The following is a 279,628-nucleotide window of genomic DNA, read 5'->3' on the forward strand; positions in this document are numbered from 1 at the left end:
GTGCCTGCCATGCTTCCTGTACTACTGTTAAATACACCGGGCAGGCCTTTGGAGGATCCCAATGTTTTAAAAGGGCAATATGAATATGATTCTAATACATAAAAAGTATGAGGGCAGCAAGAATTTAGTTACAAAACTCAAAAATCCTCAAAGAGAAGCCACATAGCACTGTGCGGTGTTACTACTGCCTCGAGTCTGGACAGGGCACAGGTGACCAAGAGACAAGTCTTATTTAACTGATTTCACAAGAAGGGTCCGAGAGTTTTATTAGACAACCCACGTCAAGGTACAAAATGATTAATGACAATATCAGCCATATTCTATTAGCCAAGTGCCACTTGTCACTATGAAACTATCCTGTAGGACATCCCTGGGCTCTCAGTTGCTAATGGGCTGCTGAAGAAATGAATGCCCTCAAATCGAGACCCTAACACAAAGAGACTCCAGAAAGTGGCTTAGAAAACCCAGCTACTCTTACCAACGTGGGGAAAGGGTCAGGGGAATGAACCTCTACAGGACAATTTGAATTCCCAAACTGAGTAAGAGTGAAACAAATATGCAGGCAGGGCAAGGCCTCAGGGGGGCTCCTGGGTCTGGGGCAGGGGGTGGGAGACAGGAGAGGCAAAATGGCAGGGACTTGACAGCAGGTTTCTCTTGTCTACTTCTTCCTCCCGCCTCTCTCTTTGAGGGCCAGGTGGATGACTGCACCATTGGCCATGTTGTAGTAAGCCAGTGAGTTGGAATCTTTGATGAAGATACCCTGGAAAACAGAGAGCGTGCCTTAGCGTGGGGCAACCCAGCCTTGGGCATACCGCTGCAACCTTACAACTGTGCACTTGGTCTGTTTGCACTCTAGACTTAGCAAATACAGGAGCTTGTGAGAAGGTAGAGTGTTGGGGACTGGAGACCTCTCATTCCTCCCACTGTTTCCTTTCTTCCCACCAATTATGCTCCTCCCCTTTGTCAACATTTGACTCAAAAGCTCAACTCCCCAAAAAGTTGGCCTCTCACCAACTCCATGGAGCTCTGACTCTGAAATCACAAGACCTTTAGGGATCACTTAGCCCAACAGCCTCAATGTATAGAGATAACTGAGGCCCAGAGCGGAGATTTGTTCAAGTTCAGAGAAGAAGAACATTAACACCTCCATGTGACCTGGCATCAGGTGGGGCTAGACTATCACCTCCAAGTCAGACTGCCTGAGGTCATACTGGCAGGGATGGCCCAATCACTGGATCAGGAACCCACCAGAGCATGCCTAAGTCTTGTCCCTAAATCTCTATGCCCAGTCATTGAGGCAAAGAATCTTACAGATCCCACACAAGACTCTACTGTGACCCCACCAGAGCCTTGCATTGTTGGGCACACCTGCCCCAACACTCCCAGCCAGCATCATGACTTCTAGGATGGATTCAGATGGCCACACCCAGATATCACTCCACTCCCCTTTTAGCTTCCATGAGAGATTTAGCTTCTGTGAAAGCAGAGGTGTCAGGACCCAAGGGGCAGGTCTGTGGACAAACTGACTCACCTCATACTGTAGCTTCTGTTTCCCTGCAGGCATGCCTGTGGCTTCATGAATCTTCACCTTAATGACAGAGACCTATGGGATCAAGCAGCGGTCATTCAACTCCTTGGTAAGGCCAGATAGAGGAAGCTTTCCCCTGAACGCTTGGTTCCCATGCACCTGATGCCAGTTTGTGGCAGCACCCATACCTGGTCCGTGAGTGGGAGGGTGAAGACCAGCACCTGCCCATTCAGTTTCCATTCCGTCTTATCCTGCATGTTTGGCACCTGGACTTTGATGGACACTGGACCCTACAAAACAGGAGGTGGTCATTATGCCTAGGGAGCTCTGAGCCAATCAAGAACTATGCTCTGCTATCCCTAGGCCTGTCCAGACAATGTCACCTGTGCATCTGGGCTCCTGGATTCTGGCCTGATTCACCACTGATACCACTTGTGAGGTTGTACAAGTCACCCCTCTTTGCAAGATTAGGTTTCTTTTCTTTAAAACAATCTCTATCTTGTCTCTTGTTGAGTCTGGAGCTAAAGTGAAGAACTTTAGTGAAAATACTCTGCACACCCCAAGGGAAAAGAATATGACCTGCAGGGTCAAAAGACCTGGATTCCCAACTCAGCTTCCCAGCTAACAAGGTTTGTCTGAGCCTCAATGTCATTATCCACCAGACAGGGTTCATGACTGTTTTGAGTATTGAGAGGAAGTGTCTGTAAAGTGCTTAGCTCTATCCTGGTACTTGAGTTAAGCGTTTAAGAAATGGGAACTATTATTAAAAAACAAACAAACAGGGTGGGTGCGGTGGCTCACGCCTGTAATCCCAGCACTTTGGGAGGCCAACGTGGTGGATCACTTACGGCCAGGAGTTCAAGACAAGCCTGGCCAACGTGGCGAAACACCATCTCTACTAAAATACTAAAAATGCAAAAATTAGCTGGGTGTGTGGTGCACACCTGTAATCCCAGCTACTCGGAAGGCTGAGGCATAACAATCCCCTGAATCCGGGAGGTAGAGGTTGCAAAAACAAAACGAAACAAACAATTTGGTCAAATACATTGGGAGAGCAGAGGCCGGGGCTGTTTCTTTCTCTTTACTGCAGCCTGACAGCTTCCCTAGGAACTGGCAGTGACAAGGTCCCCACCTCCCCTTATTCCAGGACCCCAACAGGATCCCACCCAACAGGCAGACCTCCTAAGGGCTAGAGCCAGGGAGGAAGACCACAGTAAATTTTAAACCACCACACACAATTTCCTCTAGGGTCCCTCTCACACGTGAGTTGTGCTGCCCGTGCAACTGGGTCTCCCTGTTGGCCTCTGTAAGTCTACACCGGAGGGACCACCACAGTCACCACCTCTGCCACCACTACCATCACCATCACCACCAATGCTCTCTGCTCCTCCAATTGTTGGCCCCACATTCACTGTGTGCTCAGAAGCCCTTAGATGTCTCCAACAGCTGACCTAGGCCCCGGAAGCCAAGACTGGGAGTGAAATAGGGTCAGTTTTGGAAGTGTACGACAGGGGCGGGACTAAACCCTCCAGCTAGAAACTTCAGCAGCATTCTGAGATTACATACCTTGTTTCTGCGCAGGAACTCCTCCTCTGGCATGAGGCTGTCCTCTGTCTTCAGTTTTTTGGAGGTGGGCTCATCTTCCATGGGAGGTGGGGGATGAACAGGGGGCATTGGGGCTGGAGCTGGGACAGGTGCCACAGGTGGAGCAGGCACAAAGGCTGCAAAGACAAGAATAAGCAGCCCCATGAGATGGCAGAAGGGGCCCAGGACTCAGGGCTGCTAAGAAGTTGAGAGGGAAGGTTGCAAAGGTTTCCTCTAGTCAGAGGTGTCAAGTGCTATTTCCTGCTGAGTCTGGCAGCCAGCAGGTTCCCTGGCAGGGGGACCTGGGAGGCTGCCCAGGTTGGACAGCAGAGGACTGCAGGAGGGGCAGGACTGATGGATGGAGCTAGTGCCAAGCAACAAGCATCTCTCAGGCCTCTGAGCCTGTCAGGGACCTGATCCCTGAATGCACAGACACTGGCTACACCATTTCAGCCTCTCATTTCTATCAGGAACGGTGGCTCCCAGCTCTAGGGTTGCGGATCTTTCAATGGGAAGCCAGGGCTCTCCTCTGGGCTGGATACCCTGCTGGAACAGCTGGCACTAGCATCAGCCACTGCTCTGTTGACAGTACTTGGCCCGTGGTCCCTGAACTAATGGCCTGGAAAATGATGCAAGGGATACTGACCTGTTGGCACAATCATGGGGGGTGGGCGGGGGGCCATGATAGGAGGGGCCGAGGGAGGCATGGGCACCACGTTGATTCTGGGCGCGTGGATGATGGGCGGCATAGGGGCGATCACTGAGCCTGGGGGCAGCCGGACCACAGATGCCATTGGGGGCCGGGGCATGACGGGTACTGCGGAGACAACTGTAGTACGAACTGGAGGTGGCATCTGTGCAGGAAAGAGACCCACAGGTTACAGGAAGCCAAAGTTGGACTCCAAGGGCACACACAGTTGGCAACTGGCCACCTGCAGCTCTGAGGATGGAGGTTAGACAACTCCGTCCTGGCCCCCTGGGACTGAGAAACTGTGGCCTCACACTGGGCGTCCAATAGGAACTGAGCTGCTGAGAGCCCGAGGATGACACTCTCTCTACTTGGGACTTGGCGGGTCAAACTCGACCAGCTACTTTGGCAAACACTGAGAGAGTCACTAAAGAGGCTGAGACCTTGGCTGGGCACAGTGGCTCATGCCTATAATCTCAGCACTTTGGGAGGCTGAGGCGGGCAGATCACCAGAGGTCGGGAGTTCGAGACCAGCCTGACCAACACGGAGAAACCTCATCTCTACTAAAAATACAAAATTAGCTGGGCATGGTGAAACATCCCTGTAATCCCAGCTACTTGGGAGGCTGAGGCAGGAGAATCACTTGAACTCGGGAGGCGGAGGTTGCGGTGAGCCAAGATCATGCCATTGCACTCCAGCCTGGGCGACAAGAGCAAAACTTCATCTCAAAAAAAAAAAAAAAAAAGAGGCCAAGACCTCGACTAAGTCTCCTGGAGACAAGCCAGCAGTCCTCAAAGACCTAATAAGCCCTGCAGCCCTTCTCTGACGCTAACTGTTTCTCATATTTGTCACTCACCTCCCTCCCTGTTCCAACCCCCCTCCACAAACAGATCAAGATAGAGGTTCCCATTTGCATTTAAAGGGCCCTTTCTCTTTCAAACTGACCCACCCAACACACTCAGGCCCCACTATAAGGCAGCTGCCCTTCTCAGCCAACAGTGTCCGACCTCAAGAATGAAGCTCTAAAAAGTCAGTTCCAGGGTAGATGCTGGCTTACTGTGGGTGGTCGGGGCACTGAAGTGATGGGTGGGGCCGAGCTGGGGATGTTGGTGGCTGAAGATGGTGGTGGTGGCTGTTGAGGGATTTCATTGGGCTTGCTGGGGCCAATCTTCTCTTTAGTGTCATCCTCTGGCACCAGGCCTTTGGCCTTGTGAATGGCCTCAATCTGCTCCTGGAGGGTGATGTTGGCCTGGGCAGCCTGCTGGGTCCGGGCCATGCTGCCTGAGTGGCCATCCCAGGTCACCTGCAAGTGAAAGCAAAGCCACAATCCTCCTGGAACTAAGCCCAAGTGTGGAAGACGGGAGGCAGACAAGGCACTAGGTTCCACTTTAGCCGTACCTTTTCCTCTGGCTTCTGGATCTCCTCCTCACCGATCTTCTTACCAATGGCTGTTTCCTCTACACCGAAGATGTCAGTACGCCGCTCAGCCAACTGCTTCAAGCTGCTCTCAATATCCAGACCTGTACAGTCACAAAACAGAGGCAGAGGATAGAAAGAGAAAATAAATCAGGTGTCCTGACAAGAGAGCAGCTTTTCTGGTGTGCAGGGAGGAGGCTGGTCCCATGGGATGAGGGTGACTCAGGGCCCCAACTCTTGCCCTCTGGGCTCAGGGAAAGCTGCCCAATCTAAGCCTATAAACCCAGTGCTTGTGCAACCCCTCTGACTTATAAAAGAACGGTAGGCCAGGCACAGTGGCTCATTCTTGTAATCCCAGCACTTTGGGGGGCCAGGGCAGGAGGATCACACCTGAGGTCAAGAGTTCGAGACCAGCATGGCCAACATGGCGAAACCCCGTCCCTACTGAAAATACAAAAATTAGCTGGGTGTGGTGGTGCGTGCCTGTAATCCCAGCTACTTGGGAGGCTGAGGCAGGAGAACTGCTTGAACGTGAGAGGCAGAAGTTGCAGTAGCCAACATGGAGCCACTGCACTCCAGCCTGGGAGACAGAGTGAAACTCCGTCATTCATAAATAAAATAAATAAATAAATAAGATGGTCAGAGAGGGCAACTGTGTGGAAAGGGCCACATGGTGTAAGTGGCAGTCAAAACTAGAAGCCCAGTCTCCCACCTGTGGCACAGTTCCTGCCCCATTCCAAACAGCTCAGGGTACTCCAGCCATCAGTGCTCTCCTTCTAAACAGCCACAGGAAGCCCTCCCAGCTAAAGCCAGAGCTTGCTCTGGGATGTCAACAGGCACATGGCATCTCCTTCAGGTCTGCCTTTGGGGAATTTCTATGGGGAGTCCTTCTGGAAAGTGGGGAGTTCTCTTGCAATATCATAGAGTGCAAATCTCCTCAAAAGCTTTTGTTGACCTCAATTGTTGCTTTCTATGTTTGCTTAGAAGAAGTTAACTGTAATACGGAGACCACCATGGGCTCTCCTGGAACCCCCACCTCACCTGGTGCATACACCTCATCATCACTCTGCTTCTCACGGATGGAGCGATCCCGCTGCTCCAGCCAGCGAGGGTCAAGAAGTCCAATGCGCATGTGTTCCTGCATTTTGCTGGCGGGGATCTTCTCCCCAGTAATGGGGGACACAAGATACTCATCTGGAGCAGGGGCTGGAGGCAAGGGCTTGGAGGCTAAAAGGAAACAGATGTTTCAGTAAGAACACTGGTGGTCAGCCACCTGAGTTAAGAGGGTGGTATTTCATGCATGCATCATTCATCAAGGCATCTATTCAGTGCCACTCTTGTACCTGGCACTGTGAAAGGCACTAGGGCACCAGAGATGACTGGGCCCTGTTCCCAACATGAAACCTGTAACAGACGGGTTTGCAATGCTTTCACAATAAGCTGCACCTCAAGCCCTCCTAGAAAGACGGGTGTGAGGAACACATGAGGGCACACAGGACCTTCCTGGGCAGCCCGAGGGTTGGGAAGCAGGCCCTACCTTTGGGATCATAATCCTTGCGGACAATGACTTGGTCTGGAGTTGGGGGCAGAGGTGGAGGCATGGGCGTTTCTGGGGGTGGGGGCACTTTCTGCCCTTCTTCTTCATCATCTGAACCCTGAAAAGCAAAGCAATGGCAGGACTCAGAGAGGGGCTGAGGCCACCTCCCTGTAGCTGAGCCTGGCAGCTCTCTGGGTGGCAAGGAGCCTTGGCCTCTGCCAGCCAGCATCCATGTGCTAAGCCTCCCAGGGCAGCTGAGGCCAGCCGGCAGCAGGCCAAGCTGCTTCCTCACAGCATGAATGGGAGTGCTGGGGCCATGGTCCTAGCACTCCTCCCAGGCATTTCCAGCAGCTGGCACCAGGCAGTCCCAAGAGGCCAAGGGCACTTAACATGCTGGGGGGGGCAGTGCCCGGGGGGTGGGGGCGGCGAGTCGGCAATCAATGGTAGCCGCTCACACAGCAATGCTGGGAGGGACAGAAAAAGTTATTTCCCACCGACAGGGGCCCTTTCTTCTCAGGCCGTGCACAAATTATTTCCGAGTGGGGGAGAACAGTCTGGTTCTGGAGACTCCATGCCTGCTTGGAGGGCCTGGCTTGAAGGGGGTAGGGATGCCTGAAAGGAAGCGTGGGCTACATTTAGAAAAGCTCTGGGAGCTTGGAGCCCAGCTGACAGCTCAAAACAGAACAGGGTAATGCAGTGAGTTCCCTGAGGGCTGGCACGAGGCAGTGAGAGCAGGCTGTCCGGGCCAGGGAGAAGGCCACAGAACAGGTCAGCACAGCTTTTAGATCCTTGCCTATGAATGAATCTTTGTTGCCGGAGCTGGAAAGAGGCTCTGTGCTGCCTGGGCTTGGGCAGCTATATGGCCTTGTTCAGGACCCACGCCTCCTTTCAAGGCTCACAAGGGAGCTGGATCTGACTGGTGGAGAGCACTTTGATCTCCTGGGGCTTCAGAGGAAAAGGTCATCCCGCAGGTCTGCCCAGCAGCTTACCTCATCCATGTCTTGTACTTGGGTGTCCTGGTCCAGCTGGGAAGGAGGCTCCTCCGCCTTCTCCTGTTTGTCATCCTCCTCATCAGACTCGACCTCCATCTCAACTTCCTCACTCTCCCCAAACTTCTCATAGCGCTCCTGAATGAGGATTCGGGCCCCCAGCTCCTCTGGCGTGGTGGGGGGAGGGAAGTTCCCTAGAGGGTGAGCCAGAAGCAAAGGTATACATTATCAAAGGGTCCTTATCAAAGACCCATCTATTTGCCCTGTCTGAGCTCCCCAAGGGCTGGGGCTATGTCTGTTTTCTCTCCAGCTATCTCCAGAGGCCCATCTAGGGTCTGGCAAGTACGTATTGAATCTAAGCTGGGCAAAGTGGTAGAACTGAAGTCTTTTGGGAGCAGGGAGGAAACAGCACTGATAAAGCCCTCTGAGAGATTCTGCTGCTCTCTGGGAACACCTGCACAAGGTCTCCCGGGAAGTCTCAGAGTTCCTGGCTCCTCATCTGGAGTCACTCCTCACAGACCTACCTTGCTCATTGGGTTGGAAGTCCACTGTTTCCACCACCACAAAATCATGCCAGTCGATCTGAGCATAGGCCACCCGCTCCTTCTCCTTCTCCTCTTCTTCCTTCTTCCTCTCACGTTCCTGGAATTTGGCCCATTCCACTCGGTAACACACCTGCAGAGATGGGAAACAGCTCGGTGCTAAGCTGAAGCAGGGTCTGCTCCTGATGAGGCTACCACCTCCAGGGCTTTCATCAAAGTCAGTGCCTCCTTCGGAACAGAATGGCAGTATGGTTCCAAACTATGGCATTTGCACCTGGTTCTACCCAGATGCAGAGTTTGGACAGAATGAAAATTCCACCCTCTGATCTGCTTGGGAGCTGGCCTTCTGCCTTCTAGCTAGAGTGGAAAAGAGGGAGATATATTGAGGCTGAGAGCAAAGCAGAAAGTTGTGGTATGTTGGGAAGCATCCGGACTCCAGGTTTCTTTGGCCTTTGTAGCCAACAAAGCCTTTTCTCCCACCATTCCCATGACTGGAACATAACAAGGTCCTGCCTCAGAGACTGTTTTCAAATATAAAACAGAACCCACCACCAGTAACTGGTTGCAAGAAATGCTATTCAGTTTACCTGATCCAAAACTTCTCGGGGGTTTTCAGCCTCTTTCTTGAGCTTTGAAAATAAACCTTTGGGTGGAATCAAGATCTGAAATACAGAAGAGTTAAAGCAATTGTCAGTGCTTTACAACGCAGTACAAAGAGGCAGCCTTCCTGGGCCTGTGATAAAGCACAGGAGATGAGGAAGCATGGGATTCTGTGTCCCAATCCCAGCTCCACTTGGCTGTGGGACTTTGGGCAAGTTACTTAACCTCAGTAACTTGATTTCCTTCTCCAAAATAATGGCACCACCACTCAAAGTTGGCACCATGAACTTAAAAAGGTGGCTTCGAGGATTAGCAGGAAACCATGCAAAGCACTAGCAGATTACCCAGAACACGGTCAGTACGAGATGGCTGCCTTCATGACATTGACTTGCTCTTATCCTTTCAAAAACACTATGCAGATCTCCCCTGACTATCCTATTTAGAACCGTAGCCTACCTGCCCCACCTCCCTCTATTTCTGCTCCCTGCTTTCTCTCTATAGTATTTAGCACCATGTAACAGACACTAACAATGCACTTGACTCCTCCTCACTAGACTAGAAACTCCACGAAGACAGGGATTTCTCTTTTGTTCACGATTACATCTCCAGCCCCCTGAATAATGTCTGACAATGTATATTTACTGAGAGAACAAATGCTGCCTTTGTTCTAAACAGCCCCAACAGCTTCTACTGCCACTGGCAAAGTGGCTCAGCCCTATCCCAATCCTCCTTCTACCTCTACCCCAAGAATCTATCTGCTCAGTCTTCCATGGCTAGAAACAGACAGCAGGAACCTCAAGTCACAGTGGTAAATGCCAATACCCAAGTTCTGAAGAAGAAAAAACAGGAAAGTAACAGAACAAAAAGTGATCTGGGACCTTTAACCCTGGAAGCAGTCCATTGGGAGAAATTAACCCAGGGCTCACTTAAAATTGATATTGCATATTTATAGTAACCCTTGGGCCTTGGGCCTTGAATGACTGTTATTTTAGCTACCATACTAGCTTCTGGATTTGGTCATTTTCTAAACACACGCATTTTTACAATTCTAATTATGTACTTAAAAGTGAGTAGAGTTAGGAAATTCTCAAGTCCTTTCAAGTCAGATCTTTGAGGTGTTGTTTCTGGATATGAAGAAGAGATGTACAGACCATCCCACTGAAAAGGGAAGGAAAACAACCTCCATGATATGTGTAGCAAGAAAAATGTGCCACAGGCAAAGCTATACCAATGCACTTTGCAATAAGTTAATAATCTGATTATTTTAAATGCCCAAACTGACTTCTCCTGATTCTTGACTGCAGCTCTGTCAAATGAATTGAGTTTTTAGGGTCTGGAGTAAAAATGCCAGAGCTCAAGCCCCAGCCCTGCCACCTCCTAGCTATGTGACCCTGGCCATGCTAACTTCACTGCACCTCAACTTTTCTCTTCTGTAAAGTGAACATAGCAATAGTGGCTACCTTATAGGCTACTGGAGATTAAATGAGAAGATGCTGCATACATAATTTCTTAGTGATGTTAGTTATACTGACTTATATGACATCAAAGTGTCTCTCAACGCCTATTTAAACGCTATTTCCAATTTAAGGCACTTTATAAGCTGAAGAACCAAAGTTTTAGAGTCAAATATGGTTTAAATCTCAGCATAGCTACTTACTAGCTGACAGACCTTGAGTACATGACTTCACCTTTCTGAGCCCGTTTCTGCTTCTAAAAGATGTGGGGAAAACACCTCATGGCTTCTTGTGAGGACTAAGTTAGGTAAAAGGAGGCAACTGTTAAAGGTTGGCTTCTTCTCAGGGCCTTACTAGGCAACTGAAAATGGAAATGTACTTAAAAGCAGCAAGCACCACATGTCCTTGTCACATAGCAGGCAATCGCCTAATGGTAGTTAGCAAGCATGTGTTTCCCTTCTCTTTAGAAACCAGCAGTCTGTGTTGCACTTAAAGAAATAACTGAATAGAAATCAAGGTTTTACATTAAACTGGGATTCAAAACATTTGCTCAGAGGCCCCATGGAGAAGCGATGTGCTTGTAGACAGTGAGTGGACACAGTGCTTCCAAGGGTAAGATGTTTTCCTTCCCTGGGCCCAGGACCCCAGCCCCATCCTGTCCAGGCACCTTGGTGTACTGTTCCACTAGCTTTGTGAAGTAGTTGAAGAGGCTGTGCTGTGGGCGGAGAAAGTCAAACTGGTAGTTGCGCTGCTCCTTCTGCATCAGCTGGGTCAGAAACTGGCGCCCATTCCTGGCCACAAACTGAGCCGTCAGCTTCACCACATCCAGGTCGAAGGCTGAGATGGAGGGAGGATCAGCAATGAACTCAAACTCAGGAGGAGGCTCTTTGGGCACGATGGTCTCTTGGATTACTTGGGCTTGGACCTAAGATGCAAAGGGAGTATGAGGCGAGAGGCGCAGGGGTGAACAGGCTCCAGGGGAGGGGAGGGGACATGGGCATGCACCCCTCAGCAGGATGCTGTGAACCTCTAGACTTCTGTTAATTATGCACATAACACTAGCACTTGGTGTGAGAGAATTCTAAATCACAAGAGCATTGATTTCCCAGTCAACTATGGCCTCAACTTCCTGAATGGCTGAGTGAGAACCATTCCCCTCTGTATCTCTGCTCCTGCCTTGAAATTGAGGGCCAAAACTGGGTGACAGAAGATCCAACAGGAATATGACTTATTAAATCCCATCCAAGAGGGATGGATGTGCAGAAGGCCTACATGTATGCAGAAAACCCCACTGTACAAAGTGTTTCCATGACCTCCGCGTGAACCATGAGGCAGCACAGGTACTGTGAATCCTCTTTATAGATGAAGAAACTGAGGTAGCCTGAGGCCCTAGGCCTCACTGCAACGCAAGGTCTTAGAACCTGACTTCAACCTTTATATCCCATTGCAAAAGGAGGGGCTGCCTTTTCCACCATGGTTCAGGAGTGCAGAAGGCAGGTCTGGACAGGAGGAAAAACATGTCAGCCTCTCTCTTCATTCACAACCCTAATAGCCCCTAGTGCTGGGCCTCAGCACAGGGAAGGTGGTATTAGGGGAGGCCAGATGGAGGGGTCCTGGGAAGAAGAGACAGAGGGAAGGGATGGCACAAGGAGGAGCCCACAGGCCACACTGCATCCTTCAGCACAGCCAAGTAGGAAGTGCTGCCCTCACACCCTGAGCAAGGCCTTGAATAAATTACACTTCCCCCAACTCTCAGATTCCTCATACAGCCTCTGTGAGGAGTCAATGAGACAAGACTCCTTAAGTACCAAGCACAGAGCTTCACAAGCGGTGCTTGGGAAATGCCAACTAACATTAGTACTTTGCTGTCTGGGCCTCAGTCTGCCTCTGAGAGATGGGGATAACGACCTCACTTCTCTCCCTGGGTGGTTGTGAGGTTTGGAGTTAATTGTGTACCCCCTCCTTATCCCTGCTTCCCTCTCAAGCCCTGCGTAAGTGAAGGGGGCACTGGGCTCCAAACCTTCTGGGGCAGCTGCTGCTGGGTGGCCTGCTGCTGCTGCTGCATAACCTTGGGGATGGCAGCGGACGGCTCCTGAGCCTTCCCCTCCTTGAACTCGCTGACCTTGTGGCGGTAGTAGGCATGGTAAGGGTCATTGGGGTTCAGAAAGTTGAACTTGGGGTTGTTGATCTCATTCTGTCGGATCCTAGCTTCAAATTCAGGCCCGTTTCTGGAGGGAGAAAAAACAGCAAGAATAAACACCACTCCCTCGTGCCTGCTGAGATCTAGAACACCGCCCATTGGAACGTCCTTCTTACCACCCACTGCTCAAACCAGCCCAGCCCTCAGCAGACATCCTCCTCTAGCCTCCTGGCATCGACGATCAGTGCCGTCTGCCTCATTCAGCTTGAACCAGGCCGCCTCTACCACAGGGTCTCCCTGAACCCAGTCATTCCTTAGCTCCTTTTCCAGTTCTGCCATTTCCAAAACCATCTAGGCTATCGCTCATTTCTTTTAATAAAATTTACTTTAAAAAAATCTATTTAAAATGGAGAATACATATTACTACTTCAAATAAAAAAAATCAGTATGCCTTTATCAACAAAAGGTAGTCAAAAGTGAACATAATGCAAACAAAGTAATACCGTCAAAGTTTAGTTGGAAGTTTGCTGAGACTAATTCTCTTAGTTCAAAGGGGTAGCAAGTGCTGGAGAGGTGAAAAAGGTACATGAGCACCAAACCTAGACTTTGTCCTCTGAGTAACGAGAAAGACTGAAAGACATGAAAATTTAGTTGATTTGAGCCTGGGCAACAAGAAAAGACCCTAACTCTACAAAAAAATATAAAAATAAATTAGCTGGGCATGGTGCTGTGTGCCTCTAGTCCCAGCTACTCAGGAGGCTGAGGTGGGAGGATCACTTGTACCCAGCAGTCTGAGGCTGCAGTGAGCTAGAATCGTGTCACTGTATTCCAGCCTGGAAAACAGAGTGAGACCCTGTCTTTAAGAAACAAAAACAAAAACAAAACCAAATAGTTGGTTTAATGCCTTGCCCAAGTACTCCCTAAAACCACCCCAATTATACTGGTGAGGCCCACACAGGAAACATGCTCAGCAAGGACCCAGACTCGTACAGCTGTATAAGGCACCTTCAGATGACAGGGGTGTGGTAAGATCAGCAGGGAGGTCTCCAACCACTGTCTGTACCTGGGATGGTTCCCCAGATATGCCCCATGTCCCCAGCAAGCCTTCAAAACCTCAGGATAATGAAAAAACGTCCCTGTAATGATGTTTAGGGAACCCTCATTTTAAAAATGTCCCAACAGTAATATTCAAAGTGCCACACTTATATACAACACCTGTGTCAGTCAGAAAGTGCACGGACCTTAAAGACACAAGATATGAACACATTCAAGTCTCAGGTTCACTACTGACTCACTCTGACCCAGAGCAAGTTACCAAACTACTCTTTGCTTCCATTTTCCCATGTGTAAAATGCAGCTAACACCAGTTTCCCTTTCTACCTTGAAACATTATTGAGGAGATGCCAAAGTCTTTTTGTTTTAGAGACAGGGTCTCACTCTGTCATCCAGGCTGAAGTGCAGTGGTACAATCTCAGCTCACTGCAACCTCCACCTCCTGGGCTCAAGGGATCCTCCCACCTCAGCCTCCTGAGTAGCTGGGACTACAGGCATACGCCACCATGCCCGGCTAATTTTTTTCTTACATTTTGTAGAGATGGGGTTTCACCATGTTGCTCAGGCTGGTCTCAAACTCCTGCGCTCAAGCGCCTTGGCCTCCCAAAGTGATAGGATTACAGGCATGAGCCACTGAACCCAGCCCTCAAAGTCTTTTCAAATCGTACAGTGGCCTGCAAATGCAAGGGGCTAGGAGGGGTTGTTCCATAAACATTGTCTGTGGGGTCTTCCATTGCTCCTCTGGCGAGAACCTTGTACTTAGAACTGCCCCAAACACACCAAGGCATGGCCCCGGCATCTGGTGCCAGCCAGCTGGCTCCACTCTCTTCAGACTTTCATATCCCTGGCCTGTGAGTTTAAGAGGGGGTGGGAGCCCGGCACAGTGGCGCACACTTGTAGTCCCAGCTATACTCAGGAGGCTGAGGCGAGAGGATCACTTGAGCCCAGAAGATCATACCCAAGCCTGGGCAACAAAATAAAATTTCATCTCTAAAAAAAAAAAAATTTTTTTTTTTTTTAAATTTTTTTTAAGAGAGACAGCAGGAGACAGGGTGCAGGCAGTGCTGTGCCCCAGATCAACCACCACAGCAATATGTGCCACACTAGTGATCGACACCCAGGCTGGCTCCTCAGCAAGTCATGGTCATATCCTGCCGTGTAACTAACACCATGAGGTCTCAATTTGACAGTATATTAGTCTAACCGGAACCTTATGCTTTGGAAAAAAAATTCTCCCTACTCCTTAAATAATGTAAACCACACATAAGAATGAAGGTGAATGCACACTTAAATCCTGCTAAACTAGGCCACTATACCCAGCAAATGCCTCGGGCAGACAAAGGGCTCCTGGAAAAAGGGGCCCTGGTTGTCTCCTGTACCATTGCCTAAGCCATAACTTTACCCCATCTGGGAACAATCTGAAAAATAAAACAATGAGAAGGCTTGGCATGTTCATTCCAAGCTATTCTGTTGCTTTAAATTAGCTTAATGTTAATTTTAGAATCATACTCTCCACCAGAAGGAATAGATTTCAACAGAAAAAGACATGATTCTGACTCAACCCAGCTGGTGGGACTTTTTAAGGGTAATTTCCACTTCAGTTTCTTGACAGGAACATGCAGGAAATGAAAAGGCCTAACCTAGTGAAAAAACTTTTGGAAAACCGCTCAGTTGTGCATTTCTACTGCATGCTCCATAAATACACGTGAACCCAGGAGAAGTGAAGCACAGAGTTCTGCATGCCTGCTTTAACTCGGATATTGGTCTCTTTGTTGCAATGTAAACGATAAGTTCGCAGATTTTATTTATTTATTTATTTACTTTTGAGGCAGAGTCTCGCTCCGTCACCCAGATGGGAGTGCAGTGGCACAATCTTGGCTCACTGCAACCTCTGCCTCCTGGGTTCAAGCGATTCTCCTGCCTCAGCCTCCCAAGTAGCTGGGACTACAGGTGCCCGCCACCACACCTGGCTAATTTTTTGTACTTTTAGTAGAGACAAGGTTTCACTATGTTGGCCAGGCTGGTCTCGAACTCCTGACCTCAGGTGATCTGCCCACCTCAGTTTCCCAAAGTGCTGGGATTACAGGTGTAAGCCACCACACTGGCTCACAGATTTTAGAAATACCTACAAAAGCAATCACCGTAGCTAAAAATCAATCTAGGGATGTGCATGGTTTTGGATTTTTCTTTCCTTTTTTTTGAGATAGGGTCTTGCTCTATCGCCCCAGGCTGGAGTACGCTGGCATGATCATACCCTTGACCTCTCAGGCTCAAGTGATCCTCCCAAGTGGCTAGAACTGCAGATATGCGCCACCATGCCCAGCCAATTTTTTTATTTTTTGTAGAGACAGGGGTTTCACTATATTGCCTAGGCTGGTCTCCAAGTCCTGGGTTCAAGTGATCCTCCCACCCTGGCCTCCCAAAGTGCTGGGATTACAGGCGTGAGCCACCTAACCTGGTCATACATATTTAAAGGGACCTTGGACGTACTCTTATTTCTTTAGCAGCAAAGGATGGCACAAAATTATTGGAAAGCTACTTGGCAAAATGTTTAAGAAATCTTTTAAGGATGCTCTTTTAGCCAATAATGAGCCACACAGAATTTTCTTTTAAGGAAACAATCTAAAAGGGAAAGAAAATGCTCAGAGATATCCCCACAGCTTAATTTGCCAAAATGAAATGTTGGGAACAGGCCAGGTGCGGTGGTCACTGCCTGTAATCCCAGCACTTTGGGTAGCTGAGACATGAGGATCACTTGAGGCCAGGAGTTCAAGACCAACCTGAGCAACACAGAAAGACTCCATCTTTACAAAAAAACTAAAAAAAAAATAAAATAAAAAAAATTAGCTGGGTGTGGTGGCAGGCACCTGTAGTCCTAGCTATTCAGGAAGCTGAGGTGGGAGGATAACTTGAGCCCAGGAGTTCGAGGCTGCAGTGAGCTGTTATCATGCCACTGCACTCCTGCCTGGGTGTCAGAACAAGACTCTGTCTCTAAAAAAGAACGTTGGAAACCTCCTCCTCTAAGGAAAATACAGAAATGGTGGCCAAGCCAAGGAAAGCCTTTCACCTCTACATGGTGCATCCCCTTAATAAAGGACCCCAGGGCATTATGAAGACCATGGAGCAAAATGGAAAAATGCTTACAACACAGAGTGGAATATCTTTACTAGTATTACAAGGATCTAAAAAAGGATGGAAGGAAACAGAAAAATGTGAAAACAGCTGGTAGACACTACTCTGGTAATGAGAATATGGTGATTCTTCACCCAACTCCCCTTTTCTGTATATTCTGTTTTTAAAATATCAGGGGAAAAGGGGAGGCATGAATCTGCTAAGAGCCATTAAACATTTATCTTAAACACAACAGTGTCTAAATCTGACATGACCCAATCATCATCATCACAATGTTCAATCAAGCACAGAGCAGCTTTCAACCCAATACTCAAGGTAATCAAAGCCCTTGAAATATAATGAGATGAATCTGCAGAGCTGACACAGTGAAAGTCTAACCAAAGTAGGCTGGTGCCGTGGCTCACGCCTGTAATCCCAGCACTTTGGGAGGCCCAGGTCAGGGAATCATTAAGTCAAGAGATTGAGACCAGCCTGGCCAACATGGTGAAACCATGTCTCTACTAAAAATACAAAAATTACCTGGGCGTGGTGGCACACACAACGAGTAGTTGTCCCAGCTACTCGGGAGGCTGAGGCAGGAGAATCACTTGAATCCAAGAGGCAGAGGTTGCAGTGAGTTGAGACTGCACCACTGCACTCCAGCCTGGCAACAGAGTGAGACTCCATGTCATTTAAGAAAAAAAAAAAAAAGAAAGTCTAACCAAAGTAATCTTTATGTTTAATTTTATTAGGTTGGGAAAGGAAGGAACACCCGTTAAATGATGCATACTGACTGAGACACTGCCTCAGGGGAGTGACGTGGTCCCTGGAGAACACATGCTGATTGAGCCTGCTTCCACACATGAAGGAACTGTCCAGAAATCCAGACTGATTGTGAAATCTCATTTTTACTTGTTTTTTTTTGAGACAGGGTCTCAGTGTCACCCAGGCTGGAGTGCATGGCTCACTATAGCTTCAACCTTCTGGGCCCAACTGATCCTCTTGCCTCAGCCTCCTGAGTAGCTGGGATCACAGGCCCATGCCACCACAGCCAGATAACTTTTTATTTTTTGTAGACGGGGTCTCGCTATGTTGCCCAGGCTGGTCTCAAACTCCTGAGCTCAAGTGATCTTCCCACCTTGGGCTCCCAAAGTGCTAGGATTACAAGCAAGAGCCACAGCACCTGACCTCCTCATTTTTAAATAGTAGCAACAAATCTGAGTTTCGAAAAAATTACTGTGAGGACAAACAAAACATCTGTAGGCTGGACATGGACTGAGGGCTGCCAAAGGAATACCTTAAATACCCTAGAGGATGTACTGACCTTTGGAGTCAAGGGGCCAGTAAAAAAATTCCATCTAAGGATGTGAGGGTAAGTACAGTGGGGAGAGACAGGGGGAACTCGGAGCAATGCCCATTCCATCTGAGGCAGCGGCTAGCACCTGTGTGATCTGTGGGGAGAGACAGGGGGAACTCGAAGCAATTCCCATTCCATCTGAGGCGGCGGCTAGCACCTGCATGGAACTGTGGGGAGGGAGAGGAGGAACCCGGAGCAATGCTCATTCCATCTGAGGCGGCGGCTAGCACCTGCATGGAACTGTAGGGAGAGAGAGGATCTCTGACCAATGCCCATTCCATCTGAGAAGCCAGCTAGCACCTGCACAGAACTGTGGGGACAGACAGGAGGAACCTGGAGCAATGCCCATTCTATCTGAGGCAGCGGCTAGCACCTGAATGGAACTGTGAGGACAGAGAGGAGGAACTCGGAGCAATGCCCATGCCATCTGAGGCGGCGGCTAGCACCTGCGTGGAACTGAACTGCATGCAGCCCCGTGACCTCGCTCCTGCCTCACAACAACTCTGAGATGGCATTTTGTTCCGTTTTGCAGATGGGTCATTTGAGGCTCTTGGAATGTGGTCTTTGTACAATGAGAATAATAAACTCCCCTTTTTATCTTCCTCAGGCCAGCAGCTCAGGCACAGACACACACCATCTGTGACGAAGCAGCTTTCCAGGCATTTCCTCAGGCCAGTTTTGGAAGCAGAGGCTCCTGGTGACTGTGGGGCTAAGTGTGATTCTCACTTTGGCCACTGCTATGCTGTGTCAGGGACACCAGTCCTACCTATTGCCTACCCCAGTCCTACCTATTGCCTACCCCAGTGCCATACTGTGGTTTTATGAACTAAAAGGCCCAAGCCAACAATGTCTCTTTAAAAACCCTTGTGCTGATTCAGTGCTGAAATCTCTTCATGCTGAAACCCACCTCTGACCCACCCAAGTAGCTCTGTTACCTGGCCACAAAGCTGGCAGTCTTGTCAACAATATTTCTGACCTCTGGAGGAGGGTAAATAATCCCCACAACTGGCTTAGAAGGTGCAGAATCCTCCTTTGAAGATGCTTCTTCTTCTGTGGGCTGTGAAAACAGGAAAAGAAATAAGGTTTTAAAAGTCCTTGGTTCGGAGCAGGTTCTCCACTGTTAAACTCCTCTAGGATATCACTCAGAGCAGACTTTCATTCACAGACTTCCCTCAGGTTAGAACCCTCTGCTTCAGAAAAGCAGTTCTCTTAAGTTCACTGCACCTGCAGGGGCTGCTCCTGGGGACCCAGGGAGAAGAGCAGCTTCCCTGGCTCCTCTCTAGCTGGACTATCTCAGTGAGACCAGGAATCTGCATTTTTACTATGGTATGAGACCACCACTTCTCCTGTTGTCCTTCCCAGTTTCTCCCCAAACTCCCCTTTTCCCTAGTTTATAAGACAGGAGAAAAGGGAGAAAGCAAAAAGTTGGAAACAAACAGAAGTAAGATAAATAGCTAGACGACCCTGGTGCCACCACCTGGCCCTGGTGGTTAAAATAATAATAATATTAACCCCTGACCAAAACTACTGGTGTTATCTGTAAATTCCAGACATTGTATGAGAAAGCACTGTAAAACTTTTTGTTCTGTTAGCTGATGTATGTAGCCCCCAGTCACATTCCTCACACTTACTTGATCTATTATGACTCTTTCAAGTAGACCCCTTAGAGTTGTAAGCCCTTAAAAGGGCTAGGAATTTCTTTTTCGGGGAGCTCGGCTCTTAAAACACGAGTCTGCCGATGCTCCCAGCCGAATAAAAAACCTCTTCCTTCTTTAATCCGGTGTCTGAGGAGTTTTGTCTGCGACTTGTCCCGCTACATTACCAAATGCCCAGTTGATTCAGATGCAGGGACTCCGACTACATTCTGAGAAACCATGTTCCAGAATCCAGGCCATGTCTGTAACCCTGCACCCAGCGATGGGCTTGGCATGGAATTTTTAATGACTGTTTGCTGAATAAAGAAATGGGAAACTATCTGCTGACAAATTATGCCCTGAATGCCCTCTCTGCCTCTACTCCACTGTCTTAACCAACACTCAATGCTCAAGTGTTTTGTGAAATTCCACTGGAAGGCTCAGCATTAACTATCCCGTAAGTACCAATATTTTTTCACCAGCAGCTTCTTCCCCTTAGTAAACAAAGGTTCAAGTCTCTTATCTTAGAAAAATGAAGTTTCTCCTCCGCCTTCATGTTCCTTTCTGCCGCTGCCTTCTCCCACCCCTTCCTCTGGCAGCTAAGCATCCTGAGTTCTCTTCAGTCTTGCTGGTCCCACTTCCCTGCCTCCCATCTGGTCCCTATTCATTTTAAGTGCTCTTGACAAAGTCAGAAACAACTGCCCACGGCCATTATCTGGGTGTGAATGGTAACCACTCCTTCACAAAACTCTCAACTCCTAGGCCCCATTCTTGCCTGTCTTCCCATCTTGCTCACCATTCCATTCAAGTTTCCTTCCTGACCCGTTTCACCTCCTGCACTGTGAAGCTGGAGATCCCCGCTCCCGCCGCCCAATTCTGTTCTTGGTTCTCTTCTCAGTTTTTGGTGTCCTCCACTTCCCCTCCCGCCTCTAGACTAAACAATCTGGCCCAAACTGATGTCCCAGAACACTCTTTTGTACTGAAAAGCTTCAGGTCCAGCTAACTACTGGGCACTTTCATCTGTAACCTCTTTCCTCAGGAATAGCTACCCAGTCATCCACGCCAGAAAGTTGGGGGCTCCTCTCTCTTCCTTAGCTTCCACACTTGATGATAATAACGTTTATCAAGTTGGGCACAATGGCTTGCACCTATAATCCCAGTGACTCAGGAGGCTGAGGTAGGAGGATTGCTTGAGCCCAAGAATTCAAGGCTGCAGTAAGCTATGACTGCACCACTGCATTCCAGCCTGGGTGACAGAACGACACCCGGTCTCTTAAAAAAACTTTTATCAAGCAATGAGTAGATCCCAGGTATTTTTCCCGAGCACTTTAAATATATTAACTCTTATAACCTTTATAAGAAGCCTATAAGATTAAGTACTCTTTTTTTTTTTTTTTTTTTTGAGACAGTCTCTTGCTGTTGCCCAGGCTGAAGTGCAGTGGCATGATCTTGACTCACCACAACCTCTGCTTCGTAGGTTCAAGCAATTCTCTCCCAAATAGTGGGGATTACAAACATGCACCACCACACCTGGCTAGTTTTTTATTTTTAATAGAGACAGTTTTGCTATGTTGGCCAGGCTGGTCTCAAACTCCTGACCTCAAGTGATCTGTCTGCCTCGGCCTCCCAAAGTGCTGGAATTACAGGCGTGAGCCACTGGACCCGGCCAAGAACTCTTAATATCTCCACATTACAGATGACAAAACTGAGAGATGGAGAGCTTAACGTCCAACTGGCAGAACCAGGATTCTAACACACCACTCTGGCTGGAGAGCCCGCCTACCCGCTCTGCCCTAATCTAGGCCAGGCCTTCAGCCTCTTTGGAATAGCGTGACTGGCCTCCCCTCCTCGTAGTGATTCTCCACGTCTGCCTACCTGAATTTCTGAAACACAAATGTCACTATTTGGCTTAAAACCCTCCCTTTTCTTCCCATTGTCTACAAGGAAAAGTTCAAATCCTAAGTAAGAATCGCATCTCCTGCCACCACGCTCTTAAGTCTATGCTTCAACATTGTTCATTTACTGTTGATCAGAGACACCGTTTGATTCTTACCTCGGTGTCTTTGCGCATATTATCTGGCCATTACCTTATTTTCCCCCAATGCCTGGGAAAATGCCAGGGACACAGGGGCACTTAAATATTTGTGGAAAAGGCACGGCTTCTTCAGTCATGTCCCCCCCCATCCCTTATTCTGAACCCAAAGCAATGATCAGCGTATGTGCTCAATAAGTATTTGCTGGATGAATAAAGGATGCTATTTCCCTTCCCTAGTCACCTACCTGGCAAACTCCTATTCCTTCTTCTAAAAGAAATTTACCTCTCACTCCTGTGGACTTCCCTACCTTAATATCCCTTAATACCCCAGCAAGCAATGTTCATTAGATTTGTACCTGAAACTTCTATCACAAGGCATATCACACCACACTACAATGGTTTGTGCACATTAGAAATTGGAGAGCTTTATTAAGGGCGGGCTGGCACTGTATCATCGATGGCCATTGGCACAATAAACATTTGGTGAGCATTCTCGTATGTCTGTCTTCTCGTTAGCCTGTGAGCTCCCTAGGCAGGGACTATGCCCCATTCATTCCGGTAATGTGGGAGCCTGGCACGGTGTCTGGCTTGGGGCAGACACCGAAATAGATGCTGACAATTAACATCCAAAGATGTACTGTGCAGGCTGGGAAATTAGGCATTACTGGGGAAAGGCTGTGGCCGGCGGCCCCAACTGCCACATAAGATCAGAGGATGGGCTGGATCAGCGCCTCTCACACTTATAAATCAATCACCTTAGGATTTTGTTCAAATGTAGATTCCTATTTAAAAGATCTAGGGCGGAGACTCCACATTTCTAAGAAGCTCCCGGCTCGTGCCGACTGGGCTGCTCCGCGGACCACTTTGAGAACCCCGTTCAGGGTGGCTCACTTCGCTACCAGAACACCACCATAGCGCGGGAAGCGCGCAGCCTCTTGGGACTTGCAGTCCCTCCAAGCCCTTCATAGCGGCCGCTTATTCCTGTGCGAGTAAGGAGCGCCCAGCCCAATGCTCCGGCTGCAGGCTGAGGCGCGGGGGGAGATGTACCTGTTTGGGCTCGGTGGCCACGGGCGGCGGCGGGGGCACCGCCTGCACGGGTCCGGCCGGCATGACTGCGACGCTCAGGGCTGCCAGTCCGCCTCGGTGTCGGCGAGCGGTGCCGCCTCAAGACAGCCTCCCCGCTCGGACAGTACGACCAGCTCGCAAGATGGCGGCGGCCGAGAGAGTTGTGGCCGCGAAGGTAAGACTGACGCACTTCCGGGACCGCCCCCTCGCCGTGACGCGCTTCCCGCCCCTCGCCGCGGGCACCGCTGCGTCCGACGCCGTTGCCAAGGCAGCGGTCTAAGCGCCCGACTAGGGCTTTCCGGGGATCCCGGTAGCCGCAGGCTCGCCGGGGGCAGTTCCGGGAGCCGACCAGACACGGAGGCTGAAACCGCGACGCCGAAGACAGGTGAGATGTTGTACGTCACCCGCCGGACCCCCGCCGCACTCACCTCGCGGCTCCTTTACTCCAGAGGCCGGTACTTCGCTCCCTTCGACCCCGCCTTCCAAGAGCCAAGCTCCCTCCCATTGGTCTCTCATTTAGGAGAGCCCCTGTCCCCTCAGCCTCGCCGCCTCAGAGCCCCACTTCCCTACTCCCTTAGTCCCCCCTTTCAGTTCAGACCCACATCCTCCAAGCCCCTCTTCCAAATCCTACGCCCTTAATTCCCTTTTCCCATGGACCTGCCTTTTCTTGCTTCCACCCCCTGCCTTCCGTAGTCCCGCCCTCAAGCCCCACTGGGGCCTCCCTCTCAAATCAAGGCTGCTGCTTTCTTTTTCTTTCTTTTTTCTTTTTTTCTGAGACAAGGTCTTGCTCTGTCACCCAGGCTGGAGTGCAGTGGCGCGATTTTGGCTCTCTGCAACCTCCGCCTCCCGAGTTCAAGCGATTCTCCTGCCTCAGCCTCCCGAGTGGCTGGGACTACAGGCGCCCACCACACCCGGCTAATTTTTTTTTTGCATTTTTAGTAGAGACGGGGTTTCACCATGTTGGCCAGGCCGGTCTGGAACTCCTGACCTCAAATGATCCGCCCGCCTCGGCTTCCTAAAGTGTCAGGGTTACAGGCGTGAGCCACCGCGCCCAGCCAGTTTTTAAATTTTTTTTTTGTAGAGACATGGGAGGACGTCTCCCTATGTTGCCCAGGCTGGTCTCAAACTCCTGGGGTCAAGCGATCCTCCTGCCTTGGCCTCCCAAAGTGCTGGGATTACACGCATGAGCCATCACGCAGGGCTGCTGCCTTAGGCTTCACCCCTCACTCTCACAGGTGCGGCCCTGCAGGCTATGCGGCTCGCTCCCCAGAGGCCTACCTCGGAATCCTGCCGGCTTCTCTCCCTCTCCTGCGATTCTCCCCTCTTTCCTTCCTCCCCTCCTCAACTCCGGAAAGCGGGGAGCTGGCTCCGAACCTGTTCCCGGACTTCAGTTTCCTCACCTGTGAAATGAGGGAGTGATAGGAAAGGTTGCTCTCTCAAGTCTTCCCACTCCCCCACACACATCGTAGCTGTGTGTCATGGTTGTTATTAATGTAGAATAATGATAGCTGGGATGTATTGGTCATTTACTATGAGCTGGATACTGTGCCCAACACTTCATGCGTTACATCATTTATTCCTTATAGCAACCTATTTACAAATGAGGACAGTGAAGTTTGGAGTTGGTAGAGTGGGAATGCAAGCTCAAGCCAGTCTTATTCCTCTACTAGTGCAGTTAGTTATTTTGTCCTCCGTCCCTTCAGTGTCCCCAGGGATCTAGGCAATTAACAATCTCATGTTTGAGACTGACATCTGCCACATAGCTGGTTTTAGAGTTTCCCGTGTTTTCCTGGTGGTGACTTTGAATCTCAGCAGGCACCCTGGCTGGGAAGTAGGCATCATCTTTACCGAGTAGGATTAGGGTACTAGTTCTCAGAGAGAGAAGGCGCCTGAATGTTGAACAGAAGTGTAGGAAAGGCTCCTGCTCTTCTCTGGGAGTCAGAAGTCCACCTTGAGCCCCAGGAAATTGAGGAGAGGCAGAGATAGCTGCTGCTCCTCCCTAAGGGCTCAGTTAGTGCTGTCACCTCTGTGGTCATGGGTACACTGCAGGGCTGGCAGCTTCAAACTGAGGGTCCCATTCAAGACCCAGGAATTACAGAAAGAGCTCACGTCAAGTGCTTCTTCGCTTGACACGCACGTAAAGTACTTCTTAAACCATGCTTGTATCTGCATGACCTCAGTTTTCAGAACAAACAACATAAGGTCATCTTGGATTTTCCTAACACTTGGGCATTTGCTGCTGCTTATCTGAACCAGGATCTAGTGGGAGTTGATATCCAAGATGGCCCTATACGGCAGCTGTAGTTATTTGAAGGTGAACAGATCAGTGTTTCCTGGTGCCTTCACAAGCAAGCTTATGAATTCCAGATGCTTTGCCACGTGAATACACTTCCTCCCGGGTTGGGGCTTCTTGATTTATTTCTTTCGTGCCCATTCCAGGAAGGAAACCCAGAATACTTCCGTGTGTTATTTTGCCTTTGTTTCTGCCTCCCTCCTTGGAGACATAAAATCTCTTGGGCAGCAATAGTTCATGAGAGGCAGTTGCCAAGACAACAGGAGTACAGGATGTGGGCATGTGTGTTGTGAGTGTCATGGGGCAGACACGTATCCCTTGGGTGATATCCCATGGGTGAAACTGGCACACACAAGCTTACCCCTTGCAGAGACCCTCAGATATCGTTGGTAGTTCCTGGAGGACAGGGCTCCTTGTGCCCTGCTGTGTTCCTGGTCTTGACGTAGTACCTGGTATGGAACAGATACTCAGTCCTCATTTGCTGAATGCACACACAGCATCTGATCTTGTGCACCATCCAATACAGTAGCTACCAGCCAACACAGATTTTGAACATTCGAAATGGTTTCTGGTCCAAATGGCCATGTGTTGTCAAACACGCATTAGATTTTGAGACTTAATACCATAAAAATGTTAAAAATCTCCTTAATAATTTTATATTGATATGTTGAAATGATAATGTTTTAGGTATATTGGGTTAAATAAAATATGCTGTTAAAATTAATTGACCTTTTTTTTTTTTACTCTTTTTAATGTGTAGGGGAGAAAAAGTAATATATTTTCCTCACTCATTGCAAGTTTAATAAAATATTAAGGTGTCTCATGCCTATAATCCCAGCACTTTCAGAGGCCAAGACCAAAAGATTGCTTGAGGCCAAGAGGCCAGGACCAGCCTGGGCAACATAGCAAGTCTCTGTCTTTACAAAAAACAAAAAATTAGCCAGGTGTGGTGGCACCCACCTGTAGTCCTACCTACTCAGGAGGCTGAGGGGGAGGATCACTTGAGCCCAGGAGTTCAAGGTTACAGTGAGCTATGATAGCACCACTGCACTCCAGCCTGAGCAACAGAGTGAGACCCTGTCTCTAAAAAATAAACAAATGAAATAAAATTTTAAAAACAGATTAACAAGAGAAAAGCATACAAATTTAATAAAAGTTTTCCAGCCGGGCGCGGTGGCTTACGCCTGTAATCCCAGCACGTTGGGAGGCCGAGGCGGGCAGATCACGAGGTCAGGAGATCGAGACCATCCTGGCTAACGTGGTGAAACCCCATCTCTACTAAAAAATACAAAAAAATTAGCTGGGTGTTGTGGCGGGCGCCTGTAGTCCCAGCTACTCTGGAGGCTGAGGCAGGAGAATGGCGTGAACCCAGGAGGCAGAGCTTGCAGTGAGCCAAGATCACGCCACTGCACTCCAGCCTGGGCGACAGAGGAGACTCCATCTCAAAGAAAAAAAAAGTTTTCCCTGACACGGAAACCTTCAGAAATGAAAACCCAAAGAAACAAGGAAATCTGTGTTTTTATGGTCAGTATGCAGAATTATGATTGGTAGACCCAAAGGTATGATCTGGCGGGGCACGGTAGTTCACGCCTGTAATCCCAGCACTTTGGAAGACCAAGGTGGGTGGATCACCTGAGGTCAGGAGTTGGAGACCAGCCTGACCAATATGGTGAAACCCTGCCTCTACTACTAAATACAAAAATTGGCCGGGCACGGTGGCTCACACCTATAATCCCAGCACTTTGGGAGGCCAAGGTGGGCGGATCATGAGGTCAGGAGTTTGAGACTAGCCTGACCAACACAGTGAAACCCCATCTCTAATAAAAAATACAAAAATTCGCCGGGCATGGTGGCACGTGCCTGTAGTCCCACCTACTCAGGAGGCTGAGGCAGGAGAATCACTTGAACCCGGGAGGTGGAGGTTGTAGTGAGCCAAGATTGCACCACTGCACTCCAGGCTGCGCAACAGAGTGAGACTCTGTTTCAAAAAAATAATAAATACAATTAAAAATTTTAAAAATAATAAAAATACAAAAATTAGCCGGGCGTGGTGGCGTGCACCTGTAGTCCCAGCTACTCAGGAGGCTGAGACAGGAGAATTGCTTGAACCCAGGAGGCGGAGGTTGTGGTGAGCTGAGATTGTGCCACTGTACTCCAGCCTGGGTGACAGAGCAAGACTCCGTCTTTAAAAAAAAAAAAAAAAAAAAGGTATGATCTAATAGTAATACATGAGGGAGGGCCTGGATTTAGCAAGGCCTGTTTGTTCAGATTCTTCTTGGTGTCCCTGTGTGACATTGCTTCCCATCTGGGTATGGGGCAGGACACCTGTCACATGAGGGTCTTCAGGGGAGAAGGAGGGGAGAGGTCACAGACTGACCTTCCTGGCGGCCTGCTTCAGAGAAGAAGGATGAGGGGAAGATGAGAGTGGCTTTCCTGCTTCTGCAGTTTTTTGCATTTCTAAGGTGCCATATTTTGGGGTAGCGTTTCCTGTACCCCATCTGTGGCTAGTAGAAAAACCTAAAATCCCATGTGTGGCTTGTAGTATATTTCTTTTGGACACTGCTGCTCTAGAAGTAGCATGGCCTGAGGACAGAGCAGAGATGGTGGACTCAGAATCTCAGCTTCCTGAGTGACCTTGGGCAAGCTCCCTAACTTTTCAGAGCCTCAGTTTCCTCCTCTGTAGAAATGAGGCAGATTCAGGGAAGTGGCACACAGTAGGTTCTTCAGTCAAAGCCAGCACTATTGAAGAGTGCCTTCTGCTCAGGCTGGAGGCAGGCAGCCCACCTGCCCCTTCTCTCCCCTCCTTCCTCTAGCCTGGAACCCCTTCTCCTTCCTGGACAGCCTTCCACCCTGCTCCCAGGAAGCCGTGCCTGACTGTGCTTTCACTCACTGTCACTGTCATCCCTTCCCAGGGTCTGAAGAGCTACTCAGGGCCAACCCTGCACTGGAGACAGGAAGCTGGGCACCTGGATGAGCCTCTGACCCAGAGCCCTGGAGCCCACAGGCTCATCTGAGAACCAGACACACTTAGTCACTCCAGCTCCACGGGCAGGCACCTGCACAGAGGTAAGGGGAAAGCCCTGTCTTCTGGGAGGGTGAAGAGTCCACCCCTCCCCTGGGTGCCTCTGAGCTTCCCAGCACCTGTGGGCACAGGCTGGCCCTTAGTCCTCTCAGCCCAGGTGACCAGGTCATACCACACGCTCACAGGGAGACAGGCTGCCAACCACAAATAACTTCTCAAATAATGATTCGATTCTGGCGGTGGTGTGTGCTGGGAAGAAAAAGAACAGGATGCTCTGAGAATGTGTGACAGGGAACCTCGCCTGGCCTGGGGCCCTGGAGAGCTTTCCTAAAGAGGGGATGTTTGGCGGGGGGCCTGAGGGAGGTGTCTTATCTAGAAGAAGTGTGGGGAGGGGCGCATTCTGGGTGGGGAGACACTGAAGCTGGGGCAGGCCACACAGGGCAGGAGCCCCAGGAAGCGGTCCAGTCTTGGTGCTGTAGAAAGAGAGGAAAAGGCTCCAAGCAGGGGTGGGTTGCCTTATTAAACAATCGCTCTGGTTGCCATGTACAACCAGGATGGACCAGGTGGTACAGGGCAGAAGGGAAGTGGCTCACCCCTCAGGGAGGCTCTGGCAGTGTCTGGGGAGATGATGGGGTAGGAGCAGTGTTGATGGAGAGAAATGCTGGGTTCCCAGTGTGGTCTGGATGTAGGATCGGCAGCACTGGGTCCTGGGACATGGGGGTAGAGGGAAGAGGGAACTCAGGAAATGCCTAGGCAAGGGCCAAGCCAGGTACACTCAGTGGGGTGCTGTTTTCTGAGATGAGGGAGGATAGGTTTGGGAGAACAATTTTTCAGCCAGCCCTGGACTTGCTGGAGGCAGAAGGGGCCATGGCCTAAATGCTGCCCAAGCAGCCCCTGCTTCAGGGAGGGGCTGGTGCAAGGAGGTACTTCCTGCTACTGAGAAATCCACCAAGGACAAGGGGCCCCTGCTGGCAGGTGGGGAGGAGCTGGAGCTCAGCATCCGCATAGCTGCCTGACTCCCAGCAGAATGCTGGCTCTGAAACCAGCTGCCGACTCACACCCCAGCCCTGCTGGAGGGTGATAAGTCACAGGAGGGACCAGGGCAGTGTCTCGCTTCTCCACCTTCTGAGTCAAGGATCATAGACTGTTCATCCAGATCACCGCCTTCAGATGTCCACAGGCGGCAGAAGATGGACCCGAAGCATTCTGTGTGGGCGGCAGGGGAACTGGGGAAGAACGGGAGCCAGGCCCCAGCACAAGACAAGGATGGGCTTCGCTGTGGTTACTGCTAATAATATTATTCATAATAATAATAGTTAATATTGCTTAAGAACTTCTACTGGTGCCTTGTATTGGACCAAGCACCTTCCTCATGACTCCTTTAATGCCTTCACATCAACCTGGCCTGCTTGGAGACAATGTCCCCATCTTACAGCTAGGCCTCAGTGACTTGCCTGAGGCCAGGAAGGGGCAGGGCTGTGATTCTCTGTATAAAAACGTAATGGCAGTCCTAGTGTTCAATAGGTCAGTAGGGTGACTAGTTTATAGTGATCTATTGTACATTTCAAAATAGCTAGAAGAAAATAAATGGAATGTTTCTCTCTTTTTTTTTTTTTGAGACAGAGTCTTGCTCTGTCACCCAGGCTGGAGTGCAATGGTGCGATCTCGGCTCACTGCAACCTCCACCTCCGGGATCAAGCAGTTCTCCTGTCTCAGCCTCCCAAGTATCTGGGATTACAGGCACCCGCCATCATGCCCGGCTAATTTTTGTATTTTTGTAGAGATGGGGTTTCACCATGTTGGCCAGGCTTGAACTCCTGACCTCAGGTGATCCGCCCGCCTTGGCCTCCCAAAGTGTTGGGATTACAGGCGTGAGCCATTGCGCCTGGCCTCAAAAGTTTCTTAGCATAAAAAAAAGGCCAGGTGTGGTGGTTCTCACCTGTAATCCCAGCACTTTGAGAGGCCAAGCCTTTCAGAGAGGACGGCTTGAACCCAGGAGTTTGAGACCAGCCTGGGCAACACAGTGAGATCCCGTCTTTACAAAAAATTTTTTTAAATTGCCAGCTCAAGATGTTACCCCCCCAAAATAATAAATAATTAGCTAGGTGTAGTGGCACATGCCTGTAGTCCTAGCTACTTGGGAGGCTGAGGCAGGAGGATCACTTTAAGTCCAGGAGGTTGAAGCTACAGTGAGCTGTGAGGGTGCCACTGCACTCCAGCCTGGGTGACGGAGACCATGTCTCAAAAAACAAAACAAGGCCGGGCACTGTGGCTCACGCCTGTAATCTCAGCACTTTGGGAGGCCGAGGCGGGTGGATCACGAGGTCAGGAGATCGAGACCATCCTGGCCAACACAGTGAAACCCCGTCTCTACTAAAAATACAAAAAATTAGCTGGGCACGGTGGCGGGTGCCTACAGTCCCAGCTACTCGGGAGGCTGAGGCAGGAGAACGGCATGAACCCGGGAGGCGGAGCTTGCAGTGAGCCAAGATCGCCCCATTGCCCTCCAGCCTGGGCGACAGAGCGAGACTCCATCTCAAAAAAAAAAGACGAAAGGAAAAAAGAAAAGACAAATTTAAGGTGATGGATATTCTAAGTACACTTATTTGATCTTTACAAATTATATGAATGCATTAAATAATCCTGAAACTATGTACCCTGAAACTATGGACATCTATTATGCATCAGTGAAAACAAAAATTGTTTTAAAAATATATATAATGGGGCTGGGTGCGGTGGCTCACACCTGTAATCCCAGCACTTTTGGAGGCCAAGGCGGATGGATCACTTAAGGTCAGAAGACTATCCTGGCCAGCATGGAGAAACTCTATCTCTACTAAAACTACAAAAATTAGCCAGGCCTGGTGGCGGGCACCTGTAATCCCAGCTACTCAGGAGGCTGAGGCAGGAGAATCGCTTGAACCCAGGAGGCGGAGGCTGAGGTGGAGGCTGCAGTGAGCTGAGATCACGCCACTGTACTCCAGCCTGAGCAACAGAGCTAGACACCATCTCAAAAAAAAACACCAAAAAACCTATATATATAATGGCTTCTCTGTCACCAGCATGGTGACAATAGGTCTCAATGCAAGTTTTCATGTTTTCCTCTCTTACACTTTAGAAGTCAAGTGCATTTTAAATTTTCTTTGCGATTCTTTTTCTTTTCTCCATTCAATCACTCAGTCATTATTTGCCAGTGAGCATCTACAATGGGCCAGGTCCCTGGCTGGCCACACTGGGGATACCACAGGGACTAAGGTGGCTCAGAGAGAAGGCCGTTCCAGCAGAGAACAATCACAGCTGAAATGGGGGAAGCCCAGAGGGATTATCTAAGCCAGCATGTTGGGTGCTCAGGGAAGCCTTTTTGGAGGAGGTAATATCCAGGAACCCTGAAGGATGAGAGGAGTTAGCCAGGTGATGGGAATCGGACAGGGGAGCATGATTCAGGCAGAGGGGACAGATGGGCAAGGATTTAGAAACAAGTGCCTGGTGTGCATGAGCTGCAACTCGTAGCTGATGGTGGTAGGAGGGGAGACTGTCAGGTAGAGGGGAGGGGACTGGAGAGAGGTGGGGTGAGGGATATGTCTGGAGGTGGCTTTTCTTCCACAGGCCACAGGGAGTACCCAGGCATTGTGGCCAGCATGACATGGTCCAACAGAGTTTCATCCAAATCTCTGGAGCCCAAGTTGTTCAGATTGGAGAGGGCAGGTCTGTGACCCAGCTAGAACCTGCTGCAGTGGTCTAGGCAGGATATGACAGTAGCCTGGTGTGGCCCAACACTCCCCATCACGCTGTAGCTATAACTCTCAGTTGTGTGTGCCCTGTTCAAGGGTTCACTTTGGGAGGAAAGGATGGTAGGCATGTTCTTGCCCATAGCTGTATCCACCCAGCCTTGAGCAGGGGACCCGACATACACAAGCCCTCAGGAAGGACTTGTGGAGTGATGGACTCTGCAGTATGTGCAGTATGTGCTTGGGGTAGGGGAACTGAGAGGCTGGTGAGGCCACCCAGAACCGGGTCCGAAAGGCCTTGTCACCTGGGGCTGGGAAACAGACTTCTCCCCAGGGTCTGGGGTGAACTTCCGGCCTAGCAGCTCCTGGGCAGATGAGGGTTTCAGGGAGTTTCTTCCTGCAGCAGCCACATGGCTCTGGCTGGCAGGGCTCTTCTCTGCTCACCCCAGGAGCTGTGAGGATGGCGCACCTGCTGGGCAGCCAGGCCTGCATGGACAGCCTGCGCACAGACCTCACCGACCTGCAGGGTGCCATCGTAGACGTCTTCTCCCGCGCCGGGCCTGTGCGCTTCCCCTCCTGGAAGTTCCCTGACCGCATGGCCTGTGACCTCGACATGGTGGCCCTGCTGGAGCACTATGACCATGTTCCGGGTGACCCCGAGTTCACGCAGCTGTCCCATGCTGTGCTGCTGGAGCTGGTTATCGACAGGTGAGGGCCTTGACCAAGCCTGGTCATCTCAGGATGCCAGCACCTGCCCCTGAAACCAGTGGCAGCTACGGAAGCCCCTCCAGAGGCAGGGGTGATGTTGGAACAACAGTCACCATTGAGTACCTGTCGGGGCCACATCAGCTGAGGACTTTCAAAGTGGTCTTACCTTTTATCATGTGTCTTGTGTTGTGTGCTGTGCTATCCTGTGTTAGGCTCTCCTAGCCTGTCCACCTCAGGCAGTTGATTTCCATTCCATTGGTCTCTGTGGCGCCACAGCTGTGGCCACGGTCTCTCAGCCGCTCCCAGCTGCCTCCTCAGGGTTTCTGTGTCGGGGACCCCATAGTTGCTTCTCAGAGTTTCCATTCCGGGCTCTCTTTCCTGTTGTCCTGTGGGTTGTGCTGTTCCCTCTGCATATCACAAGGCCAGACACGGGATGTGTTTTTCCAAATCCTGACCCGCTGGGAAGAGCCTCGCGGATTCTCCTGCAGCCCCATCACTTCTAAGCTATCATTAAAATTAACATGGTTGGCCAGGCATGGTGGCTCACGCCTATAATCTCAGCACTTTGGGAGGCCAAGGCGGGTGTATCACTTAAGGTCAGGAGTTCAAGACCAGCCTGGCCAACATAGTGAAACCCTGTCTCTACTAAAAATACAAAAATTAGCTGGGCATGGTGGTGCGTGCCTGTAATTCCAGCTACTCAGGAGGCTGAGGCAGGAGAATCACTTGAATCTGGGAGGCAGAGGTTGCAGTGAACCAAGATCATGCCAATGCACTCCAGCCTCAGTAATGGAGTAAGACTTTCTCAAAAAAAAAAAAAAAGTGAAAATAAAAATAAAGTTAACATGGTGTGCTTGGCACAGTGGCTGACACTTGTAATCCAAGCATTTTGGGAGGTTAATGGGAGGATCATTTGAGACCAGCCTGGGCAACATAAGGAGACCCCATCTATACAAAAATATTTTAAAAATTAGCTGGGTGTGTTGGTGCATGCCCTTTTTTTTTTTTCTTTTTCTTCAGAGTTTTGCTCTTCTTGGAGTGCAGTGGTGTGATTTCGGCTCACTGCAACCTCCACCTCCTGGATTCAAGAGATTCTCCTGCTTCAGCCTCCCAAGTAGCTGGGATTACAGGTGCCTGCTGTCACACCTGGCTAATTTTTTGTATTTTTGGTAGAGACGGGGTTTCATCATGTTGATCAGGCTGGTCTCAAACTCCTGACCTCAGGTGATCCATCTGCGTCAGCCTCCCAAAGTGCTGGGATTACAGGCGTGAGCCACTGCACCTGGCTGGTGTGTGCCTATTGTCCCAGCTATTTGGGAGGCTGAGGTGGGAGGATTGTTTGAGCCCTGGAGATCGAGGCTGCAGTGAGCCATGATCATGCCACTGCACTCCAGCCTGGGCAACAGAGCAAGCCCCTGTCTCAAAGAAAGAAAAAGCAAAGCTAACATGGTCACCAGCCCTTCACATCCTGGAGACTGTATCCCAGGGTCCTAGCATTCAAATACCTTAAAAATGGTCAGGTGCGTTGGCTCCCATCTGTAATCCCAGCACTTTGGGAGGCCGAGGTGGGTGGATCACCTGAGGTCAGTAGTTCGAGACTAGCCTGGCCAACGAACATGGTGAAACCCCGTCTCTACTAAAAATACAAAAATTAGCCGGGCGTGGTGGTGCCTGTCTGTAGTCCCAGCTACTCTGGAGGCTGAGGCAGGAGAATTGCTTGAACCTAAGAAGTGGAGGTTGCAATGAGCTGAGATCGTGCCATTGCACTCCAGCCTGGTGACAGAGTGAGACTCCGTCTCAAAACAAACAAACAAACAAACAAAAAACAACCTTAAAGCCATGAGGGCCAAACAGGTGGCAAAGAATGTGAGAGAGACTCCAGTGGTTTCAGGATGACCTGCCTAGGGACGGAGAAGCCAGGGTTACCACTCTGAGGGCTGGAGGAGCCCTTGGTACAAAAGCAACATCTGTAACCTCTGAGCAGCTGAACGTGTATGAGCACAGAACACACCTTCCTTTCTCCGTGACTTTATGCATTACACTGTCCCTCTGCTAGGAGTGTCCTGCCCATCCATCATGGCCTGGTTTACCCAGCCGCTTCTCTGTGAAGCTGTCTCTGACATGCCGTCTGCCCTACCTGACCCCTCTGCCTGCCTCTGGCTGAGTTAGAGTGGTGTAGCATTGAGCTGCTCAGTTCGTGGCAGGGGTGGGATCACGGCTAAGGCTGCAGACAGCACCACAGTCTCCCGCTGCGAGGGTCAGTTGGTCTGAGCAGACGGATTGCTCTGCCAAGGCCATGCTCTGTCCTCTTTTCAGATGCTTTCCCATTCCCCGGTGTTGCTTGGCACCATGGCAAGTGCTGTTGTCCCTGTTTGCAGAAGAGGACACCTTGGCCAGAGAGGGGCAGGGCCTGGAGACAGTTGGCACCTCCTCCCCCAGGCCCTCTCTGCCCAAGGCCCTACAGGTTTTGGGATGACCCTCCTGCATCTGCAACAAGCTAAGTTCACTCATCTTCCTGGTGTGTGTTGTAAACACAATACTTCTTTAAAACAGCTTGGTTCCCATGCAAATGCAAACTTAGCTTTTTATTATAATACTCCTTTTTCTTACAATTCATGCCTGACTGTAGTTTTAAACTTGGAGGTTAGGACAGAGACCCAGCTGTCTTGACACAGGTCTCCACTGTCACAGAAGCAGCTCACCCTGCAGAAGCCCCTGACTAGCCTCAGGAGACTGTACACACTCCCTGCTCTGCCCTATCAAGGTGTGGCTGTGGGCAAGCTCTTCCCCTCTCTGGGTCTCAGCTCTGTCATCTATCAGGTGGAGGCTCTGGGCCACTGGATATAAGGCAGCCGTTCACCCAGAACTTTTCAAGGACTCAGGATACAACTGAGGCAAGGCCAGGCCTGGCTTCACAGAGCTCCCTGGTCCAGTGGAGAAGAGCCAGGCAGAAATGTCACCCAGGAGACACAGAAGAGGCTCCCAAGCTGAGGTTGTGGCCAGGGAGGGCTTCCCAGAGGAAGTAGCCCCTGGGTTAGGTTTGAAGCTGGCCCAGCAGAGCATATTCTGAGACTCTCCAAGCTCTTGATGCCTGGGCCAGTTCCCCAGAGCCAGAGCTGCGGTCGTATGGTCTGAGGGTATGTTAGCACCAGCCTGGGCCCCAGCAACCTAGCATCTCTGCCTGCAGGCTCCTGCTGCTGCTTCAAAGCTGCATGAGCTACTTGGAGAACCTTGGCTCAGAGCAGATGATGCCCCCTGCACAGGCTGTGGGGCCCTGCATGTCCGTGGGGCTCACGGTGCGGCGCTTCTGGGACAGCCTGCTGAGGCTGGGCACATTCCACCAGCAGCCACTCCCACAGGTGGGTCCCAGCCTCTGTCTCAGGTGGGTCAGCCTCAGCCTCTGTCTCCCCACTGTAGTGGCCTTCACACCTCGCCCCAGCTCTGGCTTCCTAGCCTACCACTATGTGTACCACAGCCTTCACTGGCTCCCACCGCCCTCCCAATCAAGCCCCACGCAGTGTGGCGGTTAAGAATGCAGGCCTTGGGGGTCATGCCTTGCTCCTGGCTCTGACATCCTTGTGGGACTTTGGAAAAATCTTGCCTACTTTGAACCTCAGTTTCTTCATCTGTACAACAGAGGTCATGTGATCCCTGTTTGTTATGGGCTATCCCATAATCCACACAACCACGCACTGGGGAAGGACCACTGTCCCCATGATGGGAAGGAAACTAAAACTGAGAGTGGTTATGGTGACACAAGAGCAGGCAGGTTCAGTAAGCAAGAGCCCAGTAACCAGCAGCTGTGACCGTCACCATCACCCTCCCAACACCATGCATACAATCAGATCAAGCCTGGAGCTTGGGGTGCGGGCCGCAGAGAGGAGACCTGGGTGTGGGGGTGCGGGCCGCAGAGAGGAGACCTGGGTGTGGTAAGCTGAGTCAGAGTAAAAGAGGGAGAAAGTTCTCTCTTATTCATGTCGGTGTCAGAGAACATCTGAGGGTCTGAGTGTCAGGCAAGGCTGTCACACTGTCCACAGAACATCCCCCAGGGAACCAGTCACCTCCCTCTCTACTCTCTCCCTCACCTGCTTTCCCTCGTCTTTTTCTGAATACAGAAAGGGGCAAACCAAAGGGAGACTCCCACCTCCAAGCCCACCACCAAGGGCGAGCCAGCCAGGAGCCCTGAATGTCTGACTGCCAAGTTCATCAAGCCCTCCTCCCCAGTGCTAGGCTTGCCCCAGACCTGCCAAGAGCCAGAGAGCATCCCTGTCAGAGCCTCCCTGCACTTCCCAGCCACGACCTCCAAGAACACCAGGAGTGTCCACTCCCAGACCATTGAGACAGCCCTGGTGCCCTGTGACGCATGCGCCAGCGTCCAGGGAAGCCTGCAGAAGGTGGGCAAGGCGGTCATCAGCCTGTGTCAGCGCCAGAACCTGCCCTCGTCCTTAGGCCAGTTCCAGCAACTGGTGCAGGACAGCATGGGGCTTAGGCCACTGCCGGCTGCCACTGTGGGCCGCTGGGCAGCAGAGCAGAGGAAAGACCTGACACGCCTCAGTAAGCATGTGGAGGCCCTCAGGGCCCAGCTGGAGGAGGCCGAAGGGCAGAAGGATGGCCTGAGGAAGCAGGCGGGCAAGCTGGAGCAGGCGCTGAAACAGGAGCAGGGGGCACGGCGGCGACAGGCGGAGGAGGATAAGCAGTGCCTGTCTGAGTGGGAGCACGACAAACAGCAGCTGCTAACAGGTCTGTGCCCCAGAAGCCAGACGCCTGGTGCCCAGGGCCTCTGCCACAGCCTTTGCATGGATGTTTGTGAGACAGGGCTTCCAGGGCAAGTGGTTTGTGTGGAAGAACCCAGGCTGGGACACAGGCAAGAGGCAGGGAAGGGAGGGCAGCAAGGAAGGCTGTGTTCATCCAGTGATGACACTGTGATCTCAGTCCCGCTGGGGCCACCAGGAGCTGGGCTAGGACACTTGCCCAGACTCGTCCCTCGGTCAGGGAGGGAACCGAGGTATGTATCCACTTGCACTGTCAGTCACTGAGGGCTACTTCCAGAGAGTTATTCCCCTGGCACTGCCAAGCAGAGCAGCCTCTCTGGTTTTGGCAAAAGCCATTAGAGACAAAGTTCCTGGCACCAGAAGTTGGCCAGTGCCCACTGATGGGAGGCCTGAGGGATTTGCCCTTTCTGAGCCTCACAGTTGCCTCCATGGATGACACCAAGGCCCAGAAAGGTGTAGACACATCACAGCCAGCCCATGAGAAGCAGGGTGGATAAGGGCCCAGCCGCTTCCACCAGCCTCCCTAGAGCTCCTCCCATGGCCGCAGGCGGCCCCTCTGCAGGCGATGGGCTGCCTTCACTCCACGGGGCACACTGGGCATGAAGGCCACCGGCCAGGTCCATGGGACCCTCTGAAGGGCCTCTCTCTTGGCTGCCATAGAAACAAGTGACCTAAAGACAAAGATGGCCACCCTGGAGAGGGAACTGAAACAGCAGCGGGAGTCCACGCAGGCTGTGGGTAAGGAACCCCGGCATAGGCCCCCATGCCACATCTCAAGCCAGGGGTGTGGCTGGATGAGCATCGTCCATCTCTGTCCCCTGAGCATCCAGGGCAAAGATGAAGGGAACCAGCCACAGGAGGGTGGGCCTGACCAACCATACTATTGGTGATGACCAAACTGGGGTGCCGCCTCCTACCAAGAAAGCACCTTCTATTTTCCAAACCCACCTCAGGTGGGGTCTAGAGCCCCATTTTGTGGCTGAGGACTCTGAGGCCCAGAGATGGGATGTGAGCTCCCATCCTAGATCTGAGGTAGTACAGTGCTCCCCTGCCCTACCTCATCCCATGTCCACTCGATGCTGCAGAGGCAAAGGCCCAGCAGCTGCAGGAGGAAGGCGAGCGCAGGGCGGCAGCGGAGAGGCAGGTGCAGCAGCTGGAGGAGCAGGTGCAGCAGTTGGAGGCTCAGGTGCAGCTGTTGGTGGGTCGGCTGGAGGGCGCTGGCCAGCAGATCTGCTGGGCCAGCACGGAGCTGGATAAGGAGAAGGCCCGTGTCGACAGCATGGTCCGCCACCAGGAGGTGAGGCCAGGGCCCTCGCCAGCCTGGGCACCTGCAATGTAGGCTGCAGGGAAAGAGGGCTCCACTGTCAGGGAATGGAGGATCATCTGTATTGGGCATCTGCTCCCTGAGATACCTCCAGGTGTGGGGGTTGACTCGCCTTTACAGAGAGTCTACCCTGAACCAGGCACTGGGGGAACAGTGACCCAGGGACTGATACTGCCCAGTGAGGCCTCACTCTGGAAGAGCGCCCCACAGGCAAAGAAGAGCAGGTGTGCCACACTCTCCTGCCAGATGGCTAAGGGGTGCAGGGAGGGATGGCCACATCTGCCATGGGAATCCAGAATGGCTTCTAGGAGGAGGTGGCCTTTGAGCTGGACGCCCATGACAGGCAATTAGTCCATCAGCCAGAGGAAGGATAGGGCGGGCAGAGGGTGAGCCAGGGCCCAGGGCATAGCTGTGCTCTGGGCAATGGGGCCTCACAGGAGTCCTCAGAAGTGTGGTTGAGGGAGTAGGTGACCTTTGCCCAGTGAAAGGGGCAGGTCTGGGGGCTGTTCTGGCTGGGTCTACCCTCAAAAGCTCAGCAAGGAGCCAGGAGTTCAGTTGAAAGTCCCCAGGGTCAGACATGGGCCCAGGGTAGGGGAAGCCTTTCTACCCCAAGTGGGTGCTGTTCTCTGTGCCTTGCAAACTGTCACAGCCGCCATGTATCAGGTGTCTGCTGTGACCAAGGCTTCAGGCGCCACAGCCTCTGATGCTTATTCCTCGCTACAACAACAGGAGGTAGATACTCTTGTCACCCCCATTTTACGAATGAGGAAACAGCCTTATTGAGTGAGGTTAAGGAAGTTGCTCAAGGCCACACAGCTAGTGAGAGGTGGAGCCAGGACTCCGAGCAGTCCAGCATTAGTTCTTCCTGCTTTCCATTCAGTGGGTGTTAGGAAATGTGGGCTTCAGCGACATGGGATGATGTGACACTGGAGACCTGAGGAGAAGAAAAACTTAGTTCCCAGAATTCCTCTCCAAGTGGGGTCTATGTGTGACTGGAAGGAAGTGGGGGTGAGACTCCCAGAGCCAGCCAACTGCGTTCCAAGGGCCGGGGTCTTCAAGCTGGGGTCCTGGCCTTGACCAGGTCTGGTGTGCATCTGCCTGCTGCCAGCTTCCCCCAACCCCTACCCTTCCACGCGTGTGACCAGCGTTCCCTAGACACAGACACACACCCCAGGGGGGTAGCAGCGGGGGGTAGTAGATACTGCAGCCTCCTTAGTTCCACATGGCTGGGCCTAGCCCTGTGGGTCTCACAGCCTCCCCGCTTGTCCGTTCCTGCTTAGTCTCTGCAGGCCAAGCAGCGAGCCCTGCTAAAGCAGCTGGACAGCCTGGACCAGGAACGTGAGGAGCTGCGGGGCAGCCTGGACGAGGCTGAGGCCCAGCGGGCCTGCGTGGAGGAGCAGCTGCAGAGCGAGCGGGAGCAGGGGCAATGCCAGCTCAGGGCCCAGCAGGTGAGGGTGGGGGTCTTCCTTTTTGCCAGAGAAGTCTCCGGCCAACTGAGTGCCTGCAGGCCTGTCCCGTGTCTTGTCTCAGGGGTAGGGACGGTGCCCCGGGGCGCTGAGTGCCATGTGGCTCACTCAGGAGCCAGGCCTGAGCCTCCCCCTGCCCCAGGAGCTGCTGCAGAGCCTGCAGAGGGAGAAGCAAGGCCTGGAGCAGGCGACTACGGACCTGCGGCTAACCATCCTGGAGCTAGAACGGGAGCTGGTGGAGCTGAAGGAGCGGGAGCGGCTGCTGGTGGCCTTCCCAGACCTGCACAGGCCCACCGAGACCCAGATCCATGGTAGGGGACTGGGGATGGTGCCAAGGGCACGCTGGGGCTCAGGGCCAGCAGCTGAGGGCTCGTGTGGGCAGGACACTGGGGACTGCAGCTCCCTAGCCTGCAGCAAGGGTGTTAAAGCCAGGCGGCCAGCAGTGCAGCCCCTGTGGACCCACCACAGCACGCAAGTGCTTCATGCGTCATCCACTCTGCATAGATAGGGACGTGAAAGCCCAACAGTGATGTGACTGCCTCTAGTCACAACAGCCAAACCCAGACACAGGTCTGGTTGTCCCCACAGCCTATGCTCTTCACTACATCACATGCTAATTCTTGCTCGACTTCTCTGTGTCTCCCTTCTTGGTTCTTGGAATGGGTCCCCAAACCACACCATGGGACTAGTCCCAAGGACACAGCCTCCAGCTGCCCACTGTCCTGGACCCCATGGCATAGGAGTGCTAGGTACCCATCTTGGCAAAGGATTGGATATCAGGTGACCTGGGTTCTCCCAGCCCCTCCAGACCCCTAAAGCGCTGGGGCAAATCCATTTGCAGAGCTGGCAGGAAGATCTGCAGTTAGCTGCTCGTGAGACATCATCCAGGCCCTTCTGTCCCCTTCTCAACCACCTTGTGAGGCAGGTCATAGCCCCATAGCTATTTCCCATAGCAGGAAACTGAACCAGAAGGGGCAGCAATTCCCCCCGGGCTCATAGAGCCAGGAGGAAGCATCCATCACAAAAGCAGGGGAAGAGTAGCCTCGCGGAATTCCTGCCGTTCCCGCGCTTGAGCTGGCCGTGTGACCTTGGACAGCTCACTTTGGCTGTAGCCTGTCCAAAACAGGGGGCCTTGTCAGAGATTCACTCTCCTCTCATGCTTATTTGCTAAGTCTTTTTTTTTTTTTTTTTTTTTTTTTTTGAGACAGAGCCTTACTCTGTTGCCAGGCTGGAGTGCAGTGGCACAATCTCGGCTCACTGCAACCTCCACCTCCCAGGTTCAAGTGATTCTCCTGCCTCAGCCTCCCGGGTAGCTGAGACTACAGGGGCCTGCCACCACACCTAGCTCATTTTTCTATTTTTAGTAGAGACGGGGTTTCACCATGTTGGCCAGGATGGTCTCGATCTCTTGACTTAATGATCCCCTGACCTGGGCCTCCCAAAGTGCTGGGATTACAGGCGTGAGCCACCGCGCCCGGCCTTGCTAAGTCTTTTGAGAGCTCTAGGTCCCACCCAGCTCTCAGATTTTATAATACTATGGTCATCTTCCCCACAGGTGGGGGGACAGGGAAGGGGGAATAAGGCCTCGGGAGAAGGAAGATGAGCTGGGAGGCCTGGTGCACTACACAGCTCCCTTGTGCCTGCCAGGCCACCTGCCCAAGCTGGTGTGCCTCCCTTCTAAGGTTCTGTCCCATTGGGCACAGGAGGCAGATCCAGCAGCGTGGAATCCCAGATAACATGTCCCACAGACTCTGGCAACGTCACAGATCACATGGAGAGGCAAGTGCAGGCCAACGACATCCGCATCCGGGTCCTACAGGAGGAGAACGGGCGGCTCCAATCAATGCTGTCCAAAATCCGGGAAGTGGCCCAGCAGGGTGGCCTCAAGGTGGGCCTGAGAGGGCGGGCCCTTGGGGACCAGGAAGAAGCCCCTACACAGCAGAGGTCTTCAGACTCTGCCCCGGGAACTTGTGGAGAGCCCACCTCATCACATGAGGCCTTAGGCTGTGCTTTTGTGAAACATTTTTCACATTTCCAGAAGGCATGAGGATGTTACGGATCCAGTACCTTCCAGTCCCATATCCCCTCTATAGCCATCATTCCTTTAAGTGCAACAAGAAGCCTCGTTGGGCCGGGTGCGGCGGCTCATGCCTGTAATCCCAACAATTTGAGAGGCTGAGGTGGGCAGATCACTCGAGCCCAGGAGTTTGAGACCAGCCTGGACAATATAATGAGACCCCGTTTCTACAAAAAAAAAAAAAAAAAAAGCCATGTCAGAAAGAAACCTCCCCACACTTGCTGCCTACCCGAGGCTCTGCAGCTGAGAATAGGCCCTGGAAGGCTTCCTAGGCCCTGCCCCTAGGTGGAAGGGCCCATGGGTATGCGCCCGGCCCTTCCCTCCCCATCCCTGGCTACGACACCCTCTCTGTACAGTGGGGAGGGGACTCCTGGGCCCTTATAAGACTGGCTTTTTTTTTTTTGTAGCTGATCCCGCAGGACCGGCTCTGGTCCCCTTCCAGCAAGGGAACCCAGGGAGCAACACCGCCAGTCCAGGCCCAGAGCACATCCCCAGTCCAGGCCCAGAGCACGTCCCCAGGGTGAGTGAGGCTTTACTGGAGGTGGGGCAGGCAAGTGCAGTGTACCCCGCACTCACAGGGGATCTTGGATCTGGTTTTCCTTCAGGCCTCTGGGCAGACAGCACCTTCCTAGCAGCAGGACGGGCAGGACCCTGCTGGGCCAGCCCTGCACATCCCCACCTCGGCAGCCCTGCGCATCCGCATCTCAGCAGCCCTGTGCATCCCCACCTCGGCAGCCCTGCGCATCCCCACCTCGGCAGCCCTGCACATTCCCACCTCGGCAGCCCTGCACATTCCCACCTCGGCAGCCCTGCAGCCAGCCCAGCAAGTCCTTGCTGGAGGGTGTGACCCACGTGGACACCTGCACCCAGAACCCCATCAAGGCCTTGGTCAGACTGAGGAAGAGACTGTCACCTGGCCGGGGACAGGCCAGCTCTGCACACCAGCCCCAGGAGCGGCCCATGTAGCCTGTGGCCCAGGGCTGAGGCTGGATGGGAGGTGGCTGGCAGCCCACCCACTATAATAAAGCCCCAGCCATTGGCCCACAGCAATCTTTGCCTCACAGTATGACTAAGCCAAGGAAAGACCCTTCCTTCCCTGTCCTGGGCAGGGGCCACTGAGTCCCCAGCCATGTAGTTCAGTCAGTCAGCAGAGTCCTGGCACTATGGGCCCTCAGTAAAAGGGGCCTTCCTGCTTCCCTCCCGGCAGAGGCTGTGGGATAGGAGAGTACACCCAGGGCAGAGGAAGCTCCTAGGACCCGGGCCAGGTGAAGGGCCATTTTTCTATCCCCAGAGCAAGGGTCGAGGGGTGAACCTGGCCTCAGTGGCCCACATCAACTCAGAAAGGGCTCTGGTGGGAGGGGACAGAGGAAGGGCCGGTGAGGAGGTCTGAAGCAGGCAGAGGGCAGCAACGCCTTCAGCCTCCCACTCGGGCTCTGGACCTGCGCTGGGCACATTAAGGACCCAAGAGGTCAGGCCTCCTTTCACTGAGGAACTCCTTGCCTTTAGGAAATGGTGACCGTCATGAAGGTTTCTCTAAATCCTGGAGGTCATAGCCCCAGGAGGCCACTGAAGGCGGGGCAAGGCCTCCACCAAACAGAGGACACCGTGCCAGCCCTGGCTTTCCCATCCCTGTCCCTTGGGGGTCTCTTCAGCCCAGGGTGCCATGCGGCCAAGCATCTGGGGCTCTGGTTTTCCTCATGAAGCCACCAGCCTACCCTGAGCCACCTCACCTGTGAAGGACAGTTTCCAAAACCTTGCTGAGGCCTTCTCAGGGTGCACGCTCCCAGATGCCTGAAGCATTTTCCCTTGGTGAAGAGGCTGTCAGGTAGGGCACCTCAGTTCACAGAGAAGGGTCAAGAGGGGCCATGTATATAGCTGAGCTACCACAGCCTTGGTCGGCCCAACTTCCTGCTTCTGAGGGGCCTGGGAGTTCCTGAGGGAGGCTGGGGTGCCCTGGGCACCCCCCTCACAGGGGAGCACCATCCCTCAGCACCCTGAGCCAGAAGGCCTGTGCTCAAGTCCAGGGGAAGGACCTCACAGCTGAGCAGCTCTCTCAGGCGCCCATCAACTCCGTGGCCATGTATTCATTAGCTCCCAGTTCTGGCGGCAGAAGTCCGGGTTCTGTGTGGCTGGGTTTTTTCGCTCCCGGGTCCCAGAGGGCTAAAATTGAGGCATCTACCAGGTTGCGTTCCTTTCTGCCAGTTCTGGGGAAGAATTGGCTTCCAAGCTCCACTTGTTGGCAGAATTCCGATCCTTGCGGCCGTGGGACTGAGGTCCCCGTGTCCTCACTGGCTGGCTGTAAGCCAGGTCCTCTCTCGGCTCCTAGAGGCCGTCCACCTTCCTTGCCATGGGGCTCCCTCCATCTTCAAGTCAACAACAGAGGATTTCTCATGTGCTGAATCCCCCACATGCTTCAATTCCCTGACTTCCTCCTCTTCTACTAGCAGAAAACTACTTTGAATAGGCTCATGTGGTTAGGGCAAGGCTCACTCAAATACTTTCCCTATCTTCAGGTCAGCTTGCCATAAGACAGGACCCAACCATGGGCGTAAAATCCCTTTGAGAAGCCAGGCGCGGTGGCTCACGTCTGTAATCCCAGTACTTTGGGAGGCTCAGGCAGGCGGATCACCTGAGATCGGGAGTTCGAGACCAGCCTGACCAACATGGAGAAACCCTGTCTCTACTAAAAATACAAAATTAGCCGGGCGTGATGGCGCATGTCTGTAATCCCAGCTACTTGGGAGGCTGAGGCAGGAGAATTACTTGAACCCGGGAGGCAGAGGTTGCAGTGAGGTGAGATCACGCCATTGCACTCCAGCCTGGGCAACAAGAGTGAAACTCCATCTCAAGAAATAAAAATAAAATAAATAAATAAAATCCCTTCAAGTCCCAGTTCCAGAGATTATATTAATGCAAGGCATGTTCACGGCGGGTGGTAGTGGGAGACCTTGGGGGCCATCTTAGAATTCCATCTACCACAGGCAGTAGAACCTAAGGTAACTTTTTAAAATCTTAAAGCACCCATACACATTTTACATCTTATGTTAAAATATAGCCACGTTTATTTTACTATTAAACCTTCCCTACTCCAACTCTTTAAAAAAAAAAAAAAAAAAAATGGATGCCCCTGGATGAGGCACCACATTGATCCTGCGGCTTCGAGTATCCCAGTCGGCAACACAAAGCCGCAGCCAAGGAGTCCAGAACAGGATGGTTTCTAAGGCCTCTGGTCCTAGCCAGGCCCAGGAAGGGAGCCAGGCTGGACAGGCAGTGGGACCCATGACTCCCAGTGCTTGAGGACCAAAGGCAACAGGCAGACAGCCTTGACAAGAAGTATCCTGAAAGATGATCAGGCCAGGGTACCCCAAGGCCAGATAGCTCTTCCCTCAACCCACCCCCCAATAAATAAGCACAAAACCTGGCCACTGTAGTCTCAGCCCCCAGGGATTCCCAGACAGGCCACAGGGAGCTCCCAGAACCCTGGCGACAGCTACACTGGCCTCATATTCTCTTTCCTTATTGACCTGGGAGCTGCCTGTGAGGAGGGCGGACTCACGTCACAGGATTGCAGAGAAGGTCCCAAAGTGACCTCTCTTCCTTGACTGACTGGTCCCAGCCATAGATCCTCAGTCTGAAGCTGTGGGGCCCTCCTTCCCAGTGTGGACATGGTGGGGCCCTCATCCTTCCACCCACCCACTGGGCTTGCTGTCCTGTCTGTCCTGCTGTCCCATCCTGTCCTGTCCTGGGAGCCCAGGCTGAGGACCGGGGTGCAGGCAGGAAGGGTCCATCCCCATGTGCAGAGTCCAGCTGGGCAGCTAATCATCGGGGTAGCGGTTCCCTGCAGGGGAAGGGAAGAAGAACAGGGAGAGAGGCATCAGGTGAGGAGCAGGCGGAGTAGGCCGAGGGCCCCCGCCCCTGGTGCTCACCCAGGACGTTGAATTTGCACAGCGGGCAGGTCTGCTGGAGCATCAGCCAGGGGTCCACACAGTCTCGGTGAAACTCGTGCTTACAGGGCAGCACCCGGAGCCACTACAGGGGTGGGGGAAGAAGGGCTCAGGCCACCGAAGCAGGACTCCACGTGGGGGTGCCTGGTCCCATGCCCCTCGCCTCAGCTGGGGAACTGAAACCTCACGGCTTCCCCCAGCCCCCTGAAATTCTGCTCTGTAGCCCTGGGGGCTGAAGGAGAAGGGCCTGGTGGGGCTGGTTCCGAGGTCCCAGGAGTAAAGGTGGGAGGCATCACAGGTGAGCTGATGGCTGGTCTCTACCCCGGGCACTAGCCTGCTTGTTGCAGAAGTAGTCCAGGCACACGGCACAGGTCTCAGCACCCGGATCCGGGAGGCCCGGCGCTGCCCTGCTCAGCCGGCAGCGCCGTGTCTTGAGGGATGCCAGTCTCCGCACCACGCGGCGCTTAAACAGGTCCACCTGTGGGGAGAGGACGGGCACAGTCTTGCAGGCCCAAGGGCTGAGGGCACTGGGGCTCCCTGGGGCTGGCTCCCACCTGGCCTCCGAGCTCCCGCTGGCTCTGCCGCGACGCCTGCCGCTGGGCCTGGACCACGAGGCCTGTGCACAGGAGCATGGCCACCAGCAGGATGGCGTTCCACAGCTGCTGCAGGGGCTTCTGGAGAGGGAAGCAGTCATCAGGGACACGGGGCCACCCCCACACGCCTCCCTTAGGAACATCTACCCCCAGGAACGCCAGGGAGCAGGCAGGTGAGGCGTGCTGACGGCCTCTGTGTCCCTGCAGTCCCCAGCTTCCTCTTCCGAAGGCTCCGTCCCTTCCATTGTGTGCTTCTCAGGATCACTCACTTTGCCCTACAAGTCTTCCCATCCAGCTCCAAGGAGAGCCACATCCATTCCCAGCCCAGGGCTCTCTGGGCAACAAACCTGATGTTTTGCACACACAGAAGCTTCTATCTGGTAGCCTCAGAGACTCCCCAACCTAGCACCCAGCAAACCAGCACCCAGCCTGGGACCCGCTCACTCTCCCACCCCCATCCTCTACTTCCTCCTGGTTGGCTTTCTCAGGCCCTGCCATCACCCACTCACCCATCCAGCCTGAACGTTCACACCCCCCAGTACGGGAGGGAGCCAGCCCCCAAGGCCTGTTGCTGCATTCTCCTGGGTGGGGGTGGGTCTCATGCCCTCCTTGCCACCCATTTCCCACCCACGGCCAGAGGGTTCTCCCCTGCACACCAGGCCCTGCAGCTCCCCTGCCTGAGCTCCTTCCCTGTAGTGCCACTTGCCTCCTCTCAGTGTCTGTGCCTTTCCACACTGTTCCCTGTCTTGGGAACCCTCTTCCACCTTATCCCTTTCCTCGGCTACTGCCTCCACATCTTGCTCTAGAAGTTCCCTGACCTCTTATGGCTGGGTGAATGTGCCCCCCTAACCTGCCACTGCACCAGCCTCCTCACACCCGCTCTACCCAGCGTTCCCTTGCAGCTGCCCTTGGGGGTCTGTGCACTCCCATCGGTGGGAGGCAACCATGGCTGATGTGGTCACCACTCTAACCCAGTACCTCCCACCATCTTTGTGGAATGACTGAATTTGGAAAGGAAACATGACTAAGAGAACACTTTAAAGCCTGGGGGCCCTGGGCCCCTGGGCAGCCTCATAGTGACTGAGGGAACCACAATGATCTTGACTCAACTCGCCCCAGATGCGGTGTGGCTGCTGCACTCTGACTACTCAACAGCTGGCTCAGGAGATGGCGCTGCGGAGTAAGCAAAACACAGCACGCTCCCTCCAGGTGCGCCTCTGCACAGGGTCTGTGGATGTGTTAGGACTAACACATGCATTCACTTCAAAGCTCTCTGCAGCTGAGTGCTGCTCTGCCATCGTGTTCTTCCCCGACCGATGCTGAAGCTCATCTACTATCATGTGGGGAAGAGGGGCTGAGAAATGATCTGATGTGAAGAGGCCACCGCTCTAGACAAGCCTGGGTGCTGCTAGTGCCACAAGCCATCGCTCTGCTCACAGTGGAGGTGCTCTGGGGGCCCTCACTGGGAAGTGTCTGTGAGCCCCAGCTCCCCTCTCCGTCCTGCCCTCTTCTCTCCTCCAGCTGCAGCTGGGCAGTGCCACCTGTTCTAGGAAGCTGTCCCCAAGCCCCAGGCTGAGTGCCTTTATCATGCCCTAGAGGGTCCCGGGGCCACCACCAGCTCTGTGCCCACCCCAGCAGAGTGACAGCGTGTCTCTGGCCTATCTGCTCTCCAGACTGGACCCCCATGAGCCCAGGGCTGGGGCAGCCCACGTTGGCCAACACCTGCTGGGGGCTGCACACCAGAAGACCGGGGCATCACTGCCTGGCAGAGAAGTAACTCAAGAAATGCTTGTGGGCCGGCTGCAGTGCCTCATGCCTGTAATCCCAGCACTTTGGGAGGCCGAGGTGGGCGGATCACCTGAGGTTGGGAGTTTGAGACCAGCCTGACCAACATGGAGAAACCCTGTCTCTACTAAAAATACAAAAAATTAGCCTGTGTGTGGTGGTGCATGCCTGTAGTCCCGGTTACTAGGGAGGCTGAGGTAGGAGAATCGCTTGAACCCGGGAGGCGGAGGCTGTGGTGAGCCGAGATTGCGCCACTGCACTCCAGCCTGGGCAACAAGAGCGAAACTCTGTCTCAAAAAAAAAAAAAAAAAAGCTTGTGGACAGAATACCCTTGAATGTCCTTGATGCCAAGTGTTGGAAATCCAGAGATGATAAAACACAGCCCTGGCTGTCAGGAGACAAAGTGACACTCCCCTGAGCCCCATGCCAGGACTAAGTGGCCATTATGGCATAAGCTCTCCAGGGCAGAGCCTGCTGTAGAGCTCCATGCCTCAGAGCAGCCAGCTGGGTGGGGTGAAAGTGTGGCTGGCCTGAAGCTCCGCTGCAGGCCAAAGACTCAGCCTCCCCAGGCTCATTGCATCCTGGGGAGCCCTATGTGCCCCAGGTTCAGTGCATCTTGGGGAACACACCTTGTAGAGCCCCAGGTGGGGATGGAGGGCAGGATGGGAGCTTGCCATCAGAGCAGTAAGGACCGTTCATTAGCTGGGCATGCATGGTGGTTCACACCTGTAATCCCAGCACTTTGGGAGGCCGAGGTGGGCCGAATGCCTAAGCTCAGGAGCTCGAGACCAGCCTGGGCAACACAGTGAAACCCCATCTCTACAAAAAATACAAAAATTAGCTAGACATGGTGGCATGTGCCTGTAGTCCCAGCTACTTGGGGGGCTGAGGTGGGAAGGTCACTTGAGCCCAGGAGGTCGAGGCTGCAGTGAGCCAAGATCGTGCCACTGCTGTTCATCAGACCTTCCTGATACATGGGTGTTGCTGCTCTGGACTCCCAGAGGCTGGAGGCACAGTGACTGGGCCCTGGGGTCAGGACTGAGAGCCAGATGCCCATCAGGCCAGCCACTGAGATGCTTACTCCAGCCACCCTTCAGACACTTTAGCGGCCATGGCCATCCAATACTTGGGCTGGGACCACCTTGACCTCGGCCTGCAGCCTGGCCAAGGCTGCTCAGGTCTGCCCTCTGGAGCAGCCAGACCGACCTGCAGACTGCGCACAGCCCCACCCCGGGCCTCTCACCAATGCCTGACCTGTCCAGAGGCCTGTGTGGGCCACCCGTGACAGGTATACACAGAGTACCGTCCCTGTTCGCAAATGAGAAACATGAGGCCAGAGAGGTGAAACTCCCAGCCTGAGATCAGTCAGCTAAGGTTTCCAAGCCAGGATTTGATCCCAAGATTGCCCCACTTGAAGCTGCCCTGCACAGCCCACAGTGGCCAACACCTGCTGGAGGCTGTACACCAGGAGACCAGGACGTGACTGCCTGGCAGAGTAGGGACCCAAGAAATGCTTGTGAACAGAATACCCTTGAATGCCCTGATGCCAAGCGCTGGAAATCCAGAGACGATAAAACACAGTCCTGGCTGTCAGGAGACAAAGTGACGCGCCTCATCACATGCAGGATGGGCTGTCCCAAGAAGCTCAGGGACGGCCTGACCATGCCTTGTTGTGATACAAAAGAGGGAGAGAGGGGACTTCAAGCTGGGGTGTGAGGGAGGCTTTCCAAAGAAACGTGGCAGGATGAGTTGTGAAGGTTCTAGCTAGACTAGGACGTGTGGACACAGAGAGAAAAGGTGTCCACGTCTACAGCCAGGTGTAGACAAGGCCCAGTGGCAGAAGGCCAGAGCATGTGTAGTCATTGGTACAGGGTGGCCAGAGCATAGGAAAAAGGACTAGAAAAATACAGTGAGTGAGTGATGCAGAGAGGTGGGAAAGCCACGCAGAGGGGTCTGAACTTTACAGGCAGTGGAATAAGGCTTCCCAATGCCTGCAGAACGTGAGGAGGGCAGCTAACACTGACTGCATGTGACCTGGCCCAGGCGCCCCACTGAGCGCCCACCTACACCATGTCTCTGAACACTCACAGCACTCCTGTGGGGTGGGAGAGGCCGTCCCTGTCACTAAGGTGGGGAGAAGCGACAGGATTTGCAATACAAGGCCATGTATATGACCCCACGAGCCTCCTTTCCCTAGGCCCCGTGTAATCTGCTAGCACCCACCTGCTCCTGGGCACGACTGCCTCCCAGGCAGACCAAGTCCTGCCATCCTCCATAGCCATCCTTGGAGAGGCCACAGGTGGTCCACAAGGTCAGTTTCCACTCGATATTGGCAGACAGGGACTCTCCGCTGGTGATCTCAGCTGTGACCTGGGTCCTCCTGGGAGAGAAAGTCACCAGGACCAGATGGAAGGACTCTTGGGAAGGGAGGCCCAGACCCACCCACCCCAGCTCTGCAGGAAAAGGATACCTACGACTGTCGCCCCTGTTGGCCTTCCACTTTGCCCCAGGCCTTTTCCCTCTATTGGTTTTTCCAGTTTTCACACCAGCCAGGCCAGGGAAGCCTGCAAGTCCATCTTCCTCCTTGCTGGGGCCAGTCCTCTCTGCCCACAGAGCCACCTCCTTGCTCCAAGCTCCAGGCTCTGGCACCTCCTTCCCATCCCCTCACCCATTTTTCAGCCTGGGACACGACAGTCTTTTTTTTTTTTTTGAGACAGGGTCTCCCTTTGTCACCCAGACTGGAGTGCAGTGGCACAGTCACAGCTCACTGCAGCCTCTACCCCCGGGGCTCAAGTGATCTTCCCACTTCAGCCTCCTGATTAGCTGAGACTACAGGCATGTGCCACCATGCCCAGCTAATTTTTGTATTTTTTGTAGAGACTGAGTCTTGCCATGTTGCCCTGGCTGGTCTCAAACTCCTGGACTCAAGTGATACTCTTTCCTCGGCTTACCAAAGTGCTGGGATCACAGGCATGAGCCACCATTCCCAGCCGAGAGGGCAGTCTTAAAGCTAACAGTTGGCCGGGCGCAGTGGCTCACGCCTGTAATCCTAGCACTTTGGGAGGCCGAGACAGGTGGATCACAAGGTCAGCAGATCAAGACCATCCTGGCTAACACAGTGAAACCCCGTCTCTACTAAAAATTCAAAAAAATTAGCCAGGCGTGGTGGTGGGCGACTGTACTCCCAGCTACTTGGGAGGCTGAGGCAGGAGAATGGCGTGAACCTGGGAGGCAGAGCTCGCAGTGAGCCGAGATCGCACCACTGCACTCCAGCCTGGGTGACAGAGCAAAACTCTGTCTCAAAAAAAAAAAAAAAAGTTAACAGTTAGGCCGGGCCCTGCCAGGCCCAGCCACAGTGGCAGCAGGGGCAGTAGCAGGAGCAGTGGCAACAGGGGCTTATGCCTTTAATCCCAGCACTTTGGGAGGCCAAGGCAGGTGGACCTAAGGTCAGGTGTTCAAGACCAGCCTGGCCAACATGGTGAAACCCTAAAAATACAAAAAATTAGCTGGGTGTGGTGGCACATGACTGTGATCCTAGCTACTTGGGAGGCTGAGGCAGGAGAATCACTTGAACCTGGAAGGCAGAGGTTCCAGTGAGCCGAGACTGAACCATTGCATTCCAGCCTGGGCAACAAGAGTGATACTCCATCTCAAAAACAAACAAACAAACAAAAAAACGCTAACAGGTAAGGCCCTGGTCCCAAGCCCCCTCAGTCCATGGGAGAACCAGGGGCTGTCTGTACCCAGGGTCAGTCCTTTGAAGTCTAAATGCCAACTCACTGCAGCAGTGCATCCAACAGCTTGGTGACGTTGGAGGAATAATGGAGGACGATCACTGGCCTGAGCAGAAGCTGGGATACGTCCAGCTGCAGGGAGACAAGGAGGTCAGCAGGCCTGGGTCCCCCTTTCCCCAGCTTGCTTACCCTCATGGGCTGGTCCGATTTACCTCTCGGATCACGTTGTGGTTCAGGATGAGGAGAAGCAGGGCAGAGGCTCCCAGGAAGAGGGCCCGCCGCATCTGCGGAGGGATAGAAGGCGAGAGGCTAGCATATACCCTGCCTGCACACCTGCCTCACCACCTGCAGCCCTAGCTGCTCTTAGCTCCTGGCCCTGCACTGAGCAAAACTCTGGACAAACTAGCCATAAGCTCCTTGAGGTCAAAGGTGGAAACTGCTTCCTTCCTCCTGCCTCTCTTCCAGATGCGCTGTGCCTTCGCCGGTCCTATCAGGGCAGTCCCCGCAGTGGTCGCCAGCAGCAGCTCCCCCATCCCATACTCTCAGAGCCTGGTCAAGCTTCCCAACCTCTCTCTGGCCTCCTCTCACCTCCCTGCTTCGAAGCCATACTGACTCCATTCTTCAAACTGGGGTGCCCTGACCCACCAGGCCTAGGGCTTCTCTGCAAACTCTTAAGGGCCCATCTAAGGAGGGCCTGGCTCTAGCAGATGCCTTGGAATCCTTTCCTCCAGCTGTCTCCCCCACAGACATCCCCTGCACCTGCTGGACCAGGGCCTTGGGATAGGCCTGCGGGCCACTGCCCTTATTCTCCTGGTGGAACTGGGCCGCCTGCTCCTTGCCCACGTATGCCACTGCAATCCAGCCTTCCACCGGTGCCTCCTGCTCGGCATCCACGATGTCCATCTGTGTGGCAAGGGGCCATGAGCAGAGGGAGGCAGGGTGTGGGGGAGAAGGGAGCCGGGGTCATCACAGTGGATGCAAGGCCAGAGTTAGGAGATCATCTGGCTCCCAGGTTTGGGAAGCCTGAATGCTGGGGGCCTGGGGAGCCTGGGGAGGGGCGCTGGACTGTCAGGGCTTGGTGGAGGTTGAACGTCGGTTCAGGGTGCGGGGTCTCTAGGGAGGGTTGGGAGAGGGGTTTAGTGATGCGGCCAGATGGCTCAGCAGCGCTCACCAGCAGCAGACGACCGCCCAGCAGGGGCGCCGGGTCGGCTTCGGAGCCGATCCTGACGCCCTCCAGGACCAGAGCGTCCTGGCGCGGCAGTCTCACGTCCACCCGCACGGCGCGGGCTCCGCCCCGCCCCGCCCCGGCCGCTGGCTCGCTGCCGTCCGCCGCGGCCCCGGGCCCCGCCAGGCCCAGCCACAGCGGCAGCAGGGGCAGCAGCAGCAGCAGCGGCGACGGGGGCGGCGGCGGAGGCGGCGGCGGCGATCTCAGCGCGGGGCGAGCGGCAGGGCCCATGGCCGGACCCGGCGAGCTGGCGCAACAGTAGGGCCAGGGGTCCCGGGCGCTGGGGGGATCGGAGGGAGCGAGGCCGCTGCCGGACGGGCGGGGCGCCGGGAGGGGCGGGGCCGCGGCCGGACGGGGCGGGGCACCGGGAGGAATGGAGTGGGCGCTCGGAGGCTCCCGCGCCCAGACTGGGCCGCGGGCGCCCCCTGGTGGCCGAGGAGAGCTCAGGCGCCGGCGGCCGAGGGAGCTGAAGAGGGGCGAAACCGGGGTCGCAGCGGGAAGGCGGGAAGTCAGAGAGAGGAGGTGCTCCGGGAGCGGACGAATCAGTGGGGCAGACAGGAAAATAGTTGGAAAGGGCGCCCTGGGGGAGCAGAGACACGATCAGAGCCCGGGAAGAGCAGGAGCAAGGGATGTCTAAGGGGCCTGGTGGCAGGCCCTTGTTCTGTGGCAGCCCCGTGGACCCACGGGGTGGCCAGGGCCAAGTCACGTCCCTCTCTTCCCCGGTCCTCCCTGTCTCGACCCCACTAAACAGCAGGAGGCAGAGAACCAGAGACTGGCGTGGGAAGCCGACGGGGGAGATGGAGGGGCAGGGGAAAGGGGCTGGGGGGCAAGGCAAGACGAAGCAGGCAGGGACTCAGTTCCTCAGTGGGACTGAGAGGCTGGGTCACTTCCCTCATCTGTGAAATGGGCACCATACGCCGGGCGCGGTGGCGCACGCCTGTAATCCCACCACTTTGGGAGGCCGAGGGGGGCGGATCACCTGAGGTCAGGAGTTCGAGACCCGCCTGACCAACATGGAGAAACCCCGTCTCTACTGAAAATACAAAATTAGCCGGGCGTGGTGGCGCATGCCTCTAATTCCAGCTATTCGGAAGGCTGAAGCAGGAGAATCGCTTGAACCCAGGAGGCGGAGGTTGCAGCGAGCCAAGATCGCACCATTGGAATCCAGCCTGGGCCACAAGAGTGAAACTCCGTCTCTAAATAAATAAATAAATAAATAAATAATAAATAAATAAGCACCATGTAAAATCAACACTGCCTCACTCCCAGCAAATAACTCAAATGTCTACTGGAATGCGGAAGTACCACTACTGTTCCAAAACCTGTCCGTTTCTCCAAGGGTTGGGGCTGCTGGGAGCTGGCTCAGTCTGAAACCTGAGCCTTTAAAAATTGTATGGTGGGCCGGGCGCGGTGGGTCACGCCTGTAATCCCAGCACTTCGGGAGGCTGAGGCGGGCGGATCACGAGGTCAGGAGATCGAGACCATCGTGGCTAACAAGGTGAAACCCCGTCTCTACTAAAAATGCAAAAAAACAGCCGGGCATGTTGGGAGGCGCCTGTAGTCCCAGCTACTAGGGAGGCTGAGGCAGGAGAACGGCGTGAACCCGGGAGGCGGAGCTTGCAGTGAGCTGAGATGGGGCCACTGCACTCCAGCCTGGGCCAGATGAGCCGCAACACTCTTTTTTCTCCAGAAAAATTGAAAGAATTTTACAGTGAACACCTGTATGAACACTGATATGGGATGACCAAGTTGCTCCTGAAGAAGTGTGAGATGGGAATATAAGACAGCCCCCGATACTAGCCTAAATGGAACATGAAATAGGCCAGAAACTGACCCACACATCTAAAGATGGTGTACGTCAGAGGAAACATTGTGTTTGTGGAGATAGAAGGAGGCAGTATCATGGACTGTTTGGTAAATTGTGCTAAGAAATTGAATTAACCATTAGGAAAAGAAATTAGACCCTATTACATATACATCATATACAAAATATGAATTCCACATAGACTAAAGACCTAAATAAGAAAAGTAAAACTTTAAGCATTAAAAAATTATTTATACATTTGTTTATTTTTGAGACAGGGTCTCTCTCTGTTGCCCAGGCTGGAGTGCAATGGTGACTTCTCAGCTCATTGCAACCTCCACCTCCCAGGGTCAACTGATTCTCCCACCTCAGCCTCCAAAGTAGCTGAGACCACAGGGGTGTGCCACTATGCCCAGCTAATTTTTTTTTTTTTTTTTTGTAGAGACAGGGTTTCACCGTGTTGCCCACACTGGTCTTGAACTCCTGGGCTCAAGGGAACTGCCTACCTCAGCCTCCCAAAGTGCTGGGCTTACAGGCATTAGCCACTGCACATAGCTAGATTCTCTATTCTGTTCCATTGGTCTATAGTAGTCTCCCCTTACCTGAGGTTTTAGTTACCTTCAGCCAACCGAGGTCCAAAAAAATATTAAATGGAAAATTCCAGAAATAAACAATTCATAAGTTTTAAATTGCATGCTGTTCTGAGTAGCGTGATGAAATCTCTTGCCCTTCCTCTCCATCCCACCCTGGATGTGAATCTTCCCCACGCTGTAAATGTTATCACGTGTTAGTCACTTAGTAGGCCTCAGAGTTATCAGATTGAAGAAATACAGTATGTGTTCAGCACTACCTGAGGTTTCCGGCATCCACTGAGGATCTTGGAATGTATCGCCCAAGGATAAGGGATCACTACTTGGATATGTTACTAATGTTTTCTCATATGTATGAAATCACTCTTCATAAGCTACAAAATGCACTGTGGAAGCCCCGTGGTGCCTGTGGAGAGGCTTGCTTCTCCAATTCTGTGATTATCCCAGCCCACCTGTCAGCCCCAACAACAGGGTTGCAAGGACGCACCCTGTAATCAGCCAGGTCTTTGGCTCCATGTTCTGCCTGCCCTGTCCCCACTTTCTCCCTACCCCTCACCCCACCGACCTAGTCACCCCTCAACATACACACTACAACCAGATGCAGGTCCTTGTTCATGCTTGTCCCCCACCTAGAACACAGTTCTGCTTCCCCACAAATATCCACATCCTAGCCTTCCATCAGTGGGAGTCGGAGCCCCCTTGCAAACTTGGTGGGTAACCAGTTCCCTGTGGTGTGTTCTTCCATGGAGTAACCCCTGGTTATTGCAGAAGGAACAAGAGCTGGAGGATGTTACCTCAATGTGGGTGGGTGTAGCTCAGCCCAGCCAGGGGCCTTCTGCTGCTTTGGGGTGAGGAGGGTTAGGGGGTGGGTAAAGAAACAGTAAAGATTGGAGCCAATGCTGGCAGGGGGCAGAGTGCAGTGTAAGCCCAGGAAGTGAGGCAGCCAAGGATGGGAGATTGACGGCAAGGAGATGAGTAACCTTGAGGCCCTGCCTAGGAGTGGAGTATCTGAGGAGGAGGGGACTGGAGGACCCCAGAAGCGGGGGAAGGGATGCCAGCTAAGAGACATGCAGGCACCCTGCTCCCAGGGATGGACAACAGGACCCTCAGCCCTGTGGGCTCTCTCTGGAGTAGCCCAACCTGCAGATCCAAACTCCCAAGAGAGGGTGAGGAGCTAGAGGGGACAGGGCTGTCACTCTCTCACCATGGGCCTCTGGGCAAGCCACTTCTGTTTTCTTGGCCTGCGTCCTCAGTTGTAAAATGGGAGCTTGGACTAAAGGACTTGGGAGGGCCTTTCATCAGACATGCTGTGATTCCAAGTAGCTTGTTTCTTGGGATACAAGGTTTCCTGGCCCTGGGCTGGGCAGAGACCTGCATGGAGAAGGCCCCAATTCCTCTGTCTCTCCTTATTCTGTAAAGTTGCAGGGGGACCTAGGAAGAAACAAAGCTATTAATGAAAGTGTGAGGCATGGAATATGTTACCTCAGTGGTGGAAGGGGGTGGTGATGAGGATGAAATATTTTAGAATTGGTACCAGGAATGGGGTATACGATAAGGCCCTTGAATTCCGTGAACCTGAGCCCTCTGCTTCTCTTCGTTTGCTGTGAAATGAGTTATTTGGTCACACACCAGGCTGTGAAAATGCCATAAAAATGGATGAGGCATTCCGTGAGTACGCAGATGGTGCTGCTGGCAGAAGGATGAAGGGCAGGGAAGGCAAATCCACATCTAGAATATGTGTCTATTCCAGTGAGCATGAACCTGGGCCCCACCGATGAGGAAGAGGCCAATGTAATCAAGCTGCCACCAGGTGGCAGGCTGGTCCCCGGGGAATGTGGCCACATGGGGACCAGTGACTTTGTTTTGTACAAAAAGGGCCTTGAAGAAGACAATGCCTAACTCACGGAAATGTGTCACCATCAGTGGGGGCTTCAGGCCCAGTGGCAACAGGGACGGCTAGGCCTGAGGTGGTGGTATTTTTAGAACGTGGAGGTCCCTAAGATCCCTTTACCTTATGGACATGAGCCCCAGCACATAAAACAAGTTGTGTTGGAAGATCTTAAAGTGTCCCTTGATTGCCTAGTTCCATCTGCCACCTCCCTCCACTCACCCAGATGCTCAGAGGGTCGATGACTCACTCAAGATCACACAGGGCAGATGCAAAGTAGCCGCAGCATAATTGTGGCATGGGCTGTAAAGTGGAGGGGGTCCTGCTCCTTCCTTGGGCCCAGCTCTCAGGGACGGGGTGAGTGTCATGCCCACAAGTGAATATCAAAGGCCTTCTCGGTGCTAGGTACTGGGCATGGAGCAGTGACCGTGACCAGCAATGGCTTCTGCCCTTGGGAACAGATAGAAAAGCATAACCACATACACAAGCAAGATCATTTCAGGCCACGGTAGGTGCCACAGGAACGAGATAAAATAGCATCAGAGAGGGGCTGGGGGCCAGAGGCCACTTCAGCCTCATCACCAGGGAAGGGAGACCTCTCTAAGAGGTGGTGTGTGGGCTGGCACCTGAATGGCAAGAATATTCAAGAGAAGAAACAGAGTGCAAGTGAAAACAGCTGATACCAGCTGGGTACAGTGGCTCACACCTGTAATCCCAGCACTTTGGGAGGCCAAGGTGGGAGGATCACTTGAGGCCAAGAGCTCAAGACCAGCCTGGGCAACATAGTGAGACCCCCATCTCTACAAAAAAAAAAAAACCCACAAAAAATAAAAAAAAAAAAACCAGCCAATAGCTTTACAGTGTTCCAAGTACTCTTCAACATTTTTTTGATGAATTAGCTCATTTAATCTCATTCCAATCATATGAGGTAGTAAGATTATCACTGCCATTTTACAGATGGGAAATTGAAGCAGAGGTCAAGTAACTTTGCTAGGTTATAGAACCGGGACCCAAACCCAGGTAGTCTGGTTCCAGAGTTGGTGGGCCCACTCCTATGCTGTTCTGCTTTGACAGGTCACTGGCGTGGGAACAAGCTTGCCTACAGAATCTGGACTCTATTTTAGCTCTATTTGGGGTGGAAATGGCAACCCATCCTTCCCAAGGGAAGTCCCCAGGCTCCTGCCAGCTAATGCCAGAGCCATAGCAGGGGCCCCAGCACCCCTCCGGCCCTCCCCTCCCCTCTGGGGGACTCCTGAGGTCCCAGCTCCCTGCCCCCAGCCTCTGTGCTCACAGCTATCTGGGCCACCTCATTCTAAAGGGATTTGGCTCTTGGAGACAACTGGAGACTGGTGAGAAAGGGCTTAGGGATTAGACAGTGATATCCAGGAAGGTAAGGGACTTAATCAGGGGTTCGAGTGTGGGAAGTGGGGTGGGGAGAGGATTTTGTTTCTTTGCAAAGCCAGGCTGGACTGCAGAAGTGAGGAGGAAGTGGGGCTCGGGGGAGGAGCCAGACAGGCTTAGTTTCTCACTCTCTGTTGTGCCTTCAGAAGCAACACGATAGTAATAATAATCCCTCACCTGTGTGCGCCCACCACTTTCCCAGCCATTATTTCACTTGGAATTCTCACAGTGGCGGGATTAGTTCTCTCCCCAGATCACAGACACCCAGAGGAGGCAGGTGACTTGAGGCGGCCGCAAGCCCCACAGGGCTGGGCTGGGAGGAGGGGAGGAGGCTGGGGCCAGGGCTTTTCTGCATGGCTGCCCACAGGCACAAGGGCTTTCCAGAGAGTTCGTGCTGCCCTGGCCCCATGGAAGTAGAGTGTTCCACAAATATTTGTTGAAGAGTTTAAAAGACTGTTCTTTCCAACTCTCAAATCACAGTGCCAATCTCTGTGCCACCCCCTTCCCCCTGGCACCACAGATTCTGAGGCCAGGGCACGCAGGAGGCCTCTGATCTCAAGGCCAGTGCCCTCATTTTAGTGAGGAAACAACCAAGGTCTAGAGGGCACAGGCCAGCAGCCCTGAGGAGACCCCCAAATGTGTGCCTTGCGGAATAGTCACGGCAACACATTAAGCAAGAACGTGGTCTCCAGCCCACACACCGGACTCCCAGTCCAGTGCTCCTTCCTGTGCCCAGAGCTGCCCCCCAGAAGAATCTGAAGCACAGGGCTCTGTCAACACTAGGACTGCCACCCCAACGCTTCTCCTAGATCTCTGCATGCCACCAGCCTTCTTTAAGTTGTTCACACTCTGTGTTCCCCTAACCAAAGTCCCCAGCAAGATATACCCGGAGCAACACACCCATCACAGAAGGCTCTCCCCTCCAGCCTGCCTGACCCGGGAGGCCTGGTTCTTCCTGTTGGGCCACACTGTTCCCTGATAGTTGCCACTACCACGCAAAATAGTCCATATCAAGGCCAGGAAAGGGGACTTCTGGTTGGCAGAGGTCGTGTTGCATTGGGTAGCTCAGGGAGAAGCTCCTGGAAACAGTATTTGATGAGAGTCTTGAGGGCTGGGGAAGACCTGGCAGGAGGATACAGGACACAGCAGCAGCTCTCACAGAGGCAGGAGGGCAGAGGTGTGTCTAAGGGACAGTGGGAAGCTTTTCAGATTGAAATGAAGTGTGTGGAGAGGGCAAGTGGCCATTGGTGCCACAGGGAATGCTGGGATGGGGTGAGGGTAGGCCTCAGATGCAGATCGGTGGGATTGAGTCGACTCAGGAAGGAACCAGGGAGCCGTTGAAGATTCTTGAGCAGGTGTGCAACATACCTAGCAGGGAGGAAGAACTGTAGGGCAGGGATTAGGGGATGGAGAAAAAGTGGGGATGGGAAGGAGGGACTTTCTCTCGGTAGCCAGCTCCAGGACTTCACCAGATTATTTATTTAGGTGTTTTTTTGTTTTGTTTTGTTTTGTTTTGTTTTTTAGATCGAGTTTCTCTCCTGTTGCCCAGGCTGGACTGCAGTGGCGTGATCTCGGCTCACTGCAACCTCTGCCTCCTGGGTTCAAGCAATTCTCCTGCCTCACCCTCCCAAGTAGCTGGGATTACAGGTGTCCGCCACCATGCCCGGCTACTTTTTGTATTTTTAGTTTCACCATGTTGGCCAGGCTGGTCTCAAACTCCTGAACTCAGGTAATCTACCCGCCTCAGCTTCCCAAAGTGCTGGGATTACAGGCGTGAGCCACTGTGCCTGGCTAGGTTTTTTTCTCTTTTCTTTTTTTTTTTTTTTTTTTTTTGAGACAGAGTCTTGCATTGTCGCCCAGGCTGGAATGCAATGGTGCCATCTTGGGTCACTGCAGCCTCCACCTCCTGGGTTCAAGCAATTCTCCTGCCTCAGGCTCCCAAGTAGCTGGGACTACAGGTGTGCACCACCATGCCTGGCTAATTTTTTTTTTTTTTTTTTGTATGTTTAGTAGATATGGGGTTCACCATGTTGGCCAGGCTGGTCTTGAACTCCTGACCTGAGGTGATCTGCCCACTTCGGCCTCCCTAAGTGTTGGGATTACGGGTGTGAGCAACCAAGCCCAGGCCTATTTAGGATTTATATGATCAAATTAACTAGCTGATTTATGGTGGGCCAGAGGTAGGTTAAGTCTCAGTGGAGGAAGAAGAAAGAGGCAGCTGTTGAACCTGGGAGGGGCAGGCCTGGGGAAGGGTACTTTACCGAGGCTTTTATTTGGGTAACTTCAGATGCGGGAAGGGCTGTATCCTGCTGGGTGAAGGTGACCTTGTACTTTCCTGGGTAACTTTCTCAGGCAGTTCCCAGGCCCAACCACACCTTGGCCTGGGAGCATACGGCCTAGAAACCACAAACTTGGGTTTAACTCCCAACTCTGCACATGCCCACCTATGACCACCTCTCCCTCAGGCTCCTCAATAAGTCACCTGACCTGCCCACCTTAGAGGATTGTCCCACGCTTAAGTGAGAAGCTAGATCTGAAGGTAACTTGTGAACTCTAAGTTGCTGAACCAATATAAGAGGCTGTGCTTCTTGTTTTTACTTTTTGTTTGTTTGTTTGTTTTTTAGAGGGAGTCTTGCTCTGTCGCCCCAGACTGGAGTGCAATGGCGTGATCTCAGCTCGCTGCATCCTCTGCCTCCCGGGTTCAAGCAATTCTCCCGCCTCAGCCTCCTGAGTAGCTGGGACTACAGATGCACACCACCATGCCTGGCTAATTTTTGTATTTTTAGTAGAGACGGGGTTTCACCATGTTGGCCAGGCTAGTCTCAAACTCCTGACCTCAGGTGATCTGCCGGCCTTGGCCTCCCAAAGTGCTGGGATTATAGGTGTGAGCCACCGTGCCCAGCCAAGATGCTGTTCTTCTATAATAGTTTCCTTTGAGTAGGCTCTACCCTGGAAAGAATATCCTGGCCCTGGAAGGGTCTTATATAAAGATCTTAGCCATGTATCCAGTAAGGAAGGCAGCGCTGTCCTGCCCCAGGCCAGAAGCCAGCGAGCCTAACTAGGGCAGAACTGCCTGAAAACTCTCTGTAGAGGTGGGCGTTGGGGGCCTCAACCCTCACTCTGCACCCTGCAGCAGGCCTCTATGGAGGGGGCCACACCAAGGGCAGAGCAAAGTCCTTAAATGTCTTTAACAGGCCTGGTGCCTTTGCCTCCGGGTAAGGAGAGAGACTAGGGACACTCTGCTTTGTCTCTCCCAGAGACTTGAGTGTTGAGGAGGCCGAGGCATGGCTCTGGGAGACGAGATGCCCACAGACTCCTGGGCCTAGTTCTGCATTAATTCCAGGCCATAAGCGGAGGGCACAGCTGAGCACTTTCCATGTGCCAGGCAGTGGGCACTCCACATTTGTCATGCCACTAACAACTTTGGGCAAGCCATGCCTTATCTGGGCCTCAGTTTCCCTAGCTGTTAAATGAAGTAAGTTGCATGATCCCTGAATGATCTATGTTTCTCTCTCCCTCTCAGGGTTCTGCCAGCCCCGGGATCTGTGTCTGTATTGGAGCATTTCTTACATTCATTCATTCATTCAGGATACATTTATTAATAATCCCTGTAGGCCAGGTGCCGTGGCTCACACTTGTAATCCCAGCACTTTGAGAGGCCGAGGCAGGAGGATCACTTGAGGTCAGGAGTTCGAGACCCGCCTGGCCAACATGGTGAAACCCCCATCTCTACTAAAAATAGAAAAATTAGCTTGGCATGGTGGCGTGCACCTGTAATCCCAGCTACTTGGGAGGCCGAGGCAGGAGAATAGCTTGAACCCCGGAGGCGGAGGTTGCAGTGAGCCGAGGTCGTGCCACTGCACTCCAGCCTGGGTGACAGGGTGACAGAGCGAGTCTCCGTTTCAAAAAAAAAATTTTAAAAAATGCAAAAACAATCCCTGTGTGCAGGATGCTGTGCTGTCCTGCACTATGGGAGCCTGGTTAGAAGAGCTCATTAGATAGCACCTTTCAATCCTCCTTGTTCAGAGGCCCAGAGAGCTCAGGTGTCTCGCCCAAGGTCACACTATGAGCTAAGGGTAAATTTGGAACTAAAACTGAGACTCCCTGCCCTTCTGATGCCCACTGGCCTCAATCCTAGTGGGCACACTTGCTTGCCTCCTGCCTGGGTCTCTGACTTCAGGAGGGCGGAGGGGGCCCGTGTCAGAGCCTCCCGCGCCCCAGCGCATCGCTCCCTACTCCGCCTCTCGGGATCCTTTAAGAGGCGGGGCTTGGCTGCCAGCTCCGCGGCCCGGGCAAAAGGCTGGGACTTTACTCCGGGTGGCGGCGAGGACGAGTCTGTGCTCCATCAGCTGCCGCACCCGCCGCCTCCCGCCCCCAAACCCCATCCCCGCGGTTGAGCCACGATGAGCGGCAGAGTCGGCGATCTGAGCCCCAAGCAGAAGGAGGCGTTGGCCAAGGTGAGCCCTAGCCCTGGCCCGGGCTCTCGCCCCGGGCTGTGGTCCTCGCCCTCCTGCGGCAGCGAGAAGGGACGGGGCTGGGTGGGGGCCGAGGGTCCGTGGCGGGCGGCGGAGGGAGCAGAGGCGGCTGCCCCAGCCTGGCCCGCGCCCGCAGATGGCTCCTTCCTTCCTCTGCCACCCTCAAGGTCCCAGGAAGTTTGGCCACCCCCCGCCCAAGCTCCGAGCAGCCGTGGCGGTGCCACCTGGGGAGAAGTGGTTGCTTGTGAGTCCCCGGAGGCCGCTGAGGGCACAAAAGCAACATTCATCCTCGGGACTGGCAGCCGGGCCCTGGGGCAGGGGCAGGGGCAGGGGCCCAAGTTTCCTCCCATTTGCGGGAGGCTTTCTTCTTGCAGGGGCAGTGGCACGATGGAAAGGGCTCTGGATAGCTCCTTGGGAGACTTGGATAGCTCCTGCCCCGGCACCAAGCCGCTGTGCGACCTTGGGCAAAACCCTGCCCTTCTCTTTGCTCCCTGATGCCATGGAATGAGGAGGTTGGACCAGATGATGTTGAAGGGAACACCTCCATGTGTGAATTCCAGGCTCCCCCCATGACGCACTGGGTTGGTGTCAGTTTGAGCTGAGACCAACCGTCCCTTATCTTGCATCCCAGACAACTGCCTGGCTCAGGACTTGAGGTTTATGCTCCTCAGAAGGCAAGAAGGTGAGCCTGGCTTTGCCTTGGCACCTGTGACAAGGAGGGGCAACAGTTTGAGGGCTGGACCTTCCTCTTCACCAACTAAATCTCTTGTCTGTCACCCCTGGGGAGTGAGGAGGTCGGCTCTTCTCTGGGCAAGAGCCGATTGGGTCTGGCCCCAAGATTTGGAGGCTCCACAGCTGGGGAGTTTTCCATGGCTGGGAAAGGTGGGGTGGGGGGCAGATGTATCCTGCCACTGGCAGAAGTAGGGAGGCACCAGCTCCATAAAGGCTTTGTCCCAGGCTGGGCCTCCCCCATCCCAGGAAGGCTGGACAGGGAGGCTTCAGATTTTACTGCTGACTCGCAGGAGAGGTCAGGCAGAGAAGGGATTAGGTGGTGATTAAACTGGAGACCAGGGGCTGGTTAGGGTCCTTAGAGAGGGGTAGCTTCATGCCTGCAGTTTGGAGGAGCAGTTTCCCTGGTGCACTGGGAGCTGCTTTGCGGGGTGGGATGGTCTGAGTCCCTGGCTGACCTAGGCAAGGGGCAGAGGTGGCCAGTCCTCATTAGTCTCCTCTGGGACTGCCCTCTAGGTCAGTGGCCAGGGAAAGGTGGATGGCTGGGAGCAGGAGGCTCAGGGAGGGCATATGGGGGCCTCTTCACCTACCAGGGAGTGAGAGGTTGGAGGTAGGTGTGGCTGTCCGTTGAGGTCACTGTCCATCTCCTTTGTTTGGCACTACCTGCACTTTCCCGCTTCCTGGCTTCCCCTACTGGAACTGTTCCCTCCACCTGAGTTGCCCGCCTCCCTCCCCCTGCTGCCTTTGAAGTCCTTCAAGCCCAGCACAAATGCCATGTTTTATAGGAAGCCGTGTGAGACCACCTCTTTCTTCCCTTTGCTCCCCAGCAAACTCCTCACCCTTCCATGGGGCAGAAGACCATGGTGGAAAGAGTGTGTGCTCTGGACTCAGACAGACCCGGGTTTGCATCCCAGCTCTGCTAATGACTAGCTGTTTGACCTTGGGCATGTTACTTAGCCTCTCTGAGCTTTAATTCCTTCATCTGTAGAATGGGGACAATACTTCTACAGGTTGTGAGTGAGGAGTAAATAAGCTACAGTGCCAAGATCAGCGCTGAGCGACAGGGAATGCTTGGTAAACTGACAGCTTTTACTGTAGTCTGTACCAGAGTGCCTACTATCACGATTAGCTGGGAACACATCTGCCTGCCCGCAGATCGGTGTGTGGGAGCCCTTGTTTTGGGGCAGGGGCAGTGTCTCGCTCCCTTCCCACTTCCTGCCCTGCTACCTGGCACCCCCTGACAAGACAATGCTCCAGGCAGCATGAGTGCCTAGGTAGTGTCTGCAGAGTTGAACTATGTTAAAGAGAGGTCCAGTTGGCCGGGCGTGGGGGCTCACGCCTGTAATCCCAGCACTTTGGGAGGCCAAGATGGGTGGATCAGGACGAGGTCAGGAGATCAAGACCACCCTGGCTAACACGGTGAAACCCTGTCTCTACTAAAAATACAAAAAATTAGCCAGGCGTGTTGGCAGGACCCTGTAGTCCCAGCTACTCGGGAGGCTGAGTCAGGAGAATGGTGTGAACCCGGGAAGCGGAGCTTACAGTGAGTGGAGATCGCCCACTGCACTCCAGCCTGGGCGACAGTGCGAGACTATCTCAAAAAAAAAAAAAAAAAGAAAAGAAAAAGAAAAAAAGAAAGAGGCATCCAGCAAAAATCTCAGTGGAGAGTCCTAGGCAGAGGGCAGCAGTCAGGGCAGGCCCTACCACTCACCCCGATGCCTCTCCCTACAGTTTCGGGAGAATGTCCAGGATGTGCTGCCGGCCCTGCCGAATCCAGATGACTATTTTCTCCTGCGTTGGCTCCGAGGTGAGGGAAGAGGGGCTGCGGGAGGCTGGGGCAGGGGCTTGTTCTGGGCAACAGAATGGCACCATCTGAAAACCCTGCCCTTGGCAATTGGGGCATCTAGAGTGTCCAACCTTTAGCGCCAAATGGCCCTTGGCAATGACATAAGCTCAACCCTCCTAGTGGATAAAGACACTGAGGCTCAGAGAGGTGAAGTGACTTGTTCCAAGCCACACAGTGAGCGAACTGCAGGCAGAGAAAAGGGGAGAGTCCAGGTCAGCTGACCCTTGGCCCACAGCCTTTTCCATCTACTGGAGAAATCTGCTCTGCTGATGGAGTTGGGGAAATTGGCTGAAGAAAAAGTGAGAAAGGCCCCAGCCATGTAGGTGGTCAGAGGCAGAGCCAAGTGTAGAACCAGAGTCCTGGCCCCTGCTATGCCCTAGTGTGCTGGCAGGTCCCTGCAGACCACAGTTTAGGCAACTTGAGGGAGGGACAGAGTGCATGGGGAACCTGAGGGGCACAGCCTGATCTAAGGTGACAAGAGTCTCCTCAAAGCAACACCAGGCTCTAGAGCCCAGGTCCTGGTTCCAGCTCTTCCCCAGCCTGGCTGTGGTGCCTTGTTCAGGGTAAATACTTCCCTAGGATCCTCCTCTGGAAGAGCAGGACAAGACCCGCCTGCTGCAAGACGTGACATGACAGAACTCTGCATGTGGTGTTGAAATGCACACATTTCTACTGGCATGAGGGTCAAATTCAGCCCGGTGCCCCAATCCCTGAGATGTTTCCATTCTTTCCCCTCCTCTCCTTTCCGGTGATTCAGGTCATGTGCCATCCTCCCTGATTCTTCTGACACTTTTTATTCCCCCTCTATATAGAAATTTTATTAACAGACATAAATAATAAAGAAAATTCCATTATGGCCAGGTGCAGTGGCTCATGCCTGTAATCCCAGCAGTTTGGGAGGCTAGGTGGGCAGATCACTTGAGGCCAGGACTTCGAGACCAGCCTGGCTGACATGGTAAAACTCCACCTCTACTAAAAAATACAAAAATTAGCCAGGCGTGGTGGCGGGCACCTGTAATCCCAGCTACTCAAGAGGCTGAGGTGGGAGGGTCGCTTGAACCTGGGAGGTGGAGGTTGCAGTAAGCTGAGATTTCGCCACTGCACTCCAGCCTGGGTGACAGATGGAGACTCCGTCTCAAAAAAAAAAAAAAAGGTTACTTTTTTTTTTTTTTTTTTTTTTTTTTTTAAGTAGAGACCTAGGTTTCACATTGGCCAGGCTGGTCTCGAACTCCCGGCCTCAAGTGATCCGCCTGCCTTGGCCTCCCAAAATGTGGTGTAGAATCATATCCTAAAATATTAAAGTACAAATTATGCCCTATTATTTTAATTTTAATTATTTTTTTTTTGAGACAGGGTCTCACTCTGCTGCCCAGGCAATGGGCATGATCATAGGTCACTGCTACCTTGAACTCCTGGTCTCAAGTGATTTATTCATTTATTTACTTAGAGATGGAGTCTTGCTCTGTTGCCCAGGCTGGAGTGCAATGGTGCAATCTCGGCTCACTGCAACCTCCACATCCCAGTTTCGAGCGATTCTCCTACCTCAGCCTCCCAAGTAGCTGGGATTACAGGCATGCACCACCACGCCCGGCTAATTTTTTTTTTTTTTTTTTTTTTGTATCTTTATTAGAGACGGGGTTTCACTATGTTGGCCAGCCTGGTCTCGAATTCCTGACCTCATGATCCATCCGCCTTGGCCTATTTTTATTTTTGAAACAGGGTCTCGCTGGCCTCAAACTCCTGGGCTCAAGTGATCCTCCCACCTCAGCCTCCCAAGTAGCTTGGACTACAGGTACACACCATTGTGACTGGCCCTATTATTTCTTTATGGACACATAAAGACATGCACATGCACACCCTAGGAGTCTTGGGGCAGGTGAAGAGATGTATTTTCCTTTTCTTTCCAGAAATTTCATAGAGCTGGCACGCTCCTGAGAGGCTGCTTGTAAACATCTGAGGGCAGATGCATCCAGGAGCCTCTGGAAGTGTCAGTTTTGCCCCTTTCCCCAAAAAAGCTTCCATCCCATCTCCCCCTACCCCAGTCCACCGCCCAGAGAGGGTGGAGGGGCAGCGTGGGGGCGGCAGTGGAATTAGTTCAGGCTGGAGGAAATTTTGGCCCAGCATTTGCTGAAGGGCTGCAGCTAGAAGCAGGTGGGTGGAGAGAGTGGGAAGATAGTAGCCTTCTTAAAGGGCCAGTTGCAAAACGATCCAGCAGACTAGGGAGCTGCTGTTCGGGGGAGAAGCATGGTTTCTGAGCATGGTTCTGAACAGTAACACAGCTCTCTTACTAAGGCAGGGGCCAGCCAGGGCTCCTGGCAGCTAGTCTCCCGATTCCTGGGGAGCCTCATACTTCAGGCACACCCTACCCCCTCACAGTGGCGGTCATTCAAAGAGTGTGGTCATTCTCATTTGCCAGATGAGAAAACAGGCTCAGAGAGGGGAGGGGACTTACCTGAAGTTACACAGTTAATGCGAAGCAGAATCAGGGCAGAAACCTAGGACTCCAGACTCCAGGCCAGTATCCTTTCCAGGAAGCCACCCCTGCTCCTTAAAGCCAAGCTCAGCCTCTTACAACAGAGGAAGTGTCTCCTCTGCATTTCATTTGTGCCTCACATTTCCTGGGCAGGAGCTCAGGCCTGGTCAGAACCTAATACGAATCTCAATTGGGTTTTTTTTTTTTTGTCCTTAAAAAAACCAAAACCCAAAAAACAACAAAAAACCAAGGCCTGGCATGGTGGCTCATGCCTGTAATCCCAGCACTTTGGGAGGCCAAGGTGGGAGGATCACCTAAGCTCAGGAATTCAAGACCAGCCTGGGCAATATAGCAAGACCCTGCCTCTATTTAAAAAAAAAAACGTAGCCGGATGTGGTGGCGTGCACCTGTAGTCCCAGCTACTCGGTAGGCCCAGGTGGGAAGTCACTTAATCCAGTAGTTTGAGACCATAGTGAGCTATAATCGCACCACTGCATTCCAACCGGGGTGACAGAGCAAGATTCTGTCTCAAAGAAAATAAAACAAAACAAAAAAACAGCCTTTTCTCTTTCTCTCCTTCAATCTGATAAAGACCTTTCATAAAAGCCACACACCGGCAGAATGTCTGTCCCTAACCTAGGTGTGTGCTTGGGGCTCCTCTCCCTCCCTTTCTCCACTGAGGGCTTTAGTTTTCTGCTGGCTTCCAGGAATGGAGAGCAGGTCCGCAAGTCTCCTCTGCTTCCCCGACTGAGGCTGAGTTCTGGGCACCCCAGCAAAAAGGATCAGACAGCAGGATAAAACAAGGAAGTGGTGGAGTCCCTGGGAGGGAGGCAGAGTGGGTCTGAGTCTCTGCATTTTACAGGTCTAGGGAATGAATGAACCATCACCACCCAGACAGCTGCTCCTGAGCTGGGTTCTTGCAGTGCCCCAAGCCATGCTTTGAGTTGCCCCTGACCAGGGCAGCAGGAGCCTGGAGAGGCCTCAAGCAGGCATGGGGAGGCCTCAGGTGTGGTACTGCCGGGAGCAGGTGGCAACTCTGGGACAGAGCCCTCACAGAAGATGCTGGATGTTGGGCCTTGGCAGATAAGGGTTAACTGGAGAGCATCCCCAAGATAAGGGGCTCACAGTTCGCCACCACTCCTGTTCCCAAAGAAGATAAGGGTTCTTCTCACAATAGTGGTGTCCTTCCTATGGAAGATTCTCATTTTCCTGGCCCAACTCCCCCATCATGAGAGGACAGTGCCTTGCATCTTCCAAGTGTTTCTAGCTTATCAGATGATTTGGTCAGAGATGTACAGTATCTTGTCCAAGGTCAAGCAGAGAAATGAAGAGCTGGGATGCAAACCCAGAAGATATTCCTCTAAAAGCTGTCCCATGCTGCCACGGCAGCACACAAAAAATGGTGGGATTCAGTTCTGCCAGGACGTGTCCAGCACCTGTGATGGGTGTGGCATTGGTCAAATCTCTTGAGGGAGCCTATCAGCCTGGGAGAAGGGACTGATTTTCGAAACAACAGTCAGGGAATGTGCTCGGCACTTCCAGAGAGCGATGGTTAAGGGACCGGTGACAGTCCAGAGGGCAGCCTGTCTGGCCCAGTTTCCATGGCTGTCAGCAGATCTAGATGCCAAATCCACAGAGGACATACAACTGGGAGGGACAGTTCATAGGTCAGATGGCAAAATTGATCAGAATCTGGATCTCAAAACTCTTTGAAGGATAGACTGAAGTTGACTGTAACAAGAGGAAATTTGATAGGGAAGGATCTAAGGTCTCTCCTCTCCACGTATGCAATGGAGGCTTAGCAGTGGCACAGGTGGAAAGGATTTGGGGGGTTTCAGTGCCTATAAGCTCCACCTGAGTTAAGGGTGTTGACTGTTGCCAAGAAAGTTCTTAGGCTGGGCGCAATGACTCATGCCTGTAATCCCAGCACTTTGGGAGGCCCAGGTGGGTGGGTGGATCACCTGAGGTCAGGAGTTTGAGACCAGCCTGGGCAACGTGGTGAAACCCCGTCTCTACTAAAAATACAAAAATTAGCCGGGTGTGGTGGCATGTGCCTGTAATCCCAGCTAATCAGGAGGCTGAGGCAGGAGAATCGCTTGAACCCGGGAGGCAGAGGTTGCAGTGAGCCAAGATCGTGCCATTGCACTCCAGCCTGAGTGACAAGAGCGAAACTGTCCACTCCCCTCTCCCCCCAAAAAAAAGAAAAGAAAAGAAAAAGAAAGTTCTTAGACAACACTTGGGGCTCTGCGTGGCTCTTAGAGCACACTCTGAGGGGGCCCTGGAAAATTGGAAAACACTCAAAGGGAAGTTATTTGCATGGACTTCAGACCAAGCTGTGGGGCTTCATAAAGGCTCTACAGATGGGCAGCATGATGGTAGGGAGATGCAGGGTGACAGCACAGAATCTTCCAGTCTGGGAATTGTTGTCATGAGGCTAAGGAGGCAATCCTACTCTCTGAGTGTCTCTGAAATGAATCTCAACTCAGTATCAATCAGCTGAGTGCAAATTGCAGCTATGATTACCTGGGAGCAAGTGGCCTTGGGGGTCAGTGAGGTCTTTGTGTTCAAGCTTGAGCAGGACAACTTTTGGGGCATCATGCATAAAGAGGTGACCCAGGTGAAACTGAATTCTGAAACTTGTCAGGAGCCCTGGGAGGCAGGCCCTTTGTGTGGCTTTAGGGAATGTGTGGGCCCTTTGAGGACATGACAAGGTTGGGTGGAGGCTCATCAACCCCTCTATCCCACTGGGATGTTCTGCCAGCTCTGCCACAGATTACAGGGGCAGCTATATTCACCTTTGTTTTCTGTTTTTCTTGGGACGGGATCTCGCTGTTTCACCCAGGCTGGAGTATAGTAGCAAGATCTCAGATCACTGCAACCTCCACCTCCCAGGCTCCAGCAATCCTCCCACCTCAGCCTCCCAAGTAGCTGGGACTAGAGGTGCATGCCACCACCTGTAGCTAATTAGTTTTTTTTTTTTTTTTTTTTGGAGAGACAAGGTCTCACTGTATTGCCCAGGCTGGCATGTTCATCTTTGAACTGTGGTGTCAAGGTCTCAGGATTGGATGTGAGACTGTGGAGGAGATAAACTTTGTGCAAGGGGGAAGGCCAAATGATAAGAGGATCCAGGGTTCATTTTCACTGAGAGGAGGGAAGACCTTTAACTTGATTATAACCACTGGAGTAAAGCTCTTTTGACCCTGAAGTTACAATGGCTGCCCCCAGCTGCCCTGAACTTTGACCTGCTCTCCTCGCAAACCTGGGGCCTGTGGTGCCCCAGAAGTTCTCACTAAAGGCTCTCATGTTAGCTTCTGCTTGTGGGATGGTCTGAGGGTTAGCTGGAGAGATGACTGAGAGGAACTGGCCGTATCATGGGAATACGGGAATCTCCCCATCCTTGGACACCCAGTCCTGCTAACCTAACCCTGACCAGAACTGTTTCCCTGTTACAGCGAGAAGCTTCGACCTGCAGAAGTCGGAGGCCATGCTCCGGAAGGTGAGACACATTTGGCTGTTGCCTCAGTTCCTCCCCATCAGAATCACTCCTTGCGTGGACTTCTTTTGCTGCACCTCCCATCCCAATCACAGCTTTTGGCTTTGAGTATTAGCCGACCACTGTTGCCTTATCCCTCTGGGACAAACTGCATTCCCTTCCCTGGCAACACAGGCTTTCATAGCTCTGGGCCAGCCAAGAATGATAATCTGTTCTGCTAAGACCTCTGAAACAGGCAGGGCCTTCTTTTCCATTCCTGCCTAATGCCTTCTGGTGACCAGTTATGATCTGGTGGTCCATTCACGCTGTCGCTTATTGCTACATGTCTATTAAACCTCCCCCACCATCCCTGCTTTTTGTTTTCTTTTTTTTTTTTTTTCTCTTTTTGGAGACAGAGTCTCACTCTGTCACCCAGGCTGGAGTACAGCAGTGGTGCGATCTCAGCTCACTGCAACCTCCGCCTCCCAGGTGCAAGTGATTTCATGCCTCAGCCACCTGAGTAGCTGGGATTACAGGCATGCACCACCACAGCTGGCTAATTTTTCTATTTTTAGTAGGGACGGGTTTTGCCATGTTGGCCAGGCTGGTCTTGAACTCCTGGCCTCAAGTGATCCACCCGCCTTGGCCTCCCAAAGTGCTGGGATTACAGGTGTGAACCACCATGCCCGGCTGTCCATCCCTCCTTTTAAAAATTTCCCCATTGTATCTTTGCAGCATGTGGAGTTCCGAAAGCAAAAGGACATTGACAACATCATTAGCTGGCAGCCTCCAGAGGTGAGCACAAATTATCTCACCTCATCCCTGTGCTAGGCCTTTCAGACCCACAACCTGGGTCCTGGATCCACTGGATTTGGATCCTTAGAGGAAAGGTCTGACAATGCGCACTGAGCCCTGATGGTCTCCAGAATGGGCATCTGTTGGTACCCAGGGGAGGGATGTAGAGAAAGATACTGATGAACCTGGAGTAAGGCCCTGTGGTCCAGGCAAGGTATGGATGCCTGCTGACCAGGTGGCTCCTCTGTGTCTTTGCCCAGGTGATCCAACAGTATCTGTCAGGGGGTATGTGTGGCTATGACCTGGATGGCTGCCCAGTCTGGTACGACATAATTGGACCTCTGGATGCCAAGGGTCTGCTGTTCTCAGCCTCCAAACAGGACCTGCTCAGGACCAAGATGCGGGAGTGTGAGCTGCTTCTGCAGGAGTGTGCCCGCCAGACCACAAAGGTGAGTGGACCACCATGGCTAGAAACGAGTAGACCACAGCAGACGCATTCCAGCAGAAGGAGGGATGTCACACAGGAATATAAGCACAGCTTCAGGGCCAAGGCCCAGACTTTTTTTTTTTTTTTTTAATTTTTAAAACTTTTTTAGTAGAGATGGGGTTTCATCATGTTGGCCAGGCTGGTCTTGAACTCCTGACCTCAAGTGATCCACCCCCCTCGGACTCCCAAAGTGCTGGGATTACAGGTGTGAGCCACTGGACCTGGCCGAGGCCCAGGCTTTGGGATTTCCTAGACCAGTGACATTTCCAAGTTTTAGAATATTCCCAAATGTCTATTTTGCCATGTAAGGACTTTAAAACAATGACCATCTATTGTTGCCATCATTAACACCCAAAACTATAAGAATGGCAATAATCTCAGATTAAAAAGCAGTCCTTTAGGAAGCTGCAGTGAGCCAAGATCGTGCCACTGCACTCCAGCCTGGGCGACAGAGACTCCATCTCAAAAAAAAAAAAAAAAAAAAAGGAGTCCTTTAAATTGAATAAATTTAGCTTCATAAAAAACTCACTACATTATTGTTATTTTTCTGATTTATCTGGGGACCCAGTGAAATCTTACTGTGGATCAACCCATCCTTGAGCAAGTATTTGGGTACCACTGGTGCAGATGATTTCATATTCTTGCTTCTCTAATTCTGTATTTAAAAAAGATAAGGATGGCTGGGTGTGGTGGCTCATGCCTGTAATCCCAGCACTTTGGGAGGCTGAGGTGGGCAGATTGAGCCCAGGAGTTCAAGACCAGCCTGGGCAACATGGCAAGAGCCTGTCTCTACAAAAAAAAGTAAAAAATTAGCTGTGCATAGTGGCACATACCAGCTACTAGGGAGGCTGAGGTGGGAGGATCACTTGAACTTGGGAAGTCGAGGCTGCAGTGAGCTGTGATCACACCACTGCACTCCAGCCTGGGCAACAGGGCTAGACCCTGCGTCAAAAAAGATAAGGACAGCTGATTCCCTTACTGAGAAAAAGACTGAAGAACAAGCAGGAGCTGCCACTTCCCACCTGCCCTCCTCTCAGCAGTTGTAAAGATCCAGTGAAATGATGTCATAAAGTCTAGGAACATTCCCACACTCATCTGCAAATGTTCACAGAGAGCCTACTGTGCGCAGAGACCCTGCGGAGCTGGGGATGCAGGAAGCATTAGACGTGGATGCACCCGAGGGTTCAGGGTGCACAGAACATCTGTCCTCAGGCGTAAGTGGCTCTACGGGTACCGTGCACAGAGCACACAGTGACTCAGGAAGGGGGAGGCCATCAGGCCAAACTGCAGAACCAAAACCATCTCACATGTCATCTAGATCCACCCAGTCATGTACTGGATAAGAACACGGAGACCTAGGCAGGAAGAGTGACTTGCCTAGACCACAATTCTGGCCTGGGGTGATTATCTCAATTTGGAAAACTCTAGGTCCGGCCCTAACTAGCTATGGTTGCTCTATGGGTGCACAGTGCAATCATTTGGCCTGGACTGGAGTGGGCTTCTGAAGTAGGACAGCCTGACATGACTTCCTGCTCTCTGTTCCCTGCAGTTGGGGAAGAAGGTGGAGACCGTCACCATAATTTATGACTGTGAGGGGCTTGGCCTCAAGCATCTCTGGAAGCCTGCTGTGGAGGCCTATGGAGAGGTGAGGGGCAGGGGTGGGGAGGAAGGGGACAGAGGGAAGGGGAGGAGGAGTGGGCCCCTCTCCTAGGCTGTCCTGTGGGATAGGTGAGGCGATGGGGGCAGATTCTGAGCCTGCTGGAATCAAGAGTGATTTTGTTTCCACAGTTTCTCTGCATGTTTGAGGAAAATTATCCCGAAACACTGAAGCGTCTTTTTGTTGTTAAAGGTAAGTTGGGAATTTCTTGTGATAAAGCCAGATGGAAAAGAGGGGTCAAAAACATGACTAGGGCAGATGGAGGGTCAAACAGTGAGCCAAAAGAGGGGGTCTGAGGACATGTTCAGAAGACTGCTGCCCCTGCTAGTGTGCTGGCTCACGCCTGTAACCCCAGCATTTTGGGAGGCTGAGGCGGGAGGCTCTCTTGAGCCCAGGAGTTTGAGACCAGCCTGGGTAACACAGCAAGACCTCATCTCTATAAAAAAGCTAAGGAAATGAGCTGGGTATGGTGGTGCATGCCTGTAGTTCCAGTTTCTCAAAAGGCTGAGGCAAGAGCATTGCTTGAGTCCAGGAGTTTAAGGCTACAGTGAGCTATGATTGTACCACTGCACTCCAGCCTGGGCGACAGAGCAAGTCTCCAACTCAAAAAAATAAAAATAGGGCTGGGTGCAGTGGCTCACTCCTGTAATCCCAGCACTTTGGGAGGCTGAGGTGGGCAGATCACTTGAGGCCAGGAGTTCAAGACCAGCCTGGCCAATATAGCAAAACCCCATCTCTACTAAAAATATGGAAATTAGCTGGGCGTGGTGGCCCACACCTGTAGTCCCAGCTACTCAGGTGGCTGAAGCACAAAAATCACTTGAACCTGGGAGGTGGAGGATGCAGTGAGCCGAGAGCTCACTGAGGCTGAGGCAAGAGCATTGCTTGAGCCCAGGAGTTAAAGGCTGCAGTGAGCTATGATTGTGCCACTGCACTCCAGCCTGGTTGACAGAGCAAGACTCTGTCTCAACAAAATAAAATAAAAAGAAGACTGCCTTTCACATACACAGACTACTTTACAACTCACAGAGCTTTCATTATTTATGACCTCCTTTGAGCCACCCAGCCTGATGAGATAGGAAGAGACCATTTGATTATATCCACTGTAAAGATGAGAAGGCTGGACCTCAAAGATGCCCATGCTGAGCTGCACACCCTGGGCTGCCTATGTGGGCTCCACAGGCCTAGGGAACATGTGGCCCAGCATGGGCGGGCGGGAGGGTAGGAGGTGCTGCAGAAGACGCTGTTAGGGACAGACTGGGCACTGCTCCCAGCCTCACATTATCTGGTCTCTGTTCCAGCACCCAAACTGTTTCCTGTGGCTTATAACCTCATCAAACCCTTCCTGAGTGAGGACACTCGTAAGAAGATCATGGTCCTGGGAGGTAAGTGGTCCAGACTGTTTCAAAGGATGGTCTGTAGCCTAAATCGGGTCCAGCTTTAGGGGTGTGGCTGTAGCCACCAGGGTGAAAGCTCTCTCTGCTAGTTTGGGAGCAGTGGGACCCAGGAGCAAGCTGGGGCGGAGCTAGTGCCTTCATCTGTTTTCCTAAGAACTCTTTCTCTCAGACACTCTAGAAGCAAGCACTGGGTCCATTATTGTAGATTCAAAGATGAATGAAACTCCAGTCCTTGCCCTCAAGGAACTTACAGTATAACAGGAGACAGAAGACCTAGAAAGAGAGGCTGGGTGCAGTGGCTCATGCCTGTAATCCCAACACTGGGAGGCTCAGGTGAAAGGATCACTTGAGGCCAGGAGCTCAAGACCAGCCTGGGCAACAAAGTGAGACCCTGTCTTTACTAAAAAATAAAAAATAGCTGGGCATAGTGGTGTGCACTTGTAGTCTTAGCTATTTGGAGGCTTAGGCAGGAAGATCTCTTGAGCCCAGGAGTTCAAGGCTGCAGTTAGCTATGATCGTGCCACTGCACTCCAGCCTGGGCAACAGAGCAAGACCTTGTTTTTTAAAAAAAGACCTAGAGAGAGAAAGCTATGATATAAACTAGAAAAGACAGTAGACTAGTCACAGAGAGGGTGCCACAGAAGTTGCAAGAGCAAGGTTACTTTCAGTTGGGGAAAACTAGGAGCAGCTTCATTTGACAAGCACATAGTATGTGCCAGGCCCGAGCTAGTGCCAAGACTACAAAGATGAATAAGACAGAGTCCTGGCTGGGCGCAGTGGCTCATGCCTGTAATCCCAGCACTTTGGGAGGCCGAGGCCGGTGGATCGCTTGAGCTCAGGAGTTCGAGACCAGCCTGGCCAACATGGTGAAACCCCATCTCTGCTAAAAATAGAAAAATTAGCCAGGCATCGTGGTGTGCACCTGTAATCCCAGCTACTTGGGAGGCTGAGGCAGGAGAATCGCTTGAACCCAGGAGGTGGAGGATTGCAGTGAGCCGAGACTGCACCACTGCACTCCAGCCTAGGCAACAGAGACTCTGTCTCAAAAAAAAAGGGGGGTCCCTTGAAGGTCTTTTGGCCTTTCTGGGAAAGCAGACACAAACAAATCTATCAGTATGCTGCGGTAAATGTACGGAAGGGGAAACCACAAAGTGCATGGGAGCACTCAGCAGGAGCACTCACTCCACCTGAGCTAGGAAGAGGGTGATGCCTACCTAAGCTGCGTGCTATGGAATGAGTAAGAGTCTGCCAGATGGAGCAAGGCAGGAAGCTGCTTGGCAGAAAGAAGAGCATTGAACAAAGACCTTACATAGCATGGCAGAGGCAGCTGTTATAGAATGTGAGGCAGGGTGTGGCAAGGTATGAGGCTGGAGAGGGAACCAGGAGTCAGGCCCCAGAGAATCCAGGGCACTAGATTGAGAAGCTGGGATATGACTCTACAGGCCACTGGGAATCAGAGGAGTTTTCAGCAGGGGAGTACCACAGATTTTAAACCGAGACACAGTACTAGCAAGATTGCGAAGGCTACCAGTTTTCACGAGCCTGTCTCTACAAAAAAAAGTAAAAAATTAGCTGTGCATAGTGGCACATACCAGCTACTAGGGAGGCTATAGATTTGTTTGTGTCTGCCTTCCCAGAGAGGCCAAAAGACCTTCAAGGGACCCCCCTTTTTTTTTGAGACAGAGTCTCTGTTGCCTAGGCTGGAGTGCAGTGGTGCAATCTTGGCACACTGTTGTCACAGTCCATGCAAGAAGTGTTGCAAGCCTGAATCGGGGAAGTGGCAATAGGCATAGAGAGGAGAGGATGGATTTAAGTATTATTTAGGGCCAGGTGCAGTGGCTCTGGCCCACAATCCCAAACACTTCGTGAGTGTTTGGGAGGACCAGGTGGGTGGATCGCTTGAGCCCAGGAATTCCAGATCAGGCTGGGCAACATAGTGAAACTCCATCTCTACAAAAAATACAAAAATCAGCCAGGTGTGGTGGCGTGTGCCTGTAGTCCCAGCTACTTGGGAGGGTGAGGTGGGAGGATCGCTTAGCCCAGGAGTTTGAGGCTGCGGTGAGTCGTGATTGGTGCCACTGCACTCCAGCCTGGGCAACAGAGCGAAACCCTGCCTCAAAAAAAAACAAACAAACAAAAAAAAAAACAAAAAAAAAACGTTATATAGGAAGTAAAACAGCAGAACTCAATTGACTAGATGTAGGAAGTAAGCGAGAAAGAAATCTAGAATGAGCTCCTGGTGTCTGGCAGAGGTGACTGAGAGATGGTGATGCATTAGTTCAACTGGGGAAAACAAAAAAGCTTGAAGTTGAGCTTGAGGAGTCTGTGAGATATAAAAATGTTGGGAATACCTAAGTTTGAAGGTTAGGAGAAAACTCTGGTCTGGAGATGTGGGAGTTATCAAATAACAGCAGCAGCTAAAACCTTGTCAGTACGTAAGACTGCCTACGGAGGAACAGAGGCGGAACCCTGGGGAACATCTGAGCTCAAGAGCAGGCAGAGAAAGAGGAACCCAGCAGGGAGACTGAGAAGAAGTGGTTAATGAGGTTGGCAGAGAAGCAAATCAACAGGGAATGAATATGCAGGGAAGTAGGGGCAACACCAGGGCACAAGGGAAAGTGTGACCCAAAACCCAGCAAAGAGGACACACAGGCATCAGCCAGGGACAGGCAAGAGTTCAGTTTTGCTGAAGTGGAGTGGAGGGAGAAGAGGCTAGAAAGGTAGATTGGGCATCCAGGTGTGGTGGCTCACACCTGTAATCCCAGCTACTCGGGAGGCTGAGGCAGGAGGACCACTTGAGCACAAGAGTTTGAGACCAGCCTGGGAAACATAGTGAGACTCCATTTCAAAAACAAAACAAAAAGGTATATTGGGACAGGCTCATGAAAGGGTGAATGCCACCTATAGCACTGAACTTGGGGGGTAGGTAAGAGGGATTCTGAAGGCTTCACAATGTTCATCTTTTGGTGACACATCAGAAGTGGAGATTTTCCAAATGTATGCTAGTGAGACCTGGGGAGTGACGTGAACTCGTCAGGGAAGTGTAGGACTTCTGGGTTCCAGACTTAGCTCTGGCAGCAACAAGCTCAAGCTCTTTTTTTTGTTTTTGTCTTTTTCTTTTTTAAATTTAGGTCCCCACAAAAGCATTCTTTTTCCTTTTTTGAGGGAGTCTTGCTGTTGCTCAGGCTGGAGTACAGTGGCGTGATCACGGCTTACTGCAGCCTCAACCTCCTGGGCTCAAATGATCATCCCACCTCAGTCTCCTGAGCAGCTGGGACTACAGCCAGCATACCCACCTAAATTTTTATTTTTGGTAGAGACGGGAACTCACTATGTTGCCCAGGTTGATCTTGAACTCCTGGGATCAAGCAATCTTCCTGCCTCAGCCTCCCAAATCACTGGGAATACAGGCATGAACCACTGCACCCAGCCAGCTCTCTGCTTTTTGTTACCTCAGTTATTCTCTCTGTAAGATGGGAAGAATCCTCCTGGCCTTATCCCAACTCTCCAGCTGGACTGGGGGAAGAACTATAAAAGCTGAGCAAGAGGTTTTTATGATTTTTGTTTTTTCTGCTGCTACCACCCACCATGGGCATGAGACGGTTTGGTTTCCTGGCAGCAGAGCTGTGTAGGAGGTTCAGTCTGTTCCCCTACCCACACCTAAACTCTTTCAACCAAACCTGCCTCAGGCTGGGAAGATACAGAATCTTCAACAGAGGGGGGAAATTCACTCGGGCTGGTCACTGGAGCTTAGCAGTGCAGATTAAATCACCCCAAGACCACAGACACTGTGTTCCCAGGAGTTGCATGGTCTTTGGTCCCTAAAAATCTGAGGGCTGGCAGACTCTGGACAGTTTCTGCGGGTCTCCAGCCAGCATGACATTGGCTTGTACCCCAGGGCCTGGAGCTGCTGCCTATATATGCTCTATATAGTAGGCATAGGCAGGTTTTAGTATCAAAATATTGTACCTGGCTGATATTTATGAATTTGGATTGGTGGAGAAGTGGTTCTTAGCATTGGCTGTGCTAGAGTCAAACTCTCCTAGACAGGAAGGAGCTTGGGTATAAAAAAAAAAAAAGAGCCAAATTACTGGTGGCTCAACAGCTGAAAACAATGGGAGCAGAAGTGAAATGGTGGCTGGGGTAAAGCCAAGAATCCATTTAAGGGGTGACTCTACAGAGATGCATTTACTTATTAAGTCACGACTTAGCTGTAGGGGAAGGTGGGGGAAAGACACATAGTTCTGCCCTCACAGTGTTCAGCCTAATCAGGACAGGGTATGTGCATTCAGGCCTTCCTGCCCGCCACACGTGCTGTTTCCTCTGCATGGAATGTCCTTCTCCCCTTTCTTCGTCCCGCCTCCTGCTGTACTTCAATGTATCACCTCCCTGGGGTAATAACATACTCTTACGTGTATAAGGCACTTTATGGTTTAAAAAGCCCTCTCGGCCGGGCGCAGTGGCTCATGCCTGTAATCCCAGCACTTTGGGAGGCAGAGGTGGGTGGATCATCTGAGGTCAGGAGTTCGAGACCAGCCTGGCCAACATGGTGAAACCCTGTCTCTACTAAAAATACAAAAAATTAGCCGGGTGTGGTGGCGGGCGCCTGTAGTCCCAGCTACTCAGGAGGCTGACGCGGAAGAATCACTTGAACCCAGGAGGCGGAGGTTGCAGAGGTTGCAGTGATCCAAGATTGCACCACTGTACTCCAGCCTAGGCAACAGGGTGAGACTCTGTCTCAAACAAAAAAAGCCTTCTCAAGTACTTAGTTCATTTCACCCCCACCATAACCAGGCAGGGCAAGAATAAGGTCACTTAGCTGTTCAGACACAACGAGGACAGGAACCAGGGTCTCGATTTCTGGCCTGGGGCAGAGCCATCCTCTGGCTCCTACTGAACCCCTTGCAGTACTATGCATGCACTGTGTGCTCCTAATGCAGGAATTTGAGGCGGGGTGTTGTGGGGTGTAATGGATGAGTTTTTTCTGCCTCTTTAGTGTAGACCACTAGGGTTATGGCGAAATCTTACCTAGCGTTGAGATACATCTTTATCCTTCCTTCCCTCTCCTGCCAGCAAATTGGAAGGAGGTTTTACTGAAACATATCAGCCCTGACCAGGTGCCTGTGGAGTATGGGGGCACTATGACTGACCCTGATGGAAACCCCAAGTGCAAATCCAAGGTATGAGCCGCCAGAGGCTGGAGGTGAACAGGGATGCCTGGCTCAAATGCACATTCCAGTTCACTCCATGCCATGCTTCTAGATCAACTATGGGGGTGACATCCCCAAGAAGTATTATGTGCGAGACCAGGTGAAACAGCAGTATGAACACAGCGTGCAGATTTCCCGTGGCTCCTCCCACCAAGTGGAGTATGAGATCCTCTTCCCTGGCTGTGTTCTCAGGTAGGGGCCTGGGCCCTTCCAGGAGACCCGAGCTTTCATCTATAGGTCCTGATAGGTGGGCTGGGATAGGAGAAGCCCTGGTGCCAGGACCCCAGAGAGGGCACACACAGACAGAATTATGTCTAAACTGGTGATGTCCCCTGCAGGTGGCAGTTTATGTCAGATGGAGCGGATGTTGGTTTTGGGATTTTCCTGAAGACCAAGATGGGGGAGAGGCAGCGGGCAGGGGAGATGACAGAGGTGCTGCCCAACCAGAGGTACAACTCCCACCTGGTCCCTGAAGATGGGACCCTCACCTGCAGTGATCCTGGCATCTGTAAGTATCTCTGCCTTGGCAATGCCTTGAAGCCCCATGTCCGGCTTTCTGCCTGTGAGGTTCCTCTTCCTCCATGGATTTTTGGCTCTGAGTGTTAGAACTAGAAGTGGAATGCCATTGGTTCAATCCTCTCCTTGTACAGATGAAGAAATCTAGGCTTGGAGACTTGTTTATGGTGACCTAGCTGGTTAACAGCAGGGTGGGACTTTGATCTCATACTTCTAGGTATGGGTGAGTCACGGTCCTAGGCGATCACAGGGGTTCAACACGTCCGCTTTCTGGTCCAGGTCTAAGTGGGTCTGTGACTGGACAGATATTTCTTGGGGATGCTCCTTCCCAGAGGTCACAGAGACAGAACTGGCTGGGTGGGCATGGGATCACAAGGTAAGCGGAGTGCTCAAAAGTCCAGCCTTCACTCCTGAGTTTCACTCATCTCCCGGCTGACCAAAGAACGGACACAGACTATGAGCAGGCAGTTTACACAAGAATACAAGAATGGGAAACAGACACTGGAAAAGGTGCTTAATCTCTCTTAACTTTGTAATACCATTAAAATTCCCCTTGACTCAGCAATTCTACCTGTGAAAATTTATCCTACAGAAATACACAAATACACAAAGATATAGGAACAAAGATATTCCCAGTAGCCTGGGAAACTGGCAGTAAACCATATGACCATGATAAGGTCTGTTAAGTAAATTACAGTCCATCCATACAATGTTAAAGAGAATAAACTGACATGTAAAGTGTCTGGGACATGTTAAACAAATAAGCATGAAACACAGCATGTATGGTATATACTCACTTTGGTTAAGGAAGTGTGTACACAGAAAAGAACTCTGGGGAAATATATGCTAACTCTAACAGTGGTTATCTCTGGGGTGATAGATGTTTATGGAGGGCTTTCATTTTTACAGTATTTCGGCAAACATATTTTATGATGACTACATATTAATATTACATTTATAAGCAGAAAAACCATACCTACACCCCCCTCAACACCCACAATCAAATCTCCAGTTTCTTTTTGTCAGAGCCAATGGAAAATCAATCAGAGCAAAGGCTTTATCATCAGAGCTGAGCTGGACTTGACTAAAGGCTAGCTCCATGGCCTTCGGCAAGTGACAAAACCTAAGCTTCGGTTTCCGGACTGCTACACTGGGGGTATCTCACAGGGATACCTGATGATTCGATGTGATAAGTTCTGTGAGGCGCTTAGCATAATGCCTGGCAGAGAGCAAGCACCCAATGCACTGCAGTCACCACTATTATTGTTAGGACAAGGCCTGTGGGAGAAGGGCCATCCTGGAGACAATGCTGGGAGATGGGAGAAGCCCTGTGCCCCATTTCTACGGCAGTACCAGCACTACCAGGAGATCTGAACTAGCCTCACAGATGTCTTGGCCTCTCTGCTTGTCTACACCGTCACCCAACCTGAGATTTTGCCTCCTTCCTCACATCCCAGGGACCCTTCATCTCCACTGCCACCTCCTCGCAGGTGCTCTGTGGTACCATATAGCTCCTGGGGGAGGCGGAATATTCTTATTAGTGAGCAGCCGGGTCCTGGGGGAGAAGGCGTATACTGTGTGCTTCAGCAAGAACAAGGCTTAGCACCAGCCCAGACAATGTCACCCACAGAGGAGAAAGCACTTAATACATACAAGCTTGAATTTTTTTTGTCTGTTTCTTTGTTTTTAGTAGAGACGAGGTATCGCTGTGTTGCCCAGGCTGGTCTCGAACTCCTGGGCTCAAGCTACCCTCCTGCCTTGGCCTCTCAAAGTGCTGAGATTACCAGCATGAGTCACCATGCCCAGCCTTGAATTATTTTTTTAATGGATGGGGAAGCTGGGGCATAGAGAAGGGATGTTCTCCCATAAAGTAGCTTGTGTAGACATCAAGACAGAAGACATCAGAGAATCCTAGAGTCCTGATCCAGAACCTCTTGGCCATTGACTGTCCTGGATGTGACAGACAGTGTGGAATCCCAGACCAGGGAAGTAATTGACCCAAGGTCACAGAGCCAGTAGGAGAGCCCCAAACCATTTTCCAGCATCTGCCCATTACCCCTCTATCTTCTCTTTAGTATCTGAAGGACACCGCCCAAGAAGGGAACATGAACCTTCTAACATAATCAGGCTTGGGCTTGCAAACCCCCAAATTTATTTTAGCTCCTTCTGGATACATTCCCAACAAGAACCTTTACCTGCCTGCAGGGTCTTGTCTGGGATCTGCTCCTTGCCCATTCCCAAGAGGAGCAGAAGCAGGCAACAGGATCCATTCCCCCTTCCCAGGTACAAAGACAATGAAGTCGGAATCAGCTGTTACCCGGTGCCACAGCTAAGGTTAGATGTGAGCCCAGAGAGAACCCAGTATTAGCTTGCAAGCTCATCCGCGGGAGGGCAATGCCCTTGGAGAACCAGGAGACCCCTGGAAAGCAGAACAGTCATCCAGTAGAGAAATTAAAACTGTGCCAGCCTCCAATGGCAAGAGCACATTAACCTTCCCCAGGCTTCTCTGGTCCTTATCCCAGTGCACTAAATTACCGAGGAGAAGAACCAAAGTTTGAATTGATTTCGCTTTTGTTTTCTCACCTAATATTTACCAAGGGCCTACCGAGTACAGAATACTCAACTAGGAATGAAAAGATTCCCAAAGAAAGATCTGGACTTTGTCCACTAGAAGTGCACAATGTGGTCAGAAGACTGGAAACACTGTAGAAAGGGTCAGCAGTGCTGTGGTGAAAAGAGCCCAGCCAGGCACCAGGAGGCCTGATTTCTGAGTCCAGCTTTGCCAATGAGTCTCCCAGTGTTTTCAGCAAGTGTCTCTATTAGGTTTGGTTTTCCTTCTCCTTAAAATGACAGAAGTGATGGCCGGGTGTGGTGGCTCATGCCTGTAATGCCAGCATTTTGGGAGGTCAAGGCGGGTGGATCACTTGAGGCCAAGAGTTCAAGACCAGCCTGGCCAACATGGCAAAACCCCATCTCTACTAAAAAATACAAAAATAAGCTGAGTGTGGTGGCGCATGCTGGTAATCCCAGCTATTTGGCATGAGAATTGCTTGAACCTGGGAGGCAGAGGTTGCAGTAAGCCAAGATTGCACCACTGCACTCCAACCTGGGTGATAGAGAGAGACTCTGTCTCAAAACAACAACAACAAAAAGAGAGGAGTAGACCAGAGCAGATCTTAATGTGGGGTCCCCCAGAGCAGTGGTTCTAAATCATAAAGACCAAACACTTCCTCTTTACAGCAAATAGTGTCTAAAATGTCCCCTTTACTATTCTGAAGTGAAATTCAAAATACAGAAATTCTGAATATTATATCCCGATAATATAACCCATCCTACCTACACACATAATTTAAAAATCAATATAATCTCCTATGGTAATAGAAAAGAGATATAAAAGGGAACTAATTTAGAATATATATTTTTTCAATACATGAATGAGAGGGTAAGGTTGTACCTTTCCCATTGGGAACCATGGCCCCAGAGGTTCTACAGTGGGCTCCAGGAAATCTAAAATTGTGTGCTTTCTTTTTTTTCTTTTCTTTTTTTTTTTTTTTTGAGACAGAGTCTCGCTCTTGTTGCCCAGGCTGGAATGTAATGGCTCGATCTCGACTCACTGCAACCTTCGCCTCCCAGGTTCAAGTGATTCTCCTGCCTCAGCCTCCCAGGTAGCTGGGATTACAGGCATGGGCCACCACGCCTGGCTAATTTTGTATTTTTAGTAGAGATGGGGTTTCTCCATGTTCGTTAGGCTGGTCTTGAACTCCTGGCCTCAGGTGATCTGCCTGCCTCAGCCTCCCAAAGTGCTGGGATTAAAGGCGTGAGCCACCACGCCCAGTCAAATTGTGTGCTTTCATCAGATTCTCAACGGGGTCAGTTACCCAACTAATGTTAAGGAGCCTTATCCTGGAGGGTGTCTGGGGGCTCTGTGAGTCTATGATTAGTGTCAAAATGAACCATGCAGACTCTGGAGCTGCAGTGACTCCACTTCCCTCTGGCCTGTGGCTCTCTAGATCAACCCCTTTCTTGTTTCTGAGGCCAAGTATCTTGCTAGGCAGGGCCATTATCGACCTAGTACTTGGTCCAACGAATGCAAAGGACCTCTCCTCCAGCATGGTTGATTCTGGTTGCTAAGGCTCTATCATCCAGGGCAGAGATGAAGCTTCACTCTTGCCAGAGGGACTATTGGCTCTGAAAGACCTCTAGCACAGGGGAAAAATAGATGACTAACACCTTACACCATGAGGAAAGAGTGGGTGGTGTGTCTACCCTTTGTCTAAACTATGCATTTTGTCCAGGGTCAGGAAAAGGTTAAGTCTTAGGATTAAATACAGGATTTTTTTTTTCTTGCTGGGAACAGTGAGAGAAGACCAGGGTAGGGATGGGGCAGAACTAGTGTTTTTGTTTTCACATTCAGTTCTCCTGAAGGGGTGTTTGGCTGAAATGGAACAACTTCTCAAAGAAACAGGGTTAGATTAAAAGCAGCCTGTTCCTCTGCCAAAGTGTGGAAGCTTTCTCTGCCAAGTGCATGCCCATTTTCTCTTTCCAGAGGAAACCACTGCTAATGTCTGTTACCTATCAAATATCTTCCATCTAGAAGCATTACATGTTTCCATAATAAACAGGGCATACAGTGCTCGCTTTGTCAGCACATACACTAAAATTGAAACAATACAGAGATTAGCATGGCCCCTGTGTGAGGATGACAATCAGCTTATCTTAAATAAATAAATAGAAAACAGGACATACACACCCATACATATATTCACAGGAATTGTCTGTCATTCACTGTATGTTTGAAGGAATTTTGAAACTGTCAAACTCATCACAGGATTTGAGGAAACTTTCCCATTGGGACAAGCACCAGAGTGGTATCATCAGAGAATCTGGGAGTCTAAACAGACAAAGCAGTAAAGCCAAAAGTATTTTTACCTATGTATTTACAAAAATGTTACAAACTGTTTACATACTGTTCTGCAACTTGTTTTGGCTTCAGGACACATTGTGGACAGTTTCCTGTCACTTCTGTGGAGCTATCCTCTTTTTTAAAAAATATATCAGTATTCTATCATATGGATTACAATATAAAATTGTTGAAGCAATTCTCCTTTGATGAACATTTGAGTTTTCCCAATCTCTTATTATTACAAATAGGGATGCAACGAGCATCTCTGTCCATTTACCTTTTTGCAGGATAAATTCCTGGTTCAGAAAGTTTGTACATTTTACCTTTCATCAGAAATTGAACAGGGCCAGGTTTTCCAGGGTCCAAGTCAGGCAGAACAAATGCAGCAATGTGGACCAGACGGAAACTCCAGCTCTGTCATTTCCTCACTGTGTGGCACCAGAGTCACACCACCTCCTTTTTATCAGATATAAAACAGGACTACTGCTGAACTCATAGAGTTGGGGGAAAGAGTGAGAAAACATATAGGTTACCAACCCAGTGCTGCGACACACAGCTATTATTGTTATTATTACAACTGCTACTGCTGCTGCTAATTCTCCTCCCTCCTTTCAAAGTCCAGTTCAAGCTCTAACTCCTTTAAAAAGCGTTTCACATGATTTCAGTCTACCAGACCCTCTTCTTCCAAGCTGGTACAGACGAGATGGTCTCTGTCACTCATCTGGCACTTGTCATGTTCTGCCTGTTTTTTTCTCTCCATGAATGTCTTGTCAGGCCCACTAGATTAAGTTTCAGAAGGTCAAGGATCATTACCTAGGCTACCTTAATCCCCATGACCTGCCACACTGCCTTGCTCAGTCACCAAACATCAACAAAAATCACTATCCCCAAGCCCTTTGCCAGAACTGCCTGAATGTCTGGTTTCTGCCTTCCCTCAGATGTCCTGCGGTTTGACAACACCTACAGCTTCATTCATGCCAAGAAGGTCAATTTCACTGTGGAGGTCCTGCTTCCAGACAAAGCCTCAGAAGAGAAGATGAAACAGCTGGGGGCAGGCACCCCGAAATAACACCTTCTCCTACAGCAGGCCTGGCCCCCTCAGTGTCTCCCTGTCAATTTCTACCCCTTGTAGCAGTCATTTTCACACAACCCTGAAGCCCAAAGAAACTGGGCTGGAAGACAGACCTCAGGAGCTTTCATTTCAGTTAGGCAGAGGAAGAGTGACTGGAGTGGGTCTCCTTGTCTCTCAAATACCTAAGGAGTCCCCAGGAGCTGGCTGGCCATCGTGATAGGATCTGTCTGTCCTGTAAAGTGTGCCAACTTCACCTGTCCAGGGACAGCGAAGCTGGGGGCGGGGGGGCAGGTACCACAGGGTGGCAGCAGGGAAAAAAATTAGAAAAGGGTGAAAGATTGGGACTTAACACTTCAGGTAAGTCAGCTGCTGGGGAGAAACTTGCTCCTCAATGAACACGTAAGTTTAGATCGCAATGAGGAGTAGCAGGGTAGCTGGTTGCTAGAGTTACGGTGGGGATCAGAAACTCTTCCAAACTTTTTAGCACTGAGGCTGGGGGTAGCTTTTGGCTTTTCCCAGGTCTCAGGAGGTGGCCTGAGTCAGCACACATCTTCCCACTAGGGTAGACAGGCTGGCCTCTCCCTCACTTTGAGACTTTGGCAACTCCTGGGCCACACGGCCTGCCTCTTTGATTACTAATGATTGTCAGTGACTCAGAGCTTCCTGGGACTTCGGGTACCCACCCGCTGTTCTCCATGCAAACAAAGCGCAAGGGAAATGACCCCCAGGGATCGCAGCTGCAGGGAGGGCCAGGGAGGTTGGGGGTGGGAGTGAATGCTAAAAGCAGATCGTCCAGTGCCCTTTTCAGTGCTACCGGCCTCTCACCAAGCAGTCCTCCATGTGAGCAACCCCGAGACAAAAATGCTAAGTGGGATCAAGAGAGCAGCACTCGGAGAGGGTGTTTGCCAGTCTGAGTGTCCCGCGGTGCCCGCCAACCCGCTTCCTGACTGACCTGAGCAAGGTCTTACTAAGCAGTCCCATCTCTGTGGGAGGCATGCAACGCGTGCAGGGAGTTCAGGTGCCGGTCGGCGTAGCCAGGCCTGGAGGCCCCCCAGGCAGGAGGCCGCCCAAAGGTGGGGCCGGCGTCTCGCAGACTAGGGGCTGGGCTGGGGGCGGCCACAGACGGCCTCGAAACCACAGCCCTTACCCCAATCCCACGAGCCCCGCCAACGAACCACAGGTGCTGAGCTGCACAGAACATGGGAAGGCGGCCCCAGACCTGGCGGGAACGCCTTTCCCTCAGAGCCAGGCCCCGGCCCCGCCTGGGAAGCTCATCTTGCGAAGCTGAGGGAGCTCGGGGCAAAGGCCGGGCTAGCGGGGACCGGAAGGGGCCGAGGCTGCACGGGCCTCCGCCAGAACGCTCAGGACATCCCGGCCGGGGTTTACAACGCTGTTAGGAAAATTAACCAATGAATAAAGCAACGTTCAGTGCGCAGGGAGTGAAATTCAATGCCCACCGCTTCGCTTCTCGCTGCCTCTCACTCAAGAAGCCCAAACTTAGACGGCCTCAGGGACCCAGCAGCCGTTTCACGCCAATAGGTAGGGCGCATGCGCAGAAATCCTCTTCGGCTCTCTAGCGTGAGCTTTCCCAAGGGGCCACGTCCAGCTTGCCTTCTGATTGGCCCAGCTGGTGGGTTGTCTTCCGCCATCTTTGATCAGGGCTCTAAGAATGCTCCTGACCGCCTTCACAGTGAGGGCGGAGGCCCTGCCCCGCCAGCTGCTCAGTACGTGCCGCGTAGCCCGTGCGAGCCAAGTGTGAGCCCGGGCGAGCGCCTGCGGAGCTAGCATTGGGTCCAGAGTGAGAGGGAGGTGGAGGAGCAGCGATCACGTGGTTTTAGGGACTGTCTAATAATTCCACGCCAGCATTGCCGGTGTTTCAGGGGCTGGGGACTGCTGCGTTCCCCACCAACTTTTTTCCCACGAACCACCCTCCCCAACCTACAAGCCCAGCTCCGCTTGAGGTAACTGCTGACGGGACTGTCCTATACAGCCCTACAAGACAGAGGCGCCTAGGGCTGAAAGCGGGGGCCTCAGTAGGGAGCCAGCGGGGGCCTCAATAGGGAGCCAGTGTTACACATTTTCCCTACCTTTGATGAAAATAAGAGCTAATTCTTAATGAGGCCTACCGGGTATCACGCAAAAACCCTGTGCTTACTATTATACTTTGGGTTGTTGCAAAGATTAAAGGAAATAAGCCGTGCAAAGCGCTTAAGAGCTTGGTATAAGTAAGTGCTCGTCAATGTTGGCTACTCTCATTTTTTTGCAGACGTGGGAACTGGGGCTCAGGGAGGCTAACAGCCAGTAGGCGGCACAGCTAGGATTTGAACCCAGGATTGTCTCCAACGCCGCTCAGTTATACCCGCCAAGGAGTCACAGAGACTTAGTGAAGTGCACACATTGCTTGCCTGGGTAAACTGAGGTCCAGCGGGAGAAAGCTTCCTCCTGTTGTAATCACTAACCCCAACTCTGTCTCCCTTGCCCGATTCATTCATTCTTTAATTAATTCATTCAACATCCTGTCCCCAAGAGGCTCAGTCTGGGGACATACTGATCCAGTTAGATGCGAGTGCTTCCTAGTTATACATGGCGACTGCTGAGAAGGGACTCCAGAGTCCAGGCACCCACCTTCCAGGGGCTCACGTTCACTCCTCTAGCCTCATTTAGAGCTCACATTAAGAGCACGGGATCTGGATCCACACTGTTTGGATTCAAATCACAACTTCACCACTTAGCAGCTGTGTGTTCTGGGAAAATGACCCACCTTTTCTGTGCCTCCATTTTCTCACCTGTAAAACGGGGTCCCAGGCTGGTGGGAGGGTTTCAGGTGTAAGCCATGGAGAGTCCTTTAGTGAACATCTAGACTGGCAATGAACTAAATAAATGGTGACTGTTATAATTAATCCTCGGAACCATCCTAGGGAGTGGACACTATTGTGTTCCCCATTTTATTTATTACATTAATTTTTTTTTTTTAAGTAGAGACGAGGTCTCGCTATGTTGTCCAGGCTGTTCTCGAATCCTTGGGCTCAAGAGATCTTCCCGCCTCCGGCCTCCCAAAGTGCTGGGATCACAAGCGTGAGCCAACGGGCCCAGGCTGTGTCCCTCCCTCGTTTTTACAAATGAATAAAGAGATGCTGGATAAGCAGACTCTTGCCCGAGGTCACCAGCTTTGCAGTGTAGCATCCCCCGATTTGATCCCCTGTCTCTTTGGCTGCAAAACCTACACGCAGTCCTGGGAGCGGTTAGCGCCAACAGCTCAGAGAAAACGTGACGAAAACCAGTCTGTAAAACCCGAGCCTGGGAGAGGGGCTTCGGTGCGCGGGGGAATTTGCAGACGCTCCCTGCTGGCGGAGATTTCCTGACCTGTCCTTCAGCGCGGGACTTTCCGCGGGTCCCGGCCGGGCAGACCCGGGTGCCGGAGGCGGAGACTGCAGTGGAGCCAGTACCGGCTGCAGTGGCCGGGGCCGTGGCGGGAGAGTCATGTCACAGCCGCAGCCGCGGGGCGCAGAGCGCGATCTCTACCGGGACACGTGGGTGCGATACCTGGGTGAGCGCGGGGCGACGGGCGCGGCGACCCCACCACCACTGGGCTGGAGAAGCAGGGGTCGCCGGACGCCGGCCCGGGGCCTGGAGGAGGCGGGAGGATCTTAGTTCTCATTCTGCTTTTGGGCCGGAGACTGGGCTCAGACAGGGCTAGGGACTTGCCCAAGGTCACACTACCCTGGTGGGTCGCCCAGGGCGGAAGCTCCCATGGGGTGAGCGGGCTGCCCGCTCTGGCATGCACTCTGGCTGGCTGTGGAGTCGGGATCTCCACTCCCATTTCGGTCCAGACACGCACTGGCTCTGTCTGAACCTCAGTTTCCTCCTCCGCAAAAAAACAAAAACAAAACAAAAAACAAACCAGATACACACGAGGGCCTCTCTCATTGGGTGGTGGTTGCGAGGGTGGAATGGGATAAAGCGCAGAAAGGCCTGGCACTTGGCGAGCGTCCGGTCAGTGGCGCTGCCCTCGATCACTCTGCCCCTCTGGGTGCCTGTCACCGCATTAGTGCAGTTACTCCTGGGACCAAGACCGGGAAATCTAACCAATAAGCAACGGTAACGGTGACTCAGTGCTCAGCCCGCCCTCAGTGGCCCGAGTCCTAGGTGGGCATCATGGCACCAGTTTACATCTCGGAAAGGGAGGCTCAGAGAGGTCAAGTAACTTGCCTAAGGTCACCCAGGGACTGCTTAGCTGGCTAGGATGAGAACCAGCCTGCTCCAGCGCCCCCTGGTGGAACAGTTCGTGGGCCCAGGAATTAAATGTTCCCTCCCCCAGGCTACGCCAATGAGGTGGGCGAGGCTTTCCGCTCTCTTGTGCCGGCGGCGGTGGTGTGGCTGAGCTATGGCGTGGCCAGCTCCTACGTGCTGGCGGATGCCATTGACAAAGGCAAGAAGGCTGGAGAGGTGAGTGTTAGCTTATTTTCCAACCCCCGACCCCAGCTCTCTTCTTGTGTGGTTCAGTCCACAGCCTTGCATGTGATAAAGTCCCTGTGGGACACTCCAGTCCCTACAACCTTGCCTAGTGCGGTCCATAGACAGTCCTGTTTGTAGGACAGTGTACCCCTGCCCCCACACTCCCACTCCCCGACCTGGATGTGGCAGACTGTACCCCACTCTTGGGTGTGGACAAGTCCACTGGCCACTTGCCCCTCCCGATCTAGCCTCATGCCCCTTGTCGCAGGATTTTCTGCCTCTGCCCCAGCTGGATTAAGTGTCTCTGCGCCCACCAGGTGCCCAGCCCTGAAGCAGGCCGCAGAGCCAGGGTGACCGTGGCTGTGGTGGACACCTTTGTATGGCAGGCTCTGGCCTCTGTGGCCATTCCGGGCTTCACCATCAACCGCGTGTGTGCCGCCTCTCTCTATGTCCTGGGCACTGCCACCCGCTGGCCCCTGGCTGTCCGCAAGTGGACCACCACCGTGCTTGGGCTGTTGACCATCCCCATCATTATCCACCCCATTGACAGGTGGGTACCTTCCTGGCCTCAGGGATCATCCACTCTCCAATGATGAGAGTGGATCATCCAGTCTCCAGGTAGAGCTAGACTCTGTGAAGTGTGGGTCATGCCCACTTTGCTGGAACAATAGCAGAAACAAGGCTGGCACTTGGCTCCTGGGGTAGAAAGGACAGCCTGTACCCTTGTCATATGGTCTGGCAGGCACTTTAGCAATAAAAGAAGAGGAGTGCATTGAGGGTATGGGACACAGGACCAGTAAATTCCCAGAAAGAAAGTCTAGTGTTACAGAACAACCAGAGGGAAGCAGGAGCAGGTGCACCCTGGAGGGGATGCATTTTGGAAGGTATTGGTGACAGAAGCCTAACTCAAACTGAATGTTTGAATAAAATGGAGTAAAAGTCCAGGGTTGTGTTGCATTCGGGTATGGCTAGATCTAGGTACCCAAATGATGTCATTAGGGGTCTGGGTCTCCCCATCCTGCTGCCTTTCTCCCCACCCCACCCTATTTCTTGCTGGCTTCACCTGCTTTCTCCTTGTGGGAGTAGAAATGGCCCTAGCAGCTCCCAAGTTCTATCCCACCAGCTTAGCCTCCCCCAGCAGAAGCTTTTAAATAGTAACAACAAAAATCCCAAGGAGGGGTGTCATTGGTCCATTCTGGGCTGCATGCCCACCCTATGAGCCAGTTTCCTTTTGTTGATTGGCCAGGCTTGGGTCACGTGCTTGGTCTTAGAACTAGAGATGGGCTCAACCCAACCAGACCAATGTAAGAGTGAGAGGAGCAGTCTTTCTCCAGGAGAAGACAGCTGACCCTGAGGCCCTGAGCAAGTCTTTTACCCAGTGCCTCAGTTTCCTCCTGAATAAAGAAGAGGATGGCTTCTATTCTGGGAGTTTGATTCTAGCTTCCCCAGGTAGCCCAAGGTGGAAGGATCAGGATAAGGGTGGGTCTCTGGGTGGATGGCATTTGTATCCTGCATCTAAGCGCCCCTTTCCCTAACCCTGGCCTTCTGCCTTCTATTTCCTCATGAACACCCTTGGTCACCTGCTCACCACCCTCCCACTCCCTACAGGTCGGTGGATTTCCTCCTGGACTCCAGCCTGCGCAAGCTCTACCCATCAGTGGGGAAGCCCAGCTCCTCCTGATCATACTCTGGTACCTGGCCTGTGCATCGGCCTCCTGCTTCATGTCAACCTCCCACTCCTGCCAGGGGATGTGGACGCCTGGCTCCCTGGGGTCCAAAGACCCTGGCACCTGGGTTGGTTTGAGCCGGACAGAAGCTTAGAGACAAAGGCTTCAAGAAGCAGTGGCTGCAGGGAGTCACAGATGGGCAGGACCTGAACTCTGTTAGCTTCCCTGGAATCCAAGATGCTGAGTGGAAGTGGACCCTGGGTGGGCCTGGCCCTGTCCATTTTTCAGGAAAATTACATCCTCCCATGGAGGATGAGAGACTGAGGCTCAGGGAGGGCAAGGAATAGGCCCAAGATCACTTGGCAAGCTGGGCACCCAGGACCCCCAGGTGCCTGACAGAGTCACCCCATGGTGGTATGGCTGAACAAGGAGCGGCAAACTCAGGGAGAAACTCAGGAGTGCAGTACCAGGGACACCTCAGGACAGATTCTCTGGCCAGGCCCTTCCCTGACCCAATAAATCCTGAAGAGGTTGTTATGTCTTCATTTCTGTTTGGGATGAGCAGGGATGTGGTGGTGGGGAGGAGGGATGGGTAGCAGTCTCCCTGCCCATTAGTGCTTCCCTGCAGGTGCCTGGCGTCCCACATTGGTGCTGCCAGCCTCCTTTGGAGTAGGCATTACCCTTTACTTACCTACTTTTAATAGAGTTGGGGGTCTCCCTATGTTGCCCAGGCTGGCCTTGAATGCCTGGTCTCAAGCAATCCTCCCGCCTCAGCATCCCAAACTGCTGGGATTATAGGAATGAGCCACTGCACTCAGCCTGGCATTGCCCTCTTTTTGCAAGCCTCCTAAAGCACCGACCCCTCTGGGAGGGGAGCCTATTGGGCAGATACCACCTGAGCCTGAAGGTGGCCAAGATGGTGGTGTTAGCCCCATATGAGGGTCACATGAGACCTCCTCATGAGGGGACTCAGCAGCCTGGAGAAGGAAGTGACCAGGGGGCTTCTCACACTCAGAATCAGGGAATGGCCTGTTTTCCTTGTGGCTTCCCCTGAGATGCTGGGCTCGAGAGTGCTAAAGGGGGCCATTCCTCTGATCCTGGGATATCCCCTTCAACAGCTCAGAGAGGTAGAGAGGTGACAGCACAGGGCTGAAGCAGACCTGGGCCCCTCTCAGCCCTGCCCCAAGCCCCAAATCAGCTCCCACCAAGACCCTGGCCCTATCCCTCGCAGCCCAGGTGCAGTCAGGTAGGCTGACCCTGCCCTGGTGGGACTCGCCTGCACCTGGGCTGGGACTTAAAGGGGCTGCAGGGCTGGGTGGGGGTGCTGCCAGCAAGACAGGATGGGGCTCCGGGGTAGTGGCCCCTGCTGCTCTGGGGGTATCCATGGCTACAGGATGAGTCTGATGTGGGGTGAGCCTTTCTCTGCTACTCTTATTGTCCCACACTGGCAAGGTCCCCTTCCCAAGCCCCTATGGCCTCTGCCCAGTCACCTGTCACTCCCTCCCAGCTCCCTTAAAGGCTATAAGCCCTGCCTCATTCTCTAGCCCCCGACCCCCACCCCCCATTCCCTGTCTGAGCTGGCACTCACATCCTTCTCCAGCCCAGCATTTTCCCAGCTCATCTTCTCCCCGGCAGTCACAGCCCCATGCGGGGTACATTCACACCCGCATCCCTGTGGCATCTCCTGGCATCTACCACCAATTCCTTGCTCACTCACTCTCCACTTTCCACTCTGCAGGCTCTCCCTCAAGCTGGGAGCTGCGCAGGCCACAAGCAGGCTTTGTGCTCACGGGCCTAAGCGCCCAGCCTTGTCCTCCTCCCCATCACCTGCCCTCCTGTGCCTCTATGCCTTTCCTCACAACACACTGTTCCTCAGCTGCAAATCCTTTTCCTCTTGGCCAGCTGTGAGCACCCTTCAGAACCAGCTCCAGTGCCCCTTCCGTTGTTGCCCCTTACTATGCCTTACTGTGGGCCACCTCTGCCCTTGACTGCCCCATTGATGGTACCTTGTGAGGAAATACTGGGGTGCAAGTTTGCAGATGCCTGGCACATAGTAGGTGCTCACAGAAGGGGCTTTCAGGCACTCCCAGGCCAGGCTGATAGGGATGAGGTCGGTGGACATCCTGTCTGTAGGGGGAAACACCACCATCTCCACAACCCCCCAACATTTTACCCTGCTCCATTATTATTATTATTATTTTGAGACTGAGTCTCGCTCTGTCACCCAGGCTGGAGTGCAGTGGCACAAACTTGTCTTACTGCAACCTCCGCCTCCCAGATTCAAGCAATTCTCCTGCCTCAGTGTCCCAAGTAGCTGGGACCAGAGGTGCATGCCACCATGTCCAGCTAATTTTTGTATTTTTAGTAGAGATGGGGTTTCACCATGTTGGCCAGGCTGGTCTTAAACTCCTGACCTCAAGTGATCTGCCCACCTTAGCCTCCCAAAGTGCGGGGATTGCAAGCGTGAGCCACTGTGCCCGGCTCCCTGCTCCATTCTGGAGACGCAGGGAATTAACTGAAGGTGGGGGATGCTGGGGGAGGTTTTTGGGCACCCTCTGCTGGCCATGTTCTCGCTAAGTCTGGTTCTCCGCCTGAGCTAGCCTGGGCTGGACTCCCAGGAGACAGCCTCCTGCAGGAATGTAATCAGACAGACGTCCTCCTGGCAGTGAGGAAGGAGCCCCAGGTGGATGCTTGCCACCTGTGCCTTGGCACCTGCCTGCCCTCCCCGGTCCCTGTCATGCCTGGCTATGAGGTCTTCACTGCCCCATTCAAAGCTTATGGCTTCTTCCAACTGGTGAGGGGGCTGTTGGAGGCTCATGAGGACAAGGCTGCCAAGAGCCAGGGAGTACCCGGGAGATTCGGGGGAGAAGAGCTGGGGTGTCCGGGCTGGAAAGACGGGTAGAATCAGATCATACTGATTTGCAAGTCACAGCGTCTCTGAATGTGAGTTTTTCTCTCAAAGATGCAGAGCCCTGTATCGCTGCGGAATTCAGTAGCTAAGGATTTGATGCAGATTTGCCATTTAGCATCTGTGTGTTTGCACGTGCCCTTTACGTGCATTTGTCTTTTGCATCCTTAACAGCCCCGCGAGGAGATAAAACCATCATTCCCATATTCCACATGAAGGCACTGAGGCTCACAGAAGGGAAGACCCCACCATCTGGTCTACCACCAGATGCAACTCAGCACATCATTCTTCAAAGCAGAATTGGCTTTTTTTTTTTTTTTTTCCTTGAGACAGGGTCTCGCTCTGTTGCCCAGGCTGGAGTGCAGCAGTGCAATTATGGCTTACTATAGTCTTCACCTCTCAGGCTCAAGCGATTCTCCCATCTCAGCCTCCCAAGTAGCTGGGACCACAGGCGTGCACCTGGATAATTTTTTGATTTTTTTTTTTTTTTTCGCAGAGACTAGATCTCACTATGTTGCCTAGGCTGGTCTCCAGCTCCTGGGCTCAAGTGATCCTCCCACCTTGGCCTTCCAAAGTGCTGGGATTACAGATGTGAGCCACCAAGCCCTGCTAGAATAGGCATTTAAGCAAGACAGGGACCTTGAGTGAGGGCCTAGCAGCAAATTGAGGCCCAGACAGGGCAAGTGACTTCAAGACCACTCAGTGAGGGGGGGGCCCAAGCTGGGAGTATACCTTTCCTGCGTTTTCCCACCAACCTAAGGAGCAAGTATTCTTGCAGATCTCAGGAAAGATAGTGGAATTATTTGCTCACCTGGTCTATGCAGCACCACCCAGTTCAGAGCAGCCCCGCAGTGCTGCCTCCCGCCATCGGGTCAGCTGTGTGGTCAAGACATGAGCACTGCCTAGCGCCCCTAAGCCTGTCTAGGGCCCTGCCACCTGGAGGTTTGCAGGAAGAGGGAATGGTAGGTTGCGTGGGGGCTGCCCCTCCAGAAAGGGGGCACCAGGCGCTGACCTCCTGGCCCCCCCTTGGTGTGAGCCTGGGACAGGGCTGGAAATGCTCACCTGGGGGTTGGAATTTGGAATTCCTGGCCCTTTCCCTCCTGTTCTTCCTCCTGCATGGGCTGCCCTGGGGGACTTGGCATGGGCCTTTAGTGTTTATTTTCTGGGCCCCCTCACATGCCAGAGTTGCAACAGTCGCCCGCTTATTTCCCTGCCAGCCTAGGAGCTCCCACGTTGCATCCCACCTTTGTCACTGACTCTCTGGCTGGATTTGGAGATCTGGACTTCAGCATGAGACTTCGGCCTGGTTCTTTGCTTCCTACAGGTGGGGGACATTGGCTAGGTTGAAGTATGTCCCAAGAGGAAGGGCTTCTAGCTCAGGGACTCCTGTGCCTCCAGTTCTGGGCCAGGTTACTCCTGGAGAAATCAGGAAGTGAGGGAGGACCAGTAACAGAGTGTGAGGGCACTGGGCTTCAGGCCACCTGGCCCTAGCTTTTCCTGCTTTCCCTCTTGCTGTGTGGCCTCAGGCAAACCCTTCAGCATCTCTGAGTCTCGTGTCTTCCCCATCTTGGTTTCATTCCAGCCCAGGGTGGGGCCATACTGGAGGATCCAGACCCCACCAACACCAGCACCATTTTCCTGGGCTCTGAGCTCCACATGGAGTTTGCTGTGGTTGGCAGCTCCCATTAGCCTTTACAGGTGTATGTGGACGAGTGTGTGATCAGCCCCAGCCAGGATATGGAAGTGGCTCCTGCACACTACAGCCTCGTCAGGAATCATGGGTACTGAACCTGGAGGAGGAGGATAGGGTAGGATGGGTACAATTCAGTGGATGATATCTCTGGGGAGGCTGGGACAGAAGCTGAGAGCCTTCCAGGGCTGGAAGGCACAGATGCCCAGACGGTGCTCCCTGGGCGTTCTTGAGTAGTCCTTTCTAGGCCAGGGGAGCAAGAATGCTTTACTGGCCCTTTCACCTCTGGAACCTCTGTTTGACCTTCTGTAAAATGGGGATAGTGCCAGAATCTTCAAAGCCTACTGTGTAGATTGAATGGGGTGATGCTTAGCTCAGTGCTTGGCATGCAGAATTCTCAACAAATGATGGTGTATGGTGGTGTTGGGGCTAGGACCAGACCCTAGTTCAGGGGTCTGGCCCTGCTGACCTTCCAACCTGGGCCTTCCAGGTGCCTGGTGAACGGCAAGAACATCCACTCCCACTTCGTGCCCCAAGAGGTCCCCAAGAGACTGGAGCTCTCCTTCCAGGCCTTCAGCTTTACTGGTCAACTCCTGCTGATGTGAGTGGAAACAGATGACCCCCTCCCCACTCTGCCACCCGTAATTTCCAAAGATTCCTCAGCTTGAGTCTCTGTTCTTACAGGTATATGTCAATCGCAAGCTGCTGCTCTGGAATCTAAAGGTCTCATCTGATGCTACCAAGAAGGCCTGTTCCTTCCACAGGGGCACAAACAGGTGAGTCATGTTCACCAAAGGTGTACTGCATGCCCTACCCTGTAACTGGCATTTGATGTACATGACCTCACTTAACTGTGTGGGAGGTGAGGAAACTGAGGCTCAAAATAGCTCAGATTGAATTTCTGCAATAGTTCCCCATGCTTGGCTGGACCACCAGCCCAACTGCTTTGGCCTAGAGTGGGCAGTGTGAGGTATACTGGGAATGGAGACTTTGGACTGTGACCTAGACCCAGGTTCAAATCCCAGCTCCAGCTCTTGCTGGTTGTGACATCATGGGCAAGTCACTGACCTTTTGTTAGCCCCTGTTTCTTTGCTTGTTAAATGCAGGTCTGGTCCATGCCACCCCTAGCTCCCATCTCTGGTGCACTGACCACCTCCATCCCTCACCTCTAGGTAAGAACTTCTGGATGCCTCCCTGGGAGTATGTGTGACAGTTGTGAGGTTACCTGCCTGGCCCCCTGGTTACCCTCTCAAAGGTCTTTGGCAGGTAGGAGGCCCCTGATTTGGGTGTGGAGGGTGGAGGTAGGCTCTGAGGCAAGGGAGGCAGCTGGCCCAGGGAATCAGTCACAGCCTTGCATGAACAGGCTTATAGAAGACATCATCTTGCTACTAAAGACCTCTGAGGAAACTGACACTGGCCTGGACCACAAAGACCCACTCGAGGTGCCCATTGATCAGAACCAAGGAGAGTCCTGGCTTCTGGACCCTGTCTGGAGAGGCTCCTACTGTGTGGGACCTTGGGCAAATCCTTTCCCTTTCTGGGCCTTGGTTTCCCCAAGTGCAAAATGAGAGCATTAGATTGGTCTGCCACTTTTGAGCCTCTCATGTAATCTTCATTAAGTAGATATCTGGAGACCCCTTCATCTCCACCCACATAACCCTTGATATATGCCCTTCTGAGAGTTTCATAGAGGAGAGAGAAGGCTTGTAGTCACTCATATCATAGTATAAACAACATGTTATCTTTTCTCTCCTTGGAAAAAAATAGCTTCATATTCTCTCAACTTTCAGCATCAGTAAGCAAATAGTAGAAGGTCAGAAGTTTATAGCTGTGTATGTTGGGAGTGTGAGGGGATGTTGTGTTGTGTCTTAAAACTGTCTTTGATGTCTTTGGCTTCTAGATTCCAATCAGGCCTCTGAGAAGACTTCCAATCAGGTGACAGAGAAGGCTTCCAATCAGGTGACAGAAGGCTGACTTGTCCTCTGAACTGAGTCAGGCTTCTGACTCTAGGGGGCCTGGAGACAAGCGAGGGAGCCCTCTCTTGTAGCCTGGGCTCTTCTCCAGGTCCCCTTCACAGTGAGAGACACTGGAGCTCCACATCCAGGGGTCTTTGGCAGTCCCTGTAGAATCAGGCTCTGGCTTCCTCCTTCTCCCTTCCCCCTCCTCCCTGGGCCCTCATTTGTGGCCTGCCAGGGCAGAGCCTGAAACCTCAGGCAATCTGGCTGTAAGCTTGCTTACCTCATGACCTTGGAAGCCACTTACCCCTTTGAGCCTCCTTATCCAGAAGAACAGTAACTGCTGCCCACTGGATATTGTTAATAAATGCTGCCTTTGTTGCCTGCCTGCCAAAGGAGGGGCCAGGGCTTCCATTTTTCTGTTTAATCCTCCCAATAATCCCATGCAGTAGACACAATCAGGTCCCATTCTATAGATGGGGAAACTGAGGCTTGAGGTCACATAGGCACCAGTCGAGGCCGGTATCCCTGCACCCTCTCCCATGTGAACAACATGGTTCTGGGTAATGGGGGCTGTTATCCTGTCTCCTCCCTGCTCCTGCTGGTGCACTTCCTGCCTCTACTGGTGCACTTTCTGCTGCTACTGGTATATTTGCTGCCTCTGCTGGGGCGCCTCCTGCCTCTGCTGGTGTATCTCCTGCCCCTGCTGGTGCACTTTCTGCCCCCGCTGATGCACTTCCTGCCTCTGCTGGTGCACTTCCTGGCTCTGCTGGTGCACTTCCTGCCCTTGCTGGTGTATTTCCTGCCCCTGCTGGTGTACTTCCTTCCCCTGCTGGTGCACTTCCTGCCTCTGCTGGTGCACTTCTTGCCTCTCCAGGCCCTACCTAGCCTCTCCCTCTTATATATGGAAGTCTTCCCAGCTCACTGACACTGGTAACAGGGACTCTGCTCTTGGTGTTGCTGTCTGCCCTGGGGATGGGCATCTGTGTCTTTCGTTACTACTGCTGGCTCAGGGCCCAGAGCTTTGAAGCATGTCCAGATGCAGGTCCAGGTACCGGAGTCTAAGGAGCCCCCACACCCACCAGGATTTTCCAATAAAGAGATGTTCACCAATGAGTTTACCTCTCTGGTTTTCCTGAGGAAGGGCTGGGAACATGAGGTCCCCAGAACAGGGGCCACTGTTGGGGATACTGTCTTAGGCATGGCAGGACTCAGGCAGAGGTGGGAAGGGGTGGAAAGAAGTGCATTTTTCCTCCAAATCTGTGGCTGCCTTGGGTAGGCTGGGCTCAGAGCACTCCTGCCTTTGCCCCTTAATGTTTGAGAAGCCCAGCAGCCCCCTAGGGCGGAGGTTGAGCCTCTTGAGGATGACAGAGAGGAGGGCCCATTGGAGGTTTACTTTGCACATCCTTTTGCCTGTAGACCAGTGAGTGGCATGTCACAGCTGGCTGGTAGGGATGACAGCCAATTGTTAGCTTTTCAGGAATTTTATGAGTTCGTTGTTAGACACAGCCATTATTAAAAATTAAATAATGTAGGCTGGTGTGGTGGCTCATGCCTGTGATTATAACACTTTGGGAGGCCGAGGCAGGTGATCTGCTTGAGCCCAGGAGTTCGAGACCAGCCTGGGCAACATGGTGAAACCCTGTCTCTACAAAAAATATAAAAATTAGCTGGATGTGGTGGTGCACGCCTGTAGTCCCAGCTACTCAGGAGGTTGAGATGGGAGGATCGCTTATGCCCAGGAGTTTGAGGCTGCAGTGAGCCGTAATCATGCCACTGCATTCCAGCATGGGCGGCAGAGTGAGACCCTGTCTCAAAAAAAATAAATAAATAAACAATATAAAAAGATCAAATGATATAAACTTAGATTTAAATACATTGTACTAAAAACAAAGTAAATGCTCAAAACTTGTTGCCTCGTAATCATTTTACTACACCTTACTATCATCTATGCTCTTGGGAGCTTATTTACATCTATTCTGTTTGGTGGAAAGACCACATTATCGTGTGCTGCTGTGTATCGCTTTATGTGGGACGCTTGAAATAGGCCATGGTGGACACATTTATACCATGGAAATTGACAAGGCAGGGTCTCCATACCTGGAAAGGCCTGTGGTTTACCACCATTCTTCTGACCCTCTTGCTAACCTACAGGGTAGGTAGTGTAAACCAAAAGTATCTGAGACAGGTCTCAATCAATTTAGAAAGTTTATTTTTCCAAGGTTAAGGACGCACCTGTGACAGCCTCACCCTGATGCCATGTGCCCAAGATGGTTGGGGCACAGCTTGGTTTTATACATTTTAGGGAGACATGAGACATCGATCAATGTGTGTAAAATGTACATGGGTTTGGTCTGGAAAGGCAGGACAACTTGAAGTGGGGCGGGGGCTTCCAGGTCACGGGTAGATAAGAGATAAAAGGCTGTGTTCTTTTGGGTCCTTATCAGCCTTTCACTGAATACACAATTTACATGTGAGCAGGGGGGGCGAGGGGGATAGAGGAATAGTCACTTATGCTTTAGTCTGGCCCAGTGAAGCTGCATTTTTACATAAACAATAGGGCAGAGGAAGCAATCAGGTATGCATTTGTCTCAGGTGAGCAGAGGGATGACTTTGAGTTCTGTCCTTTGTCCCGCACCTGTGAAGATCAGCTATTCATTTACATTGCCAGGGTGAAATCCAACAGAACTGTTTTAGGGTAAAAATCTTGAGGCCCACAAGGAATTTCCTTGTGGGCAAAATGTGCATGAGGTATGTAGCTTTTTAATCCTTGTAGCTACCTTATTTAGGAATAAAATGGGAGGCAGGTTTGCCTGATGCAGTTCCCAGCTTGTCTTTTCCCTTTGGCTTAGTGATTTTGGGGTCCCCAGATTTATTTTCCTTTCACAGTAGATAACACTGCTCCCCATTCCAGACTTACATTCTAAGAATCAGAGAGGGCAAGTGCCCCGGCAAAGGCCTCCCAGCATATATGGTCACAGGTAAGACTCAAGCCTGGTCTGTTATTCCCTCCCCAAAACTGCCTGGTAGGGAGAAGGGAAAGCCAGCCTCAGCTGTGACTGACTCCTGGCTATCTGGAGCTCTCCCTCCAGATTTCTTTCTACCTCTCTTGCTGTCACCCCAGTGCTAAGAGCTTGGGCTCAGGCCCTCCTCTCTCTGCCCTGGCTGCTCCCGCTTATTCTTGTAGCTTCTGTCCCCAGTACTCCGGCACCACATCTCCTATCTGTCCCCTCTAGACATATATCATGGTAGCAGCCTCTAGCTTGTTCCTCTCCAAATGTTCCCTCTGGCCAACCACTTCTTAAAATGTTCAGAACAGAGTCCAGACCCTCACAGTGACTCTCAGGGCCCTTGGTGATCTGGATAACGCCCCTATCATACACACCCTTCTCACTGCCCCACCCCAAATCTTCATTTCAGCCATTCTGTCCTTTTTTGGGTCCTTAGATCTGGTGTTTCTCCTACCCGGGCTTTCTCATATACTGTTCCCTCCTATTGGGACACTCCCTTCCACGCCTTTCCCCCAGCCCGTCCTGCAGGTTCACCAGCCCTACCCTGATTGCAGCCCCCTCCTCCCTCAGTTCCCACTCCCCAACCCAAGGTGACCTCTGACCCCCTCTAACTGGCTTGGGAAGCTCCTCTTGTAACTGCCCAGTGGGTTATCAAGACAGGGGAATTGCAGTGGAGAAAGAGTTTAATTTACGCAGAACTGGCTGAACAGGAGACCGGAGTTGTTTTTTGTTTGTTTGTTTTGGTTTTTCTTTTGAGATGAAGTCTCGCTCTGTCACCCAGGCTGGAGTGCAGTGGCGTGATCTCGGCTCACTGCAACCTCCTCCTCCCAGGTTCAACCCATTCTCCTGTCTCAACCTCCTAAGTAGCTGGGACTACAGGCATGTGCCACCAGGCCTGGCTAATTTTTGTATTTTTAGTAGAAACGGGGTTTCACCATGTTGGCCAGGGTGGTCTTGAACTCCTGACCTCAGGTGATGCTCCTGTCTTGACCTCTCGAAGTGCTGGGATTACAAGCAGGAGCCACTGAGACTGCAGTTTTTTAATTATTCAAATTAGTCTCTTGGAGCATTTAGGGGCTAGGGTTTTTCAAAGGTAGTTTAGGGGAAGGGTGGCAGGGGTGGCTAGACAATGGGGCCTGCTGCTGACTGGTTGGGGTGCAATGATGGGGTGTGGGAAATGATCCTGCATGCTGAGTCACTTCTGGGTGAGGCCACAGGAGCAGTTGGCAGGTCCAGGTGGAACCATAGGTGTCAGACATACAAAAAGCCTGAAAAGATACCTCAAAAAAGTCCAGGCACGATGGCTCACACATACATGGTGCTGTAATCCCAGCACTTCGGGAAGCCGAGGTGGGTGGATCACCTGGGGTCAGGAGTTTGAGACCGGCCTGGCCAACATGGTGAAACCCCTGTCTCTACTAAAAATACAAAAACTAGCTGGGCGTGGTGATGGGCACCTGTAATCCCAGCTACTCGGGAGGCTGAGGCAGAAGAATTGCTTGAACCCAGGAGCTGGAGGTTGCAGTGAGCCAAGATCATGCCATGGAACTCCAGCCTGAGCGACAAGAGAGAAACTCTGTCTCAAAAAAAAAAAAAAAAAAGATACCTCAAAAAGCCGATCTTCATGAAGGGCCAGGGGTCCCACAGGCGAGTGGAGCCCCAGCAGCCCCCTTAGCCCTGCGTGCCCATGTACTGGTCTTCTCCCTGGATCTATACTCGGTGTTCAAGGGGTTGCAGTGAGACGGAGCTTGGCCCATGGAGCTGTGCCTGGCTTTGCTGCTCCACAAGGGCACCGTGGCTGTCAGCCTGTCCCTGCAGCTGCTGCAGAGCCACTTGGGGTTACAGGTGGTGGCTGGCTGTGGGATCCACTTCTCGTGCATGACACTTCTAGGCATCCGGCTGGGTGTGGCTCTGGCAGTTAGCAGGGCCTCTGCACCAGCTGGTCCAGTCTGTGCTAGAGGGCATGGTGGCTGGCACCTTCCTCTATACCACCTTTCTGGAAATCTTGCCCAGGAGCTGGCGACTTCTGAGCAAAGGATCCTCAAGGTCATTCTGCTCCTAGAAGGCTGTGCCCTGCTCACTGGCCTGCTCTTCATCCAAATCTAGGGGGCTTCGAAAGAGAGGCCCCTGTTCTCCCTCCCTGCCCCAGTGTGTGGGGAAAAGGAAGGAATGGGAAGGGAGGTTCTGAGGACCAAAGCTTTCTCTAGGAGCTAAGGATGGAGCCTTTGGCACTATCTGACCCATGAGAGGGAAGTGGGCAGGCAAGAGAGACTGGTCTCAGCCCCAAGGAACAAGAGATGGTTGAGTCACTAGAGACATGATCGAGGACATTAGTGTTACTAGAAAGGGGTCCCAATCCAGACCCCAAGAGAGGGTTCTTGGTTCTTACACAAGAAATAATTCGAGGTGAGTCCATAAAGTGAAAGCAAGTTTATTAAGAAAGTAAAGGAAGGCCAGACGCGGTGGCTCACACCTGTAATCCCAGCACTTTGGGAGGCCAAGGCGGGCAGATCAAAAGGTCAGGAGATCAAGATCAGCCTGGCTGACACAGTGAAACCCCGTCTCTACTAAAAATACAAAAATACAAAAATACAAAAATGCGTGGTGGCGCATACCTGTAATCCCAGCTACTCGGGAGGCTGAGGCAGGAGAATCGCTTGAACCCGGGAGGCGGAGGTTGCAGTGAACCAAGATTGTGCCACTGCACTCCAGCCTGGGTGACAGAGTGAGACTCCGTCTCAAAAAAAAATAAGGAAGTAAAAGAATTAAAGAATACTCCATAGACAGAGCAGCAGCATGGGCTGCTTGACTGAGTATACTTATAGTTATTTCTTGATCATGTAACTGCCCAGCGGGTTCTCCTTGCCCACTGCCTAGACAGAGCCGATTGATCAAGATGGGAATTGCAATAGAGAAACAGTAATTCACACAGAGCCTGCTGTGCGGGAGACTGGAGTTTTATCATTGCTCAAATCAGTCTCCCCGAGCATTAGGGGATCAGAGTTTTTAAGGATAATTTGGTGAGTAGGGGGCCACCAGTGAATCAGGAGTGCTGATTAGTTGGGTTGGAGATGAAATCATAGGGAGTGGAAGCTGTCCTCTTGTGCTGAGTCAGTTCCCAGGTGGGGGCCACAAGGTCAGATGAGCCAGTTTATTGATCTGTGTGGTGCCAGCTGATCCATCAAGTGTAGGGTCTGCAAAATATCTCAAGCACTGATCTTAGGCTTTACAATAGTGATGTTACCCCCAGGAGCAATTTGGGGAGGGTCAGAATCTTGTAGCCTCCAGCTGCACGACTCCTAAACCACAATTTATAATCTTTTGGGTAATTTGTTAGTCCTACGAAGGCAGTCTAGTCTCCAGGCAAGAAGGAGGTTTGTTCTGGGAAAGGGCTGTTATCATCTTTGTTTTAAACTATAAACTATAAACTAAGTTCCTTCCAAAGTTAGTTCAGCCTATGCCCAGGAATGAACAAGGACAACTTGGAGGTTAGAAGCAAGATGAGAATGGGTGTGGTGGAGCTCCTGTAATCCCAGCATTAAGGGAGGCCGAGGTGGGCAGATCACTTGAGGTTGAGGTCAGCAGCTCGAGACCAGCCTGGCCAACATGATGAAACCCCGTCTCTACTAAAAATACAAAAATTAGCTGGGCATGATGGTGGGCATCTGTAATCCCAGCTACTTGGGAGTCTGAGGCAGAAGAATCACTTGAACCCAGGAGGCAGAGGCTGCAGTGAGCAGAGATTGTGCCACTGTACTCCTGCCAGGGCAACAGAGCAAGAGTCGATCTCCAAAAAAAAAAAAAAGCAGATGTAGTTGGTTAGTTCAGATCTCCTTCACTGTCTCAGTTATAATTTTGCAATGGTAGTTTCAAGCATAAGCTGAGTGTGGTGGCTGACGCCTGTAATCCCAACACTTTGGGAGGCCAAGGCAGGTGGATCACCTGAGGTCAGGAGTTTGAGACCAGCCTAGCCAACATGGATAAACCCTGTCTCTATTAAAAACACACAAAAAATTAGCCAGGCACGGTGGTGTATGCCTGTAATCCCAGCTACTCAGGAGGCTGAGGGAAGAGAATCGCTTGAACCTGGGTGGCAGAGGTTGCAGTGAGCTGAGATCACGCCACTGCACCCCAGCCTGGGCAACAGAGCGGGACTCCATCTCCAACAAACAAACAAACAAACAAAAAACATATATTAAACAATTACTTATCAGTTTTTTTGGAAAGAAGTGGGCAATTCCCGTAGCTGACAGTTCCTCCTCTTTTTAGACCATATAGGGTAACGTCCTGATGTTTCCATGGCATTTATAAACTGTTGTGGTGCTGGTGGGAGTGTCTTTTAGCATGCTAATGTACTATAATTAGCATATGATGAGCAATGAGGATGATCAGAGGTCACTTTCTTTGCCGTCTTGGTTTTGGTGGTTTTCGGCTGGCTTCTTTACCACATCCTGTTTTGTGTTATTTTGGGGTTTTTTTGGTTTTTTTTTTGAGACGGAGTCTTGCTCTGTCACCCAGGCTGGAGTGCAATGGTGTGATCTTGGCTCACTACAACCTCTGCCTCCCAGGTTCAAACGATTCTCCTGCCTCAGCCTCCCGAGTAGCTGGGATTACAGGTATGTGCCACCATGTCCTGCTAATTTTGTATTTTTAGTAGAAATGGGGTTTCACTATGTTGGTCAGGCTGGTCTCGAACTCCTGACCTCAAGTGATCCACCTGCTTTGGCCTCTCAAAGTGCTGGGATTACTGGTGTGAGCCACCGCACTCAGCCACCACATCCTGTTTTATCAGCAAACTCTTTGTGACCTGTATCTTGTGCCAACCTTCTATCTCATCCCGTGACTAAGAATGCCTAACCTCCTGTGAATGCAGCCCAGTAGGTCTCAGCTTTATTTTACCCAGTCCCTACTCAAGATGGAGTCACTCTAGTTTGAAAGCCTCTGATGTTAGGATTGGGGAAGACACTTGACTGCTAGAATCAGAGGTTGGACACAATACATAGGGACAGGCTGACATGGGAGGCTGGAGGTGGGCACACGGCTGCTGTGGGATAGAGGGATAGAGAGGACATAAACCCAGAGTCAGTGTCCTGTTGGTTCTACCCCATTTCGGCACCTGTCACTTGGAGTGGACCCCTTGTACTTTTCTTAGCTCCTACTCTCGTATCTATCTCCCTCTTCCCTTCTCCCAGGGGACAAGCGCCAAATGGTCTCTCCCTGCCATTTTGATATCTTCTCTCCAGTCCTGCTCACTCTCTCTCTCTATATATATTTTTTTCATGAGAAGGAGTCTCGCTCTGTCACCCAGGCTGGAGTGCAGTGGTACGATCTCGGCTCACTGCAACCTCTGCCTCCTGGGTGCAAGCGATTCTTCTGCCTCGGCCTCCCCAGTAGCTGGGATTACAGGTGCCCACCACCACGCCTGGCTAATTTTTGTATTTTTAGTAGAGATGGAGTTTCACCATGTTGGCCAGGCTGGTCTCGAACTCCTGAGCTCATGATCCGCCTGCCCCAGCCTCCCAAAGTGCTGGGATTATAGGTGTGAGTCACCGCGCCCGGCCTTGCTCACTCTATTTTTAAAGTGCCAAACAAATCGCCTCCCTCTTTCTCAAAGCACAGTGATGTGCCACTGAGCCCTGCCCAGCACCTCAGTGGAGGGGGCCTACTTGCTCTTTCTTTCGGTCCCAGATCCTGGGATGGGAGAGAAATGTTTGCTGGGCCAGGGTTGGGAGAGGGTTGGAGAGCTGCAGCCACCTACCACTGCTGTACCCCAGGAATACGGGACATGGACGTGGCACCCCCCTGCCCAGATGATAAACATGATCTCCCAAAACATTCTTTTAAATAAATTAGAGGAGCCCAAGGGGGAAAGGGAATTCCTATTCCCAAAGGTTATTTTCGGGGAGGGAAGGCTGTGCATAAGGCCATATTCTTTAGAATCTATTTTATTAACTGACCTGTTTTGGGACATGTTACCCAAATAAAAGTTGTTTCTAAACAAAACATGACAAAAATAACAACAAAAGGCCAATCTTAGGTTCTAAAATAATGATGTTAGCTGCAGGAGTACTTGGGGAAGCTGCATATCTTCTGACCTCCAGAATAATGACTGGCTATCATTTATGTCTATACCTTAGGAGAATTCAGCCTTTTCTGTTCTCCTACCCTGGTGGTCTCTTATTAGCTTCGCAAAGGTGGTTGAGTTTTGGAGAAGGGCTATTATCATTTAAACTATAAACTGTCTCCCAAAGTCAGCTTGGCCTAAGCCCAGGAATAATTAGGGGCAGCTTGAAGGCCTGGGGCAAGATCAGGACTTGGCTAGATCATATCTCTTTCACTGCCATAATTTTCTCCCTGTTACAATTTTTGCAAAAGTGGTTTCACTCTGGGCTCCCTCTAGGCCAACACTCCCTCCATTGCTGTAGTAGCTGCCTGTGGAGGTCTCTGCTTCTCCTCTGGGAGCCCACATCTATGCTGGAGGCTACACACATCATCTGTGTGGCTTTCAGATGCCGTTGGCCTCATGGTGAAGTGGGACTAGCAACAGAGACTCCTCCCACCAGCTTGGGAGGGCTGAAGTGAGACATCCCAGGTTCCTGGCACAGAATGGGTAGTTGCCCCCTCCCAGGCAGCCCAGCCCCTGCCTCTGCCCCAAACTCCCAGGCATAGTTGCTGAGTTTAGCAAATAACAGGGTGCTCAAATGTGAATTTCGGATAAACAGCAAAGGATGTTTTAGAAGTATGCCCCTAACGTTGCATGGGACATACTTACACTAAACTGGGCATCCTGTATTTTACCTGGCAACTTTACTTAAAGGGGCATCCACAGAGCTGGAATACCTCCTCCAAACACTCTATCCATGTACAAGTGGGAAGCCCTCTCTCCAGGGAAAGCTTGCCTCTTTCCTGGGCAGGAAACCAGATACAATTCTTTGTGGCTATGAGTTCTGTGCTAAGTCATTTATATGGGTGGGGAAACAGGTACAAGAGGTCAACTAGACAGGAGGTGGCAGATGGTGGTTGTGATGAAAAATCGCCATCCCCTGTGTGAGAGGATGGAGCAGACCTCAGCTGGGATGGGGCGGGGTCTTTTCCTACCCCCGGGTTTTGTGGCCTTTGTCCTAGAGCATGCTGGGAATTGGGTCCCAAGTGGCCATCTTCACGCAATACTAGCAATAACCACAAGGGCAGAGCACCTCCCAACGTGCCCATGTTGGCCGACTCAAACTGATTATTGATAAACTCTTAGTGAATTGCTCATAGTGGGCACCGGGTCCTGTTCTAAGCAATTCATGCGATGTGGCTCATTTAATATTAACAACCTTCAACAGAAATGAGGTACAAAAAATAATAATAATAATCTTCATAACCTCATCTTGAGATGGATGTTGTTAGGTCTCTGTTTCCTAGAGTTAAAATCACTGACCCAAGCTCACGCAGTCCCCCAACTCCCGATACCTCCCCCAGCCTAGGACTGCTTTTGCCCACTGCCCTTCCAGCCTATGACCCTCTACACAGTCAGGGGATGATTCATAGGCTGTGTGACCTTGGGCAAGTTACCTAATGTTCTGAGCATTGGTTTTCTCTCTGCACAGTTCTCTGTAATGACCTGAAGCTGTTGTGAGGATTACAGACAAAATGATTCACAAAGCATCCAGGCAGAGTGGGGCTCACAGCAAGAGCTCCACAAATACTGGCCATTATTTTTGTGGCAAGAGACATCCACTTCGAGGGCAAATGATTGAATTGTTCCATCTGTGTCTAACCCAGATATAAAAAATGCCAATTATATGGTTCAAGGATTCCACTTTTAAGAATTTATTCAGAGGAACTAATTGGACAATTGTCCAGAGATGTGCATCTGAGGATTGTTGGGGTCTTATTTGTGTGAACTAAAAGCTTGGGAACTCTTTAATTGCCCAATGCATAAAGAAATATTCTGATCTGATCGCACTGGTGGCTGAATCTCTCCAAGTCCCTCCTCTGTCCCGATACTTTTCATGGCTTATGACGGTCCCCAGGATCCAGTCTGAACACATCAGTCTGGCATTCAAAATCCCCTGGCCTCATCTCTCACCACACACATCCCTGCACCCATGCTATTGCCTCCCCTGAGTCCTCCTCATTCTCTGGATGTGCCCTGCACGTCCTGCCTCCCTGCCTTTGCTCAGGCCATGTCATCTGCCAGGAATGCCCGCCCCCCCATCCCATTTCCCTTTTTTCCCAGCCTTCAAGGTCCAGCTCTAACGGTGCCCGCTCCGTGAACCCTGCTTGGCTCCCTCCCCAAGACAGAATCATCTTGTCCTACAGTCCCCTCCATCACGCGCTCAGCCCTCCCCTTGGACACCCACAGAGAACGTGGATGGAGCTCTTTCTGTGTGCCATGCACTGAGCTAAGCATCGCATTATGTAACCTCCATCACATTATGTAGCCTCATGAGACAGGTGCCATCATTATCACCTTCCTGCCGATGAGAAAATGAAGTCCACTGTGCAGTCACCTTTCATCAGCATTAACTCTGTGAACCCAAAAGTATCTGAGACAGGTCTCAATCAATTTAGAAGGTTTATTTTGCCAAGGTTAAGGATGTGCCCATGACACAGCCTCAGGAGGTTCTGACAACATGTGCCCAAGATGGTTGGGGTACAGTTTGCTTTTGTCCAATTTGGGGGGACATAAGACATCAATCAATACATGTAAGATTTACATTGGTTTGATGTAGAAGGATGGGACAACTCCAAGCAGGGGCTTCCAGGTAATAGGTAGATTTAAAAATTTTCTGATTGGCAATTGGTTGAAAGAATTATTATCGATAGAAAGAAATTATCAATAGAAAGTCTGGGTTAGCAGGAGGTGGAGATTGCAGTTAGCCAAGATTGTGCCATTGCACTCCAGCCTGGGTGACAACAGCTAGACTTTGTCTCAAAAAAAAGAAGAAAGAAAGAAAGTCTGTGTTAGGATAAGGGTCGTGGAGACCAAGGGTTTTTTGTTTTTGTTTGTTTGTTTTTGGTTTTTTGAGACAGTCTCCCTCTGTCACCCAGGCTGGAGTGCAGTGGTGCGATCTTGGCTCACTTCAACCTCTGCCTCCCAGGTTCAAGCGATTCTCCTGCTTCAGCCTACTGAGTAGCTGGGATTACAGTGCCCGCCACCACCCCTGGCTAATTTTTGTATTTTTAGTAGAAATGGGGTTTTTGCCATGTTGGCCAGGCTGGTCTTGAACTCCTGACTTCAGATAATCCACCCTCCTCGGCCTCCCAAAATCCTGGGATTACAGGCGTGAGCCACTGCGCTGGGCCAAGACCAAGGTTTTATCATGGAGATGAAGCCTCCAGGTAGCAGGCTTCGGAGAGAACAGACTGTAAACGTTTCTTATCAGACTTAGGGTCTGTGTTGATGTTCATGTTGGTCGGCTTTTCCTGAATTCCAAAAGGGAGGAGGGTATCATGACGCATGTCTGACCCCACTCCCTTTCCATCATGGCCTGAACTACTCTTTCAGGTAAATTTGCAATGCCCCTGGCCGAGAGGAAGGGTCCATTCAGATGTTTGGTTGGGGGATCTTAGAATTTTATTTTTGGTTTACAACTCTTACTAGTGTTAGTAAATCCATCATGAGTGAGGAGGACTTTGGAGCCTTTCTTAAAATCAGGGGGCATTGCAGTTAGGTGTGTTTGGCAGGGCTGGGGTGGGTGTCGCTGGTAGAGGACTGTAGAAGTGTTTGGCCTGGGCCCAGCTCAGCCATGCCCTAGGCTTAACTGTGGGCTCCAGGTTCCTTCCCCAGCCTCTTCTGGGCCTATTTAAGGAGGTTTTGGGGTGGTGGGCAATGTTTTGTTTTGTTTTGTTTTCATGATGGCTGCCCCCAAGGGTCTTCTGTTGGTTGCTCTAGTCTTGCTACTTGGTAAGTTCTGGGCATGGGACTCCCTTGGGAGATGGGGTGATGGAGAAAGGGCCTTCCTCCTGCCCTCTCTGCCCATGACCAAGCCTCCCTTGGCCAGCTGTGCACCTGGTAAGGCCGCTCCAGGATAAGCACCACCCCAGGCCTGGGCTGCAGGTCTTGACATCCTGAGGATACGAGCAAAAGGAGACTTCTTTCCTCATAGCCTGTGAGTCGCTCTGCTGGGTGTCCTCTGACAGCCCCGCCCCCCCAATCCCTCTGACCTCTGGGGTCCCTTGCTTCTTCCCCCAATGAGATCTGAGGCCACCAGGATCCCGGGTCACCCATTTCTCTCCCTTGACCGTCACAGTGCATCTGGGGAGCCTTTCAGGCTTGTCGCAGGTTGAGCAGGGGCCTCCTGGGGTCCAGGGCAGTCCTGCTTCCTGAGGCTAGGGCTCCCCAGCCAGGCCAAACTCCAAGTGCAGGGCTCACTCCTATCCTGCTCTCTTGGCCTCTTGGGCAGAGCTTGGCATGCAGTAGATGCTCAGTAAACGCTAAACAAATGACTTACATTCTCCTAAAAAAAAAAAAGCCCAGACCAGGAGAGGTGGCTCACACATGTAATCCTAGCCCTGGGAGGCCAAGGTAGGAGGATTGCTTGAGGTCAGGAATTTGAGACCAGCCTGGGCAATGTAACGATACCTCATCTCTACCAAAAAAAAAAAAAGAAAGAAAGAAAGAAAAAAAACCCAGGCATGGTGATGTGTACCTGTGGTCTCAGCTACTCAGGAGGCTGAGAGGGGAGAATCACTTGAGCCCAAGAGTTCGAGGTTGCAGTGAGCTATGATCGCACCACTGCACTCCAGCCTGGGCCACAAAGCAAAGCCCTGTCTCTAAAAAACAAGCAAACAAATCTCCAAAACTTCTTTCCCTTCCTTGGTCTGCCCTAGGCCCTCTGAGTATAGATAACCCCTCTTAGAAGCAGCATGGCAAGGTGGTCAGGAGCCCAAATGGGAAAAAGAATTAACTGGGGACCATGTAGGGGGTAAGTCCCCTTACACACAGGCCAGTTACTCACACAGACAAAAATTAGTTACTGGCAGGGAGAGGGTAAAGGCCTACTTAGCTTGCATTTTCGTGTCATTTGGTATGCCATCACTTGCGAGTTTGAGTCTGAGTTCTGTAGCTCATGGCTGCATACAATTACGGGCAGATGATAGCAAGACTTCCCAGACTCACTTTCCACATCTGGAAAATTGAGGTGGTTATGAGGCCCACAAAGGGTACATGGAATGGCCCCTAATGGCAGCTACAATGATACTCACAGCTGGTCAAGTTTATTTGAGAGGCATCCCTTCCACCCTTCCATTCCCATTACCTTCCCTGGGAGAACTTGCCCAGGGCTTGCCCTCCAGTCTGACTGCGTGGATGTTGGAGCCCTTTGACCTGTGGCCTCCCTTCCCCTGCAGCCCCTAACCCAGGCTGCTCCTCGGGCAAGAGGCGAATAGTCTGTTGCAGCCAGCTCTCCAAGGAGCCCTGCCCCCCACCATAGAGCCCTGCAGCTGGCCCTCTAGATACCACATAGTGAGTCCTAGGCTAGGGTGGGTGGGGATGGAGTGTGGACTCCCTGCAAGGATTGCCTGAAGCAGAGGAGGGCGGAATGAAGGTCACATGTTGGCTCCTGTTTCCCGATGAGGGTGCACCATCCTGTTTCTGGCTTGAGTCCTCCGCCCTTGCTGGGACAGCACCCATTTGTCAGATAAGACTGGGATAAGCTGGATGCAGGGGCTCACACGTGTAATCCCAGCACTTTGGGAGGCCGAAGTGGGAGGATTGCTTGAGCCCAGGAGTTTGAGACCATCCTAGGCAGCATGGCGAAATCTCATCTCTACAAAAAACCCCACAAAACCAAAACCAAAACCAAAAATTAGCCAGGCGAGGTGGCACGTGCCTGTAGTCCCAGCTGCTCTGGAAGCTTGAGCCCAGGAAGTCAAGGCTGCAGTGAGCCATGATTGTGCCACTGCCCTGCAACCTAAGTGATAGAATGAGACCCCATCTCAAAGAAAAAAAAAAGGTGAAGATAAAGGAGCCAAAGTTTAACTTCCTCTCTGAGCCTCCATCATTCGACCTCTACCGTGGTATAAAATAGGTGTAACAAACACTTTTAGGACCATTGAGGTATCAGTGGAATTATGGCCATGACCTACCGGCATGCAGTAGACGCTTGATAGAGGATGGCCCTGGCTACTTGTCAGGGACAACCCTCTTCCTCCTCCTCCCTCAAGTGCCCTCCCACCTCCTGATGTGGGAGGCTTGTGGCTGACCCTACCTAGAAACTCACATCTGGCTAGTGTCAAATTGGGCCATGAAGGTCTACATGGATGAATGTGTGAGCTCCCAGAATCAGCCCTGAACTGCCTCCAGAGGATGTACACCCTTGTCTTCAGCTGAGGGTCTGTACAGCTACCAGGGTTGGAGGGCGCAGGAGAGGGTCTGCTTACAATGAGGAGCCCAGCCCAGACTTTCCCAACTCCAGGGTCTTGCCTGGCTGGGCCACCAGGGCAGAGGTCTGCCTTGTTGCACTTGGTCACTGGTGATTGACCCTTTTTGGTGTCAGGTCTGATCTTGGTTGTGTCTGGACCTGCCCACTTGGGCTGTGTGAGTGACCAGATACCAGGTATTCTTTTTTTTTTTTTTTTTTTTTTTGAGACAGAGTCTCGCTCTGTTGACCAGGCTGGAGTGCAGTGGCGCAATCTCGGCTCACTGGAACCTCTGCCTCCTAGGTTCAAGCGATTCTCCTGCCTCAGCCTCCGGAGTAGCTGGGATTACAGGTGCCCGCCACCATGCCCTGCTAATTTTTGTATTTTTAATAGAGATGGGGTTTCACCATGTTGGCCAGGCTGGTCTCAAACTCCTGACCTCAAGTGATCTGCCTGCCTCAGCCTCCGAAAGTGCTGACATTACAGGTGTGAGCCACCGTGCCTGGCTGTGACCAGGTATCCTTCTCAGCTGTGGAGTGATTGCAGTGGCCTTAGAGTCTCTTTATTCATGGCTGACTTTGTAACATCTGCTCTTTGCTCAGGCCAAACACTTCTGTCCCCAAACTCCAGTGACAGGGTGAGTGCTCCATAATAGGGCTTTGAGGAGCAAGAAGGTGCCATAGTATAAGCCTCTCATGGCTTCCTAGGAAACCTGTTCTTGCTGGTCTCCCAGCCAATGGTCAAACTGGCCTCCTTGGCAAGCCCCCAGGTGCCTCTCAGTGGGCCCCAGTTCTGGCTCTTAGTCTCGGCAGGATAATGAGACACTGCAGTTCAGCATGAAGCCCTTTGTGCACCACAATGATGGGGAAGAGGATGAGGTCAGAGGCTCTAGGGGTGCCCTAGGCCCTGTTGAAATTCTGAGGACTCTCTTCATGTCAATCTGCTTCCCTTCCCATGAGGCTTCTCTTCCCTTCCCATGAGGCTTCTCTTCCCTTCGCATTTTGGAGGCCAGCCCAGAAAAGGGGTGCTGGATTCCCTGATAATTTCTAGGTTTAGCAAATAAAAATATAGGATGCCAAGTTACATGTGAATTTCAGATAAACAACAATTTTTTTTTTTGAGACAGTCTCCCTCTTTTGCCCAGGCTGGAATGCAGTGGCGCAATCTCAGCTCACTGCAACCTCTACCTCCCAGGTTCAAGTGATTCTCATGCCTCAGCCTCCCAAGTAGCTGGGACTACAGGTGTGTGCCACCATGCCCGGCTAATGATGAACAACAACTTTTTAGCATAAATATGTCCCCAATATTGCATGGGACATACTTGTACTAAATTTCTAAAAATGTACCTGTGTGTCCCGTATTTTATCTGGCAACCCTAACTCCTGAGAATGGCAATGGGATAAATGGTCCAGAGTTGGAACTTGAAACCCACAGCCTTGGGTCTGACCTGAGTGCTGACCGAGAGGAGAGGCCTTCAGGGTCTCACATTCTCCACGTGTGGGATCAAGTCACTCTGGGATCACGCCTGGCTTGCGGCTCTCGCAGAGGCACTGAAAAGATCCACTCATCACCTTAGAGAACTCTCTGTAAGGGCTGCAGAGATCTCAATACATCTGATTATGGCTGGGGCAACCTGAGCGTCATGGATACGGAAAGCCTGAGGTCTACTTGAAGCCTTCTTACATGAATAAGCTACCGTCATCATGGGAAATTCAGATGAATAAAAGACAACTAACATCACTTGGAGATTGTCTCAAGATGATGTTGAATTTCCTAAGTCTCTATGTCTTTTTAAGAGCCACACTCCACATTTGATTCTTTCCTTTCTTCCTTTTGAGGGCTTTTCTTAACTTGATAATTCATATATAGAATAGAAATGAAAATCGGGGCCAGGCGCGGTGGCTCACGCCAGTAATCCCAGCATTTTGGGAGGCCGAGGCGGGTGGATCACAAAGTCAGGAGTTTGAGACCAGCCTGGCCAAGATGGTGAAACCCCTGTCTCTACTAAAAATACAAAAATTAGCCGGCCGTGGTGGCACATGCCTGTAATCCTAGCTACTTGGGAAGCTGAGGCAAAGAACTGCTTGAACCCGGGAGGCGGAGGTTGCAGTGAGCCGAGATTGCACCATTGCACTCCAGCCTGGGTGACAGAGTGAAACTCTGTCTAAAAAAAAAAAAAGAAAAAGAAAATCAGCTGGGTGCAGTGGCTCACGCCTGTAATCCTAGCACTTTGGGAGGCTGAGGTGGGAGGATCACTTGACCCTTGGAGTTTGAAAACAGCCTGGGCAATGTGAGGAAGCCCTATCTCTACAAAAAAACTACAAAAAATTAGCCAGATATGGTAGCATTTGCCTGTAGTCCCAGCTACTTTGGAGGCTAAGGTGGAAGGATCTCCTGAGCCCAGGAGGTCAAGGCTGCAGTAAGCTGTGATCGCACCACTGCACTCCAACCTGGGTGACAGAGTGAGACCCTGTCTCAAAACAAAACAAACAAAAAGAAATGAAAATCCTGAACTCCAGAGGGTCACCAATACTAAGGCATATGCTAAGTTAGTGTTTTATAAAATAGGATTCTATGTGTCATTCTATAATAGAATGACATTATAGAAGGACTTAATCAAGTACTTTTCCATGCATAAAAGGTATTTTGTGAAAGTTCACAGCTCCACAGAACCCTACTTGTCTGGTCAAGCTGTAACTTAGCCAGTACCTGATTACAGAATCTCCCCAAGGGTTCCAGTCTGTCCGTTCTTTTTTCTTTTCTTTTCCTTTCTTTTTCTTTTCTCTTTTTTTTTTTTTTTTGAGATGGAGTCTCGCTCTGTCGCCCAGGCTGGAGTGCAGTGGCGCAATCTCAGCTCACTGCAACCTCCGCCTCCCAGGTTCAAGTGATTCTCCTGTCTCAACCTCCTGAGTAGCTGGGATTACAGGCGTGCACCACCACGCCCAACTAATTTTTGTATTTTTAGTAGAGATGGGGTTTCACCATGTTGGCCAGGCTTGTCTCGAACTCTTGGCCTCAGGTGATCCACCTGCCTTGGCCTCCCAAAGTGCTGGGATTACAGATGTGAGCCACCACGCCTGGCCCCAATCTGTCCCTGTTGTAAATCAGTACTATGGTGAGGAAATACTCCTGGATTAGGGAGAATCAGGAGAATTGTCTCTCCTCGGAGGGCCTGTTCTGGACTGGGTGTGATAGTCACAGGCTGGCCTGGCTTCCTGAGGTCAGTTCCTCTCTGTGGTCCCTCCCCGCTACTGCTGTCCCGGTTCATGGACACTTGTTCTTGGTTTTGTCCCACTGCCCTTTCTGGTCTCAGCCACACCCTTGCTTTCCTAGGCCCTCAGTTGATGGGAAATAAATGGGCATGATGTAGTTCAACATGGGATGGCTGTGTTGGGGTGGGGGCATGGAGTCCAGGACGAACCCTCTCACCCAGCTCTTCCACGGCCCCTACTTCCGGGTTTACATCATCTGCTGGACAAGGGTCTGGAGCTGGACGAGATCCTTTGAGCCTGGCTGGAAATTTTATTTTTTTTAAATTTTCATTTCTTTTGAGACGGAATCTCTCTCTGTCCCCCAGGCTGGAGTACAGTGGCATGATCTTGGCTCACTGCAACCTCCACTTCCCAGGTTCAAACGATTCTCCTGCCTCAGCCTCCCCAGTAGCTGGGATTACAAGTGCGTTCCACCTCGCCCAACTAATTTTTGTATTTTTAGTAGAGACAGTGTTTCACCATATTGGCCAGGCTAGTCTCGAACTCCTGACCTCAAGTAATCTACTTGCCTCTGCCTTCCAAAGTGCTAGGATTACAGGCATGAGCTCCCGTGTCTGGCCGGAAATCCTATTTTTACAACATCTCCTTATACAGGTAAGATCTCTCGGTTTCAAGTTATGGGACCTTGGGCAAATTCCTTCAGCTGAAGGAATTTCATGGTCCTGAAAGGCATGCTGTGTGAGCCCTGCTGGCTCAAGGCCTGGGTTCTGGAAGCTGGGTAATAGAGGGAAATGGAAGGCCTTGGCTGACCTTGTGCCAGGATACTTCATCCACACTGTGGGGAATCCTTACCCTGAAGCTGTAGGTGGGCTCTTCCTAGCACACATAAGCCAAGGAAAGGAAGGTCCAGAGAGGCCAAGTGACCACTTGCTGCTGCCCAGAGGTGATGGTGGCCATGCTGGGATTGGGATTTGAGGCAGGCCCCTCACCAGGGCAGAATGTTGTCGCCAACCCTCCTGACTGGGCAGGTCTTTTGGCCTGGGCTGTTGGCAGCTGACAGCTTGCAGGTGATTAGTGGGAAATCTCAGCGTGTGACTGCTGTGACTTTGGCTGTTCCCACACAGAGAAATGTGGCACCAAGGTACAATGGGGGCAGGCCAGGTCGGGGGGCTGCTGGGAGTGGCGCTGCTCTGGGGACCTTTGGCGTGTGTGGGCAGATGAACATCACTGCACCCACCATGAGAATAGGTTCTGGGCTGGAAGACATGTGGACAAGATGAGGAGTTGGGGCAGGGGAACGTGAAGAGATCATGGCTTGGGTGGGGTTAGTCGGGGAGGGGGGTGGACAGTGACCTTAAACCTCTTCTGTCTTGCAGGTGCTTTGGGGAGGATGCACAAGTGGCAGGTCCGATGACAGGTGCTCCAACACCTTGTCCCCGGCCCCCCATTACCAAACAAACATAATAAAGCAAATAGACAACTGTCCTGGTAAACCAGGCCCCAAAGAGTTAAAGAAACCAACGACTAAATTCTTGGACTTACAGAATAGCAGATAAGAAAAGAAAGAACTTGCTGAAAAGCTGAAACTAAAACTGTGCCCCCAAAGAGTAAGAAACCAGTAACAGAAATTCTTGAGTTTGCAGGATAGCAGATAAGAAAAGAAACAGCTTGCTGAAACACGGACACTCCCTGCATTACGAGATCAAGAAAAAAACTGGCTGATGGCCGGGTGCGGTGGCTCAAGCCTGTAACCCCAGCACTTTGGGAGGCCAAGGTGGGCAGATCACTTGAGGCCAGGAGTTCAAGACCAGCCTGGCCAACATGGCAAAACTCTGTCTCTACTTAAAATACAAAAATTAGCCAGGCATGGTGGGAGGTGCACCTGTAATCCCAGCTACTCGGGAGGCTGAGGCACGAGAATGGCTTGAACTCGAGAGATGGAGCTTGCAGTGAGCTGAGATCGCGCCACTGCACTCCAGCATGGGCGAGAGAGTGAGACTCCGTCTCAAAAAAAAAAAAAAAAAAAAAGAGAAAAGGAAAGAAAAAGAAAAATCTGGCTGGAATTGGTTGGAACCAAGATGGCCAACCAGAATCTGTGCAGAATGAACTTGGTGATGTTGTAGCCTGAATTTCTACCGCGTGTTTCATACTAATGCCCCTTAAATTTTGCACATGCAACCCATGAGGAGGCATGAAGAGATAACTGCACGTGCTCAAGGACTTTTCTTTTCTTTCTTTTTTTTTTTTTGAGACAGACTCTTGCTCTGTCACCCAGGCTGGAGTGCAGTGGTGCAAACTCGGCTCACTGCAACCTCTGCCTCCAGGGTTCAATTCTCCTGCCTCAGCCTCCTGAGTAGCTGGGATTACAGGCTTTCGCCACTATGCCCGGCTAATTTTTTGTATTTTTAGTGGAGACAGGGTATCGCCATGTTGGCCAGGCTGGTCTCAAACTCCTGACCTCGTGATCCACCCGCCTCGGCCTCCCAAAGTGCTGGGATTACAGGTCAAGGACTTTTCCAGACCTCCCCTTCCCTTCCTCCCGTCACCTACTAATCTCAGATCTACCACCCGCACATTTTCTAATAAAAATACTGCCTTGAAGCCAGCACGGGGAGACAGATTTGAGCTGGACTCCTGTCTCCTTGGAGTTGACTTGCAATGAAAGCTTCTCTTTTCTTTCTTTCTTTCTTTTTTTCTTTCGTTCTTTCTTTCTTTTTCTTTCTTTCTTTCTTTTCTTTTCTTTCTTTTTCTTTCTTTCTTTCTTTTTCTTTTTCTTTCTTCTCCTTTCTCTTTCTTTCTTTCTTTCTCTTCTTTCTTTCTTTCTTTTCTTTCTTTCTTTTCTTTCTTTCTTTCTTTTTCTTTTTCTTTCTTCTCCTTTCTCTTTCTTTCTTTCTTTCTCTTCTTTCTTTCTTTCTTCTTTCTTTCTCTTTCTTCTTTCTTTCTCTTTCTTCTTTCTTTCTTTCTTTTTTTTTTTTTGACAGGTTCTCACTCTGTCACCCAGGCTAAAGTGCAGTGGTGTGATCTTGGCTCACTGCAGCCTCAACCTTCTGTGCTCAACTGATTCTCCCACTTCAGCCTCCTGAGTAGCTGGGATAACAGGTACATGCCACCACGGCTTGCTAATTTTTTTGTTGTTTTTTGTAGAGATGGGGTTTTTACCATGTTGTTCAGGTTGGTCTCGAACTCCTATACTCAAGCAATCAGCCCACCTCGGCCTCCCAAAATGTTGGGATTACAGGTGTGAGCCACTGTGCCCAGCTGCAATGAAAGCTTTTCTATTCTCAAGAACCCAATTAGTATTGGCTTCTAGCACATTGGGCAGCTTGTGCTCTTTTGCTTGGTAACACTAGAAAATTCAGGTGCCTCAACAGGATACAGTCCTACTACCTAGATCATCGTTAACTAACATCTTAGTATAGTCATATCCAGGTGGCTTTTGCTAGACATACACATTAATATAATGTTGTTTTGTAACATTCTATAACGTGCTTCTACAGTACTCTCTAGGCAGCTCTGTAGGTTGATACCTCTTTTGCATTTGTGATGCCACAGCAGTCTAGAAATGGAAGTAGGAGAATTTAACCAGTCCCATGTTGATAGACATTTGTGTTCTTCAGTTTCTCTGCTAGGTGACACCTCACTGCCCCAGCCTCCTTTCATTTATTTATTTTTTTGAAATGGAGTCTCGCTCTGTTGCCCAGGCTGGAGTGCAATGGCACAATCTCGGCTCACTGCAACCTCCACCTCCCGAGTCCAAGTGATTGTCCTGCCTCAGCCTCCCGAGTAGGTAGGATTACAGGCATGCACCACCACACCCGGCTAATTCTTGTATTTTTAGTAGAGGCAGGGTTTCATCATGTTGGCTAGGCTGGTCTCAAACTCTCGACCTCAAATGATCCACCCACCTTGGCCTCCCAAAGTGCTGGGATTACAGGTGTGAGCCGCCGTGCCCAGCCCAGCCTGCTTTTAGCAGCTGAACACAGGCCTGCCTTGGGAAGTTAATGGCCTTGGAAGAATTTTCCTCCTTCTGAGCAGGAAAGGGAGGAGAGTTAGGGTTGACAGCTTACTCTCTTCAGAGTTTCCTGGGGAAGGGGACACCTGTATGGTGGCCCAGCCCTGCTGAAGGTCAAGATGCTATAGTGTTATGGTTTAAAGGTAGGTTCAGGGTCTAGGGGGCCTAGGCACTAAAAGAACTAATCTTTCCTCCCCCCAACTGCTGTCCAGGTTCATGGATAGTCATGCTTGGTCTTGTCTTACTGTTCTTTCTGGTCTTAGCCACACCCTTGCTTCCCCAGGCACTCCTGGCCTTTGTTTTCCTACCTCTGGACTCATCCTAGCTGTCTTGTACAACCTGCCCCACACCTCTGGGCAGTCCTGGGGTGCTCTCGGACCTCTCCTTCCCAGCCTCCTGCAAGATGCTGAAGGACTTGCTGCTGGTTGCACTGGCCTTCACTGGTGTCACTCTGTTGCTTCTCCTGTGACCCTGAGGAAGGCACTCGAGGTCTTCCAGCCATCCTGCCCTCTCTGCAGCTTAAGTGGCACTCTTCTGGTGCCCTGCCAGCCGGGAGGTCCACAAGACGGGGCTGGTGACTTGGGCAACAGAGAGACTCTCTTCTGAGGAGGAAATTGATATGGAATCTCAGTCTGTTTTAGAGGAAGACCTGGAGGCAGTGGCCCTTTAGAAGACAATGAAAAAATAACCCTTGTGGTGTATATATATTTAAGACAGAGTCTCTGTTGCCCAGGCTGGAGTGCAGTGGTGTGATCTCAGCTCACTGCAACCTCCACTTCCCAGGTTCAAGCGATTCTCCTGCCTCAGTCTCCTAGGTAGCTGGGATTACAGGCATGCACCACCACGTCCGGCTAATTTTTGTATTTTTGTAGAGATAGGGTTTCACCATGTTGGCCAGGCTGGTCTTGAACTGACCTCAAGTGGTCTGTCTGCCTGCCTTACAGGCACAAGCCACTGCACCTGGCCTGTGTTGCCTTAACCTTCTGTGGCACCTGTGCTTTTTGGTACTAGTTGTTGGGGGAAAAACCTGATGTCTTAACTGTGTGACATGCATTTGGGCTCTCTGAAGGGGCCAGTGTGGTGGTGGGTTCTTGGGGAAGGAGTAAGAGGCAGGGCTGGGGCCTCATTAGCACCAGCATAGTGTTGCCCACGGGTGTCCCTGGCCTAAGGTCTACACGGTTGGGAGCCTTGCCTTTTGGCCTCAGCAGAAATTTGACCCCTCTATGGGAAATGGTCTGTGGCCACCATCTTTAGCTTCCCAAGAACAGTGAGACTTTTCTTTCCCTGGCTCTGCCTTGGCATTTCTGGGCTGTTGGAACAGGAACTCCTAAGTTAACTTTCCTTCTCACACAGTGGGGGGCCTGCAGGCCTTGGTCTTGCTGCTCCTATGCGGCTAGCTTATCACTTCTGGAATGAGGGGGCTGTGTTAGTCCATTTTGTGTTACTATAAAGGAATATTGGGCCAGGTAAGGTGGCTCACGCTTGTAATCCCAGCACTTCGGGAGGCCAAGGTGTGTGGATCACCTGAAGCCAGGAGTTCAAGACCACGTTGACCAACATGGTGAAACTCCATCTCTACTAAAAATACAAAAATTAGCCAGGCATGGTGGCAGGCACATGTGTTCCCTGCTACTTGGGAGGTTGAGGTGGGAGAATTGCTTTAACCTGGGAGGTGGAGGTTGCAGTGAGCCAAGATCGCGCCACTGCATTCCCGCCTGGGTGACAGAGTGAGACCCTGTTTCAAAAAAACAAAAAACACCAAACACAAAAAAAGGAATATTGGAGGCTGGGTAATTTACAAAGAAAAGAGGTTTACTTGGCTCATTGTTCTGCAGGGTGTACAGAAAGCATGGCGCCGGCATCCGCTCAGCTTCTGGTGAGGGCTTCAGGAAGCGTTTACTCATAGAAGAGGAAGGGGAGCCAGCGTGCCACATGGTGAGAGGAAGAGAGCAAGAAGAGAGGAGGGGTGCCAGGCTCTTTTAAGCAACTGTAGAGTAAGAACTCACTCATTATGGCAGGGCAGGCACCAAGCCATTCATGAAGGATCTACCCCCCGACCCAAACACCTCCCACTAGGCCCCATCTCCAACATCGGGGGCCACATTTCCTCCTGAGATTTGGAGGGGACAAATATCCAAACTCTATTAGTGGCCATTGGCCAAAGCTACAAAGTGGGTCTCTTTCCTTCCCCAGTGCTTCCTCCTGGAGATTCAGGACTGGAGCTCAGCGTCTAGACCCTGAATAAGACTGGATGCTGGATGCTGGAGCTTGGGAAGCCTGCCTCTTACTGGCTGTGTGCACACAGTGGGAGCTGGCTTGCCAGGGGTGGGCATCAGCGGATGCTGATGGGCACTTTGCAGATCTCAGCTCTGGCCCTGGCCTTAGGTTCTTTGCACTGCTCCACCTCCTGGTGCAAGTCCCCTCCTCTCAGCTGCCACAGAGGAGCTCTGGCAACAGCACTGCTCATCTTAGTCCCAAGGGCACAAAGGGTCCACGCTCTCTACCTCAGACCCTGCTTCAACATCGGGGCCTTTCCTTTGGTGGTCAAGGATGAGACCACCCTGTCCCCCGACCCTGCATCACCCACACTAAGCCATCCTCTCCCAAGGATTCCATGACATCATTGGCCCAAATTTTGGGTGCTGCCACCGTCTTTCAAGAGGATGAACCCATCTCCCTCTTTCCGTCCTCCTCCCTTTCCTCTCTCTTCCCTCCATCTTCCCTCATTGGTAGGATTGTCAGATAAAATATAAGATGCATAGATCAATTTTAATTTTAGATAAAAAATGGATACATTTTAAGTATGTCCTTTTTTTTTTTTTTTAAGATGGAGTCTCGCTCTGTTGCTCAGGCTGGAGTGCAGTGGTATGATCTCAGCTCACTGCAATCTCTGCCTCCTGGATTCAAGAGATTCTCATGCCTCAGCCTTCTGAGGAGCTGAGATTACAGGTGTGCGCTACCTCCCCAGGCTAAATTTTGTATTTTTAGTAGAGACAGGGTTTCACCACGTTGGCCAAGCTGGTCTCGAACCCCTGACGTCAAGTGATCCGCCTGTCTTGGCCTCCTAAAATGTTGGGATTATAGGCATGAGCCACTGCACCTGGCCATGCTTTTTTTTTTTTTTTTTCTTTCTAAATCTGACAACCCTCATTTTCTCTTCTCTTCCTTCCTTTTTCCTTTCTCCTTCCTCCTCCCTCCTCCTTCTCTGCCAGCTCAGGAAGAAGGCAGTCTTGTCCCATTCTGACAAATTGTTATGGAAGAGTGGTGGGGGTGAAGAGGTGACGGGGTAAGGAGCAGCCATAGCTCCAGGCCTATTTCTGCCACCTGTAGCCTGAAGGTACAAAGCCAGTGCCTTTGGGAGCTCAGTTTCCCAACTATAAAGCAGATATCAGATTTTGCACCCATAAGTACATGTGGGAAAGTGCTTGCTGCTGCTGAATATTTGCTTGACTAGCCTGAGTCAGACCTCACAGCCTGCCCACGGATGAACTCATCCCTCCATTCATTTGTTTCTAAGGAGCCTCTCATGGCATCAGCCTTTGGTTCCCATTCATCCTCATTCCCTGGTGTGATCTGGCACCCCCTGGCAAGAGTTGTATCAGGGGCTGGGGCTCAAGCCAGCCTCTTCATGTCCCTGAATCACAGCAGAAAGTTGGGAAGGAAACTCTGGAGTCCTGGCCTTTCCCCTAGTCACCTAGGGTCATGGTGAGTGTCAGGGGGTTGTGTTTCACAGGTGCCATGTGAGCAGCAGACAGGATGCTGAGCTGAGGAACACAAGCCCTGCCCCACTCTGCTGTGAGTTTCTTTGGACAAGCTGCTTAAGGGTCTTTATGGCCTATCACCTCCTCTACCCACAAACAGGGACTGGAGAGGGTGAGGGTGACATGCAGGACACTTCTACTGGAAGGTCTAGAACAAATAAGTCATGCCTTCTCACTGCCTTTGTAAAAGTGGAATCTTAGGAGGTCGTATTCTTACAATGTTAAATTTTTTTTTTGGTAGAGATGTGGTCTTGCTATGTTGCCCAGGCTGGTCTAAAACTCCTGGGCTCAAGTGATCCTCCCATCTCAGCCTCCCCAAGGGCAGGGATTATAGGCAGGAGGCAGTATTACAAGGCCATTGAGAGCAATGTCATTGGAGTAAACAAAACAAAAACAGGCCAGACATGGTGGCTGAGGCCTGTTATCCCAGCACTTTGGGAGGCTGATGGGGGGTAAATCGCTTGAGGCCAGGAGCTTGAGATAACATGGGGAAACCCCATCTCTACAAAAAAATACAAAAAATTAGCCAAGTGTGGTGATGCCCACCTGTAGTCCCAGCTACTCAGGAGGCTGAGGTGGGAGAATGGCTTGAGCCCAAGAGGTCAAGACTGCAGTGAGCCATGATTGTACCACTGCACTCCAGCCTGGGTGGGTGACAGAGCGAGACCCTGTCTCAAAAAACAAACAAACAAACAAATAAACAAACAAACGAACACCCCCTTCCCCAGGTCCTGGATCTCCCACCCAAGCTGTAAGATGTTGAGTGAGTAGCTTCACCCCTCTGAGCCTCCGTTTCCTTATCCATAAAGTGCCTTGGGGATGGCATGAGAACAAAACATGCTAAACTCACAAAGCTCTTGGCACAGTTTCTGGTACACAGAGAGCACTCGCCAAATGATAGTTGTTGTTTTCTTTATTATGATTATGCCAGATGTGACTGCCTTTGCTTCCAGGAAAGTCCCTAAAACATAAGCTATGTGCAACAAGGGAAGTGGGTTAGGGTAGGAAGCTGAGCGTGCAAGTCAGACAAAGCCTGATGTAGGCAGCTCCTATCAGAGGCATGTGGCCTTTGTGGCTGGGGCCCTCAAAAGACAGCCACTGCCAGAAATCTGGAGACTGAATTGTCTGGGTCTCCAGAAGAGAGTCCAACCCCATCACACATCTGCTCCTGTCCAAGGTGCTGAATTCCACCCCACATAGGCTCCTCCTAATCATGTACAGATGTTGAGTCACCCGCACCCTACCTTCTGGTCCTCCATTCAATGCCACAAATATACACTGAGCATCTACTATATATAGAGAGTGGAAGTAAAAAGGATTTAGATATGTCTCCAACCCAAGTTGCTCACAGCCATACGGAAGGAATTCAAGCATACACACCTGCCTTAGGGTAGGTGAAGACAAAGGCTAGGGAATTCATTTTGCTATTTATTGAGTTTCGTGACACCCACTTCTTGTGTTTATCCTTGCTTTTTCCTCTTCTGCAACCTTGGTACCCTCCAAGGTTGTGCCTCTCATACCTTTCTTGATCTGACCACAGCAGATGAGTTTTCCCCAGGGCATCTCTCTCTGTACTCACTAACGTCACAGAGTCAGGAGGACTAACAATCAATTTCAGGGAGGGAGGGAGTGTAGGATATAAAGAGAGAAATCAAAGGGTTAGGAGGTCTCTGAGAAGTGAGGGAGCCACCTAGACAGGGGTGAGCTCCTTATCATATTTCTGCATGCCCTCGTCGGGGAGCAGGACCTCCACTGTGAAGCTGACCTTCTTGGCGTGGACAAAGCTATAGGTGTTGTCGAAGCGTAGGACATCTGGGGAACAGATGGAAAGATGGGCATTGGGCTTGGCTTTACACACTCTTTGTTCCACCCCTGGCCATGGAGGAGGACAGGCTTGTGTTCCCACTGGCTTTGTTTGCCAAGCTGGGCCAAGCTCCCACCACGCCTCTTCCCTTCCCCATGGCAACTGCCAACCCAAGCAGGTCCTGTAAACAGACACCAACCTCCTCTTGGCATGTGCCCAGGCATGGCTTTACTGGCATCGAGAACAATGGTCATTACATCCCATTGTCTCACACCTGGAGATGCACATGACGGGGGTGTGAAGGCACATGGTTGGGTTCATCAGAGACCTCCCAGCTCCCTTGGATGAAGTGGGGTTCAGGAGCAGGCCTGCTGGACACTGTTTGCCTCCTCACAACCACCCCAAATAGCAGGTGTTGGCCGGGCACAGTGGCTCACATCTATAATCCCAGCACTTTGGGAGGCCAAGGTGGGTGGATCACTTGAGGTCAGGAGTTCGAGAGCAGCCTGACCAACATGGAGAAACCACATCTGTACTAAAATTACAAAATTAAGTGTGGTGGCACATGCCTGTAATCCCAGCTACTCAGAAGACTGAGGCAGCAGAATCGCTTGAACCCGGGAAGGGGAGGTTGCGGTGAGCAGAGATTGCACCATTGCACTCCAGCCTGGGCAACAAGAGTGAAACTCTGTCTCAAAAAAAAAAAAAAAGAGAAAAAGTAGGCATTGTAACTCCTGGCTCACAGGTGAGCAAACCAAGGGTCCTTCCCAGATTGGTCAGACTTTTGCCCAGGACTATGTAGCTACCCTGAGGCTGGGGTGGGACCCTGCACAAGTTGATTTATTTTCAGAGCCTCGGTTTCCTCATGTGGAAAACTACACCTACCCTATCACTTGTTGTCTGTGTTCTGTGGTCCAGGTGCCCCCAATCCCTTCAGGGCCTGTGTGTCTCTGGCTCTTGGTGCACAGTAGGTGCTCATGAATAGGGACTGAGTGAGCAACTGTATGAATGAATGGTGCTAACCTAGGCTGTGTGTCCCTGAATGGGGGAGGTGTGTCACTGCCCCTCTGTTTCCTTCTCTAAAGCATGGGACAGGTGGCTCTAGCCTTTCAGAGCCAGGTCCCAGCTGGGGCAGACTTACAGACGCCGGCCTCTGAGCAGGTGAGGCTCCCATCCTCGGGCACCATGTGGGCGTTATAGCGCTGGCTGGGTAGAACCTCTGTCATCTCCCCTGCCCGCTGTCGCTCCCTCATCTTGGTCTTCAGGAAAACTCCAAAGCCGATGTCTGCACCGTCAGATGAGAACTGCCACCTGTCAGGGGGAGGGGGAGGAGACAGGTTGTTGCTCAGCCTGATGGGTCTCTAAGGGGTTAGGGCCTGCCCCTACCTGAGGACGCAGCCTGGAAATAGGATCTCGTATTCCACTTGGTGTGACGAGCTGCGGTTGATCTGCACCGAGTGCTCATACTGAGTCTTCACCTGGTCCCGCACATACATGGACTTGGGGATCTCCCCTCCATAGTTAATCTGCGGACATGGGATGAGATGGGCTTGCTCCCCTCTCCAGGCCATTGTTCATGTTTCTCCTGCCTGAGACACTTTCACCACCTCCTGGAAGTATCCTTTTCATCCTAGCCCCACTCTCCCACCTCCTCCAGCCTTCTTTGACCCTCCAAACTGGGCCAGTGCGTCTGCTGGGAGCTTCCCCTTCCAGCTCATCCCTCTGGGTTAAAATTCGCCTATTTCTTGTTTGCCTTTACAGCTGCTGAGAGCTCTGTAAGGGCGAGAGTTGTATTGACTAGCTTAACACCCAGTTCTTGGGGTCTCTCTATAGGTAATTGTGGATGAATGACTGAGTGGAAAGGGAATCCAGCTTAATTCTTGAACCTCTCTTGTCCCGGGGAAGGGCTCTTTGTACCTTGGTTAAACATTTGGGGTTCCCATCTGGGTCAGTCAGGGTGCCCCCAAACTGGGCAGGCAGTTCCTCAGGACTGATGAGTTTCAGCAAACCTTCCTTCCAGTTATCTAGGGGCAGTGGGATTCAAGGGTGGTTAGCAAGCATGGGGGGGGGACCAATTGGCCTCCCACACCCACCAGGATGACCTCAACTGGGGGAGAAGCCCTGTAGGAGGTAGGCTGCCAGGGCCAATTCCCCAGTGTCCTAGGCCTGGGGCTATAGGAAGTGTCTTTCTCAGCATTGTATTGCTGTGGAAATGTGTTTCCCACCTTGATAGATGAATCAGCACTTTTTTTTTTTTCTTTGAGACAGTGTCTCACTCTGTTGTCCAGGCTGAAGTGCAGTGGAATGATCATGGCTCACTGCAGCCTCGACCTCCTGGGCTCAAGTGATCCTCCCACCTCAGCCTCCTGAGTAGCTGGGACTGCAGGCATGTACCACCATGCCTGGCTAATTTTTATTTTGTTTTGTTTGTTTGTTTTTTTTTGTAGAGATAGGGTTTCACTATGTTGCCCAGGCTAGTCTGAAACTCCTGGGCTCAAATGATTGTCTTACCTGGGCCTCCCAAACTGTTGGGATTACAGGTGTAAGCTACCACGCCCAGCCTACAGCACATTCTTTTTTTTTTTTTTTGAGACGGAGTCTTGCTCTGTCGCCCAGGCTGGAGTGCAGTGGTGTGATCTCAGCTCACTGCAACCTCCGCCTCACAGTTTCAAGCAGTTCTCTACCTCAGCTTCCTGAGTAGCTGGGATTACAGGTGTCCGCCACCATGACTGGCTAATTTTTATATTTTTAGTAGAGACGGGGTTTCACCATCTTGGCCAGGCTGGTCTTGAACTCCTGACCTCATGATCCACCTGCCTCAGCCTCCCAAAGTGCTGGGATTACAGGCGTGAGCCACCATGCCCAGCCAACAGCACATTCTTGAAGATCTTCCAGTCATGAGCAGTGAAGCTAAGAGTTATCTAATTGCCTCAAGGAGACTTTAGATCTCAATGACGTCAACGGCCTTGTTGGGATCACTCTTTAATTAAGTGGCATGCCCAAGTCAGACCTCCTAGTTGTGGATGGACAGCACTGGGCCTTTGGAGGGACCCTCCCCACCTCCCTCTGCCTAATCACCATGACCATAATGTTCTTCATGCCCTATGTAAAGCTCTAAGAGTTCTGGGTCCTGGCTGTTACCATGCCCCAGCCTTATGGCTAATCCAGGCTACCCAGTCCCCCAACCCCCTCACTTTGGCCATGGGAGATTCCTTCTCTACAGTGGGATTAAGAGGAAGACCACAATGTCCCACAAAGGGCCAAATGAGCAGAGTCGCATGGGGCAGAGGCTGTGGACTTAAGGCCTGGACTGTGCTGGTAACCCACACTGCTCTACGCTTTGGAAGGCTTAGAAGGCATGAGCCTGGACCCTTCAAACCAGGCCCTCATAATCTATCAAGTTCCCCATCCCAGTGGAATTGGGTAGAGGCAGAGGCTCGGGTACCAGGAAGAAAGAGAAAGTAAGGATTTATAAGCTCTCCCTCACCCCTGGATCCTCAGTTCTCCTAATTCTGTGATCTGACTATCCTGCTTGGGAGAAGATTTCCTCCAAGCCAGGGTCATTGGTTTGGGTTTAAGAACTATTTCCCTTCTCTCTCTTTCTCTCAGCCTGTCACTTGTAAACACAACTATTTTCCTATTTATAAAATTAATACATATTATTATACAGTTTAGAAATCATAGACAATACAGGTAATAAAATTTAAAACCACACGATTTCTCACTATCAACAAATAAATATTTTGTTGTTTTTCCTTCTAGAAATATATATTTATTGTACATATGTTTTCATAAAAATAAGATTATACTTTTAGTTTAATCTTATTTCAGTTTATGCTTATGAAGATAAGTTTATAATCTACTTTTAAAAACTTAAAGACATTTCCATGGTATAAATATTCACATATAGCATTATTTCTCATGGCTGCTCCAGAATTCATCAAATGCATGCACCATTATTTATTTATCCAGTCCTTTCTTGTTGGGCCTCCTTTCTCTGAATTGTGACTACTCTTTCTGCTCATCTGCCTCATCCTCTTCAGCCGAGGTTGCCTTTAGAAGCACTAAGCTTATGAGTGTTGAAAAGAAACCGAGGCCTATATACCAGAAATTGACTAGCAACCAAACTGAAACCAGTGAGGTGGTAGGTGTGGAGGCCTTGTCCACCAAAGGGGTATGGCAGGGAAAAGAGCAAAGGTAACAGACTCTTTAGGGTAAAATCCACTTCACTGTTGGGAAGAAGGAGCCTCTGACTAGGTGATGTGTAGAGTTCTGTTGTTTTTGAGATAGGATCTCACTCTGTTGCCCAGGCCGGAGTGGAGTGGTGTGAACACGACTCACTGCAGCTTCAAACTCCTGGGCTCAAGTGATCCTCCCACCTCAGCCTCCTAAGTAGCTGGAATTACAGGTGTGCACCACCACAACCAGATAATTTTTAAATTTTTTGTAGAGATGGGGTCTTGCTATGTTGCTGTGGCTGGTCTCAACTTCCTGATATCAAGCAATCCTCCTGCCTCACCCTCCCAAAGTGCTGGGATTACATTCATGAGCCACTGTACCCAACCTAAAGTGTGGAGTTCTAGATGGGGTAATGGGAGAACCTCACTCCAAAGGTCACATATAGAGGTCAGGAAATTGAGCTGGCACTACTTACTTCCCAACACAATAATTTTCCTGCGGGTGTCCTCACTCAGGAATGGCTTCATGAGGTTGTAGCCCACAGGGAACAGTTTGGTAGCTGGAGAGATAGAAGTAAGGATAACGGGAAGAAAAGAATTACATTGGGCAACCACTCCATAATGGTTATAGCCAATGATACAGAGGAGTCATGACTAACCCTGGTCAATTCCAGTGTCTGTCCTTCACCCAACAAACCATCCAATCAACCAGTCAATCAGCCAACAAACAGCCAACTAACCAATCATGCATCAATCATGCAATGCAACCATCAACCAGCCATTCAGCCAACAAACCAGCCAATCATTCAAACTTCTAATCAGCCACCTATTCAGTCAACCAATAAACCAGCCAACCTACCAAACAGCCAACCAACTATGCAACAAACCAGCCAACTGACAACAAATAGTCAAACAATTTATCTTCTAACCAGCCAACCTACCAAATAGTCAACCATCTAACAAATCAGCCAAACAGCAAAGCAATCAGCCAATGGAACAGCCAGATAACCACTCAACTAACTGTGTTCTCTAGCCAGCCAACCATCCAAATAACCAGCCAGCCAACCATCCAAATAACCAGTCATCCAACCATCCAAATAACCAGCCAGCCAGTCAGTCAAATAACCAGCCAGCCAACCATCCAAATAACTAGCCAGCCAACTATCCAAATAACCAGCCAGCCACCATCCAAATAACCATTTAAGATTCAGCCAAACAACAAACCAGGCAACCAACTAACCAACCTGCTAACCAGGCAACCAACTAACCAGCCATCAAAACAACCTACCAACCAAAATGCCAACCAGCCACTCAATCAGTCAACCAAGCTAAGAACTAGCCAACCAAGCAGCCAGCCAATTCTCCAACCAACCACCAGTCAGTCAACTAGCCAAGCAACCAATTGGCCAGTCAACTGAACCACCAATCAAGCAACCAACTGATCAACCAACCAGCCAATCACCAAACATCCATCCACCCTTTCATCTACCCACAACAATCACCCAAATACCTATGGAGCATCCACCATGGACCCAGGCCTGTAAGGGCTACAACAAAAGTGGAGAATCACAGCCCCTGACTTCAAGGAGCAGAAAACTCAGCCAGTAAAGCGGGATGAGCACAAATAAAACAGCTGGAGATCCCTAAAAGGCAGCAAACAGGAAAGGCTGCACCAGTTGCCAGTGCCAGAGGCAGTCTGGGGAGGGAGAGATCATCATGGGCAGGAGAAATAAGGGAGGGTCCCTGGGAGAGCTGGGACTGGAGCTGCCTTCTCTTGCAGTAAGGCCAACCCTAGAAGTTACCATTTATTGAGAACTTACCCTATGCCAGGCATTCTAAGTGATTTGCATACAGCCAAGAAACCAACCTGCCTCACAACAATCCTGGGACAAAGACAGTGTTATCACCTGCAGCGTATAGATGAGGAAACAGAGGTGTGAGTAAGTGAAGTCATTTGTCACACACCTTTCACGATGAGCATGAACTTCAGGGTCTCTGGGTAATTCTCTTCAAGGAGGCCAAAGAACTGTGGAACCAAGAGAGATCCCTTCAGAGAGCACATCGCATCTTCTCCTACCTTCATCTCCTGTGCAATCTCCTGTTGGGAGGTTTCAGATGGCTCTGGAGGGTTTCCCTTCATGCCATCACTTCCACTGGCCTCTGGAGGGAACCTTCTCACCTCAAACTATTATAACCATACTCTAATAATAATTACATAATAATCGTTTTTAGTAAATATTATAATAATGGTAGTATAATAATAATGACTACTGTTTATTAAATGTTCACTATTTGCCAAGCAGTATATATACACTTTACATAATAACTTGCTGAAGTATCCCTACATTGCTATCCCCATTTCGTAGGTCAGGAAACAAGCATGGAGAGAGTTTGGTGGAAGCTGGAACGTGTGGTCTTAGCACAGTGTTGTCCCTGAAACCCATTCTGTGGGATCTTCCAGGAAACATATTAAGGTCTTCTGGGGTTTGAGTCACAATGAGGGAGCCCAGGACATTTTTAAACTAAATCTTGGCTCTCAGTAAGCAGCTGGTCATGGCAGGCCAAGCTGGTCATCAAAGCAAGTCGGGGGTGGCCCTGGGCCTTCTCCTCACCTCCTGGTACACTTCTACCAGAGGTTTCCAGAAGTGTTTCAGTCCCAGGCCCTCACAGTCAAATATCATCACGATGGTCTCAATCTTCTTCCCTAGCTGCAAGGATGAGAGCAAGAAGTAGTTCTGGAGTTCAGGGTGTAGGCTTGGGAAGATGGTAACCCAAGTACATGACCCCTTGGGGCTTCTTCTAGCCCCCGACTCTGTCCTCAGAGGAACAAGTAGACAAACCAGTGAATGCATTTCCCCATCATCCATCCACCCATCCATCCATCCATCCACCCATCCATCCATCCATCCATCCATCCATCCATCCATCCATCCATCCACCTATCCATCCATCCACCCACCCACCCCCGTATATATCAATTTACCCATCAATTAATTGACCCATCCATCCATTCATATTGTCATTAATTTATTCATCCTCCATTTTTCCAACTGATATTTATCAAGCACTTTTTTGTGTGTGCCGGACACTAAAGTGTAATGAATAGTGCCTAATAACCCACAGTTCTTGTCCTTAAAAAGTTCACTGTCTGGCTGGGGAGATGACAAGCAACCAGGTCATTCGGATCCTATGATAAGTGCTGCAATAGGTCAGCACAAGAGCTTCAGGGATACAGAAGAGGTTATTTAACCCAGGCGGGGGACTCAGAGAAGGTAACATCTAAGTTTCAAACCTAAAGGATAGATAGGAGAAAGTCAGGGGAAGTTGTAGGAGGTAGGTGTATGTGGTGGGACCTAGGGTTGTTCAGACAGAAGGAATAGCAAGGGCAAAGAAAGGCTCAGAGGGAATAGCAATAGCTACCACTGTTGAGAAATATGTATTAGGCCCTGCGTGCTAAACTGCATACTTGCATTATTTCATTTCGCTTTTGCAACCATTATTTATTAATATCCCTGTTTTATAGGTGAAGGAGCTGAGGCTCAGACAGGTGAAATGACATATTCAAAACACTGAAGCAAAAGAAAACAAAACAAAAAAACCCATCAACCAAGAATTCTATTCCCGGCCCGGTACGGTGGCTCACGCCTGTAATCCCAGCACTTTGGGAGGCCGAGGCGGGTGGATCACAAGGTCAGGAGATTGAGACCATCCCGGCCAACATGGTGAAACCCTGTCTCTATTAAAAACACAAAAATTAGTCAGGTGTGGTGGCGGGTGCCTGTAATCCCAGCTACTCAGGAGGCCGAGGCAGGAAAATCGCTTGAACCCAGGAGGCGGAAGTTTCAGTGAGCCAAGATCACACCACTGCACTCCAGCCTGGGTGACAGACCGAGACTCTGTCTCAAGAAAAAGAAAGAGTTCTATTCCCAGCAAAAGTATCCTTCAAGAAACTGTCTTTCTGTGACTGTGACTTTTCAAGACCACACAGCTGGTAAGCAACAGAGCTGGTGTTTGACCCCAGAGCCCTCTGACTGTGGTTGTAGAGAACACAGGTGTGTTTCTGAGACCAATCCCCCCAGCAGCCTCACCTGCTCCCAGCCATCCACCCCACCTGGCCTGGGCCTTACCCTCTGTGTCTGCAGGTCACACTCATGCAGGATGCGCTCACAGTCCCTCATCTTGGTCTTGAGCAGGTCCTGCTTAGTGACTGAGAAGAGCAACCCCTTGGGGTCAAGTGGACCAATGATGTCATACCACACGGGGCAGCCATCACGGTCATAGCCACACAGGCCCCCAGGCATATACTTCTGGATCACCTGGGCATGAAAAGATGCACAGAACTTGGCTTTACACACCTCCCTTGAGATCCCAGACCAGGCTGACCTGGGTGGCCCAAGCCTACACACACCATGGTATAAAGCACTGTCCCTCCCTGGAAGGCAGTGCTATTGTCTCAGGTGAGAAAGCTGAGGTCCTGCAGGGGAGGGCCTTGCTCGTAGAGGATAAATGGCAAAGCCAGGTCTCAGCAGACCCCTGGGCTTCTTAGGTCTGCCCCTGATGTCTCCCATGTCCCTTTCTGTGGGGAAGAGTTGGGTTTAGTGATGGAGAACACAGATTCTGAAGGTTAACAGAGCTGGTTCAAAAACAGACACTGCTGGGCATGGAGGCTCATGCCTGTAATCCCAGCTCCTCAGGAGGTTGAGGCAGATGGGATCTCCTGAGGCCGGGAGTTTGAGACCAGCTTAGGCAACAGAGAGAGACCCTGTCCCTACAAAAATAAAATAAATTAGCCAGCCATAGTAATACACATCTGTAGACTTGGGAGGCTGAGGTGGGAGAATCACTTGAGCCCAGGAGTTCAAGGCTGCAGTGAGCCATGATCATGCCACTGCACACCAGCCTTGGCAACAGAGTGAGACCCCATCCAAAAAAAAAAAAAAAAAAAAAAGCAGATACTGCTGCTTCTCTACTGTGTGTCCTTGAGCAAGTGACACCACCTCTCTGAGCTCCATTCCACCTCCTTTTTTTGTAAAATGGTTTGGATAATCCCTCACTCTTGGGACTGTTGGGGAAAGTCCCTGAGATAAAGTTGGCAAAGCAGAGTGCCCAGCTCAGGGTACATGCCCTACAAGTGAAGATGTGACCATTACTCTACTAAGATGCCAGTGGTGGCACTGTTCTCATCGGTGCCTCGATGGGCTAAACTTCCTTCCCACCCAGACAGGATGCTTTAGGCAATGCCCTAGGGGGCAGGGGTACAGAAGCACAGGCTAACCGTGGTGGTTAAGAGCCTGGGTTTGGGGGCCCAAACAGGCCTGAGCATAAATCCCAGCCCTACCTTGGGCTATGGGACTGTGGGCAAGTTACCTAATTTTTGCTGAGCTTCAGTGTCCTCATCCACAAAATGGGGACAATAGTATCCATCATTGTGATGATTAAAGAAGCTCATGCTGCTAACATCTTAACCTAGGCCTGGACCTTGCAAGCCCCCAGGAAACATTCATTATGACTATAGGAAAGGAGACTGCAGGCCCGCGGGTTCCACAGGCCTCTCAGGCTTGCTGCCCCTCATTCATGGTCCCCAGTGACCTTGAGTGGTACGTCCATGAAAGACTGAGGTGTTTGGCAGTGTTGGCTCACCTCTGGGGGCTGCCAATCAAGGATATGGTCAATATCCATGGTCTTCCGGAACTCCATGTACTGAAAGGGAAATGAGTGGTAAAACCCCACTGGGCTCCCAGTGCCCTGAGAACGGGGATGGAAGGAGGGGCTTGAGGCATGGATTGCCCCTGACAAATCCCCTCCATAAATTTCCATAGTGGATAGGTCTCACCTTGCGGAGCATAGCCTCCGACTTCTGCAAGTCAAAATTCCGAGCTGTGGGAAAACGGAAGGAAGGTGTGAGACAGGAAAGTTGCCTTGTCTTGCTCCTGGCCAGTGGGAGCTATGGAGGACGCTGGGGGACTGGGTGAGACCTTGCTCCCCTACCCCCTTCCCTCCTCTGACCCTGAACATGTGAAGCAAGATTGTGTGGATGGACCCTGAGAGCCATGAGACACTCTGGAGCAGTTGAGACCAGGCCCCTCTTGATGCCCTCTGATCCCAACCTCTCCCACCTCTGCCCTCACCTCGGAGCCAGCGTAGAAGGAAATCATCATCGGGGTTGGGCAGGGCGGGAAGCACATCCTGGACATTTTCTCGGAACTGGCAAGAGAGATGCTGGTTAAAGTGGCTCTCTCACATTGAGCCTTCGCCTCCAGACTCAAAGACTGTTTTCACAACCTCTCCTTTCCTCCCACATGCAAAATGGCCCACATTGATGAAAGGATGGGTTAATGGTTGAATAGAAGGGCAGATGGATCACTGGATAGGTGGATGAATGGAAGAAGGATAGATGGGTGAATAAATGGTTAGAAAGAAGAATAGATGGGTGAGTGAGTAGGTAGATGGAAAAAGGAAGAAGAAATCAATGAATGAATGGATGGATGGATGGATGGATGGGTGGAGAGTGGGTGGGTAGATAAGTCAGTGAATGGACAGAGGAGAGATGGGTGTGTGATGGAGAGAAAGAAAGATGGATAGGTGGATGCGTGGGTAGGAAGATAGATGGGTGGATGAAAGAAAGGATAAACGGGCAAGGTATGGTGGCTGATGCCTGTAATCCCAGCACTTTAGAAGGCTGAGGTTGGTGGATCACCTGAGGTCAGGAGTTTGAGACTAGCCTGGCCAACATGGTGAAAATTCATCTCTACTAAAAATACAAAAATTAGCTGGGTGTGGTGGCGCATGCCTGTAATCCCAGCTACTCAGGAGGCTGAGGCAGGAGAATTGCTTGAACCTGGGAGACGGAGGCTGCAGTGAGCAGAGATCGCTCCACAGCACTCCAGCCTGGATGACAGAGTGAGACTCCATCTCAAAAAAAAAAAAAAAAAAAAAAAAAAGAAGAAGAAAGGATAAATAATTGGGTAGTTGAATAAGTGGATTGGAGTTTGGATGCATTCTTAGTTCCCTCCATGTGTTAGCCCTCAAAACATCTGCTTTTTTTCATCCCATCTTCTATTAAAACATGGTTAGTAATTATATGTCCTCTTCCTCCTTTAGCTCTTTGAATGACAGCACTTTCTGCTCTGTCTCTTGGGCTTTTACAGACTGGTCGTCTTTCAGGATCCCAAAGAGGAAGGGGTTAAAGGGCAGACCAGCAGCATCTTTCAGCTCCTACCTATGGTGCCTGGGAGGGAGGAAGGGGGGTGCCTGGCTGCCAGGTAAACCTCTCTGGTTCTGGCTCCTGGATGAGAAGAAGTCAGGCTTGACTTGGGTGGGCACCACCCACGCTATTGCCTGGAAGTGGTGCTAGTCCCTCAACCCCCACCCTGGACAGGGTTGATGTCACTGGGCACTGTGGGGCTTGACCCTTTGGGAGGTAACACCAAAGAGACAATGTCAAGGACGTGCTGAATCAACTGACTGGGGCAGGATTCCAGCCACTCCTTTCCACCCCCCAGCCCCTTTCCCCCGGTCTTCCAGAACTCCAGGGGGAGGGGCTCTCACCTTGGCCAGGGTCTCTGCCTGTTTGGGGCTCAGGTCTCCAACTCGACCGCTCATGGTGCTGGCTGGGGCTTGAGGAGTGGTGGCCACTATAGGCAAGAGGCCAAGCCTAGTTTGTCAGCCCTGACCCAGCTGGGTCCTTTTGCCCCCACTCCTGGGCGTGGCTCCAAGCGCCTCCTCACAGGCCAACTGTTTAAATTGCACATTACATAATTGGGATTAAGTGAGGTCCCGTGCTTGGCTTGGGGACAGATCTGGGGGTGCAGGTAGGCATGGAGCGTGTACCAGAGGTCCCCTGCCAGGAGGAGGCAGCTGGGAGGAAGGGAGGCTGGCCTCCCGTGACCTTGGAGCCCAGGGTGAGTGCCTGTACAACCCGCTGACCCTCCCAGGCCTCCAGTGACCACTGCCCTGGAGAAGGGGGAGTTTCAGGAGAATGAGGACCGCTCCTTGTGGGTACCCTTTCTCCCTGAGCCCCAGTCTTCCCACACTTAGGATTCTGCAAAGATCATCCCCCTCTACCCAGCTCTCACAGGGTAGGATTCTGATGCTTGGTCAGTGTAGTAAACAGTTCATTCACTTTGTTGGGGTTGGGAGGCCCAGGTCCTTCTTTAGTGTCCACAGTCAAAAAGAGGACAGATGGCATCTTTTGAATGTCACTTGCTTCATTTATAAAATGGGGCTGTTAATGCTTGCCCTGACCTCCTTATGTGGTTGGAGGGAAGATCTAATGAGACATTGGGACTGTCAAGGGTTGTGTGCATCTGAGGGATACTCTCCTTCAGCTCTCCTGGTCCCCCCTGGAGCTGTAAGCTTCAGCTCCAGGAAGGGAGAGACCCTGTTATCCATGACTGTCTCTGAAGAAACCATCAGTTTGAGGCTGCAGCATGGCCATATGGCCACATGGCCACATCTCAGCCTTGAGGGGGTCTGCATGGGCTGAAACCAACCCTGGGCTAGCCCCAGCCCCAGCAGCTGGGCTAGCCCACACCATTCTGCCTAGGACTTTTCTAGGTCCCCTACTCCTGGGGCATCCTGGGTACCCACCCCTGAGCTACAGTGGGCCTCTATTCTGGGCTAACCCAGGGTCTCTTTAGGCTAGTAGATGTTGGTCAGTATCAGACGTCTTCTCAGGGACATCTTCCTTGCTCTGGGCGCCTGACAGAGTTGAATCCATTAGGAGAAGGCAGGGCTAACGCTGGCCATTTCCCTCTGCCTGGGGAGCCCGTGGCATGTACTCAGGAACAGTTAGGTAACTCTCCACACCCCAGACCTGCCCCATTTCACATTCCAGCCTCAATTTCTGCAAAGCCCCAGCTGCTGTCTACACCCACTTCCTGCCAGGCCAGTAATGTACAGAGATTGGGTTCCTCCACTGCCCTCTCCCGAGACACTAATCCTGCCCATTTCTCACCAGTCTCCTTTCTCACCCTAATCCCTATAATGTGAGGTGTGCTAGTTACTCCTGGGGGCATCAGAGACTGTGAAGGAGAGCCAGGAGGGAGGGTTGGGGGTCTCCTCAGGAGTTGTGAGCCTTCACACTAGCTCTTTTCCCCACCCAGACTACAGATTTGTCAAGTACCTTGCTATGTTCACAAATCCTCATCAGCTACAGTGCCACTCCATAGAACTTCCTGTGATGGTAGACATTTTCTGTCTGGGGTGTCCTGTCAGACATATCTGGTAGCCACTAGTTACATGTGAAATATGGTTAGCGTGACTGAGGAACTGAAGTTTTAATTGAATTGGATTTTGATACATTTTACTTTAAATTGTTCAGTCTGGCTAGTGGCTACCATATTGGATGGTGCAGGTGGACTTTCATTTCATTTCATCATTTCATTTCATTTCATTTTGTTTCGTTTCATTTTTGAGACAGGGTCTCACTCTCTTGTCCAGGCTGGAGTGCAGTGGCATGATCTTGGCTCACTACAGCCTCGACCTCCCCAGGCTCAATCAATCCTCCCCACTTCAGCCCCCTAAGAAGCCTGGACTGCAGGCACATTCCACCACGCCCTGCTAATTTCTTATATTTTTTGTAGAGATGGGGTCTCATTACATGCATTACCTCATTTTGGCCTGGTGCGGTGGCTCACACGTGTAAACCCAGCACTTTGGGAGGCCGAGGCAGGCGGATCACCTGAGGTCAGGAGTTCCAGACTGGCCTAGCCAACATGGCAAAACCCTGTCTACTGAAAATACAAAAATTAGCCGGGCGTGATGGCAGGTGCCTGTAATCCCAGTTACTCAGGAGGCTGAGGCAGGAGAATAGCTTGAACCTGGGAGGCGGAGGTTGCAGTGAGCCGAGATCATGCCACTGCACTCCAGCTTGGGGGACAGAGTGAGACTCCATCTCAAAAAAGAAAAAAGCAGTGCATTACCTCATTTAAACCTCAGAACATACCTGTGGTGTTGGGTAGGTACTATTAAGCCCATTATGCAGATAAGCAAACTGAGGTATAGAGAAGTTAAGTAACTTATCCAGGGGTAAACCCATGCAATTAACCACTCTGCCGTTGTGCTGTTATGCTATCCCATAGTCTTGGCTCTAGGAGCTTCCACCTTAGTTAGGGAGAGAGCCTAAGCATGAAAGTCACCTATATGTGATGCAGTTGGCATCTGAGCCAGGCCTTGAAGAAAGGAAGGATTTTGATTTATGGAGAGCAGAATAAAGGGCATCCCAAGTGGAGGGGATGGCATGGGCAAAGGTGTGGAGGTGGGAAAGTGAGAAGCATGTGGAGGGGGTGGTGGGTAGATTACAGCAAACAAGACAGATTAGGACCCAGCTTGCATAGAGCTCACAGTCTCCCATTGGTGAGCATACCCTCTGTGCTGGGAGCTTTATATCATTATCAAATCATTCAGAAGCAGGTATGGGTATTCCCATTTTACAGCTAAAGAAATAGAAGTTCAGAGAGATCAAGAAACTTTTCTGAGGTCACACAGCCAGTAAATGAGGAGCCAGAACTTGAACCCAAACCTATCTGACTCTGGATTACACAGCCCATCCTGCTTTCCCCTGGAGGGCTTAATTTTGTGCCCAGAATATAGTAAGTGCTCAATAAATGCTTTAAATCATCATTGTGTGGAAGCCTGGATCTACTTGGATTCAACCTGGATTCGGGCTGCAGGGTGTCTTGGGGCCAGAAGGGTTAATTTTGCCTGCCTTGAAACAAAGGCCTTGGGGAAAGAGAGCCCCCCAGCCTGCCCCCTAAATCCCAGAGCACACTGTCTCCAGGTAAGGTCCCATGTGTGTTTGGCTCCTCATTTACCAAGCTCTCAGGGGACCATGGCAACAACCACAACTTAAACAAACAACCACAGGTGGGTAGATAGAACTGCTTGCACCCCACCGTGGAACCTCTCCTTCCAGCCGGTTACTAGGAAATCTGAAAGAGCCGCCCCTTTCAGTCCATCCCTGGCACATTCCTGATCACCCTCCCCTCCCAGGATGGATCTTGCCAGAAGCAGTTGGGTAGGTCTAAAGGGGCCCCTCCCGGGGGTACAGGAGCCTCGACATAGGGCAGGCATCACTGGGAGGAGGTGAGTAGGGGGCATTTAGACCACACAGATGTGAAGTGGGTGGCCTGAAAAGGGGAGATGGAAGCCAGGTGCCGAGGCTCACACCTATAATCCCAGTGCTTTGGGAGGCTGATGTGGGAAGATTGCTGGAGGCCAGGAGTTTGAGATCAGCCTGGCAACATGGTGAGACCCTGTCTCTTCAAAAAATTTAAAAATTAGCTGGGCATGATGGCGTACGCCTGTAGTCCCAGTTACTTGGGAGGCTGAGGCAGGAGGATCCCTTGGGCCCAGGAGTTTGAGGCTGCAATGAGCTTTGATAGGGCCATTGCACTCCAGCCTGGGCAACAGAGTGAAACCTTATCCTTTAAAAAAATAAAAGGGTTGCGGGGAGATGGAAAGGGATTGGGGCGCACGTCTCCAGACCCCAGTGGCGCTCTCAGTGGCACCTGGGACAGTCCACTTTCTATCTTTCTTTGGGCAGTTTAATCTCCTTTAATAAATAAAAAAAAATTTAAGTGTGATATAATTCATATATCACAAATTCATTGTTTTTAAAAATAGAAGGTATCAAGTTTTATTACCTTTTTATTAAAAAAAAATCAGTAACAGGCAAGAGTGTGAGAGACAGCTACAGAGAGGGGCTCACTCCAACACCGCCTGAGGAAAAGGTCACCCGGGGTAGAAGAGAACCCCTCCAGTGGGGACCCTGGGTTGGGGTGGTGATGGGAGCTAATAGCCACTGGGTGCAGCAAAGGGGGGTCATTCCTGTCACCCCAGCCAGTGGGGTCAGGAGGAGGCACCGCCCACCCAGGCTGAGCCAGGCTCAGGTAATAGTAGCCTAAAACAATAGCCAAGGAAGTTAGTCAGATGTTTAGTTCCTCTATGGAAACTAAAGACAACATCTTAGCATAAATTTCCAAGTCGTTTTTCAGAAACCTGGACCCCTCCCCAAAAGGATCCGCTGAAGACTGAACTCTCTGTTGTAAATTTCTTCCTGAAGGGCTTAGAAGGAGTCACACCCACCAGCCCAACCAGGCCCCTCCTCTCTGGAGAAGCAGGGTCCCAGATAACAAGCCCCAGCTGGAACCTCATCAGCCCTTCCCAATCTCCCCTCCCCTTGTCCAGGGAGAGAAGGGTCATCCCAGCACAGCTGAGGCTGTGACTTGTGAAGCCAGTTGCATTCTCTAGAACGGTGCTGTGCAACAGATGGAAATGCGCTCTCTGTGTGGTCAGCACGGTAGCCACGAGCCACGTACGGTGACCGAGTGAGCCCTTGCAGTGTGGTTAGTGCAACTGAGTTAGATGGAGCAGGGATCTCTCTTAGGGGCCTGCTGGGCTCCCCACAAGTATGGAAATAAAGGAAAACCCTGAGTTCCTTCCAGGGAAATTCCAAGCCCCCTACCTAGCCACGGGAAGTAAACAAGCAACTTGATAACCAAGAAGGTAATAGTAGCCTGAAACAATAGCCAAGGAAGTCAGAGTCAGAGGTTTGGTCCCTCTATAGAAACTAAATACAACATCTTAGCATATGTTTCTGAGTGGTTTTTCAGAAACCTGGACCCCTCCCCAAAAGGATCCGGTGAAGACTGAACTCTTTGTTGTAAATTTCTTCCTGAAAAGTCACACCCACCAGTCCAAGCTAACCTTCTTTTCTGCTGACCCCAGATTTTTAAACAAACCTTCTTTACTTTAACCAATTGCAAATCAGAAAACATTGACTCTACCTATGACCTGTAAGCCCCAGCTGCGTGATATCCCACTGTTTCAGGCCAAGACCAATGTGTAACCTCCATGCAACGATTTTGCCTATAACTTCTGCTCTCCTGAAATTTACCCCTGCCTTTAAAAACCCTTACCTGCAAACCATCGGGGAGGTCAGAGTTTAAGCCTTAGCTGCCTGGTCCTCTTTGCTGGGTGCCCTGCAAATAAACACTTTCCTTTCTATTGCTGCAAAAATCTCAGAATGGATATCTGGTCTTACTGTGCCAGGTGAGCAGACTCCAGTTCAGTTCCAGCACATGAGGAATGAATTAACTTTATGTGATTTTAGTTGACTTAAATTTAAACAGCCACACGTGGTTACTGTGTTGGATAACACAGGCCTAGAGCTTAGAGAAAAACCAAAGAACGCCAGCTGGGTCCCAGGCAGAAGGCAGAAAGAGGGTAGAACGGGCTACCTCAGCTATTCCAGCCCAGTGAAAAGGCACCAGGGGCCGGGTGTGGTGGCTCATGCCTGTAATCTCAGCACTTTCAGAGGCCAAGGCAGGTGGATCATTTGAGGTCAGGAGTTCAAGACCAGCCTGGCCAACACGGTGAGACCCTTCCCCCATCTCTACAAAAAATGCAAAAATTAGCTGGGCATGGTGGTGGGTGCCTGTAGTCCCAGTTACTCAGGAGGCCGAGGCACGAGAATTGCTTGAACACAGTAGGTGAGCTGAGATTACACCACTGCACTCCAGCCTGGGTGACAGAGCGAGACTCTGTCTCAAAAAAAAAAAAAAAAAAAAAAAAAGGCACCAGGAATGGGCAAGAAAAGAGGTCAAAATGCACCCAGCCACACAAAAATTCGCTCACTCAGCCGGGTGCGGTGGTTTACCCCTGTAATCCTGTAATCCCGTAATCCCAGCACTTTGGGAGGCTGAGGTGGGTGGATCACCTGAAGTCGGGAGTTTGAGACCATCCTGGCCAACTAAAAATACTAAACATACCGTCTCTACTAAAAATACAAAAATTAGCTGGGCGTGATGGCACACGCCTGTAATCCCAGCTACTTGGGAAGCTGAGGAGGGAGAGTCACTTGAACCTGGGAGGCAGAGGTTGCAGTGAGCCGAGATCACACCACTGCACTCCAGCCTGGGTGACAGCTGGAGATTCTGTCTCAAAAAAAAAAAAAAAAAAAAAAGTCCGGGCGTGGTGGCTCACACCTGTAACCCCAGCACTTTGGGAGGCCAAGGTAGGTGGATCACTTGAGGCCAGGAGTTTGAGACCAGCCTGGCCAACATGGCGAAACCTCGTCTCTACTAAAAATACAAAAAATTAGCCGGGTATGGTGTCAAGCGCCTGTAATCTCAGCTACTTGGGAGGCTGAGGCAGGAGACTTGCTTGAACCCAGGAAGCAGAGGTTGCAGTGAGCCGAGATCACGCCATTGTACTCCAGCCTGGGCAACAGAGTGAGACTCTGTCTCAAAAAAAAAAAAAAAACAAAAAAGAAAGAAAATTTGCTCACTCAAGCACCCAGTCAACATCAAACTAGAAATAGCACTTTATTTCCTGAAAAAAATATTTATCCATTTTTCTAGAACCAAGGAATAATAATATATTACAAGAACACAGACACAAATATCCCACTGTTCTCTTCATTATATTTTGGGATCTGCTCAGCAAAAACTACTTCTTAGAGGAGGCAGATTCAGAACAGACCAAAGTCATGAGCAGCGGAGTGTGAAATATCAAAAAAAAAAGAAAAGAATGGAAGCTAAGCTATGAAAATGCAAAGGAGTAAGAGTGATAGAATGTACTTTGGGAACTGGGAGGAAAGGGTTGGAGGGGTGAGGGATAAAGACTACACACTGGGTATGGTGTACACTGCTCTGGTGACGGGTGCACCAAAATCTCAGAAATCACCATTAAAGAACTTATCCATGTAACGACACATCATCTGTTCTCCAAAAACCTATTGAAATTAAAAAAAAAAAAATAGGGAAGGGGCTTAACGAAAGAGAGGAAAGGGGGAAGAATGGGAAAAGAGGCCTTGTCTGAAGCTATAAATAACTTTTTATTTTAAATTAATGAAAATCCTCTCTCTGAGCTGAGTGCAATGGCTGTAGTCCCAGAGACTCAAGAGGCTGAAGTGGGAAGATCGTTTGAGTCCATGAGTTCAAGGCTGCAGTGAGCTATGATTGTGTCACTGCACTCCAGCCTAGGTTACAGGGTGAGATCCCATCTCCAAAAAATAATAATAAATAAATAAATAACTGGCCGGGATCACCCGTGTAATCCCAGCACTTTAGGACATCGAGGTATATGGATAGCTTAAGCCCAGGAGTTTGAGACCAGCCTGGGCGACATGGTAAAATCCCATCTCTACAAAAAATACAAAAAATTAGCTGGTCGTAGTGATGTGTGCTTGTAGTTTCAGCTACTTGGAAGGCTGAGGTGGGAGGATTGCGTTGATGTGGACAGGAGGCAGGGAAATGCTAGGCAGAAAAGGGCAAGTTCCCTGGAGAGGCCCACACCCTCAAGCCTTGGACAACGGCACAACGTGTTCTCACTTTGTCTCTGTTTTCCAGCTTGAATGTTGCTTTCTGACCTGCCCCCAGCCCCCATCTTTTACCCATAAAAACCCCAGGCTCCATTGGCAGAGGGGTGGCACAGTGGCGGAGTGGAGCAGCAGAGAAGGAGAAAAGAGAAGCAGTAGCCAGGTGTCGGAGAGAAGCAGTTTGACTTCAGAGGGATGGCTTGACAGCGAGACTTCGGAGAAGAGTTCCACCAGGGACAGCTGAACTCCAGGAGAAGACTGCCTTCCCGCTCCATCCCTGTTCCAGCTCCCCATCCTGCTGAGAGCCACTTCCACTGCTCAATAAAATCCTCCATATTCACCACCCTTCAATTCATTTGTGTGATCTGAATCTTCCTGGATGCTGGACAAGAACTCAGGTACCAAGAGGGCAGGTGCAAAAGGCTGTCACCCTCACCATCCACTGAGCTGGTAAACATTTAAGCCATCCCTGGGTGGCAAAGCTAAAAGGGCACACTGTAACATATGTCCTCTGAGGCTCTTGAGGTCACAGGTGCCCCTGCTAGATGCTGCTATGGAGCTGCACAGAGTTCTACTTCTGGTGCCCAGAAGCATTCATCCCAGCCCTTGCACCCACTCACCTGTGTGCTCCCCCACCATGAGGGGTTGAGAGCTGCAGGCTAAGTAAACCAGCCAACCCCTTCTTGAGTCCCTCAAAGGGGTCAGGGGGACTATCTTGTTTCAGCTTGAGCCTGGGAGGTCAAGGTTGCAGTGAGCTATGATCACACCACTGCACTCCAGCCTGGGCAACAGAGTGAGACCCTGTCTCAAAAAAAGGAGTATCTCCTCTGCTTTTATCTTATTTTCAAGAAACAAACAAAGCAAAATTAAAAAAAAAAAACATTAAATACAAACTTAGCAGGTGCTGTGGAAATGTACAAGAGAATGAAGAACATCTTGGATTCTCAAAGTCTTGCTCAGGCAGAGACACTGCACAAAGGAATGAACCATTCAAAAAATTCACTAAATATAGATTTATGGATGGGCGTGTTGGCTCATGCCTATAATAAAATCCTCCATATTCACAACCAAGAAGATCCAGGCAGGACAGCATTTTGGGGGGCTGAGGCAGAAGGATCGCTTGAGCTCAGGAGTTCGAGACCAGCCTGGGAAACATAATGACACCCTATCTCTAAAAAAAATACATAAAATAAAAATTAGCCAGGTGCAGTGGCATGTGCCTGTAGTCCCAGCTACTCTGGAGGTTGAGGTGAGTGGATCACTTGAGCCCTGAAGGTCGAGGCTATAGTGAGCTGTGATTGCACCACTGTACTCCAGCCTCGGCAACAGAGCGAGACCCTGTCTCAAAAAAAAAATAAAATAAAAGTAGATTTGCAAATATTCCACAAATCCACTTCAACATGAACTTTTGGTTCTTTTTCTCACCCTCCCTCCCCAGACAAAAAGGTTGATTTCCAAAAGGCACTTGAAGGAGCCTAGAATGGGCCAAGGTATACCATATACTATGAAGACTCCCGTAGCATGATGCTAAGTACTCATTTACAGACACATCTCAAGGTGCAGATGGTTCTAACTACTTCTCCCTATTCCTGCCAGAGTGTGAGCCTGTGAGAGCAGATTATGTCGGGGGCGGAGTGATAAAAATGTTCGGCAATTAGATAGTGGTGTTGTGAGTCCCGGCTGATGGGAGCAGCACATCCTCAGCCAGGACTCCCAACACCACTTCCTCCCTGACTTCAAAGGGGCTCTGGATGAGGCATGTTCAGTATTGGTTTGAAGCTGGACCTGGATTCTAAACTGGAAGTTAAAGAAATAATCCAATTCCACGCTTGCCTTCAGAAAGGCCAAGTTTAATTCCATTTTTCTGCCAGAGCAACTGATGCCCAAGAAATCAAGAAGAGCCAGGCAAGCCAGGCACAGTGGCTCATGCCTGTAATCCTAGCACTTTGGGAGGCCGAGGCAGATGGATTACTTGAGTCCAGGAGTTCGAGACCAGCCTGGCCAACATGGTGAAACCCCATTTGTACAAAAATTTAAAAAAAAAAAAAAAAAAATATATATATATATATATATATATATATATATATATATATATATTAGCTGGTGTGGTGGTGCATGCCTGTAGTCCCAGCTACTTGAGGGGCTGAGGCAGGAGGATTGCTTGATTCTTGATTCCAGGTTGAGACTGCAGTGAGCCCTTATCCTGCCACTGCACATCAGAGGGAGATTGTGTCTCAATAAAAATAAAAATAAAGAACACACAAAACAACAATAACAACAACAACCAAGAAGATCCAGGCAGAACAGTAGAAGACAATGTTTCTCCAGACACTTAAAGGTAACCAGAAGGCTGGGCGTGGTGGCTCACGCCTGTAATCACATTGATTTGGGAGGCCCAGGTGGGTGGATCACTTGAGGCCAGGAGTTCAAGACCAGCCTGGCCATCATGGCAAAACCCCGTCTCTACTAAAAATACAAAAATTAGCCAGGTGTGGTGGTGCACACCTGTGGCCTAGCTACTCGGGAGGTTGAGGCAGGAGAATTGCTTGAATCGGGGAGGTGGAGGTTGCAGTTAGCCAAGATTACTCCACTGCACTCCAGCCTGGGCAACAAGGCAAGACCCTGTCTTAAAAATAATAATAATAAAAAATATATATAAAGGTAACCAGAACTGGAGATACTAACAAGACACTATTAGGTTGTCCTCCCGCATCCTAATGGCCACTCTTCAAAATCCTCCAACTTCCCTATCCCCTAAAGTCCAAACCAGTGCTCATAGAAGAAGCGTAATAATTCATTGCTAGGGGCTTTTTCATAGATGGGCTTCCTGCTCAGGTCGTTTCTGCCTTCATCCTTCTTCATATGGTTCACCGGAGGCAGGATCAGGAAAACAGCAGAGAGGATGCCCACGATGCTGTCCATAATCAGGACTGCCACGACCTCCATTCTCTCAAAGATGTTGCTGCCCTGGGCAGTGTTGGACATGGGTGCCTTATTGGACACATCCTGGTCCCCCGCAGAGGGTGAGATCCTCCTGGGGCTGACCTCGTTCTCCTCCAGTTCCTTGATTTCAGTGGGACCAGGTTCCCAGGCCCTGCCCTCTCAGGGATGTGGTTATCTAGAAGCACCAAGGGTTGGATCACTTCAGGGCAGCTCAGAGTCATCAGGTTCCTGCCCCACACACCCACATCCAGAGTCTTCCAGTAGGCATCTGGAGAAGTTTGGCCCCTAGGTGGTCCTGGGTTGATGAACTCAGTTTCTTGGATCGACTCAGGGGTGGTGGGGGTGCCTGCAAAAAGCAGCAGCAGCAGGAGCAGGAGGGTGGAGGCAGTGGTACCGCCATCCGGAGAGGGTGAACAGCCTGCGGTGAGTCAGAGCAATCATTCCCAAAGTGTACAATTCAGTGGTACTTAATATATTCACAAGGTTTTGCAACTATCACCACTATCTAATTGCAGAACATTTGCATCACCTCACCCTCAAATAATTCTGTACTCAGCAGCATTCATTTCCTATTTCCTGCTCTGTTCCAGCCCCTGGCAGCCAGGAATCTATTTTCTATCTCTATAGATGTCCATATTCTGGATATTTCATATGAATGGAATCATATAGTACGTGGTCTTTTGTGTCTGGCTTCTTTCGCTTAGCATAATGTCTTCAAGGTTCATCCATGCCATAGCATGGATCAGTGTTTCATTCCTTTACATGGCTGAATAATCTTCTATTCTATGAATAGACCATGTTTTGTTTATCTGTTCATCAGTTGATGGACATTTGGGTTATTTCCACTTTTTTGGCTATTATGAATAATGTTGGTATGAATATGTTTTGTATCAGTTTTTGTGGGAACATATGTTTTCACTTCTTTTGGGTATAACCTTAGGAGTGGAATTGCTGGCTTGTATAGTAATTCTATATTTAACTTTTGAGGAACTGCCTTTCTGTTTTCCAATGTGGCTACGCTATTTTACATTCCCACTAGCAGTGTATGAGGGCCGCAATTTCTTCACATCCTTGTCAACATCGTTCACATCTTTTGTTATTTTCCATTTGCTTTCTTTTTTTTTTTATCATAGCCATTGTAGTGGCTGTCAAGTGGTACCTCATTGTGGTTTTGAATTGCATTTCTCCAACGACTATGCAATTGAGCATCTTTTCATGTGCTTATTGGCCATTTGTATATTGTCTATGGAGAAATGTCTAGTCAAACTTTAAAAATGTCTACCTATTGGACCAGGTGCAGTAGCTCACACCTGTAATCCCAGCACTTTGGGAGGCCGAAGTGGGTGGATCACTTGAGGTCAGGAGTTCGAGACCAGCCTGACCAACATGGTGAAACCCTGTCTCTACTAAAAATACAAAAATAAATTAGCTGGGAGTGGTGGTGCATGGTGTCACCATGTTGCCCAGGATGGTCTCAAACTCCTGAGCTCAAGCAATCTGCCTGCCTCGGCCTCCCAAAGTGCTAGGATTACAGGCGTGAGCCACCGTGCCTGGCCGTGATATGGATTCTTTATTGCTTAGTTTAATCTCCCTTCTTCTCTCAGAAATTAAAATTAAGTATGATCATGATGACAATGTTGATGATACTGCTGCTGCTGCTGTCTGTACTATGCAATGGCCACCAAGAAGTCAAGACTCCCTGGAGAAGACTCCAGAGACCTCTGAATTGGGAACACAGCTCCTGGTCAAGTTCATAGGCATTTCCCTTTCCTCTTTCATACAACACCCTTGCTATTTATTATAGGAACGGGTTGCTATGGTTACAGGAACATGGAGGAGGATAGTGAATGATTCTATAAAGTGAAAGAGGCCTTAATTTGTATGTTGTCTAGGGTTGGAGTTGGCACATCTCTTCCCACAATGCCTGGGGTCACCCAAAGGGCATCAAGTGTCCCAAATTCTTCATGCCAAACTGGTCTCTGTTTTCATTGGCATTTATGGAAAGCCTGTAGTGCCTAAGCCTACTGGGGAGAGGAACTGGGTCTGAGGGTGATTACCAACAAAAGAGCTGAAGCAGTTGTCATTCCTCTCCCAACCCCGGGCAAATAATCTGCAAATAGTTCAGAAATGGATACTGCTGAAACATGGGCCTGGCTATCTGGATTTGAATCTTAACTTCACCTCTAATGTGTTGTGTGATCTTGAGTCTCACAAGGAAATTGAGGCTGGTAACATCCCCTTCTTACAGGGTACTGAGATGGCCAGTGTAGAAGAGACCAATAAGGTACCTCACCTACTGCCTAGCACATGGTAAGTGATCAATAGTGTAGGCCTTTACCGCTATTACGAAGCTAGTCACCCAGCCTGCTTTCAGCTCCACGACTAGGACACAGCTAGGTGAGCCCATTCTTTCCTGTTCCTTCTCCCCTGTTCTGTGGCTACCCTGCCCTACCCTCTTCTTGGGTCTCCCTGAAGTACTGGGTCGTGCTGCCAGACTCTGCCCTTTGGCAGTGCTCTTGATATGACCCAACCTGGGTGTGGACGGTCCAGGGAAGCACATGGCTCTGGTGGTAAATGGTCCAGGAAGGCACATGGAGTCTCTGGAGTCAGACATCCTGAGTTCCAATCCTGGTGCCACCACTGAGCAAATGACTCTGTTTCTGAGCCTTACTTTCCTCTCCTGTAAAACAGGAATAACTATGTTTATTTTATTATTTTATTTTATTTTAAGACAGAGCCTCACTCTGTCGCCAGGCTGGAGTGCAGTGGCGCGATCTCGGATCACTGCAACCTCCACCTCCCGGGTTCAAGCGATTCTCCTGCCTTAGCCTCCTGAGTAGCTGGAACTACAGGCATGTGCCACCACGCCAGGCTAATTTTTTGTATTCTTAGTAGAGACGGGATTTCACTGTGTTAGCTGGGATGGTCTCGATCTCCTGACCTCGTGATCTGCCCGCCTTGGCCTCCCAAAGTGCCGGGATTACAGGCGTGAGCCACCACGCTCAGTCTAACTATGTTTATTTTATAAGGCTGCCATGAAGATTAAACAAAGTGTCATAAATAGAGCCGCAAGCTTCTGCAGGTACTTAGTAAATGGTATCTGGTTTTGTTTTGTTTTTTTTTTTGGAATCTCTGGGAAGTGCAGCTGAGGCTCACTGCTGAGGGTGAATAGGAGACAGACAGGAGGCAGATGATGACTCTGTCATGTGACCAGTACTGGACCAGTTGCTCTGTGAGTGTGGAGAAGGGACCCTAACTGATAGGGCCTGGGTGGCGGTGTGGCCTAGGGAAGGCCTTTCAAGACAGGGTTTCAGTGCCCTTGAGCATGCATTTAACAAGGTTGGAGAGGGAGTACTAGGCTGAAGGTACAGCATGAGCAAAGGCAGAGGGGCAGGAACGAGCTTGATGAATTGGTGAATTTAAGTCATAGGATGTGTCTGGAACTGAGGTGCAGTGGCCAGGTTGCAGAGGGCCTTGCAAGCTACCACTGAGGCTGATTTTACCGAGGGGTACGTGGGGCACTAGAGAAGGGCTTATGCAGAGAATGATGTGATCAGATTTGCATTTCAGAAAGATTTTATTCTGGCTGCCCTGTGGAATCTGGACAGGAGTGGGTAGAAATGGGCACAGAGAGGGTACGGTGGCTCACGCCTGTAACCCCGGCACTCTGGGAGGCCAAAGTGGGAGGATTGCTTGAGTCCAGGAGTTCAAGACCAGCCTGGGCTTCATAACAAAACGCTATCTCTACAAAAAATAAAAAATTAGCCAAACATGGTGGTATACACCTGTAGTCCCTGCTACTCTGGAGGTGAGGTGGAAGGATCACCCAAGCCCAGGAGGTCGAGGCTACAGTGATGATTGTACCACTGCACTCCAGCCTGGGCAACAGAGTGAGACCCTGTCTCAAACAACAACAACAACAACAACAACAAAACGGAGCCTGCAAGTGACAGACCCAGGATCTAAAACGAGGTCAGATTGCCTTTTTCTGCCACTCCAGGAGGCCCCATGAACAGCCTGGGCCTGGTGAACTTGGCTTCAACCGGCCTGGAAAGTAACCTTCCAATGAGCCCATGCTAAGGGCCGCCCCAGTTCACGCTCCTGGTGGACAGGGGTGTGGCTGGCCCAACACTGCCCCCTGGTGGTTAAAAGCAGAACCCCCCCCCCCCCCCCCCCCGAGCATCGCTCAGTTTGGGCCGGGCCTCCTCCCTACCCGCACACCAAGTGTGCTGTCTGGTAGATGGACACAGGTTCACGGCTTACCTCTCCTACTTTGTGTTGTGTGATGTGATAAGTCATTTCCTGCCCTGGGCCTCACTTTCCTCATCTGTAAGCTGGGGATGGTGCTTCCTGCCTTAGCTTGGGCCTGGCACACAGTCGGTATTTGGGCGTGGAGCTGGCACCATCACTTCCCACCAAGATGCACAAATGTCTGAGCAGCTTTCTCCCAATCCTGGGCCTTCCCTCCACCCCAGGAACCCAGCACCTCACTTTGTCCCACTGTGTGGCCCCCTGCCCCACACTGGCCTTCCCTGCAGGGGCTCACACGCCATCAACCCTCGTCTCCCCCACGGCAGGGTGGGGGCACCAGCGGCGGCTGACCTGGGTACTGGTTCACTGGACACGGAGGCTTTGGCCAAGGCACTGCCCCCTGCTGAGCTTCGGTTTCCTGGCCTGTAAAATGGGGCTATAATCTCTGTCTGCTTCAGGACTTAATGTGAAGGGGCTGTGCAAACTGTGGAGTGCTGTGCCATGAAGCTCTGGTGAAGACCTACTCTGAGCACCTGCCTAGACTTTCTCACAGTGGTGTCCTCTCTGGCTTGGGCTCCTTGGGCGGTGAGGTGGGCTGGGGCAGGTGAGCCTTTCCAACAGCCATTGAAACACCCGCAACACTGGGGCCTGGGGTGGTGGCTCATGCCTGTAATTCCAACACTTTGGGAGGCCAAGGTGGGAGGACCACTTCAGGCCAGGAGTTCGAGACCAGTCTAGACCCCATTTCTAAAAAAAAAAAATTAGCCAGGTGCAGTGGTGCACACCTGTGGTCCCAGCTACTCAGGATGCTGAGGCAAAAGGATGGTTTGTGCCGGAGTTCAAGGCTGCAGTGATCTATGACTGGGCCACTGCACTCCAGCCTGAGAAACAGAGTAAGACCCTATCTAAAAAAAAAAAAAAAAAAAAAAAAAAGGAAAAAATGCCCATGGGTCCTCGACCTGCTGCCCTCCTCACCTGCTTCTCCTCAAAGACTGTGGGGACTTCCAGTGAGGAGATGGGCTGGGAAGGGCAGGTCCTACCTCCAATATCTGGACAGGTGAGGCCTGGGTATTTCCAATTGCCTCATTTTGAGTGAGAGTTTTGATCTGTGGACTCCTGCCAAGATTTTGCCATTCTGTCCTGACAAACGACACGGCTGTTTTGTAACTGGCATTATAAAATGGTTTTATTAATTATTAATAACTATTTAATGTGTACACAGTTGTCCATGAAGAAACAGGAAATACCAGTGAGTTGTTACCAGCGTTGCCCCAGGCTGGGAGAGCCCTTCCAGCTTTCCTCTGGCCTCAGACACCCCTGCCCCACTGGCCGCCCACCCCCAGTTCCTGTCTGGAAGGCTCGCCTGCTGTCATCCCGCACATCCGACAGCTCTCCCTTCAGGGTCACCTCCTCCTTGCACAAAGCATACGTGACCCCTTGTCAGGTTTCTTGGCTGGGTGCTCCCCCAGAGTTTGGCTCCTGCCCCCAACCAAGCATGCATGGTGACAATGCACCCACTTGATAACTGATCACTGGTGTCACTTCCACCTCCCTCCCTCCATGAGCGCAAACCTCTGGTTAACACAGTTGGGTCAGCGCAGGGTCCTCGGTGTCCCCAGAGTCTGCCATGCCTGGTGCTGGGCAGATACTTAATAAACACCCAAAAGCAGGCTGGGCTCAGTGGCTCACACCTGTGACCTCAGCACTTTGGGAAGCTGAGGCAGGGAGGATGGCTTGAGCCTAGAAGTTCAAGACCAGCCTGGGCAACATAGCAAGACCTCTGTCTCTACATTTTTTTTTTTTTTTGAGACGGCGTCTCGCTCTGTTGCCCAGGCTGGAGTGCAGTGGCGCGATCTCGGCTCACTGCAAGCTCCGCCTCCCGGGTTCACGCCATTCTCCTGCCTCAGCCTCTAGAGTAGCTGGGACTACAGGTGCCCGCCATCACGCCCAGCTAATTTTTTGTATTTTTAGTAGAGACAGGGTTTCACTGTGTTAGCCAGGATGGTCTCGATCTCCTGACCTCGTGATCTGCCCGCCTCGGCCTCCCAAAGTGCTGGGATTACAGGCGTGAGCCACCGTGCCCGGCCTGTCTCTACTTTTAAAAAATTAAATTAAATTAAATTAATATCAGTGAATGAATAAATGAAGAAACAAACTTTGGGCAAGCCACTGCCCCTCTCTGGGTGACTTTTTTTTTCAGTTTTGTAAAAACGTGACAGTGTTAAAAATTATACATGGAGGCCAGGCATGGTGGCTCATACCTGTAATCCCAGCACTTTGGGAGGCTCAGCCGGGCAGATCACTTGAGGTCAGGGGTTTGAGACCAGCCTGGCCAACATGGTGAAACACCATCTCTACTAAAAATACAAAAATCAGCCAGGTGTGGTGGTACATGTTTGTAGTCCTAGCTACTCGAGAGGCTGAGGTGGGAGAGTTGCTTGAACCTGGGAGGTGAAGTTTGCAGTGAGCTGAGATCACACCACTGTACTCCAGTCTAGGCAACAGAGACTCTATCTCAGAAAAGAAAAGAAAAAAAAAAAAAGAATTGGAAATGGGGTTGCTGAGGACATGTGTCCCTGCTGAGCTCCCAGTGTGCCCCTCCGCTCCTGAATTGGTAGGAGATTCCGCTCTCACCTCTGCAGGTGACCACTGCTCACTGCAATTCAGTCACTAGTGCCTGCACCTGATCCCATTTTTGTTTGCCACCCCCCCCAGCCAGCCCATATTTGTGATCACAGCCCTGTCATCAGAGTCTCAGGAAACACTTGTGCATGGGGCAGAGCAATCCTTGCTACCTGCAAGGACACCAGACAAGGCTGTGTTGATGGAAAATTGGCTGTAGGTAGTTACATGGGCAAGAATCAGAGTTCAAGTCTAGGAACCCCTGGTTTTTAGGCGTCAAGGCAGAGGATGTCAAAGCTGAAGTGAGGCATTACAATCCCCCATCATGACAACCGGTGGGCCTTGTGAAATTTAGCACAGGGTCCTCCCAGCTCCGGTTGGCCACAGCCTGCCATGGAAGCCCAAGTGCCTCTGGGCACTCCAAATGTCACTGCATCTGGGGAAGGAGCAGACAGTGTGGCCACGCAGCGCTACAGGGTAGTGGGGATGCCTGTCACATCTCCGATGCAGAGGCAGCCCCTGGACATGGGGATGTCCTGTGACTCTTGCCCGACAGCCTAGGCCATCTCCTTGAAGCCAGCACAGCCATTTTTTTTTTACTTGCCAATGTCCTCAAACACCCACTTGGAACAGGAATGCCTCGTGGCACTGGCTTTAAGAGTTTAATCTAGATGGTTTGCTGTTTCTAGCAGCAGAGCACCTGTTCAGACTCTATGTATATGCACCCATGAGTGGTGCAGCTGCCAAGAGAACCAAAGTTAAATGTTGACAAGATCACAGCAGGTGTGGAGGGGAGGGCACCGGGAATTCCCTGGAGACTCAGTCCTTACAGATTCAACTGGAAGGCTGAGCATGGCTTTTTCCTCTGATGGTTACCCATGCCAGGCCCCACCTCTCCATTTCCAATTTTCTTTTATTTATTTGTTTGTTTGTTTAGAGACGGAGTCTGGCTCTGTCACCCAGGCTGGAGTGCAGTGGCATGATCTCAGCTCAGTACAACCTCCAGCTCCTGGGTACAAGTGATTCTCCTGCCTCAACCTCCTGAGAGTAGCTGGGATTACAGGCGCATGCCACTACGCCCCGCTAATTTTTGCATTTTTAGTAGAGACAGGGTTTCACCATATTGCCCAGGCTGGTCTCGAGCTCCTGACCTCAGATGATCTGCCCACCTCGGCCTCCCAAAGTGCTGGGATTATAGGCATGAGCCGCCACGCCCAGCCCATTTCCAATTTTCCATCCAGTGGTGGCAGAACTAACTTGGATGGGCCCCAGTGCTCTGCTGGAACCAGGACCCTCACCCAGCTGCCTCCAGCTGGGCCTGCCCACCCCTGCTGACCTCCTACATGCAGAGAATGGGGCTTCTCTGCTCTTCAGGCCTGAAGCTGTGATGTCCACAGGACCTGGGAGCCACGCACACCACCTGAAGCTGGAACACCAGGCATGGGTGAGTCCTGGGTGGCTGGATCTTGTCGAGATGGATGAAAGGGCAGCTTCTGCAGGCAGGACCCATCCTCAGTGGACTGGATCATCTTCAGCGTTCTCATTCTCAGTCCCATTCTCTGGGAACAGGGAAAGAGGTTCCTGTCTGAATCTTCAGCATGGCCTATGTACTGGTGGCCCCTTCCTGCTTGGGCACTGTGCCAGGTGAGCCTACAATGAGATGAAATGGTGACGTGGGACAAGTGGCTCTCTGCAGCCACCTTCAGCACCACCCTGCCTGGGAAGGCAGGGGTCAGAGGGGTGGGTGTGAAGGGGTTGGAGCGCACAAGTAGAGGTGGCTGGGGTCTTCACTGTGTTGGGGAGGGTCTCATCGCCTTGAGACTCTGCAGCGTCTCCTCAGAGGCCTTGTCGGGAAGCAGCACCTCCACAGTGTAGCTGAGCTTCTTGGCATGCATCCGGCTGTAGGTGTTGTCGAAGCGCAGGACATCTGCAGTGATGGAGAGGTGATCAGGGAGCACGAACCCCGCACATCTGCAGGAAGAGCCAGCCCTGCATGGCTGCATCCCTGGAACCCTTGGGAATGAGCTGCATCCCTGGAACATCCTGCATCCCTGGAACCCTTGGGAATGAGCTGTCCAGGACGGTGGGTGGGGCCTGAGGGCCAGCCTGTGCCCAGCCCTAAGCCCATTGCTCACTGCCATCTCCATAGTGGCTTGCGCTACATGAAGGAATCATGATGGTCACCAGCACACAGAACAGCACACAGCCAGGGAGCAGGCGGCCTGGGAACAGGATCTCGAGCTCCACCTGCAGGGAGGAGCTGTGGCCCACGGACACAGTATGCTCATACTGCGTCCTCACCTGGTTGTGGTTGCACAGGTAGCTCTTGGGCCTCTCCATGCACCATGGATTCCATCACACATTATAGCCCCTGAATCCTCAAAGCAGCCCCATGTGGAAGGCAATGTCATCCTCATTTTACAGATGAGAAAATTGAGGCTTAGAGAGGTGATATGATCTTTCAGCGATCACAGAGCAAGGGAGGGGAGGTACTGGGATTCCTTTATCCAGATGTCCCAACCCAGGGAGGAGCCCTGCTACCCCAGGAGGAATGGGCTGGCTACATAAGCCACTTTTCCGTCTCGCAGAAGGCATGTCCTTCAATGCCAAGGTCCAACATGAACTCAGGTGTGATGAGTCACGCAGACTTCTCTGTCTCTACTCTCCTAATGCTTCCTTTCCACAAAATGAAACAAGGTAATGTGTTGATTTAAGCATAAGCTACACCCTTCTCCTCCATAGGAAATCAACCTTGGGTTATCCTTCTCCTAGCTCTGTTCCCAATAGACGTGGAAGGGCAGTGGTGTCCCTGAGCAGTGCTACTTCTGGTAAAGCTGACTGAGCTGCATCTGGCCTGGAAAACCTGGGGGTGAATGATAAACACCTGGAGGAAGTCACCGCTTTGGGATTCCTGGAGTGGGGTGGTTCACGCAACTGGGTGGTCCCCTTGCCAAGACCCCTGACTCTAAGTCCATGGCCTCTTACTTACCTGTCTCTTAGTCCAGTGACCCCGGTATAGGGGCTTCTTAGGAGCTGAGCCCAAGGCCCTAGGTTCTGAACACCAGCTCTTCCCCCACAATGAGTCTCTGCCCTCATACCCACAGGTAGGGGCCACTAATCCGATCCATGGCCCCAAAGCCAGCTCCCCTGGAGCTTACAGAGATCCCCCCACCCTCCCGAGAGCTGGAAAGAGGGCAAGCAGAGGGTAGACTGGCAGGGAAAACAATTCCAGTAAACCCTGCAGCTCTTACAGACGCCAGCCTGGAGGCAGGTGAGGCTCCCATCCTCAGGCACCATGTGGGCGTTGTAGCGCTGGCTGGGCAACACCTCCGTCATCTCCCTAGCCCTCTGCTGCTCCCCCATCTTGGTCTTCAGGAAAACCCCAAAGCCGATGTCCCCACCATCCGATGCGAACTGCCACCTGCAGTGGATACAGCCCCATTGGCGACCCCCTGCCTGGGCTCCAGGCCCCTCCCAGATGTGCCCAGGTGTGGAGTGGCTGCCATCCCTACCTGAGCACACAGCCCGGGAACAGGATCTCGTTCTCCACCTGCAGGGAGGAGCCGCGGCCCACAGACACCGTGTGCTCATACTGCAGCCTCACCTGCTCGCACAGGTAGTAGCTCTTGGGCACCTCGCCCCCGTAGTTGATCTGTGGGTGAAGGGGGTGTGTGGGCACTAGATCACAGCATCTCCCCTCCTTCCCCATCCTCTGGGCACCCTGTACCTTGGTCAGGCACTTGGGGTTGCCATCGGGGTCAGTCATGGTCCCCCCAAACTCCACGGGCAGCTGGTCGGGGCTGATGAATTTTGTCAGCTCCTGCTTCCAGTTGTCTGCGTGGGAGCAAGAGAGGGAATCCAAGGGGACTCAGGAGACTCAACAGAAGGCAGAGGGGGCTGAGCCTGGTGAGGGGACCTGATATGTCCTGGGTGTGCTCCCTTGGGCGCCTACTCCTAAGAGTACCCAAGACCTTTATGTGGCTCCCAGCCCGTGGTCTAGGACCCAAGGCATTGCCCGTGTGTGTGGAGGCTCACCAGGGTCAGGCCAGGGGCAGTGCCCGAGTAGAGGACGAGCCAGGGAGAAGCAGGGTCTTTAGCATCGACCTCTGCTTCCCAGGCAGATGGACACAACAAGGGCGCCAAGTCGCTCACCTCCCAGAATCACAATCTTCCTGCGTGTCTCCTCACTCATGAACGGCTTGACCAAGTTGAAGGCCACGGGGAACAGTTTGGGGGCTGAAACACATGTAAATCTCTTGAGAAGCTAGACCAGAAAGGATGTGGGGATACAGAGCCACAACCAAGAGCAGGTGCTGGACAGGATTGGACAGATATGGCTGCCACTCTCTGCTGTGTGACCTTCAGCAAGTTACCCACCCTCTCTAAGTCTTAGTGCAGTTAACTGGAAAATGAAGGTGAAATAATGTATGTATAACACCTGGCACAGTTCCTGGCTTTCAATAAATCGTTGTCTCAGGCCGGGCGCAGTGGCTCATGCCTGAAATCCCAGCACTTTGGGAGGCCGAGGCAGGCAGATCACTTGAAGCCAGGAGTTCAAGACCAGCCTGGCCAACATGGTGAAACCCTGTCTCTACTAAAAATACAAAAATTAGTTGGGCGTAGTGGTGCATGCTAGTAATCCCGGCTACTCAGGTGGCAGTGGCACAAGAACTGCTTGAACCTGGGAGGCAGAGGTTGCAGTGAGCCAAGATCACGCCACTGCACTCCAGCCTGGGTGACAGAGTGAGACTCCATCTCAAGAAAAAAAAAGAAAAAAGAAAAAGAAAAAGAAAAAAACAAATTAAAAAAATTAAAAACAAATGGCTGTCTCCCCAACCCAGTTGTAAGGGGTTGGGTACAAGCTGGCTCTAGGGTCAGAAATATTGATTCCCCAACAGTATCTCTTCTTTTCCACACTCCAGGTTGTCTGGAATCTTCTTGGGTGTGACATTTACATGAGACCTCCTGTCCTGCCCTGAACTGCTCACACTCAACTGAGCACTGTCTGTGGGCCAAGCTCTGTGCTCCATCTTCTCCACACACTGTTTCATTTAACCTCATAGTTATCTTTGGGGGGGGCTATTGTATCTCCATCTTACAGAATTGGAAAACTGAGGCTCAGTGAGGTTAAGTAGACTTGGGTAAAATCATAGAGCTAGTCAGATTTGAACCAGATCCTCTGAGTCTGGAACACATGACATCACCAGGGCAGCCAGGGACCATTCCGGCTCAAAGTGTGTCCATCCACTAGTGTGGTCCATGGACTGTCTGTTCCCATCCCACACTGACATAAGTAAGTAATAGTAAACATTTAGAAACTTACAACTTGACATTGCTGCAACATACCAGTGCATGATTTTGTATATTACAAAAATATCAGTCTGTGAAGGACTGAAACTAAAAAATAAAGCCAGAGGCCAGATGCGGTGGCTCACATCTATAATCCCAGCACTGTGGGAGGCCGAGGTGGCTGGATGACTTGAGATTAGGAGTTCAAAACCAGCCTGGCCAACATGGGGAAACCCCATCTCTACTAAAAATACAAAAATTAGCCAGGCATGGTGGCGTGCACCTGTAATCCCAGCTACTAGGGAGGCTGAGGCAGGAGAATCGCTTGAACTCCGGAGGCGGAGGTTGCAGTGAGCCAAGATCGTGCCACTGCACTCTGGCCTGGGTGACAGAGCGAGACTCCATCTCAATAAATAACTAACCAGAAACCAACCACACAAAACCTGGTTCTTCACAAAGGATGGTTGAAGAAGCCTTTAACTCTACGGCTTACCTACTGTACCCCCAATTCCTGCTTCTCCCTCCCCAGGAGGTCATCCCGGTCATGGGCTTACCTCGAATAACAATTAAGTTCTTCAAAGTCTCAGGATAATTTGCTTCCAGGATGCTAAAAAACTGTGGAGTCAAGATGAGTCTGGTTGGGGCTCTGTTCCATCACCTCCCGCCCATGAGTTTCTGTGGCCTCTGATGCTGCTGAGACAAGAGGCCCATCCCTGGCCCATCCTACCTTCCCCACTAGCATGTGTCTCTTCCTCTCTGTTATTCTTTTTTTGTTTGTTGATTTGTTCTCGAGACAGGGTCTCACTCTGTCTCCCAAGGTGGAGTATGGTGGCACAATCACAGGTCACTGCGACCTTGAATTCCTGGGTTCAAGAGATCCTCCCGCCTCAGCCACCCAAGTATCTAGGACTACAGGCACGTGCCACTGCACTGGGCTAATGTAAAAATTATTATTGTTGGTAGAGATGACATCTCACTGTGTTGCTCAGGCTGATCTTGAACTCCTGCTCAAGCAGTCCTCCCACCTTGGCTTCCCAAAGTGCTGGGACGACAGGCGTGAGCCACCGCACCTGGCCTCTTTGTGTTAATCTTGCTCCCCTTTCTCCGTGGAGGGTGGACTCTAGGCCAGCATCATTGGCTGGTCTGTGGAGCCCCTGCAGGGCATCCCCACCCCTCTATCTCACTGGATTCTCACATCAATTGACAGCTAAGGCTCACAGCTGGGAGCCACTGCCCACACCAGCCCCAAGCCAGCCGTCCACCTTACCTGCTGGTAGACCTCCACAGCTGGATTCCATAGGTGTTTCAGGCTCAGCCCCTCCATGTCAAACACCATCAGCGCCATCTCGATCTTCCTGCCCAGCTGCTTGGGACGGAGTCATATAGGTCAGACAACACCTCCAGCCAGGAGATCCTGGCCAGAGAGACTTGGGCACCTCTCCCCACCTTCCTGCCATCCCCCCCCGGCAGCCCACAGTGTTTTCCAGACAGATGGACAACACCTCACCTTTACGGGTGGGTAAGGGTGGGAGAAGCTCACATTCCACCAGAGCCCTGGGTGCTGAGGGCTGGGGAGGGGGCAGGGTGCCACCCTTCTCTGGTCCTGGTGCCACCCTGTAGACAGATGAGGCCCAGCCCCACCCCAGCTGCTCACCTTCTGAGTCTGCAGCTCACACTCACGCAAAAGCAGCTCGCAGACCTTGATGCGCTTCCGGATCATATTCTGCTTGGAGGCTGACAGCAGGAGACCCTTGGGGTCGAGGGACCCGATGATGTTGAAGTACACAGGGCAGCCTTCGTAGTCGTAGCCACAAAGACCACCCGAGTCATACAGCTGGATGACCTGGAGTGTGGATAAGGTCCTGACTCAATCCAGCTCACCAGGCTGGGTCCCTACTCCATCAGGTGGCTGGATGTGGTAGGTGGGAGATGAGGTCGGAGTTAGGGGGCCTCAGATGGCCTGGGGGATGCTGCTCGAGGCTCACCTCAGGGGGCTGCCACGTGACAATGTTGTCCAGGTCTTGTTGCTTCCGGAACTCCATGTGCTGCAGGGACACAGCAGGAGCTACAGGATTTTGCAGAAACCTGGGGACACCAGGCTAGGTCCCTCTGCCCACAGCCACCAAGATCCCGCCAGAGCATACCCAGGCTCTCAGGGCATGGGGACAGGAGGTGGGCTGGGGGAACTTGGGTCTGATGCAGAAAGAGATCGGGGGAGGCAGAACGAGATCCGGAGAGGAAGAAAGAAGGAACAGGAGAACGGGACAGGGTCAGAGTCTCTACCCTTTTGCTGCGAATCCCTGGGTCACGGTGCATGGAAGCCAGGGCAGTAGGGATCACAGATCCTTACCCTTCGGAGCATGTCCTCGGATTTCTGCAGGTCAAAGTTTCGAGCTGCAAGAAGAGGAGGTAAATAGAAGCTCAAGGCTAGATCTAGAAAGAGCCGTTCCCTAAAAACTCATAAGGAAATAGCTAAGGTGTCCCCAGCCTTTTCCTGACACACCAATAATACATTGAACATCTAGAAATGGTTGTTTGTTTGTTTGTGTGTTTACTTTTTGAGACAGAGTCTTGGTTCTGTTGCCCAGGCCAGAGTGCCGTGATGTGATCATAGCTTACTGTGGCCTCTGGCCCAGGTGATCCTCCTACTCTAGCCTCCTGAGTAGCTGAGACTACAGGGCCACACCACCATGCCTGGCTAATTTTTTTTAGATTTTTTTTTTTTTTTGGTAGAGATAGGGATCTTGCTATGTTGCCCAGACTGGTCTTGAACTCCTGGCCTCAAGCAGTCCTCCCACCTCAGCTTCCCAAAGTGTTGGAATTACAGGCGCGAGCCTCTGTGCCTGACCTAGAAATGTTTTTTAACAAGTTAAGGATCTTTAATCCTCTAGAAGACTGGAGAGCACTTGATTTCAGTTTCCAGTCTTCCTACAACCTTCTGGAGGCCAGTCTAGCCTGTATTCGATGTCCCTCAGGAAGCAGAGACACCCCCCGCCCCCCACCTGCACAGTGTTAGGGATAGTAGGGAGCATGGGGTTTGGATTCACACAGACTGGGGCTTAAAGTCTAGTGTTGCCCTTTTATTTCCTGTGAAACCTTGAGCAAGTCACTTACCTTCTCTGAGCCTTAGTTTTTTAAATCAGTTAAATGAGAACACTATCTGTTTCAGTTATTCAAAGAACACATGAGATAATGTATAGAAAGTGCTTGGCCCAATACCTGGCTCACAGTAGGTTCTCAATAAACAGTAGCTATCATGATTACCTATTTTGAAGAAATAGACACACTTTAATTGAAAACATGATGCTCTATTTTAGAGATGCTTTGACTGTTGCTCTCTGAGACCCCTGGCTCACTGAGGAATTTGTCCAATTGCAGAGGAGAAACAATATGCAGGGTCAGAGATTTTCAAATGGAAGGGATCTCAGATGCTATCCAGGCCTCCTCTGCTCTGATCATGAAACAGTTCCAGAAATCACTCCCGGCCAGGCATGGTGGCTCACGCCTGTAATTCCAGCACTTTGGGAGACCAAGGTGGGCAGATCACTTGAGGTCAGGAGTTCAGAACCAGCCTGGGCAACATGGTGAAACTCCGTCTCTACTAAAAATACAAAAATTAGCTGGGCATGGCGGCAGGTGCCTGTAATCCCAGCTACTCAGGAGGCTGAGGCAGGAGAATTGCTTGAACCCAGGAGGCAGAGATTGCAGTGAGCCGAGATCGCGTCATTGCACTCCAGCCTGGGGGACAACAGCAAGACTTCATCTCAAACAACAACAACAACAAACACAAAACTTAGCTAGGCGTGGTGGTGCACACCTGTAGTCCCAGCTACTCGGGAGGCTGAGGCATGAGAATCGCTTGAACCCAGGAGAAGGAAGCTGCAGTAAGCTAAGATCGCACCAGTCATCCAGCCTGGGTGACTGAGTGAGACCCTGTCTGAAAAAAAAAAAAAAGAAAGAAAAAACCCCCAATGCAACAGCTCAGCCTTGATTATCTCCCATGATGGGGAGTTCATTACCACAGCAGGCATTACCATTCCATTCCTCAGCAGCTTTGACTGAACCCAAATCTGCCCTGTGATGATTCCAGCCCCATCATCAGAGGTCAAACAAATATATGTAATCTCTTGTCAGTGTGGCAATTCTGCAAATATTTGAAGACAAGCCACCAAGTTCACCTGCCCGATCTTTGCTCTGGGCTATATATTTATTAAAATCATCTTCTGTGTCAATTCTGTCAAAGAGAACAGTCTGTGATGATGGAAATGTCCTGTACCTGAGCTGCTCATTTTGGTAGCCATTAGCTGCCTGAGGCTACGGAGCAACTGAAACGTGGAAAGTGTGATTGAGGACCTGGAGTTTTAATTTAATTTAATTGTTACAGTTATATGTGGCTACAGGTTATCAAACTGAACAGGGCAGTTCTATATACTTCAGAGATTTTAAGATTTTTGCTGTACAGGTCTTCTGTGTTCTAGGTTAAACTCCTGGGTATTTTATGGGCTTTGTTGCTGTTCTGAATGGTATCTGACTTTTCATTATCTTTTTTTTTTTTTTTTTTTTTTTTTTTTGAGACAGAGTCTTACTCTGTCACCCAGGCTGGTGCGCAGATCTCAGCTCACTGCAACCTCCGCCTCCCAGGTTCAAGCAATTCTCATGCCTCAGCCTCCTGAGTAGCTGGGACTACAGGCAAGCACCACCATGCCTGGCTAATTTTTGTATTTTTATTGGCCAGGTTGGTCTTGAACTCCTAACCTCAAGCGATCTGCCTGCCTTGGCCTCCCAAAGTGCTGGGATTACAGGTGTGAGCCACCATGCGCTGCCCTCTAGTGATTTTTATATCTGGCAATATTGCTGAATTTTCTCTTGAGTTCTAGAGGTTTTCTGTTGATCCAGTTGGTTTTCAAGGGAGACAAGCAATTTCTCTTCAAATATTTTAACTCTTTCCTTCTAGTCTTTCTACCAATTGTTATTTTTTCTTTCCATGTAACATTGGCAAAGGTCTCCAGTTGTACATTTAAACAGTAATGTTGATTGATGTTGTTATTCTTTCCTTGTTCCTGATCTTAAAGAAAATGCATCTAAAATCCTCTAATAAGTGTTAACATTTGTCAGAGGATTTTTGCTACGTAACCATTACCAAGTCAAGGAAACTCCCTTCTATCCCTAGATTGGTAAGACTTTCATTTTGTCTTATAAGTAGGATTTGAACCTTTTCAAATGCTCTATCTGCATTAATTGAGATAGCCACATAATTTCTCATTTCTAGCACTCATTAATGTTTTCAATGACACCGATAGATATTCTGTTGTTGAACTATTCTTGCACACCTAAGATAAACTTCCCTTGGTCACGCTGCATAATTATTATTATTATTATTTTTTTTTTTTGATGGAGTCTCACTCTGTCGCCCAGGCTGGAGTGCAGTGGCACGATCTCGGCTCACTGCAAGCTCCGCCTCCCGGGTTCACGCCATTCTCCTGTCTCAGCCTCCTGAGTAGCTGAGACCACAGGCAACTGCCACCATGCCCAGCTAATTTTTTTTTTGCATTTTTACTAGAGACGGGGTTTCACCATGTTAGCCAGGATGGTCTTGATCTCCTGACCTCATGATCTGCTCGCCTCGGCCTCCCAAAGTGCTGGGATCACAGGTGTGAGCCACCGTGCCCGGCCAGTCATGCTGCATAATTTTAATGCCTTATTGGATTCTACTACATAATATTGATTTAGACTACTATTTTTTTTTAAATTGATGGGGTTTCACCATGTTGGCCAGGCTGATCTGGAACTCCTGACCTCAGGTGATCCACCTGCTTCGGCCTCCCAAAGTGCTGGAATTACAGGTATGAGCCACCGCACCTGGCCTGATTTAGACTTCTTTATATCTACATTCATAAGTAAAATAGGCTGAGAATTTTCTTTTTTAAAAAATTGTATTAGCTGGGTGTGGTGGCTCCTGCCTGTAATCCCAGCACTTTGGGAGGCCAAGGCAGGCAGATCACTTGAGGTCAGGAGTTCAAGACCAGCTTGGCCAACATGGTGAAACCCTGTCTCTACTAAAAATACAAAAAATTAGCCGAGTGTGGTGGCTCATGCCTGTAATCCCAGCTAGTCAGGAGGCTGAGGCACGAGAATCACTTGACCCTGGGAGGTGGAGGTTGCAGTGAGCCGAACTTGTACCACTGCACTCCATCCTTGGCAACGAAGCAAGATTCTGTCTCAAAAAAATGATAATAATAAAAAGAAATAAAAAATTGTACTGATCTAGCTTTGAAATCAAACTTACTCAAACCTTATAAGGTAACTTTCACTCTCTCATAGGTTCTTAAACAATTTGTATGAGCTAGAAATTAACTGTTTTTTTTTTTTTGAGACGCAGTCTCTCTCTATTTCCCAGCCTGGAGTGTGATGGTACAATCTTGGCTCACTGCAACATCTGCCTCCTGGGTTCAAGCGATTCTCCTGCCTCAGCCTCCCAGTAGCCAGGATTGCAGGTGCCCGCCACCATGCCTGGCTAATTTTTGTATTTTTAGTAGAGACAGGGCTTCTCCATGTTGGTCAGGCTTTTCTCGAACTCCTGACCTCAGATGATCCGCCCACCTCGGCCTCCCAAAGTGCTGGGATTACGGGCATGAGCCACCGCGCCTGGCCAACTGGTCTTAAAACTCTGGTGGAATTCATCTGTAGAACCACTGGAGTCTGAGTTTTGGGGGAGGGGAAGTTTTTGCTGCCATTTCAATTTCTCTAATATTTATTGGTCTGATGACATTTTCTATTTCTTCTTGCTGGATTTTGGTCTTATATATTATTTTCTAGAAATGTGTCTTTCTTCACTTGGATTTTCAAATTTATTAGTGCATATTTGTTCATAATCTTCTCTTATAGGCTTAAGAAAGAATCAATTTATAGGTGATTTTCTATTTTGTTTCTTTCTTTGTTTTTTGAGACAAGCCATCCTCCTACCTCAGCCTCCCAAATAGCTGAGACTACAAGCATGCACCAACATGCCCAGCTTATTTTTGAATTTTTTGTAGAGATGTGGTTTTGTCATGTTGCCCAGGCTGGTCTTGAACTCCTGGGTCAAGCAATCTTCCTGCCTCGGCCCCCCAAAGTGCCAGGATTACAGGAGTGAGCCACCGTGCCCGGCTATAGGAGATTTTTCAATTAGGAACCAGAATGTGGTTTCTTATCCTATAGACAGTGGTTTGGGCAATGCTCATGGGATATGAGGACAGATTTTTCTTTTCTTTTCTTTTTTTTTTTTTTTTTAGTAACACCTACTATGTGCCAGGCTGAGGGGACCAGGGCAGGCACATCCCTGCCCTGATGGAACTGGCATCAGATGAAACTAATGGAACTGACAGACAGATGTGGGATGAAGTTAAGGAAAATCAGAGGGGGTCAGGCAAAGTGCCTCATGCCTGTAATCCCCGCATTTTGAGAGGCCGAGGTGGGAGGATCATTTTGGGTCCAGGGGTTCGAGACCAGCCTGGGCAATGTAGTGAGACCCTGTGACCCTGTGTCTACAAAAAATAAAAATAAAAAATAATAAAAACAAAGGAAAAGAACTTCAGAAGGAGGGTTGGGAAAAGCCCCTCAGCATGAGGCCTGGGAGAGGGTCCTCTGCCAAGCTCAGCCTCAGCAGTAGCCCTCCCCTTTCCCTGGGTCTTGGGTTAGTGAGGCCGGGACTAGCGGAGCTGATGCTGAAGTGGACAACGGGGCCATGCCAGCAGGTTCTGTCACCCACGGCATGAGGTGGGAGGCATCAGGACACCCAGCCCCCTTCCCAATCTTGTATCCTTTTTCTTTCCTATGACCTGGAAGCCTAGGTATCTGCAATCTCACTCCTTTATCAAGGACACACCAAGCACACCAAAAGCTGGGTTTTAAACCCAAAAAGATACTAAAGGAGGAGAGAGAGCTGATGCTGTATCAAGGGGCTTCAGTAAATCAACTGTCCCAACTCCTTCTTTGGTCCAGGCCAAGGGCAATGACATATTCCCCTGTCAAAAACAAATAGAAAGTGCCACAGCCAAGGGGGCTTAAGGAGAGCAAGACAACTAAATATAATGTGGGATCCTGGATGGGATCCTGGAAGAGAAAAATGAAGGAAATCCAAATAATATATGGACTGCAGTTAATGTATCCATATTGGTTTATTAATTCTAACAAATGTACCATCATCATCATAAGAAGAAGATATTAATAATAAGGAAAACTAGGTGCAGAGTATGTGGGAACTTTTTGCACTATATTTGCAATTTTCTGAAAATCTAAAACTATTCTAAAAATTAAAGTTTTTATATATATATACACACACACACGCACATATATATATATATATATATTTTTTTTTTTAAGACAAGAGTCTCGCTCTGTTGTGCAGTGGCATGATCTCGGCTCACTGCAACTTCCACCTCCTGGATTCAAGTGATTCTCGTGCCTCAGCCTCCTGAGTAGCTGGAACTACACGCACGTGCCACCATACCCGGCTAATTTTTATATTTTTGTAGAGATGGGGTTTCACTGTGTTGACCAGGCTGGTCTTGAACTCCTGGCCTCAAGTGATCCGCCTGCCTCGGCCTCCCAAAGTGCTGGGATTACAGGCGCGAGCCACAGGGCCTGGCCAAAATATTGAAAAAAAAAAAAAAGACAGAACATATCAGAGGAAGAATTAGTTCCTGGTAGGGACTTCCTTTTCTCAGGCACTGTGTGCATCTGCGACCTCATTTGACTCACAGCACCCTGAAGGTAGGGACCAGTATTATGCCCATTACACAGAAGAGGAAAGTGAGGTTGAGACAATGAATGGCTTGCCACGGGCACATGCTAGCACTGGAACTCAGTCACAGCTCTGCCCAATTCCAAAGCCAGCGTTTTAAACCCTGCACTGTATGTATGCTTTCCAGGCTGACTCCTGACTTCTCACTCATCTCAAGTTCAAAATCCATTCCATGAAGTGTAATGAGTTAAGATGAATTTTTCCCTAAGCTCTGGGGCAGTATCTGTTATTATTATTTTGAGATGGGGTTTCACTCTGTCGCCCAGGCTGGAGTGCAGTGGTGCAATCTCAGCTCACTGCATCCTCCACCTCCCAGGCTCAAGTGATCCTCTCACTTCAGCCTCCTGAGTAGCGGGATTACAGGTGCTCGGCAGCTCACCCAGCTGATTTTTGTATTTTTTGTAGAGATGAGGTTTTGCCATGTTGCCCAGGCTGGTCTTGAACTCCTGAGCTCAAGCAATCTGCCCGCCTCAGCCTCCCAAAGCATTGAGACTATAAGCGTGAGCCATCACATCTGGCTTGTTATTTTTTTAGACTGCTGCTGTAATTCCTAGAAGAAACTGCTTCTCTAGCATTCGCTAAATCCACTTCCTTAAGTGTTTGCTGGGCACCTGCTCAGTGCACTAGGGCACCTCGGTTCCTTTAGGGGACAACAGAGCCCTGTCCTTGGGGAACTGGAGGTAGACCCAAAGGCAAGTACTGAAAACAGTGCTCTGCAATATCTGCCGCAAGGGCTGGCCAGGCCAGAGGCCTGAGGCTGTCCTGGCTGTTAACTGTAACCTCACCTGGACTCTGTGCCCACCTGGTGCCTCATCCTTGCTTGACAGATGAAGAAACTGAGGCTCAGTGGAGTTTTGTGCTGTGCTCATACACAGGGGAGCTCAGATTCTAGTCAGAGCAGGCTGATTCCAGACCCTGTGGGTTTTTGTGTGTGTGTGTGTGTGTTTTTTTTGAGACGGAGCTTTACTCTTGATGCCCAGGCTGGAGTGCAATGGTGGGATCTCAGCGCACTGCAACCTCCGCCTCCCGGGTTCAAGCAATTCTCCTGCCTCAGCCTCCTGAGTAGCTGAGATTACAGGCATGTGCCACCACACTGGCTAATTTTGTATTTTTAGTAGAGACAGGGTTTCCCCATGTTGGTCAGGCTGGTCTCGAACTCCCGACTTCAGGTGATCTACCCACCTCGGCCTCCCAAAGTGCTGGGATTACAGGTGTGAGCCACCGGGCCCGGCAAGCCTGTGTTCTTTACTACTCTACAGCTCCGTTCCCTCAAAGTCTCCCACTCCTCTCCTGAGACCCTCCTTCCTTCCCTCCCTTTCTGCCTCCCCTGACCCCTGCAAGCCTCACCTCGCAGCCAGCGCAGGAGGAAGTAGTCATCAGCACTGGGCAGTATGGGCAGCAGGTCCTGGAGGTTCTCCTGGAACTGAGCGGTGGAGGATCTGATGGTCAGCGGAGCTCTCATGACCTTGGGGGCCACCAACCCCACCCCTAACCCTTCCCACCTCATCCACCAGTCAACTCCACCAGGAGACCATGCAGGGTGCTGCCCTGAACGACTTTGCCATCTGAAAATAGGGCACCCTCCAGCCCAACATAGGAAAAAGAGTTGGGTCCTTCCCAAAATTTGGGAGTGCCCTACACACTGGAATCCCATTCTACATGTCTAAGGTGGGCCCTGGCATCCTTATTTTTAATTTTTATTTTATTATTATTTTTAGTATTTTATTATTATTATTATTATGATTATGATTATGATTATTATTACTGAGACAGGATCTCATTCTGTCGCCCAAGCTGGAGCATAGTTGCATGATCTTGGCTCACTGCAACCCGCGCCTCCTGGGCTCAATAGATCCTCCCAGCTCAGACTCCCAAGTAGCTGGGACCACAGGCACACAAGACGCCCAGCTAATTTTTGTACTTTTTGTAGAGATGAGGTCTTGCCATGTTGCCCAGGCTGGTCTCAAACTCCTTGGCTCAAACAATCCGCCAGCCTTGGCATCCCAAAGTGCTGGGATCACAGGCATGAGCCACCACGGCCGGCTGACAGCCTTATTTCTACAAGGATCCCTGGGAGAGTCTGATGCAGGCCAGCTAGACGGTTTTAGGAATGTTGTCCCTGATACTGCATCTTGAGGGTTTAGATTTAGAGGCAAGTTACCAAACCTCTCTAAGCCTCAGTTTCCTTATCTCTGAAATGGGGATAATAATAAACTTGTGCCAATCAAAGGAGTCTGTGCACGTAAAACACTTAGGAGTCTTGGCTCCGAGCAGGTGTCAGATATATGTGAGCACTCAGCCAGCGTGGACTGCCTGATGCCCCAGACAGTGGAGGCTTTGTGGAAAAAAACAGAGGCAGAGGTCAACAGACAGGGGCTGAAAGAGAAGCCAGGAATGCCTTAACAGGGCATCTGTTGGGTCTGAGAAAGAGAGGAGATCTCACTTCCCTGGGGACTAACAGAGCTGCAGGCAAAGGCTGGGTTTGAAGGCGAATCTGTGAATCCAAATTTGGGATTAGAAATATGAGGCCGGGCGTGGTGGCTCACACCTGTAATCCCAGCATTTTGGGAGGCCAAGGTGGATGGATCACAAGGTCAGGAGTTCGAGACCAGCCTGGCCAAGAGAACTGCCTGGCCAATATGGTGAAACCCCGTCTCTACTAAAAATACAAAAATAGTCGGGTGTGGTGGCAGGCACCTGTAGCCGCAGCTACTTGGGAGGCTGAGGCAGAAGAATCGCTTGAACCTAGGAGGTGGAGGTTGCAGTGAGCCGAGATTGCGCCATTACACTCCAGCCTGGACGACAGAGCAAGACTTCATCTCAAAAAAAAAAAAAAAAAAAAAAAAAGATTACAGACAGAGAAGCTTGGGCCCTAAGAACAAATCACAAAGAGAAGCCAAACAAACAAATGTTGCAACCTGGACATGAAAAGCAGTCTGTCTATCCAAGGCTGCCCCAGCAGCCGGATGGCAGCGCCACTCCCTCCCCCACAACCGGGGAACAAGGACCAGAGCCGGGTGGTGGAGAGCACGCAAGGACAGAAGACTGGATTCGGCCCCAGGTCACCCAGAGATGGGCCCCTGTCCTGCGTGCTGCACGTAGCTGCCTCAACAACCACACGCCGGACCAGAAGACAGAACAGAGGTGCTCTCTCCAGGCTCGGTGTTCCAGTCTGTACCATGGGGGCTCCAGCTGGGTTGGGCAGCGCCAGGCTGCTCAGGGCCCCTCCTCAAGCCTCCCAGCCCGCGATGCCCCTCACCCTGGCCAGCGCCTCCTGCTGCTGGGGGCTCAGGTCCCCGACTCTGCCGCTCATGGTGCCCGCGGGCGCAGAAAGGCACAGGGCGCAGGTCCGCCCGCCCGCCGCCGCCTGGCCTTGTATCCGCTGCCGCCTGGTTGTGCCTGCTGGGCCAGATGTTGGTCCCGCCCCGAAGGGAGAGGCGCTGGGCCTGCCCCGCCCTGCCCAGTTCTCTCCTCCCCTCGAGGATTTTTTGCTGCGGTCACCAAGCTCACCCTACTTGGGACAGGGAGGTGACCTGCCGAGAGAGTGGCCTGGGGCAGCTGGAGGCCGCCACCTCCAGGCCTCCTTAGTGCGGGGGCTCCCGCCTGTTCACAGGTGGCAGGAAAGGGAATACACTGAGATCCTCTTTCCAGCATAATGGAGGAAATTTTTTTTTAATTTTTTTTTTTGGGCCGGGCGCGGTGGCTCACGCCTGTAATCCCAGCACTTTGGGAGGCCGAGGCGGGCGGATCACGAGGTCAGGAGGAAATCGAGACCATCCTGGCTAACACGGTGAAAACCCGTCTCTACTAAAAATACAAAAAATTAGCCGGGGGTGGTGGTGGGCGCCTGTAGTCCCAGCTACACGGGAGGCTGAGGCAGGAGAATGGCGTGAACCCGGGAGGCAGAGCTTGTAGTGAGCCGAGATCGCGCCACTGCACTCCAGCCTGGGCGACAGAGTAAGACTCCGTCTCAAAAAAAAAAAAAAAAAAAAAGTTTTCTTTTTCTTATTTTGAATAAAATAGAGACCGGGTTTTGCTATGCTGACCAGGCTGGTCTGGACCTCCTGGCCTCAAGCAATCCTCCCACCTCGGCCACCCAAAGTGCTGAGATTAGGGATGTGAACCACCACACCTGGCCCACATGGAGGAATTTTTAATAAACCTGGCTCAACCCTCTAGGACCCCCAGGACTTTTGTCTAATGACCCCCAAGCTCCTTCTCCTGGCCTTGAACACAGCCTGGGACCTGTCAGTGCTCACTGACTGATAGGACAGCCTTATGTGCAAAATGGTTCCTGCCCTCAAGATGGTTGGAAGGATAAGAGGACGCACCCTGGGTCAGCAGAATGCCTGGCGTTGCCTGCTCAGTAAGTGCTGGCTGGTAGGAATATATTTCAGAATTGTGTTATTACCGAGGCTGTCACCAGAGCTGGGAGCCGCAGGGGTGGAGATCCTGGGATGTCCCAACTGCGGAGCTCCTGGGTGAGAGACACACTCTGAAGGTGGAGGCATGCAAGGTGCCAGCCGAGGACCAATGGAAGCCCTGGGCAGAGTGACAGAGCGGGGGGAGAGCCACGAGGCCACTCTGGCTGACACAAGAGAGGCAGGCGGAGATCACTAGGAAAAAGCAAGAAAAAAGTTCAGCCAGGCGCGGTGGCTCATGCTTGTAATCCTGGCACCTGGCACTTTGGGAGGCCGAGGTAGGCGGATCACTTGAGGTCAGGAATTTGAGACCAGCCTGGCCAACATGGTGAAACCCTGTCTCTGCTAAAAATACAAAAATTAGCTGGGCGTGGTGGTCCACACCTGTAGTTCCAGCTACTCAGGAGGCTGAGGCACAAGAATCGCTTGAACCTGGGAGGTTGAGGCTGCAATGAGCTGAGATGGCACCACTGCATTCCAGCCTGGGCGACAGAGCCAGATTCTGTCTCAAAAAAAGAAAACAGAAGTTGGCTGGGTGTGAATTTTCAAGAGAGGAGCAGAGGGGACGTGAAGATGAAGGAGAGAGTAAAACAGGCCACAAGACCCTGTTCCCTCTGTCCTCCCATGGAATCAAACCAAGCTCTAGTCCTGAGAGGACTAACCCAGTGGCCACGAGTCACAGAGGCTTTTGAGCCCACACAATGTGGCTTGTCATAACAAGCATGGAGACGTGCTGTAATTGTAAAATACAAACCAAGTTTTGATGGCTTAGCACCACAAAAAGTAAAATGTTTCATTAACTAATTTTATTTATTTATGTATTGAGACAGCATCTCACTCTGTCACCCAGGTTGGAGTGCGGTGGTGCAGTCATGGCTAACTGCAGCCTTGACCTCACGGGCTCAAGTGATCCTCCCACCTCAGCCTCCCGAGTAGCTGGGACTACATTCTCACCCCACCACACCCAGCTCATTTATTTTTATTTTAATTTTTTTATAGACACAGGGTTTTGCCATGTTAGCCAGGCTGGTCTCAAACTCCTGAGCTCAAGCCATCCATCTGCTTCAGCCTCCCAAATTGCTGGTATTACAGGCGTGTGCCACTGCTCCTAGCCTCATTAATTCATTTTATATAAACGATTATATATTAAGTGATATTTTTGAATATAATGGGACAATAAAATATGCTATTAAAATTACTTTCACCTGTTTCTTTTGACGTTTTAATAATTTTGAGTTATTTTTAATGATAATTTTTTTTAAGACAGGGTCTCAATTGTCACCCAGGCTGGAGTGCAGTGGCAAAATCTCCACTCACTGCAAGCTCCACCACCCCCCACCCCCGAGGCTCAAGCAGTGCTCCCACCTCAGCCTCTCCAGTAGCAGGGACTGCAGATGTGCATCACCACATCTGGCTAATTTTTGTATTTTTTTGAAGAAAAATACAAAACATGGTTTTGCCATGCTGCCTAGGCTGGTCTCAAAACTCCTGAGCTCAAGCGATCCTCCCACCTCAGCCTCCCAAAGTCCTGGGATTACAGGCATGAGCCACTGTGCCCAGCTAAATTGTTATTTTTTAGGACAGTTTTAAGTTCACATCAAAACTGGGCAGAAAGTACAGAGTTCCCACATATCTGCTGTCCCCATACACACACAACCTCTGGTTCCAGAGATATACATTTGCTGAAATTGATGAGCCTACACTGACATGCTAATATCACCCAAAGTTCCTAATCTACATTAGGGCTCACTCTTGGTGTTGGATATTCTATGGGTTTTGACAAATGTATAATGACATGTGTCCACCATTGTGGCATCACGCAGAATAGTTTCACTGCCCTAAAAATCCTCTGTGCTCCTACCTATCCTTTTTACTTAAAAAAAAAAAAAAAAAATGTAGCCACTGGGGCTGGGCGTGGTGGCTCACGTCTGTAATCCCAGCACTTTGGGAGGCTGAGGTGGGTGGATCACCTGAGGTCAGGAGATCGAGACCATCCTGGCCAACATGGCGAAACCCTGTCTCTACTAAAACTACAAAGATTACCTGGGCATGGTGGTGCACTTCTGTAATCCCAGCTACTCGGGAGGCTGAGGTAGGAGAATCGCTTGAACCCGGGAGGCAGAGGTTCTGGTGATCTGAGATTGCACCATCACATTCCAGCCTGGGAGACAGAGTGAGACTCCATCTCAAAAAAAAAAAAAAAAAAAAAAAAAGTAGCCACTGGAAAGATTTAAAATTACATATATGGGCTGGGCATGGTGGCTCACACCTGTAATCCCAGCACTTTGAGAGGCTGAGGCAGGTGGATTGCTTGAGCCTAGCAGTTTGAGACCAGCCTGGGTAACATAGTAAAACCCTGTCTCTACTAAAAACACAAAAATTTGCCAGGCATGATGGTGTGCGCATGCAATCCCAGCTACTCATGAGGCTGAGACAGGAGAATCACTTGAACCCAGGAGGCAGAGACGGGGGTTGCAGTGAGCTGAGATCATGCCACTGCACTCCAGCCTGGGTGACAGAGTGAGATTCGGTCTCAAAAAAATAATAATAATAAATAAAATAAAATTACATTTATGGATCACATTTGTGACTTGCATTATATTCAATTTGAACATTGTTTGCCCTATAGAGATTTAAAATATGTTTTTAGAAAAAGAAAGTAAATCATAAAAAATGCTAAAAGACAGTAAAAGTGACCCCACATCTCTGGAAGGGCATGGTCTGTGTTTAAAAGCAATGACAGAATCACAAAGGGAAAATGAATTGATTTGACTACAAAATACAAAAATCTATTAAACAAGAAACAGAATTAAGACATTTATCAGAGTTGGGCGCTGTGGCTCACGCTTGTAATCCCAACACTTTGGGAGGCCGAGGTGGGCGGATCACGAGATCAGGAGTTCGAGACCAGCCTGGCCAACACAGTGAAACCCCGTCTCTATGAAAAATACAAAAATTAGCTGGGCATGGTGGTAGGCGCCTATAATCCTAGCTACTCGGGAGGCTGAGACAGGAGAATCACTTGAACCTGGGAGGCAGAGGTTGCAGTGAGCTGAGATCATGCCACTGCACTCCAGCCTGGACGACAGAGCTAGACTCCATCTCCAAAAAAAAAAAAAAAAAAAAAAGACATTTGTCAGTATTTGCTGATGGAAATTTGGGAAGAATAAAATGTACAAAAATTCAAGTTGATAAGAAAAATAGGAAGGCACTAAGAAATAAATGGGCAAAGAATTCAAAGCACCAACTCTTAGAAATGAAAATGCTCAGGGTGTATTTATCAAGTGGATGAATGCCCAGTCTCCAGAGTCATCAGTGAAATGTGTATTCAAGTAATGAAATGCATTTTTTCTCTGAAAAATCAGCAAAAACAAACAACACACACACAGAGACACACACACACCTTTTAAGAAAAAACTACAAAATTAGCTGGGTGTGGTGGGATGAGACTGTAGTCCCAGCTACTCTGATAATAAGCCAGGCACAACGGCTAACACTTGTGATCTCAGTACTTTGGGAGGATCTCTTGAAGCCAAGAGTTCGAGACCAGTCCAGGCAACATAGTGGGACCTCGTCTCTACAAAAAATTTAAAAACTAGCCAGGCATGGTGGCATGCTTCTGTAGCCCCAGCTACTTGGGAGGCTGAGGAGGGAGGATCACTTGAGCCTAGAAGGTGGAGGCTGCAGTGAGCTATGATTGTGACACTGCACTCCAGTCTGAGTGACAGAGGGAGACCCTGTCTCAAAAAGAAAGAAAATAATAAAGTCAGTTAGAAGTTGGTGAAATTGAGACATTAATACATTGATGGCAGGATTGTAAACTAATTCAGCTTTTCTGGAAAACCACTTGACCATACACATCAGAATCCTGAAATATTTTCCCACTTTGCCCAGTGATAATCCTAACAAAAAATATTTTAAGCTTAAAGTTGTTTGTGTTTTGTTAACAGGAAGATTGGAGACAATTTTAAAGTAAGCTATGGTGCTTAACATAGTTGATGGAAGGGTTTATAACAACAGTTTGGGAAAGACAGGATCACATAATGCATGCTTTATGCTTCTGGAACATAAAACAAAAACTACTCAGTAAAAGAAAAACTGGATAAGAAAAGAAATTTGGGGCTGGGCCCAGTGGCTCACGCTTGTAATCCCAACACTGGGAGGCTGAGGTAGGTGGCTCGCTTGAGCCCAGGTGTTGGAAAACAGCCTGGGCAACAAAATGAGACCCCATCTCTGCAGAAAATCGAAAAATTAGCCAGGTGTGGCGGCACGCACCAGTGGTCCCATCTACACCAGACGCTGAGGCAGGAGGATTGCCTGAGCCGGGGAGATCGAGGGTAAAGTGAGCCATGTTTATGCCACTGAACTCCGGCTTTGGCAACAGAGAGGAGACCTTGTCTCAAAAAAAAAAAAAAAAAAAAAAAAATTGTTTTAAACAAATTTGCCCCAACTTTTCCCGGTTTCTGAGGAGTGGGAGAAGTCGTATTTTGAAATACCAGAGGTAACAAATCACCTCCCAAGAGAAGCTTTTATTTAACTATCACTTACAGGTACTTTCTAATTATCAGGCTGGCTCTAAGGGTTTGTAAATATTATTATAGCTCAGGGATGTCCAATGGAAAAATAATACAAGCCACACAGATAACTTTCAATTCTCTAGAGCTGTGTAAAAACTCATTCCAAGCGCCGGACGCGGTGGCTCACGCCTGTAGTCCCAGCACTCTGGGGGGCCGAGGCAGGCGGATCGCAAGGTCAGGGGATCGATCTTGGCCAGTATGGTGAAAAATTAGCCGGGCATGGTGGCGCACGCCTGTAGTCCCAGCTACTCTGGAGGCTGAGGCAAGCGAATCACTTGAACTCGGGAGGCAGAGGTTGCAGTGAGCCGAGATCGCGCCACTGCATTCCAGCCTGGGTGACAAGAGCAAAACTGTGTCTCAAAAAAAAAAAAAAAAAATTATTCTAAGCAGACAGCGGTGGCTTGCACTTGTAATCTCAGTTGCTTGGGAGGCTAAGGTGGGAGGATCACTTGAGGCCAGGAGTTTAAGACCAGCCTAGGCAACAAAGCAAGACCTTGTCTCTAAAAAAAATTTTTTAAAAATTAGCCAGAAAAAATATCCCAGGCATGGTGACATGAGCCTGTGGTCCTAGCCACCTGGGAGGCTGAGGCAAGAGGATTGCTTGAGCCCAAGAGTTTAAGGCTGCAGTGAGCTATGATCAGACCAAGAGGTGAAGCCAGCTGAACTTCTGGGTGGGGTAGGGACTTGGAGAACTGTTCTGTCTTACAAGAGGATTGTGAAATGCACCAATCAGCACTCTGTGGCTTGCTAGAGGTTTGTAAAATGTGCCAATCAGTGCTCTGTAAAAACGCACCAATCAGCACTCTGTGGCTAGCTAGAGGTTTGTAAAATGGACCAATCAGCACTCTGTAAAATGGACCAATCAGTGCTCTGTAAAATGGACCAATCAACACTCTGTAAGATGGACCAATTGGCACTCTGTAAAATGGACCAGTCAGCAGGATGTGTGCGGGGACAAATAAGGGAATAAACGCTGGCCACCCCGCTACCCACCACGCGCCAGCCAGCAGCGGCAACTTGCTTGGGTCTCTTTCCACAGTGCAGTATCTTTGTTCTTTTGCTCTTCACAGTAAATCTTGCTGTTCCTCACTCTTTGGGTCCCTGCCACCTTTAAGAGCTGTAACAGTCACCCTGAAGGTCCACAGCTTCATTCTTGAAGTTAGCTAGACCACGAACCCACTGGAAGGAACAAACTCTGGACACAAGACCACTGCATGCCAGCCTCAACAACAGAGAGATCCCATCTCAAAACAAAAAAATTATTTTAATAATATATCTGGCTGGGTGCAGTGGCTCACACCTGTAATCCCAGCACTTTGGGAAGCCAAGGCAGGGGGATTACCTGAAGTCAGGAGCTCAAGACCAGCCTGGCCAACAGGGTGAAACCCAGTCTCTACAAAAATACAAAAATTAGTTGGGCATGATGGCGGGTACGTATAACCCCAGCTACTTGGGAGGCTGAGGCAGGAGAATTGCTTCAACCCGGGAAGCAGAGGTTGCAGTGAGCTGAGATCACACCATTACACTCCAGTCTGGGAAGCAGAGAGAGATTTCGTCTCAAAACAAACAAAACAAAAAATAATACATCCAAAATATCATTTTAATGTGATAAATATGATTAACAAATTAGATAAGTTAATTACCTCATTAATCATTAATAGTGAGATATGTTGCTTTTTTTTGTACTAAATCTTTAAAATCCTGTGTGTATTTAATACAGCACATTTTGATTGTAACTGGCTATATTTTGAGTGAGTGTTCAATAAGCCACGTATATCCCCTACCAAATTCATGTTGAAGTCCTATTCCCTGGTACTTTAGAACGTGACCTTACTTGGAAACGGGTCATTGCAGATGTAATTAGTGGTCTAGGGGAGTCGAGTGGGCCTCTAGTCCAGTATGTCCTTATAAATGGTGCCATTTAGATGCACATGGGGAGACACGCACATAGGGAGACATCATGTGAAGATGAAAACAGATTGTGGAGTGATGCATCTATAATACAAGTCAAGGGGCGCCAAAGATTACTGGCCAACCATCAGAAGTTAGAGGAGAGGTGGTAAAAGAGTCTTCCTCACAGTCCTTAGCAGGAACCAACCCTGCTGACACCTTGATCTTGGACTTCCAGCCTCCAGAATTCAGAGAATAAAATTCTGTTGTTCAAGCTGCTCAGTGTGGGGCACTGTGTTACAGCAGTCCTAGTGCACTAATCGGATGAGTGGTTGCCATATGGGATAGTGCAGCATTAGTGCATTTAATCCTCCTGACTGTGCTGTGCAGTTGGGCTGGGAAACTAAAGCTTGAAGAGCCTCCTGAGGTCTCATATCCAGCAAGCAGCAATGCCAAGACCGGAGCCCTGGCGTTTGTCACTATGTCATGTCCTTCTGCCGGCTGAGCTCCCCTGGTTTTAGGTCACCCTCATGTCCCCATCTATTCAATACAGGGCAGACATCCTTCCCTGAGCCTGCAGCACAAAGATGCTTCCTTCATACCTCAGCTGTTGCCGGGCGTGGAGAACTTTAGTTCTAACCATCTGGGTGCCAGTGGTTTGGGGGGCAGATAACGCCTCTCTTCCGTGGTGTGCCCTTCTCTTCCAGCCTTCCGAAATGTGGCTCATGCCCACGGTCCGTCCTGACCCGTGAGCTGAGAAGCTGGACTGTGATGATGGTGCTCTCATGGTATACAACCTGCATCCCACATCTTAATGCCCTTGCACTGTGATGCCTCTCACTCCCACCTTCCAAGTGTTCCTAAAATTTCTGACATTATTAATTGGCCCCAGGTCCCCTGCTGACAGCCCTCATTAAAGCCGGTGGCCTGCCATCTGAAGAGAACTCCCTGGGGTGAATGACATGCATTGTGGGAAGTGAAATGGGCCTTTGCCCTCCATCAAAGCTGTATCAGCCTCTCCCTGAGGATGTCTTGACCAGACAGATCCCACTGGATGCTGCTCCAACTGTGTTGGACTTGGCATGAGTGACTCTGGGGAGAGGGCTGGGAGGAAGCTGCCTGACACAGGTGCCCGGGGCAGGGCAGCCTCCTCTCACCTGGGCCTGACTGGGAGGTGGAAATGAGGCTCTAGGGCCTAATCAGAAGAAGTTTTCTTAGCTCCCCTCACCAACCCAGGGTGACCTCAGTGAAAGGAGGGGCCTGGTGTGGCCATGCCCTCCCTACTTCCCCAAGGAAGGGGGATGACCACTAGGGCCTGGAAGACAGAGGGATGGGGAAGGGGAACCTAACCAGCTGCCCTAAAGTCCTGGGACCAGGGGAAAAGGTGGATTAGGGTTCAGGGGCCCTAGGGCCACACTTGGACTTCTTTCTTTCCCTATAAAAGCCAGGAGGAGGTGGGTGCAGTGGCTCATGCCTATAATCCCAGCACTTTAGGAGGCCAAAGCAGGAGGATTGCTTAAGGCCAGAAGTTTGAGACTAGCCTGGGCAACATAGTGAGACCGCGTCTCCTCAAAAAGAAGAAAAAAAAAAATAGCCAATAGATTAGAAAGCACCTATAGTCCCAGCTACTTGGGGGTCTGAGGTGAGAGGCTTACTTGAGCCCAGGAGTTCGAGGCTGCATTGAGCTATGATTGTGCCACTGAACTCCAGCCTGGGCAATAGAACAAGACCCTGTCTCAAAAAAAAAAAAAAAAAAAAAAAAAAAAGCCCAGGTGCAGTGGCTCATGCCCGTAATCCCAGCACGTTGGAATGCTGAGGTAGGTGGATCACCTGAGGTCGGGATTTTGAGACCAGCCTGGCCAACATGGCAAAACCCCGTCTCTATTAAAAATACAAAAATTTAGCCAGGCATGGTGGTGGGTGCCTGTAATCCCAGCTACTTGGGAGGCTGAGGCAGGAGAATCACTTGAACCAGGGAGGCGGAGGTTGCAGTGAACTGAGACCGAGCCATTGCACTCCAGCCTGGGCAACAAGAACAAAACTCCATCTCAAAAAAGAAAAAGAGAAAAAGCCAGGAGGTCCCTGGCCTTTCCCAAGCCACAGTACACCAGGTCAGGAGTATATGGGGCCGTTTAATCGCTCCTTGCTGCTTTCTCCTACCACAAGGCCTTTGGACATGCTGTTCCCTCTGACTTGAACACTCTTCCCTCATCTCCCTGCACACCTCCTAGTTAGTGGCACCTCACATCCTCAGACCTCCTGGTTAAATGGTCAAACAGACCCTACTCCTCTTTTTCAGAGTATGATCTTCATTAGGCATTGCTTGTGGTGACTGACTCACCCCCTTAACTCTCACCATATTTGCCATGCTCATCGTGGTACCCATGATCGTACTTTACAGATGCAGAGACTGAGCTTCTGGGGCTGGTAACAGCCTGAGCCAGGATTTGAACCTTATCCATTTGCATCCAAGGCCTCTTGTCCTTAATCACCAGACTATCCTGGCTCCCTGAAGATCATGTGTTCCGGGAGAGGTCTAAGCAACAGCACTGCGCTGGGGGCTCCTGGAATGTCTCCTAAAGGAGATGGCATTTAGGCTGGGCCTCTAAGGTAGAAAGGGGAGGAGGACATTCTCGGTAGAGGTGACCACCCAAAGAAACTCACAGAGGTAAGAGAGAGGAGAAACGCCACGAAGGCAGCATGCTTGAAAACATTGAGGGGAGGTCACCAAGGAACTTCAGGCCATGCTGGGGGCTTTGGGCCATCCCTTCTCAGTGGTGGGCAGCCATGGAAGGTTTCAAAGGAAGAGACCAGTGTGATTCCACCTGTGCCTGGAAGATAACCATGGGCCCGATCTGAAGAATGACCTGGGAATAGCGGACATTCAGAGCAGGGAAACTGGTCTGAAGGCTGTTGCAAAGATTCATGGTGGGTGTGAGGAGGAGCAAGCAGTGGTAGGGGAGAGGTCAGTGCCTCACCTTTGCTCCACACCAGATCTCTATCAGCAAGCTCGCTCAGGGAGTATCAAGGGCTGGGTATCGCTTAGTACCTGGTCTGTGGACATCATGTTCTACCTGTAAATTACAAATACATTACAGCTGATTGTTTTGAGCACGTCAGATAACTTGGATGCAGGGCAGGCAAGCCCTAAAGTGGGGCTTAGCCTTTGCGGGTTCTTGACTTTGCCCAGGAAAGAATTCAAGGGCAAGCTGGAGGTAGAAGAAAACAGCTTTATCGAAGAGGCAGTGTTATAGGTCTGTGACTGCCCCTGCAGAGCGGGGCTACCCCATAGGCAGGGAGTAGCAGCCCAGGACAGTTTTGCAGTCACATTTATACCCACTTTTAATAACATGCGGATCAAGGGGTGGTTTATGCAGAAATTTCTAGGGAAGGGGTAGTAACTTTTGGGTCATGGGGTCATTGCCTTGGAAAGGGGCGGTAACTCCCAAGTGTTGTTATGGCAATGGTAAACTGATATGGCACACTGATGGTCGTGTCTGATGGAACGCTGCTTCCAGTCCTGCCCTGTTTTAGCTTGTCCTCAATTTGGTCCAGTGTCCAAGTCCTGCCCCTGGCGTCAAGTCCCATCTCCTACCTCACTTTAAACAGCAAATGCAGAGATCCAGTGGTCCCCCAAATTAGTACTATGCTTATATTTAAACCTGTTCCTAAACATCCCACCTGAAATTAATCTGTGGATTGACTCTGTTCTGCTTTTATACCTTCCTACAGTGTAGTCACATGGTTACAGTGTAGGGTTACAGCTGCACGCTTTGACATCTTCCTTGAGTTTCAAAATTAGCATTTTACTATTTTGTTGGAATTGTTATCTGAATAGGCCCAACTGAAACAAAATTGGCATTAGACATTTCTTGGTGTTACAACTCCAAGTTATTAACCAATTAACTCTACATTGCAGGGGGCATGGAACCTGGGACTTCTCCCAAGGGGATTCAAACCTGAGCTGATGGTTATCAGGCTGAATTTACTAGGTATGGTTAAACTTTGTTACCTCAATCAGACTTGCCAAGTTCACACCTTTTATGCAGGGTGGGTTGATTTGTTTACAGCCTGATATGCTCCTTCTGTCCTCCGACATGGCTGTTTATGCCATCCAGTTGTTAGGAGTCATCGGTGTGATTGGCTTCTTTAGTATTTTGCCTCAGCTGGGTGCAGTGGCTCATGCCTGTAATCCTAGCACTTTGGGAGGCAGAGGCAGGCAGATCACTTGAGGTCAGGAGTTCAAAACCAGCCTGGCCAACATGGTGAAACCCTGCCTCTACTAAAAATACAAAAAAAAATAGCCAGTTGTGGTGGCGGGCACCTGTAATCCCAGCTACTCAGGAGGCTGAGGCAGGAGAATCACTTGAACCCAGGAGGCAGAAGTTGCAGTGAGCCAAGATCATGCCACTGCACTCCAGCCTGGGTGACAGAGTAAGACTGTAAGACTCTGTTTCTCTCTCTCTCTCTCCATATATGTATTATATATATATAATATATATATAATATATATTATATATATAATATATATATAATATATATTATATATATAATATATATATAATATATAATATATATAATATATATAATATATATTATATAATATATATGTAATATATATTATATATAATATATTATATATATAATATATAATATATATGTAATATATATAATATATTATATATAATATATAATATATATGTAATATATATTATATATAATATATATAATATATACACACATACACACATATGTATATGTATATATATACACACACATACATGTACATATATATGTGTGTGTGTGTATATATATATCTTCTCATTGGTTGGACTATTTGGAGGAATCATCTCGTAAGAGATGAAGGATCAGTTTGGCTCAGGTGGCTCTCTCTTTAGAAGATTTGATGATGTCATAATGTTTTTGAGTTTTTCTTACCCAGGCTGGAGTACAATGGTGCAATAATAGCTCACTGCCGCCTGAAGCTCCAGGGCTCAAGTGATCCTCCCACCTCAGCCTCCTGAGTAGCCAGGACTACTGGCATGCACCACCATGCCTGGCTAATTGTCTTTCATTTTCCGTAGAGTTGGTGGGGGGAGGGGGAGTCTTGCTATGTTGCTCAGGTTGATCTCAAGCTCCTGGCCTCAAACAATCCCCCCCTCCTCAGCCTCCCAAAGTGCTAGGATTACAGGCATGAGCTACCATGCCTGGCCGATATCATCAGGTTATACAGAATTTTCCACAATGATAGATACATCCTATATATCCGCACTGTCCAATTTGCTAGTGTCAAAGATAAACAAAGCCAAACACTAATTAAAGGCAATGGAGACAAACTATTCAGTAATAACCATTGTAATAGGAAAGACAGCCCAACATCAGCTCAACTCAACTTCACTGAAACAAAAAACAGGAGACTTTTTTTTTTTTTTTTTTTTGAGGCAGAATCTCGCTCTGTCACCCAGGCTGATCCTCCCACCTCAGCCTCCCAAGTAGCTAGGACTACAGGCGCACATCACCATGCCCTGCTAATTTTTATTTTTTTGCAGAGTCGGGGTATTGCTGTGTTGCCCAGGCTGTTCTTGAACTCCTGGCCTCAAGAGATCCTCCCACCTAGGCCTCCCAATGTGCTGGGATTAGAGGCGTGAGCCACCATGCTTGGCCTCTCAGATCCTTTTAGAGACAGTTTTGAGTGGTGGAAAGTTTGCATCTGAAAGGGGCAGAGAGAGGATTTATAATTGCAAACCTTCAGAAGTGGGCATTTTAAAGGGGAGACTGGGGCCATCCTACCATCTTTTGAACATGTCCTCAGGAGTGGAATTTTTACTGGGTCTGTTTAACTTCTGAGGAACTGCTAAACTTTTTTCTTGAAAGCAGAAGCATGGCCGGGTGCAGAGGCTCATGCCTATAATCCCAGCACTTTGGGAGGCAGAGGTGGGTGGATCACTTGCGGTCAGGAGTTCAAGACCAGCCTGGCCAATATGGTGAAAACTCATGTCTACTAAAAAATATAAAAATTAGCTGGGTGTGATGGCACATGCCTATAATCCCGGCTACTCGGGAGGCTGAGGCAGGAGAATTGCTTGAACCTGGGAGGTGGAGATTGCAGTGAGCCAAGATCACGCCACTGCACTCCAGCCTGGGCAACAGAGTGAGACTCCATCTCAAAAAAAAAAAAGAAAGAAAGAAAAAGAAAAAGAATCTAGCACCCTGGAGTTCCTGTGTCTTCCCACCCTTGGTCACCCTGTTGGGACAATATCAGCACACAGACCCCAAGGGGCTCAGCCTGCTTTTTTTTTTTTTTTTTTTTTTTTTTTTTTTTTTTTTTTTGAGATGGAGTCTCGCTCTGCCCGGGCTGGAGTGCAGCAGCGTGATCTTGGCTCACTGCAACCTCCACCTCCCACGTTCAAGCAATTTTCCTGCCTCAGCCTCCCAAGTAGCTGGGATTATAGGCATGCGCCACCACACCTGGCTAATTTTTTGTATTTTTTAGTAGAGAAGGGGTTTCATCATGTTGGCCAGGCTGGTCTCAAACTGCTGACCTCAGGTGATCCACCCACCTCAGCCTCCCAAAGTGCTGGGATTACAGGCATAAGCCACCACGCCCAGCCTGCCTGCTCCTTTTGACAGGACGCACTCAGTGACAAGGTACAGAAAGACTGGAAGGAAGAGGCCCTCAGAGGGCAAGGTTAATTTCAGGAGTGGGGTTGGGGGAGGCAGGATGAAGGGCTGGATGGAAAACGCCTGATAAGGCAGGAGCTGCAGTGTGATCCTCCCAGCCATGGGAGAGCCACACCAGTCTCCCCCTATTCTTGGAAAGGGGACTAGGAGTTCCCTGAAGCCTGAATTGTTGGAGGCTCAGCCACAAAGTCCTGCTGTGGTGGTTAGGCTGGCCCAGGAAATTGCTGCCTGCTGAGCACCAGCCATGGGACATGAGGGTCCGGCTCCCAGTGGCTGTCGTTGGCAGCCAGCCTGAGGCCAAGGCCCAAGGGGCTGTGGGTCAGACAGGGGGCCCTGGGGGGGTGTGGTGCAGAAGATGAATCCCTTAGCAGAGTGTCCCTCAATTCATCAGAGCCTCGTGCTCAGCCGAGCCAGAGGAATTTGACATTACTCATTCATTCATTCACTCATTCATTAAATCATTTGTTATGCAATAGCTACTCCATGCTGTGCACCAGCCCAGAGCTGGAGGTTGTTAGTGGAGAACTCTAGATGGTAAATGTCAGGAGGCCCTGTGGGAACCACCGAGGCTTCAGCTACCAAGAGGCTTTTCAGGCCAGCAGCCCACCTAGCTCCTAATCAAGGGCCCATCTGTTCTTCCAGAGCAGAGACCCAGGCCTCCCCCTCCCTTTGGTGGGGGCTGCTACCAAGCTGGAGTATGCACAAGGGGCTGCCTGCCCAGCTGCTAGAGTTATCATCACCATGGCCAAGGTCGTGCCCAGCCACGGAATGTGTATACTGAAAGATGAAGATGGTTTACCCAATGCCCAGGGCCCACATGGGCAGCTGCCATTTGTGTCACCTCTCCACAGTGCTTATTGAACTTTGATGGATACTAAACCATTGATTTAGTATCACACCCGTGATTCTCCCACATGCACACACCATTCAAAGGGAATAGTCTGGCTGGGTGTGGACTACTTTGGGAGACTGAGGCAGGAGGATCACTTGAGGCCAGGAGTTAGAAACCAGCCTGGGCAACTGAGTGAGACCCTGTCTCTACAAAAAATTAAAAAATTAACTGGGCATGGTGGTGTGCACCTGTAGTCCCAGCTACTTGGCAGGCTGAGGTGGGAAGATCGTTCAAGCCCAGGGGTTCAAGGCTGCAGTGAGCTATGATCATGCTCCTGCACTCCAGCCTGGGTGACAGAACGAGGCCCTGGCTCTAAAAAATAAAAATAAAAAAAGGAAGAGTCCATGGAAAGTCATATAAGTTCACAAGCTAACAGCAGTGGAAGCCAATAGGTATGGAACCAGCAGCTACACAAAGGCCACAGAGAACAGACACATGCCCTGAATCTGGACAAGGGGTTTCTACAGGGTGAGATGAGGAGCCAGCCTTACATGGCCTGGAAAGAACAGGCACCCTTGGAACTATCCGGTGAATTAAGAGAAGTCCAGAAACAGGGCAGGTGGGAAGGTTGAATTCTGGGGCAGGCATAAGGCAGTCTCTGAGGTTGACATGCAAGAGACTAGGGACAGGGCTGGCCCACACTGCAGGTGGAGCTGGCAGCCAGATGGGAGGAGATGCAGGGAGGGCATTGGGCCCAGAGTGCACCTGGAGATCAGAACTGGGGGCACCTAACAGGGGCCTGTTGGGCAGCCAGGGCAAGCACAGGAAGATGGGACCAAGATGCATGGAGGAAGCTTGTGGGACAGTGCAGCGTGGCTCCCTGGTGGGCTCTAACACTAGTTATCAGCTCCCAATAGCAGCTGCCTTCCCCTGGAGGCTTGCTGGTGCCTGCGGAATCTCCTTTATCCTATAGCAACCACTCTATGAGGCAGATGCTATCTCACCCATTTGCCAATGAGGAAATGGAGGCTCAGAGAGGTCTGATCACTGGCCAAAGCCAGGCAGTGAGTGCCAGAAACAGCACTTGAACTTGAGCCTGTCTCATCTCACACACCATGCCTGCCTTTTCTTTTCTTTCTTTCTTTCTTTTTCTTTCTTTCTTTCTCTTTCTTCTTTCCTTCCTTCCTTCTTTCCTCCTTTCTTTTCTTTTCTTTCTTTCTTTCCTTCCTTCTTTCTTTCCTTCTTTCTTCTTTCTTTTCTTTTCCTTTCTCTTTTCTTTCTTTCTCTTTCTTTCTTTCTCTCTCTCTCTCCCTCTCCTCCTCTTCCTCTGTTTCTTCCTCTTCTCCTCCTCCTCCTTCTTCTTCCTTTTCTTTCCCTTCCTTCCTTCTCTCTTCCCTTTCCTTCCTTCTTTTCTCCCTTTCCCCTTCCCCTTCCCCTTTCCTTTCCTTTCCTTTTTCTTTCTTTTTACAGAGACAGAGAACTCCTCGGCTCAAATGGTCCTCCCACCTCAGCCTCCCGAAGAGCTGGAATTACAGGTGTGAGCCACTATGCCCAGTCGACCATGCCTTTTTCATGTTCATGAAAAGATGCTCAGCACTACTAGTCACTGAAGCAATGTAAATTAAAACCACATTGGCCGGGCATGGTGGCTCATGCCTGTAATCCCAGCACTTTGGGAGGCTGAGGTGGGTGGATCCCCTGAGGTCAGGAGTTCGAGCTCAGCCTGGCCAACATGGTGAAACCCTGTCTCTATTAAAAATACAAAAATTAGCTGGTGTGGTGGCAGGCACCTGTAATCCCAGCTACTCGGGAGGCTGAGGCAGAATTGTTCGAACCCGGGAGGTGGAGGTTACAGTGAGCCAAGATCATGCCATTGCACTCTAGCCTGGGCAACAAGAGTGAAACTCCATCTCAAAAAAATAAAATAAAATAAATAAATAAATAAAAATAAAACCACATTACCACAGGCCTATTCGAATAGTTAATATCAGAATAACTAACAGCACCAGACAAGGATGGGAAGCAACTGGAATGCTTACATGCTGCTTTTGGGAAAATGGTGCAACTTCTGTGCAAAACAGGTTGTCCATTTCCCATGACATTAAATGTACCCTTCCCATAGGTCCCAGCAGGAATTCTCCTCCCGGGTATTTATACCCTAGAGAAGTGAAAATTTAGGATCACAAAAAAACCTGTACACGAATGCTTACAACAGCTTTATTCATAATCGCCCCCAAACTGGAAGCAACTCAACCAGCCTTTAACAAGGGAAGGGATAAACACAGCGTGCTCCATCCATACAGTGGTATATTACTCAGCAACGAAAAGCAGCTAAATATTAACACATGCAACAAAGTGAATAAATCTCAGAGGCATTATGCTGACTAAAGAAAGCCAGAATCAAAAGGCTAAATATTGCACGATTCCATTTATATGACACTCTGGAAAAAATCAAAAGTGTACGGATGAAGAATAGATCAGTGGCTGTCAGGGGAGGGGCTGAGGGAGAGCAAGGGCTACTGAATGCCCGTGTTTCCATTTTTGGACAGGATTCCTGTAAAGTAGGCAATTAGGGAAGAACTTTGTCTGTCAGTTGGGGCTGCCACATTGAGAACAAGCTGGGACAACATGTGAGTGACAGGATCTTGGGCAGAATCTCAGCTGACGGCATAGCCAGACCCAAAGAGGCCTGATCGCAGGACAGCGTTCTAGTAGGACTGTGGGCTGACACCCACCTAGTGTCCTACTGTGAGGCTCAGTCTGAATTTTTTTTTTAAAGACAGGGTCTTGCTCTGTTTCCTAGGCTGGAGTGCAGTGGTGCAATCTCAACTCACTGCAACCTCCGCCTCCTGGGTTCCAGAGATCCTCCCACCTCAGCCTCCCAAGTAGCTGGGACTGCAGTCACTTGCCGCCACCACACCCGGCTAATTTGTGTATGTTTCATAGAGACGGGGTTTCACCATGTTGTCCAGGCTGGTCTCAAACTCCTGGCCTCAAGCAATCCACATGCCTCAGCCTCCCAAAGTGCTGGGATTACAGGTGTGAGCCAGTGTGCCTGGCCAGTTTGAAATCTTAATCAGGAGATTGGATGAAGATCCAGAGCTCAAGCAGATTCTCAGATGCTGTAACAGTGGGAGGGAACATGTATGTGGAAGACAGAATAAAGAGTTTAAAATTCTTTCTAGATGGGAAACTGTGAGGTTGGATTTCCATTCAGAGCAGCATTGCACAACTGCTTGCTAGGGAACTATTTGAACCACGTCTTTTATTTTCTGCATGCTTTAACATCTGAGGTTTTGCTAACCCTGGAGGGCCTGCCTCTCCTAGAGATATAGCAACTTGCCCACAAATGCACTTTTTGAATGCAAACCAACTGATATAAACCATATTCCAACTACCTCGTTTATCAGATTCTCACACTCCAGGCCACTATCCACCTGCTGTAATCACCCCAGGGCAAGATACCAGACAGCTAGTGACAGCCCCTATTCCACGGAGCCTGCTGAAATTATTCAAACTAGCAAATCTTAAGCCTGCTTACCCTGCCTCACCAGTTCCTTCCTGCAGAAATCATCATAAAAGTAAAGTTGCTTTGTCCAGAGTTTTTCTGTCTCATGTGGGTCATGTTCGGCCCTGATGCTTCCCTGGGCACCCCTCCTCTTCCCCCTATGGCGCAGGGGCCCCTCCTCTTGGGAACTGTGAGTAATAAACTATCTTTTCAGTGGTAATTATTTCCTGATCTGTCAGCTATACTATATTTCAAATTTCCTATTAATACTATTTTATTTTATTTTTTTGAGACGGAATCTCACTCTGTACCCAGACTGGAGTGCAGTGGCATGATTTCGGCTCACTGCAACCTCTGCCTCCCAAGTTCAGGCGACTCTCCTGCCTCAGCCTCCCAAGTAGCTGGAATTACAAGCAGGCACCATCACACCTGGCTAATTTTTGTATTTTTAGTTGAGATGAGGGTTTCACCATGTTGGCCAGGCTGGTCTCAAACTCCTGACCTCAAATGATCTGCCCACCTTGGCTTCCCAAAGTGCTGGGATTACAGGTATGAGCCACCATGGCTGGCCTAATACTATATTTTAGAAGAGTAACTTATTTCTTGGTATTGGTTGATAGAAAAAAGCCTGGGGTTTTTGCTGAGCTTGAGGTCACAGCAGGTCATAGTGGGGATGGAGTGTCTGTGTTGCTTTGCTGTGACCATCGGGCCACCACTAGGACACTGTCCCAGCCGTTCCTGAGGAGTGGGCCAGCTGTGATGCATAGGCTGTGACCTGCTGTTGTAGAATCCCTGTTCCTGAGAGGTTGAACAGGGTCTGGCCAGGGAAGGCTGTGAACTCATCGTGGATTCAGAGATCAAAGAGGAGGGTGTGGGGACCATGAGGTTCACCTAGAATTTCTCCATCTTCTCCATGAAAGTTTGGTCTGGGAGCAGTACCTCCACGGTGTAGCTGATGCGTTTAGAATGAACCAGGCTGTAGGTGTTGTCAAACCTCAGGACATCTGCAGTGAGGGACAGACATTCAGACAAGATGCCCCACCTGGGACTCTGACTTCCATGGTGGTAAATCTCCGCGTGGGTACCCAGACCAGGGAACCATTGCCACAGCTGAGAGTCCAGAGCCAGCCTCACACTGTGCCCACCAGAACCAAAGGCCCTCACCTGGTAGGACATGGATGCACATTGCAGCACCCTCCCACTAGCCCCCAGCTCCAGGTGGAGCCATCTCTGCCAACTCTTACAGCTGCCAGCCTTGAGGCAGGTGAGGCTCCCATCCTCAGGCACCATGTGGGCGTTGTAGCGCTGGCTGGGCAGCACCTCCGTCATCTCCCTAGCCCTCTGCCGCTCCCCCATCTTGGTCTTCAGGAAAACTCCAAAGCCGATGTCCCCACCATCTGAAGCAAACTGCCACCTGCAGTGTACAGAGCCCCATTGGCGACCCCCTGCCTGGGTTCCAGGCCCCTCCCAGATGTGCCCAGGTGTGGAGTGGCTGCCATCCCTACCTGAGCACACAGCCCGGGAACAGGATCTCGTTCTCCACCTGCAGGGAGGAACCGCGGCCCACGGACACTGTGTGCTCATACTGCAGCCTCACCTGCTTGCACAGGTAGTAGCTCTTGGGCACCTCACCCCCGTAGTTGATCTGTGGGTGAAGGGGGTGTGTGGGCACTAGATCACAGCTTCTCCTCTCCTTCCCCATCCTCTGGGCACCCTGTACCTTGGTCAGGCACTTGGGGTTGCCATCGGGGTCAGTCATGGTCCCCCCAAACTCCATGGGCAGCTGGTCGGGGCTGATGAATTTTGTCAGCTCCTGCTTCCAGTTGTCTGTGTGGGAGCAAGAGAGGGAATCCAAGGGGACTCAGGAGACTCAACAGAGGGCAGAGGGAGCTGAGCCCAGATCTGTCCTTTGGCCAGCTGCTCTCCCTCCCTGGCGCGCTTTTGCCACTCCATTGCCTAGAGCAGTCCTGTCCCGGAAGAGGGAAGCCGAGTGGCCCTAGGTCTTGTCCTGGGGCTCAGCATGTGCTGTGTTGACTAGGTCCTGTCTCAGGCCTGCCCCTCTCTTACTGCCCCTGCAGGCCCTGCCCCCACATCTGTCCAGGTGTTGGCCCATTGGCCACGTTCATAGGAACTCAGACCAGCAACTCCTGGAGCCTGGGGTTGAGGTCAGGCAGGCTATGACCTGGGCTTCATTTTCCCTTAGAGACTGAACTCAGCCTTCTGGTCAGATACTGCCCTCAGCTCCCAGGGCTCCAGCACCCTCAGAGTTGCAGGGCCAAGCTCGGGTCAGTTCCCCACAAGCTGCTCTGAGATGGCCAAGGATGTTCCACAAAGGGACATGGGCATTGCAGGAACAAAGTAGACGAAAACAGAGGTGGACACCCAGTACCCTCGGAGAGAGAAGGACCGTGTAAGCATGAAAGCGGTGGAAAAATCAAAGGAAAAGCTCCCCAATTTGGCATAAAAACATAACACTAGGCTAGGCATGGTGGTGCACTCCTGTGGTCCTAGCTACTTGGAAGGCTGAGAAGGGAGAATTGCTTGAGCCCGGGAGGCAGAGGTTGCAGTGAGCCGAGATCACGCCACTGTACTCCAGCCTGGGCAACAGAGTGAAACCCCATCTCATAAATAAATAAATAAATAACACTAAGTCAAAAATTAGATAATAGGCAAACTATGAACTGGCCAAAATGCCACAAATATGACCGGAAAGGGCCAGACATGGTGGCTCACGCCTGTAATTCCAGCACTTCAGGAGGCCCAGGCAGGAGGACTGCTTGAGGCTAAGAGTTTGAGACTAGTCTGGGTAACATAGTAAGACATGACTCTACAAAAAATAACAATAAATTTGCCACGTGTGGTAGTGTGCATCTATAGTGCCAGCTACTCAGGAGGCTGAGGCAGGAGGATCGCTAGAGCCCAGGAGGTTGAGGCTGGAGTGAGCTATGATCATGCCACTGTGCTCCAGCCTGGGCAACACAGAGAGACCTTATCTCTGAAATAAATATATATATTTCATATATATATGTATATATCTCAAATATATACATATATACACACACATATCTATATATATGGACTTAAGTGATCCTCCCATGTTGTCAGCCTCCATAGCAGGAAAGGACAAGGTGTTTAATATGCAAAGAGTATTTATAAATTAATGGCATAAAAAATACTTTCCTAGAAAATGATCATGAGACACAAGGCAATAAACAACAAATTAAAATAGTCAATTATTATAAAGAAAATGTCCAACCTCACGAGTAATAAAAGAACCAAATAACCCAATGTAAAATAATAATAAACATCATTTTCCATTATAAAAAAGGCAAGAATATTTTAAATTATTAATGTCCCACCTTGGCAAGAGTTTGGGAAAATGGGCACATTCACACACAGTTGGTGGAGTTAAACTCTGCAATCTGTGTGAGCGCTACACTGAAAAAGTTATCAAAAGTCCTAACATGTAGCCAGGTGTGGTCACGCCTATAGTCCCAACTACTTGGGAGGCTGAAGTGGGAGGATTGCTTGAGCCCTGTAGGTTGAGGCTGCAGTGAGCCAAGATCATGCCACTGTACTCCAGCCTGGGCAGCAGAGTGAGACCCTGTCTCCAAAAAAAAAAAAAAAAAAAAAAGTCCTAACGTGCATTTTCCTTTGGGGGATAAAAATCTCCCATTTCTAGGATTTTATCCTATGGAAAAAATTGTGGATGTGTACAAAGGTTATCTATAAGGATCGTCACTACTCATTTGTTCCTAATAATAAAAATAATACAAACAACCTGAATTTAGGACTTTACTAAAATGGGAAAATGATTATCATATGATAAGCAGTTACAAAAGGGTATACGTATGGTATGAACCCTTTTTTTTGGAAAATATATTTATCTGAAAAAGATAGTGTTAATTGTAGTTCGCTGGGTGACAGGATATTCCCCCCTTCCTTATATATTTCTGTACTTTACAAATTTCTAAACTGTATTACTTATATAATTTGGAAAACCTAGATTTCTTTTTTTTTTTTTTTGAGATGAAGTCTAGCTCTGTCGCCCAGGCTGGAGTGCACTGGCGCGATCTCAGCTCACTGCAACCTCCGCTTCCCAGGTTCAAGCAGTTCTCTGCCTCAGCCTCCCGAGTAGCTGGGATTACAGGCTCCTGCCACCACGCCTGGCTAATTTTTTTATTTTTAGTAGAGACGGGGTTTCACCATATTGTCCAGGCTGGTCTTGAACTCCAGACCTCATGATCCACCCACCTCAGCCTCCCGAAGTGCTGGGATTACAGGTGTGAGCCACCGCGCTCGGCCTCTTTTTTTTTTTTTTTTTTTTTTTTGAGATAGGGTCTCACTCTGTCACTCAAGCTGGAGTTCAGTGGCGTGCTCTCAGCTTACTGTTGCCTCAACCTCCTGGCCTCCGGTAATCCTCCCACATCAGCTTCCAGAGTTGCTGGGACTATAGGTGTGCACCACCATGCCTGGCTAATTTATTTATTTATTGTAGAGACAGGGTCTCATTATGTTTCCCAAGCTAGTCTCCAACTCCTGAGCTCAAGCAATCTTCCTGTCTCGGCCTCCCAAAGTGCTGGGATTACAGGCATGAGCCACTGTGTGCCACCAAAAACCCGGATCTAATTCCCCCCATTAAACAAATGAGGAAACCAAGACCAAGACAGAGCAGGTGAGTGACTCAATCCGCTTGCAGCCAATAACTGGCAAGGCCAACTCTCAAATCCAGCTCTCCTAACCTCAGATCGGGATCTCCACCCATGCTACCTCCAGGAATCTCTGAGACCCTTCCTGGCCCCTCCTCCTTCTGGGGGGCAGGCACAGCAGCCCACCTGGCAGCCCACCAGGCAGTGGGCCCTCAACACCAGTTGGGTGCCCAATACCTTCGGATGCAGGAACCATCAGATCTGTGAGAAGGACCACCCTCAGCTCAGGATCCGGGCTGGAAAAGAGGCTCCAGACGGCTCACTCACCTCCCAGAATCACCACCTTCCTGCGTGTCTCTTCACTCATGTAAGACTTGACCAGGTTGAAGGCTACGGCGAATAGCTTGGGGGCTGAAACCAGGCACAGAACTGCTCCCTCAGGCGGCTGGCTGGGGTCTCAGGTGCCTACCCGGTCACCCCACATCCCCTGTCCCCCCAACTCATGCATATCCTGGGCTGCTTTACTCACCTCTCACAACAATTAAACTCTTCAAGATCTCAGGGTAATTTGCCTCAAGTGCTGAGAAAAACTGTGGAACCAAGTGGCAGAAGTGATGGGCGTCTGAACACTGTCCCCTTGCGTCCCCTCTTGACCCACCCTCCAGGCCCCCAAGGGCACAGCCTTGGCCTCGAATGCCAACCATCCAAGGCTTTGATGCAAATGGCTCCTGATGCCCAGACACCAAGAACCCGCCCAGACACAGGGAAGCTGCCACTTCTGGTTTGTTGGATCCTAGTCATAGACCTTCCTTGAAGCAGCTAGTGCAGATGCTTTTTGTTTTGTTTTTTTTTTATTTCTTATTTTATTTTCTAGAGATGGGGTCTTGCTATGTTGCCCAGGCTGGTCTTGAACTCCTGGGCTCAAGTGATCCTCCCACCTCAGCCTCCCAAGGTGCTGGGATTACAGGTGTGAGCCACTGCGCCTGGCCTAGTGCAGATTCTTGACAGATGAGTGGGGGGTTAACTCTATTCATGACAGGCAAGAAAAATCCCATCACAACTCTGAAGTTTCCCTCCCACGTGAGTCAGACAATAGTTCAGCTTCAGGAATGAGAGAGACTTTCTTTTAGCATAATATACAAAGTTGCAAGGAATGGCTTTTTATTTTTATTTACTTACTTTTAAATTTTTAAATAAGATAAACCAATTAAAATTCTTGGTTAGACAGTAAAACATTCTTGCCAAGAATAAGTATACACTGTATGAAAGGTTATTTGATTCCTACAAATTAGTCCCAATGGGCCCCATTACATTTGTTTATAAGAGACACTGCAAATAGGGAATGGTTTTTTTTAAAAAAACTGAGATATTGTCCGGGCGTGGTGGCTCACGCCTGTAATCCCAGCACTTTGGGAGGCCAAGGCGGGCGGATCACCTGAGGTTGGGAGTTCGAAACCAGCCTGATCAACATGGAGAAACCCCATCTCTACTAAAAATACAAAATTAGCCAGGCATGGTGGCGCATGTCTGTATTCGCAGCTACTCGGGAGGCTGAGGCAGAAGAATTGCTTGAACCCGGGAGGTGGAGGTTGTAGTGAGCCAACATCGCGCCATTGCACTCTAGCCTGGGCAACAAGAGCAAAATTCCATTTCAAAAAAAAAGTAAGAGCTGCAAACAGGGCCTGTGGGCGGGTACTCACCTGGCAGTGAGGAGAGAGGACTCCCGCCCCTGCCCCACATCAGCAAGTGGAGGGTAAAGACCCAGGCATTTGACCACCCACCCATGCCCCTGGCGGGGTCACCTCACCTCCTGGAGAAGCTCTATTCCTGGCTTCCACAGATGCCTCAGGCCCAGCCCCTCGAGATCAAAAATAGCTATGATTTTCTCCACCTTCTTCCCCAGCTGCAAGGGAATGACAGGGGGTGAGACCCTGTGAGGGTCACTGCCCCCACCCATCCAAGATGGGGCTGGGCCTAAGCCCAGGGCACTGGCCTGGCTTGTCTCAGCTCTGCATGGCACGGAGATGGGGGGAGGGAAGGGGCCATCTCACAGGATGCCAGGACCGGAGTGACCCAAGGACCGCCCTCTTTGTGTCTGTCCATGGGAGGGCAAATCGCTGTGTTGCAGTTCCCTCTTCGGTCCAGTGGGGCTGAAATCCCTGTCCCTCTCATCCAATGAGGCTGCAGAGGGCAGTGTGGCCCAGTGGATTGAGTGGGCTTTGGGGCCAGTTGGGGGAGAAATGATTCCCAGTTCAGCCACATACTGTGTGGCCTTGGGTGGGTCCTTGGCCTCTCTGAACCTGCATTCACTCCACAGTACCAGGGGGAGCTGAGGAGCCCAGGAGCCCAGGAGGGCAGAGTCTGGGTGTGAGGCTCAGGGGGTGAGGGTGCTATGTCCAGCTGCAGCTGCCCAGGGTGGCACCCACACACCTTCTGACTCTGCAGCTCACACTCCCGCAGGAGCAGCTCGCAGCTCCGGAAGCTGTCCCTGAGCAACTCCTGTTTGGAGGCCGAGAGCAAGAGGCCTTTGGGGTCCAGGCTTCCCACGATGTGGTACCAGACAGGGCTGCCCTCACCATCGTGGCCACATATGCCGTTCGCGTTGTACAGCCTGACCACCTGGATGCATACACAGGAGACGGGGGTTCAGTGCCAAGGGCCGAGGGCCCAGGGATCAGGGCATGGGTTTGAGAGATGCTCACCTCTGGGGGCTGCCAGGCAAGGATGTTGGCCAGGTCTTGTTGCTTCCGGAACTCCATATGCTGCAGAGACACGGCAGGAGGTGGTGAAGATTCTGCCTGTCCCAAAGACCTCTGTGGATACCTGGGGACACCAGGCCAGGTCCCTCTGCCTACAATCACTAAGGGCCTGCCAGAGCATCCCCAGGCTCCACTGACATAGAACTGGGGGATGGAAACAGGATGGGGATGGAAGGGGACATGCATCTGAGAGGCCAGGAGAGACCCAGAAAGGGACAGGGGAGGCCTGCACTCTGCAGCTGTCTCCCCCTGCATCCTTCCAGATGTTTCCCATGCCCCCTCCCGCATGGCTGCCCTGGGAGTCAGACTCTACTTCCTGACTTCCAGTTGCCCTTAAGCAAAAACCTATACCCCCTACAAGGCCTGCAGGGCCTGGCTGATGGGTTGGGGCCACCATGCAACCTCATCACTTCCATTTCTCTCTCCAACACGACCTCCGTGTGCTCCTAGAATATACCAGCTCAGGCCGGGCACAGTGGCTCATGCCTGTAATCCCAGCATTTTGGGAGGCCAATGTGGGTGGATCACCTGAGGTCAGGAGTTCAAGACCAGCCTGGCCAACATGGTGAAACCCTGTCTCTACTAAAAATACAAAAATTAGCCGGGTGTGGTGGTGCATGCCTGTAATCCCAGCTACTTGGGAGGCTGAGGCAGGAGAATCGCTTAAACCTGGGAGGCGGAGGTTGCAGTGAGCTGAGATCATGTCATTGCACTCCAGCCTGGGCAACAGAGCAAGACTGTCTCAAAAAAAAAAAAAAGAATACACCAGCTCATTCCCACCTCAGGGCCTTTGCATGAGCTGTGCCCTCCACCCTGATCTTCACATGCTTGCTTCCTTTTGGGCATTCATGTCCCTGCTGAAATGTCCCTGACCTCTCTTCTCTCCTTCCGTGTTTTGCCGTCTTCGTTGTACTTTCCATTCTCAGGAATTGTCTTCTTTGTTCCTCTGGTTTCTTTTTTCTCTCTTCCCATCACTGCAATCTCCCCAGCGCCTAGCACCAGGCCAGGTTTACCTTCCAGTCTTAATGAATGGGTGTTCCATGAATGAATGAATGGATGGATGAATGAATGAATAAATTTGTGCCTCAGACTTGGGATAGGAAACAGGACCAGGCTAGGCAGGGGGAGGTGTCAACCTCACCTTCCTCAGCATGTCCTCTGATTTCTGTAGGTCAAAGCTCCGAGCTGCAACAAGAGACAGGGTTATGGTTGTGGAATTCTAGAGGCTCACTCCAGGCATCTGGAGAGAGAGCGGCCCTGCCCCACCCTCCAGGCCAGCTTTGTCTCCTGTTACCCAGAGGGCCTTGTTCTTGACCCGGGGAGCCACAATGGCTGAGGTATCCGGAGACCCAGGAACACTGGCACAGGCTCCTTGATTCCCTGGGCATGCCCCTTGGTGGGCCTTGGGGCCCTTTTCCTGTTGTTCCAGAAAAGTCATTGAGACAGCAGACCCTCAGAATCTGTTAGAATCATAAGGCTGAGAATTGTTTGAATCAGCAGATCACAAACATTTTGGCCTCAGGAGCCCTTAATACTCTTTAATTTTTACCTAAAAAAAAATTTTTTTTTGAGAAGGAGTCTCGCTCTGTCACCCAGGCTGGAGTGCAGTGGCATGATCTTGGCTCACTGCAACCTCTGCCTCCCGGGTTCAAGTGATTCTCATGCCTCAGTCTCCTGAGTAGCTGAGATTACAGACACCCACCACCACGCCCGGCTAATTTTTGTATTTTAGTAGAGATGGGGTTTCACCATGTTGGTCAGGCTGGTCTCAAACTCTTTACCTCAAATGATCCGCCCGCCTCACCACCCAAAATGCTGGGATTACAGGTGTGAGCCACTGTGCCCAGCCCCCTTAATACTCTTTTAAAAAATCACCAAACTTATCCGGGAACTATGGCTCATGCCTATAATCCCAGAATTTTTGGAGGCCAAGGTGGGCAGATCACCTGAGGTCAGGAGTTCGAGACCAGCCTGGACAACATGGTGAAACCCTGTCTCTACTAAAAATACAAAAATTAGCTGGGCATGGTGGTGGGTGCCTGTAATCCCAGCTACTTGGGAGGCTGAGGCAGGAGAATCACTTGAACCTAGGAGGCGGAGGTTGCAGTGACATTGCTTGAGCCTAGGGGTTTGAGACCAGCCTAGGCAACATAGTGAGACTCTGTCTCTATAAAAAGAAAAAAAAAAAGAAAAGAAAAATTATATATAAGGTTGCCTAATGGCCATGGTGAGATTACGGGTGATTTATAGAAATATCATTGTGTTTTTCTTTTTCTGTACCTTCCAGATTTTCCATGATAAATGGGCTCTGATTTTATAATCAGAAAAACACCCAGTGGATGTTATAAACAAATGGGAGTGAGGTCCTAGCGGCCCCAGCAGGCTGTCAATGCAGTCCTCTGCCCCGAGCCCAGCCCCAGCTGGGCTGTCACCCAGCTTTCTAGGAGTCAGCCTGGTCCATTGGCTCACTGGTTTTGCAGCAGCACTTCTACTGAGAGCCTCTGGCTGGTGAGAACCAAGTGGTTTCACCTGGTCCCCAGGGCCTTGGGGAGTAGTTCTCACATTGATTTCATCTGGCCATCATAACAACCATGAAAGCTGCTGGTGCGGCGGGGAGAGAGTCTTGTTCCCTATAAACAGATAAAGAAACTGAGGGCCCAACAGAAGGGGGCCATAGGCCCCAGGTCTCATGCTGCTAGTAAGAGGCAGAGCGGGGACTAGATGCCTGTCTTTGGAACTCCAATCGGGACTCTTTTTTGATTTGGTGACAGTTTAAAGGACATTCTAGGTAGAAGAAATGGTACTGAGCAAAGATGAGCTAGGAAACCCTGTTGGCTACTATGTCATAGCTTTTGTTTGTTTGTTTTTGAGACAAGGTTTTGCTCTGTCACCCAGGCTGGAGTGCAGTGGCACAACCATAGCTTACGGCAACCTCAACTTCCCAGGCTCAAGTGATCCTCCCACCTCAGCCTCCCCAGTAGCTGGGAACACAGGCATGCACCACCACGCCTGGCTAAGATTTTGTGTATTTTTTTTTTTTTTTTGTAGAGATGGGGTTTTGCCATGTTGTCCAGGCTAGTCTCAAACTCCTGGGCTCAAGTGATTCTCCCACAGCCTCCTGAGTGGCTGGAACCACAGGTGTGCCACCAGGTCTGGCTAAGTTTTAAAATTTTTTTGTAGAGATGAGGTCTCCCTATGTTGCCCAGGCTGGTCTCAAATTCCTGGACTCAATCAATCCTCCTTCCTCAGCCTCCAAAAGTGTTGGGATTATAGGTGTGAGACCCCTAGCCCAGCCTTGTCATAAGTTACATAAAGTACACACCAGGCTCAGAGGCAAGTTGCCATCACAGGTTTTACAAAGGCTATTCATCACAGATTAAGTATTCCGGGCTCAACATTCAGGGATGTGAATTCCTGTGTACTCTGCAATAGTAGGAGCAGGTGTGATGATCAACATGGTTTCATAGTGGTTTTCTCACTGCAGCTGAAACCAACTCCAGACCTACCGCCTACCCCCTACAAATCCCCCAGGAAGGAGTCTAAGTGTAGGAGTTACAGCCACATTTTCAGGGCCACTGAGAATCCTGTCTGTGCATTCGGATTCCTGGGATTCTGACATTTATCTCAAGAGCAAACCTCTTCCCTAACCTGGTCCCCAAACTCTTTTTATGAGAAGATGTTAAGCAATTGGCCTCTAATGTCAGACTGACCTGACTTTGTCACCTGCTAGCATAGCGACCTTGGTCAAGTGGTTTAACCTTGTAAGCCACAGCTTCCTCCAATGCAAAAACAAAGCTAACAATAATACCTACCTAATTGGGTTGAACAAGGAGGAGGAGGAGGGAAGGAGAAGAAACAAAATAATAGATAAATGGCCGGGCGCGGTGGCTCACACCTGTAATCTCAGCACTTTGGGAGGCTGAGGCAGGTGGATCACTTGAGGTCAGGAGTTCGAGACCAGCCTCGCTAACATGGTGAAACCCCATCTCTACTAAAAAACAAAAATTAGCTAGTTGTGGTGGCGGGCACCTGTAAACCCAAATACTCAGGAGGCTGAGGCAGGAGAATCGCTTGAGCCCAGGAGGCGGAGGTTACAGTGAGCCAAGATTCTGCCACTGCACTCCAGCCTGGGTGACAGTGAGACTCTGATTCAAAAAAAAAAAAAAGGAAATAATACATAAAAACTGCTGTACCCGGTGCCTGGTACAGAATAAGTGCTCAAAATATGAAAGTATTTCCACTCCTTGTACTAGCCACCTCCAAGATGACCATCAGTGATCCTCACCTAGTATTCACTCCCTGTTCTGCTAAACAAAAATTATAGGAGGCCATTGCTTTGTACTAAACTCCTGCACTAGGTCCCAATAGACAAGACCAAAAATCAAGATGGAGTCACCCATGCTCACTAAACTGAAACTGAGTTGTTATCTGACCTGGGAAATCAAGAGAGATAGCCTAGCCAGGCATGGTGGTTCATGCCTGTAATCCCAGCACTTTGGGAAGCTGAGGGAGGTGGATTACTGGAATCCAGGAGTTCTAGACCAGCCTGAGCAACACGGCGAAACCCTGTCTCTGCAAAAAATATACACAAAAATTAGCCAGGCATGGTGGCGAGCTCTTATAGTCCCAGCTACTAAGGAGGCTGAGGTGGGAGGATCGCTTGAGCCCAGGAGGTCAAGGCTACAGTGAGCTGATGTCAGCCTGGGCTTCAGAGTGAGACCTTGTGAGAGAGAGAGAGAGAGAGAGAGAGAGAGACTCCGTCTCAACAAAAAAAAAAAAGAAAGAAAAGAAAAAAGAAATGATGGAATGTGACTCAGAAAGCTTCATTGTAAGATATCACCACTTCCTCCCTGCTCATTGGGATCACTCATGGCGGGAAGCCAACTGCCATGTTCTGAGGATGCTCGAGCAGCGCCTGTGAGGAAGAACGGAAGCCTCCTGCCAGCAGCGAGCACAGACTTGCCAGCTATGTTTCACATCTTGGAAGCAGATCCTCCTGTCCCAATCAAACCTTCAGATGACTGCATTCCTGATGGGTATCTTGACTGCACCCTCATGAGAGACCCTGAGTCAGAAACACCCCACTAAGCCTTTCCATAATTCCTGGCCACAGAAATCATGAGAGATAATAAATGTTTGCAGTTGTTTTAAATGGCTATGTTTTGGAGTAATTTGATACACTCAATAGATACCTAATACACTCCTCTTTCATGCCATTGACCCTACCCCAGCCCCACGCTCTATCCTTACCTCGGAGCCAGCGCAGGAGGAAGTAGTCATCAGGATTGGGCAGGGCACACAGCACATCTTGGATGTTCTCCCGGAACTGAGGACAGACAGGGAGAGACCTGGGTCAGAGGCCAACCACCCTCAGTCCTGCAGGTCTCAACTGTCCTTGAGGAAGGGGATGTCTGAGTGAAGAGGTCCCACTCGGGCTGGGAGGATCAGGGCCTGGGTCAAGCCATAACAGTTTGTTTCCTCTGTCTTGGAAATGGGATGATATAAAGAACCAACTACAGGCCAGGCGCAGTGGCTCATGCCTGTAATCCCAGCACTTTGGGAGGCGGAGGCGGGAGGATCACCTGAGGTCAGGAGTTTGAGACCAGCCTGGCCAACATGGTGAAACCCCATCTCTACTAAAAATACAAAAATTAGCCAGGTGTGGTGGCAGATGCCTGTAATCCCAGCTACCCAGGAGGCTGAGGCAGGAGAATCCCTTAAACCCAGGAAGCAGAGGTTGCAGTGAGCCAAGATCCCACCATTGCACTCCAGCCTGGAGGACAAGAGCGAAAAAAAAAAAAAAGAATCTACTACACTAAACATCAGAGAGAATTAAATGTGGATTAAACACAGAGAAGGTTTACAAGCCTGACTCAGGGATGTGGGGGCAGGGAGGGGCCCTCTTTAGGGCCCTGATCTTCATCCTTAGGAAGCCTTCAGGCCAGGTCAGGTGGGAGGATAAATTGCACAGAGTCTGAGGCTCAGAGAGGTTGAGCAACTTGCCTAGTGTCACACAGCCAGCGAGTGGCAGAGCCAGTTGCCTGATTCTAGAATTGCAATAAAGATAATTGAGATCTTTAAACTAAATTTGTCTTAATTTTGTCTTTGACTGTTCCCTCCCACACTTAAGCAGGACTGAGCTGTGTACCTGATAGGTTAGGGTTAAAATGATGGACTGTGACCTAGAAGCCTTCAATGTAAAGACATGGTTTGGAACCCATCAGCCATGCCTGAGTGAGGGGTGGCTTGACCTGGCCTGGGAGTTGGTTAGGACAGTTCAGCTGGCCCTGGGCCCACCCTGCAGTGTCTGAGAGCTGAGAGGCCACTCCTGGGTGGATGTAATTGACTGTAGGCTAAAGCCAGCCTCCAACACTGATGAATATGGTAAGGAAAAGAGCACCGGACAAAGAGTCAACAGGTCCAACTGTGGCCTTGCCTGAGTCACTCCCTCTCTCTGGGTCTTATTCTCATTGGGCCCCAAATGGATCCTCAAAGGACTTTCCTTGGACCTCCACTAAAAATGGACTGATAACCTTTGTCTAAGGAATATGAGAGAGTGTTTGGCCTTGGGCTAAGCATTAAATGAATCCTGACATGACACCGCCATTATACCAATTTGCTAAGTGAGGAAACTGAGGCTGGAAATGGTGATGCGACTTCTTAGCCAACATGAGCAATTTTTTATTCCAATTTCTGACTTCAATTGTCTTTTAAGAGGGTTATCTCAGGTCTAAGCAGAATGTCCTTTTCCTGATGCAGAACACTGCCCCTCCTTTTTGTTCTCTTTTTTCTTTTTTGAGTATTGTATTTTGAACTCATGGGCATTAAGATCAATTACTTGGCCAGGTGAGGTGGCTCACACCTGTAATCCCAGCACTTTGGCCAGCCAAGGCAGGTGGATTGCTTGAGCTCAGGAGTTTGAGACCACCCTGGGCATCAAGGTGAAACCTCATTACTACAAAAAATACAATAATTAGCCAGGTGTGGTGGCACACACCTGTAGTCCCAGCTACTTGGGAGGCTGTGATGGGAGAATCGCTTGAGCCCAGGAGGCAAAGATTGCAGTGAGCTGAGATCATGTCACTGCACTCCAGCCTGGGCAATAAATCAAGACCCTGTCTCAAAAAAAAAAAAAAAAAAAGATCAATTAGCTGGGTGCAGTGGCTCATACTGTAATCCCAGAACTTTGGGAGGCCAAGGCGGGCGGATCACTTGAGGCCAGGAGTTCGAGATCAGCCTTGCCAACATGGTGAAATCCTGTCTCTATTAAAAATACAAAAATTAGCTGAGTGTGGTGGCAGGCGCCTGTAATCAAAGCTACTCAGGAGGCTGAGGCACAAGAATTGCTTGAACCCAGAAAGCGGAGGCTGCAGTGAGCTGAGATTGCACCACTGCACTCCAGCCTGGGCAACAAGGCGAGACTACATCTCAAAAAAAAAAAAAATTCGATTACTTGAACTTTTTAAATTAAAACTAACAGCTTTACGGGGATATAAGCAGATACGAATTCACACTTGAACTTGTAAGACTTTTCCCCTAGCTTTATTTGTTTATACTTTGTTTTCCTTTAAAAAGATTGATACAATTCAAGAAACACAACTTTTTAAAAATTTTTGTTATTTTATTTATTTTTAAATTTTATTTTATAATCATCTTCTTGGATACCAAGAAACACAACTTCTAAATGCCACACTCATCCTTAAGCTAGATTTTAATCATACTCCCCTCCCAGCTTTATTAAGGTATGAATGGTGTTTAATTGTTTTTCATCAAAGAAAAATAAAAATTGTTCTGGCTGAGAGGAGTAGCCCATGCCTGTAATCCCAATACTTTGGGAAGCCAAGGTGGGTGGATCACTTGAGGCCAGGAGTTCGAGACTAGGCTGGCCAACATGGCAAAACCCCATCTCTACTAAAAATACAAAGATTAGCCAGGTATGGTAGCACACGCCTGTGATCCCAGCTACTCAGGAGGCTGAGGCAGAGAGTCGCTTGAACCTGGTAGGCAGAGGCTGAAGTGAGCCAAGATCACACCACTGCACTCCAGCCTGGGTGACAGAGTGAGACTCCATCTCAAAAAAGAAAAAAAAAAAGTTAAAAATTAGCTGGGTGTGGTGTGCGTGCCTGTAGTCCCAGCTACTTAGAAGGCTGAGGTGGGAGGGTTGCTTGAGCCCAGGAGTTTGAGGCTGCAGTCAGCCATGTTCTCACCACTACACTCCAGCCTAGGTGACAGAGTGAGACCCTGTCTCTAAATAAATGAATAAATAAATTTCCTGTTCACTCTCATGGACAAAAAACAAATTTTCTGGTATTGCTATACATCAGCAACACATTCAGCCATTTTCTAAGGAAATGGGTCAAGTTACCAACACACAGCTTTACACACACTACCTCGAGGAAGCAAACCAAGAACAGGCACAGGAGAAATTGTGCCTGTTCTTGGCACCTAAGGGCAGGGCGCGAAAGTGCAGGGCGTTGGGCGGGGACGCCCGGCTCAGACCCCGTCCCCAGCCTGGATCTGGGCCCCGCCCTGCCCACACCGCGACCCTCACCATCCGTCTCGCGACCCTACCAGAAAGTCCACTCCAGCTTTTCCTTCACCTCGGCCCGGCTCTCAAAGGATCGGGCCCCTCCGGCCCGCACCCACCCCCAAGAGGGGCCTTCAGCTTTGGGGCTCAGAGGCACGACCTCTTGGGGAGAGTTAAAAGGCAGACACCCCCCCAGCCCCGCGCCTCCACTCCCCGACTCCTTTGCCGCCTCCAGTCTCTCGCCAGTGGGAAGCGGGGAGTAGCCGCGCGGCCGGAATCCGGAGGCGAGGGGAGGTCGGCCGCAACTTCCCCAGTCCATCCTAAGAGGAGGGAGTAGCCAGCTCGCAGCGCTGACCTTGGAAAAACAAGTTTGCGCAAAGTGGAGCGGGGACCCGGCCTCTGGGCAGCCCCGGCGGCGCTTCTAGTGCCTTCCAGCCCTCGCGGGCGGCGCAGCCGCGGCCCATGGAGCCCGCGGGCCGGGCCCCCGGCCGCCTCGGGCCGCTGCTCTGCCTGCTGCTCCCCGCGTCCTGCGCCTGGTCAGGAGTGGCGGGTGAGGAGGAGCTGCCGGTGATTCAGCCTGAGAAGTCTGTATCAGTTGCAGCTGGAGAGCCGGCCACTCTGCACTGCACTGTGACCTCCCTGAACCCTGTGGGGCCCATCCAGTGGTTCAGAGGAGCTGGACCAGGCCGGAAATTAATCTACCATCAAAAAGAAGGCCACTTCCCCCGGGTAACAACTGTTTCAGACCTCACGAAGAGAACCGACATGGACTTTTCCATCCGCATCAGTAACATCACCCCAGCAGATGCGGGCACCTACTACTGTGTGAAGTTCCGGAAAGGGAGCCCTGACGTGGAGTTGAAGTCTGGAGCAGGCACTGAGCTGTCTGTGCGTGCCAAACCCTCTGCCCCCGTGGTATCGGGCCCCGCAGCGAGGGCCACAGCTGAGCACACAGTGAGCTTCACCTGCGAGTCTCATGGCTTCTCACCCAGAGACATCACCCTGAAATGGTTCAAAAATGGGAATCAGCTCTCAGACTTCCAGACCAACGTGGACCCCGCAGGAGGGAGCGTGTCCTACAGCATCCACAGCACAGCCAATGTGGTGCTGACTCGCGGGGACGTTCACTCTCAAGTCATCTGCGAGGTGGTCCATGTCACCTTGCAGGGGGACTCTCTTCGTGGGACTGCCAACTTGTCTGAGACTATCCAAGTTCCACCCACCTTGGAGGTTACTCAACAGCCCATGAGGGCAGAGAACCAGGTGAATGTCACCTGCCAGGTGATGAAATTCTACCCCCAGAGACTACACTTGTCCTGGTTGGAGAACGGAAATGTGTCCCGGACAGAAACGGCCTCAACCCTTACAGAGAACAAGGATGGCACCTACAACTGGATGAGCTGGCTCCTGGTGAATGTATCTGCCCACAGGGATGATGTGAAGCTCACCTGCCAGGTGGAGAATGACGGGCAGTCAGCTGTCAGCAAAAGCCATGACCTGAAGGTCTCAGCCCACCCGAAGGAGCAGGGCTCAAATACCGCCACTGAGAACACTGGACCCCATGAACAGAACATCTATATTGTGGTGGGCGTGGTGTGCACCTTGCTGGTGGCCCTACTGATGGCGGCTCTCTACCTCGTCCAAATCAGACAGAAGAAAGCCCAGGGCTCCACTTCTTCTATAAGGTTACATGAGCCCAAGAAGAATGCCAGAAAAATAACCCAGGACACAAATGATATCACATATGCGGACCTGAACCTGCCCAAGAGGAAGAAGCCTGCTCCCCGGGCCGCGGAGCCCAACAACCACACAGAGTATGCCAGCATTCAGACCAGCCTGCAGCCCGCCTCAGAGGACACCCTCACCTATGCTGACCTGGACATGATCCACCTCAACCGGACCCCCAAGCAGCTGGCCCCCAAGCCCCAGCCGTCCTTCTCAGAGTATGCCAGCATCCAGGTCCCGAGGAAGTGAGTGGGACGGTGGTTTGCTCTAGCACCCATCTCCACGCGCTTCCTTGTCCCACAGGGAGCCGCCATGATGAGCACAGCCAACCCAGTTCCCGGAGGGCTGGGGCGGGGCAGGCTCTGGAACCCAGGGGCCAGGGTGGCTCTTCTCTCCCCACCCCTCCTTGGCTCTCCAGCAGCCACGGCCCCCTCTCCCCACATTGCCACACACCTGGAGGCTGACGTTGCCAAACCAGCCAGGGAACCAACCTGGGAAGTGGCCAGAACTGCCTGGGGTCCAAGAACTCTTGTGCCTCCGTCCATCACCATGTGGGTTTTGAAGACCCTTGACTGCCTCCCCGATGCTCTGAAGCCTGATCTTCCAGGGTGGGGAGGAGAAAATCCCACCTCCCCTGACCTCCATCACCACCACCACCCCCCCCGCAACTGGGGCTTGAGTGGAGAAGATTTCCCCTTTAGATCAAACTACCCCTTCCATGGAAAAGCTGGAAAAAAACTCTGGAACCCATATCCAGACCTGGTGAGGTTGCTGCCAACAGTCCTGGCCTCCTCCATCCCTAGGCTAAAGAGCCGTGAGTCCTGGAGGAGGAGAGGATCCCTCCCAAAGGACTGGAGACAAAACCCTCCGCTTCCTCGGGTCCCTCCAAGACTCCCTGGGGCCCAACTGTGTTGCTCCACCCGGACCCATCTCTCCCTTCTAGACCTGAGCTTGCCCCTCCAGCTAGCACTAAGCAACATCTCGCTGTGGGTGCCTGTAAATTACTGAGAAATGTGAAACGTGCAATCTTGAAACTGAGGTGTTAGAAAACTTGATCTGTGGTGTTTTGTTTTGTTTTTTTCTTAAAACAACAGCAATGTGAAAAAAAAAAAAGAAAGAAAGTCCATTCCAGCGCCCAGTCGCCGCCCCTCTTTGCCCCGCGAACCCCATCCCGGCACCTCCCACCCCGAATACACCACCTACCCCATGCAAAACCCTATGATGGCAGGAATCGAGACCTCCAAGGCCCCATCGTTGCCTCCATGCTCATGGAACTGTGTGAGTCTTCCTGGAGCCCAAGTTTGCCATGTGCGACCATGAAGGAAAGACCCTAAGGACCTTCGAGGGACTCCTCCCAGGCTAGAGATGAAAATGCACCCTGTTCCTGCCTCCTCCAGCTCATAGCTGAGGACGTGACCTGCCAATGCAGCCTCCCCAGTAGGCCAGCAGCCTTCACCAGCCCTGTCCAATATGGTAGCCACAGATCCTCAACTGAGGTTTGCTGTGAGTGTAAAATACACAGGATTCCAAAGACCCAGTATCCCCTCAAAACACTCATTTTTTTTTTTTTTTGAAACAGGGTCTAGCTCTGTTGCCCAGGCTGGAGTGCAGTGGCACGATGTTGGCTCACAGCAGTCTCGACCTCCTAGGCTCAATCCATCCTCCCACCTCAGCCTCCGGAGTAGCTGGGACTACAGGCATGGGCCACCACACCCAGTTATTTGTTGTTGTTGTTGTTGTTGTTTTTAGAGATGGGGTCTCTCTATGTTGCTATTTTTTTAATTTTTTGTAAAGATGTGTTCTTGCTATGTTGCCAGAACTCCTGGGCTCCAGTGATCCTCCCGCCTCAAAGTGCGGGGATTATAGGCCTGACCTACTGCACCAGACCAATCGTTTTTATATTGATTAGATTATATATTGAAGTTAATACATTATTAAAATTTATTTCAATTGTTTCTTTTTAGATTTTTTTGTTTTGTTTTGTTTTTGTTTTTGTTTTGTTTTTGAGACATAGTCTTGCTCTGTCTCCCGGGCTGGAGTGCAGTGGCAGAATCTTGGCCCACTGCAACCTCCACCTCCTGGGTTCAAACGATTCTCCTGCCACAGGGTTTCACCCTGTTGCCTAGGCTGGTCTCGAACTCCTGACCTCAAATGATCCACCCACCTCAGCCTCCCAAAGTGCTGGGATTACAGGCATGAGCCACGGCGCCCAGCCTCTTTTTAGTTCTTTAATGGAGCCACTAGAAAATTTCAAAAAGGCCGGGCATGGTGGCTCATGCCTGTAATCCCAGCACTTTGGGAGGCCGAGGTGAGTGGATCACCTGAGGTCAGGAATTCCAGACCAGCCTGACCAACGTGGTAAAACCCCGTCTCTACTAACATACAAAAATTAGCCAGGCGTGGTAGCAGGCGCCTATAATCCCAGCTACTTGGGAGGCTGAGGCAGGAGAATTGCTTGAACCCAGAAGGCAGAAGCTGCAGTGAGCCAAGATTGTGCCATTGCACTCCAACCTGGGCAATAAGAGTGAAACTCCGTCTCAAAAAAAAAAAAAAAAAAAGAATAAAAAAGGAAGAAAGAAAATTTCAAATGACCTATATGGCTTGCGTTTGTGGTGGCGTGGTATTTCTATTGGTTAGTGCTGGTGTAGCCTCTGGCTACCAAGCCCCTCAGGGTTGGGAAGAGACCCAGAGCTGGAGAGTTCAGAAGAACCTCAGGGACCTTGAGTCCTGCCCTTCCCCGTGGCAGAAGGAGAAACTGAGGGTGGTGTAGGAATCTCTCCCTTCACTCACCTGGGCCAGCGACTTCTCCTGCGATGGGCTCAGGTCACCCACACGTCCACTCATGCTGCCCATGAGTGGGTCCAGGCTTCACTCGGTGGCTCCCTCCAGGTGGCCTGCCTTTTGCCCAGCTGGTAGCCGCGCCCACATTTATCACCGCCCAGAAATCCCACTCCTTCCTGTCAGCCTCAGGGCAACAGGTGGGGCTCATTCCTTACTAGGTGTCTTAGGCATGGGGCCCTGGACTCAGCCTGCCCTGGGTTCACATCCTCACTTGCAAAATTAGGACAGCGATGTTTCCTCGGAGCGTTGATGACATGTTGAAATTGACACCACCTGATTTCACATACATGGAGGCGGCTGTTCACCCTGCCTCTCAGTCCCCTACCCTCTACCCCTGTGGTCCCATCGGATGCCTCCTTGAGCCAGGACAAGCCATCTCTCACCCCCAGCAGAGACCCGGAAGTCACTGTCATCATGCCTTCACTCTCATCCCAGGCTTTGTCTACCACCTGACATGTCCAGAGCAACTGTCCATGATTCATCCCAGATGTTAAGGCATATGGCTTCAGGGTTGAGGATGAAATTTCCCAGGCCCAGACCCAAACAGGTGGATGTGCAATTCTGAGCTGAGCCACACTTGGCCTGGGAGCCAGGATGAGAGGTGAGGAGGGACTCCTGGCTACATCTGCTCCCACCACCCACTGGACAAGCAGAAAGCCAGAGCCCAAGGTGAGGACACATGAGATCACGCAGTGTGCACGGGGCCTGGAACACAGTAGTTATTTGTAGTAGTCTGGGTTGCCCTGAGACAAGGAGTTCAGGGCAAGTTTATCAGGGAGGTGTCCTGAAAAACACAAGTAGGGAAGTGTGGAAATGAGACAGAGAACGGAAGGCAGCTGTATAGGGCTAGTTATCAAGGAAGTACAGAAGAGCTCAATCCCAGTGGGGACTTATGGGAGACAACAGGGAACCTGCCCATCAGCATTTCCTTGCCTGAGTGGGGAGGGAGCTGGGGTATTTATACAGCATCTCGGGACAGTCTTTGGTTGAGGGCTGCTCCAGGGGCTGTCAATTCTGCTGGACTTCTGGCCTGCTGTGCACACAATTCAGAAGGCTGGAGAGCATCCTTAGGCAGAGAAACACAGGTGCTACAGCTGGGGAGTAGTGAGGCTGAGGTGATATGGGCAGAGCATCACCAGCTTTAGCTCTAATCAGAAACCATTTGCTGGGCTCCATGTCAAGTTCTAGTCCAAAGGCTTCATGTGCTCCTTGAGCCCCAGACTGTTCCTCCCTACCTGATAGAGCCTGGAAGAGGGAAGCAGCATGCCTGGGGCCATGCAGCCATGGAGTAAGTGACAATCAGGACTATCTGGACCTGGTGCTTACTCAGGACATTGTATCCCACATGCCTGGCTCCTGGCAGAGGCATGCACATAGGTGGCCTTACTAAGTCCCAGGAGAGTCCCCCTTAGCCCTGGAAGAGGGTAATGAGCAGATCTGCCTCTTCTACAGGGTGGGGCCTCCCCAGTACCCCACACACCGCAGGCTGGAGCTTGAGCCATAAGGGGTAAAGTCAGGAACTCTCCCCTACTCTCGTCTCCTCCCCCTGGGTCCCTGCTCCCATCACCTCTGGCCCATCTTCTTCTTCATTTTTTTTTTTTGTTGTTGTTGTTTTTGTTTTTTTAGACAAAGTCTTCTTGCTCTGTGGCCCAGGCTAGAGGGCAGTGGCTCACTGCAACCTCCTCCTCCCAGGTTCAAGCAATTCTCCTGTCTCAGCCTCCCGAGTAACTGGGATTACAGGTGCACACCACACACATGGCTAATTTTTGTATTTTTAGTAGAGACAGGGTTTCACCTTGTTGGCCAGGCTGGTCTTGAACTCCCGACCTCAAGAGATCTGCCCATCTCAGCCTCCCAAAGTGCTGGGATTACAGAAGTGAGCCATTGCACCCAGCCTTGGCCCATCTTCTTCAAGCTGGCTTCTGAGTAAGTCCCTCCTCTGCTCCAAAGCCTCCCTGGGCTCCTTGTTACCCTCAGTTAAAAACTGTAGATGCCTTCGCGTAGACTCAAGGCCCTTTTGGGTCCCTCCTGAGCTAATTTCCCCTTCCTTTCTCCCTTATCCCAGGTCCCTTGCCTCCTCTCTATTCTCTTTCCAGCTTTTTCTTTTGCTGTTCCCTCTCCCTGGAATGCCTTTCTTGCAACACCTTGTATTCAGCCTCTGCCTCCCACAAGGCCTACTTCAAATGCCTTCTCTTTGGCAATGTCCTTTCTGATGTGTTTTTTTTTTTTTTTTTTTTTTTTTGCTGGGAAGCAAATCCCCAGCCCCCTAAAATCCCACACCCCACTGTCATCTTCCATCCTTCCAGCGATTGTGATATGTCACAGGTCTCCCTCTTGGGCTCCTTGAGGGTCTGGTTCATCATGGTACACTCCCACTCCAGCACCCACTGTGGTGCATTGTACACAGTAGGTGCTCAATAAAAGCTCACCACGCCTGTAACCCCAGCACTTTGGGAGGTCAAGGTGGGCGGATGACCTGAGGTCGGGAGTTCGAGACCAGCCTGGCGAAATGGTGAAACCCCGTCTCCACCAAAAATACAAAAATTAGCCAGGCGTAGTGGCACACACCTGTAATCTAAGCTACTCAGGAGGCTGAAGGAGAAGCGCTTTAACTCAAGAGGCGGAGGTTGCAGTGAGCTGAGGTCGTGCCATTGCACTCCAGCCTGAGCAACAGAATGAGACTCTGTCTCAAAAAAAAAAAAAAAAAAAAAAAAAAATTCACCAAAGATAGGCTGGCAATGGAAGCTGGGATGCCCCAGAGGAAGCATCACCCAGGATCCCTGTCTCTACCTGTTACTGTCAAAACTACCTGGTCTGTGCCCCATTCCAGTGTCACACGGGTTTTCACCCAGTGAACTCATTCCAGCGCACATCTGCAATGGGTAATGTGCTGTCCTTGCCAGGGAAATGGGGCCCCTGTCAGTTACAAATAGGCTCTGGAAGGCCCTCCGCCCTCCCTCCTTCTCCCTTCCCCCCTTCACGTCCCCCCTCCTTCTTGTCTTCCTTCCTTTCTATTTTTAATCTTGTGTTCCTCTTTCAACATTTATTAAAAGCCTACTGTGTGCTAGGTACTGGCCTAGCCCTGGAGGCCAATTGTGCCAATGCGTCCTGGTCCCTGTCCCAGAGGAGCCCACTCCAGGGGGCTCGCAAATCAACAGTTGCATCCTGAGTAGGCAGAGCCCACATGGGGAATAACAGGAGGCTGTGGGAGCCCCAGGCCCTATGCTAGGCTGATGGTTGGGTGTCAGGGAAGAATGCCTGGAGGAGAAGGCAGCAGAGCTTGTTTTGAAAACATGGAACAATGTTAGGCCTGCAAGGGGAAGGGAGCCTTGCGGTAGAGGGAAGAGTATGTGCAAGACCACAGAGGCAGGCAGGAACATGGCTTCTCCCCAAGGTGGTGAGGACCATGGAGGGATTGGAGCACGTGCGAGCCTGGGGCTGCAGGTGCAGGGTGGCTGGCTTGAAAGGGTGAGCGTGGGCCAGATGTGGTGGCTCACGCCTGTAATCCTAACAATTTGGGAGGCCAAAGTGGGGGGATTGCCTGAGTTCAGGAGTTCGAGACCAACCAGGGCAACATGGCAAAACCCTGTCTCTACTAAAAATACAAAAAATTATCTGGGCATGGTGGCACGTGCCTGTAATCCCAGCTACTTGGGAGGCTGAGGCATGAGAATCGCTTGAACCTGGGAGGTGGAGGTTGCAGTGAGCCAAGGTCACACCTCTGCACTCCAGCCTGGGCAACAGAGTGAGACTCCGTCTCAAAAAAAAAAATGAAAGAAAAGAAAAGAAAGAAAGAAAAAAAGAAAAAGAAAGAAAGAGAAGAAAGAAAGAGAAGAAAGAAAAGAAAAAAGAAAAGAAAGAGAGAAAGAGAGAAAAAGAAAGAAAAGAAAGGGCGAGTCTGCTGGAGACAGGCCAGGTGGGGATCCAGGCAAGGTGGAGAGGCTGGACCTAGTGCAGAGGTGGGGCGTAGAGAGTCTGTTAATTTCCTGGGGCTGCCATAACAAAATGCCACAAACTGCTGGGTGGTTTAAAACAACGGGAAATGTATCCTTTCACAGGTCTGGAGGCCCGATGTCTGAAATCAAGGGATTGGCGGAGCTGGGTTTCCTCTGAGACTGGGTAGAACCTTCCCTTGCCTCTTCCTAGCTTCTGGTGGTGGCCTGAATCCTTGATGCTCCTTGGCTTACAGTTGCCTTACTCCAATCCCTGCCTGTTGTGACATGGCATTCCCCTTGTGCATCTGTCTTCAAATGGCATTTCCACTTCTTTGCTGTTTTTTTTTGAGACAGAGTCTCACTCTGTCACCCAGGCTGGAGTGCAATGGCACAATCTTGGCTCACTGCAACCTCCACCTCCCAGATTCAAGTGATTCTCGTGCCTCAGCCTCCCGAGAAACTGGGATTATAGGTGTGTGCCACCACACCTGGCTAATTTTTGTATTTTTTAGTAGAGATGGGGTTTTGCCATGTTGGCCAACCTGGTCTCAAATTCCTGATCTCAAGTGATCTGCCCGCTTTAGGCTCCCAAAGTGCTGGGATTACAGATGTGAGCCACTGCGCCTGTCCCATTTCCACTTATAAAGCCACCAGCCAGATTGGATTAGGGCCCACTGAATGACATTATTTTAACTTGATTACATCTGCAAATATCTTTTTTTTTCTTTTTCTTTTTTTTTTTTTTTGTTAAGAGACAAAGTCCTACTCTGTTGCCCAGGTTGGAGTGCAGTGGTGTGATCCTGGCTCACTGCAGCCTCAAACTCCTGGGCTCAAGCAACCCTCCCACCTCAGCCTCCAGAGTAGCTGGGACTACAGGTGTGTGCCACCATGCCCAGCTAGTTTTATTTTTTATTTTTTTGTAGAGAATTGTTGGGGGGTGGTCTCACTCTATTTCCCAGGCTGGTCTCAAACTCCTGGCCTCATGTGATGTATTTTCAAATAAAGTCACATTCACAGGAACAGGGTGTGAGGACTTTTTGAGGGATACAGTTCAACCCACAACAGAGGAACAGGTGGTTCCACTGACTTTCTCACAGGGGACAGCCCTGACCCCTGCTCTGGATTTCACACATCAGGTCAGCGGATACCAGGTAACTGTAGATTCCCCCAGCCCAACCCAGCCAGGAGTCAGGGCTGACGGCAAAGCCCTTTGTAGACCCCATACTTTTTCAGGGTGGACTGTCCATCAGTCCTGAGGCTGAGGTGGCCAACTCGGAATGGTGCTGCAGGTCTGGAGCCCTGGAGCCCTGGCCTTGGTGTCAGACCTGCCTGGATATGCATCCTGCCTCAGTGGCTGCCTTGCTCTCTGACCCCAGCAGAGGCTGGTTGCGCAGCTTCTTTGCATCTCAGTCACTTCCTTGGGGGAGCAAAAGGGATCGCCCATGTTTCCACATTGCACAGGGCTAGACGTAGGGCTCAGTACCCCATGATCACTTATTAAAATATAAATTATGTTGGCTGGGTGCAGTGGCTCACACCTGTAATCTCAGCACTTTGGGAGGTTGAGGCGGGTGGATCACTTGGGGCCAGGAGTTCGAGACCAGCCTGCCCAACATGGCGAAACTCCATCTCTACTAAAAATACAAAAATTAGCCTGGTGTGGTGGCTCATGCCTGCAATCCCAGCTACTCAGGAGGCTGAGGCAGGAGAATTGCTTGAACCCAGCAGGCTGAGGTTGTAGTGAGCTGAGATTGCAACACTGCACTCCAGCCTGGATGACAGAGCGAGACTCCATCTAAAAAATAAATATATGAAACAAATAAAAATAAAATATAAATTATGTTAATAAAAGAGTAACTATAATAATGCCAGTAGAACAAACCAGGTGGATTGTAAATTCCAATGCAGTAATTTATATTCCTGACACCTGCTGTCTGACAGATTAGTTCTCCTTGGATCCTTAAGGGCCTCAAAATACTGGTAACAATAATAAAAATAAATCATGCAATAGGCTGGGTGGAGTGGCTCATGCTTGTAACCCCAGCACTTTGGGAGGCCGAGACAGGAGGATTGTGTGAAGCCAGGAGTTTGAGATCAGCCTGGGCAACATAGCAAGACCCCATTTCTACAAAAAGCAAAAAATTAGCCAATTGTGGTGGCGAGTGCCTATAGTCCTAGCTACCTGGGAGGCTGAGGCAGGAGGAGCACTTGAGCCCAAGAGTTTGAGGCTGCAGTGAGCCGAGATCATACCACTGCACTCCAGTCTGAGCAACAGAGTGAGACTCTATCTCAAAATAAATAAATAAATAAATAAATAATATTATTACTGGCATTTCTAGGTCTTTAGGGGCCCAAGGAGATACGATTAGTATGGAATTCTTTAAACTCATAATATTATATTGCACACTAAGTTACATCTATCATTGATTAATAAAAGTGAGGAAGGCCAGGCATGGTGGCTCACACATGTAATACCAACACTTTGGGAGGGTGAGGCAGAAGGAATGCTTGAGGCCAGGAGTTGGAGACCACTCATCTCTATAAAAAAAACCAAAGGTGGGAGCAATTATCTCATGAATTTGGGATCAGTAACATCTTTTCCTATGAATAGTCTTAGCTACTGTCAGTGTTTTTTTTTCCCTTATTTCTCTCCATATGAATTAAAGGTCTCATGGGTGTGCTGCAAACAATATTACTTCTTGCCAGAAAGAACATTACGAAAGTGCAGGCAATCTAAGGGATTGGTGGGGTCAAACCTCTCTCAGGGTGATGGACTGTCCTAATTGCCTGGGACAGAGGGGTTTCCTGGAAAATAGGAGTTTCAATGCTAAAACCAGGATAGTTCCAGAAAACTGGGACAGTTGGTTACCTTAACTCCTCCTCACTCTACTCAGGCCAGAAGTTCACTCCTAGGAGGCAATAACCCAAGCCCAGTGAGAGGTTAATAGCTGACTGGTATGGGTTTGAATTCTGATTCTGGCACTAATTTGCTGTGTGACTTTGGGTAGGTCACTTAACCTCTCTGAGTTTTAGTCTAAAAGCTGGGAGGCTGAATATATTTGGATAAGGTATGCAAGCACTTGACCTGGAACCTGACACAAATAGGTCTCAAATAAAGAGTCACTTGAAGCCAGGCATAGTGGCATTCTCCTCCAGCTATTCAGGGGAGGCTGAGACAGGAGGATCGCTTGAGCCCAGGAGTTTAAGACCAGCCTGGACAACATAGTGAGATCCTGTCTCAAAAAAAAAAAATTAAAAAGAGTCATCTGACTGTGGTTTCTGCCATTCAGGCCTGGATGCCAGCTCCTAGCTGGAAGACTGAAAGTCCTGTGCCCCAGGACTTTCTCTCCCACTGGGGATGCTGAATGAGGCCAGTGGTTAGAGCTGGGTGTGTCCACATCCTAGTCAGTCACACCCAGCCTGCATTAGTTTCTTGGTGGCCATCTTCCCCGCTGGATATGAGCCCCAGGAGGGATTGGCCAACTTGTTTTTTGTTGTTGGTGGTTTTTGTTTGTTTGTTTGTTTGTTTAGACATAGGATTTCGCCATGTAGCTGAAGCGGTATAACTCCTGGGCTCACTCGATCTGCCCACCCCAACCTCCCAAAGTGCTGGGATTATAGGCAGGCACTAATAGCAAGTTGGCTAGCTTGTTGACTGCTGTATGCTCAGAGCAGCTCAGGGCTGGGGGGCACAACAGGGATTTGGTGGATACCAAATTTTTTTTGGATTAATTGAATGGAATCTCACGGTGGAGCGGGGAAGCCCAGGGCTTTTGTTGGGGCAGCGTACAGGCAGGTGTGGGAGGTGGCCTGGGATGGGGGGCAGAAGTAGGAGGGGCAGGTAGAGACAGGGTGAGGCAGGCTAGGAGCCAGGGACCAGTAGGGATGGAGGGAGAGGGTGGAGGAGGGGAGAGACAGGCACTGGAGATGGGAAGGGTTTGGGGTCCCTGGGAGATGGTTTGAGTCCCTGGTCTGATACGTCCTGCAACATGACCTCGGGCAAATCCCTTCCCCTGTCCAAATGTCCATTCCCACATCTGTAAAATGGGATGGTAATTATAACGACCTCAGTTATTGTGAGGATTAATGAAGTCTGTGCAAGAAGCCCTTAGCCTGGGCCCAGGGCCTGTTGCCAATGCCCTACTGAGTGGCCCCACCCCTGCCACCTGCCTGTCTCTTCCTCCCTCTCCCTCTCTCTCTGTCTCTATTCTGATCCGGCCACACCGTCTACCTGCCCAGCCCCCTGCTCTAGTCCTACCACTTGCTGTGTGATCTTGGTAAAGTGATTTTCCCTCTCTGAGCACCATTTGTTCTCTCTAGCATGAGACAATAACAGTCCCCAGGTCGCTGATGGGGACAAACCACCCCAGGTGAAGATGGGTTGAAATAATGCCCTTTAGCCTAGTGCCAGGCACACAGTCAGAGTGAGTAACTGTTGTACTCTGTTGTACTCCTTAGAATGATCACACACACATGCACACACGCACACACGTGCACACAAGCGCACACATACACACGCGCTTTTCCAGGCCTTGGTAGCTCATGGGAGTCCCTGAACCACATAGGACTATAGCACATAGCAAATAACACATCAAATCCCTGCCACCCCATTGGGCTCTGCCCACAGACTCACCCAGGCACCACTGTGGTCTCTTGGGTTCCCCCCACCCCAATCCCCACCCCAAGTCACCACCACTGAGGCTGATTAACAAAAACACAACAAATTCCTTTACTTCTGAGGTCTCCCCTTTAAGGGGAGGCAGAAATAGAACAATCTTTTTCGGGGAGGGAAAGGGGTTTAATAAAAACTGGTATAATTAGTTAAATACTGATCTCGGTTAGGCCCTCTCTGTGCATGGGCGCAGTCTTGGCTGGCTGCGTTCCCCCAGGGAGCCCCCCCTCACCCCGGGGTCTGAGGTGGCACCAGGAGGGGGCTGGGGGCGGCCAGCACCAGCGGCGTCCTGCTCAGCCCCTCCGCAGGGAGCGAGCAGGCAGGCAAGCCGCTGGGCGGTGGGACGTCACCACCGCAGGAAATCGCGAATGAACTTCCAGAGCTTGGTGACCCACAGGTTGGCGCCGAGGTCCATCAGATACTGGATCTCGGGCGTGAGCATGCGCCGGCAGAGCTGCGCGTGCCGCTGCCCGATGCTCTTCTTGAGGTTGTAGCCCAGGATGGACTTGGTGCCCAGCGGCTGCCAGGGCTGCATGGCCTCGTCCTGGATGGCGGCGGCGTCCACGGCATGGCCCCCGTCGATGCAGATGGTCCGCATGCGCTCGTTGGCACGGCGCAGGGCGGCCACCTCGCGGGCCATGCGCTCCCGCCCGAAGGCCTCCACCTTGCGCCAGAAGCTGGCGTTGAAGTGGCGGTAGAGGTGGGAGTCCAGCATGTTCCAGGCGGTGGCGCGCCCGTACAGCTCCCCGGAGAGCCGCGGCACGGGCGAGTCGCGGCGGGCGTTGAGCTTGAAATAGAGCACATCCTCCAGCTCCCAGCACAGCAGGTCCTTCAGCAGCACCAGCGACTCGTCGAAGTACTCTTGAAGGAGCACCAGGTGGAAGCGACGCTCCACCTCCAGGATGTGCTCCTGCACCTGCGGGCTGCTGGGGTCCAGGCTGTTGTCATAGCCCAGGTCGAAGAAGAGCAGGTTTCGGAGGTAGTGGGCATTGAAGCCGTTGGGGTCGTAGTAGCGATCCGGGTCTTGCAGGAACTCGGCCAGCTTGTCGCCGGCCGAGAGCTTCCACGTGAGGGGCACCACCGGCCCGAAGTAGTGGAAGGAGGACTCGAACAGGCGGGCGGGGTCGCGGAGCACCGTGATGAAGATGGCGTTGGGCGGCACCAGGCCACGCACCTCGTCGTAGTGGAAGCGCATGTGGTTGCAGATGATGTTGAAGCAGGCCCCGGGCCGATAGTCCCGCACCAGGCTGCGGGCGAAGAAGGTCGGGTAGTCGAAGTCATTGCGGCCGTTAGGGAAGGCGAACTTGAGCCGGTGCTTCTGGCCGAAGCGGAACAGGATGTTGAGCAGGGTGCTGCTGGCCGTCTTGTGCGTCTTCAAGAACACGATGTTGCGCCGCGGCTGGCACTCCCCCGCCGAGCCGTTGGCCCGGATCACTGCCTCTGGCTCGAGCGCAGGTGGAGAGCAGGACGCTGCGGCCTCCGGGGTCCTGCTGGGGACAGAGAGGTGGGGAGAGCCTCAGGGGGGTGCTGGGGCCCTCAGGACTCTGGTAGCTAGAGAGGGAGATTATTGGGAACAGTGGTGGCAAAGGAGCTGGGATAGTGGGACCTGTGGGGCCTGAGTCCAGGCTGGGTGCCTGCGCGGGTGGTTTGGCCTCTCTAGCCTCATGTTCCTCTTCTGTGAAATGGGGAGGATAACAGGCCCTCTTCACGGTGTTGTGAGATGAGGCACACAGGCTCTCCTCTCATTCATGGCCACTGTGTTGCATGTACCATGAATCAGTATCAGCTTGGGCCACATGAAATTGCCATTTTATAGGACAAACATGGTCAATTTTTGCAGAAATTTGCAGTTTCCTCTGTGTCAAGTTAATATCACCAACCACTGGTATTGCACCAGCTACAGGCTGTGCTGGGTCTGTGCAGAGCAGCCCCATGAGGAAACTGGAGAGCCTGGTTCTCAGGAGCTGGGCCTGGAGTCAGACCGACGCGTTTGAATCCATGCCCATGGACAGGTCGCCCCCACCAGGGCCCCGTTGGCATCTCAGATGATGCGAATCTGAGCCCTGTACAGACAGTGTTACCTGATTCTCATGCTCTATGAGGAAGGCTCTGGTTTTTTTTTGTTTTTCTTTTTGTTTTGAGACAGTCTCACTCCGTTGGCCCAGCCTGGGGTGCAGTGGTGCCATCTCGGCTCACTGCAACTTCTGCTTTCCGGGTTCAAGCAATTCTCCTGCCTCAGACTCCCAAGTAGCTGGGATTACAGACACACACCACCACGCCCAGCTAATTTTTGTATTTTTAGTAGAGATGGGGTTTCACCATGTTGGCCAGACTGGTCTCAAACTCCTGACCTCAGACGATCTGCCCACCTGGGCCTCCCAAAGTGCTAGGATTACAGGTGTGAATTGCCGTGCCCAGCCGAAAGGCTCTGTTTTTATCCCCACTTCACAGATGGGCACACCAAGGCTCAGAGTTACACAGCGACCTCTGCCGTCAGTGGAATTTCTGTCTGGCACAGCATGGTGCAGGGTGGCTGCCCAAGATCACTGGGGCAGGCCCTGTGGTAATTACAGGGCCCCATGGGTGGGATGCCATCCTTCCCCCACCTACACCCATCATCTGCCCAGCTGGGCCACTCACGTGGAGGCCAGGCCAGCGTGCAGCGGGGGCACGGCATAGGAGTATACCAGCAGCAGGAAACTGGTGAAGAGCGCGCCCAGCACCAGCCCCTTAGCCATGGACTCCCAGGGCTTCTTCTGTGGTGGCAGCATCTCAGACACCTGCAGGGGCAGCACAGAGTGGGGCAAGTGTCAGGAAGCTGGCCCCAGGGAGCCCCCAAGGCTGCCCAGGCCTGGCAGCTGAGCCCTGCCTTTGCCTGCTCTGTGGCCCCCCAGCAGGGTCCAGACAGGGACAGAGAGACACTGGAGAGATAGACTGACAACCACCTGGAAAGAGACAGCCCCAGGGTTGCAGACAGAGACGGTGGGTGAAGCAACTCAAAGAGAGGTTGGGGAATGGGGCAGGGAGAAGGTTAAAATTTAAAAATTAAAAGGAACCAGGTAGCAGAACCAGGGCCCCAAACTTTCCACTCCTTTTAATTTTTAAGCTGGCTGATAAGAAATAAAAGGAAAAGAAACAGGAAAAAATAAGACGACTAATACTTATTACCTTATTTTTTAGTTATCTTATTTTTTCTTCTGTTTCTTTTTCTTGTATTTTTTATAAAAATATATATTTAGAACATTCTTCAATTTTACTTCAAATTCTCCCAGATCTTGAAGTTATCTTATTTTTTATACCTTTTAGGGCATCATAATGAAATTATTTCCTTTTTTATATTTTAATTTTTTAAAAATAGAGACACAGTTTCGCCACGTTGCCCAGGCTGGTCTCGAACTCCTGGGCTCAAGCAATCTGCCCACCTTGGCCTCCCAAATTGCTGGGATGACAGACGTGAACCATCGCGCCCAACCATGAAACACTTTTCTAAGGCAAAAGGAAAAAGGCTGGGCGCACAGTGGCTCACACCTGTCATCCCAGCACTTTGGGAGGATGAGGCAGGCGGAGTGCTTGAGCCAGGAGTTCAAGACCAGCCTGGGCATATGGTGAGACCCTATCTCTACAAAACAAAATTTAAAAAAATTCACCAGGCGTGGTGGCACATGCCTGTAGTCCTAGTTACTTGGAAGGCTGAGGCGGGAGGATTGCTTGAGCCTGAGTTCCAGTGAGCCATGACTGTGCCGCTGCACTCCAGCTCTGGATGACACAGTGAGACCCTGTCTCAAATAAACAAACAAATAAATAAGAAGGAAAAGAAGACCCTCTCCCCGTGCCCTGGGCCTCCCCCCTCCCCCAGGCCTGGGCCAGGGCTGTCTACAGGGAAGGCCAAGGGCTCTCTGGGGCCCGAATCCTTCACCTTTCAGAAGGCACAGCCAGCCCTACCTGTCCCCTGTGCCACCCACCCCACAGTGGTACAGGTGAGGTGCCCAGTAAGAGGCCAGGGCTCTTCTCTCCTCACTGGCTCTTGTGCCCCTGGAGTCTGTAGGGTGGCTGATGGAGAAACTGAGGCTCACGGCTGGGAGGAAGGCGGCTCAGGTCACACATCTGGCCAGGCCTCTGCTCACACACCCACCCCCTTTCCAAAGCCAGCTGGTAGGGTTGCCCAGTTAAATTCAAATTTCAGATAAACAATGAATACAATTTTTTACAGTATAAGTATATTCCAAATATTGCATGAGACATAGTTATACTAAAAATTATTCCAAGGCTGGGTGCAGTGGCTCACGCCTGTAATCCTAGCACTTTGGGAGGCCGAGGAGGGTGGATCACCTGAGGTCAGGAGTTTGAGACAAGCCTGACCAATATGGTGAAATTCCATCTCTACTAAAAATACAAAAAGTATCTGGGTGTGGTGGCATGTGCCTATGCCTATAGTCCCAGTTACTCAGGAGGCTAAGGCAGAAGAATCGCTTGAACCCAGGAGGTAGAGGTTGCAGTGAGCCGAGACAGTGCCACTGCACTCCAGCCTGGATGACAGAGTAAGACTCTGTGTCAAAAAAAAAAAAAATATTCAAACTTCAAACTTAACTAGATGTCCTGTAGGTTTTGTTGTTATTTCCTTATTTTATTTTTCATTTGTATATGTTTATTTTATTTTTTTGAGACGGAGTCTCGCTCTGTCGCCAGGCTGGAGTGCTGTGGTGCAATCTCGGCGCACTGCAAACTTTGACTCCCTGGTTCAAGCGATTCTCCTGCCTCAGCCTCCCGAGTAGCTGGGATTACAGGCACATGCCACCACACCCAGATAATTTTTGTATTTTTAGTAGAGATGGAGTTTCACCATGTTGGCCAGGATCGTCTTGATCTCCTGACCTCGTGATCTGCCCACCTTGGCCTCCCAAAGTGCTGGGATTACAGGCGTGAGCCACCGCGCCTGGCCTATTTTTATATATTTTTAATATTTATTTTATATTATTATTTTTGAGATGCCCAGGCTGGTACTGAACTCCTGGACTCAAGCAGTCCTCCCACCTCAGCCTCCCAAAGTGCTGGGATTATAGGCATGAGCCACTGTGCCCAGCCTGTTGTTATTTGTTTGTTTTGGGGGATGATCTAAGCATGGCAACCCTATCAGCAGGGGACTGAGACGTGGACTGTAACGGGGGCAGTTCAGGCTGAGGAACTGGAGTCCAGGAGAGAGCTGCGGCTTGGAGGGCCTTCCCACCTCCCCTTAGCTGCAAAACCAGGTCCCCAAACTTTCTACTCTTGTCCCAAACTTTCCACTCCTGTCCTGGTTCACACTGCGCTGCGCCCTGGGCCCCTGAGGCCAGGAAAAGTCACATGTGCTAATAACTACATGCATGGCAGTATCACCACTGTCCCTGGAGTCAGCCCCCCCTGGGGGAGGGTCGCACACACTATGCCCTGGAAAAGTTATGCTGAGGTGGGAGGATTGCTTGAGCCTGGGGGGCAGAGGTTGGCAGAGGTTACCGTGAGCCAAGGTCGTGCCACTGTACTTCAGCCTGGGTGACCAGAGTGAGGCCCCATCTCAAAAAAAGGCAATAATTGTCAACACGTTAACAAATGTGTTAGTTAATTTGTTACTTAACACATTTAAGTAACAAATCAGAAAGCTTGCAAAGCGGAATAAATCCGGCAGCCATGGAGGGGCCCCAGCACCAACCTCAGGCTCTGGGACCCTCAAGCCTGTGTTTCAATCCAGCACTGTGATTTCAGACAAGCCAAGAACCCTCATGGAGTCTCAGTTTCTCATCTGTAAAATGGGAAAGCTAGAGGCGCCCCTAGCTGTTCTCTGGAGAACTTTTCTAAGCGAAGTAACCAGCACATAGTCATCACTTAGAGTGTTAGCTGTACCCCTCCTGAGGCCCGGGGGGCCTGCCTTCAACCCCAAAAGGAGTGGGGGCTGGGCCGCCCACAAAGCACAAACCTACCTCAGCCTCAAGCACCCCTGTCAGCCTCCCACTTCTCAGCCACCCAGCAGAAAACAGGGCAGAGTCGTGGACCAGATCATAGTCCAAAACTCTGGGCCTCAGTTTTTCTGACTTTAAGATGAGGAAGGGTTAGGATTCCTGTGGCTTGCCCTCTGGAAATCCCAAGGACCCACCCCGGCCCCAGCAGCCCCACTCACCAAGGTACCTTCTGGAATCAGGGAGGCTGCAACAGTGGAGGCGCTGAGGTTCAGGCCCAGCAGCAGGGGGCAGACCAGCCTCCCTGCCCGGCCAATCAGGCTCCACCTGGCCCCGCCCAGGACAGTTCCTCCACTCCCCCCAACCCCATTATTGGTTCACTCATTCACTCATTCACTCACTGGTTTCATTCTCCCATTTGCTCTTTTGTTTGTTTGTTTTTGAGACGGAGTCTCCCTATGTTGCCCAGGCTGGAGTGCAGCGGTGCGACCTCGGCTCACTACAACCTCCGCCTCCTGGGTTCAAGTGATTCTCCTGCCTCAGCCTCTCGAGTAGCTGGGACTACAGGTGCCCCCCACCACACTCAAGTAATTTTTGCATTTTAGTAGAGCCAGGGTTTCACCATGTTGGCCAGGCTGGTCTCAAACTCCTGACTTCAAGCGATCCACCCGCCTCAGCCTTCCAAAGTGCTGGGATTACAGGCGTGAGCCACTGAGCCTGGCCCCCATTTGCTATTTCTCAAAGCTTACCAGGGCCCTGCCACACGTGCTGGGTGCTGCCAGCCGCTGAACCTTGGGCCATCCCTCCTAGTGTTACTTTTGAGCCCCTGTTAGGAGCCAGGCCCAGGGCAGGGGCCTGCCTCTCCAGAGCATCTAACTGACCCTGCTCAGCAACCACTTAGTGGATACCACTCCACCCCCCGCCCTGCTGTCACCCCCATTTGGTAGATGGGAAAGGTGAGGTTCCAGGAGGTGACAACTTGTCCAGGGTCATTCAGCAAAAGGGGGGCAGGGCTGGAATTAGAGCCTGGGTCTATGGAACTCCAATGTGCTGCTTCCTGCTTTGTCCATGGCAGCCCCTGCCCAGTGTGTCCTAATCCCTGTCCCAAGCCCAGGGAAAGGAAGGAGGGAAAGTTGCATCGCAGAAAGTGGGGGATGTGAGGTTGGACAGGAAGCTCTATCCTGGGAGCACAGCAGGGTCCGGTCTCTGTGGGCTGAGCCTGTGGCCAGGATAAGGGGAGGGGAAGCAGAGGGGGCCCTGGTGTCCGTCCCTCCTGTGCCAGCCACCTGAGGGGTCCAAGGCTGGTTGTGCCCTTCCTGCCTGGCCACTGTAAACTTGGGCATGAAGCTATGAACCTCACCCTCCCTGAGCCTCAGTCTCTTCGTGTGTGCAATGGACACACAACAGCAAGATCAAGGCACACAGAGCCCTCTGTAATTACAGGCAGAGCCCCTGGGCAGACTGAGGTTGGGAGAGGAGCTAGCTGGCAGCCAGGAGCCTGGCTTGAGGGAGAACAGTCACTAGGCTACGAGATAATTTTTTTAAAAAGACAGGATCTTGCTCCATCACCCAGGCTGAAGTGAAGTGGCACGATCATAGCTCACTGCAGCCTTGAAATCCTGGGCTCAGTGGATCCTCTTGCCTCGGCCTCCTGAATAGCTAGGACTACAGGCGTGCACCACCATGCCTGGCTACTTTTTAAAAAAATTTTTGTAGAGATGGGGGTCTCACTCTACTGCCCAGGCTGGTCTCAAACACCTGGCCTCGAGTGAATTTCCCGCCTCGGCCTCTCAAGTGCATACCACCCATGCCCAGCTAAGTTTTTAATTTTCTGTAGAGATGGGGGCTCTCACTAAGTTGCAGGCTGATCTTGAGTTCCTGGCCTCAAGTGATCCTCCCACCTCCACCTCCCAAAGTGCTGGGCATAAGCCACCATGCCTTTCCCTAAGGCTGTGAGACTGAGATAATGCACGTACCCAGGAGGTGATCAACACATATTAATTATTATCATCACCATTGACCCTGACCCAGCCTTGGTTCACTGGCGTGCCAGAGGTGAGGTCCCTTCCGTGCCCCGCTGCAGGCAAGCCTACTGGTGACTCATCCCTGAGCTCCCCGAGCCTGGCACCTGGTGAATGTGTGATGAATGACTTCCCATGACCCTCAGGGCAGAATGTGGCCAGGGCTATAGAGCCTGTGCAGAGAATGTGGATGAGGACATGGTCCAGGCAGACAACACCTCACTGAGACACAGGAGAGATCCTGTGTAGGAGACCTACAGACGAAAGTAATACATGTGAGGCACATGCATGTAAAAGCTCCCATGGGCCGGGCGCGGTGTAATCCCAGCACTTTGGGAGGCCGAGACGGGCAGATCACGAGGTCAGGAGTTCAAGACCAGACTGGCCAACATGCTGAAATGCCATCTCTACTAAAGATACAAAAAATTAGCCGGGTGTGGTGGCAGGTGCCTGTAGTCCCAACTACTTGGGAGGCTGAGGCAGGAGAATTGCTTGAACTCGGGAGGCAGAGGTTGCAGTGAGCTGAGATTGCACTATTGCACTCCAGCCTGGGTGACAGAGTGAGACTCTTTCTCAAAAATAAATAAATAAATGGATAAAAAAATAATAAAAATAAAAATCTGAAATCTGAAATGTCCCTAAATCCAAAACTTTTTGAATGCCTACATGACACCACAAGTGGAAAATTCCATACCTGACCTCACGTGACAGATCTCAGTCAAAGCGCAGGTGCACAACACACAGTTTATTTAGCGTCCTGAAGGGAAAAATAAAACTACCTTGAGGCTATGTGTATAAGAAACATACATGAAGGTGGGGTGTGGTGGCTCATGCCTGTAATTCCAGCACTTTGAAAGACAGAGGCAGGAGGATCACTTGAGCTCAGGAGTTTGAGGCCAGCCTGACCAACATGGCAAGACCTCATCTTTACAAAAAATACAAAAATTAGCCAGGCATGGTGGTGCATGCCTGTAGTCCCAGCTACTGGGGAGGCTGAGGTGGAAGGATCACCTGAACCCGGGAGGTCGAGGCTGCAGTGAGCCATGATCGTGCCACTAAACTCCAGCCTGGGCCACAGAGCAAGACCCTATCTCAAAAAAATTAAAATTAGGCTGGGCACGGTGGCTCACGCCTGTAATCCCAGCTCTTTGGGAGGCCGAGGTGAGTGGATCACGAGGTCAGGAGATCGAGACCATCCTGGCTAACACAGTGAAACCCCGTCTCTACTAAAAATACACAAAAAATTAGCCAGGTGTGGTGGCAGGCGCCTGTAGTCCCAGCTACTCAGGAGGCTGAGGCAGGAGAACAGCGTGAACCCAGGAGGCGGAGCTTGCAGCGAGCCGAGATCGCGCCACTGCACTCCAGCCTGGGCGACAGAGCGAGACTCCATGTCAAAAAAAAAAAAAAAAAAAAAAGCTTAGACAATAAAATCAACAAGAAAGAAGGAAAGAAACATAAATTCTTTCTAAACATAAATGTTTAGACTTGGGTTCCATCTCCAAGATATCTCATTACATATACGCATATATTCCAAAATCTGAAAAATCTGAAATCCGAAACACTTCTGGTCCCAAGCATTTCAGATAAGGGATACTCAACCTGTACCAGCTGACCCTCCATCACAGGGTGCTGTGCAGATCCTCTGCATTCCACAGGGAAAGCACCCAGCCCGAGGCTGGTGCAGAGCAGACAGTCACTCAGCAGGGCCTGCCATCATTGTTATCATCATTACCATCATTGCGTTCCCAGGGTCCCAGCCACAGCCCCATCAAAGTGTGTGCCCACTGGCCCACAATGGAGGCTTGCAGGCAGCTGAGGGTCCCAAGTCCAGGGATGATCTCAATGTAGCCAGAGCCTCCTAGCCTCAGGGCCAGAAGAAAAAGAGTCAGGGAGGCTCAGCCTCAGAGAGGGCAAGGATACCTTCGGGGTTACACAGCCCAGCAGCAGCAGAGACGGGACTAGAACCTGGGTCTCCCACCTCCTCCACCCATAGTAGTGACAACCACAGGCACTCAGGATGGACGGTCCCCCCGTCACCAGGCCACTCCATCTATTCCTGCCCTTCTAGATTATGCCCATCACACTGGGCTGCATCAGTGCAGACAGCTGGCAGCAGGCCAGGCCTAGCCATCCTCCTGTTTAGCTGAACCGATAGCCTCCAGGGAACGAAGGAGAAACAGGACTTATTACCCCACATCATGCACACAGGGAAACTCAGCCCAGGATGGTAAACCTTCCGGCTTAGAGCATCACCACCAGGCAGGTCTCAGGGTATCCTACTTTCCCTGTAACCCCTGTGGCGGAGCAAAAGAAACACTCACCTCAGGCTGTGGCTGGCTGCCCCTTTCCACCCACTGCCTGAGCCACGTCCAACTCCCAGGCTGCCTCTGCGGTCACTGGGAGACAGGAATGCTCCAATGACACCCAGCAGCAAGCTGGCTGGCTCCCTCCCACTCCAGTGGTGTGAATATTCATGAGTTCTCTTCCTGGGGATAGCAGGTGGCACACCCCAGTACCCTGCAGGTGTTGCCCTGGCCTTCTGCCTCCACTGGACAGCCCTGGCCGGTCCTCACCTCTCTCTGGACCCCAACAAGCAAGCAGCTCTTTCATCCAAGGGCACAGAAAGATTCCAGGTATCCTTGGGCCAAGGACACAGCAACCGCAGAAGACTGCAGAGAGCCTAGAACAGGCTCTAAGGCTGAGTGAGGGACAGGGAGGCGCAGGTGGGCTGGGGTGCAAGATGGTTCATTGCCCCACCTATTGCATTTCATTTAAGTCTCACAGCTGATGCATCAAGAACCTCTCTTAGTCTACCCTCCTGGTAAAGAAACCAAAGCTTAGAGAGGTAATGTCACCGCCCAAGGTCACACAGCAGCAGAGAGCAGACAAAGCTGGAGTACATATGCAGACTTGCCAAACTCCAGGGCTTAAAGATGCTGAGACACAACCAGGCACCAAGGTTTATCTAAAATCTGTGGGAACCCAGAAGAATGAACAACTAACTCAGCCTGGAAGGCTTCCAGGAGGCAGAGCATCTGACCAGGGCTCAGAAGATGAGTCTGGCAAGATTTCACTTCCTGAGCTCTAAATTGTTCATCAGAGAGGGTGTCCTGCCTCTATCCCTGGGTGAGGAATGGTGATACCCAGATATTTGACCAGCTCTGCAGGATTTGGGCTGATTGGAGATGCAGATCCTCCCCAAGGCCTTGGCAGAAAAAGGCAGTTCTAGGTGCCCTGGCCCTAAGCCCCAGGAACCCTAGGACTCAGTTCAGGCACTTGAATCTTAGGTTCATGTCAGTTGTCTCAGCTTTGCCCATGGGCAGAGGGTCTCCTTGTGCCCAGAAATGCCTCCTCCATCCTCCCTTCAGCAATGCTGCCTAGAACCCCATCATGGACCAGGCAGGTGTCACCATTTAGGGACCCAGGTGCCACCATCAATTAATAATGATCATTATTGTGACGGTCATGCATCCCACACTAAGCACTTTCATAGGCTAAGCAGCTGCCAACCCCTCCCAGGGAACAGCAGGCATCCTCACTTGCTCTGAGTCCCCCTTTCCCTCAAAGCCTCACCAGTCTGGGAGCAGCCCCCAAGCACCCACGCAACACCAGAGCTTAAACTGCCACAACGCAGACCCAGAGTCGCCTTCTCTCTAGGTGCCGGAACCAGGTTTGGGACATGGTATGGAGTTGTTTTATCCAGCCTAACATCCCATTGACCTTCGGCCTTTTGAGCTGAGCTAGAATGAAGACAGCTTTCTGAGGGTGAGTCAGGGCGGAGCGGGCATCAAACCGCAGGGGCTGTAGTTTATTAGCGTGGACTCTGAACCCAACATGGTCCACTTCTGTGCTTGGGACCTGTCATGCATCATGCAGCCTCATAGTCCTCTCTGGGGAGCTCTTGTTATCACCTCCGTTTTATAGAGGGGTGAGAACTTCATCTAGGTGAGAGTGAAGTGCAGGCTCTTGAACAAGAAGTGAGATCGTGGCTGAGGAGGTGAGCAACTAGCCAAGGGAAGCAAAGATTTCCAGAGTAGGGAGCGCTGATGGTAGACCTGTGCTTCCAGCCCTGCCAGAGGGGTCTCTTCCCAGAGTATTGATGATAACGTCTTTTTTTTTTTTTCTTGAGACAGAGTCTCGCTCTGTCACCCAGGCTGGAGTGCAGTGGCGCCATCTTGGCTCACTGCAAATTCCGCCTCCCGGGTTCATGTTATTCTCCTGCCTCAGCCTTCTGAGTAGCTGGGACTACAGGTGCCTGCCACCATGCCCGGCTAATTTTTTGTATTTTTAATAGAGACAGTGTTTCACCGTGTTAGCCAGGATGGTCTCGATCTCCTGACCTCATGATCCGCCCACCTCAGCCTCCCAAAGTGCTGGGATTACAGGCGTGAGCCACCGTGCCCAGCCGATGACAGCATCTTTGGCTGGTTCTCTACCCCCACCCCCAGGAAATTTTTATTTTATTTTATTTTTTTTGAGACAGAGTCTCACTCTGTTGCCCAGGCTGGAGAGCAGTGGCAAGATCTTGGCTCATTGCAACCTCTGCCCCTTGGGTTCAAGCAATTCTCCTGCCTCAGCCACCCAAGTAGCTGGGATTACAGGCACGCACCACGGTGCCCAGCAAAAACTTTTTCAATGATAAAAGCAGTATACTGAAAAAAAAATTCAAACAATACAGAAGAGTATAAAGACGATGATTAAAAGAACCCCAACCCCAGACGTCATCACCATCACAGGCTTTCTGGCCATATATTTATATAGATGATGGAATGGAAACTGTTTTTGTTTTTTTGACACAGGGTCTTGCTCTGTCACCCAGGCTGGAGTACAGTGGCATGATCATGACTCACTGCAGCCTCAAACTCCTGGGCTCAAGAGACCCTTCCACCTCAGCCTCTCGGGTAGCTGGGACTACAGGTACGCACCACCACACCCGGCTAATTTTTGTATTTTGATTTTTTGTAGAGATGGCGTCTTGCTATGTTGTCCAGGCTGGTCTTGAACTCCTGGGCTCAAGTGGCCCTCCCGCCTCAGCCTCCCCAAGTGCTGGGATTACAGGTGTGAGCCATGGAGCCCAGATGCACGTGCTTCTTTGGGGACATATTTTGTTAAGTTGCTTTTTTCCCACCTACCAATAAATTGTAGACATCTTGCAGCCATGATAGTTTTTTGTTTGGTTGTTTTTTGTTGTTGTTTGAGACAGAGTTTCACTCTTGTCACCCATGCTGGAGTGCACTGGGGCAATCTCGGCCCACTGCAACCTCCACCCTCTGGGTTCAAGCAATTCTCCTGCCTCAGCCTTCCAAGTAGCTGGGATTACAGGCACCCGCCACCACACCCGGCTAATTTTGTATTTTTAGTAGAGACAGGGTTTCACCATCTTGGGCAGGCTGGTCTCAAACTCCTGACCTCAAGTGATCCACCTGCTTCGGCCTCCCAAAGTGCTGGGATTACACACGCGAGCCACCGCGCCCGGCCCATGATAGTTTTAAATTGATCCATCCCACAGATATTTACTGGGCACCTGCACTCCAGGACTAGAGTTCATGATAACCCAGTGCAGAGAACTCGGGGCTCACGGTCCTAACTGGGGAGACACAGGAACACATAGCTGTGAGGCGAGGGCAGTGATGGACAACGGATTGTTTGAGGCTTGCAGAAGCATGAAGAAAACACCTGATCCAGCCTTGGGGAGGGGAGAGCGGTATCGGGAAGCCTTCCTGGGGTAGGGGCGTCTGGTGGCAGAAGCTGTTGTGTGGTCTCCAATTTCCAAAGACAGTCCCCTTTTCTCCATGGCAGCACAGCTAGACTATATTTCCCATGCGCCTTGCAGTTCAGTGTCCTCACATAACTGGGTCCTGGCCAATGAGATGTGAACAGAATGCCAGCTGATGAGGTTAAGTGGGTGGACCTTTTCTGTGGTCTCCTTTCCCATTTACTGGATGAACAGGGCGGTCTTCAAGGATCTGGGCATGGGCGGAGCTGGGAGGAGCCTAGGTCTTTGCATCTCCACCCACCAGACACTGACTGGATTTCAAGAAAACGAGAACTGTATTACGCCTTTTAGAACTTCAGGTTTGTCTGTTACAGCAGCTAGCATTAACTAATATGCCTGTTACCCTAGAATGAGCCACACAGAGAGAAAAGCACATGCGAAGGCCCAGGGCAACTGAGAAACAAACATTCCACCTGGCTGGAGTGTTTGGCGTGTGTGCGTGTCATAGGCTGGGTGGGCAGGGCAGGGACTCCAGAGACAGCCAGAAACTAGGGCAGGGTTAAGAGGGACATGCAGGGGCCAGGCGCAGTGGCTCACACCTGTAATCCCAGCACTTTGGGAGGCCGAGGCAGGCAGATCACCTGAGGTTAGGGGTCCGAGACCAGCCTGGCCAACATGGTGAAACCCCGTCTGTACTAAAAATACAGAAATTAGCCGGGCGTGATGGCAGGCACATGTAATCCCAGCTACTCGGGAGGCTGAGGCAGGAGAATCACTTGAACCTGGGAGGCAGAGTTTGCAGCAGAGATCGCGCCACTGCACTCCAGCCTGGGCAACAGAGTGAGACTCCATCTCAAAAAAAAAAAAACAGGAAGTATGATACTGAGTCTCGCCTAGATCCTGTGGGCTGTAGGGAGAGACCCATAGGAGGGTCTTCAGCAGAGGAGGGAGCAGATGGGATTCCCATTGGGCTAATGGGTAAGAAATGAACTGTAGGGATGCGGAAGGAGAGGGAGGAGCAGGCCGACCTCCATAGTAGTTGTTACAGCTGTGCAGGTGTGACCTGGAACAAGAAGAAGGCTGGGGAAGTACCAGAGCTGTCTGTAGACCACGCAAAGGTAGCCTTCCGTTGGCGGCAGGGTGTGGAGGAGAGGGGGGAAGAGTTGCTGTTGGGTGACCGGCTGGCTGGAGGTAGAGCTAGTCCCTGAGTCTGGGAGGCTGAGAGAGGGCCAGGTTGAATGCTGGGTGAAGCAGGTGGTGTCAGGTTCTGTTTAGAACATGCTGAGTCTGAGGGATATTTGGGATGATCATAGAATGCCTGAAGAGCAGTAGGAGCAAAGAGGGGGGTCTTGGGGAAGGGAAAGAGGTAGGTGGGGAGCTGGGCACCGAAGTGGGAATTGAGGCCATAGGAGTAAGTAGAGTCACCAAGGGAAGGGTGAGGAAGGACAGGGAGCCTGTGCTTACGGAGCAGGGTGAAGAAGAGCTCCCTAAGGAGACAAAAGAGGGCAGCTAGGGCTGTATCAGAGTCTGCAGCACCGCTATTCCCCCATAAACCATTCCCCGGCCGGGCATGGTGGCGTGCACCACCCAGCATTTTGGGGAGGCCAAGACAAGCAGATTGCTTGAGCCCAGGAGTTCGAGACCAGCCTAGGCAACGTAGTGAGACCCCATCTGTATAAAAAATTTAAAAATTAGCCCTGTGTGGCGGTGCACGCCTGTAGCCCCAGCTACTCAGGAGGCTGAGGCAAGAGGACCCCTTGAACCCAGGAGTTTGAGGTTACAGTGAGGTATGAACGTACCACTGCACTCCAAGCCTGGGCAACAGTGCAAGACCTCATCTTAAAAAAACAAACCTCAAGAAACAAAAGCCATTCACCAACTGAGGAACATCCATGCTGTTTGCTCATATGCACGTACAGGAACAGGGCTCTGGCAGAGAAGGTGGTGGGGTGAGGGTATCCCAGGACTGCTTTCTGTAGCTGGAGGGGAATCCCATCAGGATATGGAAGGAGCTTTTAAGAGTGGAGCAAAACAACTCTCCCTATGGTGTTCGTAGTGCAGATTTGATAGCAGCTATTACAGTTCTGAGTGTGCCTGTTCTCAGACCCAGCAATCCACCTGCAGGAATATGGTTCAAAGATAATCTAACAATCAATCTGAGATGAGCATGTAAAAGTGGCCACTGCAGTATCATTTCTTCCAGTGCTCACAGAGCCTTTACCCCCATTTAGAAGTTGAGGAAACTGTGGCTCGGAGAGATTAAAAAAGAGTTACCTGACCGGGTGCAGTGGCTCACGCCTGTAATCCCAGCACTTTGGGAGGCCAAGGCGGGTGGATCACCTGAGGTCGGGAGTTTGAGACCAGCCCGACAACATGGAGAAACCCCATCTCTACTAAAAATACAAAAATTAGCTGGGCATAGTGGTGCATGCCTTTAATCCCAGGCTGAGGCAGGAGAATCACTTGAACCCGGGAGGCAGAGGTTGCAGTGAGCCAATATCGTGCCATTGCACTCCAGCCTAGGCAAAAAGAGCGAAACTCCGTCTCAAAAAAAAAAAAAAAAAGAGTTGCCTAATATTAAGCCTGGAATGCACTGTTTATGGAATAAACTTATTCATGTAGAGAAAAGTTGTACATTTGTACATGTGTATAAGGGTCTGGAAAGACACCCAGTTATAAATTGTAGCTCCCTGGGGAGTAAGCCCATTCACTTTCTGGAACATATTTTGATTCTGTGATGATACATACACACACACACACACACACACACACACACACACTCTTTACAAAACAGCTTATATTACTTTGGAAAGATAAATAAAGATATTTCCACTTTGAAAATCTGCAGCCTGGCTGGAGGAAGATGAGCTCCACCTCTCCTCACTGTGTGGCTGAGGCAAGACTCTGCCCTCTCTGAACCTCAGTGCACCAAGTGAGGAAGTGGCAACAGGGGCCTGGGACCGAAGGAGCTGGGAAGTGTGGGTGGCACAGCAGAATGGGCGGATAGGATAGGTTAACCCTCCATCCAGGGGTACTGGGGAAGTGACTTGCAAGCACCCAGAAGCTTCCTCAATCTGAGCCCCTCTAGAATGGGGTGCTGGAGCAGAGAGGGGGAAGACCACCCATTGGAGCATTTCGGCTGGATCCCAACTCGCTGGCTCAGAGGACCACTTCCAAAATGTCAGCCCAGACATCTGGCCCCTGCTGTGCCCTAGCCTGCAGGGGTGGATGCAGGTGGTAGCCGGCCCGGCAGTTGAGAGAGGGTAATGTTCTTTGATGATTCAGAAAGCACTTTTTGAACTTTCAGGGTCATCTCTCTCTGCTGTTTCAAAGGGCATCCACGGCTGGGCGCAGTGGCTCACGCCTGTAATCCCAGCACTTTGGGAGGCCGAGGCGGGCAGATCACGATGTCAGGAGATTGAGACCATCCTGGCTAACACGGTGAAACCCCGTCTCTACTAAAACTATAAAAAAATTAGCCAGGCTTGGTGGCAGGCGCCTATAGTCCCAGCTACTCGGGAGGCTGAGGCAGGAGAATGGTGTGAACCTGGGAGGCGGAGCTTGCAGTGAGCCGAGATTGCACCATCGCACTCCAGCCTGGGCGACAGAGCAAGACTCCGTCTCAAAAACAAAAACAAAGGGCATCCATGCCTGTGACCTTGACAGACACTCCCAGTCTCCTCTGCTAGCCCCATGTGATGTGTGGGGAAACTGAGGCTCAGTTTTTTTGCCTACTCGGCAAAGCCAAAATGAGGAGCAAGGCCACAGCTCTTCCTGCTCCACTGCCTTGTCTGGGTAAATCACCCCGCTTCCTGAGCGGGGATTTGAGTAGCCTTAGAGAAGCGCTAACTGGGGCATTGCAAGTCACAGCTTCACCGAGAAGTCAGTCACTTTGTCACTAGCTCCAAAAATGCTGAGAACCCCAGAGCTGAGTATGTAGGAGTTGATAATATCAGTCTCTGTACCTTACAACATGCCTGAAATATTTTTTAAGGATTCTTATGCGCTTATTTGCCTAAAACTATGTAACAATATAAAGGTTTGTGAAAAGGTATTGACACTTGCAATGCACAATGCCGGAGATACATACACCCACCTCTCCACTCCTGGAAACTCCCCTGGTAACAAATGCTGGCTCCACCACCCCCTAAGCTGGGTGACCTTGGGCAAGTGACTTCTCCTCTCTGAGCCTTGGTTTCCTAAAAAATGGCAGGTACCATGACGCTTTCACAGGCCTGCTGTGAGGCACACAGAGCCCTTCACACACTCAGCATTAGCTCCTCTGATTGTATTGTGATCCTGCTAGATCCCACCTGGTAGGGGAAGCGGGCTCTGTCTCTCCAGACTTCTAGAAGGATACCATCCCCATCCAAGGAGCCAGAACTAGCAGGGGGGAAGGCAGGCATCCTCTGGGCCCCCACTTCCTCCCACCATCACCCCTCACCTGGAGATTCCAGCAGTCCCCAGCCTGATGACCCCCATGGGCATCTGTGCTCCATCCTGCTCTGCCCTGTTTGGAGTCGGGTGGAGCCCCTAAAAGGGTTCATCCATATTCCTCACCCAGTCAAGTGAAGCAAGGAGCCCTTCAGGAGCCTGCAGCCGGGCCCAGAATTCCATTTGTGCATCATTCTCTCAGGTTAATCATTGCCTCTTTCACTGGGTGGCACATCCAGTCCCTCAGAACACAGTGGGAGGGGCTGTGGGGGACACACTCCTCCCTTGCTGGGTGACAAGAGGGCATCAGACCCATTAAGGGAAGGGGATGCATGGGGACCAGGCATTCTCTGTCCACAAGGAGCTTCCTCCAGGAAGGGATCTGCCTGAGCAAGCAGGGAATAAAGCAGGCTGAGGTGGCAGCTGGGAACAGGGCTTCGTTGTCTCTGCTCCCGGGGTAGCAGCCTGCTCACCCGCTGAAGTGTCAGGCGGAGCTGGGAGCCAGGGAGGCGAGGGGGGGTGTCCAGAGCTGAGGGTTTGGGGCAGCCCAGGCAGACCCAAGAAGACAGGACCCCAAAGGAGCAGAGAGAGGTCATGGGTTGGGCTGGGGTCCTGAAATGGGGGCCAGGGCAAGACTCCTATGATTTGGAGTCAGCTCAGCTACCTCTGAGCCATGTGACCTTGGACAAGTCATTGAATCTCCCTGAGCCTCAGTATCCCCCTCTGGATAATGGGGATAGGTGGCAATGCCTCCTTCACAGGACAAGGAACAGTGTGTACACAGTGACTGCTCTGGCCCAGGACTGCCCTCCTGTGCCCCCTGTGTGGGCCTGGATGAGCCTCACCCTCTCTGGGCCTCAGGTCACCCCGTCAGTAAAGGAAGAGGTTGGGTTTTCCCAACTGGAATAGACAGTCCTCCACACCTCTCTGCCCTCTGGAGGATTCTCATGCACCTGTCACCGCGGCAGCCCGGGGATCAGGTGTCAGGCATGCTGCCTTCTCTCCCTTTCCTTCCCCCTGGTGTGGGTTACAGCAGCCAGACATGCCCATCACCTCTCTGGCTCTGGGCAGCTGGGCGGGGCAGTTCCCATTGGGCAGGGCTCGGTCTGTAGTGTGCTCTGTGCTGGTACCAAAATGCTGGCCTGGCACCGAAGGGGCAGACCAAGCTGGACCCCCTTCCTGGGCACTGGGCTAGGAAACAGGAACTGCAGGATTTCCTATAGGACCACTCCTGGATGCCAGGGTTTGTCCCACTCTCCCAAACCTCTCCTTGGTGGCTTTGCTTCCTCTGGGGTACAGGCCAGGGCCTTCCCCCAGCAGAGGGGATCCATCCCTTACTATGGTCTCTGGTTCCTGCTCTGACCCCCTTTCTAGGAAGGGCTGATGGAGACAGGGGAGATCTCTGCCCCTCCTCCCCTAGGGCTCTGGCCACTGTGTCCAAGATTAATCATTAACGCACTCCCAGCTCCAGCCCAGCCCCAGCAGCCTGCCTTCTGCCCCACCCATCCCACCTTCAGGGACTAGGAAGCCCTGGAAGGGGGGCTGGGGGACAGGGGAAAAAACCAAGGGCATGGAGGGCACCAACCTGCGCCCTCCCTGGCCCCCACCAGGCCACCCTCTGGCAGTGGGCAGGGGTACCCAGCGCTTAGAACAGCGGTGCTGCACTCCTATTCCCCTCCTCCGGCGCGCAGTCCCAGTTTGGGGGTTAGCGTAATGTGGGCGGTATCCCCAGGGAGTAGACTGAGGCAGGGCTCAAGCTGGCAGTGGGTGCTGGAGCCCGGGACGTACCTTGTCCCCGTCCTCCTCCGCCTCAGCGTGGCTGGCTCGGCCCGGGCCGCGCCGCCCGGGCGCTCACTGGGCGGCGGGGCGCACCCGGCCGGGCCCCACGCTCCACCAGACCTGGTCCATGCCCCCGCCCCCGCCGCTGCTGCAGCGCCGCACCCGCTCCCGGCCAGGTGCGGCCGCCAGCCTGGCCCAGCCTCCGGCGCCGGGGCCAATGGACGCCCCGGACCCCAGACCCCTCCCCGCCCCGGGCCGGCCCCCTCCCCGCCCCGTCCCGGCCCCTCTGCGCCCGCCCGAGACGCACAGAAGCCGCATTCAGCGCGCTGGGGCGCATCGCTGCGCCCCCGCCGCCGGCCCAACAAGGCCCGTTTGTCTCGGACGCGCCAACGGGGCCATTGTCCCGCCGCCGGCCCTCTGGCTCAACGGAGCCCCCAGCCCAGAAGACTTGAGGATGCCCAGGCTTGGTGGTGGTGGGGAGGGGAGCCAGGGCTCTGGGAAAAAGGCGGCGGCCGGACTATTGCTGAACTTTGGTTGGGGGGTCCTGGGGTCCTTAGGATCCAATGGATCATATGGCTTCTTGCTCTAGTCAGTGCCAACTGGGGACGACACATTTTTGGCACTCATGGGAGTGGAAGGAGCTCAAGCAAGAGACTGAGCTCCAACTGGTCCTGCCACTTGGAGGTCTCAGCTGTCACTCTCTAGGGTGCCAGTGAGGGCTGAGCAGGGCCATCAGAAGGCAGGTGTTCCATCCAGGCCCTGTCTCATTTTCCAGGCCTGGCCTTTCCTTCTTCACCCCAGAGGAGCAAGACCATGGATGAGGACCAATGCCTGCCAGGGGCCAGGAATCCTCAGCGCCAGCTGTGGGCAGTAAGGAACCAGCTGGCCACCCAGTGGGGCCTGGGACGTGTCAGAGCCCCACTGCCCCCGCCATTACTGGGTGATTCTGGAATGGGGAAAATTCCACATCAGCATGGCTGCCAGGAATTTTTCCGTATCTGATGGGCCTGCGCTCTAGCCGTGTGGCCCTGGATGCACAGGCCCCTAGACAGGCCTGAGTTGTCTCCCAGGGCTGCAGGCTCTGGCTCCAGAGGTCCTGACCCTCTGTTCCAGCCTCTGGAGGCAACCTCCCTCCCTCCCATCGCCGTGTGCATGACAGAGTGGGAATGGCACACAGCCCTCTCCTCCCACCCACAGCCAGTCCCAGCTGAGAGGAAGAGCCCCAGGTTTTCTGCTCCCCAGGCCAGAGCCTGCCCAAGCTCTTGCCTTCCCCCTGCACAGGTTGGACCTACATCCACTGCCACAAAAACATTCTCTGCCCACACAGCCAGCAAACAGTGAGAGGCAGAGGGCAAGGCCCTCAGGTGCCTGGATTCAGGGAAAGTAGAGCCATTCCAAAACCACACTTCTTCAGCCTGGGCCCAACCCTCGACAGCACTCATCCCGGGACGGGAGGTGAGTCCTGGGAGGGGCTCAGAGTGAGCACCAAGAGCCCCAGGTTGTGGTCCTGGCTCCATCATGATGCACTGGCGGTTCCAGGCAAAGGCATATCCCAATGGACGTCAGCAGGGACACTGCCAAGGTCAGCGGGGAAGCTGTCAGGCAGGCCTCACAGACCGTAAGTGCAGCTGCTGTGGAATCCTACGCTGGGAGGTACTCAGCGGTTCTGCCAACGCGCCCACAAGGCAAGCTGAGAGCAGGACCTCACTGCAGTCCCACAGATCCTTCCGGATCTGGCTTTTACCTTCTGGGCTGATTCCAGCAGGAAGTGATATAAATCAGTTGGTGTTTACCAAGTACTTACTACACACCTGACATTACCAAGTCTATAAGGTCTGAGACTATAAAGTTATCACAGAACCCTCAACACATCCCTTTCAAAGAACAGAATTTCTACCGGTAACTGACACATGAGGAAGCAGGTGCAGAGGGAAAGTGCCTGGGTTAGAATGTGAACCAAGGTCAGACAGGCTGTGAAGCCCAGGTCCAGAACCTCTGCGCCTATCTTTTGGCATCCCTGGACCTGGAGGGGTCCTTGGACATCCAGAGAGCCCTGAGTGGCGCCCAGCTCTGTCTCGGTAAATACCCAGGGCTGGCCCAGCCTGCAGCATAGAGTGCTAGGTAGGCCTCCTCCAACCCTAGGAAGGCTCATGGACACGGAATGCAATTGGCACAAAAGTCCAGTCATTTAATAACAAATGCTCCCCCCACCCTCACCCCATCACAGCACCCTGAGAATCATGGGTCCAACTGTGTGGGAGGGGGCTGTGGAAAGCCAGGATGAATGGGGGCAGTAGGTAGGGGGCTGGGTGGGCCCCTGCACCTCATGTCACTGGCTCCTGGGAGCAGAGAATCAGGCTGGGCACAGAGGCCTCTTCTCTGACCAGGCACCAGCAGGACAGCTCCATCCAAGGGAGGTGAGGGCTGCCCACTGGCCCAGCCAGAGAGCATGAGGGGTCAGGGCTGGCTGGAGAAAGGAGGAGGAGAAGAGAAGCGACTCTGGTCCATCACACTTAGGTCCTCTGGCCTGCCTCTGCCACATCCAGCTGCTAGGGGCTGGCCTCAGCCCTGTGAGGGGCCACAGGCACTCACTCTGGCCTTGCCTTCTTGGCCTTCTTCTCAGACCTCACCGCCTCATCGTGGGCTTTCCGCTTCTCCGCCAGCTTGTTGGCCTGTGAGGGGGAAGGCGAAGGTCAGGCTGAGGTGTGTGTAGAAGGGAGGGTGCGGGGCACAGAACTCAAAGCTATATCCCTTAAAAGCAGAGCTTCCAGAAAAGGTCACAAATTCCCACAGGAAAAAGATCTACCTGACCCACTTCACGGTGAGAAAACATGCCCTAGCACTGCTTTAACAACATTATTTCATGGGCCCACAAATCTCGAGATAAGAGAATCCTAAACTCCCAGAGCTGGAAGGAGCCTTGGCAACTGCCCCATTTCCCTACACCACCTGGGAAAGCTGGACGCCACTAGAACCTTCACCAGGAGCTGGTGGAAAGGGGTACAACAGGAAGAACCTTCTTTCCGGGGTCATCTGACAATATAGTTTTAATTTTTTTAAAGGGACAGGGTCTTTCTCTGTTGCTCAGCCTGGAGCACAGTGGCACGATCATAGCTCACTGCAGCCTCAAACTACTAGGCTCAAACGATCCTCCCACTTCAGCCTCTGGAGTAGCTGGGATTGACTACAGGTGTGCACCACCATGCGCAGCCCCTTTTTTTTTTTTTTTTGGTAGAGACAGGGTTTCAATATGTTGCCAACGCTGGTCTTGAACTCCCAGCCTCAAGTGATCCTCCTGTCTTGGTATCCCAAAGTGCTGGGATTACAGCCCTTTGGTGAGCCACCATGCCCAGACCCATTTGACAATAACTATTTCAAAACTGCAGCAATTATGCTTCTAAGAATTTAGCCTGCAGAATCATTCAGAGGCGGGCAGGAATATGCTCAGGGATGTTTTCTGAGAATGACTGAAACTGGAGAACAATCTAATTCTATCACAGGGGAAAGGCCAGGTATTGGATGAGAAGTCCATATTATGGTTAAATGAAAATTATACCTCAGGCTGGGTACAGTGGCTCATGCCTCTAATCCCAACACTTTAGGAGGCCAAAGCAGGTGGATCACTTGAGGTCAGGAGTCCAAGACCAGCCTGGCCAAGACAGTAAAACCCCGTCTCTACTAAAAATACAGAAATTAGCCAGGTGTGGTGGCACACGCCCATAATCCCAGCTACTCGGGAGGCTGAGGCAGGAGGATTGCTTGAACCTGTGAGACACAGGTTGCAGTGAGCAGAGATCGCTCCACTGCACTCCAGCCTGGGTGACAGAGGAAGACTGTCTCAAAAAACAAATTATACCTCAAAACAACCTATAGCATGACCTCCCAAACACAGGTCCTTATGGGCACAAGAGAAACCTGGGGGCTGTTACTACAGGCTGCTCTATTCCAAGGGCAGGGCTGTGAGCCACTTCTGCATCACTCATCACAGGGTTCCGGGATGCATGAGTTTGTATTTTTAATTAGCATATATGGCCTCATGAACAAGAAAATACAAAACAGACAGAAGTTTAACAAAGCCCCCCCCCCCAACCCTCCGCCCCCAGTCCCTGAGTCCGCCGTGAAAGCTCTGTTTGCAGACCCCAGCAGACTCAGGAAGCTGGATGCGGGGTGGGACGGAAGAAGCCCTAAGGAAAGCCCAGGCGGGAGATGGCAGTACCAAGATGCCTACCCTGGCCCAGGTCGGGGGCCCCAAAGGCTGGGCTGGGCCAGGCAGGCAACCTCAGGAAAAGGCTAAGAGAGCCTCAGTCTGCCTAGAGGAGAGCCTCAGTCGGCCTAGAAGACAGCCCCAGGCCACATAAGTTCACCTGTGCAGTTGGGTCTGGTGGCCACACCTGGGCCTCAAGTGGGCGGCAGGAACTCACCTCTCGGATTTTTCGCCTCTTGCCAAACATGATTTTCTGGTACAGGTACTTCTCCCGCTTCTTCATCATCATAATGGCCAGGCGCTTGGCCTCACTCTCCTCCTCCTGGGCCAGCCGCTGCTTATCCTCCAGCTTCAAGGTGCCTGCCATCACCCTGGGCTTCTGGGGACACAAGGAGGGTGCTTGTGGGGGCAGGTTCCCCTGACCTCCACAGTCCTCTGGCTCCTGACCTTCTAGGCCAGGGCAGGCACCCAGCAGGGCTGCTTCCCAGGCCAAGCCCTGCATTGCAGCTCCCCCTACCTTCCCCTCCATCCTCTGCTCTTCCAGGGCTGCCAGCCGGGCCTCTTCCTCCTTTTCTGAACCAGCCTCTGCATCTTCCTCCTCCTCCTCATTTTCTCCCACTTCATCACCATCACTTTCGTTGTCGTCGTCCTCTTCCTCCTCCTCTTCTGACTCATTCAGGTTTCCTAGAGAAAGCCAATGCCCTCTGAATGCCCTGGGAATCTACTGTCTCTCTGGCAGGGTGGCAACAGGCCCAGGCCCCATCCTCTCTGACCCTGCCGTCTTTAGCCATGGGCAGTTCAGGGCTGTCCCAATTGTGGCCCTCTCTTGCATCTCCCCACAGCCCAGCTGCCATCAGAGGAAATTCCAAGACCCCCAGTCCTGAGCTCTGTCTCCAATGTAAACTCTGATGACAACGCAGCACGTTCTTCCGCTCAGTCATCCTGAACGTCAAATAACACCTGACCCCAGGAGGCAGATGTCCCTTCTCCTAAGCCTTACTCCACAGGTGACTTCAAAGGGCTTTCTGCTCCTACTGCCTGTTCCCTGGAGCTTTCCACCTTGGCAGCTAAGGGAAACAGCCAGCGTGGGCCCAGGGGTCAAGGCCAGCCCAGTCCCATCCTGCTCACCTGGGTCCTCTCCCCGCTGCAGAGCCAGCAGCTTCAGCTTCTCAGGTGGAACGTAATCTCCTTCCTTCTCGGTCACAAAGGGTGAAAGGTGTGGGGGCAGCTGCACCCCAGGGAAGTACTCTGCCACGGGGAGGAGGAGCCTGGCGTTCACCGAGTCAAACACCCACTGGGGCTGCACGTAGCACCTGGCGCAGAGTGGCAGGCAAAAACGAGTCACGGAGGGCAACTCAGTCCGCTGCATCGCAGGGCCTTTGAGACGGAACACCCAGAAATCCTGACGAGGACCCTGGGGGCCTACCTGCCAATGACTGAGGTCTGCTGCCCAGGCCGGTCGACAATCTGGTGGGTGATGCGGGAGTCTGTGACGTCATAGGTGGCCCCGATGCACAAAGATTTGTCCCAGGACACTTCCCCCCCAAAACTCCTACAGGGACAGGGAGAGCCCACGCGGGTACACAGACATGAGCTGCCTGTCCTGGGACTCAGCTCCCTGGGACCTGCTGGCCACCCAGCCCATAAACTCACCCTCTTAGGACACAATTACCCCCTCCTCACCCCAGGATCCTTCAATCCTGGCTCAGCAGAGATCTGCCCACTGCCCATCCTTCTGTGCTAAGCTAGTAATAAAATGACGGTAGTCCCGCCCTCTGCTGAGCACTTCCTATGTGCTCAGTGCGGTGCCGAGCACTTTCCACACGCTGTTTCATAAGAAGTGGAAACTGACACCATCCCAATGTTACCGATGGGCACCAGGGCAGGACCCAGACCAGAACATGGCCGAACCAATGCTGTCAGCGGGCCCTTGAGCCTCCCTACCTGATGATGAAGGCCAGGGCCTCACGGGGCACCTCTCGGTTCAGGAAGAACTTCAGGCCCTCAAAAAGCTTCTTGTGATTCTCCTGCGCCTCCAGCTCCTTCCTGCGGTCTTCCTCCTGCGCTGACATCTCCTGTTGAGAAAGGGGCCAGGCCTCGCACCACCAGGGCTGCCCACCCCCAGCGGAGGGCCGGGGCTGGAGATAACGCCCACTCCAGCTTCCTTCTAGATCCTGGATCCTGCCTTCAAGGGAAACTCCAAGGCCCCACCCCTGAGCTCTGTTGCCTCCCATGTAAACTCTGATGACAATTCAGCCCATTCTTCTGCTCAGTTGCTTTGACCGTCAAATAACACCTAATTATAGGATGCAAATGTCCCTAAGCTGGGAAACCCCCCACACGACCCCTCCCAGCCCTCCTGCCAGAAGGCAGTGCAGTGCTCACCCCATCGGTGGGAAACTCATCCACCTCGGCCTCCTCCTCTGTGGCAGGCACCACCACGCGGGCCAGGCTGGCACTGAGGGCCGCCAGTTTCTACAGGAGAGAAGGGGGCTGCTTGCAGTGGGGGACCTCATGTGGGCATGTGGCCAGGGTGGGGAGGGGCAGCAGTGACAGTCCTGGGCATCAGCAGGTGTGGGTTCCAAGGGAAGGCTGAGACCACCCACCTAGCCATAACCACTCCCACCCTGAACCAGACCCCCAGAGGTATTGGGGACAGAGACCACTCCCTTGGGAGATGCGGCGTGATGCTCCTGGAGCCTCTCACCTCCATAGAGCTCTCGGAGTCCAATGCGTAGATGCCCTCACTGGCCTTTGCCTCTGCTTGGGCCTGACCCTCGAGCTAGTAGGCAAGAGGAAGGTCAGGAGGCAGAGGACAGCCACAGCCCCTCGCCTCTGTGTGGACAGAGAAGGGCTGTGGCCCCTGCACCACGAGCAGAAGGCACTGGGCTGGGGTCCTACCTTCGGGGGGTAATGGAGGTTGAGCAACTGGTAAAGGCGGAAGTTGACAAAGCCCAGCAGCGTGGTGTAGAACTCGGTGAAGGTGGCCATGACCCTGTAGTCCACGTCTGTCGGGTGCTGGGGAACAAAAGAGATGCATGAGCAATGTGGGTGCAGGGATGAGAGCAAAGGAGGGATAGACAACCCACAGAGTGGAGGGCATCTGACCTACCCGAGGACCCCAAGCTCCTCAAGAAGGCGCTGCCCTAGGGAAGGGGTGGCATGGATCTTCCCACCGGGGGCGTTCCGGCCACAAGTGTTCCCAGCCACAAGTGAGGCTCTGGATAGGGGTCCCAAGGGTTAGACGCATCCTGGAAGTCAGTGCCAGACCCCCATAAAAGAGTGAGAAAAGGGACCCTGGTCCCCGCTGCTCCCAAGACTGGCTGGCCCTCCCCTCCCTGCGCCGGCTCTCCCACTTCCTTCAGGTCTAGCTCAGACTCGGAGAGACCACTTTCCAACCTGGTCGGAGCTCCTGCCTTCTGCATCATCTAGCCTACAATCTTTGCTGCATGTCTGCTGCTGGGCTAGCGTGTGAGCACCAGAGGGCGGTGCTCCCAGAGCTGTCCCTAGCCCAGGGGGGCTGGCAAAACCTTGGCTGACCAAGGTTCCTTGGGAAGGCCAGGCCCAGCGGGGGCAGGGGACGCATGGGGCTCAGGCCGCCCATTGAGTCCCACCTCTGAACCTCCGGATGGACACTCAGAATTGAGTGACCCCCTCCTTGGGCCCAAGCCAGGTCCAGAGGCATGACCCGAGGGGCCAGGTTAGGCTGGCAGCTGGCCTGGCTCAGCCCCCAGGGAGCTCTTGGGAAATGGCCAGCAGACAAACTACTTACTGCTCAGGGCAAAGGCACAGAGCTGTCATCCCAGCAGCAGCGGACACAGAAGGCTCATCTTTGCCCTGGAGCAGTTAATAGGGTAAAACAGGGCAAAGAACTGAGGCCCAGACAGAATCACCACAACTCTTGAGCGGTTCTGCCCCCTAAAACCATGGAGGCCGAGCCAGCCCAACTGGCCCCCAGGATGCGGCAGGATGTTCCAAGCAACGTGAAAATCACTAGTGATCACCATGGGTGCCGGGTGTGCCCATGACTCTCAGCTGTTCTGCTATTCTGCTGCCAGACAGTGACCTGTGCTGTGAGAGCACACAGGGCCAAGAGAAGCCCTGCCTGTCCCCCCACTCATATCTCCATCCTTCCATGAGAATCTGTGAGGGCCCCTGACAGGCACATCTGGGGACCAACCCCATTTCCCACAGCCCAGCACTGAGCAGGGAGACCCCGCCCCTACAACCAGCCTGAGTTCCACAGCTATGAACCCAACCCTGGCTGCTCACAGGAAGGGCACAACTGGGCTCTGCTACAACCTAGTGCCAGTCCTCCCCATCTGCTGAGAGGAAGCAACGGCAGTGAACTGGCCGGGGAGGAAAGGGGGAATGGGTGGCTGGCTCCCTTCCCCCAGGGCCAGCTGTGTGGAGGCCGGCCCGCCACAGGGCCCTATTCACCACCAGGGAGGACACACAAAGACCAGTCTGAGCAGCATGGGGGCAGGACATCAGAGAGAAGGAAGGACCAAGAGGAAGGCAGGAAGGAAGGAGGAGGAGAGGAGGGCTGGGGAGGGGAAGAAGGAAGGGCCACCCACACGTGCCCCAGGGGGAGTGGGAACAGGGACTGCTGAGGGCCAAGCCCGCCTCTCACTCGCAAACAGGCCACAGCCTCACCACCAGACAGCCAGTCAGGGTAGGTTCCAGCCCTTGCAACCCCACCCACAAGGGATCATAAGTAACAGCCCAGGGCACCTAGAACCCCAGCTCCCCCTGGAGCCCCTGATAATCTGGGCAGCAGAGCCACTGTGCTAACTGGACCGGCAGTGGCTGCTCTCCACTGAAGGCGCCAGTTCCCACTCAATGATCAACCAAGGTGGGCTAAATGCAGGCCACCAGCACAGGGAGGCAGGAGAGCCTGGCCCACCTGGGGGGCACTAGAAGCTCCATGAGGGGGCAAAACCAGGGTTTCTCTCAGTGGATCCCTGCCAACAATTCCCAGGATTTCAAAGAGATAAAGAAAAAGGCTGGGCTCTGTGGCTCACGCCTATAATCCTAGCACTTTGGGAGGCTGAGATTGGAGGACTGCTTGAGCTCAGGAGTTCCAGACCAGTCTGGGTAATAGAGTGAGACCCTATCTCTATTTTAAAAGAAAAAGAAAACAATATATATAGGAAACAGTGCCGCATGCTAAGTGCTTCTCCTGTGCTCACCGTTCCCCTTCTCTCCCCGTCCTCGAGTCCTGTGGGGCAGACAGGCAGGAAGGGGGAAGCAGAGAAGGGAGGCAAGGCCACTTGGCCAAGGTCTGGCAGCTATCGGCAGCAAAGCAGGGACAAGGAGCCCAGTAGGTTCAAGGGCAGGGCTCCGCCACTGTCCCCGTGGTGGCACCACATGGTGCTGGGCATGCAGGCTGGGTATGGCCCCGATAGCTGTTCTCACTGTTCATTCGGCCCTAAAAGGCCAGAACCAGAGCCAGGCACTGTTAAGGGTGTAGACACGTTAACTGAGGCACAGAGAGGTGAAAGGAACACGTCCAAGGGCACGCAGCTGGCAGGTGCTGCCACAGGGCTAGCTTAGGCTCCCGCTCTTGATGAGGATGCCGTGTGGCACATTCTCCGCCTTATTCTGCCCCGCCTCACCCCTCGTCAACAGTTGGGAACCCAGCACTTGCTAGACTCCATGGACAGCAAAGTCCCCCTTCCTCCACATCTGTATCTGTCTAGGAGGCAGCACAAGCCCGTCCCCTCCCGACAGGCACACTCACGTCATGGGAGAAGGCATAGGGAGTGATCCAGACGATGGGCTGCCCCAGTACCTCGGCCTGGTAGTAAACGCCTTTGATGGACAGGAAGACCTGGGGGAGAGGAGGAGACATCTGGGTGAAGACTATGGGGTGGCAGGGGAGGGGGCAGGGTGGGGTGCCCGTCGGGCGGTCCCAGGCTCACCTTGCGCAGGGCACGGGCAGCGATAATGTAGTGCATGAACTCCACAGTGAGCCGGCGGCACAGCTGAATGGTCTGCACATGGCACTTGCCAGTCCGTGGGAAGGTGGAAAAGAGGAAGCACATGGAGAGGGCATCGTCTAGGTCCCGCAGAGCATCGATGAACGTGGGGTACCTGCGTGGCCAGTGAGGCAGCACATGGGGCCTGTTCAGCCTGGGTGCCAAGGGGGACCCTGATCTCCTTATCCCACCCCAGATGCCCCGTTCCTCAAGCCAGGCCTCACCACTGCCACCTCCTGACCTGGCAGGACCAGCTTCCCCACAGCTGACCACAGCCGCTAGGAGGAACCACTTAACCAGGATGCGCCCACTAGGCTCTGAGGACCAGAGAAGTCCCGATGGGGGTCCTCAAGACACCCACTGTTCACCAAAGACCCAACCCTGACCCACGTACGGATTTTGTGGTGCATGAAGGTAGATGGAGTCATGGGCTCTATGACTCTCTTTGAAGGTGGAAGCTTTAGTGCACAGACACTCTATAGGGAGGTCCAAAATGGAAAATGGGAAACCGAAGCTGCCCTGGTAGAGCAGGGAGCGGGATGGGGGCTGCTTCCCCTCAGCAGCACTTATGTCTGGGCCTGGCTACAGGTCGCCAGCGTAGGTTATGTCTTCCATGCCTCTCATCCCTTGGACATGTCTAGTTGCCAGAACCAATGAGACCCAGGGAATTGGGTCCAGGAAGAACCAGAGCAGAATGTGTTTCGGGGAATCCTCTGGTAAATGACGAAGCCAACAAGGATGAGCCACCCTGGGCACTGTGTGGCTGCCCTGTTGAGGGACAGAGGCGTGGGTCACAGAGAAGACACGGTACCACAAGTAACGACACCTGGATTCCAGTCCCGGTCTCAGCTGTCACCCAGACTCTTCATTTACAACTGGACTCTTGCAGCTCCCTAGAAACGCCTTGAGCCCAAGAGGACAGACAGAGCTTCAACCCTCTCTCCCGCAGCCAGAGCAGCTGCCAGAGACGCTGGCATCCAAACTGCCTTCCAGGAAGCTACCTTTTCAAAAACGATTTTTGTTACTTTTTCTATTTTCTTTTTTCCAAATGCCCAGTCTTCAAGGAGAAGCAGCTTCTTTTTGAAGAATGGGTTCTGGTCAGGGGTTGGGGGGGAGTGGGGGCAAGGGGTTTAAAAAAAAAAAAGAAGAAAGAATGGGTTCTGCTATTTCAAAAAAGACTCCAAAATCCACGACACCAGACATGGCCAAGGTCCTTCCAGCCCCAGATGGCATCACTCACTGCTACAAGTCAGAAGTCTGCCAGGTCTTCAAACCCATGCCGAGATGGAAGAAAGGCCTGCAGAGGCCTCTGATGAGGCAGCAGGACAGCTGTCTGGTTTCTTGGTGCAGAGGTGGCAGCCTCAATTGGCCCCCTCTGGTGCCTTGTAGTTTCCTGACTCTCCACCTCACAGACAAAACCAAGAACCCAGGCTTTCTGTAGAAACAGCACCAGCATTTCTGGGCCAACTGCTTTTCTTTCTTAAGCTCTGGCTCTAGCTAAGGAGCTGGGGATGGTGTAGTATGAGATCACCACAACCACATCACCACACTTGGTGTGTGTATGAATCCAGGCACTTGCTTTTCGTGTGTGGCTTTTTTTCATTTATTTCACCTAACACTGTGTGCCACAGGCAGGACAGGAACTACCATCATCTCTTATGGAGATGGGGACCTGCTCGGGGTAGGAAATACCCTCTGGCCACCCAGCTCACGTGCCACACAGCTGGGATGCGAACACCAGCTGTCTAGCTCCTAGGCCAGGGCACTTCCTGTGACAGCCCACAGCCAGGTTGGATGAAGCCAACCCAAGCCATCCTAGAGCTGTGTTCCTGGGCCATCAGCCTCCAAAGATGACAGACATTTACCAGCCCAGGGCTTCTGAACTTTACCACTACTGACATTCTGGGTCAGACTATTCTATGTTGTGGGGGACTACTATGGCGTATTTAGCAGCATCACTGGCCTCTCTCCACTCGACACCAATAGCACGTCCATCCAAGTCATGAGAACCAAGAGTCTCCAGACATTGCCAAATGTCCACTGGAAAAGCAAGATAACCCCTGATTAAGAACTGCTGATTTAGGCTGAGTGCGGTGACTCACACCTGTAATCCCAGCACTTTGAGAGACCAAGGTGGGTAGATCATGTGAGGTCAGCCTGGCCAACATGGTGAAACCCAATCTCTACTAAAAATACAAAAATTAGCCAGGCGTGGTGGTGGTGCCTGTAATCGCAATTACTCAGGAGGCTGAGGCAGGAGAATTGTTTGAACCTGGGAGGTGGAGGTTGCAGTGAACTGAGTCTGAGAAGGCTAGGTAAGGAACAGTTCAGACCAGAGGTGTCTAGCCATGCTTCCCAGGTCTCACCAGGTACCCGCCGTGACTCCACGGAGCCCTGGGGCTCTCCCACCACAGGGCCTTTGCACTTGCCACAGCCTCTGCTTGGATTGTGCTTCCACGGGCTGGCTCAAACGTCTCCCTTCAGAGACCCCTCTGACAAGCCTGTAACTACAAACCTCGTAATCATTATAGTAATTTGCTAGCTTGGTTTTTGGTCTGTGTCCTTGAAAAAGTTGCAAGCTCTTTGAGCAGGGTCTTGGTCTTGTTCCCTACTGTATCCCTGGTGCTAGGGCAGAGACCAGCAGTAAATGAAGAAACAGCAGTGTCCTAAGGAAAGCCCAGCTCACCGTTCCTTGATGATGTGGTCAAGTTTGTAGTTGGGCTTATTGTCCTTTAAACGCTCTACAGTGTTCCACTCACTCTTCCCATAAGCCTTCCGGAGCTTCCGGACGAACACCTGGAAGAAAGAAAATACCTCAATGCTGAGGCTCAGGGCTCCTGGACAACTTCTTCCATGGAAGATGGAAACACAGGGCAGAAGGACTCTCATGCCTCCTGAAGCTGGCCACGGCTATGTGCCTGTGTCACTGACCTCTCTGCCCAGGATGTGCAAAAGAGCCAACTCCAAGGAGCACCAAGCCTGGTGTGTTAACCAGCAGAGCTAGACCAGGCACCCTTTTTGACAATGCAGATGTCCCAACTCCACATGTTTACATGGGAGGATGGCACAGCAAAGCAGCTCCATTTTTCAACTGAGAACAGAAGCCAAGTGACCTGCCACTGACAGGATGAAAAAGGCTGGCCTCCGTTCCCAACACCAGACTATATCGGCATGAAACAAGCTGTGGGTCTATGTGTGACACTGAGACACCCAGAAAAATGCAACGGAGGCCTGTTTTGGGGCCAGGTCCTCCAAACTAACAGACCTCTTCCCTCCAAGTACTTCTGTTGAGGCTCACCCTGCCTCTGTAGAGGCTTACTCGGAGAGGGAAGGCAATCTGCCCAAGGTCACAGTTAGTTAGTGGGTCACAGAGCTGCGATGAGAACCTGACAGACCCTAGAGCCCAGACCTCACCTTGTATTCCCGGAACTTGTTGACGATGGGTTCGTGGAGGAGAAACCTGATGTCTTTGATAAGGTAAAACGTTCGGGCTGCTGTAGAACCCTTGTTAACCTTCTTCTTGTGTTTGGGTTCATGGGGATAAATGCCCTTCAGAATGCACAGCCGCCTGAAAGACAGAGGCCATCTGTTATGTCAGTTATGTGGGTAAAGGTGGGGAGCACTGGCCACAGCTGGGCCTGGAAAACAACAGTAAATGGGGAACATGGGGTCCCTGCCCTTAGAGACCTCACATCCTAGTACATGAGTCTGACAATCACAATCATAAAACAAAAACGCAGACTTAAGAGTCTCTAGGGGAGTTGAGAAAGGCCTTGTTGAGATAGCAACATTTCAGCCACAAAAAGGAGAGAAGCATCCTAACAAGAGAGACAAAGTCCAGAAGGCTGGAAAGGGCTGGTGTGTTTGAAGGAATAAAAGTGGACCAGGTGGCCAGGCGTCATGGCTCACATCTGTAATCCCAGCACTTTGGAAGGCTGAGGCAGGCGGATCACCTGAGGTCATGAATTGGAGACCAGCCTGGCCAACATGGTAAAAGCCGGTCTCTACTAAAAAAAAATACAAACATTAGCCAGGCATGGTCACCAGCGCCTGTAATCCTAGCTACTCGGGAGGCTGAGGCAGGAGAATCACTTGAACCTGGGAGGTGGAGGTTGCAGTGAGCTGAGATCACGCCAGTGCACTCCAGCCTGGCCAACAGAGTGAGACTCTGCCTCCGCGAAAAAAAAAAAAAAAGTGGGCCAGGTGAGCCACAGAGGCCAGGGACCGCCAGAGGGCAGGGCCCACAGGCCACAGTGAAGTCTGATTTTGACTCTATGAGGAATGAGAACCCCTAGTTGCAGGATCAGGGGTCTCTTCTACCAGATGGGAGGGGATGGATGGCAGGGACCCAGCCCAGTCCAGCTAGCCCATCCTGACGATCCAGTTCAGTTCTCCTCCATTTTCCCTTGGACCACACCTAGCAAACACAACTCACTAAAGCAAGGGCAGGTGAGAAAGAGAAGGAATACCAGAATCCCAGAATGGGTATGGCAACTCAGGTAAGACAGGGAGGCAGCTGAGTTTTCAATGTGCAATTCACTGCCCAGGCTTCCCACGGTCCCTCTATATTCACCTAAAGTCAGCCAAGCTCAGCTGGAGCTTCTTCCGGGCTTTGTTCCGGGTGATGTAGTTGGTGGCTGAGCCTCGTTCATACTGGGAGAGGAAAAAAACAATTCTCCATTAGCAATGATTGTAGTGACTGACATCAAACTCTGGGCATGCCTAGTTCCAGAGGCAACTATCACTCTGGATAAGAGGCTGAGATGAATCTAGGAGAGGAAACACTGTAGGGAAGGAGCCGACCTGCCTGGATGAGCTCTCCTGTACCGTCCTGGTGGCTATCAGCATAGGGAACACATACATCTGCATGATGCTGAGGGCTGCGAGGCTGCTACGGATAGGGTGCTGTGCCAAGTGCTTAGCACTAGCTCTAAATGTTGGCCATTACAATTAGTGATTTTCACACATTTCATTTAATTCCCATAACCCTGTGATGTAGGTGCTGTCAGAACCTCCATTTCACAAAGGAGAAAACGGGCTCGTAAAATAACCCGTGCAACTCTTAAAAAGCACACAGCTTTTTAAGAGTTGGGGCTGGGATTCAAAACTCAGGTCTGAGTCCAGTACCTGAATGCCTAATAGCTAAGCCAGTGTTCCTAATCTTTTCTCCTTCTTTTCTTCCTCATTATAACCTCTTCACCACTACCAGGAGACTTATTAGACACCCCCTTCCTCCCTCACCCATCACCCTTTCTTCCCTACGCCCCATAAAATGTTAATACCAGAGATATACTGCAGGTCTGTTTATGTAATGTGGTCCTTGGGGAGCCACAACCATTCTAATAGCTAAGATACTGCCCCTCGACCAATTTTGTTCCCTTGAGGGTGGTATTACCCTGGCTGAAAAAGCATGCTCTAAGCCACACAGCTTCTCCCCTTCCTCATTCATTCAACAGACAATAACAGGTCCTCTATTATGGTCAAAGCACTAAGCTAGATGCTATGAAGGCAATAAAGACAAAAAGCCTGGTCTCTACCTGCCCCTAAGAAGCGTACTGTCTTGTGTAACCATCTGGATGCCTGTGGTGCTAAGATGCTGCCTCACACCCACATTTCGGTATCCCTCACACTTCTGTATCCCTCGATAGAGACAATCAATGTACTGTAACAAATACCCTGCAAGCTAACAAGCATGTCCTTTCCAAACAAGATCTTCCTCCGGACTAAGACAGCAGGGGCCTCTTTGGCTAGGTTCAGCTCTAAAGAGACAAACCTGTTAGTCTCCCACAGGTACGTTTACTAATAACATCACAGTCATGAAACATACCCTTCATTCATTCTTTGCTTTAGACATTAATTGTCTATTGGGTATTAGGCCCATGCTAAGTCCTGGAGGTATAAGGATGAGTTTCAGACTGCCTTAAGAAGTTGAGTTTTCATTTATAGCGTTTTCCATTACCTTATGCCACACTTATCTCTGTCACCATGCTTATCCTTATAAATGTTAAGGGAATAAATAGTTCTCAATGGGGTACTCCCTGGGTATGTGCTGGGGGGAGGAGAGTTCAGCAATGTTTGGAGACATTTTTGGTTGCTGGGTGCTACTGGCATCCAGTAGGTAAAGGATCAGGGATGTTGCCAAATATCCTACTACACAGAAGACAATCCTTCCCACAACAAACAATCATCTTTGTTGATTCTGGCTCTGAAACCCAGCTCTTAAAAACTGTAACGATTTTGTTACATATCTACATCTGCAACTCAAGGGCAGGTTTTCCATCTTGTATCTTTGCAGTTCCGATGGCTAGCACTGGATACTCAATGCAGTGTGTTGGGTTAAAAGCACTGGCAATAGAAACTTTCACTCTGAAAGAAACACTTAAGCCAACTATACATTCCTCATTCCCATTCCCTTCCCAGTCTTTTCATGTCACTGGGCCGATTCTCCATACAGCCACAAGAACTTCCTGAAAAACTCTAATCGTGTTACTCCTCCTTTGATTCCTACTGCATGTAGAATAAAATCCAAGCTCTACACTATTCCTACTGCACTTAGAATAAAATCCAAGCTTACAGGCCTTGCACGATACAGTACGTGTCCGACCCTAATCTTATCAGATGCCATTCTTTTCTTGGTTTACATCCGAGTCATCCTGATGTCCTTCCAACTCCTCACACACAGCAAGCCTTCCCTGCCTACTGATCTTGGCACTTGGTTTCCCTTGTCAGGCCTGCTCGCTAAGCACTCCCATGCCCCAGAACCCATCCAAGACGTTCTGATCTTTCCCATTTCAGCCGAAATGTTATGCCTCGAAAAGAACTTCCAAGACAACACTAACCAACTAATGTAACGGTGCAGTAACGGTGAACTCTACGTAATGTTTATCACTCTTTCGGTAAATAGTGGTCCCACGGCTCGGCCTGCTTTTGGAATGAAGCTACGCTTGGTAAGTTCAACTCTCTTTCACAGCCCTCTCCACAGAAAGAACTCTGGAGTTCGTTCTCGGATTTCACTAAACGAGTACTGCCATCCTTGTCCATTCTCGGACCCCTTCTCGCAGCTGACTACGGTCGCGTTGATCCCGTCTTTCCAGTCTCCACGAGAGACGGAGCACGGGAAAAGAGTCGACCCCATGCTCTGCCGCCCCCGCACCCCACCTCTCGGGAATCCCCACCGTCTTTCCCAATCACCTTCTTCTTCTCAAGGCCTCCCATCGCTCCACGTTGAGGAGCCGACTATGGCCGCGCGTACAGACAGCTCCACTTCCTGCCGCACGTGCCCTGCCAAGGACCCCGAGGACCCTCCCCACCCCACGCTGTCGGTTTGAGCGGGCTGCCCAATGAGATGCCTGTACAAGTCCAGGGAAAGATGGGGATTTCCTCCTCGAGATTTAAAACTACAGTCTGAAAAAAATCACTGAGACCACTCTTTCCAGATCTTTCCCGTTCACAATGGTTACAAACACTTTAAGTGTTAAAACAAACGTGGATATACAGGCTTTTCTGTAATCACCCTGATGACGATTCATTGACTGTGAGCCTCGTTGCATGTTGGGACGCAGAGGGGCGGAAGGCTTAGAGACAGCGCGGTGCCTTCTGGGATGCAGAGGGGCGCCACACTCCGTGGTGCGTGATAGGATTGCGTTGTCAAGGTAACACTTGCTGAGCGTCGTCAGAATTTGGCTGCCGCTGCTGAAAAGCGGTTCCCGAGGGGCAGGGTGAGACTGCGCTGAGTTCCCACCGCTTTCGGGTTCTCTTTGGTTCATTCGCTGTTATGCGGATAAAATAGAAGAAAGGAAGACATTTTTCCTCGCGGAGGTATAGAGACGCGAGAGGCCACTTTTATTTTCTGAGCCTTAGTGGTGGACTCGTGGTATATTTAAAATGTACATTCAAGGCTGGGAGCGGTGGCGCACGCCTGTAATCCCAGCACTTTGGGAGGCCAAGACAGGCGGATCATCTGGGGTCAGGAGTTCGAGACCAGCGTGACCAACATGGTGAAACCCCGTCTCTACTAAAAATAGAAAAATTAGCTGGCCATGGTGGCACACGCCTGTAATCCCAGCTACTCGGGAGGCTGAGGCAGGAGAATCGCTTGAACCCGGGAGGCAGAGGTTGCAGTGAGCCGAGATCTTGCCACTGCACTCCAGCCTGGGCGACAGAACGAGACTCCATCTCAAAAATAAATAAATTAATTAAATAAAATGTACATTCAACAAATTCGAGCTTTTAATTTGTACACATACATTCTATAAGTGTTCCTCAAATAATAATTCCAAGATTTATACAAATAGTCACATCACCTTGAGATGGTGCAGTCTGGAAGTAGTTGCAATTTTAAGAGTTTTTTTTTTTTTTAACGTTTCTCCCTTTTTCCAAATTCCAAATTTCATTTGGAGATGATCTCAAAAGTTTTAAATTTGAGCTCTTGTGAATGTGACCTGGCCCAAGGACATGGTCTTAGAACTCACACAGAGACAGACGTTAAGCACTGATGAATACTTGTTTTGAACTATGTGACTTGCACTATCTAATTTGAAGCTAAAATTTAAAACACAGCAATTCCACAGTTAAAAATGAAATGAAGCCAGGCACGGTCGCTCACGCCTGTAATCCCAGCACTTTGAGAGGCTGAGGCAGGCGGATCACCTGAGATCAGGAGTTTGAGACCAGCCTGGCCAACATGGCGAAACCCCATCTCTACCAAAAATACAAAAATTAGCCGGGTGTGGTGGCAGGCACCTGTAACCCCAGCTAGTTGCGAGGCTGAGGCAGGAGAATCTCTTGAACCCAGGAGGTAGAGGTTGCAGTGAGCCAAGACTGCGCCACTCCACTCTGCACTCAAGCCTAGATGACAGAGCGAGACTCCATCTCAAAAAAAAAAAAAGAAGGAAAGGGATGGACTGGAGAGGGTCGCAGTGGCTGGCTCATGAGGGCAACACAGGAACAGGGCTGGTGTCGTGAGCATGTGGCCTGGGCAGTCATCTCACCCTGTCTCTCACAAATCACCTAGCTCGTCCTGCACAGATAGAACCAGATGTTTGCAGAAAGTTGAGCCCTGTTTTGCTCACATTAATGTTGAGGGGTCACTGGAAGACACAGGTGGGGATGTTCAGGGAAGCAATTGTAATTTCAGCTCAAAATAGCGGTCATATAGGTACCACATTTCACAAAGGGGGAAACTAAGGCTCAGGAAAGTAAGTGATCGCCCAAGATCACTCAGCTGCTAAGCTGTGCAGAATAGATTCTCACCAAGCAGTCTGGTTTCAGAGTCCTCTGCTAAACTCACATTCCACTACCTAACATATGGTAGAAAGAATGTTATGTGACTCCAGGATAATGCCAGGTAGATTTTTGTTCCATAAAGGGAAGAGGTTTTTAACCATTAGAGCTGCCCACACACAGAATGCTTTGTGCAATACCAAGCCTCCATCAGCATTATGGTGAAAAGCCCAGTCTCTGCAGGGAGACACACCTGGTTTACCTCTAAGCCTTGGACAAGCCACTTTACCTCAGGGTACCTCTCTTCCTCATTTGTAAGATGGGGTCAACACTAACTGCATAAAGTAGTTGTTGCTTTAAGTATGTTTACATTGTTTCATTTAAAACAAAAATTGGCTGGGCATGGTGACACACGCCTGTAATCCCAGCACTTTGGGAGGCCAAGGTGGGTGGATCACCTGAGGTCAGGAGTTCGAGACCAGCCTGGCAAATATGGTGAAACCCCATCTCTACTAAAAATACAAAAATTATCTGGGCGTGGTGATGCACGCTTGTAATCCCAGCTACTAGGGAGGCCGAGGCAGGATAATCACCTGAACCTGGGAGGCAGAGGTTGCAATGAGCCAAAATTGCGCCATTGCACTGCAGCCTGTGCAACAAAGAGAGACTCTGTTTCAGAAAAAAAAAAAAAAAAAAAAATTAGCTTGGCGCGGTGCCTCACACCTGTAATCCCAGCCTTTTGGGAGGTAAAGGTGGGAGGATTGCTTGAGTTCAGGAGTTCTAGACCAGCCTGGGCAACATAGTGATACCTTGTCTCTGCTAAACTGTGCCCCGCCTAAAAAAATAAAAATAAAAATAAATAAATAAAAACACACAGCCAGGCATAGGGGCATAGGGCCAGGTTCCTGTAGTCCCAGCTACTCGGAAGCTGAATGGGGAGGATCACTTGAGCCCAGGAGTTTGAGAGCAGCCTGGACAACACAGTGAGACCCTCATCTCTACAAAAGGAAAAATTATTTTTAATTAGCTGGTGTGGTAGTGTGCACCTGTGGTCCCAGCTATTCGTGGTCCCAGCGACTCAGGAGGCTGAGGCAGGAGGATCGCTTGGGCGCAGGAGGTTGAGGCTGCAGTGAGCTGTGTTCACGCCGCTGCACTTCGGCCTGGGTGATAGAAAGACTGGTTCTCTACATAAACAAACGAAAAAACAAATAAATGAAAAGTCTCCTATCCAAATTTATAGATTCTCATGATTTTTCAGTTAACATATCTGGTAATGAGAGTGAGATTCTAAAATCACCCCAGATTTCTTTCCTCCTGTTGCCCTGGACAATGCCTGTCGCCAACGAGGACTCTTTAACAAAGTCCCCTTGCTCCCGATCACTCTGGGAAAGGGTCTGGGTAAGCCCTATCAGAATCCAAGATCTCCTGCTTGAGGTTAAAGAACTCGGAGACTGGCTGGGCGCGACAGCTCATGCCTGTAATCCCAGCACTTTGGGAGGCCAAGGCAGGCAGATCACGAGGTCAGGAGTTCGAGGCCAGCCTGGCCAATATTGTGAAACCCCGTCTCTACTAAAAATACAAAAATTAGCCGGGCAAGGTGGTGCTCACCTGTAGCCCCAGCTACTCAGGAGGCTGAGGCAGAAGAATGGCTTGAATCCAGGAGGTGGAGGTTGCAGTGAGCCAAGATTGCGCCACTGCACTCCAGCCTGGGCTACAAGAGTGAGACTCGGTCTCAAAAAAAAAAAAAAAAAAAGATCTTGGAGACTTTATTTCTTCCCAGCTGGGTTCCCATCATTGGTGGACCCTGGAGGGGACCTTCACCTGTCAGCCTTGCATTGGCAGGGGCCTTCCCAGTCCTTCCCAGTGCCTGGTCCCAGTTCCCTGCATCCAGACCCTGCAAGGAATGTCTTTGTCAACCCTGGGTTTAAAGGCGGCCTTCCTGATTCCCTTAATTCAGACCACGGAGGGAACATTTTGTGGACCCTGGGCTCACCGGCGGGGATGGAGGTGTAATCAGGTCAAACTCAGCTGGTTCGTAGATTTTGTGAGGGTGCTTATGCTAAGAGTACTCTCAAAGGGTCACCTGGGTAAGGGAAGTGCAATTAAGGGGGGTGCTTAGTACTAATGGGACAGTCTCTAGCCAACCACCTTCAGGAACCCTTTGGCTTACATGTTTAAAAACTACATGGAAAGTTCAAAGGCATGCTAGCTTTTTTGGGACGCTAGCTGGCTACATATTATAGCCCGTTTTTGTGCACATTTTTAAACTGGTGGGCAAATTACATCAAGGAAAATTCAGAGCTCAAATGTCAACCTGCAGTTATAGAGTTAACATGTAAAGGCTTCTACGTTCTCTATTTTATTTTTCTACCTGCTTTAAGTCTGTTGACTTTTCTACTGGTGTTGAGATAAAACTCTTTACAGTGTTACTAATTCAAGGCTACCTGGAGATTTTATTTTTCTATATAGTTCAGCCAGGTTCTAGCTAAAATATAATAAACATTTAACCCTAAACTCATTGTTTTTTCAAGTGTGTGTGTGTGTTGTGTGTGTGTATATGGATATGGGGTCTTGCTATGTTGCCCAGGCTGGTTTCGAACGTCTGGGCTCAAGCAGTCCTCCTGCCTCAGCCTCCCAAAGTGCTGTGATTACAGGCATGAGCCACCATGCCCGGCCCCATTTAAAGCTTAAAAAAAAAAAAATGGGTTTTAAAAATCAAACTGCCATGGAAACTACCCAAAATTTTGGTTTACAGCCTCCATTAGATTACCTATTACGACAAATAAAGTTTAGCCATGTAAACAAGTTCCAGTTTTGTCAAAAATAATTTGGACCCAACCATCTTTTATAAACCGGTGACTGTAGTACTGAGAGGTGACGGTGCTGGCAGCCCTTGCAGCTCTGGCTCGCTCTCCGTGCCTCCTCGGCCTCATCGCCCATTCTGGCCACACTTGAGGAGCCCTTCAGCCCGCCGCTGCACCGTGGGAGCCCTTCTCTGGGCTGGCCGAGGCCGGAGCTGGCTCCCTCGGGCTTGCGGGGAGGTGTGGAGGGAGAGGCACGGGCGGGAACCAGGGCTGCACGTGGCGCTTACGGGCCAGCTAGAGTTCCGGATGGGCGTGGGCTTGGCGGGCCCCACACTCGGAGCGGCCGGCCGGCCCCGCGGGCCCCAGGCAGTGAGGGCCTTAGCACCGAGCCAGCAGCTGCGGAGGGTGCGCCGTGTCCCCCAGCAGTGCCCACCGACCGGCGCTGCGCTCCGGACCTTAGCTGCCTCCCCGCGGGGCAGGGCTCCGGACCTGCAGCCCGCCATGCCTGAGTCTCCTCCCCGCTGCTGTGGGCTCCACTGCAGCCTGAGCCTCCCTGAGGAGTTCCACCCGCTGCTCCACAGCGCCCCGTCCGATCAACCGCCCAAGGACTGAGGAGTGCGGGTGCATGACTGCAGGACTGGCAGGCAGCTCCACCTGCCTTGCCAGTATGAGATCCACTGGGTGAAGCTAGCTGGGCTCCTGAGTTTAGTGGGGATTTGGAGAACCTTTATATCTAGCTAAGGGATTGTAAATACACCAATCAGCACTCTGTATGTAGCTCAAGGTTTGTAAACACACCAATCAGCACCCTGTGTCTAGCTCAGGGTTTGTGGATGCACCAATCGGCACTCTCTATCTGGCTAATCTGGTAGGAACTTGGAGAATCTTTAGGTCTAGCTAAGGGATTGTGAATACACCAATCAGCACTCTGTATCTAGCTCAAGGTTTGTAAATGCACCAATCAGCACCCTGTGTCTAGCTCAGGGTTTGTAAATACACCAATCAGCACTCTGTATCTAGCTAATCTAGTGGGGTCCTGGAGAACTTTTGTGTCTAGCGCAGGGATTGTAAACACACCAATCGGCACCCTGTCAAAACGGACCAATCAGCACTCTGTAAAACAGACCAATCGGCTGTCTGTAAAATGGACCAATCAGCAGAATGTGGGTGGGGCCAGATAAGAGAATAAAAGCAGGCTGCCGGAGCCAGCAGTGGTAACTCGCTAGGATCTTCTTTTAGGCTGTGTAAGTATTGTTGTTTCACTGTTTGAACTAAACCTTAACTGCTGCTGGATTTTTGGGTTTACACTGCGTTTATGAGTTGTAACACTCACTGCGAAGGTTTGCGGCTTCGCTGCTGGAGACAGGGAGACCACAAACCTACCAGAAGGAAAAAAAACTCCGGATATTCCGTCTTTAAGAACTGTAATACTCACCTTGAGGGTCCGCGGCTTCATTCTTGAAGTCAGTGAGACCGAGAACCCAGCAATTCCAGACACACAGTACTATCCCAGGATTAGAGCTCTAAGGTAAAACCGATAATTTTTTTTTTTCATTCTGTTTAGTAGGCTGGAGTGCAGTGGTACAATCTTTGCTCACTGCAACTGCAACTTCTTCTTCCCCCCCCCCCCCCCCCCCCCCCCCCCGGGTTCAGGTGATTCTCGTGCCTTAGCTTCCTGAGTAGCTGGGATTAAAAATGTTTGCTACCACGCCTGGCTCATTTTTGTATTTTTAGTAGAAGTGGGGTTTTGCCATGTTAGCCAGGCTGGCATTGAACTCCTGACCTCAAGTGACCCACCCCCCCCCCCACCTTGGCCTCCCCAAGTGTTAGGATTACAGGCATGAACCACCACAACTGGCCTAAAGCTGTAAGATTATTTGTGTATGCGGTTAGATGTGTCTACATATGTTCTGTGTTGTGTCTACATGGTACCAAGTTGACTTAAAAACAAATACTCACAAATTAAGAAAGCCCAAATATATTTTTCAAGTTTACGTGACTTAAGTAAAATTTTTTTTTTTTTTTTCTTGAGACGGAGTCTTGTTCTGTCATCCATGCTGGAGTGCAGTGGTGCGATCTTGGCTCACTGCAACCTCCGTTTTCTGGGTTCGAAACGATTCTTCTATCTCAGCCTCCTGAGTAGCTGGGGTTACAGGCATGTGCCACCATGACCGGCTACTTTTTGTATTTTTAGTTAGAGATGGGATTTTACTGTGTTGGCCAGGCTGGGCTCAAACTCCTGACAAGTGATCCACTTGCCTCAGCGTCCCAAAGTGGTGGGATTACAGGCATGAGTCACAGGGTCTGGCCTGACTCAAGTAAATGTTTAATAAATAAACTGGTTTTAAAAATTATTGGTAAAATAAAAATGTTTTTAAAATTGTCAACATACATTTTTGCCTTGGTTTACTAGTCAAAGTTTTACATGTGCCTGTGCTAGATATTTTAAGGGTGTCAGGGGTTTGGCGTAAAGATTGTAAAACTATAAACCCAGCCAAAACCAAAATGACCTTTGTGTGTGATTTTTTGATAAATATAACTAATTTAATATAACTAGTTTAATAGAAAACAACTAAATCTTCCAAGTTATCAACAAAATACGTATTTAAGATTCTTAGGTGAATAATCTGATAGTCACAGCCTGTAAAAATAGCAAAAAATTTAAATGATTACCTTTGTCTAATATCTCAGTTCTCATAACTAGTCTAAGTCAATGGTAAAAATAAATATAGGCTGGGCGCGATGGCTCACGCCTGTAATCCCTGCACTTTGGGAAGCCGAGGTGGGCGGATCACCTGAGGTTGGGAGATCAAGACCAGCCTGACCAACATAGAGAAACCCCGTCTCTACTAAAAATACAAAAATTAGTCAGGCATGGTGGTACATGCCTCTGTAATCCCAGCTACTCGGGAGGCTGAGGCAGGGGAATCGCTTGAACCCAGGAGGCGGGAGGTTGCGGTGAGCTGAGATTGCGCCATTGCCCTCCAGCCTGGGCAATAAGAGTGAAATTCCGTTTCAAAACAAAGCAAAACAGAAACAAAAATAAATGAATATATAAAATAAATGCTTATAAATACAATTGTCATGTAATTTAAAATGTTAAAGTTATGTTAAATTAAATAAATGCTCATTAAATGCCTGGGTCATTTTCAATTTAAAAAATATATTACAGGGCCGGGCTAGGTGGCTCACGCGTGTAATCCCAGCACTTTGGGAGGCAGAGGCAGGCAGATAGCCTGATCTCAGGAGTTTGAGACCACCCTGGGCAAAATGGTGAAACCCCATCTCTACTAAAATATTTAAAAAAATTAGCCAGGTGTGGTAGCGCAAGCCTGTACTTGGGAGGATGAGGTGCGAGAATTGCTTGAGCCAGGGAGGTGGAGGTTGCAGTGAGCCAAGATCACGCCACTGCACTCCAGCGAGCTTGGGCTACAGAGTGAAACTCCGTCTCAAAAAAAAGTTACAAAAACACGTTTATAGTTATACAGTGGTTCTCATCTATAAAATGGTAATATGTCACAAACAATTCAAGATTTCTTTGCATACTCACTTGAGAATATGAGAAATATGTATTTTTTAATTTTTAAAATGGATTTTTTTCCTAGGCTTAAGGTTACCAAACTTTAAGGTTACTAAAAATAAAGTCGTATTAATATATAATTCTATAATATGCCAAAATGTTTTTAATTTAAAATATTATAAAAAAAAGACAAAGTTATGGTGTGTTTTTGTTTGAGACAGTCTCGCTCTGTCGCCTAGGCTAGAGTGCAGAGGTGCAATCATAGGTCACTGGTTTCATGTTTTTTATTTTAAAATGATTTTGTTGGCCGAGTGCGGTGGCTCACGCCTGTAATCCCAGCACTTTGGGAGGCCGAGGTGGGCAGATCACGAGGTCAGGAGATCCAGACCATCCTGGGTAACATGGTGAAACCCCATCGCTACTAAAAATACAAAAGAACTTAGCCGGGCGTGGTGGCGGGCGCATGTAGTCCCAGCTACTCGGGAGGCTGAGGCAGTAGAATGGCGTGAACCCGGGAGGCGGAGCTTGCAGTGAGCCAAGATCACGCCACTGCACTCCAGCCTGGGTGACAGAGTGAGACTCTGTGTCAAAAAAAAAAAAAAAGGCTGACTTTGGACAAGGTCTTACGCGAAATGGATAAAATCGTACCCAAATAAAAAAAATTCCTGTAGTGTTTTTTAGGCACCTAGCACAGTGCTGGGCACAAAGTAAGAACTCAAGAAATAGTGTTGGAGTAGATACTGAGTGGAAAAGTTCTTTTAAGAGGGAGTATGTATAGAACCATTGTTTCTTGGGTTCTTAGTGAATTGCAAATCAAAAGATATTGCTGTTCATATAATCAAATTGCACTGTGGAATCAAGCGCAGGGGTGGGAAGGCCAAGACAGAGGGTAGGATCTGAGCTTCAAGGGATATGAGAACGGAAATGTTATTCTTCCTGGAATGTACTCTTCTTACTAGGAAGCAGAAAGCTTTGACCACTCCCAATATTCCAAGAGAGGTTTCTGTGAGCGGGGAAGGAAGGGTGCATCAGAGGTGAATGTGCGAACGTTTACTTGGATGAGTTTAGAGAAATATAACATGATGTGCTTAGGCTGTTCAATGCAGTGAGGTGACCAGGAGCTGGGCAGGCAGGTGCATGGCCTTGAAGCTGTGAAGCTTTGAACCAAGTCCCTTCACTTTTCTGAGCTTCCATTTCCCCGTATTATAAGAATCACGAGACAGAAGTGGAGTAAAATACTTTGGAAACCATAAAGTACTGGAAAAATCAAGGTGTCCGGATTGTTACTAGGGTTTTAATAATGAAGAATGCAGCCTGTAGACCTGCATAATCCAATAGGGTCACCACCAGCCACTTGTGACTATTTATTTATTTATTTTATTTATTTATTTTGAGGCAGTGTCTCCTTCTGTCGCCCAGGCTGGAGTGCAGTGGTGCAATCTCGGCTCACTGCAACTTCCACCTCCCGGGTTCAAGCAATCTTCCCGCCTCAGCCTCCCAAGTAGCTGAGATTACCAGCATGCGTCTCCAAGCCCGGCTAATTTTTGTGTTTTTAGTAGAGATGGGATTTCACCATGTTGGCCAGGCTGGTCCCAAACTCCTGACCTCAAATGATCTGCCACCTCGGCTTCCCAAAGTGCTGGGATTACAGACATGAGCCACCATGCCCAGCCAATTTGTGATTTTTTTTTTTTAACTTTTAAGTTCTGGGATACATGTGCAGAACGTGCAAGTTTGTTACATAGGTATACATGTGCCACGGTGGCTTGCTGCACCTATCAACCCATCATCTAGGTTTTAAGCCCTGCATGCATTAGGTATTTGTCCTAATGCTCTCCCTCTTCTTGCCCTCGACCCCCCACGACAGGCCCCGGTGTGATGTTCCCCTTCTTGTGTCTGTGTTCTCATTGTTCAACTCCCACTTACGAGTGAGAACGTGTGGTGTTTGGTTTTCTGTTCCTGTGTTAGTTTGCTGAGAATGATGGCTTCTAGCTTCGTCCATGTTCCTGCAAAGAACACGAACTCATTCTTTTTTATGGCTGCAGACTATTTAAAATAATGTCAAGTCAGGAGCAGTGGCTCGCGCCTGTAATGTTAGCACTTTGGGAGGCCAAGGTGAAAGGATTGCTTGAGCTCAGGGGTTTGAAACCAGCCTGGGCAACGTGGTGAGACCTCATCTCTATTTTTTTTCCATCAATTTCAGATAAAAATTAAATTCCTCAGTCACAGAAGCCACATTTCAGTGGAAGAGTGAGGTAATTCACGTAAAGCACCTGGTACCTAGTGAATACTCAAGATTCCTTGAGTGCAGGGTTCTACTGACTTCCAGAAGTCCATGCTTGTTAATTGTTTATTCAAATAATTTTTATCCTTACTGATGAGGGACCAGCTCCCTCAACTGCTTCGCAAGTGGAGAGGGTGCCAGCCTAATTGATAAGTGGGGCAGAGTCTGTCCACAGGATGGCAGCACAACTGCTAAAGAGTTCACCAATGGCAGGGCTGCGTGCGGTGGCTCACTCCTGTAATCCCAGCACTTTGGGAGGCTGAAGTGGGAGGGTTGCCTGAGTCCAGAAGTTGGAGATCAGCCTGGGCAATATAATGAGACCTTCACCTCTACAAAAATTTTTAAATTAGCAACTAAAAAAATTAGCTGGGGCTGGGCGCAGTGGCTCAACGCCTGTAATCCCAACACTTTGGGAGGCCAAGGCGGGCGGATCATAAGGTTAGGAATTCGAAACTTAGCCTGGCCAATATGGTGAAACCCTGTCTCTATTACAAATACAAGAATTAGCCGGGCGTGGTGGCAGGCACCTGTAGTCCCAGCTACTCGGGAGGCTGAGACAGGAGAATCGCTTGAAGCCAGGAGGCAGAGGTTGCAGTGAGCCGAGATCGTGCCACTGCACTCCATCCTGAGCAACAGAGTGAGACTGCCTCAAAAAAAAAAAAAAAAAGTAGCCGGGTATGGTGGGAAACGCTTGTAGTCCCATCTCTTCAAGGAGCTAAAATGGGAAGATGGCTTGAGCCTGGGAGGTAGAGGCTGCAGTTAGCTGTGATCACACCACTAGACTCCAGCCTGGGTAATAGAGTGAGACGCTGTCTAAAAAAAAATAATTCACCAGTGATGACCAAGGAAGACATCTCAGTGGAGGGAAGTGCCGTGCCAGGTGCGCTAACTGAGGTATTTGGAATATTTGGGGCAGAGAGTGAACAATGTTTACAAAAACAAGAGGGTTGGTTATTGCCAAGTTGTATGAATGCCTTACAGAGGGATAATGAGAGACCAGGGATTGTTAGCAAGCAATTAATGGCTAATTGTGAAAGCCGGAGGGGGCTTCTATGTTATCTTACAAAGTAGACTTTTATCTCCTGCAATCGAAGAGCAGACATAGCTGAGCAGCAGACTGAAGGTTAACTATTAGAAGAGCAGAGATCCTGAGGTTGGGAGTTCGAGACCAGCCTGACCAACATGGTGAAACCCCATCTCTACTAAAAATACAAAATTACCCGGGCATGGTGGCACATGCTTGTAATCCCAGCTACTCGGGAGGCTGAGGCAGGAGAATCACTTGAACCCGGGAGGTGGAGGTTGTGGTGAGTTGAGATTGCACTCCAGCCTGGGCAACAAGAGTGAAATGTCTCAACAAACAAACAAAAAGGCGGAGATCCAATGATCTTTCAATGCTCAGCCGAGGCGAGTCTGTTACGCAGAGGTCAAACTACCCACAGCATAGATAACCCCTAATCAGGTGAGATGTGAGGCATTGACCAACTACTCATGTTTACCAAAAATAACTTGCTATACATACTTTCTGTAGGGCAGGTGCAGAGATCCACCACCCCATGGCTGTCTGAGAAATATCTTCTGTTTGTGAGTCCCTATTAAATGTTGCCTTCTGAGAACCTAGATTTGTCAGCTTTTTTTTTTTCAGCCTCTCGGCTCCTTCAGCCTTCAGGGGTAGGTTTGCATGTAGCTGCTCACTGCAGAACAGTCTTATATAACAGATAAAGAACTCTTGGCCAGGCGTGGTGGTTCACGCCTGTAATCCCAACACTGGGAAGCTGAGGTGTGAGCTTGAACTCAGGAGTTTGAGACCAGCCTAGGCAAAAAAGCAAGGTCCTGTCTCTATTAAATGTAAAAAATAAGGCCAGGTGTGGTGGCTCATGCCTGTAATCCCAGCACTTTGAGAGGCTGAGGTGGGTGGATCCATGAGGTCAGGAGATCGAGACCATCCTGGCTAACACGGTGAAACCTCATCTCTATTAAAGCTACGAAAAATTAGCCAGGAGTGGTGGTGGGCGCCTGGAGTCCCAGCTACTTGGGAGGCTGAGGCAGGAGAATGGTGTGAACCCAGGAGGCGGAGCTTGCAGTGAGCTGAGATCGCGCCACTGCACTCCAGCCTGGGCGACAGAGCAAGACTCCATCTCAAAAAAATAATAATAAAAATTAAAAAAAATAAAAAAAAATTCAGGATGGGCTCAGCTAAATGGTTCTGTCTTGACATCTTTTATGCCATAAAAGCTGGAATAGGAGGGGTGTGGAAAAGCTGGGAGCTAGCTGGATCTCTCTCTCTCCAGGTAATCTCAGGGTTTATCCATGTGGATTACCTTTGTGGATCAGTTTGGTGTTCCTCACAGTGTACCCGCCTCAAGGCAGTTGTACTGCTTACATGACAGCTCGGTACTCCAGCTCAAGTGTTCAAGTGAGCAAGGTAGAAGTTGCAGTTTCTTTTCTGACCTCGAGTTAACTTCTGCATTCTGCTACTGACAAGGATGTCACAAACCTGCCTAGATTCAAAGGGAGGGGAATTAGACTCATCTCTTCATGGATGAATGACAAAATTATAGAAAACCATGTGGAACGGCTGGTATTGTTACAGACAGCTTTGAAAACACAATCTGACACATCCTCTTTATCTCTCTTAATGCTTTTTGTCAACGATTACTTGATCTAATTTTTTTTTTTTTTTTAAGATAGAGTTTCAGTCTGTTGCCCAGGCTGGAGTGCAGTGGCACGATCTCAGCTCACAGCAGCGTTTGCCTCCTGGGTTCCAGCGATTCTCCTGCCTCAGCCCCCTGAGTAGCTGAGATTACAGGTGTGAGCCACCATGCCTGGCTCATTTTTTTTTTTTTTTGTATTTTTAATACAGACAGGGTTTCACCATGTTGGCCAGGCTGGTCTCAAACTCTTTCCCTCAAGTGATCTGGTTGCCTCACCCTCCCAAAGTGCTGGGATTACAGGCATAAGCCACTGCGCCCCAGTCTCATTCATGTCTTTTTATGGCTTAATGGCTCACTTTATTTTATCACTGTTTTTATATATGCAATATTGCATTGTATAGATGTACTGCAATTTGTTTATGCATTCATTGAAGGATACCTTGACTGCTTCCGGTTTTTAGCAGTAATGAATAAAGTTACGAACTTTTTTTTTTTTTCTTCCAGACACAGTCTCACTCCGTTGTCCAGGCTGGAGTGCAGTGGCACAATCTCGGCTCACTACAACCTCTGCTTCCCGGGTTCAAGTGATTCTCGTGCCTCAGCCTCCCGAGTAGCTGGGATTACAGGCACGTGCCACCACACCCAGCTAATTTTTGTATTTTTAGTAGAGACGTGGTTTCACCATGTTGGTCAGGTTGGTCTTGATCTCCTGACCTTGTGATCCACCCGCCTCAGCCTCCCAAAGTGCTGGGATTACAGGTGTGAACCACCGCACCTGGCCCTTTTTTTTTCCTGATATGGTTTGGCTCTGTGTCCCCACCCAAATCTCATCTTGAATTGTAATTTCCACTTGTTGAGGGAGACACCTGGTGGGAGGTGACTGGATCATGGAGGTGGTTTCCCCATGCTCTTCTCGTGATAGGGAGTTCTCACAAGAGCTGATGGTTTTAAGTGTGGCACTTCCTCAATCTTTCTCCTGACACCTTGTGAAAAAGGTGCTTGCTTCCCCTTTGCCTTCTGCCATGATTGCAAGTTTTCTGAGGCCTCCCCAGCCATGCACAACTGTGAGTCAATTAAACCTCTTTCCTTTATAAATTACTGAATTGCAGGTATTTCTTTATAGCAGTGTGAAAACTATAATACACTTTTTTTCTTTTTTTGAGACGGAGTTCCACCTGCCTTGGCCTCCCAAATTGCTGGGATTACAGGTGTGAACCACTATGTCCGGCCTCTCTTCTCTTTTCATACAGATAGGGGCTCACTATGTTGCCCAGGCTCGTCTCAAATTCCTGGTCTCAAGTGATCCTCCCACTTTGGCCTCCCAAAGTGCTGGAGGTTACTGCACCCAGTCACTGCACCCAGACAATTACTTCTTTCATGGACCATGCCTTAGGTGTTGTATCTAAAAAGGCATCACCTCTTCTTGAAGTTTTATAGTTTTGTGTTTCATAGTTAGGTCTGTTTCAAGTTAATTTTTTGTGAAAGGTATGTGTGTAGGTCGATTTGTTTGTTTCGCGTGTAGACATCCAATTGTTCCTGCACCATTTGATGAAATGTCTTACTATTACACTAATAGTGTCTTGCTATTTATCTTAACTTGAAAGTAATGCGTATGCATGTGTGTGTGTGTGTGTGTGTGTGTGTGTGAAGGAGTCTCGCTCTGTTGTCCAGGCTGGAATGCAGTGGTGTAATCTTGGCTCACTGCAACCTCCACCTCCTGGGTTCAAGCAATTCTCCAGCCTCAGCCTCCCAAGCAGCTGGGACTATAGGAGCCCACCACCAAGCCCAGCTGATTTTTGTATTTTTAGTAGAACTGGGTTTCACCATGTTGGCCAGGCTGGTCTCCAACTCCAGACCTCAGGTGATCCACCCACCTCAGCCTCCCAAAGTGCTGGGATTACAGGCATGAGCCAATGTGCCCGGCCACTTGAAAGTAATTTTAAACTCACGGGCCCTCTAAAAGGGTCTTGGAGACTACCAGTCATCCAGTGACCACAGTTGGGAAGCAATGCTCTAGTTGATGGGATTTTCTTTATCTTTGCTATCTCTTTCTTCTCCTCTTCCTCCTTTTCTTTCTTTCTGTTTTTGTTTGTTTTTTGTTTCTCCGAGACGGGGTCTTGCTGTCACCCAGGCTGGAGTGCAATGGCATGATCTTGGCTCACTGCAACCTCCGGCCCCCAGGTTCAAGCAATTCTCCCGCCTCAGCCTCCCAAGTAGCTGGGATCACAGGCACGTGCCACCACGCCCAGCTAATTTTTGTATTTTTAGTAGAGACGGGATTTCACCGTTGGTCAGGCTGGTCTCAAACTCCTGACCTCAGGTGATCTACCCGCCTCGTCCTCCCAAAGTGCTGGGATTGCAGGTGTGAGCCACTGTACCCGGCCTTAAAATATGATTTTAATATATGTACACTTTTAATCACTAAAATATACATTTCATACAGGACCAGAGTTGTGTATTTGTTATATTCATTCTTCTCACGCCATCTTCATGCATACAATTTTATTTTTCTCTTTTGGGTTAATTCTTAGGCTAGTCCTTGCCAAGTCAGCCTGAAACCACCAGAAACAAACCCAGTTGTTGACTTATTCCACTGCGCGAAACCACCCAGCAGAGGAACTGCAGTGCTCTGCCTGAACAAAGGGAAAGGTTATTAAAGAATTGAGGGGAAGGGTGGAGTTAGGTGAAGTGTAAAGCAAGCAGTGTTTTGAGGCAAGCAGGCTCAAAGTATCACAGGGCTGTGTATGAAGGGTCAGCTTCAGGTCTGGACGGCAAAGTGGACCCAGAGTCTTGTTTCCTTGGAAACTACAAAGTTAAGAGAAATGTGGAATGCTGAGTCCAGAAACACCTTATCTAAGACTGCTCCTCTGTGTCAAAATGACATAGCTCTTCTAGGCAACAGTGGGATATTCTGTTCTTACTAATAGGATATCAAACAGCAAATTTCTGATTGCTTGTGATTTTAGGGACAAAAATATAAATATCAGTAAAAAAACTTGTAGTCACCCAAAGAAACATGGGTATTAGGACACTTTATAGCTGTAGCATGCATGGCTTTGATAGAAATGTTTCCTGTTGGCCAGGTGCACTGGCTCATGCCTGTAATCCCAATACTTTGGGAGGCTAAGGCAGGCAGATCACTTGAGGTCAGGAGTCCGAGACCAGCCTGGCCAACAGGGTGAAACCCCGTCTCTACTAAAAATACAAAAATTAGCTGGGGGTGGTGGTGCATGCCTGTGATCTCAGCAACTCAAGAGGTTGAGGCAGAAGAATCACTTGAACCCAGGAGGCGGAAGTTGCAGTGAGCCGAGATCATGCCATTGCACTCTAGCCTGGGCAACAAGAGTGAAACCCTGTCTGAGGAGGGAGACCCTGTCTTAAAAAAAAAAAAAAAGAAAGAAATGTTTCCTGTTGATGTTGCAGCTGGCTTTAGAGGTCCCTGTTATCCCAGTCTAGTGGGAGCACAGGCAGACTTTTACTTTCTCATTCCAAGCTAGTTTTCACCACAAATAGAAATCTTGATCTGGCCAGGTGCAGTGGTTCATGCCTGTCATCCCAGCTTTTTGGGAGGCTGAGACAGGAGGATCGCTTGAGCCCAGGAGTTCAAAAATAAAAAAAATAGAAATCCTGATCTAAATGATGTAATCATTTTGTTTTTCACATTCCCTGACCACATGACCTAAAATAGCACTACCCCTGACCAGTCACTCTATTTCTTTTTTAAATTTTACTTTATTTTTAGGACAGGGTCTCCTTCTGTCGCCAAGACTGGAGTACAGTGGTCTGATCTCAGCTCACTGCAACCTCAGCCTCCTGGGCTCAAGTGATCCTCCCACCTGTAGCCTCCCGAGTAGCTGAGACTTACAGGCACACACCACCATCCCTGGCGTTTGTTTTTTTTTGTTTTTTAGAATCAGGGTCTCACCATCTTGCCCAGACTGGTCTCAAACTTGGGGGCTCAAGCAATCCTGCCTTGGCTTCCCAAAGTGCTGGGGTTACAGGCATGAGCCACCAGTATTTCTAATACGTATGGGAAATGTGCTGTCCTCCTGTTCCTACTCCCCCACTCTCTAGCACTGAGTCCAGGTAGGTAGGCAGGTGGGTGTGTCTCTCCTTTACTTCGACACCCTCACAACCCTGGGGATCAGAAGACTCTCTGGAAGGATGCTGCTGCTTCTCACCAGAGGCTGACGATACGAAGGCTATTCTCCATGGCCACCTCCTCCAGGCTGCCCTCCTGGAAATAGCAGGAATCATAATCGTTGTTACTGGAAACAGGCAGAGGGTTGGGGGAGCCAAGGCAGTCTCACCCAGGACCAAGGTGCCTCCCTCCTTCCTCAGAACCTCCAGGGGTGCTCCTCCTAGTGGCCACATCCAGCCTTTCTGACTGGACAACCTATCATTTAAAATTTTCAAGTACTTCCGTAAACAGACACACGTTGCTGTATTTGTTTGTCAAGAGCTTGGTTTGTGATAAGTCAGGCTCAAAAACAGATTGTCTTAAAAGAGTGAACCTTGGCAATTTACCATAAAATAATTGCAATACAGATTGTGCATGAAAGTGATTGGAGATATTTTAAGGTCATAGTGTCTTCACAAATTGACCTGAAAGGGAACTGTTAGAATGACCTTGCCTAACCCTCTCATCTCACACAGGAAGAACTGTTTTAAACTCAGAGAGGTTAAGTGACCTGGCCAAAGTCACACAGCCACCACTAGTTAACTCGTATACATTGATTTTCCTGTGGGGCTGGGCAGATGAGGAATCTTTTGTTCTCTTTCCTGTTTGCAGAGATTTTTTTTGAGGTTACTTTCCGAGTTCTGGCAAGTACCCCTGCTTCCGGTAGTTTTGTGTCTCAATTGATTCAATCTCATTGTTTTTATTTTATTTTATTTTTGAGACAGGGTCTCACTTTGTCACCCAAGCTGGAGTGCAGTGGTGTAATCTTGGTTCACTGTAGCCTCCACCTGCTGGATTCAAGCGATTCTCCTGCCTCGGCCCCCCAAATAGCTGGGATTACAGGCGTCTGCCACCACGCCAGGCTAATTTTTGTTTTTTTGTGTGTTTTTTGTTTTTTTGTAGAGACAGTGCTTCCCCATGTTGCCCAGGCTGGTCTCCAACTCCTGGGCTCAAGTGATCTGCCCGCCTCAGCCTTTCAAAGTGTGCTAGGATTACAGGTGTGAGCCACTGTGCCCGGACTTAATCCCATTCTTTAACTTGTTTTGTTTTGTTCTCTCCAGGAGGCTCCCAGCTCTTTCGGATTGGTTGAGAAAACTGGCCTGGCTGGTCTGGGGCAAGCGGCACCCACACCCCCGCAACTGCCCAACTCCCCCACCCCCGCAATACCCTCCCCGCACAACCGAGGGAGGCGGTGCTGAAAAACAGCTGACTCCAGCATTGCTGCTCACGTGACCACTGCAGCTGCAGCTCCCGTTCCACTCCTTGTCCTGGGCTAGGTGGGCACTACCAGGGGCTCCTTCGGTAAGGAGTACCAGGTAGGCACCCGGTCCTGCCAATCCACCACTGGAACAGCTAGGGGGACAGCAGACAGGCACGGTCGGACAGACTTGGCAGATCAGACGTCAGGCCCCCTCTGCGCTGGTCCCGGGCTCTTTAAGCAGGAACGTGGATGGCCTCAAGATGTCTCACATGGTCCCACTCGCCCTCCTCCTCCCTTTGTTCCCTACCTCCAGGAGGGCTGCTCTGCCCTTCCTTCCTCTGTTCTTTG

The 279,628-nt window shown here is 50.9% G+C and overlaps 12 protein-coding genes, 1 long non-coding RNA gene, 1 other non-coding gene and 1 pseudogene across 30 annotated transcripts in view; 7 read left to right on the forward strand and 8 right to left on the reverse strand.

Annotated features, from left to right (window-relative positions):
• Positions 1-240: 240 nt before the first annotated feature.
• Positions 241-22,909, reverse strand: SF3A1 (splicing factor 3a subunit 1). Its single transcript, XM_002831004.6, has 16 exons — positions 22,717-22,909; positions 18,936-19,057; positions 12,360-12,567; positions 11,007-11,264; positions 8,873-8,947; positions 8,268-8,418; positions 7,744-7,937; positions 6,755-6,872; positions 6,259-6,444; positions 5,200-5,321; positions 4,859-5,104; positions 3,759-3,966; positions 3,095-3,249; positions 1,717-1,818; positions 1,532-1,603; positions 241-760 (listed from the first exon to the last, which is right to left on the reverse strand). The coding sequence occupies exons 1-16, from the start codon at positions 22,777-22,779 to the stop codon at positions 659-661; spliced, it is 2,382 nt and encodes a 793-aa protein (XP_002831050.2). The 5' UTR covers positions 22,780-22,909; the 3' UTR covers positions 241-658.
• A 33-nt stretch (positions 22,910-22,942) lies between these two features.
• Positions 22,943-43,174, forward strand: CCDC157 (coiled-coil domain containing 157). Its single transcript, XM_024240114.3, has 12 exons — positions 22,943-23,119; positions 27,940-28,093; positions 32,227-32,485; positions 35,673-35,844; positions 36,601-37,225; positions 37,918-37,995; positions 38,343-38,554; positions 39,862-40,029; positions 40,190-40,358; positions 41,751-41,935; positions 42,532-42,644; positions 42,730-43,174. The coding sequence occupies exons 3-12, from the start codon at positions 32,238-32,240 to the stop codon at positions 43,088-43,090; spliced, it is 2,331 nt and encodes a 776-aa protein (XP_024095882.3). The 5' UTR covers positions 22,943-23,119; positions 27,940-28,093; positions 32,227-32,237; the 3' UTR covers positions 43,091-43,174.
• On the reverse strand, positions 40,064-53,636 carry RNF215 (ring finger protein 215). Of its 3 annotated transcripts, XM_002831005.5 has the most exons (10): positions 53,352-53,636; positions 52,940-53,083; positions 52,393-52,464; positions 52,227-52,312; positions 50,670-50,826; positions 46,623-46,742; positions 46,403-46,546; positions 46,051-46,153; positions 43,855-45,962; positions 40,064-42,291 (listed from the first exon to the last, which is right to left on the reverse strand). In XM_002831005.5, exons 1-9 carry the CDS (start codon positions 53,634-53,636, stop codon positions 45,940-45,942), a joined length of 1,134 nt encoding a protein of 377 aa, XP_002831051.3. In that variant the 3' UTR covers positions 40,064-42,291; positions 43,855-45,939. The 3 variants fall into 3 exon arrangements, with proteins under 3 accessions (XP_002831051.3, XP_054399298.2, XP_063578910.1); XM_054543323.2 differs by having other exon boundaries at positions 43,855-46,153; XM_063722840.1 differs by lacking the exon at positions 52,940-53,083 and having other exon boundaries at positions 43,855-46,153.
• On the forward strand, positions 53,581-89,555 carry SEC14L2 (SEC14 like lipid binding 2). Of its 5 annotated transcripts, none has more exons than XM_063722667.1 (12): positions 53,581-53,663; positions 66,024-66,099; positions 72,064-72,107; positions 72,819-72,878; positions 73,139-73,327; positions 74,915-75,010; positions 75,154-75,214; positions 76,324-76,407; positions 81,493-81,599; positions 81,682-81,821; positions 81,968-82,137; positions 87,987-89,555. In XM_063722667.1, exons 3-12 carry the CDS (start codon positions 72,096-72,098, stop codon positions 88,115-88,117), a joined length of 1,050 nt encoding a protein of 349 aa, XP_063578737.1. In that variant the 5' UTR covers positions 53,581-53,663; positions 66,024-66,099; positions 72,064-72,095; the 3' UTR covers positions 88,118-89,555.
• Positions 86,776-86,879, forward strand: LOC112130684 (U6 spliceosomal RNA). Its single transcript, XR_002912917.1, has one exon. It is a non-coding gene; the product is annotated as a U6 spliceosomal RNA (small nuclear RNA).
• A 1,677-nt stretch (positions 89,556-91,232) lies between the features above and the next one.
• MTFP1 (mitochondrial fission process 1) lies at positions 91,233-94,775 on the forward strand. 4 transcript variants are annotated; one of them, XM_024240169.3, is made up of 4 exons: positions 91,233-91,667; positions 92,439-92,566; positions 92,893-93,125; positions 94,184-94,775. In XM_024240169.3, the coding sequence occupies exons 1-4, from the start codon at positions 91,601-91,603 to the stop codon at positions 94,254-94,256; spliced, it is 501 nt and encodes a 166-aa protein (XP_024095937.1). In that variant the 5' UTR covers positions 91,233-91,600; the 3' UTR covers positions 94,257-94,775. The 4 variants fall into 4 exon arrangements, with proteins under 4 accessions (XP_024095937.1, XP_024095941.2, XP_024095938.1 ...); XM_024240170.3 differs by having other exon boundaries at positions 91,317-91,667; positions 92,962-93,125; XM_024240173.3 differs by lacking the exon at positions 92,893-93,125 and having other exon boundaries at positions 91,294-91,667.
• A 6,573-nt stretch (positions 94,776-101,348) lies between these two features.
• Positions 101,349-106,127, forward strand: LOC103888960 (zinc transporter ZIP1-like; annotated as a pseudogene).
• Positions 106,128-114,658: 8,531 nt separating this feature from the next.
• Positions 114,659-140,788, reverse strand: SEC14L3 (SEC14 like lipid binding 3). Of its 2 annotated transcripts, XM_024239892.3 has the most exons (12): positions 140,676-140,788; positions 139,256-139,331; positions 138,961-139,004; positions 138,768-138,827; positions 137,255-137,443; positions 135,740-135,835; positions 135,093-135,153; positions 133,604-133,687; positions 130,867-130,973; positions 130,336-130,475; positions 130,091-130,260; positions 128,041-128,957 (listed from the first exon to the last, which is right to left on the reverse strand). In XM_024239892.3, the coding sequence occupies exons 1-12, from the start codon at positions 140,727-140,729 to the stop codon at positions 128,836-128,838; spliced, it is 1,203 nt and encodes a 400-aa protein (XP_024095660.3). In that variant the 5' UTR covers positions 140,730-140,788; the 3' UTR covers positions 128,041-128,835. The 2 variants fall into 2 exon arrangements, with proteins under 2 accessions (XP_024095661.3, XP_024095660.3); XM_024239893.3 differs by lacking the exons at positions 128,041-128,957; positions 138,961-139,004; positions 139,256-139,331; positions 140,676-140,788 and adding an exon at positions 114,659-114,928 and having other exon boundaries at positions 138,768-138,824.
• Positions 140,789-158,865: 18,077 nt separating this feature from the next.
• Positions 158,866-175,734, reverse strand: SEC14L4 (SEC14 like lipid binding 4). 6 transcript variants are annotated; one of them, XM_002831008.4, is made up of 12 exons: positions 175,596-175,734; positions 173,684-173,759; positions 165,905-165,948; positions 165,540-165,599; positions 165,209-165,397; positions 164,822-164,917; positions 164,109-164,169; positions 162,418-162,501; positions 161,993-162,099; positions 161,778-161,917; positions 161,517-161,686; positions 158,866-160,192 (listed from the first exon to the last, which is right to left on the reverse strand). In XM_002831008.4, exons 1-12 carry the CDS (start codon positions 175,647-175,649, stop codon positions 160,053-160,055), a joined length of 1,221 nt encoding a protein of 406 aa, XP_002831054.4. In that variant the 5' UTR covers positions 175,650-175,734; the 3' UTR covers positions 158,866-160,052. The 6 variants fall into 6 exon arrangements, with proteins under 6 accessions (XP_002831054.4, XP_002831055.3, XP_054399300.2 ...); XM_002831009.5 differs by having other exon boundaries at positions 158,870-159,824; XM_054543325.2 differs by lacking the exon at positions 175,596-175,734 and adding an exon at positions 165,699-165,747 and having other exon boundaries at positions 159,456-160,192; positions 173,684-173,760.
• A 17,213-nt stretch (positions 175,735-192,947) lies between these two features.
• On the reverse strand, positions 192,948-214,877 carry SEC14L6 (SEC14 like lipid binding 6). The gene is made up of 12 exons (XM_002831013.5): positions 214,696-214,877; positions 206,904-206,979; positions 202,795-202,838; positions 201,597-201,656; positions 201,325-201,513; positions 200,702-200,797; positions 199,424-199,484; positions 199,222-199,305; positions 195,966-196,072; positions 195,751-195,890; positions 195,490-195,659; positions 192,948-195,249 (listed from the first exon to the last, which is right to left on the reverse strand). The coding sequence occupies exons 1-12, from the start codon at positions 214,756-214,758 to the stop codon at positions 195,137-195,139; spliced, it is 1,203 nt and encodes a 400-aa protein (XP_002831059.3). The 5' UTR covers positions 214,759-214,877; the 3' UTR covers positions 192,948-195,136.
• LOC103888963 (tyrosine-protein phosphatase non-receptor type substrate 1-like) lies at positions 210,254-212,960 on the forward strand. The gene has a single exon (XM_054543326.2). It carries the CDS (start codon positions 210,643-210,645, stop codon positions 212,152-212,154), a length of 1,512 nt encoding a protein of 503 aa, XP_054399301.2. The 5' UTR covers positions 210,254-210,642; the 3' UTR covers positions 212,155-212,960.
• An 8,509-nt stretch (positions 214,878-223,386) lies between the features above and the next one.
• On the reverse strand, positions 223,387-243,312 carry GAL3ST1 (galactose-3-O-sulfotransferase 1). The gene is given in 4 exon segments (XM_024239922.3): positions 223,387-224,840; positions 225,994-226,133; positions 241,578-241,585; positions 241,588-243,312. Coding segments are annotated over 4 exon segments (1,347 nt in total). The 5' UTR covers positions 241,646-243,312; the 3' UTR covers positions 223,387-223,699.
• Positions 243,313-245,392: 2,080 nt separating this feature from the next.
• Positions 245,393-260,937, reverse strand: PES1 (pescadillo ribosomal biogenesis factor 1). The gene is made up of 15 exons (XM_002831011.4): positions 260,607-260,937; positions 257,989-258,068; positions 256,830-256,983; positions 256,102-256,211; positions 253,359-253,530; positions 253,178-253,267; positions 250,336-250,452; positions 250,142-250,216; positions 249,820-249,909; positions 249,379-249,509; positions 248,861-248,986; positions 248,563-248,747; positions 247,952-248,118; positions 247,652-247,813; positions 245,393-245,902 (listed from the first exon to the last, which is right to left on the reverse strand). The coding sequence occupies exons 1-15, from the start codon at positions 260,628-260,630 to the stop codon at positions 245,819-245,821; spliced, it is 1,767 nt and encodes a 588-aa protein (XP_002831057.1). The 5' UTR covers positions 260,631-260,937; the 3' UTR covers positions 245,393-245,818.
• A 2,752-nt stretch (positions 260,938-263,689) lies between these two features.
• LOC134761167 (uncharacterized) overlaps positions 263,690-279,628 on the reverse strand; it is a 15,953-nt gene continuing 14 nt past the window's right edge. Inside the window, exons 1-3 of the long non-coding RNA XR_010139453.1 lie at positions 279,588-279,628; positions 266,877-266,964; positions 263,690-263,821 (exon numbers count right to left, since the gene is read on the reverse strand). The exon at positions 279,588-279,628 is cut by the window's right edge and continues 14 nt beyond it. This is a non-coding gene — a long non-coding RNA (uncharacterized LOC134761167). The remainder of the gene's footprint in view (positions 263,822-266,876; positions 266,965-279,587) is intronic.
• The window catches only part of TCN2 (transcobalamin 2), a 20,966-nt gene continuing 20,611 nt past the window's right edge, over positions 279,274-279,628 (forward strand). The window contains exon 1 of one of the 2 annotated variants that reach the window (XM_063722665.1): positions 279,274-279,395. The gene's annotated coding sequence lies outside the window, so the exon portion shown is untranslated. The other variant, XM_054542883.2, reaches the window with a different exon arrangement.

The sequence above is a fragment of the Pongo abelii genome, chromosome 23 (genome assembly GCF_028885655.2).
Source record: "Pongo abelii isolate AG06213 chromosome 23, NHGRI_mPonAbe1-v2.0_pri, whole genome shotgun sequence".
NCBI classification, from domain to species: Eukaryota; Metazoa; Chordata; class Mammalia; order Primates; family Hominidae; genus Pongo; species Pongo abelii.

Coding starts and splice junctions, on each gene's coding strand:
- SF3A1 (XM_002831004.6), bottom strand. CDS start 22,779: ATGCCGGCCGGACCCGTGCAGGCGGTGCCCCCGCCGCCGCCCGTGGCC. Junction 3,967..4,858: donor CAGTGCCCCGACCACCCACA/GTAAGCCAGCAT, acceptor TTTCCTGCACAG/ATGCCACCTCCAGTTCGTAC. Junction 1,819..3,094: donor AGTTCCTGCGCAGAAACAAG/GTATGTAATCTC, acceptor CCTGTTTTGTAG/GGTCCAGTGTCCATCAAAGT.
- CCDC157 (XM_024240114.3), top strand. CDS start 32,238: ATGGCGCACCTGCTGGGCAGCCAGGCCTGCATGGACAGCCTGCGCACA. Junction 37,996..38,342: donor GGAGTCCACGCAGGCTGTGG/GTAAGGAACCCC, acceptor TCGATGCTGCAG/AGGCAAAGGCCCAGCAGCTG. Junction 41,936..42,531: donor CCCAGCAGGGTGGCCTCAAG/GTGGGCCTGAGA, acceptor TTTTTTTTGTAG/CTGATCCCGCAGGACCGGCT.
- RNF215 (XM_054543323.2), bottom strand. CDS start 53,636: ATGGGCCCTGCCGCTCGCCCCGCGCTGAGATCGCCGCCGCCGCCTCCG. Junction 52,313..52,392: donor ACCACAACGTGATCCGAGAG/GTAAATCGGACC, acceptor GTCTCCCTGCAG/CTGGACGTATCCCAGCTTCT. Junction 46,154..46,402: donor ACTACTTCTGCAACAAGCAG/GCTAGTGCCCGG, acceptor CCACCCCTGTAG/TGGCTCCGGGTGCTGCCCTG.
- SEC14L2 (XM_009234242.4), top strand. CDS start 63,492: ATGAGCGGCAGAGTCGGCGATCTGAGCCCCAAGCAGAAGGAGGCGTTG. Junction 75,215..76,323: donor GCGTCTTTTTGTTGTTAAAG/GTAAGTTGGGAA, acceptor TCTCTGTTCCAG/CACCCAAACTGTTTCCTGTG. Junction 81,822..81,967: donor TTCCCTGGCTGTGTTCTCAG/GTAGGGGCCTGG, acceptor TGTCCCCTGCAG/GTGGCAGTTTATGTCAGATG.
- MTFP1 (XM_024240169.3), top strand. CDS start 91,601: ATGTCACAGCCGCAGCCGCGGGGCGCAGAGCGCGATCTCTACCGGGAC. Junction 91,668..92,438: donor CACGTGGGTGCGATACCTGG/GTGAGCGCGGGG, acceptor TCCCTCCCCCAG/GCTACGCCAATGAGGTGGGC. Junction 92,567..92,892: donor AAGGCAAGAAGGCTGGAGAG/GTGAGTGTTAGC, acceptor TGCGCCCACCAG/GTGCCCAGCCCTGAAGCAGG.
- SEC14L3 (XM_024239892.3), bottom strand. CDS start 140,729: ATGAGCGGTCGAGTTGGAGACCTGAGCCCCAAACAGGCAGAGACCCTG. Junction 135,836..137,254: donor GTGACCTGCAGACACAGAGG/GTAAGGCCCAGG, acceptor TCATCCTTGCAG/CTAGGGAAGAAGATTGAGAC. Junction 135,154..135,739: donor TGGTAGAAGTGTACCAGGAG/GTGAGGAGAAGG, acceptor TTGGTTCCACAG/TTCTTTGGCCTCCTTGAAGA.
- SEC14L4 (XM_002831008.4), bottom strand. CDS start 175,649: ATGAGCGGCAGAGTCGGGGACCTGAGCCCCCAGCAGCAGGAGGCGCTG. Junction 164,918..165,208: donor GTGAGCTGCAGACTCAGAAG/GTGAGCAGCTGG, acceptor CGTCCCAAGCAG/CTGGGCAGGAAGATCGAGAT. Junction 162,100..162,417: donor GAAGATTGTGATTCTGGGAG/GTGAGCGACTTG, acceptor GCTCCCACGCAG/ACAACTGGAAGCAGGAGCTG.
- LOC103888963 (XM_054543326.2), top strand. CDS start 210,643: ATGGAGCCCGCGGGCCGGGCCCCCGGCCGCCTCGGGCCGCTGCTCTGC.
- SEC14L6 (XM_002831013.5), bottom strand. CDS start 214,758: ATGGGCAGCATGAGTGGACGTGTGGGTGACCTGAGCCCATCGCAGGAG. Junction 201,514..201,596: donor TTGCCTGGCAGCCCCCAGAG/GTGAGCATCTCT, acceptor GTATGCATCCAG/GTGGTCAGGCTGTACAACGC. Junction 195,660..195,750: donor TTCCCGGGCTGTGTGCTCAG/GTAGGGATGGCA, acceptor TGTACACTGCAG/GTGGCAGTTTGCTTCAGATG.
- PES1 (XM_002831011.4), bottom strand. CDS start 260,630: ATGGGAGGCCTTGAGAAGAAGAAG. Junction 253,268..253,358: donor CTGCCCGTGCCCTGCGCAAG/GTGAGCCTGGGA, acceptor CCTCTCCCCCAG/GTCTTCCTGTCCATCAAAGG. Junction 248,119..248,562: donor GCAGCGGGGAGAGGACCCAG/GTGAGCAGGATG, acceptor GGCTTTCTCTAG/GAAACCTGAATGAGTCAGAA.